Source organism: Meriones unguiculatus, chromosome 17 (genome assembly GCF_030254825.1).
Source record: "Meriones unguiculatus strain TT.TT164.6M chromosome 17, Bangor_MerUng_6.1, whole genome shotgun sequence".
NCBI classification, from domain to species: Eukaryota; Metazoa; Chordata; class Mammalia; order Rodentia; family Muridae; genus Meriones; species Meriones unguiculatus.
In genome coordinates, this window is record NC_083364.1 from 5,112,521 (window position 1) to 5,392,258 (window position 279,738).

The 279,738-nt window shown below is 46.8% G+C and overlaps 15 protein-coding genes across 41 annotated transcripts in view; 8 read left to right on the top strand and 7 right to left on the bottom strand.

The window, feature by feature from the left end:
• Nucleotides 1-2,998, top strand: part of Nxph4 (neurexophilin 4) — an 8,787-nt gene extending 5,789 nt beyond the window's left edge. For both annotated transcript variants that reach the window (XM_021658247.2, XM_060370946.1), the window contains exon 2: nt 1,518-2,998. In XM_021658247.2, the coding sequence (XP_021513922.1) occupies nt 1,518-2,375 (858 nt within the window). In that variant the 3' untranslated portion in view covers nt 2,376-2,998. The remainder of the gene's footprint in view (nt 1-1,517) is intronic.
• A 2,786-nt stretch (nt 2,999-5,784) lies between these two features.
• On the top strand, nt 5,785-10,504 carry Shmt2 (serine hydroxymethyltransferase 2). 2 transcript variants are annotated; one of them, XM_021658011.2, is made up of 12 exons: nt 5,785-5,939; nt 7,081-7,278; nt 7,757-7,836; nt 7,986-8,186; nt 8,437-8,518; nt 8,647-8,769; nt 8,888-9,027; nt 9,214-9,379; nt 9,571-9,670; nt 9,754-9,909; nt 10,007-10,114; nt 10,223-10,504. In XM_021658011.2, the coding sequence occupies exons 1-12, from the start codon at nt 5,907-5,909 to the stop codon at nt 10,348-10,350; spliced, it is 1,515 nt and encodes a 504-aa protein (XP_021513686.1). In that variant the 5' UTR covers nt 5,785-5,906; the 3' UTR covers nt 10,351-10,504. The 2 variants fall into 2 exon arrangements, with proteins under 2 accessions (XP_021513686.1, XP_021513695.1); XM_021658020.2 differs by having other exon boundaries at nt 7,090-7,278.
• Nucleotides 10,505-10,998: 494 nt separating this feature from the next.
• On the bottom strand, nt 10,999-12,874 carry Ndufa4l2 (NDUFA4 mitochondrial complex associated like 2). The gene is made up of 4 exons (XM_021658030.2): nt 12,759-12,874; nt 12,364-12,452; nt 11,806-11,863; nt 10,999-11,688 (listed from the first exon to the last, which is right to left on the bottom strand). Exons 1-4 carry the CDS (start codon nt 12,813-12,815, stop codon nt 11,632-11,634), a joined length of 261 nt encoding a protein of 86 aa, XP_021513705.1. The 5' UTR covers nt 12,816-12,874; the 3' UTR covers nt 10,999-11,631.
• Nucleotides 12,875-19,031: 6,157 nt separating this feature from the next.
• Nucleotides 19,032-27,025, bottom strand: Stac3 (SH3 and cysteine rich domain 3). 2 transcript variants are annotated; one of them, XM_021657992.2, is made up of 12 exons: nt 25,381-27,025; nt 24,550-24,616; nt 24,044-24,308; nt 23,718-23,815; nt 23,451-23,523; nt 22,508-22,602; nt 20,502-20,568; nt 20,255-20,307; nt 19,994-20,079; nt 19,787-19,838; nt 19,566-19,703; nt 19,032-19,408 (listed from the first exon to the last, which is right to left on the bottom strand). In XM_021657992.2, the coding sequence occupies exons 2-12, from the start codon at nt 24,613-24,615 to the stop codon at nt 19,310-19,312; spliced, it is 1,092 nt and encodes a 363-aa protein (XP_021513667.1). In that variant the 5' UTR covers nt 24,616; nt 25,381-27,025; the 3' UTR covers nt 19,032-19,309. The 2 variants fall into 2 exon arrangements, with proteins under 2 accessions (XP_021513667.1, XP_021513673.1); XM_021657998.2 differs by having other exon boundaries at nt 24,550-27,025.
• A 120-nt stretch (nt 27,026-27,145) lies between these two features.
• On the bottom strand, nt 27,146-145,303 carry R3hdm2 (R3H domain containing 2). 13 transcript variants are annotated; one of them, XM_060370948.1, is made up of 29 exons: nt 145,146-145,302; nt 134,829-134,943; nt 131,321-131,408; nt 130,660-130,724; nt 98,480-98,539; nt 82,588-82,787; nt 71,208-71,249; nt 70,541-70,627; nt 68,316-68,442; nt 66,831-66,909; nt 66,114-66,173; nt 65,510-65,650; nt 64,877-64,985; nt 62,137-62,232; nt 59,337-59,368; nt 59,153-59,206; nt 53,236-53,468; nt 49,557-49,759; nt 44,392-44,493; nt 41,996-42,238; nt 41,565-41,691; nt 40,992-41,152; nt 40,406-40,557; nt 38,416-38,516; nt 32,653-32,822; nt 31,074-31,221; nt 29,332-29,429; nt 28,911-28,995; nt 27,146-28,144 (listed from the first exon to the last, which is right to left on the bottom strand). In XM_060370948.1, exons 6-29 carry the CDS (start codon nt 82,750-82,752, stop codon nt 27,804-27,806), a joined length of 3,156 nt encoding a protein of 1,051 aa, XP_060226931.1. In that variant the 5' UTR covers nt 82,753-82,787; nt 98,480-98,539; nt 130,660-130,724; nt 131,321-131,408; nt 134,829-134,943; nt 145,146-145,302; the 3' UTR covers nt 27,146-27,803. The 13 variants fall into 13 exon arrangements, with proteins under 13 accessions (XP_060226931.1, XP_060226930.1, XP_021513578.1 ...); XM_060370947.1 differs by lacking the exon at nt 131,321-131,408; XM_021657903.2 differs by lacking the exon at nt 98,480-98,539.
• Nucleotides 145,304-150,612: 5,309 nt separating this feature from the next.
• Inhbc (inhibin subunit beta C) lies at nt 150,613-164,298 on the top strand. Its single transcript, XM_021658165.2, has 2 exons — nt 150,613-151,110; nt 161,417-164,298. Exons 1-2 carry the CDS (start codon nt 150,753-150,755, stop codon nt 162,157-162,159), a joined length of 1,101 nt encoding a protein of 366 aa, XP_021513840.1. The 5' UTR covers nt 150,613-150,752; the 3' UTR covers nt 162,160-164,298.
• Nucleotides 164,299-167,861: 3,563 nt separating this feature from the next.
• On the top strand, nt 167,862-170,826 carry Inhbe (inhibin subunit beta E). Its single transcript, XM_021658272.2, has 2 exons — nt 167,862-168,565; nt 168,771-170,826. The coding sequence occupies exons 1-2, from the start codon at nt 168,268-168,270 to the stop codon at nt 169,523-169,525; spliced, it is 1,053 nt and encodes a 350-aa protein (XP_021513947.1). The 5' UTR covers nt 167,862-168,267; the 3' UTR covers nt 169,526-170,826.
• A 3,556-nt stretch (nt 170,827-174,382) lies between these two features.
• On the top strand, nt 174,383-185,842 carry Gli1 (GLI family zinc finger 1). Of its 5 annotated transcripts, none has more exons than XM_060370950.1 (12): nt 174,383-174,768; nt 177,762-177,887; nt 178,112-178,204; nt 178,846-179,041; nt 179,254-179,401; nt 179,898-179,987; nt 180,072-180,209; nt 180,456-180,605; nt 181,892-182,056; nt 182,422-182,655; nt 183,271-183,535; nt 183,970-185,842. In XM_060370950.1, the coding sequence occupies exons 2-12, from the start codon at nt 177,788-177,790 to the stop codon at nt 185,712-185,714; spliced, it is 3,324 nt and encodes a 1,107-aa protein (XP_060226933.1). In that variant the 5' UTR covers nt 174,383-174,768; nt 177,762-177,787; the 3' UTR covers nt 185,715-185,842. The 5 variants fall into 5 exon arrangements, with proteins under 5 accessions (XP_060226933.1, XP_060226935.1, XP_060226936.1 ...); XM_060370952.1 differs by lacking the exon at nt 174,383-174,768 and adding an exon at nt 175,048-175,201; XM_060370951.1 differs by lacking the exon at nt 174,383-174,768 and adding an exon at nt 176,981-177,416.
• On the bottom strand, nt 185,792-194,252 carry Arhgap9 (Rho GTPase activating protein 9). Of its 3 annotated transcripts, XM_060370959.1 has the most exons (15): nt 193,779-194,252; nt 193,263-193,473; nt 190,965-191,045; nt 190,413-190,534; nt 190,029-190,122; nt 189,766-189,861; nt 189,582-189,680; nt 189,227-189,368; nt 189,037-189,147; nt 188,517-188,615; nt 188,301-188,378; nt 188,122-188,175; nt 187,734-187,868; nt 187,195-187,300; nt 185,792-186,231 (listed from the first exon to the last, which is right to left on the bottom strand). In XM_060370959.1, exons 2-15 carry the CDS (start codon nt 193,380-193,382, stop codon nt 186,060-186,062), a joined length of 1,509 nt encoding a protein of 502 aa, XP_060226942.1. In that variant the 5' UTR covers nt 193,383-193,473; nt 193,779-194,252; the 3' UTR covers nt 185,792-186,059. The 3 variants fall into 3 exon arrangements, with proteins under 3 accessions (XP_060226942.1, XP_060226944.1, XP_060226943.1); XM_060370961.1 differs by lacking the exons at nt 193,263-193,473; nt 193,779-194,252 and adding an exon at nt 192,416-192,564 and having other exon boundaries at nt 190,413-190,471; XM_060370960.1 differs by lacking the exons at nt 193,263-193,473; nt 193,779-194,252 and adding an exon at nt 192,416-192,564.
• Nucleotides 194,253-201,322: 7,070 nt separating this feature from the next.
• On the top strand, nt 201,323-220,614 carry Mars1 (methionyl-tRNA synthetase 1). 2 transcript variants are annotated; one of them, XM_021657844.2, is made up of 22 exons: nt 201,323-202,457; nt 203,111-203,201; nt 203,354-203,432; nt 203,518-203,652; nt 204,781-204,856; nt 205,113-205,291; nt 205,446-205,552; nt 210,786-210,902; nt 211,000-211,203; nt 212,070-212,271; nt 214,686-214,760; nt 216,654-216,824; nt 216,958-217,053; nt 217,181-217,298; nt 217,605-217,818; nt 218,820-218,951; nt 219,034-219,138; nt 219,213-219,399; nt 219,907-219,978; nt 220,108-220,131; nt 220,211-220,303; nt 220,398-220,614. In XM_021657844.2, the coding sequence occupies exons 1-22, from the start codon at nt 202,349-202,351 to the stop codon at nt 220,542-220,544; spliced, it is 2,733 nt and encodes a 910-aa protein (XP_021513519.1). In that variant the 5' UTR covers nt 201,323-202,348; the 3' UTR covers nt 220,545-220,614. The 2 variants fall into 2 exon arrangements, with proteins under 2 accessions (XP_021513519.1, XP_021513528.1); XM_021657853.2 differs by lacking the exon at nt 220,108-220,131.
• On the bottom strand, nt 220,553-221,524 carry Ddit3 (DNA damage inducible transcript 3). Its single transcript, XM_021657876.2, has 2 exons — nt 221,387-221,524; nt 220,553-221,117 (listed from the first exon to the last, which is right to left on the bottom strand). The coding sequence occupies exons 1-2, from the start codon at nt 221,522-221,524 to the stop codon at nt 220,752-220,754; spliced, it is 504 nt and encodes a 167-aa protein (XP_021513551.1). The 3' UTR covers nt 220,553-220,751.
• Nucleotides 221,525-223,161: 1,637 nt separating this feature from the next.
• On the bottom strand, nt 223,162-225,711 carry LOC132648726 (DDIT3 upstream open reading frame protein). The gene is made up of 2 exons (XM_060370963.1): nt 225,649-225,711; nt 223,162-223,203 (listed from the first exon to the last, which is right to left on the bottom strand). Exons 1-2 carry the CDS (start codon nt 225,709-225,711, stop codon nt 223,162-223,164), a joined length of 105 nt encoding a protein of 34 aa, XP_060226946.1.
• A 1,831-nt stretch (nt 225,712-227,542) lies between these two features.
• Nucleotides 227,543-234,763, top strand: Mbd6 (methyl-CpG binding domain protein 6). Of its 5 annotated transcripts, none has more exons than XM_060370954.1 (13): nt 227,547-227,866; nt 228,882-228,945; nt 229,109-229,245; nt 229,510-229,612; nt 229,740-229,902; nt 230,077-231,129; nt 231,329-231,987; nt 232,196-232,349; nt 232,451-232,620; nt 232,731-233,150; nt 233,231-233,283; nt 233,600-233,663; nt 233,802-234,763. In XM_060370954.1, exons 3-13 carry the CDS (start codon nt 229,133-229,135, stop codon nt 233,874-233,876), a joined length of 3,027 nt encoding a protein of 1,008 aa, XP_060226937.1. In that variant the 5' UTR covers nt 227,547-227,866; nt 228,882-228,945; nt 229,109-229,132; the 3' UTR covers nt 233,877-234,763. The 5 variants fall into 5 exon arrangements, with proteins under 5 accessions (XP_060226941.1, XP_060226937.1, XP_060226940.1 ...); XM_060370957.1 differs by having other exon boundaries at nt 227,551-227,866; nt 232,734-233,150; XM_060370955.1 differs by lacking the exon at nt 227,547-227,866 and adding an exon at nt 227,967-228,436.
• Nucleotides 234,764-234,912: 149 nt separating this feature from the next.
• On the bottom strand, nt 234,913-250,176 carry Dctn2 (dynactin subunit 2). The gene is made up of 14 exons (XM_021657823.2): nt 249,912-250,176; nt 248,977-249,045; nt 241,218-241,314; nt 240,952-241,013; nt 240,170-240,268; nt 239,573-239,733; nt 239,244-239,391; nt 238,813-238,878; nt 238,592-238,630; nt 238,335-238,412; nt 238,170-238,241; nt 237,942-238,044; nt 237,754-237,845; nt 234,913-235,369 (listed from the first exon to the last, which is right to left on the bottom strand). The coding sequence occupies exons 1-14, from the start codon at nt 249,945-249,947 to the stop codon at nt 235,283-235,285; spliced, it is 1,209 nt and encodes a 402-aa protein (XP_021513498.1). The 5' UTR covers nt 249,948-250,176; the 3' UTR covers nt 234,913-235,282.
• A 3,049-nt stretch (nt 250,177-253,225) lies between these two features.
• The window catches only part of Kif5a (kinesin family member 5A), a 38,497-nt gene continuing 11,984 nt past the window's right edge, over nt 253,226-279,738 (top strand). Inside the window, exons 1-15 of the mRNA XM_021657801.2 lie at nt 253,226-253,801; nt 270,799-270,886; nt 270,989-271,062; nt 271,390-271,494; nt 271,944-271,992; nt 272,613-272,668; nt 272,863-272,950; nt 273,108-273,232; nt 274,564-274,668; nt 274,839-274,987; nt 275,236-275,384; nt 275,933-276,108; nt 277,955-278,023; nt 278,772-278,978; nt 279,235-279,381. Coding sequence (XP_021513476.1) covers nt 253,673-253,801; nt 270,799-270,886; nt 270,989-271,062; nt 271,390-271,494; nt 271,944-271,992; nt 272,613-272,668; nt 272,863-272,950; nt 273,108-273,232; nt 274,564-274,668; nt 274,839-274,987; nt 275,236-275,384; nt 275,933-276,108; nt 277,955-278,023; nt 278,772-278,978; nt 279,235-279,381 — 1,716 coding nt within the window. The 5' untranslated portion in view covers nt 253,226-253,672. The remainder of the gene's footprint in view (nt 253,802-270,798; nt 270,887-270,988; nt 271,063-271,389; nt 271,495-271,943; nt 271,993-272,612; nt 272,669-272,862; nt 272,951-273,107; nt 273,233-274,563; nt 274,669-274,838; nt 274,988-275,235; nt 275,385-275,932; nt 276,109-277,954; nt 278,024-278,771; nt 278,979-279,234; nt 279,382-279,738) is intronic.

Consider the following 279,738-nt stretch of genomic DNA (forward strand, 5'->3'; position numbering starts at 1 on the left):
TAGCCCAGCTCGGCCATTCTTGTCCCTTGTCCACACAGTGTATAGACTCCGATGTGGTGTATGCAAACAGAGGGGGTACCCATGCTTTCAGGCCCTTTACCCTTCTACACTCAGCCTGCAAACCAGCATCCTGTCATTCAGATAGAATTTGTGCAGGCTGGTGTGTGTGCGTGTGTGTGTGTGTGTGTGTGTGTGGCACACACACTCTTGTGGTATGAACAAAGACCAATGTCACTGTGGAGATACCCCTTAGAAAGACCCTGACACAAGGACAGAAAATAGGGACTCACACAATGACACCTCTAGACAGTCACACAACAACTCGGTACACAGGCATACAACTACCATAGCTACACACAGACCACTGCCACAAACCGACACAGATCAGGACATACAGAGAAGCCCCCAGGTAATCCAGGCACAAATGCACAATGCACAGGCAGCTGCCCGAAAGCAGATGGGGACGCGAGCGCTCACGCACTCACACACATACACACACACACACACACACACACACACACACACAGCCTCCTCAGGCTGATATACATGGGCACACAGACACATACACACAGAGAATCAACACAGCCACACACAGCCTTCACAGACTATGTACAAGCTCCTCCAGACAGAACCCATGGACACAACTGTTTCAAGGTAACCCCCCCCACACACACACACACAGAGCTGCCTCTCCCAAGGGACTTGCAGGCAGTCAGGGCCACACTACCGGTGGTGTCTAGCTCAGGCTGACTGACACTGACGAGCTCTGCTCCTCTCCCTCCCGCTCACCGCTCACCGTGCTGGAGCGGCATCTCCATATTTCTCCCTCTCACTCTCCTGTCGCTCTCTCCCTGCTCCTTCACTCCCAGCTACCCCCTCCACACACCCCAAGATAATTGATGGCCCAGATCTGATCCATCTTGTACTCGAATCTGCTCTGTCTCCCAGATCCCCTGCCACCTGAGACAGGCTGGCACCGGCACCCTGGGCAGGAGGGTGACTCCTCCAGCCCTTCCAAGCCAAGGGGTTGGGGACAGGAGGAGTGCCCGCCCCTTTATTCCCCGAACCTCAGCCCATGGTCTGGGATTTTTCTCTGCTCAGTTGGGTCTTAGAGGCCCCTTCCGGAAGGATGAAGAACAGGATGGAGCTGGTCTTTGCAGAAACCGGGAAGATCTTCCTATCTCTTTACTGGCACTGGATGTCGGGGTGCAGACGTCTAGGTTGTCCAGTTCAGGCCCGTCTCTAGGAGCATCACAGGCCAGACTATCCAGAAAGGGCTTCTCCCTTTACCCGCCCACACCAGAGCAGGCTTTGTCTTTACGTCCAGCCTGGAGCTCTGTGACAACCCAGGGATCATCAGGTACATTTCCCAGGTGTAGAAGCTTGGGTCCAGATACATGAAGTGACTTGGCCAAGACCACGGAGCTTGAAAGGGCTACAAGACCTGACCCCAAATCCACTCCAGAGCCACCCCTGTGGGCTGCCCAGTCCAGCGTGTCTTCTCTCTTCCCACACAGGCCGTCGGTGGCCAGATCGCGGAGTCCGGAAGGCCGCAGTACTTGGAGCTGCGTCCCGCCATGGCCGGAGGGGGCGCCCGCGGCCAGCAGCTTCCGTCGCCCGGGTCTTCCGAGGGCCTGGGCACGCCGCGCTCCTGGAGCTGGGCTTGGCCCGCTAACCACACCGGGGCGCTGGCCAAGCCCGGGGCCGCCGGCGGCCTGCCCGCGCCGCGCACCAAAAGGAAGCCATCCATTAAAGCGGCCCGCTCCAAGAAGATTTTCGGCTGGGGGGACTTTTACTTCCGTGTGCATACCCTCAAGTTCTCGCTGCTGGTGACCGGCAAGATCGTGGACCACGTGAACGGTACCTTCAGTGTGTACTTCCGTCACAACTCGTCCAGCCTGGGGAACCTGAGCGTCAGCATCGTGCCGCCCTCCAAGCGCGTGGAGTTCGGGGGCGTCTGGCTGCCGGGGCCCGCCCCCCACGCCCTGCAGTCTGCGCTGGCGCTAGAGGGCGTGCTTCCCGGGCTGGGGCCCCCTCTGGGGATGGCGGAGCAGAAACTGGGGAGCAACCTCGGGGGCGCGTTGGCCGGCCCACTCGGAGGCGCGCTGGGAGTGCCCGGGGCCAAAGAGTCGCGCGCTTTTAACTGCCACGTGGAGTACGAGAAGACGAACCGCGCCCGCAAGCACCGCCCGTGCCTGTACGACCCGTCGCAGGCGTGCTTCACCGAGCACACGCAGAGCCAGGCCGCGTGGCTCTGCGCCAAGCCCTTCAAAGTCATCTGCATCTTCGTCTCCTTCCTCAGTTTTGACTACAAACTGGTGCAGAAGGTGTGCCCAGACTATAACTTCCAGAGCGAGCACCCCTATTTTGGATAACGCCCCCATCCTGGGCCCTGAGCTTGTCACCAGATCACAGCCTCACTAGGTGGGACCCCTCCCTGTACCCCATGCTCCTGTGACCGCCCCCACCTCTTCCACTGTGGCTAGAGGGGAGGAAAGCAGGCTTCCCCGAGACTATCAGCCAGCGTGGTTCTCCATATCCTTGTGGCCCCGAGTGTCCCCGAGGCTGGGGGAGTCTCCAGCGGCAAATTGGAGAGGCAAGAGCACAGCAGCAGAGCAGGCGAGGCCTGGGGGGTTGCTTCGGGTTTCCTAGGAACACATTGGCTCCCGCTTCTGCCCACCCCGCCGCTTTCAGGACCCCTGCCCTGGCACTCTTTCTTTCCCCAAGCCTGGTCCTACCCCACCCGACTGTAACAGTCTGAAAGCCCCAGCCCACCTAGCCCCCTCCGGTTCTTCTGTGCCCTGCGTCAGTCCCCCTTTCCTCCCAACCTGGCTGAAGCCAAAGTCTTGATCGGGAGGCTCAGCCTGGCCCCTGCGCCCTGCCTCCCTCCCGCGCCCGCAAGGCCGGCCCCAGCTGCCCTATCTGGCTGCTTCTTCTCGGTGATAATTTTTTCAACGCCAAAACACACGGAAAGGGGAACAAAATAAAGCGAAATCCAATACTCGTCGGTGTGAGACCTTTGTAGGAAAGGCGGGCGGGCGGGCAGGTGTGGGGTTTGTCTGGTAAAGGCTGAGCCAGGCCTCTTTCCTTGGTGGCTGTCGGGGAAACCGAGGTAAACACTGACAGATCAGATCCTACACCTCGGAGTTCATTCCAGACCTGATCAAGGAGTGCACAACCGGTGGGTAAGTGACCTCCCATCTGGGTGGGGATTATCTAAGGTGAGTGAATGGTAGAGAAGGTAAATAGCATGGGGGTTAGACCAGAGGTGGGACTTCCGGCAGTCTGTTTGGATGGAGATTTGGGGGAACGGAGGTTTAAGACCTTGAGCCAGATGAAGAGGCAGGGACGGTGTAGGCGGAGCACTGACAACCTGCTAGGCTCCGCCGGGCTGGAGGGAAGGGGAACAGTGTTTGGTGTTTGCGGCATCTGGAGTCATCGATCTTCCTTTTCCTTCCTAATTTCGTGGGCGCTGAGTTTGCAGACGGATGAGGGAGGGAGGGAGCATTGGGACGAGGGGCTGGGGGAAGGGACGAGCTCAGGTTTGGAGGGCGGGGCCGAGTCGCGGCTGGTAGCCGCTCGCAAGCAGCTACCCATCCTTCAGCCAGCTGCCCATCCTTTCCACCCTCGCCTTCAGCTCCCTCCCGCAGCCTTGGCTGCTAATTTTATCCACCCCCAACCCTGGCCCGGGCGTTAATTGGCTGCGGCTTCATTAGTAGTTCTCAGCTCAGCAGCCCCCCTCCCCTTGGGACCCCTCTGACTGGGTCTTGGGGTGTGTGCAGACAAGCTGAAGTATGGAGAGAGAGCCTCTTCCTCTTCAATCTGGCCCAGTAAAGGGGCTCACGGGGAGGAGGGCAGTGTCCAACACAGGCTGGCCCACAGCTCAGTCGGACACTGAGTTAGAGGTGGATCTGGCCCCGACATGCCTGGGAGGAAAAAATGGCACAAAAGAAATATCTGGCTGTAGCATGCGCTGGATTCAACGCACAAACAAATACAGGAAGGATAAGAAGCAGGTTGGAGTGAGGAAGAATGTACTGGTTTCCTCATTCAGGACCAACTGGGAGCCTGAGCTCTAGAAAGAAGGCTTAGATGAAGTGACATAGCCGAGGCCTCCTGTGAGAGCCAGGTGGGAATGCTTAGGGTAACAGTGACAGGACTCAGCCTGCTTGGCTCAGACCTGCAACTCTGCAATAAAACAGCATACATACATGAGACCCTAGATTCTATCTCTAGCACTGAAAAATAAAAGAAACAAAAAACTCAAAATGGACAGGCTGGTGTGGTGGTGCATGCCTTTAATCTCAGCAATCTGGAGGCAGAGGCAGGCAAATTTCTGAATTTGAGGCCAGCCTGGTCTACAGAGGAAATTCCAGAACAGTCAGGGCTACACAGAGAAAGCCTCTCTTGAAAAACAAAATCAAAATAATAAAAATAAAACGAAACAACAACCCTCTTATAATGGTGATGTATCTCCTCCATGGCTCGTCCTTCCCTTCCTGTCATTCTTCCTCCAAGGCTATGTCCTCCTCTTGTCTCCACTGTTCCTCATTCATCCGGGTGTGTGAGAGCACAGTGAAGTGCTGATGTTGCCACTGTTTACCTCTTCATGGCCCATCAGTCAGTGAGTCCTTTGTGTGTCCAGGGCTATGACATGCCTAGCATGGCTCAATGTCTATTGAATGAATAAATGTATAAAACGGCTATGTAGGCCAATGTAGGCCAATGGTTCTCAGAACCACTGTTTACTGGATTCCTCAATAGTGGTTTGGTTGTGTTTCTTTGAGAACCACTGAAATAGAGGCCTTAAGAAGGCCAGGTGGTGGTGGCGCACACTTTTAATCCCAGCACTAGGGCTAGCCAGAGAAACCCTGTCTCGTAAAACCAGAAACCAAACCAACCAACCAACCAAACAAACAAACAAACAAAAAACCCCTGAAACAAACAAGTAAGCAAAAAACAAAAAGGAAAGAAAGAAAAAAAAAAAGATGTCCTCAGCTCATTTATAATCTTTTCTTGGAGAGGTCAGTGTATGCCCCACTCAAAGATTTACTCAGTTCAGTTTCATGAACTCGGTGACTGCTGGGGAATAAGTAATGTGTAAATAAGTAATGAAACATAGTAAGTGTGACAAGAGTACAGGTGGATGGCCATGGAGGGAGTAGGTTTGTGAAAAGGACAGCCACTGAGGAGCATGTTCTCCTGCAAAGTTTCGTGTAACCCCTTCCACAAGCTCTTTTATGTTAGGATAAGGTGTGACAGGCTCAGATTGGCCACTGGCCTCTTGCTTCATACATAGCTGAGGCTAGCCTTGAACTCCTAATCCTCCTGCCTCCACTACCCTAGTGCTGAAATGACAAGTGTGGGCCATCACGACTCTCATGGTTTTATAACTGAAGAAACTGAAGCTCTTTTGCTGTAATCCTAAAGGAGAGGTTTGGGTCTCTTTTACCGTTTGAGACTATATTAGCTTCCACTGTGTCATAGTTCTTCACCTTGTATATGTGTCTGAATCTCTCAAAGAACTATAATGCTGACTACCTAGTAGGTACAAACCAAACGAAAAACAAACAAATGAACAAACAAACCAAAAACCGCTTTCTAGACAACTGACAGGAAAAACCAAACAAAACTGAAGAGCTTCAAGAAAGGAAATGAAGTCTCTTTCAGGCAAGGCTCTCTACACCGGGAGGAACGGGGATGGGAACTAAAGATGAAGAAAAAAACTACAGTTCCCAGAAGGCCATTTTAGAGTTCAGCATTGCGCACGCGCAGGCCACGCCCCTTTAACTCGGACCTCACGGGGGTATTTTTCTCGCGCGTGCGCTCTAAAAGCAGTCGGCACCGACCCCGTTACTACACCGATCCAGAGTTGGTGGCTGGTCCTTCTGAGACCTCTGGTAGCGATGGTACCCGTCTCTTTGCTTTGGACCACTCGGGTAAGAACAGGGTTCCGGGTACCAGTGGAAAGGCCCACCCGACTTTCGTTCCTTTGCACACAGTGGGGTTCCCTGGCTCCTTTCCGCACGTGGTCTGGGGCCTGGGGGAGCATCGGATGCTTTACCAGGAAATCCCTGAGACTCCTGGCCACACGTGTGGTACCTGTGCCCCTAGTTCTGGCGATCTGTGTTCGCCCTGTTCACACGGCTCCTGAGGTAACTGTTCGCAGACCCGGTGTTAGCAGTGTCCTAGCGAACAGGTGGGGTTCCCGGCTTCGATTAGCTAGTTGAAAATTTCCCGCCAGCTCTGAGCTATGGAGATGATGCAACCGAGCCTCAGTGCTTTCATCAGGCAGGGGTCCCGCTGCTGTGTGGGCAGGAAGGAGGTGGCGGGGAGCTCGTGTGTTTGTGAAAATTAAGATTTCTGGTTTCCCTTAAGGCAAACACCTTCACCGTACCCCTGCCAGTACACACCTCTTTCCAAAAGCTGCTTAAAAACCCACTCTCCTACTTTCGTTGCTTTGGAAACTATCCTTCCAGCCTGTGGCGTTAAACCCCTGTTAACTTGTCTTCTCTCATGGGGGTATTCTTTTACGGAGGCTCTGCAGGAAGGCCTGCGTATATGTATGTGCACCGCATGCATGCCTGGGTACCCACAGAGGTCAGAAGAGGGCATCAGATCCCCTGGAACTGGAGTTGCAGATGGTTGTCAGCCGCCACGTGGGTGCTGGGAGCTGAACCGCTGCCCTCTACGTGAGCAGCCAGTGCTCTTAACTGCTGAGCCATCTCTCCAGGCACAGGGCGGCCCTTTCGTTGTTCCTGTGTGTGGGGAGACTGGGACCTCAGTGTGTCCTCCTGAATTTGGGGGTCTTGGGCTCCTGGAGGACAAGCATTGTGCTGTGACTTTGAAGTCACTCAGGGTGGTGTGGAGGGAGATTTAGAGGTATGGGGGTGGGGGCATTGAGTAGAGCTGATCAAAACAGCCCTTTGGATTGTGACCTGAACCTTGATTCCAGAGCTGGCTTTTCAAGGTGAAGGTGGGGGTGGTGAGGCCTGACTGCTGGCTGGACCATGCCTGCGCAGTCGGCTCTCTACCCCTGGTTTGACAATTTTTAATTAAGCCTGGCTTTTCTACCTTGAGCCTCTGCAGAGATGGGGTCAGCTGGTCGGGATAGCTGCTCGGGCACAGCACAGCAAGGTGGCCCAGACACAGGCTGGGGAAGCAGCTGGAGGCTGGACAGGCCAGGAGAGTTTATCAGACAGTGACCCTGAGATGTGGGAGCTACTGCAGAGAGAGAAGGACAGACAGTGTCGTGGCCTGGAGCTCATCGCCTCAGAGGTAGGACATGAGGACATGGGCCAAAGAGCAAACTACCGTGAGTGCAGGGGATAACCTGTCATTTCTCCACATCTCCCTGTCAGCCTCAGCAGCTTCGTCCTGGGCCTTGTCCCTCTCTTTATGCTTTTCCTCTGAAGCGTGAAGCAGAGCCAATCCAGTCTCTGGGGCTTGAGCACTAGGGCACTTCTAGGGTCCGTATAGTTTCATCTCTTCCTTACCTCCCCTTCCTGTCAGAAGAAAGAGGAGCCCGGAAACACCGGTTGGGTGTCCAGGTGGCCTGACAGATCACCTGTCATGGCAGGCAAGCTTTTGAGGATGTGGCTTCTGGTCCTGCCTCATGCCTGGCAAGGAACCCAGAGCTTTCCATGCAGCCTGTCTCCCCCCTGCAGCCTGTGGGCTCTGGCAGGGGTGGGGCTGTGGGAGTCCATGGGTGGGTGGGGGCTCACTGCCTTCTGACGTTGCCCCCCCACCACCCCAGAACTTCTGCAGCCGAGCTGCGCTGGAGGCCCTGGGGTCCTGTCTGAACAACAAGTACTCGGAGGGTTACCCTGGCAAGAGGTGAGGGCTAGAGGGCTGCAGCAGGGATGGCACTCCCAATGGCGGACCTTCTTGAATCCTGTTGGTGTTTATGGAGCAGTGGCTGCCCAGTCCTTTGCTGCTGGTCAAGGGTCCTTTCTCTGTGCCCTTATGTACCCTCTCCGCGGCAGATATTACGGAGGAGCGGAAGTTGTAGACGAAATCGAGCTGCTGTGCCAGCGCCGGGCCTTGGAGGCCTTTGACCTGGACCCTGCCCAGTGGGGAGTCAATGTACAGCCCTACTCGGGCTCCCCGGCCAATTTGGCTGCCTACACAGCCCTCCTTCAGCCTCATGACCGAATCATGGGGCTAGACCTGCCCGACGGGGGCCAGTGAGTATCAATGCGATGCATGTTGGATTTGGAGGGCAGCAGGGACTCGGGGATAGGAGTTGCTTAGCGAATGCTTACTAGGTCCCGGGCAAATGACCCACACCTGTCCAGTGTCCCAGTGGAGGAGAACAAGGCCCTCCTACCCAGCGTGGGGTGGGCTAGAATCCATGTGCCAGGAGCAGGCCTGTGGAGGTGGCTGGAAGCAGCTGGGTAAATCAGGCCGGACCACTTGGAGGCTCTTTCTTTCTAGCCTCACCCATGGCTACATGTCTGATGTCAAGCGGGTCTCTGCCACATCCATTTTCTTTGAGTCCATGCCGTATAAGCTCAATGTAAGTGTTCTGGGACCTGGGTACTTGGCCAGTGGGCGTGGCTGGAGCTCTGGGCAGTCCACAGCCTCAAGGAACATGAGCAGCACTGCTGCCACTTCTGGGCTTTAGCCGATTCTCTGTCTGTCCAGCCCCAGACTGGCCTCATTGACTACGACCAGCTGGCATTGACCGCTCGGCTCTTCCGACCACGGCTCATCATAGCTGGCACTAGCGCCTATGCCCGCCTCATTGACTATGCCCGCATGAGAGAGGTTGGTGAGGGACTGGAGAGCAAACACTCCCCCACCCTTGGGGTTGGGGGGAGGACAGCTGCCCTGTATATACCTATCTGGGCCTTCTCTGAGCTGAGGCCTGTCTCTACCTGCCCAGGTGTGCGATGAGGTCAAGGCACACCTGCTGGCAGATATGGCCCACATCAGTGGCCTGGTGGCCGCCAAGGTGATCCCCTCGCCTTTCAAGCATGCCGACATTGTCACCACCACCACTCACAAGACTCTTCGAGGGGCCAGGTCAGAATGTCTGGGGGGTCGGAGCTTGCTAGGGGGGTTGGGGGCAGAATGAGGCTGGTCCCTTCTGCCACTGGAATCCAGTGCAGCAAACACAACTGCGGGGACTCGGAGGCTGTCCGCGCCTAAGCCAGCCCTCCCCATCACTTGCCCTTCATCTCAGAGTCTGACCACTTGTGTTCCACATAGGTCAGGACTCATCTTTTACCGGAAGGGAGTGCGGACTGTGGACCCCAAGACTGGCCAAGAGATCCCTTATACTTTTGAGGACCAAATCAACTTCGCTGTGTTCCCATCCTTACAAGGGGGCCCCCACAACCATGCCATTGCTGCAGTAGCAGTGGCCCTCAAGCAGGTTGGGGAGCCTTCCTCATGTCGGGGTGCACTGGTCCAGAGGTTCTGCTTCCTCACCCTGTCTAAGGCTGAGACTGGTGGAAGGGAAATGGCCCAGGTGGGAGGCGGTAAGGCTGGGGTCACAGAGTCTCGCTCAGCACCAGACGGGGCCTTCATCAGCCCTGGGGTGACGGGTGACTGTCTCATCTATAGGCCTGTACCCCCATGTTCCGAGAGTACTCCTTACAAGTGTTGAAGAATGCTCAGGCCATGGCCGATGCTTTGCTGAAGCGAGGCTACTCACTGGTGTCTGGTAAGCTGTGGGGTGGGTGAAGGCCTTTGTGGCCTCAGGCAAAGGTCCGGGACTCCCCAGTGCCCTATCACTGTCCCCCTTAGGTGGCACCGACACCCACCTAGTGTTGGTGGACCTGCGGCCCAAGGGCTTGGATGGAGCCCGAGCTGAGCGTGTGTTGGAGCTCATGTCCATCACAGCCAACAAGAACACCTGTCCTGGAGACCGGAGTGCCATTACTCCCGGGGGCCTGAGGCTTGGTGAGACCTGGGGTTTGAGGAGGGGAGTGTTCCCCACACTGGGTGGTTACCCAGTGGCCTTGGCTATGCTAACTATCTGCCTTCCTCTGTCTCCCAGGGGCCCCGGCACTGACTTCTCGGCAATTCCGAGAGGATGACTTCCGTAGGGTGGTTGATTTCATCGACGAAGGAGTCAACATTGGCTTGGAGGTGAAGCGCAAGACTGGTGAGTGGCCCCCAAGTCCCCAGCCAAGTAGGTCCCCTCCCCTGTGGCTCCAGCTCATGGCCTAGGGGCCCGTGGGCAGTGCTGTGACTCTCTTTTCACTGTTCTCAGCCAAGCTCCAGGATTTCAAATCCTTCCTGCTCAAGGATCCAGAAACAAGTCAGCGTTTGGCCAAACTCCGGCAACAGGTGGAACAGTTTGCCAGGGCCTTCCCGATGCCTGGATTTGATGAACGCTGAGGGCGCCTGGCGGTCAAGGCCAACAGACTGGAAGTGACCCTTCTTTCTGCCTACCTGGAGCGCAAATGAGATGTCTCTGATCTTTCTGGGTTTTAGTGGAGGGAGGATGGCCTTCCATTTAGGGGAAGAGCCAGGCATAAACTCCCTTCCAGAATTTGTAGCTGAGATTTCTGTTTTGTAACCATATCTACAAGAAACACCCAACATAGATCCAGCTCGTTTTTGAGATGGGCTCTCACCTAGCTGAGATTGGCCTGGAACTAGTCCTCCTACCTCCACTTCCCAAGCGCTGGGGTCCTAGCTGTGCACCACCACACCCAAACTTACCCTCAGCTCTCTGCCTCCACCGACTGAGCCTCTGACAGATCTCAGTGTTGCAGACTCCCCTTCTTGGGGAGGGGAGTTGTGTGCTGAGCCAGAGAAAGGAGTGGGCAAACGTCCTCCTTCCTGTTTTTATCTAATAAAATGCTAAGCTGCCCAGGGTTGCTATTAGTGCAGGAGGGCTCCCCTGGGCCAGCCAGCGATTTGACTCCCTCAACATGTATTTCTCCTTCCCTCCCACTACCACAAGGACCCCCGGGGCTGTAGCCTCCTCTTCTCTGTCTCTGATCAGAGCCGACACCAGGCGTGATTAGCAGGCGCAGCAAATTCAATTTGTTAAATGAAATTGTATTTTGCCCACGGCTGCCTCTGTTTGATCCCCAGGGACAGAGGAGCAAGGGAAGGGAGGGTGAGGAAGGCCCAGGTGCAAGGTGGGGGGTGTCATTGATGGGAGGCCGCAGGCTTGGACAGGAAAGAGGTGTGCTGCGTGGCAGAGGGACCCCATTCTGGGCAGGCTGGTAGCCAGGATGAGCCCAGGCAGACACTGCCCCTAGACCTTGTTCAAAACTTGCAGTAACGTGGCAGCGACAGGCCCCACATCCCTTGGCACTCAGGCCCCTGCTTGCTGCTGGCACACGTCAGACACGATCAACACGTAGCCCGTGCCACGCCCAGCCCAGGCTTTGGGGCGGGGAGGGGAGGAGAGGGGAGTTGGCCTGGCCTTTTTGGTCAATCCCCGCTGTTGCCTGCAGTTTGATTCCCCTCCCCCACGTGGGATTTAAGCTGAGGGTCAGAGGCTCTTCCTGTACTGGGAGCAAGGGAGGAGGGTGGGGGTGGAGCCGCCTCCCGTCTTCGTGGGAATCCAGCCTGTGTAAGCAGAGGCTGGACTGTGTTGCTAGCCTGACGCCCCAGGGTCTGCGGCAGGGAAGAGTGCTATGTAGGGAACCTTTGGGCGCTGGCTTAGAAGTCCGGCCGGTCCTTCTTCAGCTTCTTGTAGTCAGTGGAAACAGCGAGGAACTGCGGAGGTGGACAGGGCAGGCGGAGCATCTCTTACCTCCCTTTTGTTGTATGTCTGGGGGTATAGAGCTAGGGACTCGGGGAGTGGAGAGGAACAGAGTAGGTCTGTAGAGTTACCTTGTACTGCTCATTGGGGCTCATGCGGTTCCAGGGCTCTGGGTTCTTTCTGTCCCAGCTGTGAAGGGGACAGGAGGCTTAGGGTCTCTTTCTGGGGAACCAGGACTCTGGCATTAAACACTGAGTGCAGAGTCCCTGGTTTCAGTGCTGTGCCTCACACTCCAGGATCAGAGGGGCTGCATGGGTTGGCCTTTTGCTTGACAAAGGAAGCCCTGGGCAGGACATGAAGCCTCAGTGCCACCAAAGACCCTCAGTAGCCCCACAGCTGCCAGGCCTCCAGTGCTTTCTGGGCAGGCACAAGTACCTAAAAGCCAGATGTGGCCAGTAGAGCTGTGTCACCATGGCAACCCTATAGCTAGCTGCTGGGATTCCAGCTGCCCCGTGTGTCTGGCTACCAGGTGGTCCAGTCAGGGGCCACCCCAGCCCTCTAAAATGCTGGGTGGTACAGTGGAAATAAGGACATAAAGACCTCTTCTAGGGCTGCCCACCGTTACCTGAGCCCTGCCATTTTGCTCCACCCAGGATGGACCCCGATCGCCTCCCAAGACCTGTAGTTACCAGACATCGGGGCTGCGCAGGGCCAACCGCAGCAAGTAGAATCCAGCACTGCCCATGCCCAAGCAGATGAAGCCAATCATCGGGATGAGCTGCAGAGAGACCAGGCACCCTTAGGGCTGACCTCTGCCTTGCTAGTGTTCTGTCACTTCCACCCACCACCCTCCCACACCTTCAGAATACTCCTTTCCCCTGAAGTGATTCTGTCTGTTCACGGCAAGGTTGCAGGGGCATGAGGTACATTGTGGAGATAGGATGTGGAATGTCCCTGGGGAGATTAGGGAGCATTAAGGAAACTAGACAGAAAGCAGGGTTTGTTGGTGGGGGCGGGACAGCGACGAGGGACAGCGGGATGATGGGGTGACAAGAGGGGAGCTTGGCTCTGGGGACTGACTTACCCCAGGGTGTCTCTTTATCTGCCTGTAGAAGCGGGCTCCTGGACTGGTCCCTGCCATCTTGTTCCAGTGTCTGGGCTTTTGGGGTGGATCAGCTCTCTTCCTCCCCCTGGGGTCCCGCCCCCAGCAGGGAGGGGTCAGCCCAGCCACACCCTACTTGTTCCCTCCCTACGCTTCGAGGTCCTCGAAGCTGGGAGCTTTGGGGTTTCTCCTCCGAAACTCTGGGAACCCTGGCCCATGAGACACCATTGCACCTGAGGGAGAAGCCTCTCTGGCACCCAGAGACTTAAGGGGGATCCAGATGTGGGACAGTCAAACAGCCTTCTAACAAAATGGGGGTGTGGAGTGCCCACTGGAGGGACCAGGAAGCCAGAAGGGCCTCTCTGTACAGCCCTGGAGCCCTGGGGAGCCAGCAGGCTGTGAGTACAGGCTGGTAGGAGAGACAAATGAGCAGCGTCTGTGCTGTCAAGCCCTCTCTAGGCAGCTTTACTGGGTTGTGCTTGGCCTGGAGTCCTTGGAAGTGGAGGTGTTGTGGGTCTCTGCACTGCTTAGATGCAAGACAACCACTGTGGTAGCGTAGGGGCTTGAGATGAAAAAGACAGAGCTCTTCAAGGAGAACAGCATACTCATCCCTGGCTTTGGGACTAGAGGAAGAGCTCTGAATGGAGGGAGCAGCTGCACAAAGCTTGAAGAGAGCCATGCGCAGTGGCACATGCCCGTAATCCTAGCACTTGGGGAGGCAGACCGAGACAGGCAGAGCTCTCAGTCTGCTGCCAACCCTGACTACAAAGCCAAGGCTACACAGAGAACCCTGTCTCAAAAACCAAAAGCCAAACCAAAACAAAAAAGCTGGAAGAGATGTTGAAATATGGAAGAGAAAAGCCAAGTCAGGTATATGCTATATTGCCACGGCAGAAAGTTTCCCCAACCCTCCATCCTTGGAGGACTGGTTTTGGGGACACAGGAGATGAGCCTCTTTTTCTCTTTACTGCCATATTAATTTCCATCACTCCCTTCCACAAGCTCCCCCATTTCTCCCCTGAAGAACTTGTCCTGTGTTGGGCCCCTGCTGGGATGAGCTAGGTACCCGCCCCTGCCTCCCTGGGGTACAGGGAGGAAGACAACCCTTTCTGAGGGGCCCCTCCCTTTCTTACACAGGGATACCTCGCCCGCCCCTTGAGCTGACAAGCTCTGCTGTAATTAGGCTGCGGGGTCCAGGCTCTCCGCCTCCCTCCGGTGGATAATGAGATAAAGTGTCAGAGACATGGCGAGAACAAAGAGACAGAGACTCACTGAGATGTGTGTGGGGGTGGGGTGGGGCGGAGGAGGGGGACTGATGGGATGTCAGAGCCTGGAGCGGAGCAGGGCCCTGCCTGCATCCACACCTCTGGGACTGGGCCACGGAGGGTGTGTCCAGTGAGCGCCCCCTGAGCCTGCGCGGCTAGGGGTGGTGGTGGTGGTGCTAAACAGCAATCTTGGAGCTCAAGCTCCAGCAGCTGCCCAGCTGGGCTGCACATCTGGTACTCTGGGGCACAGCTGGGGAGTCTGGGCTCCGGGAGGGACGTCTGGCCCTTGCTTTAGGCCCCGTTGCTCTTGGGCCCTCTCTTGCCTGGTTCCCGATGACCTAGGCTTGGAGACCCCCAGAACCTCTCTGTCTTGGAACCTTTTCTCCTCCTTTGGGTCCCCAGTCCGCTCTGAAGCTCAGCTGTTACATTGTTGCTGCTGCTCTTGGCTCTCCAAGATTTCTCGACGCTCCACCTGCTCCTGAGTGTTCCCAAACCTGCATCGTGGTCTTTGGGGCTCCAGGTCTTTCATGCCACCTTCTTCCTTACACTTTACCCCTAAAATAACTCAGGCCATGCTGGTCCAGTAGACGAGGGACAGCGGGAGTCGTTAGCCGAGGATTTGGCTCGACCCGTGGTCCCAGGGGGAGCAGACTCTTCAACTCTAAACTGCTCCGGGATACTAATCCGCGAGGCTGGCGGCGCAGCAAGTCAAGGGCAGCTGGGCTCTCCGGAGAGAGCAGATTGCCGGGGGTCCGTGGGTGCCGGCGCCCTCTGGAGGCCGAGCTGCTCTCGAGCTCGGGGGAGAGGTCTGAGGTTCCCCCTGTCGGGCAGCGCCTGCTCTGCATTTCCCATGTTTGCTCGAGTTAAGTCTGCGCCCGGAGTGTGCATACAGGTAGGTCTGTGCCTGGTGACGCACTCACTCATGCAACCAAGGTAGTGGGGTCCCTCAGCCTCCACTCTTCTGGCGTAGGCAGAGGACATACACGGGACGTTCACCAGATGCCAGCGGCATCCGGGTTCAGGCTGGGTCCTCTCGCCAGGCTGGCCTCAGACACCCTGGGCTTCATCTCTGCTCTTACCGGACTTCCCGCGACCTGCCTCCACCGAGTCCCTGCTTCTCACTCTTCCCGCTCCTTTCTTCAGACTGTCTCTACCTTTGTGTCTTTAGGTGTGTCTGTGCCTCTCTTTGCCACTCTGCTCTCAACCCAGCGGTGTCTTTCTGTGTGCCTCTGCCAGTTTCTCTTTCCCTCTACACCTCTCTACCTTGCTGTGGCCTCTCTGCAAATCTCTCTCTCTCTCTCTCTCTCTCTCTCTCTCTCTCTCTCCTCTCCCTCTCCCTCTCCCTCTCCCTCTCCTCCACCCACCCTTCTCGAGCTCTGTTTCTATTCTGTGGCTTGGTATTTGCCCCCGGGGAGCTGCAGCAACCCAATGGAACAGCCCGCGGACACCTTGGGGCACTGCTCAGGATCCCCCTCCCCGTGCCTTCTGCAGTCCTGTCACCTCGCAGCGGCCTCTGTCTTCCCGCTGCAGCTGAGGTACTAGAGAGGGCGCCCGAGAGGGGAGCCACAATGCCCTGCATCTGCTCGGGAGCCCCGCGGGCCCTTGACCCCCGCTGCCACTATTAAGGGCGCTGGGTCCTGAGGCTCTGAGATGATCATGATTGCATCAGCCAGACAGAAGCGGAGCCAGGAGCCTGGCGGCAAGCGGGCTAGGGAGCGAGACAAAGACGCCCGCGCCATCTGTTTATGCAAAGCGCTCACCGCCAGGGACCCTGGTGTCCCAGTGCCTTGCCCAGACCGGGGCACAGGGTCATGAACCCACTTCTGCCGGGGGCTCCCGCTACGCCTGGGCGTCCCCTCCTCCCCAGCAGCCAGGGGTCCACTGGGCGAGCAGAACAGGGAGGGGGCGGGGTGTTGATGTGATTGGAAGGGACGCGGCTGTTTCTTCAATAATGGATGGAGATGATGCGGACGGCGAGCCGGGCCGGGAAAGGAGAGAAGAATAGAATCGGGGAGTCAGAGAAGCGGGGGCGGGAGGCGCACGGGAACGCGCGCAGGCGGGGCGTCACACTGTCATTCGGGTACTTGCTGCCGCGCAGCTCACACCCAGGCACACGCCCACGCACTGTCACCAAGACACACACCTGCAAGCGGAGACTCCAGAGCAGCTCTCTCCCCCCTCTCTCCCTCTCTCTCTCTCCCTCTTTCTCTCTCTCTCCCTCTCTCTCTCCCTCCCTCTTTCTCTCTCCCTCCCTCTCTCTCTCCCTCCCTCTTTCTCTCTCTCTCCCTCGCTCTTCCCCCCCCCCTCTCTCTCACACACACACACACACACACACAGCGCAGCAGTGGCTCTTGATTTTCACACATACGACTGGAGACAGTGACGCCTGCATACGGGGCACATTCAGACTCCAGGAGCGCAGAGACAGACGCGTTGACGACGTGTCAGAGCACGCGAAAGGACGCTGAACACACCTGGCCACTTGGGACGGATGGATGGAGGCCACAGACGGGGCTGACAAACCTGTGTGGACAAACCAGTGTACACACAGAGGCACTGCCCAAATCGGAGCACACACAGGAACACACGTCGCGTTCCCAGACACATCTGTACCAGGGGCGCGGAGAGGACCCTTCCACACTCCCGCGAGGGGTTACACCCAAGCGAATGCTGGAGCTGCCGTTGTGCCCGCGGGGCCGACCGTGAGAGAGCAGCCCCTGGGGCCCGCGGAGCAGCCCTTTAGCCCGGCAGTGTAATGAGGACGTGGTGAGAGAGGTGCCCGGGGCTGCGGACTCTGAGGCCTGTGGCCCCTGCTTGATTGGCTCCCACGCTTCCTCTCAGGCCTTCAGTCCCCAGGCTGTCCCTGCTGCAACAGTTCCAGGTGGCTCTGACAGCCCCAACTTAAGCACTTGAGAGGGAAGGTGATGGCTGGTAGGACATAATCAACAGCCCTAGGAGATTCCTAGTAGCCCCAGCTGAGGTGAGGTGAGAGAGAAGACAGGGTCAGTCTGTGCCTCACCTCCTCAGGCATGCTGCCCAATCATCAAAGAAAAAGGTTTTGTTTGTTTGTTTTTAATAGCAATTAGAACCTGGAGAGGGGTGGGTGGCGTTGTATCCTGGACCCTATAATACCCTGGCCCTTCCTCTGATCTATTTTCAATTCAGTCTGCTCCTTGGCCCAGACTTATGACCTTTGCAGCGTGTGGCAGCATCATCCATCACCAGGCAGCTGGCTCGTGGGAGTGGGAGGCATTGGAGGCCGAACAGTATCCCTGTCATATCTCCGGCCCTCTCCTGGGACTGACCAGGGCCCAACTCAACCGGCAGGATACTGAGGGGAAGGCTGTGATTATTGGGTTCCATCAAGGCACCATTCTCTACCGCTTGGGCCCCAGGACCCTCCTTCCAGCTAGGCACAGCCCTTCTCCCTGCTCCTCCCGCCCCCTTCTCTTGGGCCTTTGCTTAATTTCCTATTAACTGCTGATAAATCCAATTAAACCGCCGCTCTAATTAGGGACAGCTGCCGGCTCGGTAAGGCGAGGGGAAGAGGGGGGCACCCTGCGAGATAGGGAGAGAACAGCCGTTCTCCCTGCTCCTCGACACCCTACACCGACACTGCCGCCCAATGAGCCAGTAAATTGGTTTTGCTTCAGTATTTTTGGGGGCTCTTGACAGTCCCGGGGGAAATGCGCTCGGGTTTTTGAATCCCTTAGACCGCTTGGTGAATACAGGCAATTGGCACCCTCGTCCTCCCTCCCCTCGCTTCTGGTAGGTGGATTTGGTGAAGGGATGGGGCAAAAGGTTGACTTGTGTGTTTTGGGGGGGGGTGCATTTGCCTGTGGTCTGCCCGTTCCAGCTTAGTCATGATAAAAAGGGGGACTGTCCGAGTGGTTCTCTAAGGCCCTGGCTCTCACACCGCCAGACTTCCAGAAGCGACAGTCAAGGGCAAAAGGAACAAGAAACTGAACCCGTTCTGCAGGGAGTTTGGCTGTGTGCTTCCCTACCCCCAGCACACCTCATCTCTCTGTATGGAAGGGGCGGGGGATGCCCGTCCCGGGGCCCTCCTTTTCCCAGCCCAGCTGAGCCTCTGCCCTCCCCGCTCCTCCAGCAGCAGATGGTGCCCGGGCTCCCGCTGCCAACCTTGCTAGGCGGTGCCAACCTCGGCCCTGGCAGAAAACCTATAGATTAGAAGAGGAGCTTCTGGCTGGCCAGGCCGACCCTCCCCCTACCCGCTATCAAACCCAAGACTCTCCACCTGCCCCACTCCAGCGACCACCCCAAGCTGCTTCTCAATGGTCGGCTCCTAGGTCCCCAAACTCCTCATCTCCTTCTGCTCTCTACCACACACCTTCCCGCTCCTCGCCACCTGCCGCCCTGACCAGTGGCGGAGCATTTGCATATTTGCATATGCAAATAATAACATTTGCATACGGCACGCCGCAGGGGGCCCCGGTTAGCTGTCTGCCAGGCGTCCTCTCACTCCGTACCTGTCGGAAAAGGGCTGGGGCAGGGGCCGTGCGGGAGGGGTTAGGCCCCCCGGCATCGCCAGCCGCCTTCCCGAAGGACTGGAGGAAATGTTGCCATGGAGACGGCACGCACCCCACCCCCTCCCAGGCCTAGGGTCTCGGGCTTGGTGTCTACGGTTGTCTCCCCTTAGCCACCCCTCCAGTCCCTCCCCATCCCTCTCTCTCCAACGGAGATCTTGCATCGCCCCCTGGCGGCCAGGATGGGCTCGGAGCCAGGTTCAGAAAAGCATGGGCCGACGAGATCAAGCGGAAGGACCATGCTATTCTCCCAGCCACAGGGGCAACGACTCCTGTCCGGCTCTCGGTTCACTTTCAGCAGAAGCCCACGCTAGTGGGTGCAAATCTGTCCACCCACACCAGCCTTGACTTTCCAAACCCAACAATATGAGGCGGAGCAGCAGGGGACAACCTCCCTCCGCAGGCTTTCTCTTCGTCCGCAGTTAAAAAACAAAACAAAACAAAACTTTTCTAACTTTTGTCAAAACTTTAATTAAATTCGTAACATGACAGTTCCGGCGCCTTGGCGTATCCTAATGAAGATGCTCTCCCCTCCCCCACCTTCCCTGCTTTTGAAGGTTGATGTCCTGAAGCTTGGGAGAGAGGCGCAATCCAGACCCTCCCCAGAAACATCACTGTGCTCTGGTAGGCCTTTCCAACTCTCCATATCCAGTACTCCCCAACTCGCCCAGGGCCCCGCCCAGAACGAGCGGTGGGGGTCTTCCGCCAGCAGGCGCTAGGATACCTAGATCTCCTCCAGGAAGTCAGCAGGGAACAGCCCCACCTTGCGGCCGGTGTAGACTTTGACATAGCCCCCGGCTTCATCTCCTTTCTGCACCACAATCTAAGGGTTAAAGGATGGTAGAGTGGGAGCTGAATTGCGGGCAGATGAGAGCAGGGAAGTGGGGAGGGGCATTTACACTAACGGGTTAGGAGCTTCAAGGCGCGTGGGTGGGGGAGGTGCGACCAGGCCTGGGATTAGGTTAAGGTGCCTGAGCTACCTGGTCCTTCTTGAGGGTGATCTGCCCAATCTCGCGGTTCCCCACAAAGGACCTGGTTACTCGGTGCACGCGTTCCCCAGCCCGGACTCGAATGATGAAGTTTGGAGGGAAGAATCCGACCTTCTCACCGATTTTCCCCTAGAGAAGGCAGTAGGTAGACTGAAGATCTCAGGTTCCAGACCCTACCCATACCCCAACTTAGCTCTAGCCGTTAGTCTTACCCGCCACCACTCCTCATTGGAGTCATCAATGACCGTGATCTTCTCTCCTGGACTGGGATAGGAAGGAGAGTTCTCTGTGGTTTAATCCACCTATCAGTTCTGTCAGTAAGTGAGGCCAGGGCACATGCCCTCCTCCATTCCCACAGAGAGCTCATCTCTTACTCCTCAGTGCTCCCCACACTCCCGCCTCCCTTGAAGGCTCCTCACGGGAAATCCAGATCATCCTTCTCCAGAGCTTTGAACCGATAGAGAGCCACGAAGTAATGAGACTGCTGGAAGCCAGGCTGCTTGTGCTGGGGGCGAGAGAGGGTGAGGAGTTACCAGACCCCTTTACCTCTTCCAGGGATTTGTTGGTTTGTGTGTCTGTCTCAGTGCGCGGAGGGGGTGGGAGGGTAATGGGAACAGGTGGGACAGGTGTCAAACCTTGACAGGGAGGAGGACAGAGTAGTACAGGGAGAAGACTCTTACTTTGTCATCAGGTGTTTTCTTCTCAGCCTTCTTGTCCCTCTCTGCGCTGTTTCCTTGGATGGGAAATATGGACAAATTGCTCCTGTGTCCAGGAGGGCATCTATCATCCCCCTCTCCACTGCGTTGGAGAACCTTTTTTCACCCTGGGCCCACCATTTCTCTCTCCACCTGCTATAGAGAAGCTAAACCCTTGACTACACCCACAGCATCCCACCTCTGTGGGTGGAGGTGGGTGACACTCACTCACCATCCTGTGACTTGCCTTCCTCGGGCCTGGCTGACTCTGGCTCCTCCTCCATCATGGCTGCTAGCGGCTAAAGGATGACACAGAGTTAGAGATGTTGTCTTGGGATCCTTTGTTTTCCCTGCCTCTCCAGGCAGGACAGAGAGTGGTAGAATAATAGTATCTAAACATTCGAAGAACTTGGAGAAACTACCTAGTCCAACCACCTCCCTGGTGCAGGAACTTCTTCTGACACATTGCTGGCACGCTGGCCACCCATACCCTACACTACCTATAACATAACCCCATGTGATTTTTTTTTCAATTTCTTTTTATTAAGCCTGTGTTATCTTTTAGTTATTTGTCTTGATTCACGTTCTGGAGCTTTATATGTGGAGCAAACACAATCCCTTTAACTATGTAAGGACAGCAGACATATCCTTTCTGGCTTCTCTTTCCCAGTAATTTTCAGTCCCTTCAAATGCCCCTATGATAAAGATTTCAGGCCCTTCATTATACTGTCTGCTTAGACATACTCCAGTGTGTAAGAAAAAGTGGTAGTGGTGGGGGTCCCAGCAGTTTTCTCCTTTCCTCCTCTTTTTTTTTTTTTTTTTTTTTTTTTTGTAGCAGTTTCAGGAAGGCCAGCTGTCCTCAGACTCTACGCGGTCGGAGTGACCTTGAATCCCTGATCTTCTTGCCTCTAGCTCCTAAGTGCTGGAATTATGGGTATTGCACCACCTAACCTGTCTAACATAGTCTTCACATTTTCCTGTTGAGAACAGCACCTAAGAATATGGGTGTTCCTCCTGAAACAGCCTTGTAATTCATAGTTGAACTGACTGGAATTTGTTATTTGTACCCAAGCTTTGTATCAACCACTTTGAGATCAGATCTCTAGTTTTATTTTTGGGCAGTTTTTCCCCCCCTCAAGTTGTAAATTTTCTCTTATTATTAAAACCTGGGCAAGGTGGTACTTGCCTACAGTTCTAACAACAGGAGGCGTGAGGTAGGAAGGTCAGGAGTTCAAGGCCAGCCTAGGCTGTAAAGCAAGTTACAGAAAGCCTGTGCTGTATGGCAAGACCTTCAGAGCAGAATGGAACAGAGTATGTGTCAGAGATGCAGTTAAGCTGGGAGAATGCTTGGCCGAGCATGCATGACGCCCTGGTTTCAATCCCCACCATCCTATAAAGCAGGTGTGAGGATGTGTATCTGTTGTCCTAGGACCTGGGAAGTAAAGGCAGGAGGCCAGATGTTCAAGATCATCTTCAGCTACAAGGAGATTTGATAGTGGTTTGCTACCTGAGACCCTCAATAAAAGGAGGTGGGGATTGATGGTGAGTGTTAATGAGTGTTTGCTGCTAAGACTTCATTTTCATTCTATGTTTATGAGTGCTTTCCCTGCATGTATGTCTCTATATCATGTGCATGCCTGGTGCCCATAAAGACACCAGAACTGGAATTGATTTAACTAATACCATCTATATTAGTTCATAAGGCTATCTAGGGAGAAATTAATTGCTTGTCCAGGCAAACACATTTCTGGCATTTCCAACTTTGTAAGTCTATTGTAAGGACAATGAGGTCACCCTTAACCAGTGGGTCTCAATTTCAGCTACATGATGAACAGATCACATCAGATGACCTTCATGGACTCTTGCTGGCTCTAGAACTCCTTTGTTACTTGGAATGACAAAATTCTCTCCGTCAAACGCAAAAAGCACAGGTCTTGCCTGTTATCCAGCAATGCCAGGGCCTGGACTTAGCCATCTGTGGCACTCTATGGCACTCTGTAAGCTCTATGGCAGCAACAAGTTTGTTTTTGAGTGCTAGGTATTAAACCAGGATGCCTTACACCATGCACAAACTAGGCAAACACCCCATCACTGAAGTACATTCTCAGCTCTAACTGGAGGCCCACACAGGAATGCTTGTGTTTGGTCTGGCAATGTTTAGGGTCATTTTCCTGAGGAGCAAACGACCTGACCCATGGAGCTTCTGAAACGGCCTCTGTGGGGACATAGAGTGCTCACATTTTTCTTATCTGCCTGTCCCTTCTTCCGTTCCTTGTTTGCCATGATCACCCCCACGCGCAGGGTTTCAAACACAGGGTCATTGCGATTGGCAGCTATTGGGATGGGAGGAGAAAGAAGACATTACTGGGAAGGCAGTGCAGGGCTGTCTGGGATTCCATAGACCCGAACAGGGACTTGCTGGGAATTGGAGACGGAGAGAGCAGGGAAAGGCCAGCTGTGTAATACCTAGGTCACCAGCTACAAAGAGCTCTAAACTACCCCTGGGAATGCCTAGTAATGAGACTTCTTCCAAGTAGAGTGTAGAGTACTAGATGGTGTCAGAAAGACAGCATTGATCTGTTTCTTGGAATTGGGGCATGTCTGGACTCGCCGTTACCCTCTTGGCTTTGGTCCTGCTAAGGGGCATGTGTGCAGGCCAGGGCACCAGCACCAGCACATTCCTCTGCACCATGCTCTTTACAGAGTTTAGCTTTTCTACCAGCTTTTGGCACGTGTGTCCATCAAGTGTCCAGGAGAAAAGAGAGCCCTGAACACAGGCCCGTCACTGCGTTTTCTCTTTGGAGGCAGTCTCACTATGTATCCCTGGCTACGTACGGAAATCAAGAGAGATATGCCTGCCTCTGCCTTGTGAGTGCTGAGATTAAAGGCGCCTGCACCATCAGTGAAGCCTCAATGAATACACTTTTAAAAGTGGTTTGAAAGGAACTGACTTAAAGTTTCATTGTTATCTCCGCCTTGGCTATCTGTAGTACTTGCTCACTCTTGTCTCTCTCAGCTGTATTCCAGGGCTAATCACTGCATCCAGAGATGGCTGTAAAAATACTAGATTGAGGGAGAACTGGGGAAATAGAATGATTCTGTTTCAGCATTTCCTTTGCAGGGGGTGATGTGAAAGCATCTGAGGTTCGCCCACTCCCTCAGGTCCACAGAGGACACTTACAGAGATCTTTGACACAAGCATACTGTTGGTTGCTGTAGAGTGGGGAGCTGTAGGCCCGACGGAAACCAGGTGGCTGTAGGATGGGATGGGGAATGCATTAGAAGGAGCAAGGTAGGTCCAGAAGGGCCTCCCCAGTGAGTACTCAGCCCTGCTCAGAATAAGATAAAGCAGGGGATGGATGGGATGGCTTTAGGGGCCAGCAAGGAGCAGCTGAAGGCCTGTGCTTTCCCTTCCCCACTCTTTCCTCCCCAGGGCCTCGTTACTCACAATCTTGCCGAAGCATCTCTGCATCTCCACGTAGGACTGACAATGTTCATGGATGTTGGTTTTGCAGTTCTTACAGCGGAGCCCAAATTTGTTATTGACTTGGGAGGGGGAGAATATTTGAATAAGGCTCTGGATCTCCTTTCCCTTTGTACCACTGTGGCTACTTCCGCTCTGATCTGCCTGCTCTCTTCTGGGACTCTAAGCCTGTCAACTTCAGTATTTTCATAGAGTGGGTATTGCCAGTCTGTCTATACAAACATAGCTCTCATAGTCCTGTCCCACCCGAGCCTTCCGCCTTACTGCCTCTGCTCCCCTTCAAGACTCACGCACAATCATCCGGGCACAGACATCACAGAACTTGGGCTTCTTGAAGAAATGATCTTTGAACTTGTGGGGCTTGTCATTGACAAGCTTGGGAGGTTCTGGGGGTGGTTCTTCTTCCTCCTCCTCTTCCTCTTCTTCCTCATAGATATAGTAGATGGGCCCACCCCCAGCCCCCATTGCCTCGCCATTGGCCTGGGGCTCTGGGGGAGGCTCCATCTCTGTTGTCTCTGGAGAGCCCTTCTTGAATAACTGCTTCAGTCGTTGTAGCTGAGGGAGGGGGTGAAGGAAACCCAATGTTAAATGACAGTCGAGTTCTCATTTTTCTATCAGGGGAAAGCAATGTCCCTGGGATTAGTGGATTGGGGCTGCAGGTGTTGGCTAGCCCAACCACCAATGAGTCATCCCAAAATGGGATCAATCCAAGCAGTTTTTTTCAGATGCTGTGATGGCTCCCAGCCCCCGGACCCGACTCTCAGCCCCCACCCAGGGGTCAAAGGTCCAGACTCACCCCACTTTGCGGAGTCTCTGCTGGAAAGGGGGGCTGAGGGGTCTCCAGCACCTCCTTTTCTGTCATCCTACAAGAGGTTAGACCCCACTATGAGATCTAATCGCTGACTGCTGTTCTTCTTTTCCTGTATCCCTGACGCACACAGTAGGATGCCCCTTGAAAGGGGGGCACTCTGGGAGAAACCTGGTTAAACAGCCTTTGCTCAAGCTTGTGAACAAAGTCTATGGAGGTCCCGAAAAAGATGTCCAACACAGGGAAGACTTCCCAACCAATTCCTTAAACTAACACCTATCTTTCCACACCAAGAAGTGGCCCCAGAGTCTTCAAATCCAATATTAAAGGCCTTTGGCTTCTAGGCTCTCCTACGGCAGTGGTTCTCGGCCTTCCTAATGCCGTGACCCTTTAATGCTGTTGATGTTGTAGTGGCCCCCAAACATCAAATTATCTTATTGCTACTTCCTAACAGTAACTTTGCTGTAATGTAAATGTCTGACGTGTGACCCACATGCTGAGGGACCCTGTCTTACAGACAGTTGTAAGTGATTGACACAACACACACCTTCTCATGGCTTCTGGTTAGCAAGGTCAATACTTGTCTACATGTATGAAGGTATGTCCTGAGACCTGCCCTCCCCTACCTCTTTCCTGAGCCTTGTGCCTAGTTCTGTCCTGGCCTGCCTTAGGCCTCAGCTATTTTAGGTTTTCAAAGTAATACGAGCCTTTCCTTTTCTTACTACTTCATTCCCTGGACCCCACCATACCACACCCCTCCTCCAATCTTGGCTCATCCTGAATTAGAACAATTTCACTTCTAAAACCCAAACTACTCACAGATAAGGAGAGAAACGAAGAAGCCGAACAGACTCAGGCTTGGGGAAATAAAAGGATGGTGAGATGACTTGCTTCTGAGACTCCCTAAGTCAGTTCAGTGTGGAAAGAGGGAGTCCCTAAGACCTTGATGGTGATGCTGGAGAGGGCCAGTCCTCTTCCTTCAGGGCTAAGCCCCCAGAATCTTCTGGATTCACAGCGGCTACCCAGACAGTGTTGTAGGCCTCCTAGCCTCTCACCGCGGTGGCAGAGCTGAAGTGACAGGGCTGGAGGACAGTGGACAGCTGAGAGCACAGCTGACAGGCAGAAATTGGAACCATGAGGTCTGGGGCAGGGCTCGACCCTGACTCCTCCCATCCCCCAAGGGTGGCTCTTCTGAGTGTTTACACTGAGCAGGTCAGTCCTGGCTAATCAGGAAGGGGCATCTTCTACCCTACTCCGCCTCAAGTCTCAGGGACTGAACCCTGGGTTTTGCCATGCTAACCATGTCCTGGACCACCACACTGCAGGCCCAGTAGGAAACTTTCTGTTTATGACACACACGCATGTGAGGAGATTAAAACACAACAAAAGATACCCAGAGGTCTAAGGAGCAGTTAGTTAACCTTGGCGAGGCCAGGGCCGCCTGTGTCTCTTCTTGTATGGATGGATGTGTGTAAGTGCAGGCATGTGTGGAAACCAGAGGACAACTCTTGCAGGCAGTTATTTCCTGCCACCCTGTGGGATCCAGGGATTAGACTCAGACTGCGGGCTTACACACAAGCACCACTACTGTCATTAACCAACCTCCCCAGTCCACAGCTGCCTTCCTCAGGGAGGCTTATTTTTATTTTTTTTTGGTGAGGTTTATCTTTAAGAATAATTTCTTTATCTTTTAAATATTTACTGGTGCATGTCTTCTAACTTGTGGGTGGTGATAAAAGGACAACTTGTCAAAGTCAGTTCTCTCCTTCCACTATGTGTCTTGGGATCAAACTCAGGTTTTCTGTCATTTACGCACCAAGCCATCTTTGTTGTTTTTAGAGACAGGATTTCTGTGTAGTCCTGGCTGTTCTGGACTCACTTTGTAGACCAAGCTTGTCTCTTGAACTCAGAGATCCACCTGTGTCTGCCTCCCTGAGCACTGGGGTTAAAGACATGTGCTACCACACACAGCTACAAGTGATGACTTTTAATGCTCAGTTCTGTCAACTGCATGGGACAGGGACAGGTGAGTGGCACTGTTAAGTTCAGCTGCTTTTACTGTAAGCAACATCCACTTGTGTTTCTGCCAAGAACCCAACCCTACGAAGGATTAAAGGTCCAAGTTCTCCATCCCTGAAGGGTTTTTCAGAAGATTAGATAGACAGAAATGAGGCCAGCATCTCGACCTAGTTCTGGACTTGATTTGCCCAGGTCAGTAGCAAGGCTGTAATGAATACCAGAATTAATGGGCAAGAAGGAACCTCTGATATGGACACAAAGGCCCAGAGTTGAGCAATGTGCTTGGTGAAAAGCAGTTTGCAGAGTCGGAGAACCACAGACCAGTTCCAGACACCCAAGCATCTGTGAGAATTGTGTACAGGGAGGAAGGGCCAGGAGGAACTGGTCAAAAACAAAAAACAAACAAACAAAAACAAAACAAAACAAAAACGTGTACACAACACTAGGGAAATCTTCCTAACCTAAAAAAAAAAAAAAAAAAAAAAAGCCTTTTAGCAGTTGTGGAACTGCATCTCCTTAGAGCTTCTAACCCTGCCCACATCGACCATCCACAGAGAAACAGTGATTGATGTCCAGCAACACGTTTTTGCTTTTTTTATATTTATAAACAAAACCAACCTCCCCCCAAGTAATTCCCCAAACAAACAAAAAACCAGATTAAATAAAATTTACAGTGAACCCAGCAAACATCTGTATGTGCAATTAAATACTGTGTCTGTTACTGTGGCACAAACCTCAAATAAACAATATACATGTGTTCTGGGGATGGGGGGATCCCAAGTTTTTAACTCTGTGGGGTTTGGGGAGACAAGATGGGGGAAGTGAGAGAATGGGGAAATCAATTTATTTTTCTTAATTCTGTCCATATAAATATATTCATGAAGACCAAAAAAGGAAAGGGAGGTTGGGATGGTGACAAAACAGGAGAAGAGGGGAATGTGAGACCCTCTCAATTCTACTTGACCAAAAAATATGAAAGAAATTAATTTCATGGTGGGAGAAGAGATTAAAAAAAGTGATAGAAGAGGATGGGAAGGAGAGGGAGACAGAAAGGGACCAACTAAGGGAAAAAGGGGAGCCATGGCAAAGGAGTCCCATGCCGGTGTGAGAATCTGTCTGCTTCGCTCTTCAGCCACTGCGGTAGGCTCTGGCCCAGTCCGTCTGTCTTGGCTCCCTCAGCTCAGCCCCCACTCCTACCGTGCCAGTCCCTCCCCTCCCTCCATTTACTGGGAGCTAGCTCGCTCCAGAATCCGCAGGTCGTAGTTCTTTTTAGCCACTCGCAGTTTGAAGCGACTCACAGAATTGTTGAGGCGAAGGGAGGCATTCTGGGCAGCTAGGGGGCTGGGGAACACAGCCACTATAGTGTACAAGGCAGCAAGGTCCGAGTGGCGGCCATTCTCAGCAGTCCCACTGTTGTCCCCCCCGCCTGCACCAGGCAGCCCCTGAGCATCCTTAAGCCACTGGATCTTGGCACCAGACATGGCAAGCTGGGTGAAGAGTTTGTCTGCCTCGGTACGGGTGATTCCTTCAGGGAGATCTGTCACCTCCAGCACCCTTCCCAGCACTGAAAGGGGAGGAAAAACAACACGGTTGTGAGAGGTGGAGCAAAGATTGGACAGTGGCCTGGCTTTGTCACTGATCCAGCTTACACCCAAAAAGCCCTCAAAAGCCCTACCCTTCCCTCTTAGACTCCCCAGATTAACCCATCAAGATAAGGTGGAGGTAGGGGCAGCCAGAAGGATAAAACAACCCTCCTTTCTTCAAACCCAGAGATACAAGAATGACTGAGAATTAACATCTCATGTTTCTGACTTGGGCACCTATAATTCTATTCCTTCACAGGGTGGCACTGCTGTAAAACTTAGGATAATTAGTAATTTTTAATCAACTTAGTGGCTCAACCTTTTCCTGAGCATCAGTTCCCACCCCTTTCTTTCCTCGTTTAGGCAACAAGTGCAGATTGCAGAATCCCAAAGACCTGTGTGGAAGGATTAATGAAGAAAGCTCCTCTCTCACACTCTCCACCAGTCCCCTGAACCAGGCCTAGGACAACCACAGGGAGATATCCTAGACTAGAGTCAGAACGGCCTCTAAGAGACTGTAGCTTAACATGAGGCTTAGCAAGCCCACACTGTGCTACTCCAAGTGTCTAGGACGGTCTACCTGAGGACCCTGGATGGCTTGCTCGGGGACACATATTTCATTTCTATACCTTCTGCTTCTCGTGAGCAAAGAAGACTCATTTCCCCACTCTCAGCCAGCTTTCCCACTGGCACTGGGCTGGCAGTGAAGGGCATCTTCCCTTGGGGGTTTGGAGTCTTGCTACTCACCAACATCCGCTGTCCCCAGGTCAGTGGAGGCAGATTTGAGTGCTTGTCTCTTGCCTCGGTTTCCGTGCTTCAATCCACTCTGTCCCTTCAACATCCAACATAACTCTCATCCCAAGTGAACAACATTGATTGCTTTGTGTCCCAGTGCCTGCCCTAGGGACTGAGGAGTAGCACCCCACCCTGAAGACCCAACCCTAGCAGGCAGTTACATTTTCCAGGGAGCGTACGGTAAGTGAGACATCAAACCTCTCCCCCTGGGCACTGAGATGGGAGTTGTGAGCACAGTAGTGGGGTAAACTCTTTTCACTTTGTCCATTGTTTTCTCCCATGCCCCCAGGCTGGCTGAAGCAGAGGACTCGCAGACAGGGGCCCGCATGAGAAGGGGATCTGATGCCCCAAGACTGAAGGTGGCTGTGCTTACCTGGTGCACCGTGTAAGTTGACTGGCCATGGAGCAAGGGAGGGCAGATGGACAGATTGTATTGTAATGGCTGACCCAACAGTGAATAGCGCCCATCACCTAGGGAGTAAGAACAGACGGTCTTACTCACAGTCTGTCTATCTTGAGATTCAGGGGGCTTTGGAGATAAACAGCAATGCACAGTGTTCCTATGTGTGTTTTCTATGATGGGAGTGCCTATGTAACTGATTTAAGAGTTGTGTTTCTATGCGGTAGCACACAACTTTAGTCCCAGCACTCAGCAGAGGCAGGCAGATCTCTACAGGTTCAAGGTCAGCCTGGTATACAAGACTACATAGTAAGATCCTGCTCAGAAAAACAAAACAAAACAAAACAAAACAAACAAACAAACAAAACAACCAAAGAGCTGTGCCCCTTCCTAAACTCTAAGCAGGACTATTATATCCCTTTACCTTTGAGTTCTGTCCATCGTAGATCCAACGTAAATGGCCAGGAAGAGTTACGTGTACATGCCTGTTATTCTAGCACTAGGGAGGCTGAGGCAGGAGGACTGCTGTGAGTTTAAGGCCAGCCTGGGATACAAAGTGAGACTTAGTCTCAAGAAAATGAGAAAAGGGAAATGACCAGGGAAGAGTCTTGAACTGTCAGTGTCTTGCAACACCTCTGGGATGTTCCTTATGCCCAAGATCCAAGTTTCTAACTCATAAGAGAGGCAACAAGGAGTGGTAGACAAGAGCACAAAAATCCTGGCTGTGGAGCCGGAGATGCAATGTTGGGGAGTTCCCCTCTTGGAGCTACTGGACAGCTAGCTGAACATAGCATATAAAGCCCTTGTGTAAATGACTGGGACAGATTAAGCACTGTATAACTTACTACTACTTACAAAATTATTTCAGAGCATTTTAAAGTTTTTAACAACTTCTTAATCTTATTTTTAATTGGCTTGTGACAGCCAAAGCAAAACAAAACAACAAGACTATTATTTCCTATGTTTCTCATCCATTTTACGGATGAGAAAACGAAAGTCTACTTTCTAAGTTTAAGTAACTTGTTCAACATCACAAAGCTAGTTTGTCCTGGAACTGGAACCCAGGTGATTTAATAGGAAATCACATTCTTCCTGGGAGTTGGAGAGGTGGGTCATCAGTTAAGAGCACCTAGTTCCTGCAGAGGCAACCAAATTAGTTCCCAGTATCCACATCAGTAAGTTATCTCACAACTGCCTAGAACTCCAGTCCAAGGTATACATACTCACGTAGGCACATGCGTATAAGCAATAAATTAAAAAATACTTTCCCCTCAAGACAGGATTTCTCTGTGTAGCCCTAGCTGACCTGAAACTTACTTTGTAGACCAGGCTGGCCTCAAACTCACAGAGATCCTCCTGCCTCTGCCTCCTGAGGCGAGCCCAATAAAAAAAAAAAAACCTTAACAAAACCAAGCCTGTGCGGTTCTGACATAGCCTCTTATTCCCAGATCTCTGATTCAGTGCTGATGTTGGGTTGAGTTCTTCTGTTCACTGGAAGCTGAACGAACTTCTCTGACTCTTTACCCTGCTTGGTAGCAGACACCATGGATGCGAAGGAGGGCTGGGTAAACCATGCATGAGCAGCAGTAAGGAGGGTCATTGTCCTCTGAGTTTGCCCCACTGCTTCCCTACCTGCCGCTGTCCTCTAATCTCCCACCTTGTAATGGGATGGGAATGCTGAACTCCGCAGCAGCCCACCTCCATCTAACCCTTACCCTGTGCAGGGCCTCCAGCCCGGGGGAATGCTGTGAGGACGGGCAGGGGGCTGAGTCCAGTGCAGACACTGCTGAGGCTCGTGACAGGAGAAGGTGCTGGAGACTGCGTAGGAGATGTGACAGGGCTGCTGCCCATTTGTGCGTTGGCCTGTGAAAGAGAAGAGCACACACCACATAAACACACATTACCCTTTGTACGTTCCCATGTTACAATTCATCACTCTACAAAGTGGTCCTATAAGAACTGCCCCAATCAGACTGCTGCCTCAAACTGCCTTCTTGATCCCTAATTAGTTTGTTGTTATTTACTACTCTTATTTCCAGTGCTAGGGGTCAAACCCAGGGCTTCAGGTATGCTAGCCAAGCAGTGACCCACTCACCTACCTCAGCAGCCCTAGTTTGTATTTTCAGTACCCACTCTTGAAAAAACTATTTCCTTGTTTTGTCTGTATGTATGTGTATATGTTGAAGAGGCAGAACTTAAAGAAAGCATTGAAGGAACTTGACTTGTCAAACACATAGGCCTATTTTCTTCAAAGAAAGGAAACGACTGATGCCTGGCCACTCAGAAGGCTGCAGTGGATGTTGTCTGACAACCTGGTGATTTTTTTGCTCCTCTACAGAGCCAGCCTTCCCAACCCCCTCAAATCCCATTTAGCCCCTTATCCTGAGCTTAGTTTCTCAGTGACTAGAACCCATCCTTATGGAAGAGGTCCCTTGTACCTTGCACCCTCCATCAATAGAATCTACCCTCGTGGTTATTATAAATCCTTCCTCCTTGGGTCTTGAGCAGTGTTTATCAGTCAATAGCACTCGTTCTCATTGCTTTGCTACTTTGCTAGGGTGTTTCTATGGCTCTATGCCTAAAGCTTCGTTGTGATAATTGTCCTATGGAAAGCATTTCCCAAAGTTTCACTGTGTTTCAATGTGTCAGAAAAATAAAACCTGAGATAAAACTCTGGAAGCTCTGATTCAGTGCTTGAAAACGTGGTGCCAACTCATTTCCTTCCTCAGTCTGCTCAGATTGTTCCCTGCAGGCTGAGAGGCTGCAGCGTCCCTATGTTTGTGCATGTGTTTGTGTGTGTGCAGCTCGTGCAGGCCGGAGGTCAGCCCTGGGCTCTTCAGATGCCATCTGCTCCAGCCCAGAGTGCTGCTCCGCCTTATGTGCACTAAGCTCACAGTCATCCTGGCTCCTCCATTTTAAACATGCTCTAAGCGTGGCCTAACATGTTTACTCTCCTCTCTAGGATCATCAGGTTCCTGAAAAGAGGGCCACTTTGTTTCATGTTCCTTCCTCAAAACATCCCGAGAAAGATGTGTAAAGGAGGCTGCTCAGTTGATGACATAGGGTTTATTTCTGAGAAGAATCTGGACCATCTTTATTAAGACAAAGGTTGAGCTGGGCATAGTGGTATACCCCTTTAATTCCAGCACTTGGGAAGCAGAGGCAGGTGGATCTCTGTGAGTTCAAGTGTTTGAGTCCAGTCTGGTCTACATAGTGAGTTCCAGGACAGTCAGAGCTACACAGTGAGACCCTCTCTCAAAAATAACAAAACAACTGACAAGGACTAGAAGTTACCTGGGGGTTACCATCAGGACTGAACAGCTCTCCAGGTTTCTGGCCTCGCTGGTCTATGTTGTAGTATTTGCAGTGACTCCATTGGACCATGGATGGATTCTGGGGGGCCTGGGGTCCGTTAGGGACATTCAGTTGCATGACCACCACACCCGGTCCAGAAGGAGACACTCCTGAGTGGCATGAAGAAAGCAGATGTTGGGAATTCAAACTATTTGGAAGCAGAGTTATCTCTGAAGAGAAAAGCCAGCAAGCAAATCCACCCACTTGTTTCAGGGCCGTTCTCACTGTGTCCTGCCAAGACTCTGAGGTGGCTGCTGATTTGGCTTCTGACTCTCTCTTCCACAACCAGGGGAGGTTTGAGTGGAAGACCAGACGCCAATGTTTTCCTGCCCTTCACCTGGTGAGGGGCATTTTGTTATGATCGGCAGAAAAACTACTCCATACTGTCAAAACTGAGTATTACCAAATACCCAGGTCAAATTGCTGAAATGTCTGGGCACAGTGCTGGTCTGGGTTTGGGGTATGGGCCAGGGCTGCAGGTATGTGCAAGTTTCTCTGGGAAGGACTGTAGGTAAGCCAACAAAGGCTAATTGTTCTGGAGAAGGGGAAAACTCAAAGCTTCCCTAACCCACCTTACAAAGTAAGGTGTTTGTTACCTCTGCTTAAGTGAGGGAACAGTTCAAGCAGTTTGGAGATATAAGTCATATTCAGGAAATAAATGATTTTAAGGTGCTAAGATATGTAGAGGACTTTTAATTCAGAACATGGCTGTTCTGGCACGAGATCACATCCAAAGACCTTTTACATTTGTGTGATCCAGCTAGACTACAAACTCGCCTTTAATCCAGGAGACAGAGATCTGAGTTCAAGGCCAGTCTGGTAGAGCAAGTTACATGTAAAGAAAAGCTCAGGTCCAGGAGTGGTGGTACACACCTTTAATCCCAAACAATCAATGAAAGTGAAGTTAGTTTGTAGAAGGGAACACCCATGTTTGAAAGTGATATCTAATTGAGTGGCAGAAAAGGTAACAAATCAGAGAAAAAATTGACAGAACAGGATACGCCCAACTCTCAGGTGAAGAGACAGGAAAGGGAAGCTACTTAATGGGCAATGCAGAGGGAGAGAGGAGGCAGTTTTCCTGACAGGTTGCAGAGAAAGAGAGAACTCAGGTGAAGACTGAATGAGCCAGGGAATGAGAAGGAGCCAAGAGATTAGACCAGATTGAAGAAGTCAGCTGGGAGAGAAGTTTGAGCCAGAACAGCTGAATTGAACCGGCTGGAGTTCAGAAGAACAAGAAAAGATGAGCTTATTCAGCAGTAAATCTCAGAGGCTGAAAACATTCTAGGCCTATGGTAGATTGCACGGAGGCTAGAAACTTCCAGACACGGCCTAGGTTAGCAGACGGAGGCAGTGAGCCTCCAAGACAACAATTGAGACAGGTGAATAAAAGTTCCTTTTACAACGGTATAGCCACACTGTGGGAAAAACACTACGAGATAAGAAGCTATTCAACACTTACTGAACTTAACGCTGAACACCAGTGTGCCTCAAACACGCCCGATCGCTGTCCTCATAGAAAGGAGTCTATTAACAATGCAGACATGAAGTGAAGAGCTGACAGCAGAGGCTGAGGTGCATTCTGGTGGATACTTACTTGGACTGTGCCCAGGAGATGGACTAGGCCCAGTTCTTTGTAGAGCTCACCTTGTACATGCATTGGCTAAAGTGGGTGATGAAGTGTGGGGCCCAGCAGTAGGAAGACCGAAGCGGGAGGTTCTGACTGAGGACAGTCAGAAGGAGAGTGGCTACACTGAAGGCTACACTGGCAGATTCCAGGGCCCAAATGGACATGGCTATGAGGTTTTGGTTCTGGTAGTCATTGATAGTTTCCTCTCCTCAGAAAGTAGAGAAGGGAAAGGGCACAGAGAGGAGGAACACTAAGTCCAAGCTTCTTTATGGCAAAAAGAAGGTAAAAAGTCAGGGAGAAGCAGTATGAGACAGTCTCTGCTGGGACAAATAGGTAGGGCTCTGACTCCACACGGGACTGTTACAGCATGACTGTTGGCTTTTGACCTTCGAGGCTGAGCAAGTGTATGTGGTGGAGAAAGAGAGCTGGGATTACCAGCTCAAAGCTTGCTGCAATGCTGCTACTGTCATGGTTTGCTGCTTCAGAGCTGCAATGCTGCCGCCACCACACTGCTGCTACGATGGAAACCAGTTATGCTGTGAGGTGAGTGTTCACTCAAGTAGTATTAGTCATAGGAAATAAAAGAAAAGACAGGAGGTCTTAGCTCAGGAGACACAGAAGATAATTTGATCCTATTCTCTGCCACTTTGTGTACCACACCCTCTATGGTTTCCCATAGCAAAGAGCACAAATACTTAGTACCATAGGCTGGTATACCCCCCCTTGCGCCATAGGGACAGGGTATTGAACAGTGTGGCTTACAGAAAGGGCCAGTGAAACTGCAGTTGTGGTGTGCGATTAGCAAATAACAACCCTCTGCTTACAAGAGCAGCTTAGGGCACTTTACCTCCCATCTTAACACTCACTCTAACATCCTCCACCAACAACACTGTAATTGACCTATTCAAATTCTTCATTGAGACCCCGAGGGATCGACACAAGAACAATCAAATCTACAGGTTTTCTGGAAGGCAGCTTACAATTGGAGCCTAATGCCCTGGGCTAGGACAGGTGAGGCACATGTCAGCGTGTACGAGGTGAAAGCCTAAGCAGGACGATGTGCAGACGTAGAGAGCCATTGGGAGGGGGAAAGAGAACCAAGCCCTTATATTATTTTCTCTGATTCCCCCAAACAATAGAGTCCTGAATGCCTTCCCATACTCAGTCCTCCCCAGCTGGCCCCCGAGCATTGTTCCCTCACTCAACCGAGGACACAGAGCACTACTCAACTGATGAGCTGATTTTTATGCTCTTCTTCCTCAAGCCAAAAGCAGGTGGCATCTGTTAACAGCTGAACTGTCCCTCTCTTCTTAATGGACAAGACAATTAAAAAAAAAAAATCCATGGCCCAGGGATAGCATTTCCTCTTCACCAGGTTGGGGAAGGAGCCTGGGATAGGAGTCCGTGGGAAGAGGGAGAAGGGGGCTGAATAAAGAAATCAATTTCAGCTTGAGAGCTAAGAAAGGAGAGGGGAGGTGTGAATGGCTTTTTAAGTGGCATCATTAAACCTGGGCAGAAAGGTCGATTGGGCAGAGCAAACCACATAAATACAAGCAGATGACATTTATGTTGGGCAGAATTGGTTTTCGTTTTTTGTTTAGGTTCTTTTTTTTTTTTTTCTTTTCTTTTCTTTTTTTTTTTTTTTTTAAGATCATTGAGAGAGAAAGATGAAAACTGATAGGAATTCTTCCTTACTAGCAGGGACCAAATCTATGAAAAAGAAATAGAGCCAGAATTACAGGCTAGAAATCAGTATCTTGGCTCCACCTCCCCTCCTTTTTTTTTTTTTTTGCAGGGGAGAGGAAGATCTTTCTGAGTTGGAAGAGAATATTCTCAGTGTGAAAACCCTTAAAAATGAGCCAGTGAGTATGTGAGAGGCTATTTTTGTATTTCACACTGGCCATGCTGCTGTGTCACTGTGAGTTGGGTATCTGTATATAGGTGTCACTGCCATTTCATGTTTGTTTGCATCTTTCCCAAACAGGAGTCCCTGTATAAACCTCAGGGGACCTGCAAGGCATCATTTTAGTGGTGCAAAGTTTTTTCTGGAGTTACAGTTATATCTAGCATTATAGTTGCAGGTGAACTGGGCAACTATGAAAAGGTATTAATAAACCACAACGCTTCTTCTAGGAACAGCCAATCCTAATCCCTGCCTTTATTTTTGGAATAGTGACCGTGTTGCTACATGACAGGCGGGCAGAATGACTGTCCTCTGAAGGTGAGAGTGGCCTTTGTGGGCCATTCTATGGTCCCAGTTAGCAGTGAACTGGGAAAGAAGGCACAAGATACATTTGTTTCTTTTTTACATTTTCTTTACTTTCTATGAGGACACAGTAAAAATTTAGACATCAATGGTTAGATGAACATCATGTCTTAAGTTGATATGGGCAGGACAGAGGGAAGGGTACAAGCCTGTGTGTAGTTTGTGGTCAGTTTAGGGACAAAAGGAGATACAACTAGAAGAAATTCCAAAGCAGTAAAGAGAACAGAACGTTTCCTTAGGTCCCTGATTTCAGAAGTCTGGACTACTTCCTTCTTCCACCCTGAGTTTAGAATTCTAGTGCTGCTGGTCTCCAGAACAAGAGATGTTTTAGTTGGCTTAGCACTAGGCCAAGCAAGTTATTTCCTATGGCTCTACTTTTGATGCAAAACCTTTTTATATTTGAACAACAGATACCAGAGACCAAAGAGACATACTGAAAGGATCAATACACACAAGTATATTCTTACACACATGCACACACTCATCCTAACAAACAGGAGAGAAAATGCCCTGTGGCGCCAAGCACCAACACAGTATGCAGCAATTTTTGGAACTGGTTTCCCCAATTCCCATGTTCCACTTAGAAGGTCAAGGTCAAGTGACCTTGGCAGACAGAAGCAGCTGAGAATCCACACACGTAATAAAAGGGTGTGCAGATTTAAAACCTTAGCTTGTGCGAGATCTATGTTTGGTCTGGATGAAACCAGAAGTCATTTCCCCTTAAAGGTGAAATGTGTCTTATGAACAAGATTAATTCTGTAATTGCCCCAAGCATCTAACAGTGAGAGCGCAAACATCCTAGGTGAGAGCACTTCATTCTAAATGGGAAAACCAGCCAAAGGGCTCCCTGTCACCAAAGAGAGTGCAGATCCCACCCCCAGCAAGGTGGAATGGGGATGGTCTGAGAGTAAACTAAGATCCCTTGTTCAAAGCCCTGAAGCACTGTACTGCCCCACTGTGTTAGGACTGCTGAGAGGGAAACAAACAAGGCAACTGCCCTTGGTTTGATGGGGGCACACAGCCACGGGTCATACCGCCCCTTTGAAGAGTCTTAGAGCTGTATAACATAAAGCCATTTAGTTCCTGGACAAAAAGGGACAAAGCACAAAGTCTCCTGAAAACCTTTTTCTGAAGATGCAGCTTACAGGTAACACAAAGTCAAAAGTCCTAAGTTCCAATTCTAGAACTATGCTGACTTTTGGTAGAACATTCAATCTTAAGTCTTAGCTTTCCTTATAAATTGTGGTCAGAATAACAACACCACAGTGTATGTGAGCCCTCACTAAATCTGTTAAACACATCCATGATGTTTTAAAAAGCTTTTCTCAACTTTCTTTCACATTCCCAAGAGAAAAAGAAAAGCTGTTGAAAGGATAAATAAGTGTAGGAGTCAGAGGTGAGTATTTTATGCCAGTAAGCACTATGGTGAAAAAGACCCTATAACATGCATGCAATCTACGCATGCAAGCATACAGGTGCACGCACGCATACAGACACACACGCACGTACACACACACACATGAACGCACACAAACACACATGCAGGCATATACATGAATGCAGACAAACAGGCACACACACATGCGCGTGCACACAGGCACACACAACAACAGAACAATGAACCCAGAGATATAGCTCAGACCCATGATCTTTCTGTCTCTACCTTCTGAGTGGTAGGATTAAGGCATATGGTCCATACTCTAGTCAAGACTGAGGCCATCTCTGAACCCCTCACTGCTGTGTAATACAAGTCCGTCAGTAGTGTGTACCCTCGTCAGGGCCCAAGTCCTCCCAATTCTTGCATTCTTACCTGAGTACTGCTGTGGTATCTGCGGTGGGCTGCAAGGAGAGGGAGACTGAGGCATCTGGTACTGCTCAGAGCCAGGAGGCTGTAGAAACCCCACAGAAGGGCTGGGAGATGAGAAGAAAGGAGTGGTGAAGGGAGAGAGGGAGAAACAGCTCCTGGCAAACAGCTGCTGCTTCCTGGGCCTCCCCTGTGGGAAGCAGAGGCAGCTACAACCCATTCCCAGACCAATTTGCCATGCAATTTCTAAAATCACTCATCAGTTCACTTAATTATATATATTTGTACTTGATCATCTTTCAATTAGGAAGCTGCTAATCTGCGCTAAATATGGAATGTTGGCAGCACACACTCTTTCTAACAATATGGAAACCAAACACATACATGTGTGTACACACATACAGGTTTTATAAACAAAAAAAAAACTACTAAATCAAGCACCCACAGTACTAGGAAGAAAGGAGTAAAAAGAACTAAAGGAATGAATGATTGAGAATGCACACACTAGGGATCACCTAAAGACAAATAGGAGCAAACAACATGGATAGATATACACAAAAAGACAGGTAGATATACATACAGGTAGAAATTCATACAATTAGACCTTCATTAGTTCGACTGCACTTCTATACTGCTATGTGATTTTGCATAGGTTTGTTAGGATTCCTAACTTGAATTTCTTCATTAAAAAGAAAAAGCTGGGCGTGGTGGTGCATGACTTTGATTCAAGCACTCTGCGAGGCAGAGACAGGCAGATCTTTGTGAGTTCAAGGCCAGCCCGGTCTACAGAGTGAGTTCCAGGACAGCAAGGGCTACACAAAGAAACCTTTGTCTTAAAAAAAAAAAAAAGAGAGAGAGAGAGAGAGAAAAGAATAAAGAAAAAAAAAAAACAAAAAACAACCAACCAACAAACCAAACAAACAAAAACCAAGGAGAGGGTTGAAGAGATTGCTCTGTGGTTAAGAACACTTTTTGGTCTTTCAGAAGAGCAGAGTTCAATTCCTAGCACCCACTCCAGGCAGTTCACAGCTACCTGTGACTCCAATTCCATGAGATCCTATATCTGTTTCTGTTTTTGAAGTGTACCCCACACGTGACATACATTGACACACATATACACACAAACAAAGTAAAACAAAAAAAAGGAGAGAGAGCCAGAACACAGTGACCTATGCCTAAAACCCACCACTCAGGAGACTGCTAGGAGTCAAGGCCAGCCTGAACAACACACACCCTATTTCCAAAATAAATCAAGAAAAACAAAGCAAAGCAAATCAATCATGTGCCACACACCTATCATCTCAGTAGCACACAAGAGACTGCAGTAGGAAGGAAGATCCAGAGTTCAGGGCCAGCCTAGGCTATGTAGTAGAACCAAAGGTCTTAGCAAGGCCCAGAAACAAAACAAAATAGTAAACTAGGTTATCTCTAAGACGTCAGTCCTACTGCAGTGATCTTACTAGTGATGACCTACCTGCCCTCTCTCTATAACAAAAGAAAATTATATTGTAAAATTTGGTCTTTTAATGTCTGAGTCTGGCTGACTGAATAACAAACACTAGGGTCATTTAAACCTATGTCTCAGAAGCAGGCAGTTCTTTCAGCAGAGCTCTCTGTAAATATCAAATCAATGAGGAGAAAAAGAGAATGACACCCTACACTTTTTTGTTTGTTTATTTGGAGACAGGGTTTCTCTGTGTACCTGTGGCTGTCTTGGACTAGTTTTGTAGACCAGGCTGGCCTCGAACTCACAGAGTCCACCTGCTTCTCTCTGACCCCCTATACTTTTAAGACTGGGTTTCACTAGGTAGTCCACACTGGCCTTGTAGTTGTGACCTTCATGTATCAGCCTCCCAAGTGCTGCTGGGATTGCCATGTGTGCCAGTGCATGGCTGGGGTTAATCTTGGGTTTCCTAAACCAGTAGAAATAAAAGGACGGCGTAGCAGTTGCTAAAGGTCAATGGGAGCTGTTCCCCAGCTCTCCAGTAGCACTCACCTCGTACTGTTCTGAGCTGGCGGGATCATGCTGTAGTATACGGGTACACCCCCTGCTGGGAGGCCTCCCTGAACAGACTGGCTGGCAGAGACCAGCATGGGCTGCTGGAAAGGCGGCTGGACCACGTTTTGTGACTCACTGCCCACTGGGACCTGGTGGAGAAGAGCATGACTGCGGTCATCTTACCGAGCTCACCCATGGGTGCTCATCACTAGACCAGCACAACTCCCTTCCCACTTCTGAGGAGCTTCTTCCAGTAGTCCTCATCTGCCCAAAGCACACACTCGCAGAGCCATCGCAATCTCTCCCTCCTTTAAGCACCATCATCAGAGATCACACAAGGAAGGAGGCCTGACTTCCTTTACACTGTTTCCTATGCACACACTCACTTATATGACTGTATAAAAACCACAATTTAAAGACTCCTCGGAAAGTCTCTGGGCTTTGAGAAGAAAATGCCCCTAGAAGTTCTAGGAGGAAACAGATAGGTATCTCAGTACTGGAGCCTTAAACCTGCATGGCCCTGGGAGGCTGTCCTGTGGCTTCACAGGGACTTGGGATCTTCCCTAATACAGAGTACACCCACTTGGTACGAAGGCAGTGGAGTGTACTGAACCACCAGGCCTTGCATCTGGCCTCCCATGCTGCTCCTCTGGTTGCTGAGTAGGCCCTGGTTCTGAGGCTGCTGGACCCCAAGCATGCCTTGGTAAGCCGTCTGCTGCTGGTTAGGCATCATGGGCTGTAAGCCTAAGGATGGACAAGGCACAGAAGACATCAGTATAAATGTTTAGGAGGCCACCCACAGCGCTAGCTGCCTTTCCTTCTCTCTTCTTTTTTGAGTCAGGGTTTTCTCTGGGCGTAGTCTTGGCTGTCCTGGACTTTCTTTTGTAGACCAGGCTGGCCTCGGACCTCGAACTCAGAGAGATCTGCCTGCCTCTGCCTCCCAAGCACTGGGATTAAAGGCATGCACAACCACTGCGCGGCCCTTCTCCACCTTTTTACCTTTTCTTTCTCTACAGGTCCTGGCCCCTTCTTAGAAATGTAAAAGTTTCTATTCCCTTCTTTCCCCTTTTGGCTCCCCAGGTGGTAAGGTCGGTCCTTCTCCCTTAGTGTCTGTCTCTCCTTTGTCCCATTGTCTTACGCCATCACTCCTACTCACCAGGCTGCTGGGATGGCTGAGACAGCTGCTGACTACGCTGGGGGCTATAGGCCACCGGGTGAGAGAGAGGTCGGTATTGCTGGTTGGAATTAGGATACTGTCCAGGAGGGTAGTAAGAAACCTGGATCTATGAGAAGAAACAGATGTGAGAGGTCTCTCTGATCCAAATTACTAAATGCCTCGGGGATGATAACCAGAAATTTGTAAATGGAGATATTTTAGGTTCACATTATAGTTTAGGATGACTATACAAGTTTCAAATACAACAAGATTTGTGTTGTACAGAAAGAAGACGTTCTGGCACAAGGGTAACTGTGCACAATATACAATGGGGATGGCCTTCTTTCTGGGCTATCTAGAGTAGAGGAAAGGACGACTATGGTACTAGACAACGGAAGCCATGGCCAACGACTGGGGAAGCGGCAGCTTACCTGTTGATGGGGCTGCATGTAGCCTTGGGGCGGCAGGACTTGCTGGGTAGGTGGCGCATGGCTGGAGGTGGAATAGTTGGAAGTAGGGAGGGGCTGTCCCCCAGAAGCCATGATGAAGTTAGCTTGCTGAGGATGCTGGGAGATAAGTGGGGGCTGGAACAGAGCTGACGATGGGTCAGCTGCTTCAGTAGAACCTTGGCGGCTAAGGCTCATTTGTCCAAAGGGGCTGCTGAGGTCATCTGCCTGTTGAGAGAGTAGGGACTCAGGGAATGAGGCTGTGTCAAACCTCATGCATTTGGCTTCAATGCAGAAAGACAAATAGAACTGGATGGGGTGGCACATGCTTGTAATCTCAGCACTTTGGAGGTGGAGGTTGGAGGATCATGAGTTCAAGATTAGCCTCAGCAACATACTAAGTTCTAGACCAGCCTGGGCTACATAGGCCTTGTCTCAAATATACTAATAAGCAAAACCAAGAACAGAAAGACAGAAAGAGCAATGCTCTCGAGCAGTAGTTCTCAACATTCCCAATGCTGCTATCCTTTACTGTAAGTCTCTCATGTTGTAGTGACCCCCCAAGTATGAAATTTTCATTGCTACCTCACAATTTTGCAATTTTACTACTGTTATGAGTTGTAATGTAAATATATGTCATTTTTCAATGGTCTTAGGCAACTCCTGAGAAAGGATCACTCGACACCCCTCAAAGGATCAATGTCCACAGGTTGAAAATCACCACTCTACAGTATTCCCTAGACCATTTGGGATATTCTGGTTTCTGTGCTTGAGAAGTGCATTTTAGTCTAAAATATTTCAAACTGAATAGCCGTGTAAAGCTTAAATCCAGAAACAGTCTCTCTATAAAATGTAACAATGGCTAAAGCTGCCCTGATCACAGTGTTACTAGGGTTATTATAAACAGTATGTCTATAAAATGGTAGCAATGGCTGCCCTGAACATAGCTGTTATAACTAGGGCTTTTCCTCGGCAGATGGGGGCACCTGTCTACAGGTGTACAGGACAAACATAAGAATTAAAGAAAAGATTATAAGACTGTCCATTTCCTGTGTTCCTCATGTTCCTGCCTTGCTACAAATTCTGTAGCAATATACCTGCATATGGGTAGACATATGCCTCCAAGCCAAGAGCTGCGGGCTCACTCCTGCTGCTCGTCTCTGTGCTCCCTTTCGAGGTTATTTCCACCTTTGTTCTTTGACACTAGCCTAGCGTTCTCCTGTCCTTCAAAAACCACTTCCAATTCTCACCTCCGAAAGGAGGCCAGGCCGAGGGGCTGAACTGGGGGAAGTCAGAGACTGGCTGGGCTGTAATTACCTTTTCCTCAGCTGCCTCCCTAAGCACGCGTGATGGTGTGCCATCTCTCACTTGTATGATGACAAGTTAGCTTCTTACCTTCCTGTTCTGTTTTCTGAACAGTAACTCACACACAAACATACATGTACACACACCAGAGTAGTTCTTTTTCAAAAGAAAATACTAGAAACCAAAAGAAAATGTTGCCCTCTAGTTTCAATCAATTTTCAGGGAACTGTTTTGCTACCTTATTGGTCAGGAATAGATGACAAGAGGACTAGATTGCAGATTAATTTGAGGTCCATATTCCAGCACTTTTCAGAATGGAGATAAGAGGTAGGAGGAAAAGGGGGATTCTAGTGAAAAAGCAGAGAGGTGTGATTAATATAAAATGAGAAAGTAAGGGTTCATCACCACCATGAAGTCATCAACTATGAGGCAAATCAGATTTGCAGAGGATTTGTATTTAGGATGCAAACAATTTATTTTTAATTTAACTTATTTATTTTTGGTATTTTTGAGACAGGATATTACTCTAACCCAGGCTGGACTGGAATTCACTACGTAGCCTAGGCTGGCCTTGTACTCAGGGCAATCCTTCTGCCTTACCCTCTCTCAGTGCTGGGATTAAGGTAAGGCATATGCCACTACATTCCCTTTACAACCAACTTAAACAGCATGTAGCGTGCATCTGAGAGAACACAAACTGAAAGGTAAGACTTAAGACCTTTAACACTGGTACCTGAGAAGCCTGCACTGAAGGAACCAGAGAAAACAACTCTGTACAGAATAAACTGGGAACAAATGGAATGAAGGGCACACAGACTAGAGACGAGGGACTGGTTAGTTAGCTTACTTCCTGGCACTCAGAGGAGCTCATCATCCCCTGTCATAAACTTACTTATCTTTTCGTGTGCTGTGATGAGGCCACTGGGTTGGAACTCAGCCTGTGCTAGTCCCTCAAGAAACAGCTTTCTCCATCTCTTCCAAAAGCACATGCTTGCAAGGCCACCAAAGACTGACCCAGACATCCCCACAGATACAGGCCACACAGGGACAAGACAGAGGGGGAGTAGAGTTTATACCATGTTGTACTGCTGGGGCGGAGAGACTGGCAGAAGGACTTGGGGACAGGAGCTTGGAGAGAACTGAACCGGCTGCGGAGAGGGCTGCAGGGCTGGGACTGGCTGTGGGCCAGCACGGAGGCACATGGAAAGGAAGAGAAAAGGATAAAAGGAGAGGCAAGGGGCAGAGACAGGGAGGGAAAAGGAAGGAACAACAAGGTTAATCATAGAAGACATTTCATATGAATCATGCGGCCACTGAGCAGGCTGGCCACCAAGCCTGGGATAGCCTGTGACTTTCACATCTTTCATAGACAAGCAGTCCCCCATCATTACAGACCCGGTGTTCTCTCTGCCCCATTAGCCACCTGTAGCTGTGTGAGTAATCTAGACTCTCAGGGCCAAGGTCTGACTCCAAGCAAAACATTTCCAAGGTATATTCTGACCTGACCACATAATTGCTGAGGATCTCCATCAAAACTCCCCTAAAAGCCCACTTGAGAGCTAGCATGTGCACTGCTGGATGACTGCATTGTCTGTACATTATTTTATTGTACTGTGCCGAGGGTCTTCTAGGGGCAGTTCTCCTGAAGGAAGTGCTCATCCACAGGGACATCTCCCTCTACAGGGAAGAAAAGGAATAAACACCCAGGAGAATCTTGATTCCAGCTACTTTGTCTCCATCTATGATTTCCTTCAGGTCCTGAGGGCAGTATGAAAAATGCCCTCATGAATGACTGGAGTAAACTCAGAGTCAACTATTAATCAGAATAGCTGTCATTTTTATCCCTCGGTCCCTTCACTAGCCTTGGGCAAGAGAGTCTATTTATTGAGAACATGCAGGGTTCTAAACCCACTAATGATTATTTTCCTCATTCCTTCCTCTCCAGTCCTTCGGATTACCTCCTCAGTTCTCCAGTTGTAGCCCCTAGTGGAGGAGGGGTAAGAGAAGGAGAGTGGTAAGGAAGAAGAAGGAAACAATATTTACAGCGTTTCATGACAGCTTTACAGGCATATCTAGAGGTATAACTTCTAATTACAACAATAAAAAAAGGGACAAGCTAGGGATGTAGAGTATTTGCCTGGCAGTGCAATGAATGCTCTTGGTTCAACCCCAAGCAACAGTTCCTACCCCCCACCAAAAAAAAAAAAAAAAAAAAGGCTCAGAGAAATTGAATGGCATACCTAGGATCATATAGCTAAATGACAGGGCATGGCTTGAAACACAAAGGGGACTGGTGGCCTTACTTAGCACAAGATCTGACATCTAGAGTTTTAAAAGAGTTACTGAGAATCCCAATGACCCTGAGAGGGACACTGTACAGCCAGAAAGTTAGCTCAGCCCTACTGATAACCCTGTTTTCTTTTTCTTTCTTTCTCTCCCTTTCAAGATGCATTTATTTATTATTCATGCAGCATTCTGCCTGCACGTGTGCCTGTGCACCAGATCTCACTATAGACGGTGATGAGCCACCATGTGGTTGCTGGGAATTGAACAGCCAGTGTTCGTAACCTCTGAGTCACCTTTCCAGCCCCACAACCTTGTTTTCTATAAGCCAATGGCATTCTAAATGTAACTGCTGGCCAAACTGCCCAACATTAGCTACAAATGTTGCTGGTTCCTACATACATTTTCTATCATCCCAACCCTCTTGGGGAGGCTTACCTTGGTTAACGCTTATGAACAGCAAGGCAGTAAAACAACTTTGTTTTCCACACCCTTGTGAGTTGTAAACGAGACTGAAATACTTGGGAGGCAGAGGCAGACAGATCTCTGTGAGTTGGTGGCTAGCCTGGTCTGCATAGGGAGTTTCAGGACAGTCAAGGCTACATAATAAAGATTCTGTCAGGGTGGGGCTGGGAGGAGGAAGAGGTGGGAGGATGGTGTTCTTCTGGTTCCCTTGACTAGAAAGGGCCATAGTAAAGGCAGGGCCTCCTTTACCTCTTTTTAAATGGTATGGACGCTATGCCTGCATGTATACCTTGTACCGCTTGCGTCCGTAATGCCATGGAGACCAGGGGAGGGTATCTGTTCCCCTGGAGCCAGAACTGCATAAGCCACCATGTAGGTGCTAGTCCTCTCCCCAGAACTGCCACTGCTATTTGTTTGTTTGTTTGTTTTGTTTTGTTTTTGATTATTCTACCATTATCTTCTTGGATGGTCTCAAACTCCAGAACCAGGATATTCTCTGAGAGATCACAAGGACATCTGTTGCCACCTACTGGTGAATTCTGGGATACAGGAATAGTTCTAGGATGTCTAAAAGATACTAGCTAGCTAGAGTCATCAGGACTCCTTTGCAATATTCACTCCAGTCTAAATCAACTGAACAAGACAGCCACTGAGCCTTTAGCTAAGTCAGCCTCACTCTCTGCTGCCACCTGCTTCACTGACATATAGGCAAATTCCTCTTGCTAGAAGCTAAAAGTAACTGCCCCTTTCTCAATCTTCTAAACCTTATAGCACAATGGCACACATTTATGTGGTCCCCTCCTTTATCCCTACACTATTACATTATTTGAGGAACTAAACAGTAATTTTTGTGTAACTTAACAGCCCCAGAGTACTAACAGCAAGCTAGCATAAAACAAAAAGGAAAGCAGGGGAAGAAAGGAAATAAGAAAGAAGAGGGCCTCAGGTGTGAAGTCTAGCACCACAAAAGAAAGAGGAAGAGAACTAGAGTAAGAAAGAAGCAGTGGGAAGAAGGAAGAGACAGAGAGACGAGGTAAAAAAGGAGAAATAAATATCAGATGGTGTAAGTTCAGTATATCCCATAATGCTCCTGGGACACTGAAACTTACCCAGGGTAAGAGTCTTTTGGGACTCTGTGACCATGATTAACCTCAGGGGTTTATTTCTCAGAGAAGAAAGATCTTTACAGCAAGCAGTACAAGTCTAATCCCTACTCTGTGACATCTAACCCAGTGCCACACTCCACAGCAACAGCACATCCACTGAACTGCACAACCCAGGAGTAGGCTAGGGCTTGAATGCAAGGTCTGGGTTTAGAGTCCCACTCATCATTTACTTCAAAATACTAGTCCCAAATGGTTATTCTTCTATCTCTTTAGCCATTCTCCATTCTCTCTGTGTTTTTTTGTTTGGTTTTTGGTTTTTCCAGACAGGGTTTCTCTGTGTAGCCTTGGCCATCCTGGAACTTGATCTCTAGACCACACTGGCCTCAAACTCAAAAGATCCACCTGCCTCTACTTCCCAAGTGTTGGGACTGAAGGGCATGGTATGCATTAACGCCTCTTGCTGTATTTTAAATTCGGATGGTATGTAAAATAAAAAGCCAATAGACTAAGAGTTGGAGAAAAGGGAATAAGACAGTATTAAAATACATTTCAGGAAAAAAAAAAAGAACTACAAAACTGGGACCTTAGCAAATGAAATGGACACATACAAAAACACAATGGGAGGCAGCTAGAGGGGAAAACACTTTACCCACTCACAGGCAGAGCAAAGGACCCAAGTGCCACACCTTAGCAGAGACCCAAACGAGTATAAACAAGACGTAATAGGGCAGATGATGGGTCACTGGGTCATCCTGGGATCCTCCACTTGAGTTTCCAGTTCATGGTCACCAGGGTGGGAACAGATTGATATCTATCTATCTATCTATCTATCTATCTATCTATCTATCTATCTATCTCCTCCCAACTGCAGTTTCCCCTCCCTCCTCTCCTCCCAGTCCCTCCCCCAAACTCTCCCTCCTCCATTTCTCTTCAGGAAAGGGCAGGCCTCCCATAGATATCAACCAAACACAAGCTAGGCAGGAAACTGATCTAGAGATGAGATATATCTAAGGCCATGCTCGAAAGAGCCTGGCAGCTAGCAGAAGAGTATAGAGAAACGGGCTTTCACTAACAGAGAACATTTGAGGTTAAACATGGGGCTCTAGTCGCGAAGTGCTGTTTATAAGAGAGTAAGTGACTACTCAAGATGTTTTTTATAGGCGAAACAGCTCCACTCAGAATATTAAAATTTCAACTGACAGGCTGGAGAGAGATGGCTCAGTGGTTAGGAGCACTGTATGCTCTTCCAAAGGAGCTGGGTTCAATTCCCAGCACCCACATGACAGCTCACAACTGTCTGTAATGCTGATTTCAAGGGATCTGACACCGTCACACTAATGCACATAAAATAAGTTTAAAAATTTAAAATTTAAAAAAAATTTTCAACTGACAAAAGACTTGACTCTTAGGCTGATGGCTTTCATGGTCTGCATGGAAGCACAATGCTTCTCAAAGCCTGGTTGGAACTCACTCTGTAGACCAGGCTGACCTCGATCTCAGAGATCCGCCTGCCTCCGCCTCCTGAGCACTGGGATTAAAGGCGTGCGGCACCACTGCCCGGCAAGTTTAAGGGAACGCCTCAGTTCACAGCTCATGCTAGCTCACACTCACTGTGTGGCCCTGGCTGTCTTCATCTTCCTACCTCAGCTTCCAAAGTACTGAATGACAGCATGTGCCATGCCACCTGGCTGGTCTTTGTCTTGAAGATAAGTTATAGGGTCCTGAGTGTTATTTCCCACTCTCAGCCCAACAAGTAAGTATGTGTTTGTAGATCAACACATTCAGTCTATAGCGTTGAAAGGACTGGAGCTGCGATCTTCTTACATTCCATATGCAGAGAGTCGGCAAAGGCACCCTGTTAACTGCCCAGGGTGTTAAAGCGTACAGTCGAAACAAACAATTCCCACCAACAATTCTCATCAACACCAGGGATAAACTGTCAGGTGCACAACTTCAAAATCTCAGTCCTCAGGCAGGGCAGGTGGGCTCTGAGTTCTGGGGTAGCCTGGGCTACCCAGATAGATCCTGTCTCATAGGAGGAAGAAATGGAAAATAGAGTTCTCAGGCTAGCCAAGTATGACAGCACACGTTTGTAATCCAGCATCAGGGACATCAGGAGCTGAGGCTGTCCCAGCCTTCAGTTTAAGACTAATGATATCTTCTCTCAACAGAACAAAACAACCAAGAGAACTTGGGCCAAACATCTACCCTTTTTCTTCTCTCCCAACAACTAACAAATAAGATATGGAGGCAGGAGTAGTAGAATACTTCCAAAAACTGAACCTTCCTTTTTCTGCCCTTTGCACAGAAGACATGATGACTTCACTGCTAGAGTTTCCTTGGATCAGAATGAAGAGGACTTAACACCTGAGTAGTGAGTGACTCACCTGCGAAATCATGTGATTATTCAAGGGTGGCTGTTGTTGAGGAGTGGGTGGGAGAGCAGGAAGTTGCTGTTGCTGTTGCTGCTGTTGCTGCTGCTGCTGCTGCTGCTGCTGCTGCTGCTGCTGGGTTGTACAAGGAAGAAGGCCCCGGACAGACTGGGGTGAGGTGACCTGGCTGCATACTTCTGGGGCACCTAGTGCCATGCCTAAGGCAAAGAGGAGACCCGCCCAAAGCATGAATACAAGCCACGAATGTAACTTGTCCTGAAGGGCCAACTGCATGACTTTACTTTTTCTTGCCCTTTCTTTTGATTTCCTTTTCTCTATTCCCCCACAGTTACCCAAAGATCTATGCAAAGGTACAGATGTCTTACAGCTTTTCTGCTAACAGGAGTACACCTCTTGGAAGGTTTCTGCTCCCTAGGGCTAGAAATGTCAATGACTGGTTTGGGAATTGAAAACAAAACAAAATGTTCTAGGGCAGCGGTTCTTAACCTGTGGGTCAAAACCCCTTTTGGGGTGTGTGTGTGTGTGTGTGTGAATGACCCTTTCACAGAGGTCACCTAAGACTATCTGCATCTCAGATATTTATTTATTTATTTGTTTGTTTAGGTTTTTTGAGACAGAGTTTCTCTGTGTAGCCTCTGCTGTCCTGGACTCACTTTGTAGACCAGTCTGGCTTCAAACTCGCCTCTGCCTCCCAGAGTGCTGGGATTACAGGTGTGCAGTACTGTGCCCAGCCAGATAATTAAATTATGATTCATAGGTTACGAAGTAGTAACAAAAATAATTTTATAATTGGAGGTCACCACAATATGAGGAACTATATTAAGGGGTCACAGCATCAGAAAGGTTGAGAACCAATGTTCTACAGGTAGAGAGAGGCAGGCAGATCTCTGTTGAGTTTGAGGCCTGCCTAGTCTACATAAGTTCCAGTTTTGTTCTGTCTCAAAAAAATAAAAACAAACAAACAAACAAACAAAAAAACAGAACAAAAAACTAAAACACTGTCCATAAATATGAAGGTGTGAGGCCTCTCCTCTGAAGTGCCTAAAATCAATCTGTGTGTCACAACAGGAGAGCTGAGAACATGAAGCTTCAGAGATTTCTGGTCTATTATAGGCTCTTGTGTTCTCCTCACTTTCTTCTCAACTTGTATACTACTATCTCTTATAGAAGCTGCTGAGAAAGCAACTTACTTCTTCCAGCATTTACACAACCTTTACTCAACAACTTTCTTTTTCCAGGTTGCTAAGGTATTTTCATAGTCACAAAACACACTTTTTTAAACAGTTTTTTTTTTTAAGATTTATTTACTTATTATGTATATAATGTTCTGTATGCATGTATACCTGCTGGCCAGAAACGGGCACCAAGTTTCATTATAGATGGTTGTGAGCCAACATGTGGTTGCTGGGAATTGAACTCAGGACCTCTGGAAGAGCAGCCAGTGCTCTTAAGCTCTGAGCCCTCTCTTATTTTTTTTAAATAAAGAGAAAAAGGTTTCTTTTGGATCAACATACAACAAATACACTTTTCTGACTATATACTATGTATAAGGAATTATGTAATGAACTGTGGTTATGGTTCTTAAAATCTGGTAAGAAAAAAAAAATAGGTAGCTGGGTGAGGTGGCACATACCTGTAATCTCAGCACTCGGTAAGCAGAGGCAGGTGGATCTCTGTGAGTTCGAGGCCAGCCTGGTCTACAATGCAAGTCCAGAACAGCCACAGCTACACAGAAAACCCTTGTCTCGAAAAACAAAAACAAACTAACAATAAATAGGTGGTGCTCTCACCAAAACTGAGTGACAGCAAAGATGAGGAAACAGTAATTCCTCAGAGGTCAAGGAAGAGAAGGTGGGAGAAGATGCATTTGAGGGATGACTAAAAGTTTATCAGACTGAGAGGGCACAAATCAAATGTCATATCCAAGAAATGGTTAAAGAGCTGGAGAAGGATGGGCATTTAAAAATGAAATTGCAGGGCTGGACAGATGGCTCAGAGGTTAAGAGCACTGCTCTTCCTAGGGTCCCAAGTTCAATTCCCAGCAACCACATGGTGGCTCATAACCATCTACGAGATCTGGTGCCCTCTTCTGGTGTGCAGGCCTACATGCAGGCAGAACACTGTATATATAATAAATAAATCTTTAAAAGAATTTTAAAATTGAAACTACAATGGTAAACTATGAAGTTATGCTGTAATTATGTAGCCTGAATTTTATTGTTTTTGTTTTCTTTTTGAGACAGTGTCTCACTATGTATGTACTTCTGGCTGGCCTGAACTCACTATGTGGAGCAGGTTGGCCTTGAACTCAGACCTCTCCCTACCTCAGTCACCATGCCCTGTTTTTTATATAGGTGATGCAGAAACGTGAACCTACGTGTCTGTGTGTGTGTGTATGTGTGTATTCCCAAGGTCAACAACACGCGTTGTTTTCAGGAGCTACTAATCTTGTTCTATGGGTCTGTTGGGGTTGGCTGAGCAGTGAGCCTGGGAGTCTTCCAAGGGCTTTTTAAAATAATTCAATTTTATGTGAATGACTGTTCTGCCTGCATGTTGTCTGTGCAGTGCATTTGTGCCTAGTGTCCAGAGGCCAAACGAGGGTCTCTGATCCCTAGAACAGGAGTTATAGATATAGATAGGTGCTGAAAATCAAACCCAAGTACTTTGGAAGAGTAGCCAGTGCTCTTAACTGCTGAGCCATCTCTTCAGCCTCCATGGCCTAGCTTTTTACACAGATGCTAGAGATGAAACTCAGGTCATCGTGCTTGCTCAGGGGAAATTTTACCTTCTGAGCTATCTCCTTGGCTCTAACATGAATGTTTTTAAGAGGGGCCTGAAAGTGAGTAGATCGGTGTTTTTAGAGTATAAATTTGCTCTGAAAATGGCTGAGAAGAGAGTGAAGAGATCATCATGCAGCGAATAGCATAATTTCATAAAATGACAGTCTAGTTAATAACTAAGGCAGACGTAGTAGTATTGGAAAATAGGGTTAACAGAGAAGGATAGGATAGATATAACAGAGGCAAAAGGCTTCACCACTATTGATGTCTACTGAAGACAAGACCTATAGATCCTCTGGTGTGAGAGTCAAGAAATTCTTCACAGGGGCAATGAAGTTAAGGTACAGGTCAGCTGCATACGGAAAGACTGCAGCAGGAATTGAGGGCGACCAAGGGCACTACAAGGCAGTGACTAGCTTTCATGCACAACATGAGGGTCTACTTCTTCCTAGGACTAAACTCCAGAAAGCAGCTGTAACAGGTGTTTCTAAGTTCTGGCCTGGTGGCTACTACTAATTAGTTGCAGTTACAATTTATACTCTCATGAAGCACAGCATCAAAGTACCCATCATTTACATGTTACCATGTAACCCTGTGCTGGGCTAACAATCTACCTTAGTCATATAACACCCAAAGTAACTGAACTTCAACCAGCCTATCTTCCTTCCTTCTTAAAAGAGAACAGAAAGTCTAAAAGAAAATCACAGAGGCAAATAGATTTAAGAATGGGTAATCAATTCAAGAGTCAGATTTCCTCTCTTCTGGTAATGCTGTTATGTTTCCAGGAAGCCATACTGAACTAGATGTTTCCTCAACAGTAAGTTATTAAACATACTTTGCAAAAGACAAGCAAGAAGGGCAAGGTGTGACGTGAAGGACAGAGGCTGTAGTACCTGGCCTAGAGATCCTTCCTGCACTGCCACCTTTACTGCTGCCAATGCTGTCACCTCGGGTGAGGATGGAGATGCCACTGAAGCTGCTGGCTTTGGTGACAGGGGGTCGCATACTCCGGACAGAGCCATCTGAGTCTGTGCTGCTCCAAGGCCGTGGATCCAGGGATTTGAGCTCGCTGTCTGTGCTACTCTGTCGGCTGCTCGAGGTTCGGCTCAGCCCTTCACGGTTCCCCCTGCAGAAACCACAGTGGTCAGAGGTCCTCCCCCCAACCCTCCCACTTCAGCAGAAGGGCCGAGAGAGTTCAGTTTTTATTCTCTCACTGACAAAAAAAGAGCGGAGCATGGGACACTGACTTGTTAGTTGGGTGGCCAACTAAGATCTGATGGGAGCAGACAGAACAAGATCCAGTACAGTGACAAAGCACGGGGGCAAATCCAGAAGACAGAGAACTGGCAGCTAATTCAACACAGTGGCTCTGAGGCAGATGGGAAGCAACATACACAGTACTGAGATTGGCTGTGGTCTCTTTTCCATACTCTTGCAAGGATTTCACACATGCTAAAAAATAGAGGGCAAAAGAAGGGTAGCAGCGACTTCTGGGACTTCTTAAAACAAAAGGACTCCTAGAAGCTACAGTTGGTAGAAGGTAGGAGTAGCCAGTGACACGGATATATATTACAAAAGATCCTCCAAACAGCATGCATCTAAGCCAGCAGAAGTGCTACTTATGAGTATCTTTCCAGGGGTTGGAAGAAAAGAATATGTAACAGTCTGACTGTCCAAATTGTTTTGTGGAAGTTCTATCTTGGTATCAGAGAACAACAGTTGCTAAGGACAGACTTCGTCAGGAAGATCTAGTATATGCTTGAAATTTGGTAGAAAGGGACAGGTGCTTGACTGTGATTAACTGCCTTCATATTTATAATCCCACTGCCTTGGGTGAGGTACAAAACTACTGAGAAAGAAATTATTTTGTTTTTATTTGCTATGAACTGTCAGGCTTATCCTTACAGTAAAAGAAGTACCTGCCCCAAGTGGCAGTGGTGATCACCTTTAATCCAAGCATTCAGGAAGCAGAGGCAGGTGATCTCTGAGTTTGAGGCTAGCATGGTCTATAAAGCAAGTTCCAGGACAGCCAGGGCTATACACAGAAAACCTGGAGGGGAAGGGGGATTGCCTGTGATTAAAAATGGCAGTATGCCTCAAGATAACCATTGTTGGCCGGAAAACGTTGTCTTGTCTTTAAAAAAAAAAAAAAAAAAATGTTTCGCTTATATAATTGTATGTACACCATGTGTGTGCCTGGTGTCCAAAGAGGGCATTAGATCCCCTGGAACTATAGTTAAGAATGGTCAGGTGCAGGCACGTTGGTGCTTGGAACCGAATCCAGGTCCTCTACGGGAGTAGCCAGTGCTCTTAACTGCTGAACCATTCTTTAGCCTCTAAGGATTAAATTTTGTTTGTGTGTGTTTGGATCTATGTGTGCATGCCACAAGTGTACAGATGTCCAAGGAAAACAGAAAAGAGGATGGCCTGAATTAAGCAGTTGTGAGCCAATAGGTGTGGGTGCTGAGAATCAAATTTAGATTTTTTTTGTTCTTGTGTGTTGTATGTGTATGTGTGCATGTGCAGTGTGTGTAAAACATGTGTATGGAGGCCAGAAGTAAACATCAAGTATTTTTCTTGACCAGGCTCTACTGTTCTTTCAATGTTTTCATATTACATTGTATCCCTTTATTTGTTTACATCAGAGGACAGCTTGCAGGTGTGGTTCTTTCCTTCTATGATGGCATCCCAGGGATCAAACTCAGGTTGCCAGGCTTGGTGGCAGGCGTCTTTGTTTGCGGCGTCCTATCACCAGCCTTCCACCTCTTTTTTTTTTGACAGTGGCTCCCACTGAACCTAGATAACTGATAAATTCAGTTAGGCTGCTGGCCTATGAGCTCCATGTATGCTCCCACTCTTGCCTCCACCCCTACTCCCAGGACAGGGGTTACAGATATGCTACTGTGCCCCATTCTTCCACAGGCTTTGGGGATCTGAAGTCAGGTCTTCAGGAGTGCACAGTAGACACTGTACAGACTGAGCCCGAACGCTCACTGTTTCTTATTAAAAGCATGCAAGACCCACCAATTCCCTTCATTGCACTTCACCCCAACAACTACTCTCTAAGGGAACCAAGTGACAACAATTACAGAGATTTTGGTACATATACTAATGAATAACTTGACAAAAGTCATAATAGTTTGGATTCCCTTTTTTTTCACCATTATCCCACCAAAACCAAACAGAAAGTGCTTTCCCAATCACTTTAGCTCCAAAGGCCCTTTGTTATTCTGACAAAGTGAATGAGTAAGCCAGCTTTCTTTCTCTCTTTCCTTCTCTCTTCTCTCAGATAGGATCCCATCATCCTAGCCTGACTGCCCTGACGCTGCAGACTGGCCTTTGTTGTACTAGACTAAGTGAGTATGGTGTGAGGAATCAAATGCAGGGCTTCCTACACATCCGGCAAGAGGTACTCTACTAACTGAGCCTCACCCCTGCATTGTCTGATTTAGTTTTAAAGTAGATTTAATTTAGTTTTTATGGAAGAAGTCCAGTTTGTTGGGTCTGTGGAATGGCGGGGTTGTAGAAGGGGTGACATTTGATAAATAAGCTTCACTGTGTCTTATTTATCAATGAACTAAGAACTTCCAAAGAACTTGGAAGTTGCCATAGTTATTGCCATATGGATGATAAAATCTGGTGTAGTATATATTTTTTAAAGCATGACCCAGGACAGAAATGTATGAGGCAGTTACAACAGAAGGCTTTACCAGTAAACACGGTAAGAAGTCACTGTATGATCCTGCATTTTAAACCAACCCGCCTTTTTTGTTGTTTGTTTGTTTTTTGGAGATGGTATTATGCAGCCCAAGCTGGACTATGCAGAGAAGAATGCTCTTGAACTTCTGGTCCTCTTGCTTCCATCTCATCAGTGCTGGGAGTAAAGGTGAGCACCACCATTCCCACTTTGTTATGGTGCTGCTCTTGAACCCAAGTCCTTTGGTAGGCAGATCTCTGTGAGTTTGAGGACAGCTTGCTCTAAAAAGTGAATATGGTACAACCAGGGCTGTTATACAGAGAAACCCTGTCTGGAAAAGCAGAGCAAAACAAAGCAAAGCCTTTGCATTTTCTTTTAATTTATTTACACATTTATATGAGACAGGGTTTCACTGTAGCCCTGGCTGTCCTAGAACTGTCCTAGAACTTGTCATGCTGGCCCTTGAACTCGCAAAGACTTCCTACTCTAGCTTGTTCCAAGTGCTAGGTCCAAATGTGTGCACCACACCCAGCTGTTGAATTTTTAAAAAAGCTTTATTTTGAATTATGTATGTGGGTGTCAGTAGGCGGTATGTGCGTGCAGATATGAAGAAGGTGTCAGAGTCCCATGAAGCTACAATTACAGACAAGTTGTGAGCGTCCTAATATGAGTACTGGGAACTGAACTCGGGGTCCTCTATAAGATCAGTATACACTTTTATCTGTAGAACCATCTCTCTAGTCTCAATTTTGTTTTTTTAATTGTTCGGGGTTTTTTTTTTCCCCTTATATTTACTCATTTGTTTGTGTGTGTAAAGGTCAGAGGAGTTGGCCTTCTCCTTCCACCATGTGGATCTTGGGGGCTGAACTCAAATCATCAGGGCTGGTGGCAGCTACTGAGTCATCTCACTGGTCCTCACCTAGGTTTTTAATCAAAACGCAGTTTGATTTTTCCGGCTTGAAAAACAGATCTGGAGAGGCAAGGGCTGTACCTGCTCAGCAGACTCTTCACATTGTTCTCTGCACAGTTTGGTGATGCTCGCAGGCAAGCACCACTCTTAACAGTGAGTCTGAATTAGGGCTTCAGCTAGAACCCGACATGAGAGGAGGAAGAGACAGCTGTAGAGAGCGGCTGTGGGGCAATCAGAAGAATGCTACACAGTCAGCCTCAGTCTCACGACTTAGAGCCACATAAACCAAGGCTGGCCACTTCATCTTATCCTTCTGTTTCCTCTTAGGTAAATCACTTGACCAGGTCAACATATGAGAGAGCTGAACCAGTAAAGATAATACTTTGGCAAATATATGGCACTGTTAACACACAGGAGTCAGTTAAGACTACTTATCAAAGATACTCTGGGATGATTATGACTTCACAGTGTACACTATCCAGCAGAATCTTCATTTTTTTAAACTATGAGAACTTTACATATCTTTACATATCAACAATCAAAGCTCCCCTGCCTCTTGTTTTCAGATGGACCTCAGGGAGGCCCAATAGAAGAGTTCAGAGGGGATGAAGAGATGGCTTAGTGGTTAAAAACACTATTCACCCAGAAGATCTGACTCTGACTCCTAGGACCCACATGGCAGCACAGTTGTCTGTAACTTCTTTCAGGGGAATCCCTCTTCTGCTCTGTGGACATTGCGAGCATGTGGTTGCACACACATACACACATACACACATGCATGCACAACATGCACACACATAAGATCTATTTTTTTCCCTTGGTGTTTCGAGACAGGGTTTCTCTGTGTAGCCTTGGTTGTCCTGCACTTTGTAGACCAGGCTGACCTAGAAAGCACAGAAATTCACCTGCCTCTGCCTCCTGAGTGCTAGGATCACAGGTGTGCACCACTATACCTGGCTAAAAAAAAAAAAATCTTAAAAGAGATTCAGAAAAATGAAAATTCTCTATCCCAAGGATGGGAAACTTCATTCTTCTAATCTCTTTTCTTCTTCTTAGGACTTATCTTTATTTCCATGTATGTGTGTGCATCTTTGTGTATAGGAGATGCACATGGGGGAAGTGGAACGTAAGTGCTTGGGGAGGCCGGTAGGCATGCAAACCCCGGGAGAGGGAATCACTAGCACTGTGAGTCACCTGATGTGACTCACCTGGGCAAGAAGCCGGGTCTGTTATAACAGCACACACTGGTGAACACTGAGCATCACAATTTAACTAGCTCTAGGAAGGTCAATAAGGAGAGGACAACTACAGCTTTAGAGATGAGACCTATCCTATTGTACTCAGGATTTAAACAAAATGGAGAAACCCTTTGGAAAGAGTCAGTACTGGAGTAGAGTGTTAACTACTCAGGTGCCCTGCATTCTGTAAAGTTGTTTTTTTCTGTTGGAAGAATAACCTTACAGTGAGTTGGTACCAGCATAGGGTATTTCTATCACCTCCATTTTATATTATCCCTTGAGAATGGAATGAGAGGTTGAAACAAAAAGATTGTGTTATATTTGTTTTGTGAAAAAATGAAGAACATTAGATACTGGGGAAGTTAGCACAGCATGGAGCAGCAGCTCCCATCAGGATGAAGGTAAAATAACAGACAATCCTATAAAAGACATCTTCTAGGTCCATTCTAATGTATACCTGTCCTTTCTGAGGTCATTTTATACATTATACTATCTCAATGAGAAGACTACACAGAGAGATATTCATATATGTATTTATATAGAGACACAAACAGCCTCTGCTCTAGTTTCAGATCTCAGCAGTCCACACCTTCCCACAGGCTAAGCAAATGCGATCAGCAGACACCCATTCTTTACCTTACAATAGGTGTATGTTTGAATCTTTTAAAAGTGCCCAATTCTAGCCAATCTGTAGGAGGAAAGAGTACCTACCTGTCTCAGACACAACTAGTTGTTCCCCATCACCATCTACTCAGGACTCAATGAAACTGACAACAGTTAAGTCACTGAAGAGGAGCCTTATTTTTTTTCCCCAAAAGGGAAAAAGAATCCAGTGGTATAGAACCCACAAATTTAATTATTCCACAAGCAGCCATGCATGGAGCAAACCCACTCACTCCACTGAAAAGATTACAGCAAAACAAAATTAAAAATAAGAAAGAAAGATATAGATCACACAAAGGTACCTAAAAATCTGCCTTCTCTTGTGAGAGCTAGAAGAAAAGGCTTCTTTGGAGAGTCTGTTGGTTAACACCAAAAACAAAACAAACAAGAATAGTATCATTTACAGGATTATATAATATACATAATATATATAACCTCACTGACAAAGCTGAATGATAAGCAGAGAACATGCTAAGCAGTACTAACCTGATGTCACTTAGATATCCATTCTGGCCAGTCTAGGTAGGGGGAGAAAATGGAAAATAACTCATAAGAACATAATAAGGCATAACAGAAAAGGATGTCCACAAAGCTATGAATACTCATGGTCTTCAAACCAAAGCTCTTACCCCACCAACAGGGAGAGAGGGAGCAAGGCTAGGGTACCCAGTCCAACTTCTCACCTCTAATGTGAAAACATTTGGCATTTTTAGCCTTTCCACAGCATTTAAAATGAAGGTTGATAAGGGGAGAAGTATGGAGAGGAGGAAAAGGAAAGCTACAAGCCTAATTATTCCCTTTTTTTAGCTGTACATTTATTGCTCTAGTAGTGAACTGAGTGTGATAACTGACATACTTTACCTTAAAGCATGTTCAAAGAAAGGGAGACATTAAAAAACAAAACAAAACAAAACAAAACAAAACAAAGCAAAACACTTCATTTTTTAAATTAACCTCAGTGGCTGTTCTCTTTCTGCCCTTTCCATTTGCCCAAATGAAAGGCACTGTGACTTGAGCCCCGTTACAGGTGAGATAATGGGGAAGCATAGACTTTTTAGAGTCTGACTGAAACAGTTCCCCGGGATCATTTTCTGACAAAGCCAATGAGCTGAGTGAAGTGAGCACTGTGGCGGACTCCCAAACCTTACAAAAAGGCACCGAGGGCGGGCAGGCAGGCGTCCAGCTGCTGAGCACAGCGGGTCCTGCACAGAGCAGCTTTCCCGAGACACAGCTCAGGCCCTAGAGAAGGCTGCAGCAGCAGCATTTCCATCCGAACACCCTTCTTGGCACTTCCCGTTCTTCTGGGCCTGCCTCCTTGTCCTCACTCTACCCTTAATCACTCCCTCTGACTGGGCAGGCTCCTCTCCACATGGACTCTTTGGAGGATGGTGGGATTTGGCCATTTCTCCTCATCTAGATCTTCTGAGATTTCCGAGGCCTCTACTACAAGAGCTAGGAAGTACTGAAACGAAAGTGATAAATCCACAAGGATTTAACAAAGAATAAATATATTAGTAGAGGCTTGAAAGACTAGAAATTAGGAGGAAAAGGAGACAAATGCTAACTTTGCCTTTACTATGGCTGCAGGTAGAGATGTTCCGTTATAGCTGATAACTAGGCCAAGTGTTCTGTAATAAGCTGTCTGTGCTTTCAGATAATAGGGCTTTCTAAGGGCTTGACACAGTGAGGCAGAAGAGCATACAGACAGGCTGTCACTCACTAGGCTGTCACTGTTGGCACTACCTAATCTAAACACCCCAGAGCAGAGCAAGCTATCAAGAGGTAGCTTCCATGAGGCTATGAACATGGACTCTGGAGCCCGACTGTAGACATCCAACACCAGCACTTTGGCTAACTAGCAATGGTACAGTAAGTTGTTACCAAACCTCTCTGTGTCTTAGTTTTTTATTTGTAAAGTGAGAAAAATACTTTATAGACCTGTTGTGAAGACAATATAAGTTAACATACATAAAATGCTAAGAATAGTGACTAAAGACAGTAAGCACTGAATAAGCACTTCCATTCCCAATTTAGGGTCATCCTGGCCATAGCCACGACATCTCTCCTCTCATTCCACCCACCTGTTTACAGGTAATGTACCAAACTCTCTTTGGGTCAGGATAATATCTGGAAGATAGACTTTTCTAACTCAGAATGGAAGTCTACATAATAGAGGGTAAGAAGACTGTTTTTTTCAGTTCTAGGCCAGAAAGCTTGTTGTGTGCCACTTTCCATAAGGATTCTTAAAAGCACTTGGCTCTCTCTCTAGACAACAAACAAACTTTTTTTTTTTTTCTGGAGTGGAGACATTACTTTTCCGAGTGAGGTGATGATGAAGACACACACGTTGTTTTGTGTGTGATATAAAAATGGGAGGGGTGTCTTGATGAGAGAAGAAGAATAGAGGAATGGGAGGAGAGTAGTGTCCATTCACATGGTTTAAACTTCCTTTCTTGCTAAGATGTTATTCTATCATGTTCATCACTTTGGAGATCTGTTGTTTATCTAAACCCTTTCCTAAAATCCTGCTATACATCTCTTAGAGTAATAGGCAAAGGCAACCAGGTACAGGGTGACAGTGTATTTGACATGGCCCACAGTTCTTAAAAATAAAGTTACCTAAACTGACTGATACTGCCCTTTGGACCATGGAGCCATTCCTCGTCTAGAAGCAAGGTAAGAAATATCGGAAGAAGAAGACTTCCCATCCAAGCAGTGACTGGAGGGAATAGGGACTGTCCTCTGTGCATGGGGAATGTGGGACCTGAACAGGGCAATGCCAGACAGCACTTAATAAAACATCAACATATCCTAAAAACAAGCTGGCCAAACAAGATGAATGTTGAGCCCATATGGACAGTGAGTCTTCTACTGAGAAGCAAAGATGCGCAGAACAGACAATGGGAGCCTAGAGGGGGAGTGGGAGGAGGGCTTAACAGGCAAGACTCAGGGCCCTTTCGTCAGTTCTGCCAAAACCAGGTCCCTTTCCAGTCTAATTATATTTACCAAATTCGCTGCTCCAAGTTTCGGTCCTCTTTGTACACCACACAGCAGAATGTATTCCAAAACAAAAATAAAAGCCTGCAGCTTCTGAATAAGCCACACTCAGTTTTAGAGGTCAAATCTGGGACTGACTGATGTTAGTTAAAAACAAAGGAAAGAAAAGAAAAGAAAAGGAAAGGAAATAAAAAGACCCAACAACATTTACGAAGGGTTCATTCCATTCACAGTTCCAAAGATTAAGAGCTAAAAGCTATGGTCTGACAACTCTAGAAGCTACACTTACCTCTCGGGCAAATATTCTCTCTCGGACCCTTTGATATTCCTCCTCTCTCTCTTCTATTGACTTGCTCCTCCTTCCATCCTGCAATGGAACTCTGATCTAGATCGATGAGCAGAATTAAGCTAGTTAAGTTCTCCTCGTACTGCAAGCTCACTGCACACCAGCAAGGAAGAGAAACCGGGAAAGTTTATAGTTGCCATCAAAAAAATGGAAAATATAAAAAAAAATAAAATTTCCAGTCCTGGACAGGTTTCACTGGGTACATCTGACCATGCAGTTGGGGAGATCTGCTTTTCTGGATGGCAGAGGACTTGCCATCCCCCCAATACCCAAATATCAAGACCAACAACTATTTACAAGGATTGGGTCAATTCCCTGGAGTACTCAGGTACTGTTCAGTCAGTAAAGATCAAGGAAATAGCCCTGGGAAAACAAACAACAGTGCTTTAGAGGGCCAGTAAGGGAGTGGAGGAAGCTGAAGAGGCAAAGAAGTGTTTAGCAAAGCAATGTAGAGGAGCCTTACAGAACTAGCACTTATCAGGACCCTCCTTTGTCACTAATGCCTTAGCCTAGCAACCCAAGTCAAACAGCTTAGACATGAAATCTCAGGGGGAATGCTAAACTCAAAGTCTGAGCATTTTTCTCTCTTAATTATAGCAATTGAAGGGAGTTGAGGAGATAGAAATAAAGAACAATGAGAACAGCACCACACAGAAGAGAAGGAGAACAAAATAGAAAGAAATGAACAGAGAAAGGAACAGATAAATGAGGTATGGTGAAAAGAGAGGAAAGACAGAAAGGATAAAGAAGGAAACGGAGGACACAGAACTTTCTGTCCTCTGACGGGCAGAGTGAGGTGAACAATAGGAATGGCTGATGGGCAGATGACCATGTCTGGCTAGCCACTACCTAGCTTCCCTACTGTTTTTTCCTCTTGAATTGCTCTTTGCGAACACCTGTCCTGGGAGGGTGTAACAGAGAATCCTTCTCTACAGTGACTGCAGAAGCAAGGAGCTCTGAGAGGGAACTCAGTAAGTCACTGTCATCACACACACCACAGACAACTCTGACCTCCAGTCAGATGAAGCACTAAGGAACTCAGTGCTCTAGGCTGAGCTCTCTGTTGTCAGCTATACCTGTCGCAAAGGCAGCCCAAGACTTCAGGGGTCTTGACTCTGATTAGACACAGTCCTCCCCATTCATCAGAACCTATATCCTACTAACCATCTTTCATCAGCTCTATCACGAGGCGACACAGACCCCAGCAAGCTGCTTAGCCTCTAGTCCTGGTATGCCAATGGCAGAGTAGAAAGCATAACAGGGCACCAAGGCAAATCCCAGCTGTCGATTCTCAGTGAAGTGATTTCAGGAAAATAACAAAACATCTGTTAGACTCAGTGTCTTTATGTGTAGTGTGGGGTTAATCACCCCACTCACACTGGGTGGTGGACAGGATTAAAAGAGATGCCATATCTATATTTAAAGCAAATCCCAGCTCAAGGAAAACAACAAAATAAGAACACTATGTTGGTTACTAATACCACAGCCAGAAAGCCCAGAGAGTCTACCTACTAGGGACCAAGCCTGAAGCTGTGAGATGAAAAGTTCACAGTAGGAACAAATCACCTTCCATTCCAATGTGCCTGTAGGCCTGGGTACTTCCTGATCCACGCAAGAGGGATTTTGGGAAAATGTAGAGAAGGGCATCAGGATGGAAAGGCTCTTTCTTGTTTAAAAAAAAAAAAAAATTTTGTAGTTTTCTTTGCTTCCAATCAGACCCAGAATGTTTGTCCGCATTAGATAATAGCACCTTTCTTAAAAGGATTCCCTTTCATATCATATTCAAGTGGCAAGAAAGGTCCTGGTCTCAAGTAGTATTTCAAAAGTACTTTTTACTCTAGATGTAAGATTATTATATAATTACTTTTCCTTACCAAGACTCATATTGGCTCTACCCAACCATACTTTTCAAATCTAATCCCCTTTGGCAGCCAAGCAGATGCAGAATTAACTGAACTCTCCATTTAGCTAAGAAAACTAATCCTCAATCATTTGCTATCTAAAGGAGAGAGGTGAGAGTAGCAGCCAGCCCCACCATACATGAAGGAACTGGACAGTTCAATTTTTTTATTGCTGATGTCCATAGGAGTGGATCACAAAGGGACCAGAGTTCCCAGCACTCAAAGTCAGATTAACTCACCTTGGTGGAAGGAGTGGGAAAGATTAAGGATTTGCCAAAAAAAGATCAGAGACACTACTGTTTAAATTAGGCCATAACTTTGCCAGTGTAAGGCTAGCCCTTAGCTAGGATAAGAGTGGAAATGGGATAAAGTATCTTTTCGTATTTTGGTAGCTCCCAACGTAAGTTTTGTGGGGCAGAGGGAGGGGCTGGGGAAAAGAGATGACACCAAAATCAGCTAGATCAAGGCTGACACAGGGAGGGACTGTGTTTTGTCTAAAATGAAACGCAGTTAGAAGTTAGTGGCAGACCTAAAGAACTGTAGGCCCAATGAGATCAACCAGCAGACCTCAGCACCATGTCTCTCTGGGGCTAAGAGGGTGGCATCTAGCTTGACAACTGTAGTCAATCTTCAGCGTGAGGCCAAAGCCAACTCAGAATAACAACTGTAATTTCCCATTCTAAGATATTTTCAAATTTCTCCATTCCGCCCAAATCCTTTTCCCTTCCCAGTTTCTCTTACTGCAGTCTCTCTTTACAGGCCCACCCTTTTCCATTCTTCACCTGATTATCATCTCGGTCCATACTGGCATCATCTCTCTTGAGAATGAATCTCTGTTGAAATTCTGTGTTCTTTTCATCTTTTATATGTTCTGAGAACCTCTGTTCAGGGCTGAGGTTTGGAAAGAAATATGAAAAGGGAGGGAAAAAAAAGATCTTTTCATTAGGGAGAAGAACTTCTAGGCACAGCTCTCTTAAATTCTACATCTCTACTTAAGAGAATTTTTGGTGTCAGGAATCCAAAACCTTTAAATGAAATCTCTGTGTCTAATTCCCCAACCCCCCCCCCCCTTTTTTTTCAGACAGCAGCTCATGCAGCCTGGATTTGAACTCCTGACCTTTCTGTGTCCACCTTTCCTGAGTGCTAGGATTGCAGGTGTGCACCACTACATGATGCCTGCTCTTTAGTATCACACCTCTTCATTCAAAGTTGTATCTGTCCTAAAGGATGTGAACAGAAGCTGGGGCCGGTCTGCATGAAACACCAGTATCTCTAATCAGCATCTAGCTCTAAGACCTCAGAGAAAGTAGCAATTGATGATATACCCGCTCCCTCCCCTGGAAGAGACATTTGGATTGTATATCTTCCTCTTCTATCCCATGAAAGTCATCCCAATCCATGGATTTCTTCCTTACATTCTCGTGTTGCTGGTTTTGTTGATGATGACAGCCTTTCCAGTTTGATCAACGTTGTGGTCCATCCCAAAATAGGCAGCTACCCGGTGTAACAGCATCCGGTGATATGAGGTCATCTGAGGGAACTTCTTGAACTGGTTACTGAAGGGACACCAGGGGTAAAATTTTTAAAAAGATAACAACAATAGAAGCCAACTAATTTTTTGTATCAGTGTCTAAACTGAACAACTTTTTAGGAGGATCAGACGTACAAAAATTAGATATTTACCTTGAGAGAACAAAAACAGGTTCCTCTCAGTATTTTGCAGATTAAGCTGTCCCAGTCTCTAGTAACACTACTCACTCACACTGCATGATGTTACTTCTATGGCCTTGCTTCCACCAGTGAACATTGTTAGTCAAATGAGAGAATTAGAGTAGTGTCTGGGCAGGACCTAACTGCACACTTGGCTCAAGTGTAGCCTATTCAGATTGTTTCTTGTGCCCAGGGAGTAATTCCCTCAAAGTTCTTTCTTTGAGGGAAAGAGCGATGCCCCAAAGCTGTATATAATTCCTCTCCAGTGTCCCTCCCACCTTTAAAGTACATTTCATAAACGTAACTTACCTGTTGTCATTAATGAACTCCAGAATCTCCTGCTCTAACTTTAGCAGCATCATTCTGTCCCTATTTAAAAAAGATTAAAATAAAACAAAACACAGCCTTCCCACAGACATTAAAGGCAGGGGCTGAAAACCAACTTGCTCATCACAGAAACTGAGGGATATAGCCAAACTCTCCTAAGGGCCATAAGGCAGAAGCTGAGAAGCCTCCCCAGACTGTCCTATCGTATTCTGAAAAAGAACACCAGCTCAAGTACATGTTTTGTAGACCTTTCCTAACTGTGTACTTTGTTATTCGTTTCGGCAATCTAATTATTAGCGGTAAATTGATATAAGTACATACTTTATGCTTGTAAATTTGGGAATTGTTCTATGTCCCACCCAGTCACCCAAGGGGTTATAAAGCAGTTATGACTTTGCTTATGTACAAATCAACTAGCTTGTTCCTTTGGGATTTTTAACTAACAAGCACTCAAGCCTTCAAATTTCACAAGATTTTTCTCAGCTCTTCAAACCAGAAATCTCAATGTGACAGTATTCCCATCTCAAAAAAAAAAAAAAAAAAAAAAAAAAAAAAAAAAAAAAAAGCCACACTTTAGAAGAATTAAGAAGAGATGGACATTCTACATTCTAATAATGGAGAAATGCTGGAAAGCTGTTTGGCTTCAAAGAGTCCTGCTAGCCCTACACTACCCCTACCTCTTTCCCCTCATGTTATTACCTTGGGTTCTTTTTCAGTGTATTTACGAGAAATTCATGTAGGTCTATTCCAGTGGAGTCGGTATATTCTTGGCTGGAGTCTAGAAACATCACAACAAAAGAAATAAAACTGCTTGCATAGTATCTAATTTTAAACAAAGGCCAGTGTCTATATAGAAATTATGAGAATAGGAAACTCTCAGCATAAAACTTCAAGTGGCATCTACTGCATGCTCTGAGAAGTTTCCATTATGCACTGGGCTGTAATAAAGCACCTGGTTAACATGTGTAAGGCTCTAGGTCCTGTGGATATAGTGCAGACCCCTAGCATCCACATGAAAACTGGCACTGGGGACAGAGGGCAAAGACAGGTGGCTCTGGGGAACCCACTGACCAGCCAGTTTGGTTGAATCAGTTCTAGGTTCACTGTAGAGACTCCATTTAAAAAAAGAAGGCAGAGAGGCTGGTTAGATGGCTCAGGAGTAAAGGAGCTTACTGCCATAGCTGGAGACCAGAGCTTACACAGTGGAAGAAGAGAAATAACCCCTCAACAGTGTCCCCTGACCTCCAGACATACATCACACACACAGTGAACAAACAAACACAGAACCCATGTGTAAAAAGTTAAATTACGGTAGCGAGAAACTGAAGGAGATACCTGACTTCAACCTCGGGCCCCCACACATGAACATGAGCATGTGCGTATGTATACACCACACATACAACATTACAACAGAAGGATGAATTTGGGCTACAGTGATGCATCAATATTACCCTAACATACTACTCAACATTCATAAATATTTGTTGAATGTCCTGATCAAAATAGAGCAGGTTTTATTCTACCTAATGAAAACAGGTAAGGACAGTCATAGTTTACTTTTCCAAAATCTCAGGAAATTGGTTCAGTATTATTTTTTAATCCCAAGGTTGCTTTATTTGCCAAATACAAATTTTCAAAGACTAATGGAAAAAATTTAAATTTAGTATGTATATATGTATATGAATGTGTGTGGATGTGTGGTGTGTATGCATGCACGTGTCTATGTGGTGTGTTTGATGTGTTTGTGTGCGTGTGTGGCATAGGTACACATGTCACATGGTGGCTCATAACTATCTGTAACTCCAGTTTCTGGAGAACTGTCACCCTCTTGTGGCCTACTTGGTCACCAGGCATGTATGTGGCACACAGTTATACATGTAGACAAAACATCTATGCACATAAAATAGAAATAAATCTTGAAAAAATTTTGAGATGCTGGGAGTGGTAGCACACTCCAGCATGGGGAGGCAAAGGCAGGTGAATCTATGAATTCAAGGCTAGTTTGGTCTACATAGTGAATTACAGGACAGTCAGGGCTAGTCTCTCAAAATAAAAATAAAATAAAACACCTTCCCTCTAAAAAAATGAGGGAGGGAAGAAGGAAGGAAGAGAGAGGGAAGGAGGAGACAGAGACAGCACACTGTGGCATCAGGTACTAAGCTAGATGAGAGGGATAGTTCTCACCTCTGGATAGCATCTTCCTTGGGACCTTTTCTTTGCTTTTGTCCTTGTCTTCCTTTTCAGAGACATCCTTTGTGGACTTTTCTTCCTCCTTGTCAGAGGGGCAGCTGATGTGCAGCTGAATTATATCCTTAAACAAAAGGAAAGGAAAGATGGGAAAAGACTTCCTTTTTTTGGTGGGTATGGAGAAAGTGGCTCACCTTAATTAAGAGCACTTGTTGCTCTGACAGACAACCTGTGTTCAGTTCCCAGAACCCACACCGTGGCTCACAACTCTAGTTCCAGGAGATCTGATGGCCTCTTCTGATATGTGGCATCAAGCATGCACATGGTATACAGACATACATTCAGGCAAAATGTTCATCCACATAAAATAAACTTTTTGCTTTTTAATCAAAATCCCAATAGAAGCAAATCTTGGAAGGAAAAATTTATCTTTTCTTTCATTTTTTTTAAACCTGTGTGTGTGTGTGTGTGTGTGTGTGTGTGTGTGTGTGTGTGTTTATATCTGTGTACCTCAGTATAGCTGTGGAGGTCAGAGAACCTTGTTGAGATAGGGTTTCTTGTGTGTAGTAGTGTTCCAGGCTAGCTAGCCTTTAAGCTTCCAGAGATTCTTGTCTTTGCCTCTTACCTCACTCATAGAAACACTTACATTGGTCATATAAACTCAGGTCCTCATACTTGCATGGCAAGGCTTGTTGGAGGATATGTGATCATACCATGAACCCTGAGTTTGTATGGTTTCCTAGAAAAACCTGTTTCTAGTTTTGGTGTGGCTCAGCCCCAGCCCACACCTTTAGTTCAAGAGCTTTCTGCCTGAGTATTGTAAATAGGATCAAATAAAGTTAACCATAGGTCAAGAGCTGGAGCAAGCAACCAGTTGTCAGGGAGTGAACATAGGAAAAAACCCACAGAGACTAAGAAGTCAGGAAGAAAGACAGAGGAATGCACAGGAAGCAGAAGGAAAGAGCATTCAGTTTGAGAACATTTGGAGATGGCATGGAGAGGAAGAGCCCTTTTCTTTTGGGGAGTTTGGTTGAGGAGGAAGGTCAGCTGCGTGCTTTCTCTGACACTCTTGAGTTAGCAGGCTTTCATCCCAGCATTTGGATTCCAAGTCTTTATTGATAAAATTGAATGTTTGAGATTTTTATTAAAAACAAAGGTTTTACCCACTGTGGTATAAAAATGGCCAATATAGGCTCATATACTTGAATACTTAGTCACCAGGAAGTGGTACTTTTTAAAAGGATAAGTGGGTGTGGCCTTGTTCAAGGAGGTATGTCACTGGGGGTAGGCCTTGAGGTTTCAAACGCCCAAGCCAAGCCCAGTGGCTCTCTTCCTGCTGCCTTTGGATCTGGATGTAGAACTCTTAAGCACCATGTCTACCTGCATGCTGCCATGCTTCCTGCCATTACAACATCATGAACCTCTGAACTGTAAGCCAGCCTTAAATGCTGTGGCTATGGTATCTCTTCACAGCAACAGAATACTGACTAAGACACCTACTGAGTCATCTCCCCGATCCCAACTTTATCTTATAGAAGACTGTCTGTTGTTAATTTGGGCAAAGGGCAACCTTTTTTTGTCAGAAGTCTCAGTTGAAGCTGCACTGGCTATCCTTGTAAGAAATGGATAATAATGCTTACATCACTGAAGGGAAAGGGTGTGGCTGGAGAACTGTTCTGCTCTGGCTCCTCTGCCACAGGAGCAAGACATTAACACTCAGACTCCCCACTGTTACCATGTCCTGGATTACCACAAGAGCCTTTCTCTTTTTAAATGATTTATTTTTCTTTTATGCACATTGGTGTTTTGATTGCTTGTATGTTTGTGTGAGGGGTGTTAGATCCTCTGGAACTGAAGTTACAGACAGTTGTAAGCTGCCATGTGGCTGCTGGGAATCGAACCCGGGTCCTCTGGAAGAGCAGCCAGTGCTCTTAACCGTTGTTGGGCCATCTCTCTAGCCCCCAGCTTTTCCTTAATGTATGCTTTCATGCAAGTGTTGGTGGTGCAGGTATGTAATTCTAGCACCTGGGAGGTAGAGGCTAGAGGATCAGAAGTTCAAAGTCATCTTTGACTCCATAAAGAGTTTTGAGGCTAATCTGAGATACATAAGTTCTTGTCTCAAAACAAAATAACATACTTTGTCCATGTTGTGGACGCTACTATGCTTTACCCAGCAACTGCCCTACTCAAAATGAACAGCACTTAGGCTTGTAAAGACCTACCTGGGTGTCTAGTGGCCCATCAGCAAATGGAGTGGAGGATTCCTCACATACGGCCAGACTGCGTACCAACTTAAGCTTGGAATTAGACTAAAAATAATAATAATAATAAATAAACCCAAAACAAACAAACAAAAAAACAAAACAGCACAAACATCAAAAGTACATCTCATATTTGGTGAATATTTAGAAAATAACCTTCTTAGGCTTTGATAGTTGCAGTTTCTATTAAGTAGTATTGTTTTTCTTTTCTTTTTAAATGGAAACAGGGTCTAACCATCTAGTTCTGGCTGGTATGGGAGAGAATCTGGTGAATATTAATACTCATACAAATAGCCACTCTCCTAGAGAAGCCATGAGTGTGCAGGGAAACCAGCAGTTCAGTACAAACAATACCAAATATTCTCAAGCTCCATGGAGTCCTTTCAGGCTCAGATACAGAGTGCCTGAAGGAGAGAGAATGAAGCCAGATTCCCAGTAGGAAATGTGCATATATTGCATGTGACTATGGTCACACTCTGTGTGTGATGTATCCTCACAACTGAGATATAAAAGGCAAGCAAGAAAGCTTTGCCTATATGTAACTTGAACAAGCCAGGTACCACTGATACACACATCTATGAAATGTATAACAAATGAAGTTAGAAAGCAAGTGATAAAGAGCTCTCACCTTGGCTCTTTTCCTGGCATGCCCATGGCTGGATGTCCGTCTCTGTTAGAAGAGGATTAAAAAATGTAAAAGGTGGGGAAAATCAATATTTAGAAGCAAAGCATCTTAACAACACACTAATTGTTAGCTGGTTTTAACTGTCACCACACTAGGACAGAAGTCACCTGGTGTGATTGTTACTCAGTTCCAAGTCTAGCAACTGTTACACAGAGTGGATTCTACACCAACTCCTGTTAGAGCACATTCATCATGAATATAAAGAAGCAGAAGACAGTAGTTTCTGGGTTATTTGCATATCGATAAAGGTTCCAGACAATCCTGGAGCCCTCTGCTGACTGTACGCATGGAGTGCTGTTTCCTTACAGCCTTGTCCACAGAAGTCCACTTCATCCATAGTGGAACTGAAACATAACCTTCCATTTCTCTCTCATTGTGAGACATGACCCAGCTGGCCTCAAACCCACTATAAATACAAGGATGACCTTAAACTTTCTACCTGTTTCATCCCGTGCTGGGGATCAAGTTCAGGACCGTGTGCACAGTAGTCAGGCACTGAAACAAGTGAGCTCTCTACTTCCCTCCCTCATCGACAGGGTCTCACCAATTAGGCTAGGCTACCCCTGAACTTGCAGCCCTCCTGCCTCAACTTCCAAGCCGTGCACTCACAGATGTGAGCAACTCTACCCAGTTACTTTATCTGTTATGTGTATAGGGTTTCCCTGCATGTGTATCTGTGCACATATGTGCCTGCGTGCATAGGCATCAGGCAGGGCATCACATCCCTTGGAACTGGAGTTACAGATCGTTTTGAGTGGCATGTGGGTTCTGAGAATCAAACCCAGGTCCTCTGGAAAATCAGCTAGTGCTCCTAAACAATAAGCTGTCTCTCCAGCCCCAATGAAATTTTTTAAATTATATTTCGTGCTCGTGTGTGTGTGTGTGTATGTGTGGGTGTCTGTATGTGCACGTGTGCATGTATGTACAAGAATGTCATGGTATGCAGTGGCAGTAAGTGGACAGTTTCAGGAGTTGTTTGTGTTCTTCCACCACGTGGGTTTTAGGGATCAAAATCAGGGCATCAGGTTTGGTAATAAGTACCTTTATCCATAAGCCCTTTTGCTTGCTGAGCCATTTCCTAGCGCTATAACTTGTTTATAGAACAACACATCTAGAGTTCCAACCTGATATATCCAGAACACTTGTCCCTACTGTAGAAATGGAAGAAAAAGTCTTCTTTCCCAATGCCCCATCCCCTCCGCTGACTAATTTTTGGTTTGCTTTATGAGATAGGGTCTCTCTATGTGGCCATGGCTGTTGTAGAACTCACCATGTAGACTAGAGTGGCCTCCAAATAAAGAGATCCATCTGCCTCTGCCTCCCGAGCAATGTTTCCCTAGTTCTAAGCTTCCAGTGATGGTCTCATAGCTTCTTTGGGTAAGAGATGTGGTATGAGACAGGATAAAAAGCAAAGAGCATGAAAGATAGGGTTAAGAGCTCCAGAACAAAGAGGAGAGACTATGGATATGAAACATGGAACCCTCTGAGGAAGATAAAGAATCTGAAGAGAAAGAATCCTGGAGGCTGGATGTGGGAGCACACAACTACTTGTTGATGTTTCTGAACACACATGTGAGAAGTCAAAATGGGGGCTTTGAGGAAGGCATTAGGGTATACAAGAAACTGAGGCTGGAGGATGGAGAGACAGAATAGAAGCATGGTCTTGGTGAGATAAAGATTTCTCTTCCCTATGTTCTCTTTACAAGTTAAACAAACAACTTTGCCACAGTACAAAATGGGGAACTCAGAGAGTAGATGGAAAAGGGTAAGAAATGATAGCAAAGCTGGTCAGTGACAAAACCTGTTGCAACAGTACAAATACAAAGTAATGTTTTTCACTGCCTTTTCCAACAGATAATACCCACAAATGGCACGAACATTCAAAAGGTCTATCAGGGTTATAGTATATAACCAAATATATACTTTCATATCTGTCCCACAAATATCTGACCTGGTTCCTTCCTAGTCAATAGTACGAATTTTCTTTTAAATTTATCCACTGATTTTTATGCATATAAATTAGTATAAGTATGTATACTGGAAAAAATAAATCATTTACACTACTCTGGACTTTATGAATAAAAATTTTCAGAGATATCACTCAGAAGATATACTGTTTTTTGTAACTGATATATAGTATTCCATTCTTTGGCTATGGTACAGTTTATTTTTACCAACCCTTTAAAAATTGTATGTATCATTAGGATGCTTCTAATCTTTAAAAGTATAAAGAGTGACCCTGTCATTGACTGTTATCTAGAAGGACAGTATATCTACGATTCATTTTACAAGTTTTTAAAAGTATTGCTAAACTGCTCTTCACAATGTATATAAATAGATCTCTACTAATAATGTATGAATCTGCTTACTTTCTGTAATGGATAGTTTTCATGTAACAGCCAAACTCAGGTTAAAGCCTAATATGTATCAGGTACTATACACAATATATACAATATATATACACAATAATGCTTTTCTCAGACTTCACAACTCTCATTTATATCAGGAAAAAGAAATCAGATAATACTGAAGCACAAAATGCTAGAAGCAATAGCTGGAGTTAAAGGACTAGGCTATATGATGTCTGAGATTATGAGACCTAGTGCCAGGCAGTAAGATATACATAAAGCTTGAGGAGAATTATTAAATAAGTTCTTTCTTTTACAATCATTTTTAAAATTAAATTTTATTTTTTATATTATTTACATTTATTCACTTTGTATCCCCACCATAGCCCCTTCCCTCATTCCCTCCCAATCCCACCCTCCTTTTCTCATCTCCTCCCATTCCTCTCTCCAATACAATCATTTTTTTTTAAAGCAACTGAATAGATGATCCCAAAGGGATTATAAATATAAAGGCAGAGAACCCACACTTAGCTGATTGTTTTCTCTTTTTTTTCTTTTTCAGCTGGTTATTAATATGGTACCGTTGAGTTCAGTATGTGTTACAGCGATGGCTTGCCCATTCTAATAAGAATCTCTGAGCCTGCATTTTGTATCACTAAATTTCCCTGTAAAGGCAGTCCCTGTAAAGTGCAGTTTGGCATTCCTAAAATGCACATCACATGGCCCTGGTTAAACTGCCTCCTCTCTTTCAAATTATTCAGCTTCTCCTTGGAGTAGAGGCTTCTTGATGGCACCAGTTGGACTGCTGGGAGACTGCGGGAAAAGAGGGAGACATCAGCTGCTGCAGGAGCTGAGCAAGCCGACTCTTCGTGGCTGTGGAGGGGTCTGCGCTGTGCCAAGCGACAGAGACAGAGCGCCTCCTAAGGGATCCAGGGTCAGCAACAAGACCCAAGACTTTGCAAAAGGAGCCAGGCCTCCAATAGATGGCAGCAGTGACTCTAGCTTCTCTGCTGGGAGCAAACGGAGTCAGGTGAGAAGGGGAAATAGGTTTTCTCTAATCCTACCTACAAATTATTTGTATGCTGAGATAAAGATATTTTTTAACCAGATGAGTGCCTCATAGGAAAGACAAAACCTACAAATGTTCTTTTTTTCTATCTATCTTTAAGAAATCTACACGAGACTCGCAGAAGATAATTGTCTCCGGAGAACAAATAACTTGGATCTAAAAGTTCATTTAATTAATATCTTTCATGTAATCTTGAAAACACATAATTAAACATTTATCACTTATCTGTCCTGAGTATTTAAAATTCATTCTTGGTATCAGTGGAGGCTAGAAGTACATTTGGAACTACAGCAAACTGTCTCACATGCTCAGGAAGGCTGGGTGGGGAGTGACAGTGGAGGACAGCAAGCAGGACAGCCTGGAACCGCAATGGGAAAGACAGGAGAAGAACAGACAGCTAGTGAACGAGAATCCTAGGGAGCTATCTAACTTTAATCCATTCCTTTGTGCTGTTGTTTAATCTTTAAAGAAGACAAGGTCTGGGTGAATTAAGTTGTCTTGAAAAATTATGCTTCGAGTTTCTAGACCTTCCAAATTGACACTGCTCCTGATTTTAATGTGACTTTTTGCTAGAGTTAATGTTCTATCTCCCTGGTGTTCTACCACCCATAGGCACAAAATTAAGGGTTTACAGCAATTCAGCATGTGTAACAGAAGAGAACTAGAGTAACCACAGAGAAAAGAGTCTTGTAGCAGCCTAGAAAAGGCTCAGAGTCTGGCTAATTGGGCACCAAAGTCTTGGGGACTGAACTCAGGCTTTGTGGCAAATGCCTTTAGCCACTGAGCCATCTCACTAGCCCTTATGACTTGTTAAGTATGTCTTTATATACAAATTTTGTTTTGTTTAGTTTAAGGCAGTGTCTTTCTTATATAGCCTGGGTTGGTCTGATTCTCTTATCCCTAATTTTCAAATGCTGGGAAATACAGATGTGTAATAATATATTCAGTTAGTAGTTTGAGACAGTCTCACTATATAGCCCTGGCTGGGTTGGAACTCAGTATGCAGTCTAGGTTGGCCTTTGACTTACAAAGATCTGTCGCCTTTGCTACCATGGCCAGCAGAAATTTATTTTTTGATAGTTAAAAACATTACTGGTGAAGCTGGAGACATGGCTCATTGGTCAAGAGCACTGGTTGCTATTCTAAAAGACCTGAGTTCAGTCCCCAGCACCCACATATTAAGTGGCTCACAACTGTCTGTAACGCCAGTTCCTGAGGATCCAACACCACAGGCATTGCCATACATGGTATACAGACATACATAGAGGGAAAATACCCAACACATAAAAGATAAATAAAATCTTAAAAAAAAAAAAAGAAAAAGGAAAAAAAAAGTATCACTGGTAGGACTCAAGAGACGGATCAGTAGTTAAGAGCACTTACATTCAGTCCCAGCACCCACATGGAGACTAACTACTGTGTTTAACTCCAGTCCCAGAGGATCTAATATCCTCTTCTGGTCTCTGTTGGAAATGCATACACAACATGGTACAGACTGACTATCTGTCTATCTATCTATCCATCCATCTATCTGTATATCAAGATGGTTCTGGGCACAGTAGCAGTACACACTAGCAATCCACTTTGGGAGGTGGCCTTTAAGGTTAGCCTTCCTTGACTACATAGCATGTTTAAGACTCAGCTTGCACTACATGAAGTCCTGTCTTAAAAACACTACAAATAAATTTAAAATGCAGTTTGTAGGTTCTCCACTGTACTCGATGGAAGACATACTCATGGTCTGCCTAGGACAGTGCAGAAAAATATCTTGGTGATAGGTATACTTCTTAGTTACAGACCTGAGTTAGAGTAATTAAGTGCTGGAGGAAACACCATTCTCATTGCTTGAGAATGCTGCCAGAGATGCAGTAGAAGGCCCCTTCCTTCGGGGTAGATGGTGCTATGTTGGCTGGAGCTCCAGGACCATTGGCTCTGCCATATTAGTAAAGAAAAGGTTCCTCATGTCCACTCCCATACTTGCCCCTTCTTTTCACCAGGTTCCCAGCACTGAGCTCAGTGTGCCTGATAGAAGAGAGCTCAGCAGCCAGGACCTCAGAGTACGCGGCAGACAGCAGCAAACAAATGGTAAGGAGAATGCTGACTGACTTCACCCAGGCAGGCTGTGCCACCTACCACCGCCTCCAACTACCTACAGCAAAAACATCAGCATCAGTTCCCACAGCCAGGAAATCCAGCTAGAGGAAGCCAAACTAAATACTGCTGCCTAGTTGTAAGCACAAAACCACTAATTTGAGGAAGTTTCCTTTGGGGTCCTTGTTGGGATCCCTAAGCAGGCATCTCTATGGCCAGCCCCAAGGGACCTGACAAACTGGTTATCAGGTATCTGTGAGGCCACCTATGGACTACCTGAAACCACCTGCGCATGCTTGGGTCACCTTTTAAGAGAACTTGCACCCCCCTCCTGCCCTATCTAGAGACAGTCTCTGTGACTCCTTCCCTCTTCCCTTAATAAACCAGTTACGTGGTCTTATTTGTGAACCCACCCGTGTAACTTTGCTACACAATCCTAACATTGGAGCGCTGGCTGGGAATAAGCACTTTCAGCAGTGTGTTGGGTACTTTCAGCGCCAGCACCCCACCAGAGCTGCTGGAAACCTCTTTCATTGCAAATCCTCCACGACCCACTTTCCAGCAACCAGATTGCTATCTGCTGCATACAGCACCAGCTGGATTGGGGAGTTCTCCTCATTGGTCAACAAACGCCTCTCTTGGTAGGGGAAGATTGACCATTGAGCATCCAGCAACTTCCTACTACCTTTTGAGAGAGAGGAACCTCCAACCACGGTCTTCACTGTCTACAGTTGACCCTTTCTGCTAACCTCCAATTAGGGCTTCCTCTTTCCCTTGGGTGAGATTTTTTTCCCCCTTCTACGTGCACGGTTCCCCACTTCTCACGATAATCTACAAAAAAAATCCTAGTGCTAGGCAAACCATGTCTCCTATGGGCAGCTGTGCCCTTGGGCTCTGGCCAATGCTCACGGAGCTGTTGGATCAGGGAGGGCCCTACTACTCTCCTGAGCCACACCTTGCCTTGGGCAGGTCACTGACTCCTACCTTCCCAATGGGAACTGCCCATTTGTCCGGTCCTCCAGCGACCCCAATGGCATGACTTCTGGAAAATTTTAAAACCCTACGCATGGAGACTGAGTTAAAGGCCTCTTAGCTCATATGCCACTGTAATATAACTTGCCCTACATATTCTTTATATAATGGTTCAAATTGGCCAATTAACGGCACATTAAATCCCAATATTTTATGGGATCTTTTTAATTACTGTCAGCTATCTGGTACATGGAAGGAGGTGTATCTTATGTTCAAGCTTGCTTTCTTGTCTGCTCTAAACCATCTCTCTGCTCTTCCTGTTTTCCTACCCAACTTCTTCTAGCTTTAAAGTCTCAACCTCAAGAGTTCTCTACCTTTGACCCTGCGGATGAACCTCCAGCTTGCCATTTTCAACCTCTAGCTTCTTCCCAACCTCTGGCATCTTCCCCTTCCTCCTCTGCTTCCTCCTCTTCCTCTTTGGCTTCTCCAGAACCCTCACCCCCCCCTCCCAGCAACAGGCTGTCCTAGGCATCCCACTTTGGTTGCCCACTTTCACCCCACCAACAGCTCTTAGCCCCGCTGCTACCTGCTCTCACTCTATAGCGAAGCCCACTTCTTCTACTCAGCATAAACCAGCCTCAATTCTTCCCTTCGGGAGGGGGCCAGTGTGAATGGCTTAGTTAGGGTGCATGTTCCCTTCTCATTAACTGAATTTTCTCAAGTAAAAAAAGAGACTAGGATCTTATACTGCTAATCCTTCTACTTTCATTAAAGAATTTCAATATCTCAAACTTAAAGTCTTACCTTCCATGCTATATATATATATATGATTCTTACCAATAACCTATTACCTGAGGAGCACAGGAAAGTTTGGGAACAGGCTAAAATGTATGCAGATGAGGTTCACCAAACAAATACAGCACACCTGGTTGGGTCTGAGGTGGTGCCCAACCAGGATCCACAATGGGATTATAATACCCTGGAAGGCATGTTTAGCCATAGATCAATTTATGACCTGCCTCCTGGCTGGTCTCCACAGGGCTGCCCTTAAGCCAGTTAATTCTGAAAAGCTCCAGGAGGTCATTCAGAACAAAAATGAAAACCCCTCTCAATTCCTAGAGCGCCTTACAAAGGCCCTCTTACAACATACTAATCTAGACCTCCGCGAAAGTACAGAGGGCAGGCAACTTCTGATGACATATTTTTCTCCCAGAGTTACCCCAACATCAGGGCTAAGCTTAAATGCTTGGAGAGGGGACCTCTGACTCCACAGGCAGAAGTCTTAGCGCTGGCCTTTAAGGTGTACCATGGGAGAGATGAGAAAGCCCACAAGCAAAAATACCAAATGCTGGCCAACACCATCCAACCAGCCTCAGCCACTACCCAGGCTCCCCTGCCTCCTAAGGCACGAGGACCATGGGGTCCCTGTTTCAAATGTGGTCAAGAAGGTAACTGGCCTGGTTTTGTCCTAACCTCTGCAAGGTACCAGGGCCAAATCCAAAATGTCACCAAGAGGGACATTGGGGTGTTGACTGTCACCATTTCTTCCATGATATGGGGGCATCATTCCCAGATCGCCCTCTGGCCGATATCCTAGGCCTGGCTATGGATGAGTGAAGGTGCCCAGGTTCCCTTGACAGGACCACTGCCATCATCAGCAGGGAGCCATGGATAATTATCATGGTATCGGAGCGGCCTATCTCCTTTCCTGTGGACATCAGAGCCATGTACTCAGTCCTGACAGAGTATTGAGGACCAACCTCTCCTTCTAGTTCCCCTATTGTTGGGGTAAGAGTACAGCCTTGCCAGCCTTGCCGGACTCCACCACTTAATTGTATTTTTAGGGCTGTTCCCTTGACTCCTTCCTAAAAAGGATGCCAACCTGTCCAGTTCCCTTACTGGGAAGGGACTTTACTCCACCCATCTGCCTGACCCCAAGCTCACCAGCATCCTCTCTCCTCCTTCTCCTAGCTACCTTACCTACCAGTTGTGACACTTTGCTTCCTTTATCAGCCTCTCAAGTGGACCCCCAAGTCTGGGATGTCCAAAACCCCTCTGTTGCTAGGCGCCATTCCCCTGTGGTCATTCAGCTACAGGATCCCACCCAGCATATTACCCAATCCCTGGGGATGGGAGAAGTAGAGAAGGTAATTAAACACCCCTTTAAGGTTATTACTTCTCTGACATCCCTCTCCTAAATAATACAAAAACCTGTCATTTTGTTTCCTACTTCAGACTCTGACTGCAGCCTACAGCTCCTTAATGTGACTCAATCAGGCCATTTTAAAGCTTGCTGACTTTGTGTCCCACCTGGGACCAACTCAGAACTACCGCTGACAGCTTCTCCAGTGACTCTGTCAAGTAACCTTACTCCACCATTCACTAACTGCCCTGACTCTGATGTTGCCACAACCCCCTACCTTTTTCATATCACTCTTTGTCATGGCAAGCTGTTTCAAGGCATCCAGGACGCACTCTGGATCACTTGAGGGATCATTCGTCTCAATCCCAATGCCCTACTGCTAATAATACCTCAATTCTTTGTGGCACTCAGGCCTACCATCGTCTGCCTGCTGGTTGGTCAGGAGTTTGCACGCTTGTGCTCCTCTTCCCCAAACGAGGCGTCATAAATGAAAAGGAGCTCCAAGCCATCCCGGTCGTGGACTCAATAGCTGCCCATCAGGATAAGAGTGCAATTTAAATCTATTCCCTCTTGGCTGTTTCAGGAGTTACGGCAGCTGTCGGGACCGGGACAACAGGATTAGCCACTTCCCTAACTTTGTGTTACCAGTCGGGTATAGTAAAATTCAAAATCCAACAACTCCAGACAAATCCACAAAAACGAAGGGAATAGCTAAAGGCCTTTAGCTCTTGAGCCTTCGAGAACCCCATATGGAAATGGATTCTGCCCTTCCTCACACCTCTTCTGCTGTCTTTCTTCTTTTGCTCTTGCTTTTTGCACCCTGCTTTATTAATGTCCTCTGCATTCTTCCAACAACAAATGCAAATATTTTCTAACCAAACCATTAATCAGTTACTCTTACAGGATTATCAACCTCTGCCCATAGAACCAGATGACAATGACCTTCCAATCAACCCTGATGGTGGGGACCTGCTATACCCTGAGAATGACAATGCCTCTAATCAGCAGGAAGTAGCCTGAAGAGCAAAGGCCAACCCTATGCCCTCCCCACCATCACCCCTTCCTAGCGCCTCACTTTTTAATAAAACAAAAAGGGAGGAATGTTGGGATTCATAAGCAGGCATCTCTATGGCCAGCCCTATGGGACCTAACAAACTGGATATCAGGCATCTGTGAGGCCACCTATGGACCACCCATGGATCACCTGAAACCACCTGCGCATGCTCTGGGTCACTTTATAAGAGAACTCACACCACCTCTTCTCTCTCTCTCTCTCTCTCTCTTGCCCTACCCAGAGATGGTCTCTGTGACTCCTTACCCCTTTCCTTAATAAACCTCCCACGTGGAACCAGTCACGTGGCATGATTTGTTGAACCCGCCGTGTAACTTTGCTGCACAATCCTAACAATCCTAAAAGAAGAAAAGAAAGGGTTTGCCTCATGAGGCTCAGAAAACACACTTTCTTTGTTTAAAACACCTTGAAGCCTGTTTTGATGTAATAGGATGCCATTCTGGCCATTTAAAATTTTATACCTATATAAAGTTTATGGTTGGTGATGCCTCCCTACCCCCCCCTTTAATAAAAAGGTTTATTTGGGAGAAGGAAAGGGGAGAGGAGTTAGGACCTGAGTGGGCCATGAGGGTAGAGAGGGAAACAGACAGAGAGAGAGATGGGGCAGACCTCAAACACAGTGGAGATGCAGAGAGCGTTACTCTTTCTTAAACCATTTTAGAAGCTATTCCTTTTTGCATGGAAAGGTAATCCAAATTATACTAAAATGAGTATTGAACAATATGCCTCAAGGAAGTTGTGGAGCTTCCTCTTGTACAATGAAGGTTCAGACCAGAATTAGAGGAAGATGCAGCAACTATACAGTAAGAACCAGGAGACTCAGGTTCAAAAAGATTACAAATTTTATTGTCATCTCTGACTTCACCATGGACTCTATGACTAAACGGGGTTTAGTTTCTTTTCTTTCTGAGAGGCAGGGTTTCCAATAGCCTAGACCTGAACTTGCTAGATAGCCAAAGATGACCCTGAACTCCTGATTTTTCTGCCTTCACTTGCTAGGGATTGCAAGCTGTCACAGTGGGCATCAGCTGTCAACTTGACACAATCCTACAATCACCTGGTAAGAGAGACCATTAATGGAAGAATTGGCTTAATCAGACTGACCTTTGGCCACATCTGTGAGGCGTTTTCTTTTCTTTTTGTTCTGGTCTGTTCTGTACTTTTTCAAGACAGGATTTCTTTGTGTAGCCCTAGCTGTCCTGACCATGCTGGCCTCCACCTGTCTCTGCTGGGACGAAAGGTAGTCAAAGGAGGTTTTTAAATTGCTAATTGATGTGGGGCCCAGCCCACAGAGGGAGGTGGCAACCCTCCACAGGTGGCCTGGGCTATATAAGAAAGCTAGCTGAAAGAGCCTTCTTCGTGATTCCATGGCTTCTTCTTGAGCCCCTGGCCTGGCCTCCCTTGATAATAACCTGTAACCTATAAACTGGAATCCTTTCCTCCCTGATTGCTTTTTGTCAGATGCTTTATCATAGTAACAGAAAAGCAAACTAGGACACAGAGCGTATGGCTGTGCCTGGCTTTGGGCTAAGTTGGGGAGAGTTCATAATCAGGAATCAGTATATTCCGACAATTTTGTTTCTCTTCAAGTTAAAGAACTCTGAACAAAACACACTTTTAATCCTTACCTGTGTCTCCTGACGCAAACCAGTATCTTCACCATCTTTCTCAACTTCTTCCTTACTTGGAGTTTTTGATATAAATTTGTTTTTGTTTACAGATTCTTCCACCAGTTTTTTTTCTGATTCTTTCATTATTTCCAGAGTCTCCTGAGTAGTGTTACTGTTAGACATGTTCTGCAGTAGGATACAGTAGCTTCTATGGATTTCTGAAGAACAGCAAAGGCAACAGAGGAGAGTTATGGGTTTGTACACACATATAAGACTTGTTTTATTTTTAAAAACACAGACACACACAGCCAGCAGTCTCCCTACAACCTAGAAAAAAAGTCCTCTGGTAAGTGCTGCCCTTGGATTCATTACATTTATTTATTTATGTTTTGTGTTTGTTTTTAAGACAGGGTCTTACTATGTAAGTACTTACTATGTAAGCAGTAAGCGGAACTCACTATGGAGGACACAGGCTGTCCTGGAACTCACAGAGACCTACTTGCCCCTGCCTCTTGACTAGTGGGTTTAAAAGTGTACACTAGCATGTCTGGCTTTCTTTTCTTTTTAAGCTTTATTGCACTAAAACTGATATATAATATAGCATATATCTAATTAATTACATTTGGTGTTTAGAGATGGGTTCTTCTTTGCAGTCCCGGCTGCCTGGAACTTACCATGTAGAGCAGGCTGGCCTCAAACTAATGTTGCTCTCCCTGCCTTAGCCTTCCAAGTGCTGGAATTACAAGCATGTGCTATATTATACCTAGCTTCCTACATGATTTAAACATATAACTAGTGAGTGGTAATAGTAACATACCTGTGAAACTATCACTACAACTAAGCCAGTAAACTATTATTCTTCATGTCCCCTCTCTTTCCACCCGCCTGGACAGATATGGTCTGCTTTCTGTCACTTCAAATTAATCTGTATTTTATAGATAATGGCAATGGGATGCTGTGGACCAAACCTAGGCCTAACAAATACTAAGCACATATTCCACCATTGAGCAACATTAGAAGCCACACACATTTTCAAGAGTTTTAAAGAAATTGAAATCACACTGTCTAGGCAATTTTCCTCAGCAAAATTACTTTGAGATTCACCTGAATTCAGTTCTAAAGCAATTTAGGATGAGTTCTGAGTTCTTTTGGCACTTACATGCTGTTACCTACAGAAATCTGCTCATATTTTCAGCTGTATTATTTAAATCACTAGATTCTCTCTACATATTATCAAAAAGCTACGTACTATCAAAACGCAGCTAAATTATACAACAGTTACGGTATCTTACATTCTTTCTTTTAAGCAGCTGAAAGTAAACAAGCAGAGAAGAACTTGTAGCCATCTCTCCTCCAAAAGGACTGAGTATCTTCCTGGAGTAGGAGAAAACCTTAGTTTTGCTATTTACTATTGGGTTCAGTCAATCTGTTGCTTCCTAGTTTCACAGCTTATATATGACAGGGATGGCTTCTTATCACTTCTGTCACAGACTGAGAGATACTGGATTCCTGTAGATTCCCAAAGTTATCTGATGTTCTACAGAGAGATCTATGTTTTTAACTCCCAAGGTCAAACACATTTAGCTCCAAGAGTGTTCATAAATGCTATCTCTTACAGGAATTACTGACTGCACTTTGATCCTGAATAGTTTTTTTCTTTAATCCAATCACATTTATGTGGTTTTACAATTTGAAATAAACAAATGGTCGGCAATACCTCAAGAAAGTTGTCAAGCAGACACATTTTTATGCTTCAAGCAATTTAAAGGGTCAGGCCTCAAAGGCTCTCAAGAAGCATAGGTAGCCTCATCCAATACAAGTTAACCGGCCTTGTCTGCCCTGCAGTAGCTCCTGAGCAGCTGTTTAGAGACCTAGTTTGCCTAGGAACAAAAAATTCTCCCTTATGCTGGGTATAGTGGTACACACCTATAATCCCAGCACTTGGGAGGCAGAGGCCAACCTGGTCTACACAGCCAGTTCTAGGACAGCCAGGGACACATAGAGACACCCTGTTTCAAAAAAGAAAAATGGTTGACATTTGGACACAATGGCATTCCTGTATTCTCAAAGCCTGGGAGGCTATAGGCCGAGGGAAGGAGGTTTCTTGAACCTTTAAGTTTAAGCTGGACAAGATGGGGAGGGAAGGAAGGTACTGTTTATGGTCATACCACCTTTAATGTACCCACTCTCATCGACACGGAATATATAAAATACTGTTCTATATATACTGACTGATGTACTGTTTGTTATAGGCTTGTATAGAGAGCTATAACCCACAAGGTGGTTTTTTTGGTCACTGGTTATTTCTGAGATTTCATCTGTCCATTTATATCATGTCATGTTTACATATGATCAGCTTTAATTTGTGTGGTGTGTGTTCATGGTATGTGGGTGACTGGTTCTCTCCTTTCACCAGATGGGGTCCAGGGAAAGAAAGCAGTTGATCATGCTTAGCAGCAAGCACTTTCTCCTCCTGAGCCCACTGACCATCCTGCTGGCCCTAACCCTGTCAGCTAAGTCACGTCTCCATTTTATTTAAAGTACCGGTAAAACTCAGCACACAGGACTAAGGATCGGCTCCATTCACGTTCCACAAAGTCCAAGTATCTACCTTCAAATATAAACTATTTCTTTTGGGAAGACCTTCCTTAAAAACCGACAAAATTAATTTTCCTGTTTCTCACTCCCGTTGGCCCCAATTTATCTTTCTATGCCAGTAATAAAAAAACAAGCACAGGGCTGGGTACACGCCTTTAAACCCAGCACTTGAAGCAGATGTAGGCAGATCTCTGTGAGTCTTGAGGCCAGCCAAGTCTATACAATGAATTCCAGGACATTCAGGGCTACTTACATTGTGAGACCCTGTCTCAAAAAAACAAGACAAAACAAAAGACCATATTTTTTTTTCAGTCTTCAAATATCTTTATCGGAAGGCCATGCATTGTTTCCATTTTTTGTATTTCAAATCACTGTACAGTTACTTTTGTAAAAACATTCATGTGTTTTCTAGTACAAAACACAACAACAAACCCTAAAAATTATTTCAGGAATGTAGATAAATATCCAACTTATATAGCAAAAAAGGCACATCATAAGTAATGCTGCACTACAGCCATTTCTGTATTCCCCATGTTTCTTAAGTAACACACAATATAAAGCGCAAGTATGAAAAGCACTGATTTACATATACTAATAAAGTCTTATTGAGAGTATCTTGTTGGCACTGCACAACCAGTCACAGGTGCATCAGCTCCAGAAGCAGGCTGTGCATGTGCTGAACAAGAACAAACGTAATTCCATGTCAGTCACTTACAAACGACAATTTTATCTTATTTCCTTATGTAAGCATTCCTTGCTTCTTAAAATCAGGTCTTCGGTTAACACTGTTTCCAGTCTCCTTACTGTTTCCCATGCATTCTTACTGTTTCAAAGACAATAAAAACCTTGTCCTGACTAGGGACACACACATCACAAGCCATGCTGGTCATGAGGGATCTGAATTACTAATTCCTGGGTCATGAGCTCACCACCTGTGGGTGGCTTTTTTTGTTTGTCTCATTTTGAAATAAGGTTTCAAAAAGCTTAGTTTAGATGGGCCAGAAGATCACTATGTAGCCAAGAATGACCTCCCTCCACTTCCTAAGTGCTACCACGACCCCCCTGGCAGCTTTGTACCTGCCCATGTTTCTGCTTTCTCTCACCCAAGCTGGTCTTGAACTTGCAGCAGCTTTCACATGTCAGCCTCCTAAGTGCTGTGATTAAGTATGTGCCTAGCTTAATATTCTAAAATATTTTCTTTGTATTTTCAATAAAATTATTTCTTAGGATAAGGCATTCTTTTGCTCTCCAAAATAATCTTTAATTAAGGTAATTTTTAGTTCTGTAATTCTATATAGAAGTCTCTGCATACTCATGGCAAATAAGAATTCCTAGTAATAAATCGGGGATGGGGAAGCAAAAGTGAAAGTTACAGTTTAAGGGTAAGTCAACTTATTAACTCTCTTTAAAAGGCTAAAAAATTAAAGAACAGGGGCTTAGTGAATTACCAGTACTTACTGTGTAAGTTCTAAGATCCAATACTCAGAACCCACATAAAAACAAACAAAGAGAATAACCAACAAAACAAAGGCATGAGCCAGGTGTTTTGTAACAACCTATGTCTTTAATCCCAGCACTCAGGAGGCAGAGACAGGTGGGTCTCTGTGAGTTTGAAGCCAACCTGGTCTACACAGTAAGTGCTAGGCTAGCCAGGGCTGCATAGTTAGACCCTGTCTCAAACAAAACACAAAGAAAAAAACAAAACCAGACATGGCTGCATCTGCCTATAAGTCTGGTAGAGACAGGCATATTCTCTGAGCTCACGGGGCTAGTCAGCAAAAGTCAAAAGCTTTCGTATTAGGGAGCTTAGAAGCTTTGGGATTAGGGAGAAACCCTGACTCTTATTCTCTGTCTCTTTATCGCTGTCTCTCTATCATCTCTCTTTGATTTTTTTGAGACAAGTTCCAGGCTGGAACTTAGTAGCCCAGGTGGATGCAAAGTCACAGAAATTGGCCTGCTTCTGCTTCCTGAGTGCTGGAATTAAAGGTCTGCCCCACCATGGCTGTGAGAAACCCTGTCTTAAAAGATATAAAGGCAGAGAATAGAGAAAAACACCAGATGTCCTCTGGCCTTCACACTCCATGTATCTGTGCTTGCTTACAAGCACAACAAATTTAAAAAACAATGTTTAAAGTGTGAATGGTTTTAAAGGCAATAGAAAGCATAGAAATAATTTCCTCTTTTGATGGTTTGTTTATTTGGCATACATTAAAGTATTAAGGAGTTGGGAGATTTCATTTTTGGCAGGAGAAACAAAAGGGAACTATTTCATATGTAACAGTGACTAGAACAAAGCAAAGACATGACACTCCCAGGAGGGCCCAAAAAGCACTTCCCTATAAACTATTTGTACATACTGTATAGTACACCTTGGTTTAAAAAAAAACAAAACACACAATTTCTAAGGCAGAGGATCTTCTGAGGACACACAGTGGCTCAGAGCTTCACAAAAGAGACTACTGGGAGAGTGAAGAAATAAGATAATAAAGGGAGGATGGCTGGGTGGGGTCAAGATTTAACAATTTCTTTCATAGACTACTACATAGTCCCCATAAATTTTTGACTGCCACATCAATACCTTCCAGAACAGGGTGAGATTATATATTCTTTCACCAACTCTATAGACAACTTCCAAGGCAAAGGAGCGAAGGGATATATCATACAGGGCTACCAGAATGATGGATACATACTTACAATCTCTCCCAATCTCTCTCTCTTTCTGTACTCTTAACTACTGAGCCATCTCTCTTAATGTTTACTTTTCTTTTTTTCCCCTTTTGGCTTTTCAAGACAGGGTTTCTCTGTGTAACACAGCCTCTGACTATCCTGGGCTCACTTTGTAGACCAGGCTGGCCTTGAACTCATGGAGATCTGACTGTCTCTGCCTCTCCCATGCTAGGATCAAAGGCATGTACCACCATGCCTTGCCCAATGTCTACATTTTTAAAATGATAAAACAAAGCAAAGTCTACATTTGTTCTATGACTTTGATTTTTCATTTTATTATTACTACAAAGATTATATCATTGTAACATAACTAATTCTTTTCTAGGGGATTTTTCTGATAAGGAAATTAAAGCTTAGAGGAAATAACTACTTCAACTCAACACTAAAGGGGAAAAATGCAAGATTTTAACTTAGCTTTTCTGATCCCCAAACCAAGTTCTAGATGTTTCAGGGTAATTGACCATGGAGGAAAATTCTGGAGCATGAAGTACTTAACAGAAAGGTATCTAGATTTGCGGCCTTTTCTTCTTTTTAATCAGTGCAGGCTATATTTGGAGATATAAAGATTAGGTTTATAAAGTTTCCCAGCTTTCTCCTCAATCTTAGGTCCACCTTTCATGATTTTGACTCTTCCTGAGGGTACTGGCTTTTTATGTAAACTTCACACAGTCCAGACTCATTTGAAAGAGAGAACCTCAACTGAGAAAATTTTCCAGTAAGACTGGCCTCCAGGCAAGCTTGTGGTATATTTTCTTTACTGATATGGAAGGGTCCAGCTCACATGGGCAGTGCCTTTCCTGGGCAGGTAGTCTTGGGGTTTATACCTCTGCTTCGGTTTTTGAATCCACATCCTGGCCTGCTTGAGTTCCTGCCCCAACTTTCTTGGATGATGACTACAAGCAGCAAAATGAAATAAACTCTTTCCTTCCTAAGTTGATTTTGATCTAAGAACATCGGAAAACACAAATACTTACATCACAACTCATAATGGAAGCAAAATTACTTGTATGTGGAAACAGATCACCTCTGATCTATTATGGCCATGCTTATAGTTAAAACTTGTCAGCCGTGTGGTGTGTAGTGGTACACACATTTAATCCTAGCACTTGGGAGGGAGAGGAAGGTGGATCTCTACGAGATGGAGGCCAGCCTGGTCTATAGAACTTGGTCTATAGAATTCCAAGACAGCAAGAGCTGTTACACAGAGACACCCTGTCTCAAAGAAACCAAACTAGGAGCTGCAGAGATGGCTCAGAGGTTAAGAGCACTGTCTGTTCTTCCAGAGGTCCTGAGTTCAATTCCCAGCAGTCACATGGTGGCTCACAACCGTCTATAATCTAATCTAGCATGCAGACAAAGCACTCATATACATAAAAATAAATATTTTTAAAACCCAAAACGTTGTCACAAGCTCAAGTGGCTGCAGTGGGAGTGCAATTTACAAATAGGTAATGGGAGCTCCATCTTCCAGTCAAATCACATTGAACATGTACATTCATAGTATTTAGATAAAACAAAATATTTTGAGAAAAGCACCTTATATCACTCTTGAAACACCTTCTTTTATGGCTCTACATTCTGTCAATATTAATGTTATAAATCACCAAATAAAGAAATTTTCAAGGTTAAATGATGGTGTGTTTTATGTTCTGTCTTTTCATTGGTCCCTAGGTCAGTCAATCTGATTCAGGATTCCATGGCAACAGTCTCTATCACACAGTGGAATGAAAGAACTGACTTCAGCAAATTGTCCTCTGACCTTCACATGTACAGCATGGCAGGTGGGCATGCAAACATACATACAAAGATCTAAAAATATCTGTAAAGACCTTAAGCTGTTAACTATAGAAGGACAACATATTTATTGAGTTCAGAAGGAAAAAAAGCTGCATGAAAGATATTTTATGACTGTGTTATCTCCCAATATGAGAGCTGAAAACCGGATCACAGAAAGCTATTTTTCTAAAATAATAATAATGATAATAATGATAGAAGTAGAAGGGCTAGAGTTATAGCTAAGTTGATCAGATGCTTGTCTTGCAGACAGGAAGCCTGGTCCTCTATCTACTCCATAGTAGGACACCTATAATCTTAATACTTAGGAGTTGTTGCAGGAGGATCAGAATTTCAAGACAAGTTGAAAGTAAGCCCAGGGTAGATGAAAGACTGTCTTTAAAAAAAAAAAAAGAAAGAAAGAAAGAAAGAAAAAAGACATAGCTATCATTTATTATTTCCAATGCTTTCAATACTATGTTCAAGAATTTACATAGAGTATCACCTTTATCTCAATTTAACACTAAAAATTCATGTGCAGAAACTAACAGCAGAGATGTTAATTAAAAATTGGGAGGAAGGACTGGCAAAATGGCTCACTTGCCATCAAGCCTGATGACCTATTTGATCCCTGGGTTCCCCATAAAGGAAAGAGAAAACCAACTGACAAACTACTCTGATTAACAAAGCAAGGTAACAAGGAGGTGTGGGGTTCACACCTGTAATTCCAGCTCTCCACAGACTGAAGAAAAGTAGCAACTTTAAAGCTACACAGTAAAAGCCTGTTTTTAAAGGGGTGGGAGGTAGGGGAGTGAGAATGAGTACTACTCTTGAATTCATTGTTCAGCACCCACATCAAGGAGCTCACAACAATCTTCTGCTACAGTTTTAAGGGAACTAAAGCTCTCTTCTAGACATCAAAGACACCTGTACTCATACACACATACTCATACACAAACACATATAATTAAGAAATATAATAATATCATTAAAAAAAAAAGGAAAGAAAGATTTCCCCTCCCACACTCCTTTGGTGTTTGTTTTGTTTGGTTGGTTGGTTGTTTTTTTTCTAAGACAGTTTTTCTGTGTAGTCCTGGCTATCCTGGAATTCAATCTAAAGACAACACTGCCCTCAACTTCACAGAGATCCAACTGCCTCTGCCCCTCAGTGCTGGGTTTAAAGACATGTGCCACTACCGCTGGCCCCTCTTTGTTTTTTTGAAGTAGGATCACACTAAACAACTCAAGTTGACCTCAAATTTACAATTCTACTGCTTTAGCCTCCCAAACCTAGTTTTATAGACACAAGGCATCACACCCAGCTAAGGTTTCTTTATATGTTAAACACAAGTATAGAAAAGGCAACAAAAATCGGCCCTAATCTGTAATTCAGCTAATTACTAATAGCAACATATTGAGATATATCTTGTTTTTATTCCCATGTTTATATATAATTTGCATCCATATTATATATTTTCATACCCAGCAAATTTTGTGTAATTATGATACATTTAGTCTATTTTCATCAAGAACTAAAATTGTAACAACTCACCATTTTTAATTAATTAAAATTTTTAAATGTATTCTCTGTGAGGATAGTGGACTATCTAGAACTGGAGTTAAAGACAGTTTTCAGCTGCCATGTGGGTACTGGGAATTGAACTTAGGACCTCTGGAAGAGCAGACAGTGCTCTTAACCACTGAGCTATCTCTCCAGCCCCCTGCTTCTTGAAATTTATAAGACAAGATCTTATGTATTCAAGGCTGGCTATGGTGCCACTCTACAGATAAGACTGGTCTAGCAATCTAGCAATCTTCCTGTCTCAGCCTCTTCAGTGCAATGTACTTTACAAATACAAAATACCACAGCAGATTTTAAATAACATGGACCATAATTTAGTAACTACTTCCTCATTATTGTGCATTTCAGGCAGCTATAAATTTATAGTAAAATATTCTGTGATGCCACCCTTGAACCTGTGTCTTTATTAGCAATTCTCATTGACTCCTTAGGATAAATGTATTAGGAATTACAGAGATAAAATGTTTTTCCTACTTCACCCATTTAAGAAAAAAAAAATGCACAGTTTCACTTTTGAATTAATGTTTTTCAACTGTTCCTATGCTCATTTCTCAGGCCTTAGGGTGGGATCTTCAGTATATACGTGGGCACTGCTACTCTCACTTTTTCTGTTTCTTTTTTATAAATCAATCTTTTGTTTACAATTTGCTTATGTATTTGCGTGCGTGCGTGTGTGCGTGTGTGCGTGCGTGCGTGTGTGCGTGCGTGCATGCGTGCGTGCGTGCATGCGTGCATGCGTGCGTGTGTGCGTGCGTGCATGCGTGCGTGCGTGCATGCGTGCATGCGTGCGTGCGTGCGTGCGTGCGTGCGTGCGTGTGTGTCTGTGTGCAAGTGGGCAGAGGACAACTAGAAGAAGTCAGCTATCTCCTACTGTGTAGATCCTCGGGACCAAACTTGGGTGGTTAGGCTCAGGCCATTGCTTTTACCCACAGAGTCACCTACTGGTTCACTTTTTACTTTCTTGCTGTTCACATCCCTTAAAATGGGAAAAGCCTCAAAAGATACAAAAGAATAACACTCTAATTTATAACTAGGGCTGGTGAGATGGCTTAGACCCCAAAATATGTGATAGCATAAAACTAAAAGATAAAAGGGAACAGAATGCTGGACAATTCAGTATAACTTACTTGATATTTGATCCATTTAAAATCCTAGATTTGTTTTTTGATGGTCAAGATAGCTCAATGATGGTACAGCACAAGGCCCCCAGCTCAAACTAGGTACCACCACTCTTCTCCCAAATCAGTTTATTTTTTTTAAATATGGCATTTTAAGGAATCTTCATAAGCAGTATTTCCTACAAACTGTACATTCTTACATATATATGGAGAAAGACCATGAGCACACCACACTGCCAGGGAAGTATAAGGAATGACTTTCCAAGGTGGGCACCAGGGGCAATGTCCAAATGTCCAGATGGGAGTAAGATACCTTCTTTTTTTTTGACAGATAAGGATAAGAAACCCCACGAAAAGAATAACCATTACAAATCGGCAAGCTGTTTCCTCAGTGACTTCTGTGCAGGCAGAGGCTCTAGGCTGACCTCAGAAGAAACACCTGCCAACCAGCAGCACCAGCTCCCCATCAACATTACAGTGGGGGCTGCTCTCTAAACTGCAGATCTTGCCAAATTTAGCTCCAAAGCTGTAAATTTAGCTCAGAAGCCCTCCTGCATATAAACATTAGATTGGGCCTTGAGAGCCAAGTCTGTATAATAAAGTTCATTCTCCATAGATTTACCTCAGAAACTGTGAATTTTTCTGTTCACAATGTAGAACTGGCTGGCCTAGAGTTCACTATGTAGACCAGACTGGCCTCAAACTCAAACAGATAGGCCCGCTTCAGTGCTGGAATTTAAATGTGTGCTAATAGGCTAGGCAGTCAGCAGCTCTGGATTTTAAAAGACTCTGATATTAACATAACAAGACCACAAGCCTTTACTAGGGAAGGGTGGGGGAAGAGAGAGAGGGGAACCAAGTATAGCAGCCAGGAGGCTAAAGATTAAAAAAAAAAGGGAGGGGGGCCTAACCAAACCATCTGGATAATATAGAGAAGAGCCTCTGGGAGAAAGGTAGCCCAGCCCCTGGGTTGGAAAGCTCAGCTTAGAGGGTCGTGTATGCTGACCACACCCTGTAACAGGTAGGAACTGAGGGATACTGGGAGAATTTGGTGGCAAGGTACACTTTGCCTGTTCCAGGAATCTGAGGACCTGGAATTTGAGGCTGGGGTGGGCTAGTAAATCTGAGGCCTATGTGGTGAGGTTCTCTACAAAAACAAAAACAGCAAACCCAAACCAACCAAAAGATGAATGATGGTCAAAAAGGAAAAAGAGCTACTAATCTTTTCAGAGTGTGTGTGTGTTCACAAATTGGCCTCTGAGGCTGGATTAGAAAAGATAATCACTCCCTTTGCCTCTGGAGTGCTGGGTTTAAAGGTATATGGCTCAAAATCTGGCCATGATACTTAAGAGGGCCAGTTGTGTCAACACACATCTGAAATGCTTACAATAGACTTGCATTCATTTTAGAAACTCGTTATTTTTTACAGCTTTAAATCCTGTTCCTCAAAACTTACACGTGAGGTCTGGGATGTAGCTCACATGTCATGCAATAAGGTTCCAGGTTTATTCCTCATACCACCCCCAAAAAGGGAAGACTGGCCAGATGACTCAGCAGATAAAAGCATTTGCCATGCAAGCCTGATAACCTAAATTCAGTGGCCAGAAATAACAGAAAGCAACACACAGTGACAAAGACAGAACTCCCAAGAAGCCTATGGAACAGCTGGCCTAAAGTTCAAGTTCAGCAGGTATAAGAGACACCCTGCCTCTAGGAAGGTGGATGGAAGCTGTCCTGACTTGCATATGTGCCTCATGGTGGGCACACACAAATATAAATAAACATGTGAAAACACAAACGTATAATTCTACTTGATTTCTAAATATTATAATATGGCCAATGTTAATTCAGTATCTAAAATATCTAGGAATTGTGGGATGAGGAGATGGTTGAGTCAGTAAAACATAAGGCCCTGAGTTTAGATCCCAGCACCCATGTAAGAAAGATGGGCCTACAATCCTAGCACTGAAAAGGCAGGAGGGAGACCATGGGCTCACTGACCAGCCAGTCTACTCAATCAGTGAGTTCCAGGTTCATGGAGAGACTGCCCTAGATAGCACTCAACTGTTAGCTTGACAACAGCTCAGAGTTGGGGGAATGTTAATTGGGGGACTGGCCAGATTGGATAGGCCGGTGAATAACTGTGTTGAATGCTGACTGCCATGGGAGGGCCAAGCTCACAGTGGAAGCACCATCCCTTGGCAGTCGGTCTTCCCTGGGCACCCAAGAGCAAGCTTGTGAGTGACCAGTATCAGCATCTCATGGATCTGTCTCAAGCTCCTACCTTGAGTTCCACCTTGGCTTCCATGGTGATGGACTGTGGAACTGTAGGATGAAATAACCCTTTCCTCTCCAAACTGCTTTTAGAGCAGAGTGATTTATCACAGCTACAGAAAAGCAAAATGGAATAGAGAACCTGTCTCAAAAAAGAAGTGGATAGCTATAGAGAAGAACATGACAATCTGGTCCTTTTGCTCCACAGGCATATATGTGAGTCTGCACACATGTACATACATACACACACACACATACACACGGGGTGGATAAATAAATAAGAGAGAGGCACCTAGGACCACATGGCAGAAGAAAGAAGAGGACTGGCTCCTACAGCTTGTCCTGACATCCTCACACATGCCACGACATCGGTATGCTCACATATGCACACAAGACACAAAATAAATACAATTAAAGAACAAGAAGATTTACTTACAAAATATCTCAGTTTATAAGAGCACTGGCTGCTCTCCCAGAGGATCAGCGTTCCATTCCCAGCTCCCACATGACAGCTCCCAACCATCTGTACCTCCAGTTACAGTTACCCTCATCTGACCTCAAGAACTAGGTATGCATGGGATGTACATGCAGCAACACACTCATACACATAATAAAAATGATCTTAAAAAAGATTAGGGTTTAGAAGGAAGAAGGGAGCAAACGTAATTATATTATAATCCCCAAAATATTTTTTAAAAGATTTATTTTATGTGTGTGAGTGTTTTGCCCACACATATGCGCCTAGTACCTGTGGAAGACAGAAAAGGGCATCAGATCCCCTGGAACTGAAGTCACAGATTGTTGTGAGCTGCCACGTGGGTGCTGGGAGCTGAACTCAGATCCTCTGCAACAGTAGCCAGTGCTCTTAACTGCCCCATTAAATTTAAAATATAATTTTTTTTTCTGATTTTTCGAGACAGGGTTTCTCTGTGTATGGATTTGTAGACCAGGCTAGCCTCGAATTTACAGAGTTCCACCTGCCTCTGCCTCCCCGAGTGCTGGGATTACAATCAGGCACCACCATGCCCAGCTAATAAAAATTTTTTAAGGTATAAAGTGATTGTGGAAGGCACTACACCAGACTGTCTAGTCCTGCCCCAACACATACACACACATACACACACAAAGTGTTATGGGACAGCTTTTTTGTTTGTTTTATAGCACGCGTGTGTGCGTGTGCATGTGTGTGAATGTAAGAGACAGATTGTAGAAGTTGGTTCCAGGGATTACACTCAACCCATCAGACTTGGCTGCAAGCATCTTTACCTGCTGAGCCATCTTGTTGTCAGTCCTCTAGAGCTATTTTAAAGCTTTTTTTCTTTCTCTTTTCTTTTTGGGTTTTCAAGACACAGTTTCTAGGTATAGCCTTGGCTGTCCTGGACCAGGCTGTCCTGGAACTCACAGAGATCCACCTGTCTCTGCTTCCCCAGTGCTGAGATTAAAGGTGTGAGCCACCAGCTTTTTAAAGCTTTTATATATATCACCTTTTCTTTTTCTTTGTTCTGACCTCAGGATGACATCCTTGAACTGCCTCAGCCTCTGCTTTGTGGTAGGATTATAGGTATTGGTTTTAAACTTTTTTCCATTTAGGGGTGTGTGTGTGTGTAGGCAGGTCAGAAGTAACCTGTGGGAGTGAATTCTTTTGGCTTCAGGGAATGAATTTAGGTTATCCAGACTTGGCAGCAAGTTACCTCCCTTACCCACAGAACCACTTCAGAGCCCAGGCATTTTTTATATTAATTCTTAAACCTTAAACAAACAAAACCCTTAGCCTTTCCCCTTAAAAAAACACCTAGGAAGTGGGTACTGTTATCCTCATTTTACACATGAAGAAATTGAAAAATCTAGTAATTTAGCCAAGATAACAATCAGCAATTGGTAAAACAAGCATTCAGTGAGAATACTTTTCTTTGTTTCTTTACTTAATTTGGGTTTTTCAAGACAGGGTTGCTCATGCGTAGCCCTGGGATCTGTAGAGCTGGCTGGCCTTGAACTCAGAGATCAGCCTGCTGGCACACCCAGAAGAACAGCACCATGCCAAGAAGAATGCCTTTCTTAAAGTGAAACTATTAACAAAAGAGGAAGCCAGGAAAAAGAAAGAGTTAAATTTCAGTAACACAGGGTTCAGAAACGGTGTCATACCAACATCTCCAGAGCCTGATATGACACACCCCTGTAATCCCAGGATTTGAGAGGTATAGGTAGGAGGATCAGGGACTCAAGGTCATTCCTGACTATGTGGCAAGTTTGGGACCATCCCAAGCTATGTGAAACCCTCCCTCAAGTAATTTAATACGTAAATAAAAATCATACAAAACAGTCAATGTTGCTAGCATGTCCTTCCAACATATATCATATTTTCAATTACTCTTAAGTTATGCTAATACACCCTTTACAAAAACTCATGATCTTTCCCTAATCCTCTAAAAAGGAGAGGGTGAAAGAAAGTGAAGGGTAAAAAGAAACTGTAATCTTACTTTTCTAACATCTTTAAGAGCTTTTTTCCTTGACCTTTTTCTAAAACCCTGATAATTAGAAAACAAAGACTTAATTAAAAATAAGACACTTTCAGTTGAAATAAAAATGATCTTTTGGTAATTTTTTGCTTGGAAATGACTGAAACATTTAAGAAAGTCTAGATATACCGTACCTACCCCAAATCAAAGAAAAAATACATTTTAAAAAACTGTCATCTTTTAAGTTCCCAGCAGTTCTTTCCCCCTCAAAGGCTATTCCTGTTCTAGTTGCAGACTGGGAACTGCTCCCAGTGACGTCAGAGCAGTCTCCCAGCAACGGTTAAGGAGGGCTGTCCACCACAGGGGTTTCCTGAAAAGCTAATGAGAAATTACCCACATATTTGCTACAATATCAAGATACAAGATGTAGAGGAGCTGTGCTGACTGACCTTACAGCTACTATTTTTCTATAATAAACAGGTCATTCTTCCAGGGTGCTCATCCTTTACTCTAGACTTACACCTTTCCTGCCCCCATCCTACTTCCGTCTAAATACAGTGAAATTCTTAGTGTAAAACATTTATGGATAATATACCACAGAAAAATAGAACTGTATATAATCTAAGCTAAACATCCAAAACTAATATTTTTTCACTTCTTACAGAGAATTCAGGATAAGTAGCAGTACAGACAGAGAAAAAAAAAATCAAGATAGAAAATAAACAGGCATGTTCTTAAAGGTACAACTCGACTTTTGCTATCCCAACATACATCTTTTACAGAAAGGTGACTCTAGTCTCCTGAGTTCTCAGACTGACCTCTGCAGTAGCCCTTCAAAGACCATCAGTATTATAATGAAACTGTATGGAAGGAACTGGAAGCCCAAACACAGACTCCAAAACCAATGACCTAGGGCTGTTATTATGCTCACAACGAGGCTTCTTCTACGTGGCAAGCCTTTCCTCAGCTTTACTTTAACCGTATAGATTCAAAATTTTACTCTGAACTACAGTGGCAAGGACCTTTATATAACTACCTATTTTGAGGTCTGGAAAACAGCACACAAAGTGATCAGGATCAGTATAAACAGTACAGAAAATCCCAAATTCTAAAACTTAATTTTAAATTAACAGCTTCTGGATTCTAAAACCCTCATGAGCTCTTTTTCCTTCTACAATTAGAAATAGCAATTAGGTAAAATTCATTAGCAACAGCACTCACAGGGTTAATTCAAGCACTCTGCTTCAGCAATCCCGACTCTGGTCTAAGCCTGTTGTAAAAAAGCAACAATCTAGGATACCCCTATCACTAAAACATCCCACTTCAGCTTCAGCTCTATTCAGTGGTACCCATTATCAGCAAGTCAAAAAGAGAGAACGCACCGCTTCAGATCGATTTTCCTTCTTCCTTCTCTTCGTCCCCTCCCTTTCAGAAGAAAAAGACTGCAAACAAAATAATACGTCACTGGAGGTAGAGGGAATCCCATCTCTGCACTCTTTAGAAACCAAAGCCAGCAAACAAAAACAAGTAAATTATAAGAAACAAATAAGCCACCCAAAATTAGATGTGGCAAACCCAGAGAAACTCATAACGACCTCAATACATCAAACAACATTTGTAGAAAAATGGCTTAGCAAATTATTCCCAGATGTTTATAATCACAAAAGCTCCCTCGATACGACAAAGGCGACATATTTCTTAACACATTTGAAGAGTAGGGGACAGTTACATAAAGACACAGGACACAGAGGCATATTCACCAGCCAGGCATGGAGAGCTGAGTAATGACACGGTGAAGGATATTTATAGGGGATTCCCTGCTTCCTGCAATGTGCGTCAACAGCATCACCAAAGAGAACAGAAATCACCGAGATTCTCATAAGCAAAATTTGAATGAAGCATTGCTTAAAATAATCATGGAAGTAGAATCTGCATACAGTACAAGTTTTAGCAAACCTAATATTTAAAATCTTTTAAAGATTAAAAACAGTCCCTGAAGATATCCGGAAAACCCACACAAAATTTAATATTTGAAAATTTAATTTCCATAGTGTGTATCATCCAGTTAAATCAACAATGATATTTTTAAGTGCCAATTTTTGTCACCTCTTCCCTCCCAGCCTGTGAAGTCCTAGGACTTTTATTTAAAGAAAGAAAATTATTCAAAACTCACCCCAGATGGATATGCACTTACACCAAGATGGAGCTCACATTATTAATGGAGACCTCATTGTAAGGATCTGTTCTGCCGGAATTTTGCCGGAAGAAATCCTTCTGGGAAACCTGTGCCACCCCCTCCCGCCCACAGTCCCCAGCCGCCCCCCTTCACCCTTGAATGAAATGATACTGATCCTTGTTGCTGCTTCTCCAGCTAATTGCTCTGACGAGATGCTCTGAAGCAGACCATGGTCCAGCTGTTCTAAGGGATGTCACCCAGAGCTCTGCCAACAGACAGACAGACAGTCTGAGGCACACACAAGGGGGAGGGGAAGAGAGAGAACACCCCCTCCCACCTCCTTTTCTTGCTTTCATTCAAGTACTTCAGTGGCATGCCTGCCTCCACACTGCTCTGAGGACAGCTTTTAAAGACACAGCAGCAGCTCCTTTTTGCTGCATATGCTCAGGTGCCAAAATAGACTTTTTAGTGAAGAATAATGATTTGGGGATATGTACAAATTTGCCTTTAAATTTATCCTGACTTTTTCTCATCTGCAAAATAACTGAGGTCAAAGAAATGATTTTTACCTAAAAGCTATCAGGCTCAATTTTAAAATGTAAAACAAAGACCAAACACAATTATAGAGAATTCTCTTCCGAGCAAGCTATATTTAGTAAAATAATTTTTCATTTGGGGGCAGGAGATAAGCAGCATGGAAGAGTAGTAGCTATCTGTTTCTCCTCCCATATTGGCCCCCAAAAGACCAAGCAGAAAACTATAAAATGAGTAAATACAGACAGGATTGGACCCTGGGGAAGTAGAGAAGGAAACAGAGAGGGGGGAGGGGACAGAGAAAGAATGAATAAAACAGAAAGAATGAAGGAAACAGAGAGGGGGTAAGGATAAATATATTAAAATAAATGATTAATTCAAAGGAGACCACAAGAAAAGAGTAGTAATTGTGAAAAAGATAAAGTATGCGTGGTGAGCAATGGCAGCTTACACCTGCAATCCTAACACAAGGAGGGACGCAGGAGGTGAGCTTTTTGAGTTCAAGGAGACTGTTCTGTTGCTGCTGCTGCTGCTGCTGTTGAGACAGAGCCTCACTATGTAGCCTTGGCTGGCTGGAACTCACAGATATGACACTGAACCTGCTCCCTAACTGTTGGGATCAAAGGTGTGAGCCAACACACCCAGCAGAGGCTCATCTAGGGAGGGAAAAAAGCCAGAAATTCCAGAGCCTGAACACCATTTCAACGAATCGGCCCTGGAGCCTCTAATTGAAATCCATCGTGGTGGCTCACACCCATAATCCCAGTATTCTTGTGGCCTGGAGCTACAGAGTTTGCAGCCTGGGCTACAGAAACCTGTTTTTAATAAACAAACAAAGTAAAGTGTGGCTCAGGAGTAACAAATTTAAATGTGCCTTTCAGATTCTTTTTCTCTTCTCTTTTGGGTCCCTTCTTTTCCTTCATAAAGAATGAATCCAGAACCTTGTGCATGCTAAGAATGCACTCTACCACTGAGCAATACCTTCAACTCTAGAAGGCCCTAATTTAAGTTCCTAAAGAAAAGTGGTAATAATATCTATTGCTATAGAAGGCAATGGACCTTAGAGGTAGTGCAAAATCTGTAATAACATAAAATCAGTATGGCTAGAGCCAAGGCAATCTAAGGAAAGCAAGAATAGTTGTTAAAAAGACTAATCCATTCACACACCTTTAATTCCTGCCCTAGGGGGCATAGGGCAGGCATATCTGAGATGAAAGGCTGCTGGTTGTTTGTTTGTTTGTTTGTTTCAGTTTTTTTCAAGAAAGGGTTTCTCTGTGTAGCCCTGACTGCCCTGGAACTTTCTGTAGACCAGGCCACTCCAATTCAAAGAGCCGCCTGCCTGTGCCTCCCAAATGCTGGGATTAAAGGCATGTACTGGTACTAATTAATTGACTGACTGTGTGCATGCTTCAGACATAGCACAAAGGTGGAGGTCATTGAACAACTTTTGAAATCAGCGTGTTTCCTGCCATGATGTAGCCAGGCTTGTGGCCACCCTAAATTGTCTCACCAGTGCCCATTGGTCATTGTCCCCCCCCCACACACACACACGCTGGTCATTGTTAAGCAGAGGAATGACAAGTTCTGGACCTATATTTCCTTGTGGCCTCCAATTTTTTTTTGTTTGTTTGTTTGAGAAGTTTATACTATACAGAGAATCAATAAAATACTAAAGTAGCCAGGCGGTATGACCCACACCTTTAGTCCTGGCGCTTGGAAGGCAGAGGCAGGAGGATCTCTGATCTACAGAGCATGTTCCAGGTCAGCCAGAGCTATTACAGGAAAACTCTGCCTCAAGTCTCAAGTATATTTGTATGTTAATATGTAATTCAGAATTTATGTAAGATGTTTCATGGTAACTCATCATACTTCAGTATGAAATATGGTCATTCTGTTAAAAAAAAATCCACCATGCCAAATTGTAGTGGTTCATGCCTTTAATCCCAATACTGGAGAGTGGAGGTGGAAGCAGGAGGATCTTTGTGAGTTAGAGGTTAAATAGTGAGTCAGCCAACTAGACACAAAGGAAACGATGTCTCTTAAAAATCTTGGGGAGGGGGGCTACCTAGGTGAGTTCTTGGTGAATTCTGGGTGGTCCATATGAAAAGAAGATCTGAAGAATACTAGAGTGGGGGTCTTAAACACACTACATACCTGAGGCTGGCCTTGAACTCCACCTTCTAAGTACTGGCATAACAGGCATGTTCTACAATGCCTGAATTTCTGAAATGACTTTGGAATCACTAACAAAGGAAGCTGATAGAACTTCCAGAATGATTTCACCTGAATCAAATGTTTACTAAAAGTCAACACAGGGGAATGGAGGGATGGATTAGTGGTTAAGAGCACTGGCTGCTCTTCCACAGGACCTGGGTTCACTTCCAAGCACCAACATGGCAGCTCACAGCTGTCTGTAACTCCAGTTCCAAAGGATACAACTCCCTAACATAAACATACATGCAGGCAAAACACCAATGCGCATTAAATGAAATTAAAAAAAAAAAAAAAAGCAAGCTTGAAGGATTCAAATAAATATCCAGACCCTTATAATTACCCCAAATTCCAGGAAACAATCTAAAATTATTTGGCTATGTGAAAAATCAAGATAATTTCAATTTGTGTAAGACAAGACATGAAAAATCAAAATTTCAAGATGAATTAATTCTCTGATAATGACCTTTAGGCACATATTATACAAATGTTCCAACAAAGAACAACACTCTTAAGCTACTGAAAAGATAGGCAGCTTCAGAAAAGAAATAGAATATATATCCAGAGAACTAGAAACTCTAGAATCACCAACTATAGCAACTAAAATACAGATGATTACCTGAAGTGTAAAACAATACAATTGAAGATCAAAGATTAACACATAATATAAACAAAAGACAAATACAGAAAAGCACTTGACAAAATTGAAAAACAATCTATAATAAAAATGTTCATGAAGGAAATGGTCTTTAAAAGCATAGAAAACAAGAACAAAAACAAGCTCTCACTGTGTAGCTCCAGCTGGTCTGAAGCTTTTTTTTTCTTTTTATGAGAAAGGGTTTCTGTGGAGCCCTGGCTGTCCTGTAACTCACTTTGTAGACTAGGCTGGCCTTGAACTCAGAGACCCACCTACCTCCGCCTCAAGCACAGGGATTATAGGCATGGGCCACCGCCACCTGGCTTAGTCTGGAACTTTCTATGTGGACCAGGCTAGCCATGGACTCACACTGATCCTACTATTTTTGCCTCCCAAATCTTGGGATTACAAGTGAGTCACGGTGCCTGGTTCAAACTGCCCTGGTTTACTACAGTTAAAGAAACTTAAAGAATGGTTTCTTTACTAGAGTCAGAAAAGGCCAAGGCTGCCCACTGTCACTCCTATTCAAGATGACAGTGGAAGTCCTAATCAATGCAATAAGCCAGAAGAAGAAACAAGGCACAGATTCAGGGAGGAAATGCAGCTGCTCCTATCCGAAGACAACCGTCCACATTAGAAAAGATCAAAACGGCAAAAACTGAAGTTAAACAAAACCAAAAAACTTTCTCAAAGTAGAAAATGTGTTCAGCTAGGTCATCGTAGGACAAATTGACAAATCAGTCAAATGCCCATAAATTTAGCATAAACAATTAAAATATACAATAAAATTCCATTTATGGCTGGGCAGTGATGGCATACACCTTTAATCCCAGCCCTTGGGAAGCAGAGGCAGGTGGATCTCTTTCAGTTTGAGGCTAGCTGGTCTACAGAATGAGCTCCAGGACAGCCAAGGCTACACAGAGAAATCTTGTCTTGAGAAACCAAACCAACCAAAATTAAATGCTTAGGTCCTGAATGACTACCAGAAATGAAAGATATCAACAACGCAAATAGAAGAGATGAGAGCCTCTAGCTAATTACATCTGGATCTCTCTTTGAGAAAAGGGTTCACATGCAGACCCAACCGACCCAACTGTGGATTCAAAAGAAAACATTGTATGAAAGGCTGAGGCAGAAAGATGACATGTTCAAGACTAGTCTACAAGCTACCTATGGTGTTCCGGCTACAGTGTGAAACCTTGACTCAAAACAAAACATTACAGCTCTGCAGATTAAGTAGGCTTTTCTTGTCACTAGCTTTAAAACAATGCAGTGTATCAACTGTTTCCACATCATTTACACTTTATTAGATACTGTAACACTGAAGCACATCAGGGGTTTTGTAGCTAATTCTCCCAAGGGAAAACTACTATGACTTTACATAGAGAAAATAGTGATGATTAAAGCCTAATAGACTTGAAGGCAAAAAAGGAGGGCTAGATGGTACAGCAAGCATCAATACTTTCAAAATATTTCCCTGTAAAGAGAATGAGGTGAAGGTGGGCGACGGTGGCACATGCCTTTCATCCCAGCACCTGGGAGGCAGAGGCAGCAGGAACTCTGTGAGTTCAAGACCAGCCTGGTTTACAGAGTGAATTCCATGCCAGCTGAGAGAGAAATGAGGTGGATGCCAGAGACAGAACTGTTGAAAGTTATTTTTACAAAACTGTGCTTGTTTCTCTTTTAACCCCACTATCACACAAATAATTGGGACTCCATTATATTATTTTTAAAAGCTTCACAGTGCAGTAACTGAGCTGTTACTCATTTCTTAATCCTTTAAGCTATCTACTTTCCTCCCAGCATACATCCTTGGACTTCGTAGTTTTCCTGCTGAACTCTCTCTCTCTCCTGGTCCCTCCTGGACCTCTGCCCATAGCTGAATCCTCTGGCTGATCCCCAACTTCCTCCTCTAACTCCTCCTCCCCTGGCTGGCAGGAAGTCCAGCCCTATTCTCCCCTGATCAGCAATTGGCTATAAGCTGCTTTACTGACATATCAGGGAAACAGAGTTTATACAACATTGAAACAGGCCATTCTTAGAACAACAACTGCCCAGATATGGGGGGAGGGGTACAAAGATGAGCATTTGGCTTATGCAATAACTTTATGCCTACACAGAACCAACTGTAATGCACTTGAATGATATGCCTGTCAGAGTCATGTGGGGGCTGGAGGAGTCAGTGATTGGCAGCAGTTGTTGCAGAGGACCCAGGTCTGGTTCCCAGCACACGTAGAGGCTTAACACCTCCTCAGGCAACAAGTGTGCATGTGGCGCAAAGCACTCAGACATAAAATAGTAAAAATAAATCATAAAAGAACACCGAAAAAATTGTTTGTTAGGGGCTGGAGAGATGGCTCAGAGGTTAAGAGCACTGGCTGCTCTTCCAGAGGTCATGAGTTCAATTCCCAGCAACCACATGGTGGCTCACAACCATCTATAATGAAATCTGATGCCCTCTTCTGACATGCAGGTGTACACACATTGTATACATAATAAATAAATAAATCTTAAATAAAAAAAAAAAGAATTGTTTGTTAAATCCATATGGAATACATAAAGACCTGCAGGATAACATGATTTAAAAGCAAGCTGTGGGGTCAGCAAGATGGCTCAGCTAGTAAAGGACTGAGGCCAAGCCTGAGTTCAATCTCCAGAACACACTGCACAAGTTGTCCCCTGACCTCAGACATGTACCACGGCATGTGCAGGGCCCATGCAAACATACACACTAAGTGAGCACATTTTAAAAACAAGCTGCATTTGCCATTCTGATCATTTTTATGTAGTTTAAACAATATTTGCTTTATTTATTCATCTTGGATTTTTGAGGCGGGCCGTGGCCAGCCCAGAATTCTCTATGTAAACCAGGCTGGCCTCAGACTCGCAGAGGCGCGCCTATGCCAGCCTCCCGGAGGCGGGGCTAAAGGTGCGCACTACTACCCTGCCCCATGCGCCCCTTTAAACACTTAGGGGCTTTTGCTTTGACAGAGTCTCACTCTATCACCAGGCTGGCCGAGAGCTCAGTGCGTAGCTCAAGCTGTTCTTGAACTGGCAGTCCTGCCTTCACCTAGGGAGTGCTGAAGTACAGGGAAGTACAGGCACTTTAAACAGCTTTGGTGTTGTTTGTTGGGCCTAGTTTTGTTTTGTTTTTATTTTTGAGATAAAGTATCACTATGTGACCCAGGCTAGCTTCAAACTTAGCCTTTCAGTGCTAAGGTTAGAGGTGGAATACTACTCTTCATTAAATCTGGTGGCACAGGTCTGCAATCCTAACTACTCAGAAGACTAAGGCAACAGGATCACAAGCTCAAGACGTACCTTAGGCTACATGGTGAGTTCAAGGTCAGTCTAGGAAATTTATGGAGACCCTGTCTCAGACTTACAACTGAAGGAAGACTTAGGGTATTGCTCTGTGGTACAATGCTTGACTACTTTATGACAGAACCCTAGGTTCAATTCCCAGTGTCACCTCCCCCTCCCCCTCCAAAAAAGACAAGAAAGTACAGAACCCTACTCTCCTATAATAAAAACTATATAAACAAGAAAAATTCCTATAGTGAAATGTTTATAGGCATTATAATGGAGAAAAATCTAGAAATGTCAAAATGGCTAGTAATAGGAGCAACTATAACTGATGACACACTCACATAAATGACTCAGAATGACAAAAGAGAATAGTCTAGAACAGTGGTTCTCAACTTGTGGACTATGACCCCTTTGGGGTCTACATATCAGATATCCCACATATCAGATAGTTACAAGTCCTAACAGTAGCAAAATCACAGTTATGAAGTAGCAATGAAAGAAATATTATGGTGGGGTCAGCACAACATGAGGAACTGTCTTAAAGGGTTGCAGCATCAGGAAGGTTGAGAGCGCTGCCTGAGAACATTTAAAACTCTGTGTTTATTAGCTGCAAGTATTTACAAAAGGCTAATGAGCTAAGAAGAGAAACTGCACACAAACCTGTAAGCTTTAAAACAAAAGGTTCCTCAAAATTGAACTTAATGTCACTAAGAACCTTAGTTCCACTGCATACAACTACAGTGTGTTCAGACCTTCATAAATACAAACAGCTGAGTCCTCAAGTCTTGCAACAGGCAGTATGAGAATTCCAGTCAGTGTTCTCCCAGGCTGCATCAGTATCCCAGAAAATTACTTACGCTCTCCACAGATTTATTTATTCAACTATAAAGTTTAAATTCACAAGCCACCAGTGGTAGTTTAAATAAAAGTGGTCCCGTAGGTTCACAGGGAATGGCATTATTAGGAGGCATGGCTTTGCTGGAGTAGGTGTGGCCTTAGCGGAGAAGTGTGTCACTGTGTGGGTGGGTTTTGAAGTCTCAGAGCCCACAACAGGCCCAGCGTAATTCAGTCACTTCCTGAAGCCTGCGGGTCCAGATGGAGAACTCTCAGCTCCTTCTGCACCATGACTGCCTGCACACCATCATGCTCTCCACCACAATGATGATGGACTAAACCTCTGAAACTGTAAACCAGCCCCAATTAAATGTTTTCCTTCATAAGGATTGCCATGGTCATGGTGTCGCTTCACAGCATTAGAAACCAAGACACCATCTTTGAATCCGTATGCACACAATGGTAAGAAAAAAAATAGCTAACAGACAATTGGGAAAAACTGAACATGAATAGTATCACATGACTCAGAATCAATTCTTCTGTAAAATGATAATGGTATGGCACTTAGACTTTAAAATCCTATGGCTGGGCTAGAGAAATGGCTTAGCAGATAAGAGCACTGTCTGTTCTTCTAGAGAGACACTGTCCGTTCTCCTGAGTCTAATTCCCCACAACTACATGGTGGCTCACAACCATCTATACTGGAAGCTGATGTCCTCTTCTGGCATGCAGGCGTTTATGCAGATTAGAACATTCATACATAAAAAATATATATATTTAAAAAATATTTACCTGTGGGTAGCATACACCTTTAGTCCTAGCACTCAGGAGGAAGAGGCAGGTGGATCTCTGTGAGTTCAAGGCCAGCCTGGTCTAAAAAGTAAGTTCTAGGAAATCAAGGACATATGGAAAAACCCTGTCTTGAAAAACCAAAAAAAATAAAAATAAAAATAAAAATAAAAAAATAAAATAAAACCACCCAAATCCAAAAATATAGAATATTAATGAGGCGGTTGCAGGGGAGATGACACATGAACATACTCCAACTCTGAGGCTGGAGAGACAGTGAAGCACTTGCCACGCAGGTGTGAGGGAGGGAAAAGGTGAATCCGCAGAGTTCAAGAACGCCAGGCACGGCAGCATGGAACTAACCACTGTGCTCCTCTGGTGAAAGGGGAGGTGGGAAGAGGGGAATCCCGGGAAGGTCAGCAGCCAGCTAGACTGGCAATCAAAGCAACAAGCAGATGAGTCTGTCTTAAACACCTCGAAGGGGAGGGCAGATATTTCAAGCTGTCATATGACCTCCATGGGCACACTGTAGTATATTCATACATATCTGCACATACACATACATTATGTACATACACAGCAACACAGATTAGAAAAACAGAAAAAAATATTTTTTTTCTGTTGGATACTTTTAATATCCAACTTTGTTTTTCCAATTGTATTAACCATGTTGCTATCAAATTCTAGTGCTGTCTCTAGTTTTCAAAGCTTCAGCAGTAAGTAAAGAAATCTCTGTATCATGGCTTGTACAGACTAACCACTTTATTACTTACAAACTGACAAGTAGTGAAGGACAGTGGTGAAAGCACAAGAATCAACTGGCCTCAAACACAGCAAGAACAGTCTGTTTAGTCAGGCAATGGTGGTGGCGATGGCGGAGACAGCAGTGTTGGCAGCAGCAGCGGCTTTAATCACAGTACTGAGGAGGCAGAGGCAGGTGGATCTCATGAGTTCGAGGCCAGCCTGGTCTACAGAGTGATTCCAGGACAGCCAGGGCTACACAGAGAAACCCTGTCTCAAACAAACAAATGAAAAAGAATATACTGTTTACTTAATAAATAAGGAGATTGATTACAGACCTGGTACCTGGCACTCTATGGAATTCTGTATTACCAAAAGGCCACTGAACTCTTACAAATGGCTCTTTGGTATGTAGACCAAGAAACTGCTCAGACCTCAAAACATATTTCTGCTTCCCAAGAGCACTGTAACTAGTGCCTTCACAGACACTAACACTTAGCTTCTTGAAAATCCTTTAGCTTCTATGAAGACACCAACCTATGTGCTATACATGCCAAATGTGACAAAAGACATGGGATTATCATGTCTCAATCACAGAGAACATGCTGGCACAGTTTTGTAATCCCAGAATTCAGAAAGCTAAAGCAGGGCAGTTCTGAGTTTTTGGCAGTCTGGGCTACACAGCAAGACCTTGGCTTAAAAACAAACAAACAAACAAACAAAAAAACAAAAAACCCATTATGATAAAAAACATTTCATTCCAAAGAAAAGTCTTTTTGATGTTATTGCTGGTTCTATTTCATACTTCTCCCCACTGGGTTGAAAACCACCTAAGTATATGATTATAAGTAGAAAACTGGGAGCTTTTCTACTTCTCTCTGTGTGAGAGTTGTTAATGCATATGGAGATACCAAGCATGATCATGCAAGACCAAAATGTCTCTGTGAACACATTTCAGCATTTAACTTACAAATAAACTTGTTTAATTTCTCTGGATAATGACAGCTTTATTCCTGTGTTTTGAGACAGTCTTGGGTAGCCAGGGTAGTCCTGAATTCACTATGTAGCTGAGGATAGCCTTGAATTCCTGATCTATCTCCCTAGTGCTAGAAATAAGAGCTGAGTGTCATCACACCTGGTTTATGTTGTGCTGGCGGTGGACTCCAGGGCTTTGTGGGCATTAGGAAAGCATTCTACCAACTGAGCTATGGCTCAATCCTTTAAAAAGGAATTTATAAAAACAACTTTCTGCTAAAAGTTACAAGTTAGGCAGTGGTGATGCATTCTTTTAGTCCCAGCACCTGGGAGGCAGAGGTAGGTGCCTAGAGATCTAGAGAGTGAGTTCCAAAACTGCCAAGACTACACAGAGAAACCGTGTCTCTAAACCAAAACAAAATGGTCTGGAGAGATGGCCCAGTGATGAAGAGTACTATCTGCTCTTCCAGAGGTGCTGAGTTCCACTCCCAGCAACCATATTGTGGCTCACAACCATCAACACTGGAGCCTGATGCCCTCTTTCAGCATGCAGGTGTACATGCAGATAGAGTGCTAATGTACATAAATAAATAAATAAATAAATAAATAAGCCAATAAATATCTTTTAAAAAATATTAACTAGCAGTCATTTGCTTGATTATATGGCTACATAGCACTTTTTATCTGACAAATACATACAAATGTCTAAAGTAATGAACATTATCAATTCTGTATTTGGGATGATACTTGATGTTGCTTAAGGTTGTTCAAATTCTCATTTGCCATATATGGAAAGGGCAAGTCACAGTGAGTAACCCTGGCCACACCAGGAGAGAAACCTAACTTGTTCTTGTACTAAGATACTTCAGAATAAACAGTTTGATTTTAAATATTTAGTCATACTGGAACCTCATTTTTTGTTTCATATTTTACCTTACTCTAGTTTTATCATTACTGTACAGGTTAACATCAGTATTTGACTAGAGGGTTTAATGTATGATCTTGGTTCCACTGACTCTCATGTGGTGATGAGGCAGAATATCATGGCTGTGAGAGCGTAGAATGTGCCTCTCACTGTACGGCAGGTAGGAAGCAGAGCTGTGATCTCACCAGTACTAAATCTTACGATCCATAATAACTTTCTGATCCACAAGTAGTAGTACTGCATGTGTTAACCTCATTCTGAGTGTGTTATATTTTATGCTACTGTAAGTGACATGCATTTTCAACCTGCTCTAGACACTTATCTAGTATATGTGCACACCTGCAATGATGGACATATAATCAGGAGTCAGTTATCATCTTCCACCCTGTTCACATGTCTTGCTTCTGCCTTCCTGTCTGCACCTCTCCTCTGCACGCGTGAGATCACACACAGGTGCCACTCAGGTGCCAGTCTTATGCAGCTGGCACTTTTGCCCACTGAACCATCTCCCTGCTCTATCAATTTCAGTCTCTGGTATTCTTGTTAATATGTAAACACAATTCTGTTTTTATTTCTCTCTCTCTCTCTCTCTCTCTCTCTCTCTCTCTCTCTCTCTCGGTCTCATGTAGCCCACGTTGGCCTTGATCATTTGAAATTCCTGCCCCAGTCTCCTGACTGCTGAGACTGATTACAAGCATGAATAACAACGTTCAGGCGCTTTTCTCAGAATCTTAGGTGGTCTATCAACTTTTTCGGTTTTTTTGTTTGTTTGTTTGTTTGTTTGTTTTAAAAAAGGGTTTCATTATGCAACCCAGGCTGGCCTGGAACGTCCCTGCATAGTCCAGGCTGGCCTTAAACTTGTGATGCTTAATAAATCAGCATCCAGAGTGCTTAGGTTACAAGCATGAATCACCATGGCTCCACATGGGTCTTTTTGTTGCTGTTGTTTAATATCTGTTTGTTTGGGTTTTTTTGTTTTTTTTTTTTTTTTTTGGATATTTTTTTGTAGTATTGTTTTTTACTTTCTGTACTTGCACAAAACAATCTGTTCTTTTTCCCTTCCTCTTAGCTGAGTCCAAGAATTCAACTAACACAGTATATAGTAAAGAATTCAACCCTGGGACAAAGAGATGGTTCACTACCTAAAAGTAGTACTTGCCACAAAGCCTGTGTCCTGAAGTCTGTCCCTAGAAAACACTTGGTAGAAGGCTCTTTGGAAGAGCAGCAAACACCTGAGTTTGTTTCTAGCATTCAATCAGCTCACAACTATCTGTAACTTGAGGGGGTCTAGGATAATCTTCTGACCTTGGAAGGCACCCACACATGTGGAAGACACAACATATACATAAAAAAACATGTATTTTAAAAAGAAAGAAGATAATACCTTAAATGATAGTATGTTCAAGTCAAAAAGTAAAATAAATACAAAAAAGGAGATATGTACAATTAACAAGTGCTGGGCCATAAACCATTTACTAAAAAAATAAAAAAGTAATTCTGAGTCACATGGTAACACACACCTCTAAATGCAGTACTGGGAAGGCAAAAGCAGGAAGATCACAACTTCAAGCTACCCAGCTCAAAAATCAAATAAAAAATGTGACTCTGAACCTTTTTTTTTTTTTAAAGTAGCCAAAGAAATGTGTGGGCAAAGTGAGAGTCAAGATAACTTGGGTGGGACAAGTACACACGAGAAGAAAATAAATAATGTGGGTTCAACCTGCCCAACACATCCAATGACATGAAGCATCTATGACTGGGCGGCACAGCTATCCTCAAGCCCTGCTAAACAGTATGGAATGTCCACATCTGACAGCCACCATCACCTATCAGCAGAATACAGGAATGACAGGAACCACAGGGCAGTAAGACTCCAGTCTGTTGGTCAGTTGAACTGTGAAACAGCAACAGAAGGCCCAAAGGCTTCTTCTGGATCAGTCGATAAAATGTAATCCACCACTGCCCCAGGAAGACAGTTTTTGAAGGCACCCAAACTCAGAGGTGCCTGATAAAACAGAGGCAAAGAAGGTCTCACACACGTTAGTGACTGATTGCCCCTCTGCTTATAATACTGAAACAGTTCCCATTTAAAGAAGTATATAATACTCAATAATATATACAAACCAAGGAAGAAAATAATCTTTCCCTAAAAACAAGAGCTACAGGGGAGAAATCACAATAAAGACAAAAGTAAAACAGCAACTCTGATATACTAAAGACAGAAAAAGGAAGAAGCACCTCTCAGTATCACTGCCTACTGCCATCTTTCTTCCAAGCCCACAAAACAATGCTCCAAAACAAAACACACCAATCTCGCATAATCCATATCCCCACACTATGGAGTTTCAAGATCTACAAATATCCAGGTCACATTTGTAACTAAAAGGAATCTCGATATCCTACTGTGCTTTTCATACAGACTTCTCTCCACTTCTCTTAAATAATAAACATCAAAGCAAGAACGACAAAAGCAAAAACATCACACAAAAACACCAGCACAAAGAGCAGAGAGCCTTTGTCCCACAGCTCCTGCAGCACAGCAGCCACACAAACCAATTTACCGTGGGCGTCATGTGCTATGGTCTGTTCCCACACTACCTTGAGACTAGGATGGGCCAAGTGCGGTTTAACATGAACCAAATCTATCAACTACGGTGATGGCAGACATGTAGGTTCTTAATAAGCAGTGGTGAAAAATAAAAAAAAAAAGAAAAACCAAACAAACTAAACCATATTGCTCCATTCGACTCCAAACAATGATAAATAATTCAGGAAAAGAAATGCTGCAATACAGCACACAGCAGCAGGATTTAAAAATAGACCGGAGGCTCAAGAGACTAGGTGGGAGTATCAGGAGTCACCAGGAAAACTGTCTTATGTCAACAAGTCCCCAAACCCTTTGCAATAAAAGGAGGCTGCTGAAACTGCCACTCAAAACAGGCAGCAGAATTCCAATGTACTTTTAAAACTATGTATGATGAAGAAAATATCCAGCATTTTGAATTCTCCATGGCCAGACAAATGGCTCAGCAAGTAATGGTGCTTGCTGCTAAGCCTGATGACCTGAGTTTAACTGGTTTTGTGTGTGCCACAGTGCATGCATGAAGGTCAGGGGACACTAGTGGACTGGTTCTCTCTGCACCCTTACATGGATTTTAGTAACTGAACTCAAGCCATCAGGCAAGTACTTCACCTGCTAAACTGCATCATGGCCCTAAAGGTCTGATTTTAAGTGACTAATATGATGGGATAAAACAGAAGTCTACACTTTTATCCCCAACTTAAAAAAAAAGCCAGGCATGGTGGTGCACGACCTTTAACCGCAGTGCTCAAAAGGTAGAGGCAGGTAGATCTCTGTGAGCTAGAGGCCAACCTGGTCTACATAACAAGTTGCACTGTTATGTAGACCATACAGTGAGATCCCATGTCAAACAAACATACAAACAAAAAAGACACAAAATCTAAAAAGTTCCAACACACCATATTCTAAACCAAAAATACAAAGCTGTAAATATGTAAAAATGCTTCAAGGTATACAATTACTGAAGCAAATTAGCACTTCAGAGAGCAAGTTGAACAAAAAGAAGGAATGGGCAACTTCAACACCACCAAAAATAAACTTAAGGTCCATTTCTCTGGAAAGTAGAGGTCTAGAACTCAGCAATGAAAGCGGGGGAAGGAAACAGTCTCCTCAGTCACAGCTACAGTGAGAGCTTTCTTTCTGTTAGTCTTGTTCAATGACTTTGTAACAGAAGACACTGTGGGAGTTCTTTTCATTGAATTAAAAGATCTTTTTGTTTTTGTTGCTGGTTTTTTTGTTTTTTTTAAGTAGTTTTAGGGCTCAGCTGGTAAAGGCACTGTAGTGAAGTTCAATCTTTGGGGCCCACGAAGCAGAAGGAAAGACTGATGACTACTACAAGCTGCGATCTTCACAGGCACACTGACACATACATGTGCCTCTTCCCACACAAGAAAATGTAACTCAAAAATCCTCAGTAAAGTTTCAAATATTGATACTAAATCTTATTACGTTTGCAAATTTCCTTAATGATGGGATCAACAAAATGCAATTGGTGACCCAAATCTTGTGTTGCTTAGCAAGAATCAACTAACATTTTATTTTGAAACAACTCACCTAACCATGAAGTGCCTCAGCTTCCCTTTCTTGTAAAACAAAAGTAACATGGTGTTAAATGAGTTACTAAATAGGTATAATGCTTCAGAGTGTTAGAAACACTTAAATGTTGGCAGTTGTTTTTGTTATTTAATCTTTACTAAGCAACACAAGATTTGGGTCAACAATCGTATTAACCCATCATTAAGGAAATTTGCAGAAGTAATAAATAATGCCTCATTTTACAATGATTGTTGCGGTTTTGGAAGTTACTTGCCACTATCATTTGCTTTCATGTTACCATGTAATGGTAATAAACCATCATTAATAAGCTTTTTCTTCCTTTTGTGGTGCTGAGAATCAAGCCAAAGACCTCAACACATGCTGATTATCATTTTTACATGAATTAATGTCTTAAATATTCTCAGTCTGTGAGCTGAGGAGATGGTTCCAGGTTGAACATATTTGCTGTGCAAGCGAGAAGACTTGACTTTGAATACCGCCATTCATGTAAATCAGGCATGGGCACGCGTACCCATAATTCCAGCAGTGAGGGACAGAGACAAATAGATTCTAAGAGCATTGCTGGCCAGCCCAAATATGGGGTTTCAGGTTCAATGAGAGATGCTGTCTCAAAAAATAAAGTGGAGAGTAACAAAGGAAGACACCCAAACATTTTCCTCTAGCCTCAGTATGAAGACTCATGGACACATACAACCCACACACTCTGTGTAAGCAAATCTCTCTCTCAGAAACCTCAATTTTTATATTATAGTACATAGAGAGAAAAAAAAAGTTTTGCTTTTGCTGCGTAGGTCAGGTTTTCTTCAAACTCATAATCTTTATGCCTCAGCTTCCCAAATTGGGATTACACGTATATGTAAACCCATCTGATTTCACTAATTTTTAAGAGTATAAAAGAGGAATAAGGAGGTCGGTTCAAGTCTTAACATTAAAAAAAAAAAAAAAAGAAAGAAAAAGAAAAAAGATAAAATAATTCCGATATTAAAAAAATCTGAGACTCAGCAAGGTGGTGGTTGTGGTGGTAGTGGCGGCGCATGACTTTATTCCCAGCACTCAGGAGACAGAAGCAGATGGAGGTCTGTGGGTTCAGGGCCAGCCTGGCCTACAGAGCTAGTTCCAGAACAGCCAGGGATATGTTGCACAGAGCAACCCTATTTTAAAAATAAAAACAAAAAACAACTGAGACTTACTAGGTTGACAACATTTCTACTCACTGATATATGAATAAGGGGCATGGCAACGTGACAGTAATCTCAGCATCTGGGAAGATAAGGCAGGAGGTAAAGTAACTGGAGAACAATCTAGGTGACAATCTAGTGAATTCAAGGCCGACCTGGGCTACTTCGCAGGCTCTCTCCACTTCACAAAACCAAACAAAATGACATTTCACAGCTGAGAGCCCCTTTACAGAAAGAAGCAACTAGAACAGAAGACTACAAAGCTCAATCACAGGTACTGAAAACTAAGTCCAGAAAACAGCTCCAAAGAAATAGAATTTTCAAGTCTGGAGAGATGGCTCAGAGGTTAAGAGCACTGGCTCTTCTTCTAAAGGTCCTGAGTTCAATTCCCAGCAATGACATCGTGGCTCCCAACCATCAATAGTGAGATCTGGTGCCCTCTTCTGGTGTGCAGGCAACACATGCAGGCAGAATACTGTATACATAATAAATAAATAAATCTTTCTTTAAAAAAGAAAAATAGTCTTTTCAGGTGTATGAAATACTTCCATGCAATACCAATCCCCACTGAGATTTCTACATGACAACACAGGTGTGGGAAATGATTGTTAAGAAGTCCCGGTGTATATACCACATAATCAGACTTTGATACAGGGCCCAAAACAAACAACAAAGATCAGAGGACAATGACCTATGTACAACTTGGAATGGAAATGCTTCTTTGTGTTTTTTTAAAGATTTATTTATTTATTACATATACAGTGTTTTGCCTGCACACCAGAAAAAGGCACCAGATCTCATTATAGATGGTTGTGAGCCACCATGTGATTGCTGGGAACTGAACTCTGGAAGAGCAGCCAATGAATGCTCTTAACCTCTGAGCCATCTCTCCAGCCCTAGAAATGCTTCTTTAATTGATCAATTTAGCCTTTTACATATAGAAAAGGTGATGTTTTACAAATATGGCCATTCTGGTGGAAAGAGAGAGAGAGAGAAAAGAAAAGAAAAGAAAAGAAAAGAAAAGAAAAGAAAAGAAAAGAAAAGGGAAGAAAAGGGAAGAGAAGAGAAGAGAAGAGAAGAGAAGAGAAAAAAGAAAAGAAAAGAAAAGAAAAGAAAAGAAAAGAAAAGAAAAAAGCATATAATCCCTAGAATTAAGCTGTGCATCCAAATGAACCCACAAGAAAAGATATGTATGCTGGGTATAGGCTCACACTCATAAATCCCAACCTTTGGGAGGCTGAAGCAGGAAAGATGTCATGAGTTCAAGGCCAACCTGGGCTACAGAGTGAGATGCTATCTCAAAAAAATGAGAACGAGAAGGAAGAGGTGGTGAAGGGGGAGAAAAAGGAAAGAGACGAGGGGGGAAAGGAATATCTTCACGAACTAAATCTTCTCTTTTAGTGTATGGTAGTAAACTTACTAAGTATTGGATTGATTTACAGAACTCTAGAAGTAGTAACAGACACCAATGACAGATGCACCTTTTTGGTTTTGGTTCTGATTTTGAGAGAGTCAGACTGCAGCTCTGACTGGTCTAGAACAGAATCTGTAGACCAGGCTGGACTGGAATTCGCAGAGATCTTCCTATCTCTGCCTCCCAGGTCTTTCTGGTAAGGGTCCGCCAATTCACTGTAACAACAACTAAATTCCAAAAAACAACCAACTGGGCTTTGCCTGTTATAGCCTTAATTGGCACATCTGACCCAAAACTTAAAATTTTCTTGTCTCTTTGCTTGATTTTCATGTAAAAGCTTTGAGTTACAATAATAAGGATTTGAGAAAACTATTTTAACAAACTGGTGAAGGCACATGCCTTTAATCCCCACACAAAGTAAAAAGAAACAGGCAGATCTCTGAGTTTCAGATCAGCCTAATTTACATAATAAAAGCCAGGATGGCAACTCCTGTTGCTTAGCCACTTGCAGAGATAGTCTAAGATTCAAAATGACAAAATTTTCCTTAAGGTTACTATGTAAGTTCTTTTTTCTTAATAATAGATGTTATATCCTTACTGATCTAAAGGTTGGATTCACATCAATTTTAGGTTTATATAAGGAGAGAGGATGTCACACTGCTCTAAAAAGGCCGGCCAATCTCAAAAACTGGAACTTCCACAGAGCTGGTACAAAAGGGCGCATTGGCTTAAGGAGTATGTTCTGTTGGTCAATGTAAGGACTCAAAATTAGGCTGAGAGACAAACATGCAAACTGCATACCTCTCACATCAAAAAGCTTTTAAATGCTGACTAGAAAAAGGTGTCACACTGTTCTGGAAGCCAGCTTATGCTTTCAAAAGTGAGACATTTTCACAGGGGGCAAGGCAAATGTCAGTCATGCCTGATGCAAAAAAGACACAGGGCCTTTCAGGTGGCAAAGTACATGCCAGCCTACTTAAGTCCTAGAAACTCAAATATTACAATTCATATGTTTAAAAGACTGAACCATCCATCCCATATCAAAAAAGAGGCAAGGCAAAGAATAGCCACAACCAATGTAAAAAAATCTAGGTACAAGATGCTTAGGGTACACTAAACTCTAAATTAAAAAGGAGTTTATATAAAGTTTACTTAAAACATGCCCTTTCTATTGCTCAAGGCAATCAGCTGGTCTCTCTAATGAGAGGCCTTCTCTCAAGAGAGAGGTAGCAGGTTGGCCTAATACAATAGGTGCCCAAAAGCCCAAAAAAGGTATTATGATCTATACAACCTTGTTTTGATTTCAACATGATAATGGTTGTATGTCCAATAATAATGGTAATTTATATTGTTGATCCTTTTACATGGGAATAAGTATGAAACTGACTGAGACATTAAAAATGTCTCTAGGAGGACCCTGGGTAAGATGATCAATCCTCACTCAGAAAGAAACAGGATGGACATTGGAAGAAAGAGAAAACAGGAAACAGGACAGGAGCCTACCACAGAGGGCCTCTGAAAGACTACCCAGTAGTGTATCAAAGCAGATGCTGAGATTCATAGCCAAACTCTGGGCAGAGTACAGGAAATCTTAGGAAAGAAGGGGGAGATATAAGACCTGGAGAGGACAGGAGCTCCACAAGGAAAATAACAGAACCAAAAAATCTGGGCCCAGGGGTCTTTTCTGAGACTGATATTCCAACCAAGGACCATCCATGGATATAACCTAGAACCCCTGCTCAGATGTAGCCCATGGCAGCTCAGTGTCCAAGTACTCTAGTAAGGGGAACAGGGACTGCCTCTGACATGAACTCAGTGGCTGGTTCTTTGATCACCTCCCCCTGAGGTCAGGGAGCAGCCTTGCCAGGCCACAGAGGAAGACAATGCAGCCAGCCCTGATAGGACCTGATAAGCTAGGGTCAGGTGGAATAGGAGAACCTCCCATATCAGTGGATTTAGAGAGGGGCATGGGAGGAGATGAGGGAGGGAGGATGGGATCGGGAGGGAATGAGGGAGGGGGATACAGCTGGGATACAAAATGAATAAACTGTAATTAATATAAAAAATAAAAATTTTAATAAAAAAATGTCTCTAGCCAGGACTCCAACAATACATGGCCAATAAATCCTTGGCTACAATATCCTCTAAATTTATTATGCCATTCTTTTAATTGGCATAGATAAAATTGGTTTACAGTTTAGTTTCATCCTGCACATCTCATACATTTATCAAAATTATAATAACTGTATAATGCTTGTGAGAAATTAAATGTTTGCAGAACAAAAGGACTGGACACCAGAGATGCTGGATCAAACCTGACAGAATCTTCCTTCCAGCATGCTGAGACATTGACACATCTGTTCCAGCATCTTGCATGTTCCAGCATTCTGCTTGTTCCTGCCTCAACTGCTTCAACTGCTGTTTCTCATCAGAGCCTGCTCCCAAGAGAGCTCTGGAGAAAACTATAATCTCAATTGGTCAAAAATTTTAGACTGTTCCAAAAAGGACTTCTATTAAGCCTAAAATTTCTCAACATTCAAAGACTGGACCATAAATGTTAATGTTTGCTTAACTAACCATTTTTCCCAATTTACTTTGGGTTCCCTCACAGGACTTCTGTGTGTCCAAAATGTTGGCTAGAAAAAAATTCATGAGAATGACGTCCAGTTTCCTTTAAGGGGGTTGAGTAGGTTTTTGGTTGTCTTCTGTGGCTATAAATGTTTATTGTCATTGGGAAATGGTTTTAAATTATTAATAGTCTTACTCAAAGTGAAAACAAGGTTAAACTCGGGGGTTTCTCTCTTTCCCTTTTTCTTTTCTCTAACTTTCTTAGATAAGAAAGGGGTAGAAAGGGGAATATAGGGTTATCTGTTAGGAACAGTAAGACAAAAGACAGATGATTGAATATACTCAACTTAAGGCTTTATTTGTTATTCTCAAACAAGTATTTTAAACTCTGGTATAGTATTTTGTATACAAAATATGATGCAAAAATGAGTCTATTTTTAATACATTGGTAAATTTTAGTATATTGATACAAATTCAAGGTTACTTCCAATACTTTTAAACTGTTATTACAAACTGTTTAGTATTAGTTAATCAACTCATAGTCATGTCAGACACTAGTCTAATTTGTCGCAGGAGTGTACATCCTATGCTTAACAGATAGATACGATTTTGTAGACAGGTCGATTACATAAAGACAGGTATGTCTTCAAAAACTTCAGAGACCTACAGAATATGGCATTTAAAAATGTCTTTATAATTTTAAAGATTCTTTGACAAAATCTTTAAAGATGAGACAGGTCATCTTCTGGCAGCACCCAACATATCTCAAAGAAGATGATGAGCATTGAAGAATCTCCACATGGAGATGGCTTTAAATGTGGCGAAGGAGCCGAGCAAGCAAAAATAAAATGCCCTCGTCTCACGACAGACAGAATTCTGCCAAAAATGGGCAAGCTTAAATGCAGGACAAGTCGACTGCTGAACTCTGCCAAAACAGGGTAAGCAAGTCCTAAATAGTTCCTGCTTCACATATATGTCTGTCAAATATACTGAGCCAGAAGGCTGAAGATGATGCTCCAACGTTATAGAGTGTTATGGGTGACTATTTAGGCTGCAAACTGTCTCTGTCAATTTTTTATTTTTTTTGGAAGCTGCTAACATACACTTCCTATTTACTCCAGTAACTAATTTTATTCCTTGTCAAGTTTCTGGTAGGGTTGAAGACCAAATAGTCATAATTCCACAATTAAGCTTAAGTTATTTAGAATTTAAGAAAATGTTTTCATATAGGTAATACCAATAAGGATAAAAGTTAATTTAGGTATAGAACTCTAATCCTGTCCAGATAGGATAGACAATCAAATACTTTCTTCTAAGTTGCCAAATGCATGTGAACTGGACATTGCACATGTAAACCTTACCTAATAGTTTTCCTAACTTTTATAATTATTATTGTATTGAGAAAAAAAGGAACCTTTCATTGGACTTAAAAGGGAGAAAGGTTGGTATAATGTTCTTTTTGGAATGTATACAATTTATCCTTGTTCATTCAAATACTGATTTCTCTACCCCGCTATCTTGTTTCAATCTGGACATTGCATTGTGATACTTATTCTAAACATCACCTTTCTCAAGTCTGTGTAAACACGCCACCATTTGTTCTCTGTGTTGTCAATAAAACAACCAGCCACAATGCTGAGCAATGAAGAGAATAAGGTGGGACATCCTTTGGAGGGGAGGAGAAGGAAGCAAGGGGGAAGGTAGGAGAGCAGAGATTGGCAGGAGAGTCTTAGAACCATGAGGAGAGATGAATCGGACCCAAGATATGACTAAAAGCAAGTATCATATTAGAAATTCTGAATGGGAGGAAGCTATGCCGGCTTGGAGGTTTAGGATGGAGTAACTATTGCCCAGCATTGTGCTCTAGGTTAATTAGGTAAATCCTAGTCTCTGTGTGATAGTTTGGGTATACAGCTTGTTTCAGAATAACTGCTGTTAACTCCAGATAAATCAGCAATAAATATTAATAACCCACAACAAGCGTGTAGCATATTTCCAAGTAAGGTTACAGAGAGGGAAAGTTCAGTGACAAGGACAGAGTCCCATGTGCCTCCTGAGTGAAACCACAACCAAAATCTGAAAAATTCCAAGGATTCTAGGATTCTAGAGTGCTTAAGTAAAAATAAACTGAAGACAAATGTTATAAACCACCATAGGTATCTAAAATAAACAAACAAAAAAAAAATGTTTTAAAAAAAAAAAAAAGTCCTGGCTCCAGAGATGGCTCAGAGGCTCACATGGTACTCTTTTCATTTTGTTTTTCAAGACAGGGTTTCTCTGTGTAGACCAGGCTGGCTCACAGGCTGCTTCTGCTGGAATTACAGGTGTGGGCCACCACTGTCAAGCTCTTATTGCTGCTCTTATTGAGGATCCAGCTGCAGTCAGTTCCCAGCACTCACACAGTGGCTCACAACTGTCTGTCTAGCTCTTGAGGATCTGACTCCCTCTTCTTGCCCCTATAGGCATTAGGAACATATGTGGGACATGTACACAAATGCAGGTAAAACAGTCGTACACACAAAGTAATAAATTAAGTAAATCTAAAAAATGTTTTAAACTCACAATGTGTCACTAGAGATCTATCACAGTAGCTAAAGTTAAAATCTGTGGAGTGCGCAGGGGACAGTGATGGTGTTGATTAGCACCTGTAAGGCATGTGAGACCAGGGTTCAATCTCCAGCCTAATAGGGCAAGGGAATAGAGTGTGGTCAAGGATACAGAAAAACTCCATCACTCATGAATCATAGATATGAACGTGTGATGATATAATCACACGGAAAGACAATGTGGCAATGTCTTATCAAATGAAATATGTAATTGTCATATCATCCAGCAACCAATCTTGGTCATTAATTCCAGATATATAAAAACTTATATTTCCAGAAAAATCTATACACAAATATTTAGAGTAGTTCTATTCATAATAAAACTGTAAACAACAACAAAGTACTTCAAGGTCAAAAATTAAACTGTGACCCAGTCATTCCATGGGAGAGCACGCCAACACTAATGAGGAACAAATTATTAACATGAACAAAAACTTAAAGGTCTCTTTCTTCTCAAGAGAATTACACTGATTTTTTGTTTTGTTTTGTTTTTAAGTCTAAGTCATTTTTTCCCCACACTTTTTTTGGTGGTGAGCTGGTGATCAAACTTAGGAACTCAGGCGTGTGAAGTATTTTACCATTATCTACAGCTAGCTAGGTCTGCAGACAGCTTTTCATCTAGTCTCTATAAAAACTCTGGAAAACATTGGTGGCTTCCAGGGACCAGGGATATAGATTTGGGACATGGAAGAGGAGGTAGATATAGTTAGTATGTTCAGTATGAAAGATCCTTTCAGATGCACACCTGTGATCTCAGAACTCTGGGAGGCAGAGACAGGCAGATCTCTGTGAGTTTGAGGCCAGCCTGGTCTACAAAGCAATTTCCAGGACACCCAGGGCTGATACACCATGAAACCGTCTCAAACAAACAAACAAACAAACAAAACAAAACAAAACAAAAAGAAACACACACACACAGAGTGCACATGATTCCTGAGAGAAAAATCTAAAAACAACCTGTAGATTTTACCAATGTCAATTTCCTGGTTTTAATACTGAACTATAGATATGCAATGGTACCACTGAAAGAAACTAGATAAAAGGTTCATGGGATACTGTTAGTTTTGTTTTGTTTTGCAACTTCCTATAAATATCTACTTATTTCACAAGGAAAACATAAAGGACAGTGAGGTGTTGGGGAAGAGTTTGGTGGCAGAGAGTGAACTTATGGTACACACAGAACTCTAGTTTAATTCCTGGTTCAATTCCCAGCACTACAGCAAGGGCTACAGAGAGAAAACAAAGATTGCCTGCCAGATACACAACATCATCTGGAGACCTGTCCTCATTTCAGGCTGAATAAGTATAAAGTGTGAATCAGATCTGTACAATGGAACCAAAAGTACCAGAAATGACACTACATGAGCAAATACACGTAGTGTATTTCTTTGGTTCACTACTTAAATATGTTTAAAAAGCAATCAACTAATTAAAGGAAATTAAACTAACTAAAGTGTATGATCAGAACAGGACACTACTGTAAGGTTTTCTTTTATATTATTGTACCTGTATTAGTTACTTTCTATAAATTGTAATCAAATTATCTGACACAGATGATTTAACTGGGTTTTGGAGGGGGGAGTTGTTTTGTTTTGTTTTTTGAGACAGAATCTCAGGTAGCTCAGACTGGCTTCAAATTCTCCAAGTAGCAGAGAATAACCTCTGAACTTCCTGCCTCTACTTCTCAAGGGCTAGCACTAGCATGACATCATACCTGTTTTATGCCATGCTGAGACTAAACCTAGGCTGCCTTATGCATGCTAGACCAACTGAGCTACATCCCTTATGCATGCTAGACCAACTGAGCTACATCTCCAGCCCCAGGAAGGATTTATTTGGCTTACAGTCTCAAAGGGTCCAGTCTAACTCAAAGGACAGCACAGTGAACAGCTTAGTTCAATCACAGAGAAAAGGAACGTAAACAAATGGCAACAAAAACAATAGGCTTTTCCTTCCTTTCTTCCTTCGTTCCTTCATTCCTTCCTTCCTTGTCCCCAGCCTATGGGATGGTGCCATCTACATTCAGAATAATTAGCCCTCTCTAAAAACACCCTCAGAGACACTGCAAGATGCACCTCAGTCTCTTAGGTGATTCTAAATTCAGTCAAGTGAATAATGAAGATTAGCCATTATAATACATAAAATGATATACTATTACTCTAAAGTAAAATTATGGCATATAGCAGAAAAAAATAAAACCAAAAAACCCTCAAACTCAGGAAGCCCAGGCATTGGGCTTACTATTACTAAATCATGTTTAAGTCAGCCATTTCTAATAAAGTAAAAAAAAAAAAAAAAAAGAAAGAAAATCAAGTCTAAAAAGTATGAAAACAGTGTGTTGAGGTTATTGTATCTGTCTGACTAGGCAGAGGCCTGTATCTCAACTAAGAGGTTGAAAGGACAGGCTCAGGGCCTGCTTAGACTGCAGAACAATTCAAGTCCAGCCTGGCCAACTTTACACAAATAAAAAAAAAAAAAAAAAAAGGAGATAAGGCCAGGCAGGAGTGGTGGCATACACTTTGAGCAGGGGCGGGTTGCCTCTGTGAGTTTTAGACCAATGTGGTAGTTCCTGGCCAGCTGGTTTACGTAGTGAAACCCTGTCTCAAAGAATAAAGGGATGAAGATGTAACTCAGAGATATAATACTTACCTAAAATAGGATAGCACTCTCTCTCACACACACACAGTAAATAGGTAAGTAAATGAATCAATCAATGAATAAATAAGTAAGTAAATAAAATAAAGATGGCTCAGCAGTTAAGAGCACTGGCTCTTCTTCAAAAGATCCAGGCTCAATTCCCAGCACCCACATGGCAGCTCACAACTGTCTGTAACTCTAGTTCCAGGTGATCTGATGCCTTTTTCTGGCCCCACAGGCACCAGTCATGCAACTGGTACACAAAGCTAAATGTGTTGGCAAAATACCCACACACATAAAATAAAAAAAAAAAAAATTTAAATAAATGAAAATCTTAATTAAGATGTTAAATTACAAAAAGAAATCAGAACCACATAGAATCTTTGGAATTAAAGGTACAGAAGCAGGCCACCAGATGCTTAGTGAATAAAGGCACTGCCACCAAGCCTGACAACCTGAGTTTGATCCCTATAACCCACATGGTGAAAGGAGAGAACTCATTCAAACTGCCTTCTGACCTGCACATATGTGCCATGCCATACATGCATACTGTCCACCCTGCCACACACACACACAAATAAGTGTAAAAGTCAGTAGTCACAGCTGCCTACTTCTTGGCACATACACTAAAATGAGCAACCTGGAAAAGACCGGCATGGCACCTGTGCAAGGATGTCACACAAGGTGCAGTAACAGGCTGGGAATACTGCACAGGTGTTAAGAGTACTTGCTGTGCTGCCATGACAACCTGAGTTATCTGTAACCTGCTTCATCTGTAACCCTAACACTCAGCAGATTTGGGGGTTGGGAGTGGGAGACCAGAGGATCACTTGGTTTGCTGTCTCTCAGCACAGCTCCAAGTTCAGTCAGAAACCCTGGCTCAAAGGCAACAAGAAGGCAAGTGATAAAGCAGTGTAACCATGCCCTCCCGTCTCCACAATATGCAACCCATACATGTGAACATACAGTGCACACCCACAGAATGCAGTAGGATGCAGGCATGGCGCAGCATCATCCCTACAGTCCCAACCCCTTGGAGGCTGAGGCAGTCAGCTCCATGCCAGCCTGGATTACAAAATGACACCATGTCAAGAAAGACAGGGACTGACAAAGTACAGAAATGAAGGAAATCATTAATGGGGAAGTAACATCAGATTTAAGCAGACAGAAAGAAGAATCAATGGACTTGAGCTAGGTGAATTAAAGATTATCAAACCTAAGCAGAGACAAATGAATAAATAACCTTGGAGAACTGTGAGAAGTGTAAAGCATGTCAAGTATTTACTGACAGTCCCAGAAGGGGTGAAGAAAAGGACCAAGCGCAGCTCAGCAGCAGGGTATTTATCATTCATGGCTGAGGCCTTAGCTTCAACTCTAAGCACCATGAAGGGAAAAAAGTAACAAACAGAATATTTCACAAAATAGCCAAATACATCAACGTTTATTTAAAAATTCTTATAACTAGAAGCTTCCTAAGTTCCAACTAAGAAAAACTGGCTTCCACACCTAGTCTCATTGGAATCAAGCTGTCCAAAGGCAAAGGCAAGGAAAGAATCTTAAAGCAGCAATGGAAAAGCATCTCATTACATGCATAAGATCCTCAATATATCAAATATATCATTAGCAACCATGGAGGCCACAAGTCATTACAAACCTATATTCAAAGCATTAAAGAAAATGGCTATGTAGCCTGGCACCCAGTCAAAAATACAAACAAACAAACAAACAAACATACATACACACACACCAATAATAACCAGGGCCAGATGTGGTGGCTCATGCCTCTAATCCTAACACTTGGCAACAGAGGCTGGAGGAGATGGGGCAGTATAGCAAGTTCTAGTCCAGCAGAAGCTATGCAACCCTGTATAAAAAAGAAAAACAAGTAAGAAACTGCATACGCCTGTAATTATGCATGTTTAATGAGGACAGTATAAATATATAATTTCTATAAGAAAAGCACAAAAGAAAGGAGAAAAAAAGCTGGGTAGTAGTGGCACACACCTTTAATCCCAGCACTTGGGAGGCCAATGCAAGGGGAATCTCTGTGAGTTCAAGGCCAGCCTGATCCACAGAATGAGTTCCAGGACAGCCAGGGCTAGATAGATAGGTAGATCTGTAGGTAGGTAGGTAGGTAGGTAGGTAGGCAGGAGACACACAAACAAACAAGTAAAGGGTGAAGCATGACATGGTGGCACCACCTGTGATTCTAGCTGAAGAATGTCATGAATCTGAAGCCAGCATGGGATCCCCATGGAGACCTGTCTCTCAGAACAGCCTAACTAACAGATAAGGTCAGGGAACTTGCTGCCAAGCCTGACCACCTGAGTCCAACCCTATAACCCACATTTTAGGAGAGAATTAATTGACTACCTCAGGTGTTCTCTGACCTCCACATGCAGATCATGACACAGGCAAGTGCACACACACACATCCCTATGCTAAATAAATGTAAAAATAAATAAAATATGTGAAATGATGGACATGCTCACTTCCTACCCGTCACATTTTCATTATCCATTATGGACTCCAGAACGTAATATGAAAAAAAACTTAGAAAATGGACAAAGAACTTAAACACTTCTCCAAAGGATATATGTAAATGGCCGAGCACTTTCAAAAATGTTCACTATCATTAGGCACAAAGGCAATGTAAGGCAAAAATCACATTAAGGTGCTGGGCTTGGCAGTACAGGACTACAACCCTACCACTCAGGAGGTTCATGCAAGACAAACCAAATTCAACAACAGTCTAGACAAGAAAACAAGTTCCAACTAGCCTTGAGTCCAGAGAAAAGGCTTATTTCAAAACTCCAAAGGCAGCCAGGTGGTGGTAGTGCATGCCTTTCATTCCATCACTGTTCAGGCAGAGGCAAAAGAATCGAGTCTGAGGGCAGCCTGACCTACAAAGTGCATCCAGGACAGCCAGGCTACACAGAGAAACCCTGTCTCAAAACAAACAAACAAATAAACAAACTCTCCAAAGGCTAGGGATGTAGAACAATAGTACCTGCCTACCATGTGAAAGGAGACAGGTTTGTAATCAACCGATCTAAGTAGCACATTACCATTAACATGACCAAAATAAAAACTTGGCAACAGTGAGGCAAGTACAGAGAGCAGCTTAGCAGTCCTTCCGTCTCAGCTTTCTGGTTGTGAATTACAGGCATGTATCAACACACCACCACCACCACTTTCAGCTTCTCATCCAGTCTGCCAAACACTTAAATCTGTAAGCAACATTTAGGTCCACGATGTAGTTCTGGCAAGTGATTCTAACTAGCGGGGCCTACCAGCCCAGACTTCTAACCTCAACTATTCATAACACTGATCCTGGTCAAAGCCTGCCTGACAACAACAGCCAGCCAGGGCAATCCCGCTGCCTAGTTTCAACTTTGTGTCAACCTGACACAAAGTAGAGTCATCTGAGACAAAGGAATGTCACTAAAAAAAAGTGTCTCCATAGTATCAGGCTGGAGGACATTTTCTTAATTAGTGATTGATGGGAGAGGGATCAGCTTATAGTGGGTGGTGTCATCCTGGATGTGCAGGCTAAGCAAGCCATAGGGAGCAAGCCAGTGAGCAGCACCCCTCCATGGCCTCTGCATCAGCTCCTGCCTCCAGGTGCCTGCCCTGTTTGAGCTCCTGCCTTTGCTTCCCTCAATGGACTATGTATGACTCGGGATATGTAAGCCAAATATCCTACTTCCTCCCCAAGTTGCTTTTGGTTATGGTGTTTCATCACAGTAATAGTAACCCTAACTACGACAGCAGCTTAGTGTGTTTAATCTCCAGTACCCTCATTAACAGCTAGGCTTCTTAAAGCTGCATTTCAAGATGAGAAATCAACAAGAAACTACTTAAGAAATAATAGCTGGGGCTGGAGAAGATGGCTCAGTGGTTAAGACCTGGGTTCAATTCCCAGCACCCACATGGCAGCTCACAACTGTCTGTAACTCCAGTTCCAGAGCAGCTGACACCCGCGCACACACACATACAAGCAGGCAGAGCACCAATGTACATAAAATAAAAATAAATAACTCATTAAAATTTTTTAAATCCTCTATAAATATTTTCTTTTTTAAGAGAGTTGTTGCTTTGTTGTGGTTTCACATGCTAATCAAAGGCTTTATCATTAACTTATCATAAGCCTGGGTCCTGTAATGGAGGTTGTGAAGTTGCTGCTGTTGTTTTGAGGAGCAGCCTGGAACTCACAAGGACAGGTAGACCTTGAGCTTCTCTTATGAGCATCCTTCCCTGCCTCCTGAGCAGCTAGGATAACAAGTACGAGCCACCAGACGTGACTATTCAAGGCGAAAAATAAAGCCAAGAGGTGCTGGCACATGCCCTTAACCCCACCAGAGGAAGACAAGGGCAGGTGGATCTCTTAGTTTGAAGCCAGCCTGGTCTACTTAGTGATTCCAAGGCAGTCAGGGTCACACAGAGAAACCCTGCGTTGAAAGACAAACAAAACAGGTATTTTCATTTTTTTGTGTGTCTGTGTGCCACATGTGTGCAAGTGCCCATAGAGGCCAGAAGAAGGTATCATGTCCTCTGGAGTTAAGAGTTACAGGCAGCTGTGAACCACCAAACATGAGGCTGGTGGCTGACATACCATCCTCTGGAAAAGCAGCAAGCAATCTTACCCAAAGAGAAAGCCCCATGGCTACCCTTTAAATGTTTGAGCAAATGTTCTGGGCACCAAACCTGATGCCCTTAAGTCGGTCCCTGAGGCCCACACATAGTGGGAAGAGAATGGACTCCACATATGTACTGTGGCAAGTGCATGCTCACACAGAGAGAATTAATAAATGTAATAATAAGTTTTGTTTTTATTTTTAATTTATTTGGCACAGAGACTTGCAGAGCTGCCCAAGCAGGTCTCAAAGGTGTGACTTTCTTACCTGATCCTCCTGAGTAGTTGGGATTATTTTCGTGTACCACCATGTCCAGTTTCTAGAAAAATTCTGAAGAATTGGAATGCTGGAGATGGCTTTGGGGTTAAGAGCACTTGTTGTTTTTGCATAGGACCCAGGTTTAATTTCCAGCACCCATGTGGCTAACAGTAATCTGTAATCCCAGGGAATACAACTCCCTCTTCCAACTTCCTAAGGCAACAGGAATACATGTGGCACACAGATTTAAAAAAAAAAAAAAACTAAATTGGAGCAGGGCATGATGACACATGCCTTTCATTCCAGACTGGGACACAGAGGTAGGCAAATCTCATGAGTCTGAGGCTAACCTGATCTATATAGTTGAGTTCCAGGCCAGCTAAGCCTATATAGTGCTTACAAACAAACAAACAAAATCCTAAATTGAATTTTTCTTTACTAAAGGTATGTTTATTGTTTTAAAAGGAAGCAAAATACAAGGGCTGGAGAAATGGTTTAGCAGTTAATAGCACTGGTTGCTCTTACAGAGGACCCATATTCAGTTCCCAGAACCCACAAAGCAGCTCACAACCATCTGTAACTCCAGTTTCTGGGAAGGCAATTCCTTCTTCTGGCCTTCAAAGGCACCAGACACGTACATGATACATATACATGCAGGCAAATACTTGTCCATATAAAATAATATTTTCTTAAAAAAATTAAAAGTATGATGCATTTACTGGTAAAAAATATTAAGAAATTTCAGTGGTTCAGCCAAAACCACTGTACATTAACAGCACTTAGTGAGATGAACAAATAGTATCACATATCCCAAACTATCTGCATCTCTTACTTGGAAGCACCAAAAGGTGTTTTATTTTTTTAAACTCAGATATACAATACAATTTCCAAATACACAGGCTTATGTGATGATTAAATGAGAATGACAATATAATTAATACTTAGTTTGTTGCCTGACATATAAAATTGTTTTCATAAATGTTAAGTCTTATTACCTGAATAAATACTCAGTCTCCATGAGTCCAGTGCTGGTATTTCTCATTTAAGAAAGAAGTTTAACCTCAAAAAAGAAAAAAAAAAAGTTAGAAATAATTTTAAATATTAATACACTGAGACCTTCATGGACAATAAAGAGATCAAGATCCTCAGTAGCACCTTGTATTCCTCTTCCCAGTTTCTTTTGCTTGCATTTCTTACAACCTAGAGCCCTGTCCTGACCTCTCTAAAAGTCAGCTGAACTAAAAGTCAGTCTTCTCTACAACATGGACTGTGTCAGCTGCTATAATCAGAGACTCAACACTGAGCAAAAGGCTCATCATACAAGACGGTACTGTCACATTACCTAGGACTTTGGTTGATTCTTCCCGATAGACTAGCAGACCAATGACAGCTGAGCCTTGCTTAAGGCTCCTGTTTACTACACACAAAAGCACTCCTACTCAAGACAGCTACTGCCCAGAACCCTTCTGCTGCCATGTAGCCTTCCTTCATGGTCTTTAAATGGAGACTTGGACAAAAAACAAACAAACAAAAAAACACATTCCTTCAGGCCCATAGTAACAACTCCAAATGGATGATCAGCCATGGAAAAGCTAGAAGAGAGTCCTTAAAAAGAACCTCAGTAATTACGAATTTTAAAATAAACATCAAAATTACCTGAAGAAGAAACTAATCTTTTCATCAAGGGATGTGTGGTATTGTGATGGTAATTTAGAAAACAGTTGCAAAGACAAAATATCAGTCCCTGGACATGCCAAAAAAAAAAAAAAAATCAAAGAAAAATCTTTTATCTTTTGATCCAAAATGTTTTATTCCAACAATAACTTTAAAAGACCCTATCTCAAAATTATATAAATTTTTAAGAAAGCGTGCAATCAGAACTGTCTTAGCTTTGCTGATAAAGAATACTTAATACAATCATTTTGGAAAGCTAGCAATACTTACTAATGCTTAATACATATATAGCCTATACCCTAGCAACACTCAAAGGCATATATAGCCATTGGAAGTTAATTTGTCTCATATAACAATGTTGTACAATATGTACAAGAATATTCCTAGTAATTTTATTTATAATAATCCAAAGTAGAGCCAGACATGGCAACGCACACCTTTCATCCCAGTACTCAAAAGACAGAAGCAGGTGGATCTCTGAATTCGAGGCCAGCCTGGTCTACAGTTAGTTCCAAGACAGCCAGAGCTACATAGTGAGACACTGCCTCAAAAATAAATAAATAGATAGATAAATAAATAAATCTGCTTTTATTCTCACCTCAGTATCTCTGAATATATAACACGTCTATCCAGAACAACAGTTTGAAAAAAATGAGGTTTTATGAGAGCTAAGAGGTCAAACCAGCTTCATAGCAACACTAACATGTTATTTGGATTTATTTTGTCTTGGTGGTACTGGGGATTGAGCCTAAAGCTTTGTGCACTGAAGTGTTTTGGCTTTAGATGTATTTATTTTATTTCATGCAGATGTGTGTTTGGCCTGCGTGATATATGTACACCATGTGTACCTGGTGCCTGGGGAAAGCAGCAAATGTGCTTAATTGCTGAGCCATGTCTACAGACCCACAATGAAATATTTCACCAGCCCTCTTCCTATGTTTTATTCTGAAACAGTCTCTTAGGAAGCTGCCCAAGCCGGCCCTGACCTCACCATCCTCCCACTTCAACCTCCTCCAAAGTCATTGGGATTACAGACCTACCTCTATCTGCCTTTCTTACTGACAAAAGTAACATTAGGTAAAGATGCTAGTGCATCCATACAAGTCTAAGTAGGAACATTAATCAAAATGTAACACTAGAGTTAGGGAAGTAGCACAGTGGCAGACCAAGGCCCTGGGTTTCCTATGAGCACTGCAAACAAAAACAGCAGTGGTAGCATATCTCTGTAATCCAAGCACTGCAGAGTTGAAAAGCAGGAGAATAACTAGTCTTAAGGCCAGCCTGAGCCACATAAGAAGACCACCTCAACAACAAAGATATGGAGCTATGGCTGCAGCTCAGCTGGCATGTCACTTCCTTAGCACTCACAAGCTCCACGCCACACGAAGCAAAGCCTGGTGTGAAGTCTGGTGTGGAGCCTGGTGTGAGCTATAGTGCCTAGACTGACGCTGAACCTTGTACCTGCAGAACTACATGCCCAGACACACAAATAAATATTAATGTCACCAAGGACAAACCTCCACTACTGCTTTTAGATTCAACAATGTAACCTCAGGCATATGCCTATTACCCCAACAGCAGAGGCCAAAGCTGGAAAATCTTAAGTATGAACTACACTGTGAGTGACTCTAAGGCCAGCATGAACCAAACAGCATAACCTTGTCTCTCAAAAACATACACAGGAAGAAGGGAGGAGGAGAAGAGAGAGAAGAAAGCTGACAAGCACTTGACTGTGGGTACACTATCACAGAAGAATATCTGTAATTATTGAAAGGGGATATTAAAATACTACTTCTTCCAACTATATGTCTTTGGAGCTGTATTTTCTTTTTTGTTTGTTTTGGGTTTTTTTATTTTGTTTTTTGAGACAGTTTCTCAAAAACTCTGTAGCCTTGGCTGTCCTGGACTTGCTTTGTAGACCAGGCCGGCCTTGATCTCATAGAGATCCACCTGCCTCTGCCTCCCCAAGTGCTGGGATTACAGGCATGCCTCACTTCAACTGCCTTGGATTTTCTTCATATACTTGAGCCAAAATAAGGTATCACAACAGACTGACTGTGGATAGTAGCAAAAGAATACAACTGTCTTCTATTAAGTTAGACACTAGAGAGTTGCAAAAATGTAAAATAAAGCTCAGCGGTAGAGTGCTTCCCTAGTACATGATAAGCCCTAAGTTTGATTCTTAGCACTAAAAAAAAGTTAAAATAAATAAAAGAATGCCTGCCTTTCTCACTCAAGTTTGTGGAAAGCTGTGTTTTTTGGGTTTTTTGTTTGTTTGTTTGTTTTGCTTTTTTTGAAAGAGGTATAGGAACTAGAGAGCTAGCTGCTGCACGAGCATAAGGGCTTGAGTGCAGATCCCCAACACCACATAAAATATGGGCATAGTGGTAAATACTATAAAAACTTTTTAAAGGGGGCTGGAGAGATGGCACAGAAGTTAAGAGCACTGGCTGCTCTTCCAGAGGTCCTGAATTCAAATCCCAGCAACCACATGGTGGCTCACAACCATCTATAGTGAGGTCTGGTGCCCTCTTCTGATGTGAAGAAGAAATAAAATTTTAAAAACTTTTTTAAAAATAACTTTTATCTCGGTAACACAACATTCTGTTTATATTAATTTCTCTTCTCAGTTTATGATAAATTTTTGCACTTTCAAACATCACCAGAATTTTTTTTAAGATTTATTTATTTATTACTTATGCAATGTGTGTTAGCATGTACACCTGCACGCCAGAAGAGGGAACCAAATTTCATGTTTAGATGGTTGTGAGCCACCATGTGGTTGCTGGGAATTGAACTCAGGACCTTTGGGAAGAGCAATCAGTGCTCTTATCCTCTGAGCCATCTCTCCAGCCCCTCAGAATTTCTTACTATGCAATAATAGCATTACTTTTCCTACTACCAAGTGATGTATTAAACATATTTACTGTAAGTAAACTATATCATATTTTAAATTATACTTAAATTATTTACTCAATGTACTTACTCCTTATATCTGCCTTTTCTTTTTTTCTTTTTTAAATTATTTATTTTTTTATTTTATGTGCATTGGTGTTCTGCCTGCTTTGTGAGGGTATGTGTCTAAGGGTGTCAGATTCCCTGGAACTGGAGCTACAGACAGTTGTGAGCTGCCATATGAATGCTAAGAATTGAACCCAGGCTCTTAACCACTGAGCCATCTCTCTGGCTTAAATATGCCTTTTCACACGTGTATTGAGATAAATGTCTGCTCAAACTGCCTTTTTTTAAATTTTTTCCGAGACAGGGTTTCTCTGTGTAGCCTTGGCTGTCCTGCACTCACTTTGTAGCCCAGGCTGACCTCAAACTCACAGAGATCTGCCTGCCTCAGCCTCCCTGAGTGCTGGGATTATAGGTATGTGCAACCGAGTCTGACTTTCAAACTATCTGTTATTAACTCTAGTCTGAACTCACAAAACAATTCAAACATGATAAACTTTACCCACCATAAGACCCCCAGAATAATGCTCACCTGATTTCTAGCACAGATATGCTGGCTCCTCCATCCACATGAAGTACTAAGAACTGTATCAAGTATAACTTTGAGAGATACTGAGGAAGGACAGTGGGTTGTCTCTGGCAATTATCTGAGAAGGAAAAAAAAAACAAACAAACAAACAAAAAAAAACCTTTCACCATAATGAACCCAGCTCTTAACATGCTTTCAAAAACGTGGCAGTGAAATAAAATTCTCAGACCAGTTTTGACTTTTTACTGGTCTCTGTATTTTAATTAAGTGATGTCGGTGACAGTACAAAATCATTTTGAGGCTACCTATATTCGTTCTTACTCTGAAAAGTGGAATACTGTCTATTAACTATAAAATCCCCAGGGGTTTCAATTCTACAAAGGCTCTACTATGGTTCTAAATTAAGCCAAGCAATAGAAACAGTTGGAAGATATATAATTTGTTTTAATATCTATGCTTTTATGTTGCCAGGCAGCTAATTCCTTCAGTAATGCTAGAGCAGCCAATCATACAAAAGGAAGAAATACATCCACCATATTATCGACAGGTTAGTAATTGTGTTAACTAAAATACTATCTGAGCCAGGTGTGCCAGTACTTGGGAAGCTAAGGCAGAAAGATCAGGAGTTCAAGGCCAGCAAAGGCTAGATGAGACTGTCTCGAAAAGAAACTTAAAAGGGAGCTGGAGAGCTGGCTCAGATGTTGCTCTTGCAGAGGACTCCAGTTTGATTCCCAGCCCCCACATGGAGGCTTACAATCATCTATATAGCTCTAATCCCAAGGGCTCTGATATGCTCTTCTGACCTCCATAGGTACCAGGCACACAAGTGGTGCACATACATAAAGTAGGTTAAAAAAACCCATACACATGAAATAAAAATAAAACTTTAAAGAAAATGGTATCTATGGTCAGGTGGTGGTAGTGCATGCTGTTAATCCCAGCACTGGGGTGGCAGAGGTAAGCAGATCTCTTGTGAGTTTGAGGTCAGCCTCCCAACTGGGGAGACAGAGTCAGGCAGATTTCTGTGCATTCAAATCAGCCTGGTCTACAAAGCAAGACCAGGACAGCAAAGGCTACACAGAGAAACCCTGTCTAGAGCCCCCCCCATATACATATATATACAGTATTTTTTATTAGAGGGTTTTTAAATATATGAACAGAACATATTAATTACATAGCCTAACTTCCTTACAATTGATTTATGTCTCCATGTCAAAGGAACAAACAGGCTAATAGTTTTCACGTTCAGTGTAACATGTTTTGTGGATATGACTGACATGTCATCTCTTGCAGAAATAAGAAAGTACATTCTGGAGCTAGTGTAACATACATGATTTAGTGTACCAGATCCCAATTTTAAAGCTAATCCTATGTGGATTTTCTGAGACATCAAACTCATAAAGAGCCAAACTCCTGCCTCGTAGTTCCACAAGCTTTTAATCCCAGCACTCTGGAGGCAGAAGCAAGTAGATCTCTATGAATTCAAGGCTAGCCTGGTCTACAGAGTAGTAGACCTTGTGTCCAAAAACAAAAAACAAAAACAGTAATTTCTTCTTTTTTAAGGCTAGGAAGCTAAGTCTGTGGATAAAATGATCAATTTCCAGAACAACCAGTGAAATGGCTCAGCAGGTAAAACTTACTTACAAGCCTAACCATCTAAATCTAATCTCTAGGCCCAGAATGGTAAGAGAGAATCAACTTCCAAATATGAACATACACACAAGAAAGAGACAGGGAACGAAGGAGGGAGAGAATGAAGGAGCAAAAAAGATACATACATACATGAACCCACACAAACACATAAAAATGCTACTCCAAACAGGAAAGTTCAATGCAGTAACCTTCTTAACTAGATTGTATTCTAGATTGTATTCACAGATAAGCACGTAAAAACACGTGCAGAGGAAAATGCATGAGCTAACCTGGGCTACAACATGGAAGAGGCTAGTCTTCCTTTGCAGACCTTCTACTCTTCCTCACTTTTCCTCAATAAATTTATAGTTGCTCTGCTTTGAAGAAAAAAAAACATGTCTTTAATCCTAGCACTCGGGAAGCAGAGGCAGGTGGATCTCTGAGTTCGAAGCCACCCTGATCTACAAAGCAAGTTCCAAGACAACCCTGTTGCCTCTGTGAGGGTGCTGGACTACCTAGAACTGGAGGGAGTGGCCATGTGGTGCTGGGAATTGAACCTGAGTCCTCTGGAAGAGCAGCCAGTGCTCTTAACTGCTGAGCCATCTCTCCACCCCCAACACTTATTCTTAAATCATGTTTACATTTTACATATTTATTGGGGTGGGGGGGCAGGGAACCCTGACATGACAATGGAGGTCAGAGAACAACCTGAAAAGTCAGCTCTTTCCTTCCACCATGTGAATCCCAGATATTGAACTCAGATTACTGACCGGGCAGCAAGTGCCTTTATATACTGAATGATTTTTGCTGGCCAAATTTTAGTGTTCTTTTAAATTATGTATATATGTGTATGTATATAATTTACTATATAAATATATATGTATATATTATGTTCTTTTTAATTATGGATATATGTGCACAAGCATGCTGTGCCCACCACAGATGCTATGTGAGAGTGTTAGATCACCCAGAGCTGGCGTTAACAGGCTGTTATAAGCAGACTTATGTGGGTGCTAGGAACCAAACTGATGAGCCATCTCTTCAGCTCCAAGCATTATTATTTTAATAGTCAATACTGTTGTACTTTTAATACTGACAACTAGGACTATAAAGCGTTGAATTTCAGAGGGGAGTAGAGTATCTGCACACACCGATTTGTGTGTGCTCATATGTATGTGCATTTGGTGGAGTTGCACACTCGTGTGTGTCCATATGTGTACAGAGGCCTAGAAGACAACCCTGAGTGTGTAGTCAGTGCCTCTGATTTTCTTTTCTAGGCATCTTGCACACATACATTTGCATACACAAGCAAAGTTATAAAAAAAGAGAAGTAAAATATCAACTCTATAGCACTCCTCAAAACAGAACAGAGAAGGCGTATTCTACAAAACAATTCTAGCTAGTAAATGTAGAGGAAATGACACAATCTGAAAATCCACATCTTGAAATCACCAATTGAATAAAAGGTTCAGTTAAGGCCCATTAATGCTGACATCTGTGATCCCAGCATTTGGGAGGGAGAGTCAAGTGGATATCTCTGAGTTCAAGGCTAGCCTGGTCTACAAAGACAGTCCAGGACAGCCAGAGCTACAAAGAGAAACCTTGTCTCAAAAAAACAAACAAACAAAACAAAAGAAAAAGACCCATCAATGGAGCCAATAGATGGCTCAGTGGTTGAGAGCACTGGCTGCTCTTCCTGAGGACTCAGGTTCAATTTCCAGCACCCACTGGCTGCTCTACCAGAGGACCCAGGTGCAATTCCAAACGATATAGCACATTAGGTAAACCCTGTACCAACTGAGCTACATACTGCTAGCTCCTGTTTATTCATTCGTATTTATCCCCGCCCCAGAGACTTTCACTATGTAAGCTACCATGTCTGGCTCTTTCATTTAGTAGCCCAGGTTGCCCCTTTCCACTACATAGAAGATATGGTGGTAGCAAATGCCTGTAATCCCACCACTCCAGAGGCAGAAAAGCAGGAGAAGCAAGAATTCAAGGTCATCCTCAACCACCTATCAAATTCTAGGCCAGCCTGGGTTACATATAACTATCAGGGGGGAAAAAATTGAAATAGGCCAGGTGTGATATCATGCACCTTTATAGCTAGCACATGGGAGGCAGATGCAGGAAACCTCTTTGAGTTCAAGGCCAGCCTGGTCTAAATAGAGTTCCAGAACAGCCAGGGCTCCTTTTTTGTTTTGTTTTAAAATCCTGACCCTTCTGCAACAACGACCGCCCCCCCTCCACAAAAAAAAAAGAAAAAAATGGGACAGTGGGAAGAAAAAGGAAATTTTAAAAATAAAAATAAAATGACCCTCACGACCCTAACCACTCTCTTTCCTCCTCCATGCCTTGCTTTATTCTAAGACGAGAGTATCAATAGGTCGCCTAGGCAGCTCTTAAATCCTAAGTAGTGGGCACTACAGGCTTGTGCCATGACTCAGCTTATGGAGAACGTTTCTTAATTACTAGAGGAAAAAGGGTCCCTTTTTAACAACAGAACAAAATAAGTCTAGCAGAGGGCCAGGAATGAGGGCAGATGCCTTTAATTCATCATGCCTTAAATCAGCCTGGCCTATATAGAGGGTTCCATATCACCATGGCTACACACTAACCAGTCTTTTGTTACTGTTTTGCTTTTGTTTGTTTTTTAGAGACCGGAATTCTCTGTGTAGCCCTGGCTGTCCTAGACTCACGTTGTAGACCAGGCTAGCCTCAAACTCACAGAGATCCGCCTGCCTCTGCCTCCCTGAGTGCTGGGATCACAGGCCACCGCGTGTGCTACCACACTTGATTTACATAGCAAATTTGAGGTTAACCTGGGCTACAGGTAAATTCATTTGACAATCTGAGTTGAATTTCAAGAACCCACACAGAGGAGGATTGATAACCAACTCCCCCAGTTATTATCCAACCTCCATACCCAACTATGATGTGCATACCTCACATAGGTCCCATACACACACACACACACACACACACACACACACACTTCACACACAATGAAATAACAAACTGCAGTAAGAATGTTATGACACGAAACATACCAATATACCAAAAGCACAACAAAACCAGTTAACAGCTTATTCTATACATTACAAAAGAACTAGCCAAACACGGTGGCACACAGGCCTATAATCCCAGTGCCTGGAGGCTAGCCTTGGTTATACAAAGAGACTTTTCTCAAAACAAACAAATAAATATGATAATTAACAGATTTCAAAATTGCCTGATTTTTCTTTAAGTATAAGAGAAAATATGCCAAGGAAACAAAAAAAAAAGCCAAATTAAGAAAATTCCCTATCTGCTCGTAAAGTCACATATAACAGAAGGAATGGACAGAGCACCTTCAGCAGAGAGACAAGGCAAGCGCTGTACCACTAATGCAGCAACCAGTCTAGTCCACTCAACTAGACTATCAACACTACAGAGGGTGAGAAAGACACAGCTCAAGGAAAATACTCAGCCACTGGAGGACAGTCTAAAATTAGACCCACCAACTGCACTCACATACACATCCTAAAGCCCTGAGTCTGGTTATTTTTCTTTATTCTAGGCTGGCAACACATTCTACAGAAGGACAAAGTTCTTTGCAGACTCACTCTCTCCTTTCTCTTTTGGTTTTCTGAGACAGGGCACAACATTGTAGCCCATTACAGCTTCAAACTTTATTTCAACTTCCTGCTTTGCCTTCTGAGTGCTGAGACGGTACTATGCATCTGCCCATCACGCCTGTTTACCACATCTCAGAATGCAGCACAGAAAGGGCTCGCCAACCACATGGTAAAGGGCTTGCTGACAAGCCTGACAATTCATTCCCAGCACCCATGTAGGCTGGAGCATAACTACAGGCAACTCCAGCTCCAGGTACTGAGTGCCCTCTCCTGGCCTCCACTGCTACTAGCGCATAAACATACACAGACACACACTATTTTTAAATAAAATAAAATCTTTGGCTAGGAATGACAGTGCATGTCTTTCAGCACTCAGGAGCCAAAGGCAGGCAGGTCTCTGTGAATTCTAGGCCAGCCTGGACTACAGAGTAACAAGGCTACATAGTTGAGAACTGTCTCAAAAACAAAACCTTAAAAAAAATTAAATAGTTCCACAAAATGTTCTCCTTTAGACTTACCAGGAACATATAACCAAAACATAACACTTTTCATCCTTCCTCAGAAATTCACCTTTTCCTGAACCACTGAGATGGCAAAGACCTTGTCTCACAAGACTGACAGCTGAAATTCAATCACTGAAACCATGTCAAGGTAGGAGAGAACCCACTCCACACATGCATGCCTTGGCAAACATGCCCACATTTGTATGTGTTCTCTATATGCACACATACATACATAAACACACATACACAGGTATATATTAAGTCTAAACACATTTTTTACTCCACCTTTTCCTGAAAACTTTCCTTATGCACTCATAAAAAGACCTGGCACAGTAAGTGCCATGCTCATTAGAAACTATCTGTACAGAAGCATTATCAGCACCTATTCATCTTCCCACAGAAATGTTTAAGTGTCTGAAGCTGGAGAAACACTTACTAGAAATGCTGTTATGAACAGACAGAAAAGGAGAAAACAGAAGTTTGGTAGACACTGTTACCAATTTGCCTAAGTTATCAGAAACTATTTATAAAACAAAATGAGTGTAGACAAAGTTGGCACCCATTTTTCCAGCATTAAGAGAGTCAGAGGAAGAAGGATCTTTGGGAGTTCTGGGCCAGCCAGGGCTACTAGTGAGACTGTCTCAAAACAAAACAAAACAGGGTGGGCAGCTGAAGAGAAGTCTAGGTGGTTAAGAGTATGCTCTGATTTTATGAAGACCTGAGGTCAGCCCTAGCATCCATGATGGGCAGTTCATCATGGAGTCATCAGCTAACTGCTGATAGCTCTAACACCAGGGGGCTCTAATGTTTCTGGCCTCCACTCATGTGCACACACATACACACAGTTTAAAGTATAATAAATCTTTCTTTTTTCTTTAACAGGGTCTCAGGCAGTCCATGTTGGACCAGAACTCATTAAGCAAAGGTAACTTTGAACTCCTGATTTTCCAACCTCTACCTCACTAGTGCTTGACTTATGCCAGCAGGTGTTTACCTAACATACTTCTGTTGCTATTACTCGTACATTAATACTGGAACCAGATCTAGTCAAATGCTTATTAGATCTTCAATTCTTTCACCTCAAACAAGCTGCTCTCTCACGGGCATGGCAGTTTTCAATGTTTGGCAAATATTTAAGCCAAAAACCTTTGTCACCCCACTCCTACATGGTGCTTTTTAAAATATACCTCATCCTTTGCCTTCCTGAAAAGTAGTCAAGACTGCCTCAGACAGAAATCTCATCTAGACCACCTCAGCCAGGTCAGAGAAGGTAACCAAGAACTAATAGAAATAAGTGAGGTGTACCCCAAAACACTCAGCGGCCTGCTTCTTTTATTGTCAAACTTAATGTAAATTTATCAAATTCAGCTAAAAATGCTGAAGGGGGAAAAAAAATCAAGCATTCTCTAGAACCAAATCCCCACTGTTAGAAAGTCACTTTGTAATTTTAAGCTCAACTGGTATCTACAAAGACAGCGAACCATCACCTTCTATCAAATAAACACTCATAGTGAGACTGGCCTGCTCAGCTGAGGCCAAGATGGCACTAGATGTCCTTGTCTCAGCCAGATATGAGTGAATCTCCCATGAGACCTAAGAACCCCACACAAGCTGGAGGCAATAAGAGCACTTGCTCTTGAAAAGGGCTGGGTGTGGTTCTCAGCACGCACATGACAACTCATAACAGCCTCTACTTCAGTTCCAGGTGATCCTATGCCCTCCTGGCCTCTGCAGGCACCAGGCTTATAATGGCACACATACATACATATATACATACATATAAAAAAAATCTTAAAAAAAAAAGACTAAACACTCAAAAGATGTCACACTCCCTCCTCTTCTCTGCCAAACAGAAAATATCCAAAGAAGTAACAGTGGAAAACTATTATCTTCCAATGAATACCTTACAAAATCTTACCAGAAATTCACTACAAGGAAAAAGCGCAAGAATACAGACAGGTGGAATGGTCCCTGCCTATAACCCCTGCTTTTTGGGAGGCTGAAACAGGGGGCTCAATGGAGCTTAAGTTTTTGGGCAGATTCAGCACAATCAGGCCCTCTTACCTAGTCAGCCAATAAACACGGAATCTGTTGAGCACTGCTGCATACTAAAGGTGCCAGTGATGAGGACACAGAAACAAGCAAAAATCCTGCCCTCCTTAAGTCTTGTGGGTTTTGTTTGTTTGTTTTGTTTTTTTAATAGCAAATACTAAAACTTAGAGCAAGTAGCCTGGTGACAAGTCAGCAGAAAAATTAGTAGGAATCACACAAATCCTTTGCAATTCAGATAGCTAAGGACTGTTCCCATTAGGGTCCCTAGAGGAGCAACCTTATAGATGTGAGAAGACAGGTTACGTATGCAGTTTTACATGGGAAAGGCAATCCAAGAACAAAAAATAAGTTCAGAGTCTCTGGGTCAGAAAAGTGCTAGAAAGTTCTAGCACTAACCAGGAGATCAGTGTGTGCATTGGGGAAACTGGTGCTATAGAACTACAGTGTTATAGTTTTTATCTGTTTTTAGCAGGTCATAATGTGCACATGTAATCCACTGCTCAGGAGGCTGAGACAGGAAGACTGTTGTGAGTTGGAGACTGTCTCAACGCTATTAAACAAAGACTAGGAGAACCAGGGTTGACTATGAAACAGGAAGCCATCCCCTCTTCAGATTCCTTTTCATTAAAAAACAGAAGTGTGTGTGTGTGTGTGTGTGTGTATATATATATATATATATATATATATATTGAGGCAGGGTCTCTTGTATCTCTCTTCCAATTTTCTATGTAATGGAGGAAGACCTTGAACTTCTGATCCTCATGCCTCCACCACCCGAGTGCTAGTATCACAGGAATTTACACCATACCCTCCTGGTTTTACACACTGCTAGGGAATAAAGCCCAAGGCTCTGTGCATGCTAGGTAAGCCCTCCACCAACTCAGCTCCAGTCTGAGCCCAAGGTGTATTACTTTAATCACATTTATTTATTTCTGCTGTTTATTATTTTTGAGACAGAATACTGTTACAGAACCGAGGCTAGGGTTGGAGAGATGGCTCAGTGGTTAAGAGCACCATCTGCTCTTCCAGAGGGCCTGAGTTCAATTCCCAGCAACCACATGGTGGCTCACAACCATCTATTCTGGGATCTGATGTCCTCTTCTGGCACTCAGATGTATGTGAAGATAGAGCGTTCATGAAAAAAAAAATCTAAAAAACAAAGAAAACTTGAGCTTGATCCTATAATCATGGTTGGCCTCAAACACAGGATCTGGTGCTGGAATTACAGGTCTGCACTGATCCTACTAGCGTTTGTCTTATTGTTGGTTTGGTTTGTTTCTTCAGACATGGTCTCACTAGTCCAGGCTGACCTCTTTACCTGTAAACTAGGCTAGCTTTAAACTCCTAATTTGAGAAGTCTTCACTTCTCGAGTGCCCGACTTATAGCAGGCTTTATGTGATAAATTTTAAACTGTGAAACTCTGCGGATCATGCATTGCACACAAAACTAGAATTGCAACTCGTGTTGGGGACTGTTAGGGAGAGCCCTTGGCCGTTCCGGCCTCAAACCGAGATCCTCCTACCTCCACTTCCCAGTGCTGGGATAAAAGGAGTGCACCACCACCACCCACCTGGCTGGAAATACAGTGCTTAAAGTTTAATTTTTGCTGACATTTCATCAAGGTTCTATGTTCTAGAAATCACTGTAGAAATTAGCTACTCGGAAGGAAAAATACATCTAATAAAGTGAAATGATATAGCCTAACTCTCAACTTTCCACATCTATTTCAACTTTGATCTTGATGACTGAGTCTTGTGGAGTGAGGAAACTTATTTTACTGAAGAGAGGAAAAAAATGCATTTACAAGAGGGACCTCAAATGACTGACATACAATAAAATGCTACAAATATGTGATGGCAAGTGGTATGTGTAAACATCAGTCCTGGGGGGGGCACAAATAAACAAAAACCATACAATGCTACTTCTTCGACTAGGATCTGAATTTGAATTTTCCCACTCTTCTTCCTTCGGTTTTAATGCAGTTCTGGGGCTGTGGAGTCGGTCACTCCTCACCACCATGGGAAAGCAAATCAGTATCTCTGCGGTTACTAATGGTGACAAACGTTGAAAAACGTTTAGTCCCTACGAGGAAGCGTGAGTTGTGAGCTCAGCACAGGCCCAAATTCTTCAAGCGCCAGAACACCTTCCCGCACGTGCCGACTCAAAGCCGGTCCAGCTCCCAGCTCCCATCCTCTGAAGGCTCCCAGCAAACGGACACCCCGGCAGCGCTCCCCGCCCTCCAGCGCGGCCAAGGGCGCCGCACGCACGCACGCACGCAGGCTGGCACGCACGCACGCAGGCTGGCACGCTCGCTCACTCGCTCGCACGCAACCCCGGGCCCGCACAGGCCACAGGTGGCGCCGCCCCTCCCCCCGGCCCACCGCCCCCGCTCCGCGCGCTCCCGTGGGCCGACCCTCCCCGGGCGCTACGCCCCGACCCGCCACCCCCGGCCCGCCCGGCCCCGCCACGCCCCCGGCCCGCGCGCCGCCCGCCCCCCGGCCGGAGGTGGCCTCACCTCACGGGGGCCGGAGCGGGGAGGGCGCCCGGTGTCCGCCCGCCGCCCGGGCCCACCGCCGCTCGGCCCCGACGGCGGCGGCGCGCTTCTGGGGGCGGGCTCTCCTCGGAGGGGGTCTCCCCGGGGCCCGGGACGGGGAGGCAGGGGAGCGGGGCGGGGGAGGGGAGAGGGTCCGGGAAGGAGGGGGGAGAGGGGGAGAGAAGGGGGCCCAAACCCGGAGAGGGAGAAAAGGGGGGAGGGGGAGAAGCAGAAGGGGAAGAAAGGCCCGGAGTCCGCCCCCCGCTGCGGCCTGCGCGCTACGTCACCACGTTCGACGTGGTCGTCAGCGCGTCCTGCGCCGCTCGCGTCCCTGCTTCCTGTGTGCGCGTCCCCGGGCCCGCGGCGCCCCCGCGCGCGCTCCCGCCTCGGCGCTGGCGCGCTCCCGGACACGCCTGGCTGCGCGGTCCGGAAGCCCCCGGAGCCGACCCGTCCAGGCGCAGGGCCGGCTGCACGGTCGTCGTCCGGGACGCAGCGCCTCCCGGGGCTGGACCCCGACCCCGCAGTCCTCCGCACAGCGCTTACCCGGACTTTCAGTTAGGACTTACATGGGGGCTCAGTAGCCCAGGCTGGGCCCCGACCCCGCAGTCCTCTAGCCTCAGTCTTCAGAGAGCTGGTGTTTCTGACTACTAGGTACCACTACCAACGGCTAGCTGGGACTGCTACTCCTGTGCCCAAAATAAAGCTCGTATTTTTGGGTTTTGGCTTTGAGAGACGTCTCTGGCCCTTACTGTCTTGAACTCACTATGTATTCTAGACCAGGCTGGCCTCGAACTCTCGAGATCCACCTGCCTCTGCCTCTGCCTCCGCAGTGCTGGAAAGAAGGAATAAAGAAAGAATGGGCCCCGTCGGGTCCTGTGTTTGAAGGCTTGGTCCCAGTTGGTGGAACTGTTCGGGAAGGATTAGGAGGCGTGGCCTTGTTGGAGGAGGTGTGTCGCTGGAGTTGGGCTTTGAGGCTGCAAAAGCCGGTACACCTTAGCTGTCGCTCCACCCATGTGGATCAAGACCCGAGCTCTCTGCTGCTGCTTCCCACCACGATGTGATAGACTCTAACTTTCTAAAATAGCCCCAAACTAAACACTTCCTTTTATAAGTTGCCTTGGTCGTGGCGTTTTATCACAGCATTGGAAACGCAACTGAGACAGCTGTGATTCCAATACCTGGAAGGTGAAGGTAGGAGGTTCAAGAGTTCAAGGTCATCGTCAGCTACACAGCAAGCTCCAGGCCAGCCTGGGATATGCATGAGACCCTGACTTTAAAAAAAAATTTTTAGTTTTTAAAAAATATTGCTAATTGTGGATCTTTATGAGTTCCAGGCTAGCCTGGTCTACATAGAGTTCCAGGCAGGCCAGGACTACCCAATATATTATATATATATATATTCTCAAATATATATATATATATTTGAGAATGAAAATGTAAAATCTAGTATGAATCTTCACAGCTTCAGAGTTCTGCATAAAGCTCATTGAATCTGTAAGTCCCATGGATCAACATGGCTGCCTAAACAAGCCCTGAACAATGATGATGCCAATCATGCTGACATGGAAGTGGGAAAGCTTTCAGAGCCTCAGCCCTAGACAAAGCTAAAGGCAGCTGAGGAATCCCGAGATCCTAAGAAGATTCTTCCCCAGGGAAGAGCACCCCCAATTGGTCAGCCCTGAACCTGAACATACACACACAGGTCACAGGTAACATTAACATTATATGGACTGAGAAGGTCCATTGTGCATATATATATATATATATATATATATGAAGTCCAGTATGTGTATGTGTGTATATATGCATACATATATATGTATATGTAAATCTTAAAAAACAAAGAATGGACCCCATAGATATATAGGAATATATCTGTTTAATATATTTGATATGCATTATTTAAAATATATATATAATATACAAACATATTTAACATTTATTCATTTATTTATTTATTTATTGCGACCATGAATTTGAGAGAGCCCAAGGAGATAAACCCGTGGCAGGATTGCAGGGAGGAAAGAAATTATGGAGTTAAAATTTCAAAGACTTAAAAAAAAATAAAAAGTTCACCAGACATGGTAGCACACACTTTTAATCCCAGCACTTGAGAAGCAAAGGCAGGTGGATCTCTCAGAGTTTCAGGACAGCCAGAGCTACAGTAAGACCCTGTCTCAAAAGAAAAATGTTTCTGGAGCTAAAGAGATGGGTCAGTGGTTAAAGCACTGACTGCTTTTCCAGAGGTCCTAGATTCAAATCCCACCCACATGGCAGCTCACAACTGTCTGTAACTCCAAGATCTGACATCCTCACACATTCATATATGCAGGCAAAACACCAGTGCACATAAAATAAAAGTAAAATAAAGTTTTTTGAACTGTATAGACTTTGGGTTTGGTTAACTTTGATGTATGATGATTTTATTAATAAATTGTTTAAAATAAAATTTTAATCAATTTTTAAAGAATCATAAATGACCTTACTTTAAGTTCATGTCAAGATAGTTTTTTTAAAAAAAGCATTGATTACAGCATTTGAATTCTTAGTCCCCATGTCTCATGGAGATCCCCATGTCTCATGGGAGATCATTTTCCCCATGTCTCATGAATAAATTAAAGCAAGAAAGATGAAGTAACTAGCTCAGAGTTTTGGCAAATTAGTATGTATTTGTGCTAGGCCTCTCTCCTACCATGTGCCAAGCCCCAGTTCCCAGCCCCATCCCTTCCAGATTTTTCCCCCCATAGGAAGAGAGTCAAATTTTAGCCAAAACTATCAGCTTAAAAAGCCTGTTTTTGGGGGCTGGAGAGATGGCTCAGTGGTTAAGAGCACTGTCTGCTCTTCCAAAGGTCATGAGTTCAATTTCCAGCAACCACATGGTAGCTCACAACCATCTATAATGTGAACTGATTCCCTCTTCTGGCAGGTGTATACATAAAATAAATAAATCTTTAAAAAAAAAAAAAAAGAGCCTGCTCTCCAACCTCCAACCTTGCTAGGTGGAAACAGAATTCCTTTCTTGGGGACTTACTACTTGGGACTCTTGAGAAATCTCAAAAGTTAGAACTGACTGCAGAAATTGAGAAAATCTAGACCTTCAGTCCCTTTCCCACCATCAGTCTAGCTACCTACCGAGGATATAGGAAGTTGATGTGGAGACCAAGCCACACCCTGCTCTGAGTTGCTGTCCTGATCCAAGTTGTGTGAAACAGTGGCTGTGGGCAGTTTTGTCCTGGGTAACACCCTTTTACTAACCAGTAGTTGGGTGTAAATGACAAGTCAGGAGGACCTTGAATCTCATTTGTGCATGTAAACACCAACACCTGTTGAACAGGAGGCACAGACTGTAGGAAGAATAAGCTATTCCTACAAATAAAATGTCAGCACCTCTATGTTCATGGAAATAAGACTGGAAACACAGAAGCACATGAGTATATTAAAACCATTAGAAGGGGGCTAGAAAGACAGCTCAGTGGTTAAGGGCACTGGCTGCTATTTTGGAGGACCCAAGTTTGACTCTGAGTACCCACATGGCAGCTCACAAACAGCTAAAAGTTCAGCTCCAGAAAAATCTGATATTCTCTTCTGGCCTCCACAGGCAAACCACTTTCTAGGTCATCCATCTGTCCATATTTCCATCTATCCCTCCAGTTTTAGAGATAGTTCTACACCTCACTTTCCTGTAATCCTGTGTCTTCTACCTCTGCTCTGAGACTCTGGAGTCTAGCCACCCACAGTGACTCTTTGTATCTGTGTCAGCTCTTGGCCTCTGTATTCAATAAGGTTCCTCAAAAGAAACTGTTGATCACCAACAGATGGGCATGCTATCAAGGGAAACTGAGACTACTTGGTAAGTTGCAGCCAATGGAACTGACATGGTAAATGTATGGTTTTCAATGATTCTGACATGCCCACCTATGTTTCTGACATGGCGCACTGGGAACATCTGGACATTTCTCTCCCCCTCCCTTAATTTTCAGATGATAACTTTGACTTAGTGGGGAAAATCCAACCAGAACTAACAAAGGTGTTTGGGCTAAGACCCACAAGATAGCCCCCTAAGATGGGGTAGGTGGGCTTTAAGAAGTAGAGAAAAACTAGGAGGAGTGGCTCATGCCTTTAATCCTAGCCGTTGGGAGGCAAAGGCAGATCTCTGTGAGTACAAGGCCAGGAGGGTCTACACAGCCAGTTCCAGGGCAGCCAAGGCTACACTATGAGATCCTGTCTCAAAAACAAACAAACAAAAGAGTCACTCTTTTAATTGGATATGGTAGTCCATGCCTGTGTGTTGTATTTGGTTATTAATATGTATTATTGACATATCTTTTAGTAAAGCTGCAGTTAATCCTAAACAGCTGTATAACCAAATCACCACATAGAGACTAGTTAACCTAGAACACAATACTGGGCAATAGTTACTCCATCCTAAACCTCCAAGCCCGCATAGTTTCCTACCATTAAGATTTACCCATTATACTTGCTTTTAGTGATATCTTAGGTCCAGTTCATTTCTCCAGGTCGTTCCAAGACCTCTCTCCAGATCCTCTCCCAGCTTCTGCTCCTCTCCTTCCTCCTATTCCTTCCTCTCCTCCTGCTTCCTCTCCTCTCCTCCCTCCTACTCCTTCCTCTCCTCCTGTTTCCTCTCCTCTTCCTCCCACTCTGAACCAGGATGTCCCACCCTATCCTCTCCATCGCTCAACATTGTGGCTGGTTGTTTTAATTGATAGTTTAGAGAACAAATGGTGGCGTGTTTACACAAACTTGAGACAGATGAGGCTTAGAATAAGTATCACAATACAATGTCCAGATTGAAATCAGGTAGTGGGGGAGAGAAATCAGCATTTGAATGAACAAGGGTAAGATGTATACATTCCAAAAGAACATTATACCAACACCTGTGAGACCAGATATGAGAAGCAGAGGTAGGAGTTCAAAACCAACCACCACTACAAAGCAAGTTCAAAGCCAGCCTGAGCCATGTGAGAATCTGACCCAACCACACACCATGCACATGCAAAATGTCACTTTTGTTTGTTTGTTTGTTTGTTTCCTGAGACAGGATTTCTCTATGTAGCTTTGGCTGTCCTGGACTCCCTCTGTAGACCAGGCTGGCCTTGAACTCACAGAGATCTGCCTGCTTCTGCCTACCTGAGTGCTAGGATTACAGGCGTAGACCACCTGGCATTTTTTTTTTAAGCCTGAGTTTTTGTGATTGTCATGCCTCAGCCCCTGAAATCACAACAATCACAAAAGCTCTGCTTAGTGCCTTTTCCCCAGGCTTCACAGCAAGTCTCTAACCTTTGTCCCCAGGCCTGTAAGCTCATTTAATTAACAACCAACCAGCAGCGGCAAGGGACAGACAACTCTTTCTTCAAACAAAGCACCCTCATTGCCCATTCCCCAACCCCTCCCCCTGTACTTCCACTGCCCTACTGGAGCATTCTGCCAAGTTCCACCTGTACAGGCTTCATTTTTTTAAGCCAGATGTTTGGCTGCTGTGTCTCTGACAGAAGGAATCATGCCAGCTGGAGGCACACTCTTCCCAGGGTCTCTGGTGGCTAGGACAGAGTTGAGGCCACTAATGTTGAGATGCTGAGGTGGCTTTGCATCCTTCAAGGAGGATCTCCCCCAGCAATGACCTCCTCCTTGCTCCTGGCTCTTTTGTTCCTAACTGCAGCCACAGTGGCCAACCTCAAAACTGGTGCTACATGTCCAGCGTGTTGGGGGGCCACCTTTGACCTGGAGAGCCAGCGGGAGCTGCTTCTCGATTTGGCCAAGAAAAGTATCCTGGAAAAGCTGCATCTCCGCCAGCGCCCCACACTGAGCCGGCCTGTGTCCAGAGCTGCTCTGAAGACGGCGCTGCGACACATCTGTGGGCCTCAGCAGGAAACCCCACTGGAGCATGACCAGGAACAAGAATATGAGATCATCAGCTTTGCTGACCCAGGTAGGTTCATGGTCTACAGCTCTGCCCCTAAACTTGACCTCTCTAGGAAGGGAAAAAGTCTCCTCCCCAAGTTTGATTCTGACTTCCTCTCCCAAACCATCCTACCTTCCAGCACCTGGGCTCGCGATCTCCAGGTTCTCTAAGCTAGGTCAGGTCCACCTGGTGGGAGCTGGAAAATGTTAAGTTTTGCTTCTTTAGAAACTTCATCCCCTCTGGCTTCTCTCTCTCAGAATCTAACCCTCCACATGTGAGCCTGCCACTCCCCAGGCCAAGGGTTGATTACTGGTGAGTGTGTGATTTCTCTGGCCCCTGGATCTGTCCATAACCTCCACCTCATCTTCCGCAAGAATTTCCCATTCATGTACAAAGAGAAAAAGTAAAACACCATACCTCCGGATTACAGTCCTCATGTCAGAAAAAGGTCAAATAGAACTCAGAAGGAAGAAATTCAGTCTTGGAGCTGGGCAGTGTTGGTGCGTGCCTTTAGTCCCAGCACTCTGAGGCAGAGGCAGAGGCGGGCCTCTATGAGTTCAAAGCCAGCCTGGTCTACAGAGTTCCAGAACAGCCAAGGACACACAGAGAAATCCTGTCTCAAAAACAAATGAAGGATCAAAGGTAGAGGAAAGAAAGAATTACTTCCACAGAGAAGAGAGCTAGAGAAAAGAGGAGGAAATCTTCCTGCTTAGAAACAAAAGGCAAGGCTACCACAAGCTCCGTGCTAGGTCTGGAGACAGCAATCCTCCTTTGCTCCTTTCCTGAATGGCTCCTGCACTCCTCCCGCTTCAAGACCCAGCACAGTTATGCCGCAACCCCACCTGGGCTCCCACACTTGCAGAGCCACTCAGTAGCTCAGTGACCTGTGTGGTTAATAGTAAGTTTTCTCATTCATAAATGAGGATGGTGAGAGGATAGCTTAGAGACTTAAATGGGTCAATATATATAAAGTCCTTAGATTGCTAGAAAGCAGGAAGGAGCAGGAAATCGAGAGTGCAGAGCTCCTGTCCGGGAGGGTCTCCTCTCTCTGTTTCTTCACTAGGCAGAAAGCCAGGAGGAAATTCTGAAATCTGTTTTCACAGAACCTGAATCCCCCTCGCCAGGCTCCGCTCTCACGACCTAGCAGCCTCCCACAGGCTCCACCTCCTAACACTATTACTTTAGGATTCAGATTTCAACACGATCCCCCCCTCTTTTGAAACTGGGTCTCCTTACATAGCCCAAGCTGGCTTGAAACTCACAATGCAGCTCAGATTTGGCTAAACACTCTCTGCCTTAGCAACACAAACCCTGGGTTTACAGACACAGGCCCAGCTTCAACATATGAAGTTTGAGGGAACACAAGCAAAAATAAATAAATAATTAAATAAATAAATCCACAGCAGCCTTCTTCTGACCATTCTAGCCCAACTTTCTTTAAAAGGCAGTGGCTGGACTCCAAGAGGTCAATTGCAGCGTAAATGATTGTCCAGCTTCTAACATACACTGTTTACTTTTGTTCCATTGATAAAGCATGTCACTTTGGCCAGGTCCAGAATCAGGGTGGGGTGGAACACTGGATAAAATCATGCAAACCAGGGTGTTCAGGGTGGGGGAGGCCAACACAGCAACCCACGGTAATCTATCTCTGGCCCCCAATACTTCACTTCCTTCACAGTCTTACAAAATACAGCCACCCTCTGTAGGTTCTTCCACATCACATTTTCATCCATCCCACCATTAGGATCAGGTTTGAGGTCCACAGTGTCATCCCCTAATTCGGAAGGCTAAGTCTCTGGTACTTCTCTCCAGGCTCAGGGATCTTCAGTGGTGTTGCAAAGCAGACTCATACTGCCTTATGGCAGCTGATGGCAAATGGTTCACTTATGTCACATTAGAAGCTTAAAATTAGACTTCATGGAATAATTTATGCTAGAGAAACTGTCAATCTCTGCAAATCAGGGCTTTTAAGGTTCTTCCGTCCTGGAGACCAGCTGTTAAATATTTACTAACACACCACTGCCTATGTCCTAAAAATGAGTTCTATCTTCCTCCTTCCCAACTAACATCATGCTGAGGCTTACACAGGGAGAGGGTGACCACAAAAGACAGTCTCCTTCAGAACCCTACGGAGAATGGGACACAGACCCTCTTGGATATGTCTTGCTGGCCTCAATTTCAGGCTCCTCTTGCCTCAATTCTGGGCAGGTATGAGCCACCAAGCCCAGCACTGGCCCATAAAGCCCTGGTTTCCTCTCTACCACATATCTCAGTGTACCAGTAATTTCCTCCCTTGGCTGACTCTGCTCTGTGGGAGAGCTCTTGGCTCCTTGCTCTACTTCAAAAATGTCCTGACTTTTGAACTAGAAATGGCCACTGTTTGCAAGTGAGTACAGAGCCCTCTAGTCTGTCATCCATCTATCTACTATCATGTACCTGCCTATCATCCATCCATCCATCTATCCATCCATCTATCTACTATCATGTACCTGCCTATCAGCCATCCATCCATCTATCCATCTATCTACTATCATGTACCTGCCTATCATCCATCCATCCATCTATCCATCTATCTACTATCATGTACCTGCCTATCATCCATCCATCCATCCATCTATCTACTATCATATACCTGCCTATCATCCATCCATCTATCTACTATCATGTACCTGCCTATCATCCATCCATCCATCTATCCATCTATCTACTATCATGTACCTGCCTATCATCCATCCATCTATCCATCTATCTACTATCATGTACCTGCCTATCATCCATCCATCCATCTATCTACTATCATGTACCTGCCTATCATCCATCCATCTATCTATCTATCTATCTATCTATCTATCTATCTATCTATCCATCTATCTACTATCATGTACCTGCCTATCATCCATCTATCTATCTATCTATCTATCTATCTATCTATCTATCTATCGCATATCATCTATCTATCTACCCATCCATCTATCTTGGAACTCACAATCCATCTATCTTGGCCTCTAGCACACAGCATTCCTACCTCTGCTTCCCAAGTGCTGGGATTTCAGGTACTCCTTTCTCTTTTGTTCTGTACTTTTGCAGTGCTGAGGACATCTTTTCATTTTTCATTTTTAATTATCTCTATCCAAGACTACTCTTTCTTTGACTATTAAATTTTTCTTTAACACCATGGGCTCCACAACTTTCTCTTAAGAAACCAAACCCACTCTGGGGTGTTAAAATCCAGTCTTTTCTTTCTTATTTATTTACTATTTATATAGCATTCTGCCTGCATGTGTGCCTGCACACCAGAAAAGGGCACCAGATTTCATTATAGATGGTTTTGTGGTTACTGGGAATTGAACTCAGGACCTTTGGAAAACAGCCAGTGTTCTTAACCTCTGAGCCATCTCTCTAGCCCAATACTGTCTTTTCTTAACCCCAGTCTCTTGCTCTCACACTCAATGTGTTTCTGGTGGATTGGGTCTGAGCCAGGTGTTTTCAGGTTCATATTCAAGTGATTGGAAATAAAGGCCCACACAGATTTACAGAAGAAGCAAGACAATTTTATCTGGAGCAAATCAGTAACACAGATGAAAGGGGATAACTGGCTCGCATGAAAAAGGGCACTTGAGGGCTCCAAGTGTTGTTTGGGGATTTCTTTTGTGGGGTTCAAAGAAAAAGCTGGTTCCTAAGGAATGTATGTAGTCTATAAGGTTCACTATCTTGATTAATAGATTAGGCCATACATTCATTTTCCTTCCCATAGTGCGTATGATTTTATCATATGAATGCCGGGTTATGCATAAGATGGAAAATAGGGGATTCTCTCTAAAAAGTCACCAGAGGACAGTTTTGTCTTACTGTGCACACACTCAGAACCAGTTCAGACCAGATCAGCCCTTTAGTTCTTCATACCTGAATATGTTGGGAATATATTTGAATAGAAACTGTCTGAATTTGATTGTTACCAGGGGCAGGGGAGCTCATATCATCGTTCAAGGATGGGAGAATCTGTAATCCAATGCAAGTTAGAGGCTAGGGGGTCCTAAAATTGCTGGGTGTGTTGCTGGGAGAGGGGTGTGTGTCTGTCTTCTTTGTGCAGATGAAGGAGCAAGGCTGCCAAGTACATTATTTTAAGGGGGGGTAGTGTGTGTAACTAAAACCAAATGGCAGTCTCGGGGCACCATACTTTCCTACGCTTAGCTGCCTCAGATGCTCATGTTTCTTTTTTTTTCAGTTTTTCAAAACAGGGTTTTTCTGTGTAGCCATAGCTATCCTGGACTCACTGTGTAGCTCAGGCTGGCCTCAAACTCAGAGATCCACCTGCCTCTGCCTCCTGAGTGCTGGGATTAAAGGCGTGCGCCACCACCTGGCTTCACTTCCTGGCAACTCTTATAAAGGAAAACATTTAACTGAGGCTGGTTTACAGTTTCAGAGGTTTAGTCCATTGTCTTCATGGCAGGAAGCATGACAGTGTGCAGGCAGACTGGTGCTGGAGAAGTTGCTGAGAGTTCTGCGCAGGCAGCAGGAGGAGACTGTGGGCCACACCATGAATAGCTTTGAGTACATAAGCCGGCCCCCACAGTGACACACTTCCTCCAGCAAAGCCACACCTACTCCATCAAGGCCACACCTCCTCATAACGACGATCCCTGTGGACCAAGCGCTCAGACACACGTGTCTATGCAGGCCATATGCGGGCCATACCTGCTCAAACCACCGCAGACAGGATCTCACTATGTATCCCTGGCTGACCCGGAACTCTTTGTTTAGACCAGGATGGCTTTGAATTTAGAGATTCAGACAGCTATATCCAACAAGGATTTTTATTTTTTGGTCCCAAGGTTATTTTTTACTTTAAGAGTCTTTTGTCCTGGCATGGTGATACATGCCTTTAATCCCAGCACTCAGGAGGTAGGGGCAGGCAGATCTCTGTGTTTGAGGCTAACCTGATCTAAAGAGTGAGTTCTAGGACAGCCAGGGCTACACAGAGAAATCCTATCTGAGAAAAAGAAGAAGAAGAAGAAGAAGAAGAAGAAGAAGAAGAAGAAGAAGAAGAAGAAGAAGGAAGAAAAAGAGCCTTAAAAAGAAGAAAGAAAGAAAGAAAGAAAGAAAGAAAGAAAGAAAGAAAGAAAGAAAGAAAGAAAAGAAAAGGTTTGTTGGGCTGGAGAAACGACTCAGAGATTAGAAACACTGGCTGGTCTTTCAAAGATCCTGAGTTCAATTCCCAGCAACCACATGGTGGCTGATAACCATCTATAATGAGAGCTGGTGCCCTCTTCTGATGCACAGGCATACATGCAGGCAGAATGCTGTATAAATAACAAATAAATAAAATTTTTTAAAGGTTTGTTTATTTGTCTACTTTGTGTGTGTATGTGTGTGTGTGTGTGACTCATACCTCTGTGAGTTTGTGTATACTATATAGAGGTCAGGTCAAAGGGCATCTGATCTCTTGGAATTGGAGTTACAGGCAGCATACCTGATGTGTATGCTAGTAATTTAATCCAGGTTCTCTGCAGAGAGTCAACTGAAAAGGAAGGAAAAAGGATCTTTCTTACTTTTCAATCTTTCAAGCCCTTTTAGAAATATTTTCTCTAAATTCTGCTGGGAAACTGAATAATTTTTTTTTTAAATGTGCATGTTTTGTTTCTTTGAAGCAGGGCTTCACACTGTAGTCCAGGCTGTCCTAGAACTCACTAAGTCCAGGTTGGCCTCAAACTCACAGCAATCCTCCTGCCTCACCCTCCCAAATGCTACTAGAATTACAGGTGTGAGTCACCACTCCTGGCTCCATGGATCCCCCACTCTGCCCCGCCTGTATCTTCCCTCTTCCCCCTCCAATGCATGTCTCCTGAAATGTCTTATCACAGGAAGCTAAAACAAGACAATTGGCATTTTCAGCATTATGCCAGGAAATCTCTCTAGCTAAAGTCACAACTTAATTAGAAATGGTTTCTGGCATCCAAGTTGCTGCAGGTGATAGACAACCCCCCAACTTGAGTTCCTCTTTCTCCAAGTTCCACAGCAGCCTCCTCACTTCTGCCTGTGCTAACACGCTCTTCTCTGTCCTTCCGGACTTTGCCTGCCACCGAGGCCCAAGGTGAATAGTACAAATTTTGGTGTGGGTTATGGCGGCAGCACCACATTCCCAATGCATCCCCTTTCTGTCACTTATTAATAGTATATATTTTATGTTAGGGCTGCTGCTGCTGTTATGGGAACTCTGTTTGTTTTGTTTTGTCTGTGGCTCGCACAGACTAGGCAATCACTCTATTGCCTGCACTACAGCAGCCCTAACATAAAACCCTTTTTCTTTTTATATTTTTAACCTTGTTTTCTGTTTGTTTGTTCATCAGAGTCTCACTCTGCAGGTGAGACTGACCTAGAATTTCCAACAGTCCTCCTGCTTCAGACTGCAAGGAGAAGACGCGCCCCCGTCACATTCAGCTTAGCAGTCGGTTCCCTGGTGTTGTGATTCTGGGTCTTGGCTTAGTGTAGCTGGAGGCTTTTGTGACCCAGGCGGTCTACTAAGGCCACTCAAGCCACCATATGCAGACGACAGCTATGGCACTGGACTGCCTCTGAGAGACCCTGATCCTCCAAGGTCTCTTTCCGCAGGATCTCTCACCACTTACAACCCTGACCAGCTACTTGCTAATGTCTCACTGGCTAAGCCACTGCAAGGCCATGAAAGTGCTGCCTAAAGTCATGAATATTCTAAGGCACTGGTCATTGGGAACCAATGATACAATAGTCTTTTGTTGTTCCTGGGTTTTGTTTACTTGTTTGTATGTTAGATTTCATTCTTTATTGTTTTAAATTGTGTGTGTGTATGTATGCGTGTGTGAACATGTAACTGCAGGGGCCTACTGAGCCATAGGGGGCAGATTCTCTTGGAGCTGGAGTTGCAGATGATTGAGAGCCACCCAAAGTGGCTGCCAGAATTTGAACTTGAGTCCAGTGGAAGAACAGTTAACTCTCTTACCCACTGAGCCACCTCTCGAGCCCTTGCTTTTGTTTTTGAGGTCTCATGTAGCTCTTGCTGGCCTTGAACACCCTGTATACCTGAGCATGACTTTGAATGCCTCATTCTCCTGCTTCGCAGGTCCTCAGTGCTGGGAGTTTGTGCTTGTGCACCACAACTTGTCTTATTTCCTGCTGGGGATGGAAACCCAGGCTCCATTGCAAGCAGTCCATCAGTGGAACTTGGGGTTCAGTTTCCAGCATGACAAAAATGAAACAAAAGCCACACAGGGTGGTACATTGCTGTAATACCAGCACCACGAAGGCAGAGAAAAGGATACTTCAGTAGGGAAGATGAGAGATGATGAGGAAATGGGCAGTTGTAATGGAGAAATAAAGAAATGTACAGTCAGGTGTGGTGGCACACACCTACCCTAACACTCGGGGGCTCAAGACAGAAGCGTCTTTAACTCAAGGCCTGAGCTACTGAATAATTTAAAGGCCAGCTTTGTCTACATTGTAGGAACCTCTCTCAAGATATCGCCCCTAAAAAAAAAAAATTAAGGTGATGATGTTACTACTCTTTAGAATCATTTTGTGATGGACTGGATATGGGAAGAGACAGAGGCAATCCCAGGGTTTGAAGAGGCGAGAAGGCATCCCGTCAGTGCTGTTCACACACAGAAAGGGGTAAATAGAAAGAGAAGCAATGACAGTGATGCTCTGATCAGAACATATGAACCGCAGTGTGCTAGGAGGACATTCCTGTGCCACCATTACCAAGTTATTAATTTAGGTGTGAATTCAGTGGTACCCAGATCTCCAGGTCCAGTCTCCACAGGCAAAATGCCCTGACCTAGATATACAAATATGAGAATCCCCTACATAAAAGACTTTGTTTATGACTTATGAATATGGATAAGAATGCCAGTTAGCATAGACTAAAGGGAAATGAAGATGGAGGAGGATGGAGGACCTCGAGAAGTTAGAGAACCTTTGCACTCAAGGTTTGGGCTGGGCTGTAGCTTAGTAGAAGAATGCTGTTCCAGAACACAGGAAGCCCTGGGCTTTCTCTCCAGCAGTGTGCTGGCACCTGCCTGGCATGGTGGCACATGCCTGTAGTCCCAGCACGCGGGCAGCAGAGGCCAACAACCTCTTCTTCACAAGATCTCAGGGAAAGACTAACAGGTGAGTCAAGTTCACCTCTCCACATCTCTGTTTTCCATAAAACCTATAAAAATTCAGCCAAGCTATTTGCTCCTTTGTAACAAGAATGGATTTTATTCCAGTTTCCAGTATGATACAAGACATTCCTTGTTTTCATCTGAGATTTCAACAGAATTCTTTTTCCCATTCCTGTTTCTACTAACAATTTTTTTTTTTCCTGAGAAAGGGTTTCATTCTGACCAGTCCAGGCTGGTCTCAAATCCACAATGGTACCCCTCCTCAGCTTTTCAAGTGCTGGGATTGATTGTAAGCACACACCATCACGCCTGGCTTCCACCACCATTTTGTTTGTCTATTGTTTTTTTGAGACAGGGTTTCTCTGTAGAGCCTTGGCTGTCCTGGAGATCTCTCTCAAAGATCCACCTGCCTCTGCTTCCCCAAGCGCTGGAATTACAGGCCTGTACCATCACACTCAGCCACCACCATTTTTTTTTAAGTTTTATGTGTATGGATATTTTGTCTGCATGTATGTCTGTGCACCACATGCATGCCTGGTGTCCTCAGAACCAGAAGGGACATTGAATTCCCACTGGAGTTACAGATGATTGTAAGCTGCCATCTGTGTCCTGGGAATTGAACCCAGGAACTCTGGAAAAGCAACCAGTTCTTAATCTCTGAACCATCTCTCCAGGTCCTTCTATTATTCTTGTAATTATGACCACTTAAGTCATCTCTAAGAAGTGTCATACTTTATCATCTTCCACTTTTTTGTTGAGTGTTTTGTTTCATTTTTGTTTTTCAAAGCAGGGTCTTAGGGTTGGATGTGGTGGCACACACCTTAGTTTAAGGATTTAAGAGACAGGTGTAGGCAAATCTACACAACTTCAAAGCCATCCTGATCTACAAAACAGCTTCCAGGATAACCAGGGCTACACAGAGAAACCTGTCAGAGAAAACAAAAATGAAATAGGAAGAGAAAGGAAGGAAGGACAGAAGGAAGGAAACAGGGTCTTACTATGTAGCCCTGGTCAGTCTGGAACTTGCTATGTTACACACTAGTCTTAAATTCACAGGGATCCGCCTGCCTCTGCCTCCTGATAACTTTCAGTTTTTGATCCCTTACTAGAATGCCCTCTGTACTTGGTGGAAATCTAGGCTGTTCTTTAACCTGCTTCTCCAGATTATTCTCTCTTTTACTCAGTTCCAAATCCACTCAGTTTTTAGTTATTTGTTATAGCGACATCTCATTCTCAGAGCTGGAGAGATGACTAAACTGTCACTCCCAGCACTGGGAGGCAGACACAGGTGGATATCTGAATTGCAGGCCAGTCTAGTCTACATAGTGAGTATCAGGATAGCCAGGAGATATATAGTGAGAGAAACCCTGTGTCAAAAAAACAACAGAAAGAAAAAAAAAGTTACTGCTTTTCCAGAGGACCTGAGTTCAGTTCCCAACACTCATGTCTGGTTGCCCAATCACCTTTTAATTCCAGCTCCAGGGAATCCAACAGACACTTAAACACACACACAATGAAAGAAAGAGAGAAAGAGAGAAAGAGGGAAAAAGAGAAAGAAAGAAAGAAAGAAAAAGAAAGAAAGGAAGAAAGAAAAAAGAGAAAACAAGAAAAGAAGGAAGAAAGAAAAGAGGCATAGTATCACATATAAACACACCTATAACCCTACAGCTTGGATGATAGAGACAAGATTAGAAGTTCAAGGCCAGCCTTGACTACATGGAAAGTTAGTGGCCAGCCAGAAATATATGAGACCCAGTCTCAAAAAACAAAACAAAACAAAACAAAAAACCATAAATAAATATGGTTAGTCATTGAGCCACCTCAATGACTAAGAGCACAGGCTTCTCTTCCGGAGGACTGGATCTGATTCCCAGCACCCACATGGTAGTTCACAGTCATCTGTGACTACCACACATACACACAAGCGCACAGAACAACAAATTAAAAATGAGAAGTAGTAAAACAAGCAACAACAACAACAAAAAACTGGGCACGGTGATGCTCCAAGCCTGTAACTGTGAACCAGCGGAGAGGATCATCAGTTCAAGGTTGCCTTTGTCTGCATGTTGAGTTTAGTGCTAGCTTGGACGACATGCGCCACCATCTCAGACCAAGGGAGGTGCTGGGGATAGAGGCAACTGGTAGGACCGACGCTCAGGCTTCAGTGACCTGACTCTGGCTTCGTATATCCACAGGCCTCTCCAGCACCAACCAGACTCGTCTCAGTTTCCACTTCTCTGATAGAACTGCGGGTGGCATGAAGGTCCGGCAGGCCCACCTCCTGTTCTTCGTGCAGCTCTCTTCCAATACCACCCAGACCGTGAGCATAAGAGTCCTCGGGCTGAGACCACAAGACGCCAACCTCACCCTGACGAGTCATTACCTGCTGCAGGTGGGTGCCAGCGGCTGGCACCAGCTTCCCCTGGGGCCCGAAGCTCAGGCTGCTTGCACCCAGGGCCACCTCACTCTGGAACTGGTCCCTGAAAACCAGGTGGCCCACGGTTCAGTGGTCGTGGATGGGGTTTCCCACAGGCCTTTTGTGGCTGCCCGGGTAAGAGTTGAGGGCAAGCGGCGGGTGCGCCGACGAGGTATGGATTGCCAGGGAGGGTCCAGGATGTGCTGCCGACAAGAGTTCTTTGTAGACTTCAGGGAGATTGGCTGGCACGACTGGATCATCCAGCCTGAAGGCTACGCTATGAACTTCTGCATGGGGCAGTGCCCACTGCATGTGGCAGGTATGCCTGGCATCTCTGCATCCTTTCACACTGCAGTGCTTAATCTGCTCAAAGCCAACACGGCTGCCGGCACCTCTGGCAGGGGTTCATGCTGTGTGCCCACAGCTCGGCGCCCTCTCTCTTTGCTCTACTATGACAAGGACAGCAACATCGTCAAGACGGACATACCTGACATGGTGGTAGAGGCCTGTGGGTGCAGTTAGCCTATGTGTGATAAAGGCAGCCCAAGGCAGAGTGGGCAGAGATGGCCTTCCAAATATGTCCTTCCTCAGAAGGAGGGGTGACTCCATTCCTGGCTCTGATGAGAATGTAAGCGCCTTCTTTCTAAGAGAGCAGGCACCCTTCAGTCACCTGCAGGAAACCCACATCTAAAGAGGGTCACTGGTGACCACCAGCCTTTCTCGCTCCTGGGACATGATTGACTCAATACATCCCTCATCCTCAACCCTAGTCCAGGGGTTAATCCACTGTTAACCACATGCAGACCCCTTAGCTCACCCTTAATCAACGGTAATCTACTCTGCCTCCCTGCCTCTGCCCCCCCCCCCGTGGCTTCCATTCCACGGTGATGCACCCTAGCAACTTCCCTTGAATTCTATGGCTCTCTAAAGAACCCTTCCTGGGGTTCACCAAAGAATAGATTGCTGTCTTCCAGAGCAAGGCTCATCTCTCAAATCTTGAGACCCTTGCCCAAACATACAACAAATACTCTCTGTGTAGCCTCCACTGTCCCCGTCCTCTGTCCTCCTTTGCCCTTGGGGACTGACACACCTGAGTCTCATCATTTGAAGTCTCCTGTCCTCTAGCTTCCAAATGAGTTTGACCACAGAGAGACATCATTTGGAAACTAAAGCCTGGTATGATACAGAATTCCGAAAAACTCCAGCAGGCACAGTGGCTCACCTGCATAATCCCAGCACTTGAGAGGCTTGAAGTGGGAGACCTACCTAAAGGTTGAGGTCACCTAGCTCTAGGCTGCCCTGGGCTACACTGTTAAGACCTTGTCACAAAGTAAAGGAGGGGAGACAAAAAGAATATTTCTTATTCCTGCTTCCCACTTGTTTACCAGCCGTGTAATCGTGCCCACATCATATTATTGTTCCAATACTAAGAAGTCCTGATGGCTTGTCCTTTTTCTAGTCTGGTGTTTGAACATCAATTCACTATGTAGAGCAGGCTTGCCTAAAACTCTCAGCGTCCATCTGCCTCTGCTAGGATGAATGGTCTTCACCACCATGCCCAGCTTTGAACATAGTTTTTGTTGGTCCCCTTAACCCCATAACTCACTAAGTCCTCTTGAGATAGCTCAAAGGGTCCTTGTTTACTATAAGGACCTTCCCCGACGCCCCAGAAACTGGAGCTTTCCTCTCTCTTCCCACAGACTTCTCCACTGAGCTGTTCCACCCATCTCATATTTCATGCCTCTTCTTCCTCACTCTCTCTCTCCAGAACTGTCTTTCAATGGCTTCATGCCTAATAATGAACTAGCTTTTGCCTGAACCTCATCTCCCTCTGTACTTGTTCCAAGAGATGAGACAAATCAATAATCGATTTCCAAGTAAGCAACGTTGGCCACATAGGGTGGGAGGCAGAGGCATTCTTGCAGCCAGTGCCAGAACTCTGGCTCATCTTCCTTTCACACACTCTTAGAGTTGTTGCCAAGAGTCCTGCCTAGAAGCTTAGTGGGACAAGAAGAGGAGGGCCTAGGGTAAGGAGAGGGCGGCATTTACTCTGAGATCTGGTCCTCCTTCAACCTTTGCCCTTCTTTCCTCACATCTCCTCCCTCTGGCTGGACAGCCCTGTATCATGGGGTCGATAATGTCTGCAGCCCAAGGCCAGGTTTGCGCAAAACCCACCTGTCCTCTGGGTAATGTGATGTCTGTGTTTGCTCAACATATAATCCCCTCCCACCAGAGTAGGAGGTCCCTGTAGTGGAAAAGGCAAAAGAGAAGGCCTGCAAGGAACCTTCTGGGGAGCTGCAAGTCTCAGCTGTGGGGTTTCCTAAGCAGGGCCATGGATGTCATCCCAGCTCTGACTTGAGAAGATCCCCATCAAAAAAGGCTTCATGGTGTCTCTTCCTCTCCATTTTGTGCCCCACTTTCACCCCTCTCTCAGCTCTAGTTTCTTCGCTTATAGTGGCAATTTCTGTGGCCAGGACCAAGACCAGGGTAAGGCAGAGCGAGATAGTTGCCTGATGGGCAAAACTTTAAGGTGAAGGCAAATAATTCATCAAAGGAGAAAACCCAGAATTTTAATGAAAGATTTTCAGACATCAAAGTGAATGCTACAAATCCACAATGAACAAAAGAGCATATTTAAAAATAAACACAAGCTCCATGTTATTCACGCGCTTTTCTGACTCCGCTTTTTGTTTTTTTTTAAGGGGAGGAGGGATGGAAGGATCTGTCATCTTCTACACATTTTCTCCCTGAGTCCCCTTCCCCCCCCACCTCTAGACTTCTCCAGGCTGTTCTCATTTGGGTGGATAAATGGTCCTGCTTCTTCTATTTTCTTCCCCGATCTCAGTTCTGCTGCTACCCCCAGCCCCCAGCCAGCCTGGTGGCAAGGCAGGCAGTGCTGCAGATGCTGGGTATTTATAACCTGGAAGCACTTCTTAGGGAAAGTGACTAAGATGCTAAGAGCATATTTATAGCTAAGTTCTGACGTAAGTGTCAATGGGGAGGTAGGACTGGGCCAGGCACAACGGGCAAAGGGGGTGGGAAGAGGCTGAAGCCATGGGCGCCTGATGAAGAGAGTGTGGGAAGCTGGCCTCAGTGACTCCTACAGCCACCGCTTGCTCCTTCCCCTGAGCCTGTTTCCTGGCACAAACACTGCCAGACACGGGCACTGGCAGTCTCATGGTCCATACCCCGGGGCTAGCAGGCTGTCACTAACGTGCCAACAGAGAGGGAACTGAGAGCTACAGGGAACAGAGCCAAAAGTCTTGAATGTGCTTCAGGGCTGGGGGAGAAATGCAGGTGGATAGAAGCCTCTCCTAATCCTTTTCCTTCCTCTCCACTCCACAGGGACCTGAATGTCTAGGAAGCTTGGCCTCTGCCTTTAGGTTCTATTGCCATGTGTCAAAAGTGGCAGGGACGCAGTCCTGAGGACCTCCCTGCAGTAGCGAGGCAAAAGAGCAGAGGAGCCAGCTGCTCTCCCTTGTCTGTGAGGGAGGCAGGACCGTAAGGAAAGGATGAGGCATATCCCCCATCTCTCCAGCGGCTCCACCTGTTCCCAGGAGTCTCTGGTTAACTGCAGTCCAGTGGCAAGCACTGCCCCATAGTGGACACTGATGTACTGAGGCTCAGCACTGCCACACGGTGGACACTGATGGTACTGAAGTGGACACAGATGGCACTGAGGCTCAGCACTGCCCCATGGTGGACACTGGTGGTACTGAGGCTCAGCCCTCTCACTAGGCAACACCACCAGCTAAAGAAGGGGAAGACAGTGGATAGGGACTCTGAATCACACCCCCTTTGCCTACAGCTTTTTCCCTGATACTTCCTAGGTTCTTAAAGAAACTAGGGCCCAAGGAGAAAAGTTAGCCTGACACCATCTTCTTGTATCAGAGGTAGACAGGACTGCCATTTAAGGTCATGCACCTTAGGGCTGGGTGTGTAGCTCAGTGGTAGGGCTCTAGCCTAGAATTCACAAAGCCTTGGGTCCAAACCTCAGCAATGAATAAAAGCCAGGTATGATGGGTGGTTACATGCCTTTAATCCCAGCACCCAAGAACAGAAGTAGGTTACCCTTAAAAACATAAGGAATTAAAGGTCATCCTTAGCTACAGAGGAGCTCAAAGTCAGCCTTGACTACAAGACAGTTTGTCTCAAACAACAGTAACAACAAAATGAAGTAATTCACCATAGTCTTCCATATGAAGAAAACTGAGGCAGGAGGATCACTTATAGTAGGAGTTCCAGCCAGCCTGGGCAACATAGAAACACTTCATCTCAAGAGACAAAAAATAAGAACCCTCTCCTGCCCTTTCCAAAAGTTAAGCTGGGTGGTGGCAGTGCACGCCTTTAACCCCAACTCTCAAGAGGCAGAAGCAGGCAGATTTCTGTGAGTTTAAGGCCAGTCTGGTCTACAGAGGGAATTCCAGGACAGCCAGGGCTACACAGAGAAACCCTTGAAAACAAATACAAAACTAAAACAGAAAACAAAAAACCCAACAACAATAATAAAACCAGTCTGTCAGGCCTGTATTCCCAGTTTTCACCAGATTGAGTCAGACTTATCATAATTTCAAGGCCAACCTAAGCTATATATAATGAGACCTCATCTCAAAAAAGCCAGGTAGTAGTGGCACACCTGTAATCCCAGCACTCAGGAGGCAAAGGTGGGCAGATCTCTGAGTTTTCAGGCTATCCTGGTCTAGAGAGTGAGTTGCAGGACAGCCAAGGCTACACAGAGAAACCCTGTGCATGTTGAGGGCATCTCAGAAATTGGAGGATGGCTCAGGAAAGCACATGAACTTGAATTAGAGTCTCCAGAGCCCAGGTAGAAATGGTAAAATGAGCTTGCAATCCCAGGACTCCCTGGCCAGCCGATCTGGTCTAATTGGTGTGTTCCACCCCTTGTTCCACGTCCTCACCCCTTGCTCTGTCCTTCCCCCTCGTTGTCAGGCCGACGAGAGACCCTTTCTCAAAGGAGATCCTGAGGATGACACCCAGGGCTGTGCTCCAGTCTCCGCACACTTCATATGCTCACACACACACACACACACACACACACACACATTGGAAAGCAAAGTCAGAGCTGAAAAGATGGCTCAGTGGTTAAGAGCACTGACTCCTCTTCCAGAGGACTCTAGTTCGATTCCCAGCAACCACATACCAGTTTACAATAGTCATTCCAGTTCCACGAAAGCCATCACTCTCTTTTGGGCTCTGAGGTCATTACATGCATGAAGTATACTTGCATATTTGCAGGCAAACACCCATGCACATGAAGTAAATAATAAATCTTTTAAAAACAAGACAAATTGCTGGATGTGGTGGTGTATGCCTTTGATCCTTGCACTTGGGAGACAGAGGCAGGCAAATACCCGGTGAGTTAAAGGCCAGCCTGATCTACAAAGTGAGTCCAAGATAGTAAGGGCTACACAGAGAAATCCTGTCTCGAAAGACCAAAAACCAAACCAAAACAACCCAAAGTCAATGAAGAGCATGGCTGGAGGTCTAGGGTAATGAGGAGCCAAGGCTGCTGTGATTTTCTTGCTTTGTTCTCTAAGTCCCTTAAACCTCCATTTTCCAACTATGTCCACAGAGGCCTGGCGCCACCTCTGGAATGCCTCAAATTTGGCCAGCTCCTACAGTGGTCTAATGCTGAGTGGTTACTGGGCTCTTCAGAGGGATATAACCTTTGCCAGCCTTGATGGACTCTGTCCTGCTGGAAGATTGCATCATTACCACCCCCCCTCTCTGGGTTTCCCCAGACATCACAGAAGCACGTCCTCACCCCTTGCTCTGTCCTTCCCCCTCCCCCGATGGACTCTGGGCAGCCAGCACAGGCAGGGTCAAAAGGTAACTTCTATGTCCCGTGGCACTGCCACCTTGGCCTGAGCAACAGGACTCCATTTTTTTAAATCACCCCTTCCAAAACCTCACTCACCCCTGTCCCACCCCAAACACTAGAAACGGAGACAAGAATCCTTCTTCTGACCTGGAGACCCCGAGAACTAACCACTGGAACGCGTGGCTGCCTCATAAAACTGTTACAGAACTGGAGGGGCAAGGTGGGAAGACAGGGCGTACCGGGGAGCAGCCCATCCCCACCTGGCTTCTATGGCGCCCCTCCTCTGACTCCCAGACTGGGAACTGAGCATGTGAAATCATCCTTTTTCTTGCATCATGCATGGCCACGTTGCAACTCCCCCCCCCCATGCCCCTACCTCAAGCCACCACAGCCAGATGGTGAAACTCCATCCCCTGAGAGACTGCCACCCCCCACTGGGGCCTGATGGGCAGCACAGCCAGCCAATCCTAAGGCTCAGAGGGTAGGTCTGCTGGTTGACCACTAGGTGAGGGAGCCCAAGCCTCTAAAGAGGCCCTGCTCAGTTGTCAGTCAGGAGCTGTGGGGTCGGACCTAGCTAGCTACCCATCAGGTGATCTGCCTTCAGTCTTCCCGAATCCCAGGCTCTCGAGGACAAGCAGCCTGCCCTTTGCCAAGGATAGCTGTGGCCCTGCCTGCCTGCTGCTGCTGCTGCTGCTGCTGCTGCTGCATCCTCTTTGGCTCCCACGAAATCAGACTCATTGAACTGCCATCCACTTGAGATTCTCAACTCAGGGCCATCTACCTGGAGCATGGGGCTTTCAAATGTCCAGCTCTGGCCAGTGCTACTGTGGGCATTGGTGTGGGTGCAGAGCACAAGAGCTGCATGCCCGTCCTGCGGGGGCCCAACCCTGGCACCGCAAAAAGAGCGTTCTCTGGTCCTAGAACTAGCCAAGAAGCAGATCCTGGAGGGGCTGCACCTAACCAGCCCTCCCAGAATACCTCGCCCTCTGCCCCAGGCAGTGCTGACCAGGGCCCTGCGGAGGCTGCAGCCGAGGAGCAGGGCTCCTGGCAAACAGGAGGAAGTCATCAGCTTTGCTACCACCGTAGGTGGGTGAGGAGAGGGAGACTGGGAAGGGGCGGCAGAAGGAGTCGGGTGTGGCTGAGAAAGGGGAGCCAGGAGAACAAGTGTGGCTGTGAGGACGCGGGCAGGCCAGGCTCTTTCCGAATGAGGGCAGCTGGGCGGGGTGGCAGTGTCAGAGAGAAGCTTTGTCTCTGTTGACATTTTTCTTTGCTTTTCTTGTTGCTTGGGCAGACAAATCCACTTCGACCTACCGGTCCATGCTCACCTTCCAGCTGTCCCCTCTTCGGTCCCACCACCTCTACCATGCCCGCCTCTGGCTGCACGTGCCGGCCTCTTTTCCCGGCACTCTGTACCTGAGGATCTTCCGTTGTGGCACCAGTAGGTGCCGAGGATCCCGCACCTTCCTAGCTGAGCACCGAAGGACTTCCTCTGGCTGGCACGCCCTGACTCTGCCCTCTAGTGGCTTGCGGGCTGAGGGATCTGGGGTCGTGAAACTCCAGCTCAACTACAGACCCCTGGAGCTCCGCAGCACTGTTGCTGGCCTGCCGAGGCGGCTTGTGGACACAGATGGACAGCAGCGTCCTTTCTTGGAACTTAAGATCCGAGCTAAAGAACCCGGAGCAGGCCGGGCCAGAAGGAGGATTCCCAGCTGTGAGGCCGAGACGCCCTTATGCTGCAGGCGAGATCACTACGTAGACTTCCAGGAGCTGGGGTGGCGAGACTGGATCCTGCAGCCCGAGGGATACCAGCTGAATTACTGCAGCGGGCAGTGCCCGCCCCACCTGGCCGGCAGCCCTGGCATTGCTGCTTCCTTCCATGCTGCTGTCTTCAGCCTCCTCAAAGCCAACAACCCTTGGCCTGCGGGCTCCTCCTGCTGCGTCCCCACGGCCCGAAGACCTCTCTCACTCCTCTACCTTGACCCTAACGGCAACGTGGTCAAGACCGACGTGCCAGACATGGTAGTAGAGGCCTGTGGCTGCAGCTAGCAAGAGGCCCTGAAGGTTCTGAGGGAAGTGCAAGGTTCAAGTTCAGGGTTCCCGAGCAAAGGATTGGAAGCTCGTCTGGAAGCATGAGGCTTCCTGACCCGTGCTGACCCCCAACAGGCTATCTGGCAGCAGGACTGCGTTCGACCCCTGTGGAACTCAAATGGGCATTTTCTTGTTCCAGATTCTGGCCTATTTTAGGCTGTTTCAAATGTGGACAGATGAGTAAAGTGTTTCCTTTCAAGGGGACCGCCTGGCCAGCACCATTTCCTATAGCAAGCCCTGTTCCAGGACAGTAAGGGAATGGGGTGGGAGGGAAGGGAGAAGGCAGGGGGAAATTAGTCTCTCCCAAAAGAGAACAAAGCTCCTCGAGTATGAATGAAGTAGAGGATCCGGCATATTGGGAAAAGGCAAACATACAGGCTAAGAACAGGAACTCTTGCCTGCTTGGAACAAGGTCAAGAGGAAGATGAGCAAGGTGCTCAGGGGAAGGGAGTGTTAGGAGGCCATGGAATTGGGAGTTGGTAAAAAGGGATGCTGAGCCATGGAACTCTAGCTTTTCCTTGGGGACAAGACCCACGTAAAGACATACATTTATACTTTCTTAATAAAAATGAGAAGGAAAGCAACAGTGAGTCATGGTAAGGGGCTGGTATAATGGGCCATAGGCAAAGTGTATCCTGGGGACCTCTGGCAAGTCCCTGAATTCCTCAGAGGCATTCAACACTATTTTCATAATAATACAAGGATGTTATTTGTCATTTGTTATTATACCTACATCGTAGAGTGGGAACAGGGTGTGATGGTTTACTCTTACAGCTACAGCACTTAGGAGGCTGAGACAGGAGGATTGAGGCCAGCCTTCATAGGACAGCCTGAGCTACAGAGCTCCTGTCTCAAAGCAAACAAAAAATGTACCATGAGTCTTTCCAGAACATGTAGTGGGGTACATCTGGTGACAATTGTTGCCGCTAGAGCGGGAGCTGCTTTATTCTTTTCCTTCCTCTCCTTTAAGATGGTTTGTTTTTTATGTGTGTAAGTCTTTTGCCTGCCTGTAAGTGCAGCAGTGCCTGTGGCGGTCAGGAGAGGGCGCTAGATCCCTGCAACTGAAATGACAGTTGTGCGTGAGGTCTGCGGAACAGAATCCAGGTCCTCAGGAGAAACAAGCTTTCCTCATCTCTCCACCTACCACACACACACGATTTGTTTTGTTTTGTTTTGTTTGGAAACAGATCAGGGTAGCCTGGAACTCTCAGTCCCCCTCCTCAGCTCTCCAATGCTGGAATTAAAGGCATAAACCATCACACTTGGCTGTGAGTTCTTTTGTTACAGTACTTTTCACTTTTGTTTGTTTATATTTTTATTTTATTTATTTTGAGACAGGGTTTCTCTGTGTAGCCTTGGCTGTCTTGGACTTCTTTTGTAGACCAGGCTGGCCTTGAACTCACAGAGATCCTCCTGCCTTTACCTCCCTGAGTGCTGGGATCACAGGCATGTGCCACAACACTTTTAAATTTAAAAGTGTCACTTTAGAATTTTAGCACAATACTGATATATAGAAGTCATGCACAAAAAGACATGAGTTTATTTTTTCTTAAGTGTGAAATGAGGGGTGCTGGAGAGTTGGCTCAGGAGTTAGGAGTGCCTGCTGGACCCGAGTTCAATTCTTAGTTCCCACGCCCAGTGACTCACCACAACTTTTAACTCCTCCTCCAGGGATGCAGGACCTCTGGCCTTTGAGAGCACCTGCACTCACATACACAGGATCCATGACTGAAAAGAGCTGGAGAGTTGACTTGGCTATTGCTTGTGGAGGATGGGTTTGGCTTCCAGCATCCACATGGTGGCTCATCCAGGAAGTCTGATACCCTCTTCTTCTGACCTCTGCAGACACCATGCAAGCATGTAGTGCACATACATGCATGCAGGCAAAAAATTCATGCATGTGCAATCCAATAAATAAACATAGTCTTTTTTAAGTTAAAGAGAGGCCGGGAGCACAGCTCGTTAGGTAAAGTACCTGCCACACAGATGGTTCCCCAATACTGATGTAAAATCCCAGGTGGAGATGTCTCGACCCCAGTCCCAGTGCTGGGGAGGAGACCATCTGAATCGCTGCAATCCAGGCTCAGGGACAGACCCTGTCTCAATAAATAAACAAAACAAACAAAGACATAAAAGGTGAAGAGATGATGCAATGGTTCTGCAAATGAAGGCAACTGCCGCCTGGATGTCTGATCTCTAAGAATCATGTGTTGGAAGGAGAGAGCCAACTCCCACAAGATGCTGTGTTGGTTTGAAGGAGAAAGGCCCCAAAAGCTGATTCATATAAATACGTGGTCCCAGTTGATGGAACTGTTTGGGAAGGATTACGAGGAGTGTCCCTGTAAAGATGTATCACTGTGGCAGGCTTTCAGGTTTCAAAAGCGCATGTCCTGTCCTTCCCAGTTTGCTCTCTTCCTCTCTGCCTCCTGGCTGTGTCTTAAGATGTAAGCTCTCAGCTACTGATCCAGCACCATGCCTGCCTGTGTGTTGCTATGCTCCCCACCACCATGGGGTTTTTCCAGACAGGGTTTCTCTGTGAAGCCGTGGCCTTGTTGGAGGAAGTGTGTCACTGGGAGTGGGCTTTCAAAAGCCCATGCCAAGCCCATTGTCTCTCTGCCAGAGGCTCGGGATGCAGTTCTCAGCCACTCTCCAGCGCCATGCTCCCTGCCATGATGATAATGGACGAAGTCTCTGAAGCTGTAACTGAGCCTGAGCCTAAACCCTTTCTCTTGTAAGAGCTGCCGTGATCATAGCAATACAACAGTGACTAAGACAGCACTCCAGTGCACCCTCTGCCACAGGTCATGAAATAAATAAACAAAATGCAAAAATTAAAAGTTGTAGATAAGGTAGAAAGATGGGAACCGGGGAGACAGAGGCAGGCATATCTCTGTGAGTTCAAGGTCAGGCTGGTCTACAGACAGGACAGGACAGCCAGAGTTAACATGGAGAAAATCTGTCTCAAAATCAATGAATCAGTCAATCAACCAATCAGGGGCTGGAGAGATGGTTTAGTGATTAAGAGCACTGACTTCTCTTCCAGGGAACCTGAGCTCAGTTCCCACATAGAGACTTACAACCATTCAAAACTCCCATTGCAGAGGCTCTGACATTTCCCTCTGACCTCCTCAGACTCCAGAGATGCACACAGTACACATGCAGGCAAGACACTCCTATGCATTAAATAAACAAATATCAACAAGTAATTATACTAAAATTAAACACACACACACACACACACACACACACACACACACACACACACATTTCTGGCTGCCCAGGAACTTGCTCTGTAGACAGGCTGTCCTCCAACTCAGAGATCTACCTGCCTCTGCCTCTGCCTCTGCCTCTGCCTCTGTCTCCTGAGAGGAGAAACAAGATGTGCTGTTGATGCTTGTCATCCCAGCACTTGGGAGACTGGGGCAGAGAAGCTGTGAGTCTGAGGTCAGCCTGGGCTCCTTGTTTGTTTGTTTGCTTGGGTTTTTATTCTTTTGAGACAGGGTTTCTCTGTGTAGCCTTGGCTGCCTGGACTCATTTTGTAGAGCAGGCTGGCCTCGAACTCACAGAGATCCACCTGCCTCTGCCTCCCAGAGTGCTGGGATTATAGGTATGTACCACCAGGCTCCTTGGTGAATTCCAGGACAGCCAGTCTCCAAACCACAAAAATAGTTTCCTTTCCACAGAATTCAGAAGGCCGTAAAGGGGTCTTGAACCCAAAGGCTCCAGAACTGTCCAGCTGCAGGTGGATCACATGACATACGCAGCGCCCTTTCTTTCTCTGTGCTTACGGGCTGGCCCTGGCTGGAGGCCCCAGGAAGTTTTATGGAGTGGCAGGTTGGTTCTTTATCTGTTCACACCCTGATTTACTGCTTGCAAAGTCTCAGACCTGTCCCTCACTTCACCTTACTTTTAAAACACACTTACCTTGCAGACTCAAGAAGGTGGTTTACAGAGTGCTGAGGCTTGAGAGATCTGTCCGAGGCAAGAGACTTCCTTTTCCCACCATGCTTTTGCTTCTTCTCTCTCGGGTGCTTCTCCCCTGTGTCCAGCCATCGTGGCAACACAAGTGCAGAGAGATAGGATACTCCCCTGTCAGGCACTATCTGGGGACTCTCAGTGTATCCTGCTGTGCCCTCTGGTGTCTTCGTGTTCTTGTAGCTCCCTCCCCGGGCGCCTCCCTGGGCTTTTGTGACGGGAACCTGTCAAAATTCCTTAGTTTGGTAAGTCAATCAATTCGACTTGGAGAAGTGCCCTGTGCCAAGACCAGCAGAGGGCGCGAATGCCTTAAACACAGAGGCGTGGAGGTGGCAGCCGTGTCCAGAGTTTGGAGCTGGAGGACCGAGGCTCTCCGGAGAGGCACTCCAGACAGAGGGTCCTTCAGTCTGCACATCCTGCACTGAAACCTGCAGCCCGCCTTCCTCTTTCATGTCCCGTAGGTCGCACCCCAAAACTTTCTACAACACAATTCTTTTTGCTTTCTTGCCTTTGGGGACTCTCAGTCTACCCTGGTGTGCCAACTCTCCCCAAATCCTCCACGTTCCATCCGAAGAGTGAGCTTGGCCTGTACACCACAGCATGGAGAATGCTCAGTTAAGACCAACGAAAGCGGGCGGAAGGCCGTACCTTCAAAGTTAACTTTCTGGGGTGAGCTTTCCCCCTCCCTCTCCCGCAGCGCAATATTTTGCTTAATGTTTTCCTGGCTCCTCTTCAGGGCTCGTCGTGGACGGCCGATCCAGGGCTCCGCGCCGGGATTTCCTGTGCACCAAGAGCAGCGTGTTCGGGAGGGGGGATAGTAGGCAGTGTAGGGTCCCTCAAGGGAGGGGGAGGATCTTGGGGGTCCTGGGGGTGCCGTAAGCCCGGCACCCCCTCTCTAGCTTCTATCCACCCTACCTCATCTTCTAGAGCCGCCCGGAGGAAGGATATAGGAGGGAAGTGAGCGGGAAGAGCAGCGCGCGCGGGTGGCAAGAGCGAGAAAAAGTTTTTGCGAAAGAAAAAAAAAAAGTTTGCGCTTCTCGCGGGTGGTCCCGGCTCGCGGCCCGGCGAGCTGGGCCGGCGGGAGGGCTGGGGGCCAGGTTGGGGGGGTGGCACCGAAGCTGCACTGCAGGGGCCCTGTCGCCCCCCCTCCCCTCCGCAGCCTCCCCCCTCCCCTGCCCAGTTTCCAGTCCTGGACCACGCATCCCGAACTCTGCGCCCCGACGGAGGTGAGAAGGGGGGCAGGCGGACAGACCACCTGGGAGCGATGGGGGAGGGGGCTGGGGCGATGCTGTGACGCCCAGGGACTCACCCCATCCCAGAAGGAGGCCTGGAGCGCTGAGGAGATAAGGGATGGGAGAGATTGGAGTGAGCTTTTGGGAAGTGTAGGTGTTTTCCTCGTTTTGCTTTGATGCGTGCCTCCTTTTCTCTGCACCTCCTTTTCCCTCTGACAGTCCGCGTCTGCCTCAGGGCTCTTTGTCCGCGCCTCTCCTACATATTAGCAATCTCTCCCCTTCTTGAGGTTGGCATGAAGAAGCAGTTGGGTCGGCCAGCTGGAGGTCTGCGTGGTAGAGGGAACTCCAGGCGCGCCTCTGAACGCCGTTGGAAGAAGCCAGGGTTGCTAAGACGGGGCCACCGCAAAAGCAGGGAGAGCCCAGTGGGGTAGGAGGCGACCCAGTCTCTGAGGCCGGGCTGGGACTGGATCACTGACCTGCTCTGTGACAGATGTGCCCGTGGGGTTTGGGGGCAAAAGGAGTGGTTTGGGGTTAGATAGGAGGCTGGCTGGGTTTCCTAACGTCTAGTGAAGGCCTTAGAAAAATCCCTAGGAATTTTGGACTTTTGAGTCCCAGGGACTGTGGGCAGGGCCTGAGGAAGAGCAAATGCCAGGGAGACCTTGTCTTGACCCTCTGACCTCAGGACCACCAGGGCAGCTGAAGCCAGGCGCCAGGAGACCCCTACTGGGGCAGAGCGGGACCACCGGCTACTGCCAGCCTGTGTTCCCCGGCTGGCCCCCCGCCCAAACGGGAGCTGGGGACCGAGGCCCCTCCTCTGCCTCAGACCACCCTGCCTGCCCTTGCTCCCCGCTCTGAATCCTCTTTCAGGCCCCGTGACCCTGAAACAATCAACCCAGGACAGTAAGCTTTGGGGACAGGATCAAGGAACGAGGACTCCATAGAGACCGGGGGTTCTGGGTGTCTGGGGAACTAGAGACACGGAGGTACAGGTCCTTCCTTCCGGTATTGGGGGAAAGATGGGCAGTTTCCTAGGAGAAAAGTTCTTGAGTGCGGGTGATCTTCCCTAGGGGGCGGGGTTCAGAAGGACCCCCCCCTTATCTCCCTGGGCATCCCCGCTGGACAGGCGTCTCCGACTCGCCCTTGACGTCACTAGGGGGTTCCCGGGGGTCTCTTGGGTTAACCCTTAGGAAGCCGACTGATATCCTCGGGAATCTGAGGACCTCTCGGTGCGCCACCCATTCGCTCCAGCACTTCTTTCTCGGTACTTTCTGCTCTCTTCTTTCGCACTCCGCTATAGGGACCCCACTTTCCAACAGTGCCCCCCCTGCCGCGCGCGCCACTGCCTGCTCTCGGGATGCGCTGAGGGAAGGGAAGAATGTTCCACCCTCCCCCCCCCCCGGCTTTTCTGGGCTCCCCAGGCGGGCGGGGGAAGCTGCGCCGTCTGCAGCCAGAGCCCGCGGCGGCGACTTGGGTGGGCCGAGAAGGCACGGGGGCGGGGAAGGCGGGGCCAGGAGAAGGGGGTGGGGCCGACTCCTGGGAGTTGGGGAGAAGGGGTTCGTAGAGGACTCCAGAAAACACACACTGAAGATGATTCGGGTCTGGCAGGCCAATTCTCAGCGCTCTCTGCCCCATCACGCCCAGAAACTTTTACCGAAACTGGAAAAGTTAGCGACGTCTTCCTTTACTAGCGTGAAGGGGGAGGCGTGAGTGGGCTGTGGCACGCGTGGGCGAAGAGGGCTGTCGCCCCGTTTTCGTCGCGTCTCTTGGGGGGCGGTCAGGCAATGGGACAGGAAAATAAGTGTGACATCTTTGAGGGAAACACCTAGTGTCTGGGGGTCGTTTGCGAGTCCTCCCCTTCCTTTGAGTGAGTCAGAAGAGAGAGGCGGGAGACGTGCCCCCTCGTCCAGCTGCCAGCCAGCTGTGCCCCCCACCCCCAACGTTAGTGCCAAGGTCGAGCTGGGAGGTCTTGGATGCGGGATCTCAGCTGGAAAAGGAGGAGTTAGCAAAGGTAGCCCGGGCTGCAGCCCTTGGGCTGGGTCGTAGGGTCCGGGTTCCGTTCCCCACTTTACCCCGCCCTCACCCTAAATCCCAGCATCCCGGGATCACCCACCGCGCCGCCGGCCGGCTCCCGGTGGTTCTCCACCCCACCCCGCCCCACCCCACCCTCTGCTCCCGGAAGACCGAAAAACCCGGAGTGGAGTCCAAGCTAGTGGAGGAGGGAACGTGGACCAGCTCCCTGCTCTCTGACTCCTTTCTAACAGAGGACTTTGTTTTCTCGTTCTCCTTAAGCCTTTCCTTAAAGTCCCTGTCCACTTCCGTCCTAAACCTAAAGAGTTAGGTAGGCCCGCCTCAGACCGCCTCAGAATCACTTTAGTTTCCATCCTTTTTGCTCAACAGACTGGGAGACGCTCTGCTCTGAAGCCTTATTCCCTCCCACACACAGTTCTCTGTCTGAAAGGACACAGCATTTGTGTTCTCTTCTGGCCCCACCAGTCAATCTGGACTGAAGCGAGGTCTCCCTCTACTGGACACTGGAGAGATTGCATAGGAGTTCTTGGACTCAGACAGAGCGAACAGCCCTGGGCATGAAGTCAGATCACCATCATACTCCTCAGAGCTGGCCCACGCCAGAACAAGAAACGGTAGAGGGGGGGGAGCAAACAAACAAACAAAAACAAGCAGTAGAGGGCTCATTAAAATCGCTCGGAACTTAGATTGAGTCCGTGACATTCCCATGTCATACATAGAAACTCCTACCCATCCCCCCAAAGATCCCCAAGACTGGCTGCGTGTGCCTGCTCTGTTGGACATTTCCTTTAATGCAGCTGAATGACAGCGTTTTCCACTTGATTTCCATGACCGATTTCTGAGAGAGGAGTTAGGGCCATAACGGACATGCCGGCCACGTTTTTGTGCCTGAGACCTTCATTTCTCCTCTCTGTTTCTCTCCATCTTTGTAACTTGCAGATCTATGCTCTCTCCTGCAGTGCCCCTCGCCTTTCTCTAAGACACCATGTTCAACTCTATGACTCCACCGCAAGTCAATGGCTATGGTGAGCCATGCTGTCTCCGACCCCTCCCCAGCCAAGGGGTCCCCAGCTCGGGAACAGAAGGTAAGTGCATTGCATTTCAGTCCCTGGGCCTTGAGGACCTGGCAGAGCTCCCTTCTGGCTCCAGGCTCCCTCTCAGCCCTATCCCTGCCCCTATCTACGGGAGGAGGGTTTTGAGACCCCATATCCTGTATGGTTGGAACCTGGGAGGGTGTCTGATGTGGGGTTCCCAGGTAAGCCCTGCACCCCCATTCACATGCCCCACTCCAGCTGGCTCTCTTTTCTAGGACTTCCTGGTTTGCCCTTTTGCCACCAAGCCAACTTTATGTCAGGGCCCCAGGGTTATGGGTCTGCCAGGGAGACCAACGGCTGCACTGAGGGTGAGGACTCAGGCAAATCTCCCTTCCCTCTGCCCCTCAGGGACTTGTTCTGAAGGACACGGGAAAGCAAGGACCAAACTCAAGAAAGGTCCAGAGATGAGGGGGATCAGAGAATGATCAAGAGGTTCTGGGTAAGGCTGGAGAGTTGGCTCAGAGGTTAAGATCACTGGCTGTTCTTCCCAAGGTACTGAGTTCTGTTCCCAGCAACCACATGGTGGCTCACAGCCATCTATAGTGAGGTCTGGTGCCCTCTTCTGGTGCTTATAAATAATAAATAAACAAATCTTTTAAAAAGAAAAGAGGTTCTGGGTAGAACAAGGCAAAAGCATTTTGCTTTTTGAGTCAGTCCCCACTACCCAGTATATGGAGACGTGGTACCTTTACTGTATTTTTTCTCTTTTTAATTTTATTTTTTATCAATTCATGTGGTTGTGTCTCTGTGAGTATGCACATGTGCTAGTGCTCTGGAAGGCCAAGGATGAGGGCCCATCCCTGGAACTGGAGCTGTGGACTGTGAGCTGCCCGATGAGGGTGCTGGAAATCATACTCAGGTCCTGTGGAAGAACAGTGAGTGCTCTTAACCACAGAGCCATCTCTCCACTCCCCTTTTACTGTATCTTAACTTCTGTCTCCTGCCCTAGGGCCGCTCTTTCCTCCTCCCCGGAGTTCAGTCAAGTTGACAAAGAAGCGGGCGCTCTCCATCTCACCGCTTTCTGATGCCAGCCTTGATCTGCAAACAGTTATCCGCACCTCACCCAGCTCCCTTGTGGCTTTCATCAACTCACGCTGCACATCTCCAGGAGGGTCCTATGGCCACCTCTCCATTGGCACCATGAGGTTCTAGCAGCCTCAAACCAAGAGGCCCCTAAAATATGTCCTGAAACCCATTAGAAGACTCAGATCCTTCTAACCTCCAGCCCAACTTAGTCCTTACTCCTCCCCGTGCACTGGAACCCTTTAGGACCTCCCTGGGGCTTCCTCAGCCAAGCACAATAGAGCAGGGCTCCTGGTGACTGACAGGCTAAACTAACAGCCTCCTCTCTGCCCAGCCCGTCTCTAGGCTTCCCACCACCGCAGACAGGTCACCAAAAAGGAACCTCGCCTTCCTATGGAGTCCAGCCCTGTGTTCCACACGACTCTCCTCGGGGCGGAATGATGCTTCACTCTCAGCCCCGGGGACCACGTCCAGCCTGCCAGGTGGGGCCCTCCACACTGTTGTGGTATGGTGGCTTCTCCAGCTCAGGAGAGATGGGTGGTGGATTTAGCAGGGGGACAGCAGAAGGAAGAGAGCAGATATAAAAGCTTTTGGTTGGGGTCCGGAGAGATGGCTCAGTGGTTAAGAGCACTGTCTGCTCTTCCAGAGGTCCTGAGTTCAGTTCCCAGCAACTGCACCGTGGCTCACAACCATCTATACTGGGGTCTGATGCCCTCTTCTGGCGTGCAGGTGTACATGCAGATAGAGCACTCATATATGTAAAATAAATAAAGGGTTCAGCCTTTGAGGTTACTCAGACTCTCCCAGAGAGAGCACACTCTTCATCCCACTTAGCACGGCTGTGAGGAAACTCTTCCACACTCTGGGATCCTGCTGTGTGGGCGGGGGCCGTGGAGCACAGAGACGGGCACGGTTTTTCCTTCTGACTGCCCCGTACTCATTTCCGTACTCATTCCCACACCTCTTCTCCTGGGGAAGCTCAAGTCAGAGTCGGACATGATGGTCGGCAAGTGTCCAGAGGAGCCTTTGGAGGGAAACATGTCCAGCCCCAACTCCACAGGCACGCAGGTAAAGGAAAGGCAGGGCTCTCCCTCTGGGACCCGGGCAAAGCTTGCCACGCCAACGACCCCAACATTGTCTCTCTTGTCCTAGGAGCACCTGCTAGGGATGCTGGATGGGCGGGAGGACCTGGAGAGAGAGGAGAAACCTGAGCCGGAGTCTGTGTATGAGACTGACTGCCGCTGGGATGGCTGCAGTCAGGAGTTTGATTCCCAGGAGCAGCTGGTGCATGTGAGGCCGGGGGTGGGGGGGTAACAGAGGGCTGGTGGGAGCCTGGAGGAGTGAATGGGGCACCGGTCTGGCTGAGGGCAGAAGGTTCAAGGGTACGAGGTCAACAGATTGCGTGCTCAGTCCTGCAGTCGGAAGCTCAGAGTAGCTTGAGATGTGGGGCGCCCTGCCTCCCTTTCCCCCAGGCGGCAGGGCTAGGAGTGGTGAAAAAAGGGCCATGCAGCGTAGACCCTCTCGGTCTCCCTCCAGCACATCAACAGCGAGCACATCCACGGGGAGCGGAAGGAGTTCGTGTGCCGCTGGGGCGGCTGCTCGCGGGAGCTGAGGCCCTTCAAGGCCCAGTACATGCTGGTGGTGCACATGCGCAGACACACGGGGGAGAAGCCGCACAAGTGCACGGTGAGCCCCCCCACGTGAGAAACCGAGGTAGGGCCCAGGGAGGCCGGGAAACCGAGGTAGGGCCCAGGGCGGGCCGGCTCCCAGAGCCCGTCCCAGGCAGGCGCGGAAGGCCCCGCGGAAGGCCGTCTCCACAGAAAGGTGAGCGTAGCGGCACACGCTGAAGTGTTCTCAGTTGCATTTTATGGGACGGGCACACACGTCCCAAGGTGTGCACGTGGAGGTCAGAGGCCAACTGAGCGTGCCCTAAAATATCGTCTTGGCATGGTGCATGCACCTGTGACCCTAGCACTCGGGAAGCTGAGGCATAAGAATAAAAAGTTTGAGGCTAGCTCTTAAAAAACCAAAACAAGTCAAGCCTGATGTCACATACCTTTAATCTCAGCATGTAGGAGGCAGATCTCTGTGAGTCGAAGGCCAGCCTGGTCTACATGATGAGTTCTAGGCTAGCCAGAGTAACGCAGTGACATTGTATCTCATAAAAAAAAATAGCAAACAACAAAAAACAAAACAAAATGAAGTTTTAGATAAAAAAAAACAAACAAACTTATTTTCCCTTTAATCTTACTTATTTATTGTTTCTCGAGACAGAGTTTCTCTGAAGCCCTGGATGTCCTGGAACTAGCTCTGTAGACCAGGCTGGCCTTGAACTCTTGGAGTTCTGCCTGCCTCTGCCTCTGCCTCCAGTGCTGGGATTAAAGCCATGAACTACCACCATCTGGCCCCTTTTGATTTTAAAAGAAATGAAAACATGTGGTTGGTGGGCATGGTAATGCAAATATTTAATCCCAGCACTTGGAAAGCAGAGGCAAACACATCTCTATGAGTTTGAGGTTAGCCTGGTCTTCATAGTGAGTTCAAGGCCAGCCAAAACTACATAGTAGACCACTTGTCTCAAAATAATAATAATTATTATTATTATTAATAATGAAAGTAAAAGTGTATTTATGGATCCTTTATTGTGGGACCCTTCGTCCTGCTAGTATGTGAATAGGGGCATCAGTGATAAAGGACACTCATGTAAGCCTGATCTCCAGATGACCCACTTTGCAACCATGTAAGCCCAGGGAAGAGGGGCCTGTTCCAAGATGCTCACTGCCTCACTGCTGTCCTTCACCCCGCGCTGTTTCCAGTTTTCTCTGTCTTTAGCTCCCATCAGTCTTGTGCCCTGATCCTCGGATTCTCCGAGGTCCCCATGCTCTCCCATTTTTAGTTATATTCTCTAGTGTAAATCCTTAAATCTCCGTGTCCTGAGAAATGTTGCTTGGCCCCTTCACATCATCCCCTAGTTTGAGGGGTGTCGGAAGTCGTACTCACGTCTAGAAAACCTGAAGACGCACCTTCGGTCGCACACGGGTGAGAAGCCTTACATGTGTGAGCAAGAAGGCTGCAGCAAGGCCTTCAGCAACGCCAGCGACCGCGCCAAGCACCAGAACCGGACCCACTCCAATGAGGTGAGAGCCTTCTCTGAGCGGAGCCCCCTCTGAGCGGAGCCCCTGTAAGGAGCCCCAGGACTCACTCCCATCCACAGACGTGCCTTCCCCTGAGGTGTGATTCATATGGAAAGCACAAGTGTAAAGTAGATCCCTGACCCCTTCAGCTTCTGAATTTGGTGGCCTCACAGCCCTGGGGATGATTTCTGTTCTCCGAGGCCCGCACCATGTTTTTCTAGGCCTCCTGTTAGCTGGTCATGATTTACTCCACCTCAGGGCCCACACTCCCCTTACTTCCCGGGATACTGTGCGTACTCCCTCACTCGTGGGCTTGTAGCTCTCCTGCTTTGATCCCTGGCTGTCTGGCTTGGCCCTCTACTCAACAGAAGCCGTACGTGTGCAAGCTCCCCGGCTGCACCAAGCGCTACACCGATCCCAGCTCGCTCCGCAAACACGTCAAGACGGTGCACGGGCCTGATGCCCACGTGACCAAGCGGCATCGAGGCGATGGCCCCTTGCCGAGGGCGCCGCCCCTCTCCACAGTGGAGCCCAAGCGGGAAAGGGAAGGCGGAGGGTCCATCAGGGAAGACAGCAGACTGACTGTGCCCGAGGGAACCATGGTGAGCCAGCCAAGGAAGCCTCGCCTCTTTATCCCAGCATGCCCTGAGGGCCTCCTGCCCTTTCCTAGAAGGACCCGCTCCTATACACCAGGCTTCTGCCATAATTCAGGGTTGCTCCATGGCCCCAAATCTACAAATTTTGATTGGATGGGCGGGGCTGGGGTTGCTTCTGGGAGTATGAATTAAGCAAAAGCTCTACCACAAAGTAAATCTTCAATCCTCCTAACATTCTCCGTGCGCATCTCATACGGTTGCTGGGGATTGAACTCCAGACCTCTGGAAGAGCAGCCAGTGTTCACCTCTGAGCCATCTCTCCAGCCCTACGGGCTCGTTCTCAAACAGAACTTTAACTACACAGTTCCAAGCCTTTGACGGCATATTGTGTGTATTCTTCACAACGAGAGGAAACAAGGCAAAGGGAAATTGTCAGGGTCACGGAAGGAAGGCGGAATGGAGGCCCAGCAGGGACCCCTCTCCTTTTCTTCCCCTCTACCCTAACCTCCCACGTAGTCCTCTCCACCCTCGTCCGCCTGTCCTCAGCCCTTCAATCGCTGGGACACAGGCTTCCCGGGGAGCGAGGGAGGGCGCCCCCTGCCAGTCTCACCCTCCTCACAGCCACAGCAGAGCCCGGGAGCGCAGTCCTCCTGCAGCAGTGAGCACTCCCCAGCAGGCAGCGCGGCCAACACAGACAGCGGTGTGGAGCTGACTGGCAACGCAGGGGGCAGCACGGAGGACCTGTCCAGCCTGGATGAAGGACCCTGTGTCACGGCCCCTGGGCTCTCCACTCTCCATCGCCTGGAGAACCTCAGGCTGGATCAGCTGCATCAGCTCCGGCCAATAGGATCCCGGGGTCTAAAACTGCCCAGCTTAACCCACGCCGGTGAGACCTGGGTGCGGGCAGTGGTTGCTGCGCTGGGCTATGGACCTGCCCTGAAGTTGGCAGGCCGAGGTGGTGCTTTTTATTGTTTGAAAAATACTTCCCTTGAAGATGTTTTTCCTTCCATCAACCAGAAAACCGTGAGATATAGCTAGGCATGGTGGTGCACACCCAAAATCCCACCACTGTGGCAGGAAAACGGTGTTTAATACATCGTGATATGTTATCACATGTCTGTGTGGCAGTGTGCAAACTCTGACCACCTGAAGTCCCTGCTGAAGCAGGAGCAGAGTAGGTGTGGAGAAAGGAGAGGCCGCCAGTGTGGCTAGCACGGGACTCTACCGTGAGGTTTCAGGTGGAGGTTATTCCTCGGGAAAGGCTGGCTGAGGATCAAGGGGGCTCCCGGCCACCTGCCTTTCTCTCCTTGTCATTTGCAGGTGCGCCTGTGTCTCGCCGTTTAGGCCCCCCGGTCTCCCTTGACCGCCGCAGCAGCAGCAGCTCCAGCAGCTTTAGCTCTGCTTATACGGTCAGCCGCCGGTCCTCCTTGGCATCCCCTTTCCCTCCGGGATCCCCACCAGAGACCGGGGCCTCATCGCTACCTGGCCTCACACCTGCCCAGCACTACATGCTCCGTGCAAGACACACCTCGGCCAGGGCAGACGGTACCCCACCCACCACAGCTCAGAGCCTGGATCGGATGGCCGGTCTTCCTGTACCTCCTTGGAGAAGCCGAGCTGAGTACCCAGGATACAACCCCAATGCAGGGGTCACCCGGAGGGCCAGTGACCCAGCCCGGGCTGCTGACCATCCTGCTCCAGCCAGAGTCCAACGGTTCAAGAGTTTGGGATGTGTCCACATGCTCCCTAGCGTGGCAGCAGGGCGGAACTTCGAGCCCCACCTCCCCACCTCTGTCTACTCACCACAGGCCCCCAGCATCACTGAAAACGTTGCCATGGACACAAGAGGGCTACCGGAGGAGCCAGAGCTTGGAACTTCCGTGATGGGCAATGGCCTGACCCCATGCATGGACTTTTCATCTGTCGATGCTCTGAGATATGGGGCCCCTGAGGAGACAGCGGCTGAGCCGTATGGAGCTAGGGGTCCAGGCTCCCTGCCTCTTGGACCTGGTCCACCGGCCAACTATGGCCCTAGCCACTGTTCCCAGCAGGTTTCCTATCCTGACCCCACCCCAGAAACATGGGGGGAATTTCCTTCCCATTCTGGGGTATACCCTGGCACTAAGGCTCCGAGTGGAGGGTATAGCCAGTGTCCTCGACTTGAACACTATGGACAAGCGCAGGTGAAGCCGGAGCAAGGGTGCCCAGTGGGGTCTGGCTCTGCTGGATTGACACCTTGCCTCAGTGCCCACCCCAGTGAAGGGTCCCCAGGCCCACAACCTCCATTTTCCCATTATCCCCAGCCCCCTCCTCCACAGTATCCCCAATTAGGTCCCTATCCTCAGCCTCCCCATGATTATCTTTCATCAGAAACCAGGCCTGGCCTCAACTTTGAACCCCCCTCTCCTTCCACAGGACAAATCAAAGCTCAGCTCGTGTGTAATTATGTTCAGTCACAGCAGGAATTGTTGTGGGAGGGTAGAGGCCGGGGAGGACTCCCCCACCAGGAACTTCCCTATCAGAGCCCCAAGTTTCTGGGGGGTTCCCCAGGTAGTCAGAGCTCTGCAAAAGCTCCGGCAGCTGCATACGGATCTGGCTTTGCTTCTGCTTTGGCCAATCATAAGTCAGGCTCCTATCCTACCCCTTCCCCATGCCATGAAACTTTTGAAGTGGGGGTAAACCGGCCTTCCCATAGGCCGGTAGCACCGCCCCGGCTTCTGCCTCCACTGCCCCCTTGCTATGGACCCCTCAAAGCAGGGGATGCCAACCCTAGCTGTGGCCACCCTGAAGTGGGCAGGTTAGGAGCCGGCCCTGCCTTGTACCCTCCCCCTGAAGGGCAGGTGTGTAACCCTCTGGATTCTCTCGATCTGGACAACACTCAGCTGGACTTTGTGGCTATTCTAGATGAGGCTCAGGGGCTGAGTCCTCTTCCTTCCAATGAGCAAGGGGACAGCTCTAAAAATACCCCACCTCCCTCTGGGACTCCCAATATGGCAGTGGGTAACATGAGTGTCTTACTGGGGTCTCTACCTGGAGAGACACAGTTCCTCAACTCTAGTGCCTAAAAGGATAAGGAACCCCAAGCTAATCATGAGGTGCCCAGGGATGGGCGGTTTGGGCTGGGGACTGTATTTAGTCTATGTATGTTCCAGGAAAAACTTTATTAATGACAGTTTCTGACAATAAAGGAATGCTGAGAACAAGTGCTTTATGCGTCATGTGGGAGAGGGTCAGGTGGGGTTCATATACTTCCTCTTCAACACCCCTCCTCATCTAAAGGCACAAGTGAGACTCAAGAAATGAAGAGTGTCCTTTGGGAGAGTTTATAGGATGTCTTCCAAATAAAACCTGTTACCCCTCTCCAAAGACTTGCTGACAAACCACGGGAAGCTGTCTCTTCCTCCCCCAAGTCAGGTGAAGATGCTGGCAAAGTTGTCGAGCATCAGCTGAGTCAGCTGCCCAGGGTAGACCACATGAGCTGTCATGTCCATGGCCTCCTGCTCAGGTCGAAACAGCGTGGGTCCAAACACAATTCCCAGATTGTGGGCAGTCATGCGGTTCTTATCAGAGTGTGCTATCACCCTGAGGGCAAAGTCAAGGAAAGGGGAGATAGGCAATAGCTGCCCACCACAAACAAACCAGAATAGCCATATTGGGTCTGAGCAGGGTTGACGTTACTCTGGGACCTCTCTACATGCTGGCTGGAGGAACCATGTACAAAGTCTTGTGGACATAAACATGTTTTTGTTTTAATCCCAGGTGTGGGATGTGGAACTGATTCAGATGGTCCACATCAGCAAGCTATTTGCCTCATGCTGGGTCTGAAAGGAGCTTTTGGCAAATAGTTAAAATCTGAGGACTCTGGAGAGTGCTAGGGCCCAGAGAGTGTAGAGGAGCTCAGAGAAAGAACAAAGTTGCTGCTTCCCTCTGCAGCTCCTGTTGCTGTTGATGCAACAGGAGATCTCCTGAAACGAGGATTGGACTGGCTCCAAGGAACCTGACGACCCTAACCAGCAGGAAAGAGTTAAGAAAGAGAACTGTGTCCCCTCTCCCACTAATCCTTTCTCTCTCCTACCTGGTGTTGGGGTTTTGGAAGGGATTGGGAGGCGGTAGGGAGAAAGAGATATTAAAAAAATGAGATATAAATAAAAAAAGATAAAAATAAATGTTTTTAAGTACACCAACAACAGGGCTAATGGGTAGCAGAGAGGCGCTGGTGGAGAAACCTTCAGGGTACAATCTGGAGGCACAATCAGGGGAGAGCTACCTGCTTCCCAGCTTCAGGGTCAGCCCCTAGAATCCTCTCTGCTCACTGTGTGGCAGGCTCACATTCAAATGTGCCCGAGCACAGCTCAGCAAGCCACCCCCTGCTCCTTGGGAGACTAAGGCCAGGAAGGGAAGGGAGAATCCCCTTACTTCTCTCACAGTACCCCTCCTTGTAGCTTGTGTTTCCCCCATGTAATGCTGAGCTGGCCAAAGGCTTGGATCCTCTCCAGGGAACACCCCACTCCACCTTCCTCAGCAGGAACTCTGGGGCTCCCTCACCTGCACAGGTGCTCCAGGATGTACTGCAGCGTGTCTCGGTTGGGCCTTGGCAGTGAGTCTATTAATTTCTGTATTTTAGAAAGGCACTGCTCTGGTTCAGAGAGTTCTAGAGAGAGTGATTGAAAGGACAGGGGATGAGGTTTAGAGAAGGTGTTACAACAGGGCGGATAAATTTCCTCTTTCCCATGTCCATGAATGATACTATTTGGCTAGTGCTCTCTGCTCTCTCTGCTCTCTCTGCCTCTCTCTCTCTCTCTCTCTCTCTCAGACAAGATTGAACCCAGGACCTTACACATGGTAAGAATGTAATTTACTGCTGAGCTATATAGCCCTCCACTTTCCTGCATAGCCCAACAGCGGCTTTTAGAATTCTTGTCACCTCAGCCCTCTCAACATTTACACACATATTCCCCAACCTCCAAAACTAGAGTTTGGCATGTAAATCATTTTCCATCCCCATAGGAAGAATGGAAGGGACCCTCTGTTCTATTCTTAACTTCCTCCCGTGTCAGGGGTTATCCAGAGCTCTTAACCCTTACCAAGGGCATCTCGAAAATGAGGCAGCAGTGGCAGAGGCACCAAGGGCTGCGGCAGCTCACGAAGGAAGAGCTTCAAGGCTCCAGTGACCACATGGATATCATCCCATTCAGCATTGTCTAAATCTAATTTGCCTTCTAGAAGGTAAAAAGAGATTCCTTGGGTTGAAGGATCAGAAGAGCCAGAGAAACCCAGATTCAAAGATCAGGAATTTCGGGGGGGGGGGGACAATCAAAGCAGGTCACAAGAATGTGGTGATGGTAGGGCCACAGCAGGGCATGACGAGGGAGAGGCTAGGCACAGCCTTTGTAGGGGCAGGGGGCATGGGGGACTGCACGGGGTACAAAGAGGGCTTAGAAGTTAGAGTCTGGGGGCTTCCCATGTAAGTACCTTGTCCTGGCTGTTCCGGGAACATATATCTCCCATCAGAGGTTACTGCTCGTTCTGCAACATGCATGAGAAAAAAGCAGCCGCTGAGACACCCAGTTCCAACCTTTCACTCGGAACCACTCTAGGTTCTGAGGTACAGGGGAGGAAGGCTGCTTTTAGATATATTTACGTCCTCTCACCTCTGTCTACCAGGAAGCGAAGTTTCTGGACCACTGCCAGGTTCCCACTCACCCGGTAAATGCCATCCACCTCTAGACCTAGGATGAGGTACAGGGAAGAGGACAGTTCTAACTCTGAAGTGTGCATGAGGGAGCGAGGGTCAGTAGAAAGGCAGAGGTGGGGGAGGGGATGCTAGGGCTTCAAAGGCAGATTTTGCGAGTCTTTGGGAAAACAACCTTTTTTATCCACCGCCTCAACACAGAGCCGGACAAAGCTGGGCACAGTGTCCCCTTCCCGTTGGCACAGTGATTCCAGCTGGCAACCAAACACCTGGTCTGCAGAGGAAGTGAGTGACGTGGGGAATCAGTAAAGGTCTTCAACCCTGTTGTCGCCTGGGGCAAGAAGGCCCTCACTCTGACCCTCCCGAGCAATGAGCTGGGGAAGCGGGGATGTCAGTAGGCTCTAATCTACTGAAAATTCTACTTCGAGCCTCATTAGAGTTTCGGTTAATGCTGAGATTAGGAATATAAAAGCTCCTGATCAGACCAGGCAGGATGCCTCCCTTACCTGTAATCACAACAACATTCAGGAGGCTGAGGCAGAAGGATTGCCCAAGTTTGAGAAAAGCCTAGGATAAATACTGAGAGCCTGTTGCAGCAATAATAAAATAAAAAAACCCAAATCTACACCAAATAAAAGCACCAGGAAAGCCGGTGCAGAGCGCAGCGAGCGCCCGGCTGGCCTCTCCCACCGCACCTCGCAGCAGACCCCGCTCCTGAAGGCTCTGCAAGGTTGGCCTCTTGGCGATCAGCCGCTTTAGCTTGCTCCGCACGCGGTTCTTCTGCTCAGTCCCCTCTGTACACCGACCTGCAAAGTCCGGGACAGTGAGCTCGAGCGGGCACCCTTCCCGGCACCCCAGCCCGGCCAGCTCCGTCCCTCTCCGTACTGGAAGTTCGGCGGCTGCTGAGCCGCATCAGTGACTTGGACACCGGCTCCGACTCCAACTCGTCTTCCTCACCAGCGCTCAGCTCCGCCAGCTCCGCGGGTCCGGAGCCCGACAGACGCAGCTCCAGCGGGTTCTCCCGATCCTAGGCCCGGCCGCGGGGGCGGGAGGTCAGAAGGGGGAACATCTGTACCCCAGCTTGATGCCGGACCCCCACATTCCAGCCCGAGCCAGGCCGGGGCTCCCCCCGCCCAGACCGCCGGGTCCCACAGCGCCTCCCTTCGCCCCTCCCCGCCGCGCGAACCACGCGGGCCTCAGCTTCCCGGGCGTCGCCTCCCGGGGTCTGCACCCCTCTCACCAGGCGCTCGATGACCGCCCGCAGCGCGCGGTGCCAGGCCCGCAGCTCCGTCTCCTCGTCGGACTGCAGCAGGAACTCGTGGCCGGGGATGGTCCGGATCTGGGAGTGGAAGAGGGCGGGGCAGGCTGGCGTCAGCGGGGACGAGCGCCCGCGGGTCACCCTGCTACCCCGGGAAAGCACTCACGTGCAGGACGTTTCGGCGGCTGGACAGGTGGCGCCCGTTGGCCAGGGCCGCGCCGCGCAGGTCCACGCTGCTCTCCGGCCGGCTCCCCGCTGGCGCCTGGCAATCACAGGAGAAACTGAGGCTGAGCTTTTGTTTCCTCACCGCTTCCCTCGTGGGAAAGGTGAGCTGCTTCCCCTTTTCTTCCTCGCCGTCCCCGCCTCAGTCGGCCTGAGGCGCAAACCAGTAACCCCAAACCCTTGCTGCTCGCCCTGGCCTATACTCACCCAGCCTTGGGAGGGTGCAGACTGCGGCGGCCGTTCTCGGTAGAACACAAGGCTGTTACCAGTTAACACCACCCAAGCAGGGCCCCAGTTCTTCCTGTGGGGGAGGAGGGGGAGGAGTAGAGGTAGTTTATTTAGACTTTCACCTGAGCCGGGTTGGAGGCGCACGCCTTTAGTCCCAGCACTCTGTAGGCAGAGGCAGGTGGATCTCTGTGAGTTCCAGGCCTGCCTGGTCTACAGAGTGAGTTCCAGGACAGTCAGGACTACACAAAGAAACCCTGCGGGGGGAGCAGAAAAAGAAATTTTCCCTGAGCCTCTCGCATCATTACATGGTTCTCTATCCTGCGGGCTCCCACAACCCAGACCCTTGGTATACTGAGTTCTCACCTGAGTTTGCGCCCTCCTTGAGCAATCTTGGTCATGTTGAGTAGGCCTGATTTTTCCTCCTGGGAAAGGTATGAGCACTGCCTGTGAGCCACCCGGGACCACCCACAGCCGCCAATGGTTCTCTGTAAGTGACGTCCGGTGAAGTTGGGGGGGGGGGACTGGAGAAGAGCGAACACCCAGAAAGAAAATGCTTTTGAGGAGCAGGAGTTGGGAGGGGGCGTTTTGCAGAGAGGATCTTGGCATTCCAAGACAGGAAAGGTGGTCTACATAGTCACGTGAGGTCATCCAGGCGCTGTGGCCGAGCCCCACACGGCCTTGAGGCTACAGGCTGTTCTGAAAGGTCAAGCCATGGGGTGCTGTGGCTGAGGTTTGGTAAACCCTGAGGATGGGAATTTGAGACAGGTAGAGGAACCTTTGATTTGGAGGTCCTAGGTTGTAGAAGGAATAAGGGAGTGCTGTGGGTGATAGGGCAATATTAGAGTGGGAAATGAAGAATGCCTTACATAAGGAGGAAAGTCATAAAAAATTAACGTTTTATGGGAGGGTTCTTACCTGCGGATGGAGCTGTTCCTGAGGTTGTGGGGCACCACTGTCCCTGCCCAAAGGCTCTGTCTGCTCCATGGAGCCAGGTTTCTGAGTTTAGGGGGACACAAAGCAACATCCAGATAGTAGGTGCCTCAACGCTTCTCACAATTCTTTCTTTTGATCTTCTGAGAACCCCAGAGAGAAATGGGGGGAAGAGATTGAGGGGACAATGGGACAAGCAGGAGGGAAGGTTTCTTGAGACAATGGGACTGAAGTGGGATCCAAGTATTATTGGAGATGTTAGGGCCAAAGCCTGTGTCCTTCCAACTCTAGTGCTCTAAATTCCGTCAATTGTTCCCAATAATCAATCAAAGGACAGAGAAAGATTTACCTGGGGTTGGAGAGCATTAGCTATCATCTGGAGGGGTGGGGCCAGGGTAGGCCGGCTGTATTTTCAGCATCCTCATAAGAGGTTAAAAACTAGCTCCATTTCCAAGAGATCTGACACCCTCTTCTGGCCTCTGCGGGCACTGCAGGCATGCCCATACCCATAAATTTTTTTTTTTTATTTATTCAACGTGACCACATTGAGAGGCTGAGGAGATGGCTCAGCCAGCAGTTAAGAGCACTGGCTGTTTTTGCAGAGGATCCAGGTTCAATTCCTAGCACCCACATGGCAGCTCACAACTGTCTGTAACCCCAGTTCCAGGGAACCTGACATTCTCACAGGCATACATGCAGGCAAACACCAATGTGCATTAAAAAAAAAAGTAGCCACATTGAGAAGTGCATCAGTCATATAAGTAGATCCAATGGTCCCCAATTCTGCTTTTGGGGTCCTAACATTAGGTTTGAGTTTGAACAGAGGGCAAACTCATACACCTTTAGTTCCAGTACTTTGGAGGCAGAGACAGCGGATCTCTGTAAGTTCAAGGCCAGCTTGGTCTACATAGTGAGACCCTGCCCCCCCCCCCAAAAAAAAAGGATTGTAATTAAGCAGCCCTGGTTAAGGTATGGTCCTTGCTCATCCTTGTCTGGTTAAGGTATGGTCCTTGCTCATCTTTGTCTCTGTCCCATTCTCTGCTGACTCCGCTTCTCAGAACAGTGTGAACTGTCTTCCTGGGAGACAAATCCTTCCTGGCTGGCATTAGGACCCCAGCCTTTTACTTCCCTAGCCTAAGCCTCCTGGGGTAATTCTAACTCCCTGGGGTCTATGTATCAGTGGTCTGATAGCTGAAGGAAGTCACACACAGCCTTTCTTTCTAGAATTCTGTACTGTTGGGAGCTGCTCCCAGGCACCCAGCCTTGTAGCGGGGGATGAGAGGTGATGCAAGGCCTTCAGGTCAGGGACCCTGGTCTTCGGGGAGAACCATGAGGTTACCAAACACAGGAGGGGCTTGGATCCTGCTAGAGGAGTGGGGAAGAAGGGGGTAGTTATGCTGTCCATGTCCCCCCCAATCTCTCTCCCGTTCACTCACCGTCAACTCTGTACCAGGGTGACCCTGGTACAGGGGTGCAAACCCCAGTCTCCGGCTGCTTTTTTAAAATTCTCCCTTCACAGTCTTCTTTGCTCTTCTCACTTCCTGTTGCCAACTTCCCTCCTCCCCCATGCAACCCCGCCCCAAGGCTGCAGGAAAGGGGAACAGGCTTTGGGGGGTGGTGGTGGGGAGGAGAGAGTGCCCCTACCTCACATCTTTCAGAGTAAAAGACAACACCAAGAAGTGAGAGACAATGCTAGAGGAGTATGAGAGCTAGGACGAGTTATCCACAAGTGGGGATGGGGGAAGGGCAGGCTTGCTTGTAATCCCAGTCCTTGGGAGGCTGAGCCGGGACAGCTATTGGAGTTTGAGGTCAGTCTGGCCTACATAAGGAGTCTGGGTCAGCTGGGCCTACTACAGAGTAAGACCCTGGCTCAAAAAACAACTGATAAAAGAGGAGGAGGGGGAGGAGGTGAGCAAGGGACTTATAATTTTAGAAGGAACTTGCTGGTGTACTGGCTCGAAGACAGGACATAGGACAAAACTTGCCCTGGGCTAGGAGTCAGAACTGGAGAAAAAGCAGTCAGTTGGTCTTTCTTCTGTTGTGCCGGACGTCTAATCCCCTCAGGGCCAGTGTAACTTTGCTGTCCTCTCTCATCCCCTACTTGGTCTTCTCAGACCACTTCAGCCTCTTCGTTGTGTTCATCTCATTCAATCTGCACCCCCCCAACTCCCTCTCAGTTTCTTAAGAGAGGGATGCTATCTGTGCTGATCACCGCTGCACCCAGAACAAGGCCCAGCTGTAGTGTAGTAGACAGACCATCTCAGAGGAAGATTTATAACTCACCATGTTCGCGCTGGCCTCTGTCATCCAGCAGTCCTTGGAGAGAGAGCTTTCTCTTGGCCCTTCCTCGAGGGGTGTCAGGAAGCAGGGCTTCAAACTGGCCATGCTCACACTTCTGCACATTTTGTGGGGACAGGAAGGAGGCTCCTCGGAAGTAACGTGGAGTTGCTGAAACAGGTAGAGCTCCTCCAGGGAGCATGAAACAGCTCTGTCCCTGCAAAGAGTTGTGGAGGAGGGGCAGGTGATGACAGATGAGACCTTGGCTGAGTTGTCAAGGAATGCAGGGGAAAGCTGCCGGAAATGACGTGAGACCTAGACAGCTTGGCGCTAGAGGGGGTAAGGAAGGGTGCCACCGTGGTGTGGGTGAGAACTAGGCTCATCAAAGGAAAGCAAGAGAAGGCATCGGAAGCTAGGGCAAATCCCCTCAGTGAGCCTTTAAAGCCAAAAAGAGCTGGTCCTGGGTGCTGGTGGGAGCCGGAGAGACAGGCAGGCGAAGGGGGAAGGTTGCAGCTTACTCACCAGAGGGAGGCGCTGTGGAAGGAGAGTGAGTCCTCTGTCACATTTGCAGCTGGAACAAGGATGGGCAGGGAGCCTGGGGCACACCAGGTGCCTTGCCAACCACCAGGCCAAGTTGGTCTTTCAAAGCAGTAGGAACCTGTCACCTTTAGTCAGAGATACCTGCTGTCCATCTGCCCCAGTATAAGTGAAGGGATAGAGGGAGCGGAGCTGGGGTCCCTGAGAAGGGCTTTGTAGATTTCCCCAGGTGCTTGGCCACCACTGGCCCAAAAGCATTGTGATCAGCTGTGTCACCTACAGGAAAAAGGGGTGCTGAGGTTCCAGAAGGATGTAGGAGAGGGTACCTCCATGCAGAGGGACATGGTTCTGAGAGCTGTGTGTGTGCTAAAGAGAGAGACAGGCGGCGGATGAACAGACCCTGGTGGGAGAGACCAGCCCAGGTTTAGGGGCTGAGGACTCCTGTTTGGTGTGCCTGATGAGGAAGTGTACAAATAAGGTGAGAGAGAGGATGTGGTCAGCAGCCTACATATCGGGCAAGGCAGGAAATCAGAGAAGGGAACTGAGCATGGTAATTTTTCTTTAAATGTCTCATAGAGGTCACCTGAAGTTACAGGGTCAGAAAGAGCTGGTCCTGGTTGGAGCCCTGAGCTGGACACAGGAAGACCATGAGGGGGAGGAATCAGGCCGAGAGAAGAACACAGGCAAAAGTACAAGAAATGATGACTAATAAAAGGTTATGGCTTATGACCCTTTATTAAGTTTGCACAGGCCTCAGGGTCTCTGTGACCAACTGCCTCAAACTTAAAGCTTTGTTTTCTGTGAAGACAGACAATCAGAAAAACTAAGAACAAATGAGAGGGAAAGAGGAAGGGGTTAAGAGAAATCTTAAATCACCTTAAATCCTGTCTAGAACACCTTAGGGGGTATGATCTCTATGCATTGGTCTTTCGGAGGAGTCCTCAGGTTTACAATGGGGCTCCATATATTTGCATTCCTGTTTTATGTATATGAGTGTTTTGTCTGCATGTATGCAAATATCAGGTGGTTGAGGCGTCCACAAAAGCCTATTGAATCCCCTGGAACTGGAGTTACAGGCAGTTGGGAACTGTCATGTAGGTGCTGGGAATTGAACCCAGGCCCTCTGGTAAGAGCAGCCAGCACTCTTGGCTGCCGAGCCATCTGTCCAGCTCTTTCATTTCTACTCTTACAAGAAGTGAGGCACTGCCTCCTGTGTGAAGGAGCTGTCATGAACTACAAATGGCAAAGAAATAAGCTCCATGAGCAGCTCAAGGAGGGACATAGTACATTTCCTATTTACAACTGATTTGAGGACTGGGCACACATGGTTCAGTAGTTGGTCATAGTGGCTCACCCCCAGGAGGCAGAGGCCAGGCTGGTCTACATGGTGAGTTCCAGGACAGCCAGAGCTTCATAGTAAGACCCTATCTCAAAAACAAATAAAAATGTCGTGACAGGTTGGGCACTGACATCACTTTCTCCCTGGTGGACAGTGGGACGGACTTACCTGGGACTGCCAGCAGCTGAAACCGGCCTTTCTCACTTCTTTGCCTTTCCTCCATTGTACAGTGTAAGATCTTCACTTTCGGTTTTGTAGAGTTGGAAAACAGAGTGTGTATCTTTTCCTTCTGTGACTTGAGGCAGCCGGCTCTCCTTGTCTCTGGACATAATCTGAGCTCTGGCAAATTGGTCCTCCTCCTCCATGATCTTCCTCTTTAGTTTGTCCTATTTTCACTGGATGGAGACCACACCCCTTATCTCTTTCTTCCTTCTTCCCAAAGGCTTACTCATTCAGTGTTTAAAGATTATTATTATTATTATTATTTTGTTTTTTAAGACAGGGTTTCTCTGTGTAGCTCTGCTGTCCTGGACTCACTCTGTAGATCAGGCTGTCATGCCACCTGCCTCTGCCTTGGTGGCATGTGCCACCAAGCCTAGTAAAATATTTTTTAAAAAGTCAGTAGTAGGGGGCTGGAGAGGTGGCTCAAAGGTTAAGAACACTGGCTGTTCCAAAAGTCCTAAATTCAATTCCCAGCAACCACATGGTGGCTCACAACCATCTATAGTGTGATCTGATGCCCTCTTCTGGCACACAGGCATACATGCAGGCAAAATACTATATAAATAATAAGCAAATCTTAAAAAAAATAGTTAATATTAATCCCTGTACTTGGGAGGCTGAAGCAGAAGGATTTCTTTGTAGGCTGCCTGGGTCTACAGAGTGAGTTCCAGAGCTACACAGAGAAACCCTGTCTGGAAAAACAAAAACAAGTCAGTGTCACTGTTCAGTCAAGGCTGGCCTTGAACTCAGTCTGTGCCCAGGCTGGCTTCAAATTCATGGCAACTATTCTGTCTCAGCACCCTAAGTGCTGAGATTGCAAGTGTGCCCCTCACTGCAGGTGTGCACCTCCTCATTGGCATTTTTTTTTTCTTGGCAGTGGTGGCTCACACATTTAACCACACACTGGGAGGCAGAGATAATTGGATCTCTGTGAGTTTGAGGTCAGCCTGGCATACAAGGTAAGTTTCAGGACAGCCAGGGCTACACAGAGTAGCCTGTCTCAAAACAACAACAACAAAAATAAAACGGGTGAGGGTGGGGACTGGAAGGATGGCTCTGGGATTAAGAACTGCCCTGTGGGTACTTCTGAAAGAGCAACCAGTGCTCTTGACTGCTGAACCATCTTTCCAATGCCCACTGACTTTTATTCACTTTGAAACTTTTTCAAGTCTCCTTTCTGTCTTTATAGAAATTTCTGGGACTGGAGAGATGGCTCAGTGGTTAAGAGTACTTTCTGCTCTTCCAAAGGACCTGGGTTCAATTCCCAGCACCCGCATGGTAGCTCACAACTGTCTGTAACACAAATTCCAAGGGATCTGACACCTTCATACCAATGCCCATAAAATAAAAATTAAATAAATTATTAAAAAAGGGGGATGGAGGGTGGTATTGGGAGGGGAGGAGGGAGAGAGCTACAGGGGGTATACAAATTGAATAAACTGTAATTAATAAAAATTAAAAAAAAAGAAATTTTCTTTTACTAGGCTCTTAAGTTACCAGTTACAAGTGGGGGTTCATAAGAGTAAATCCCAGTGTTGGAGAGGCTGAGGGAAGAGCAGGCAGGTGAAGAAGGCTCGGCTCACAAAGCAAAGCGAAACAAAGCAAATCTGTCTCTCCAGCTCTCTCTCTGTCTCCTTTTCTCCCCAGTTCCTCTAAATTCTTGAAGTTGACTTCACAAAGTGATCTTCATTTCATATCACCTCTCCCCTTTCCAAGGATATTCCACTCTAGCCCAGACACTGTGTAATCCTTAGATTGACATTTCCGTGGCAGGAAACCCCAATGCTCTTTCCAATGCTGATGCTGGTGTCCTTCCCTGTTCCCTTTCTGGCACTTGCTTCTCTGTGGCAAGAGAGAGAAACTTCCTCTGCTTGTTCCTTAAACCACAAAACCCTATCTGAGTTGTGTCCTTTGCATACTATGTACACTCCCTTGGTGATCTTAGTTTTTCAAATGGCCTCTGTATCCTGCTAACTACTCTGTCTCTAGTCCAGATCTTTCTCTGATCTCTGGTCTTATTCACTGTCCACCAAAAAATTACATAAGTATTTCCCAGGTACTACAAATTCAGTATGCACCAAATTGAACATGTCAACCTTCCCTACAAATCCATTTCTTGCTCAGCTGTTAGACTTAAATTTAATAAATATCTATGGAGCCCTTGTTAATACATATGCTAGGCGGGTCTATGCTGATTATGATGATAAATACAGGCTGGTGCCCTCTCATCCAGTTGAAATGCAGCATGATAAGAATCAATGTGGTAGAGATAGTACCTTGGAAAAACATGTGCCCAGTTGTACAAGCCAGAAGCTCAGCAGCGTTTTGTCTTCTCCCTCACCACTCATAGTGATCCAACTGATTACTGAATACTGACATTTGTGTTTTTCCAAGTCCCCTTCCCTGCTTTCCTGGCAGTTGAACCCAAGGTCTTCTGTATAGCAGAAAAGATTTTTACTACTGAGCTACATTCAAGCTCTTGTATTTCTTTTATTTTTTTTAAAGACAAGGTCTCACTATGTAGCCCTGGCTAGACACAGAACTATGAAGACCAGGCCAGCCTCAAACTCACAGAAATCTGCCTGCCTCTGCCTCCCGAGAGCTGGGTTTAAAGCCACCACACCAGCCTAGCCATTGGGTTTTTGAAAAGGGTCTGGCTATGTGGCTCAGGCTGCTATGGAACTCACTATGTAGCTGGTCCCAAGCTCTGGAACTTGTCCTCCTGCTTAAAACAAAACAATCCATTTACTTTAGGGCTGAAGACATGGCTCAGCAGCTAAGAGCACTGACTGTTCAATTCCTATATGGCAGCTCATCATCAGCTATTGTAACTCCTCTTCTGGCCTCAGTGGGGCACCAGGTATCCTTGTGCACAGACACACGTGCAAGCAAAACACCTATATATGTAAAAAGCTAACTTAAGGAGAAAAAATTATTTTGGGACAGAGTCTCATGCAGACCAGGCTGGCCTTGAACTGACCATGTAGGTGAAGATGACTCCCAATCTTCTTGCTTCCCAAGCTTTGGAATTATAGGAATACACCATAATGCCTAGCTCCCTTAATTTTATAGATTTGTATATATGAATTCTGGGAACCAAACCCTGACTTTCTATAAGAATGAGTGCTCTTTTTTTTAATATTTATTTTATGGATATGAATGCTCTGTTTTCATGCACCCTAGATGAGGGAATCAGATTCTACTACAGATGGTTGTGAACCATCATGTGGTTGCTGGGAATTGAACTCAGATTCTCTGGAAGAATAGCCAGTGCTCTTAACCACTGAGCCACATTGGTGTTTGTTTGTTGGTTGGTTTTTGAGACAGGATCTTGCTTTGTACCCTGGATGGCCTTTATAGTCTAAGGCTGAGCCCGCAGTCACCTCAAGCCTTCTGCCTGCCAACTTTGTGTTCTCCCACCAGACCTGGCCCTTTCCTCCCATTAGGTCTATCCTCGCATCAAAAAGTCTGGAATCTCAGCCAGGCATGGTAGTGCTTACCTGCAATCCCAGCACGTGGGAGGCTGAGGCAGGAGGATCTCTCAGGTTCAAGGCCAGCCTGATCTACAAAGTGAGTCCAGGATAGGCTATCACATAGAGAAACCCTGTCTCCAAACAAAAAGAAAAATAAAAACAACTCTAGAATCTTGAAAATTTTTAAAAATCAAAAACTTTTGGCTGTAAATGAGTATTTCATGTGTGTGCATGTGTGTCTGAATGTAGGTGCCTATGGAATCTAGAACATGGCATAAGACCCCATGAAACAAGAATTATAGGCAGTTGAGAGCTGCTCAATAAGCATGCTAAGCAACCCCAGGCCTCTGCAAGGTAACCTCTACAATGCACACTCTTAACCACTAAGCCATCTCTCCAGATTCTTTATATATTTTTGTACATTTTATTCAGTGTGCATGTGTGTAGGTCAGAGGAAAGTTTTGAAGAGTCCTGTTTCTATTCAGTGGGTCCTAGGGATTGAATTCAGACCATCAGGCTTGGTGTTTGGGGCAAGCACTTTTTATTATTATTTTGGTAGGATGGGATCTGTTGAGAAAGGGTTTCACTGTGTGTCTCAAATTAGCCTTTGAGTTCATTTTGTATTGTAAACTGGTTTCAAAGTTGTAGCAGTTTTCTGTCTTAGGCTCCTAAATGCTGGATTATAGGTGTGAGAGATATCATGTCCACTGGATAGTATTACTAATTAATTAATTATTGTTATTTTGAGACAAGGTTTCTTTTCTTTATGTACAGCCCTGGCTGTCCTGGAACTCACTCTGTAGATCAGCCTGCCTCTCTCTCCCAAGTGCTGAAATTAAAGGTATGTGCCATTATAGCTGGACATCCTATATTGTTTTTAGAGGACACAAAGATAAATAAGGAACCAGCAAAATGCCTTATTGGGTAAAGATGCTTGCAGTAAAAACCTGGAGACCCACATGAAGATGGAAGAGGAGGCTGGCGTGGTGGCATAGACCTCTGATCCCAGCACTTGGGAGGCCCAGGCAAATGCATTTCTGTGAGTTCCAGGCCAGCTTGGTTTGCATGGCAAGTTTCAGGACAGCCTGAGCTGCATAATATAGACTACAAAGACCATGTCTCAAAATAAAAATTTAAAAAAAAAAAGATGGAAGGTTAGAATAAACTTCACAACGTTGTCTTCTGACCTGCACACAAACATCTTTCATGGGTGGCTCACCTCATGCACACACATACTAAGTTTTTAAAAAGAAAAATTATCTTATTATGCATGTTCATTTAACTTTATTTTGAAATCTCTCACTTCCCTAAATTTAACCTTTTTCTAATATATGCTGTCATCTCCTTTTGCTATGCTTGTCTAGCTATAAATAAACTGGATGCTAGTGCTAAATATTTTATTTTTAAATATATTTTAAAAATATATATTAAATACATAAACTATTTAAATATGTCTTTATATGTTTTGTTTTCATGTGTGAGTTTTGCCTGAAAGTGAGTGTACCACAGAGGCCAGCAGAGGCACGAGTGTTGCAGAGGGTTGTGAGTGGCCTGCCTGTAGGCGCTTAGAGCCAGATCCTAGGTCCAACAGCAAGTGCTCCTTAACCTCTGAGCTATCTCTCAGCCCGCTTTTGTTGTTGTTTCTTAAAACTAAGAACAAAAATGAAACACACACCCGTTTTTGAGACTAGGTCTATGAAAAACAGTCTAGCTTTGAACTCAAAGAGATCCAACTGCCTTTGCCTTCTGAGGACTAGAATTCAGTGTCCCATCTCATCCAAACCCCCTTCCCCAACTCATTTTTCTTTCCTCCTTTAATCTTATTTGTATAGATGTTTTGAATGTATGTACCTCTGTGCACCCCATGCAGCCAGTAATCATGAAAAACAGAAAAGGGAGCCTGATCCTCTGAGACTCAAGTTACAGATGCTGTGAATCACACGAATGCTGGGAATCAAAGCAGAGCTCACTGGAAGAACGGCCGTTGCTCTTCACTGCTGAGCCATCTTTCCAGGGTTCCTCATTTACTTATGGATAGGTTGCTGGTATCTTAGGCTAGCTTGCAAGATGATGGCCTTGAATTTACTATCCTTCTACCACCACCTCCCCAATGCTGGGATTACAGGACTGGATGCACCACAACAACACAAGTGTTGTGCCATGGTGTGAGGTCAGAGGTTTGTACATGCTACACAAGTACTGACTAAACTACATTCCCAGCTCCTAAATAATCAGACTTCATTAGCCACATTCTTCGTGGCTGATGGATATCCACATTCATCTCCAATTTGACACCACAGCTAGCTCATAATTCCTTGACAACAAAATCTATTTATTTATTTATTTATTTTAAAGACAGGTTCTCTAGGAGTCCAGGCTAACCTGGAACTCACTATGTAGTCAAGGATGACTCTGAAGTTCTGAATCTCCTGTCCCTGCTTCCCAAGAGCTGGGTTTACAGGTTGTTACCGGTTCAGGAATAGCTTCTCATTGACCAGACACCAGACTGAACTTTTATTGAATGCTAAACATGAACTGACCAGCCAGGGCCATAATCTGGACTCGGGAGTCAGATTATGACTTTGGTGTGCTCCTAAACCACGTGTTTGTTTGTTTTAACATAAAAAAACTATAACCAGTAGCAACCAGATAATAAAAGTGTAATCGGGTGTAGGAAACAAGCCGCAACTAGGTAACAACCAGGTAACAAAAACGCAACCACGTATCCAGCTGTAGGAAGCAACATTTCATCATTTTGACTAGCTAGACAAAGCGTTTCTAACTGACCTTTAATGTGATTGGTTCTGCAGTTGGGGGACTTGATAGAGTGTCCAGGTAACAAAGTATACAAAGTTTGAGAAATGAGGCCATAGAGACAAAATCACCGTGGACACTTGGAGGCAAAATGGCTTCCGATGTGCTGAAGGCTACAGCAGGTGTTAACAGAGGAGCCGTCCTTACGCTAAGGCTACAGAATTGAAGCGGGTTACAAAAGGTGTGCGCCCGTCTGAGGTCTTCAGACACTGATGAGGGTGTCGAGGCGGCTCTACATGCATGGCCATCAGCCTAGCGACCCGCGTTCCATCCCCGGGACCTCCACGGCGGACTGCTGGACTCCCACCGCGACTCCTTCGATCCCAACACGCACGCTCTGGCCACGCTCCCGCCTCCTCGCACGCATGCGAATTAAAGGAGAAAAATTCTGATCCTTAACGTGAATAGGCGAACGCGAGGAGCAGCAACCACGACAGCCGCTCTATCGACCAGCCGGGTGGCCGCCGCCGGCTCGCTTTAGAGCAGGGGAAGGGCCGCGCTAGCCCGCGGCGTTCACTCCGCGTCCTGTTGGCAGCCGCTTCCTGTTTTGCAACGGTGCATTATGGGATGAATAGTCTACTTTCCCAGAGCCGCCCGCGAGTGTGCGGCCGACACACAACTCCATTTCCCGAGATTCCTAGCAGCCGCTGCTTCCCTCAGAGGTGCCAGGCCGGTTCCGGTTGCATCAGCGTGGTCTCCCGGGCAGAATGAGGCTGTTCGTGAGCGAGGGCTCCCCGGGCAGCCTGCCGGTGTTGGCTGCAGCCGCCAAGGCCCGGGGCCGAGCGGAGCTGCTCATCAGCAACGTGGGCCCCGAAGGTACTGGAGTTGCTACTGGTGGGCGGGGGGATCGTTCATCCTAGAGCTGTCTGCCAACCTGTTCCCTAATGGACTTTGCAAACCCCCCTCTTTCCGTGACTCTTCTTTCGTAAGTGACTTTCCTGAATTACCCTTAACTATACTCTTCGCTCGTTCTTAGTCTTCCCTCTCGCCAGTTTCCCAGGATCCTGCCTCATTACGCTGTCTTCTAACCTTTCCCACCAGCTCCCTACGCCCGGTCGCTCATGGTAACTGCCGAGCACTCGCCTGTCGTTTTTCGGGAACCCCTCTTCCAGGACCCCAGTACAGACGTGCACACCCTGTCCTTTGAGTTCACCTCGTATTCGCAGTTTTGGGTGACCTTCTTGTCAGATTCTCCCAGCTTTATTAATGTTGGTCTCCCGCCGTGACCTCAGGCCGGTTGCTCCCATGTTTGGCTGCCGCACTGCCCTATACCACTGCCTTCTCACAGTCTCCTGTCGCTTCCAGTTGGCAGTCTCAACGCTTGCTGGCATAGTCCAACCGTACCCCCTTTTAGTGTTCCTGTCTTGGAAACTAGATTTAGCCCCACCCTGCCCCCAGCACACACAAGGTGAAGTTGTTAAAAGTTTCTTTTCCTAACCTTGGTTTTCACCTGCTCGCCACTGTCTCAGAGTGCGTGGTGCCGTTCCTGACGCAGCCGAAGGTCCCTGCCTTGCAGCTGGAGAGCGGTAACTACCTCTTCTCTGCCAGTGCAATCTGCCGGTCAGTATTGGCTCTTGGTGTGGGAGGTGGCTGGATCATAGCAGGCTTCACTCATCTTTTTGTCACCTTATTTGCAAACACTGTTTCACAGAGGGTTCATACATGAACAAAGGGAACCCTTCAATATTAACGTATTTTCTCTCCTTGGGCAGATATTTTTTCCTGTTATCTGGCTGGGACCAGGATGATCTTACCAATCAGTGGCTGGAATGGGAAGCAACGGAGCTGCAGGTGGGGTTCAAGGCGGCAGTGCTGCAGGTGGGGTTCACGCCTGTGCTCTGTGCTAACACGCTTACCCATGGTCCCTGTATTTTAGCCGGTTTTGTCTGCTGCCCTACACTGCTTAGTGGTTCAAGGCAAGAAAGGAGAAGATGTACTTGGCCCACTTCGGAGAGCCCTGACTCACATTGATCACAGCTTGAGTCGTCAGAACTGTCCTTTCCTGGCTGGGGTGAGGTGGTCTTGAAATGGGGTTTGGGCAGGCTTATGGTATAGGACTTAGTGGGAAGGCTGTAATCAGACCCCAACAATCACTTATTAGCAGTGTAACTTTGACACATTACAGACATTCTCTAATCCTTAATTTTTGTTGTTTGTTTATTTACTGAGACACGGTTTCTCTGCGTTAGCCTTGGCTGTCTTGAAACTCACTTTGTAGACCAAGCTGGCCTGAAACTCAAGAGATCAACCTATCTCTGCCTCCCAAGTGTTATAATATATGCCACCATGCAACATGTATAGTATAAGATTTATTTGAGGAAAGGGAAGGAGAAGGGAGTTAGAGCCTGAGTGAGCCATAAGGGCAGAGAGACAGAGATAAGGGTTATGTGTGTCTCAGACATGGGACAGAGAAAGTGAGTGGGAGTGGCAGATGGGTTATATCTGGAGCACGTGGCCCAGGTGATGACATAGGACACAGGTGGTGACATAGGATGTTATCAGGACCCTAAAGAGGGCAGGCCAGTGAATTGCCTGCACAAAAACATAACACCAAGTGCTGGAATTAAAGGCTACAACTAATTTTTTTTTTTTTTTGTGAAGTGGAAGTAATAGAAGTTCCTGCCTTATTTAGAGTTATTGTGAGGATTATGTTAGTAAACATAGTGACACACACTACCTTTGATCCCAGTGCTTGGGAGGAGGAGGCAGGCGGATCTCTGAGTTCAAGGCCAGCCTGGGCTGCAGAGTGAGTTCCAGGTCTCACTATTACTTGTCACGTAGAAAGTGAAAACTGGGTATGGTGGCACACATCTCTACTCCTGGCTCTTGGCAGGGTAGAAACAGAAAGATCAGAAGTTCAGAGTCATCCTTGAGTGCATAGAGGTTCAAGGCCAGCTAGAGTTATGTGACACCTTATTAAAAAAAAAAAAAGTAAGGTGGATCTAGTGGCACGTGCCTTTAATTCCAACACACTGGAGGCAGAGGCAGGCAGATCTCTGCAAGCAAGTTCATTCAGCCTGGTTTACATAGCTCCAGGACAGTCAGGGCTGCCCATGTTTCAAAAAGCAAAAACAAATATTAGCTATTACCATTGAGAAATATATGACTGTCTCAACTGTGTACTTCTCTGTTAAACTAGGACACAGAATCTCTAGCTGACATCGTTTTGTGGGGAGCACTATATCCATTGCTGCAAGACCCAGCTTACCTCCCTGGTGAGAGTTGTACATATCACTCCTGGTCCCGGGAACTGAGTAGGGCTGTATAGCAGTAGGTATTAAATATTCATTTCCAGGTGCAGTTTGACAGGGAGACTACAGCAGAATATGGCCAAAGAGGCTGGGTAGAGCTTGGAGAAACCTCCAAAAGGGGGGATGGGGAGAGCTTGGAGAAACCTCCAAAGGGGAGCGGCCCACCCCTGCCTGTCCAGTCTTGATTCCTATCTTGTTCTTTCCTTGTTAATGCCCATAGAGGAGTTGAGCTCCCTACAAAGCTGGTTCCATACGCTGAGTACTCAGGAGCCATGTCAAAGAGCTGCAGAAACTGTGCTGAAACAGCAGGGTGTCCTCGCACTACGGCCCTACCTCCAAAAACAGCCCCAGCCTCAGGCACGCCCTTCTGAGGGGAGACCTGTCAGCAATGAACCTGAGGTTTGGACCAGGGCGGGCGCCCTCACAGAGCCTTAGGGCCTGTAGGAAGTGTATAGGAGGCAGATGTTCATTGTGGCCATCTTCTTAGCTGTTAGAGAGCAAGAGGTGAGTTTCTTTACCCTGTTGGGCAAGGGGTTCTGTTCATTCTTCCTAGGAGGAGGAGCTGGCTACTCTGTCTGAGGAAGACATCATCATAGCTGTGAATGCTTGGGAGAAGGGCCTGGATAGCTTACCCCCACTTCAGCCCCAGCAGTATCCAGTGTGAGTAGAATGGGGTTTGGTTTCATAACTGGAAATTGTTGAAGAGAAAAAAAAACGGGCTGACCATCTTTGCTCACGGAATGTTGGTTCCAGTATGTTGAGGGAGTTTAATTCAGAACATGGCTGTTCTGGCAAGAGATCACACCCAAAGACCTTCTAGGTCTCTTTGAGCCAGCTAGAATACAAACAGGTCTTTAGCCCAGGAGATATGAGGCAAGCAGATCTCTGAGCCTTGAGGCTAGCCTAGTATAGAGCAAGTTTCAGGTAAAGAAAAGCTTAGATCCAGGCACAGTGATACCTGCCTTTTATCCCAAATAATAAAGCTAAAGTTAGTTTGTAGAAGGAGCACCCATGTTTGAAAATGATTAATTTAATTTAATTTAATTTAATTGAGTGGCAGAAATAGAGAGGAATCAGAGAAAGATTTGACAGAATAGTATTCAGCCAACTCTCATGAGAAGAGAGAGGAAAGGGACAGAGAGAGGAGGCAGTTCTACCAGGACAGTAATAGACAGGTTGCAGGGAGAGAACTCAGGGGAAGACTGAATGAGCCAGAGAATAAGAAGGAGCCAGTAGATTAGAGCAGATTGCTGCAGTTAGTTTGAAGCTAAGCAGAGCAATTCAGAGGCGGAGAGAAAAGTCAGATTGAATAAGTCAGTTGGGAGAGGAGTTTGAGCTAGAACAGGTGAGTTGAACCAGCCAGCCCAGAGCTCAGTAAGAACAAGAAAGGGTAAGCTTATTCAACAGTAAGTCTCAGAGGCTAAAAAATTTTCTAGGCCTAGGATAGATTGTACGGAGACAAAATGGTTCCAGGACTAGGCCTAGGTTAGCAGACAAAGGCAATAATTCTCTGAGACTACTGAGCTGGCAAATAAAAGTTGCTTTTACACCAGTACAATACAAAATTGCCACACGGTTGTATATTTATGAATTTTAATTAGGTCCCATGAAAGAAAAGAATAGGGTGCTGTAAGAAAAAAAAAAAAAAAAAATCATGAGACTGAAGGCCTCTCTGTTTTGGAAACATTTTTTTGCCTAGGCTGGCTTCTGACTCACTGTGCTTAAAATGACCTTGAACTCTTTTCTGGCCTCTGAGTGCTGGGATAACAGAAGCATACCGCCATACCCAGCTAGGCCTATCTTAAGAAGGGTTACTAGTTTAGGGACCAGCAGACACCTTGGTAGATAGAGCACTTTGTGCATAGGCCTAATGACCTGAGCCCACATAAAGGTGGAAGTTGAAAATACAAAGATGACTATACAAAGGTGTCCTCCGACCTCCATGTATGCTGTGACATTCCTGCCCCACTCCAAAATGATACTATTTGGTTCGTTTTTCTTCTTTTAGATTTATCTATTTTATTTCATGTGTACCAGGGTTTTGACTGCTTGTATATATGTGAACCAGATGCATGCATGGTGCCTATGGAGGTCAGAAGAGGGCATCTGATGTCCTGGAACTAGAGTTACAGGTGGTTATGAGCCACTGTGTGGGTGCTGGGAATCCAGCCCTTGTCCTCTGCAAGAGCAGCAAGCTCTTAACCCCTGACCTATCTTTATAGCTCCAACCCCCACCTATGAGATAATGTTTAGCCTTGGCTGGTCTGGAACTCACAGAGCTCAGTCTGTTTCTGACTCCAAATGCTGGGATTAAAGATGTGTGCCATCATGTCTGCCAAGAGATGTATTTTTTTATATGTTTGTATGGCTAACATGTTAAATGCTTAGGCAGAAGAGGAGCCAGCTAGCTTTGTCCTAGCCTGTAATTCCAGCTACTTGTGAAGTTGAGGCTGGAGGATTTCAAGCTGAAGACCAGCTTAGGCAACTTGTTTAGACCTTCTCTTAAAAAGTAAAATGAGGGCTTAGAAGCCAGGTGTGGTATCATATCAGGTTAGTCCCAATAGGCAGGAAGACCAATAGGTTAGGCCAGCCTTGGATATATAGTAACCCAAAACCACCCACTAATCAAGCAAAAAGGTCCAGGGTCAGTGGGAGAGTTCCTGATGTGCATACGGAACCAGCCACAATATTCAGTACTCCAAAGCAAAGACTGCATAAGCAAATTAAGTTGTCTTACTTGGTATGTGTTTTGTATGGAGAATGCAGATGTGCAAGTACCACAGCAAATGTGTGTAGAGGTCACACAGTTTGCAGAAGTCAGTTTTCCCTGTCCCCTGTGGGCTGCAGGAATGAAATTGAGGTCGGTACACTTGCTCTGCAAGCCTTTTGCTGCCTGAGCTATCTTATCAGCCTGGGCTGTCTTAAGCCATAGTGTTCTGCCTGTTTTCCTTCAAACCCTGTTGTGTTTTGTACCATTGTACTCACTCAGTCAATAATTGCACATCAAACTCCTTCTCTGTGGTTCTTCTTTCCAGAGTTTTGCCCAGGTCTGAAATTTTCAAATGGAAAAACTCCAGAAATAACCCATCCACAGATAGCTAGCCCTGGCTGTCCTGGAACTCAGAGATCTGTGCGCTTCTTCCTCCTGAGTGCTAGAATTAAAGGCATGTGTAGAGATTTTGTGTGTGTGTGTGTGTGGGAGAGAAATTTTAATTCAGAACATGGCTGCTCTGGCAAGAGATCACATCCAAAGACCTTCTAGGTCTGTGTGATCCATCTAGAATACAAACATGCCTTTAATCCAGGAGACAGGTAAGCAGATCTGAGTTCAAGACCAGTCTGGTGTAGAGCAAGTTTCAGGTAAAGAAAAGCTTAGGTCCAGGCTTGGAGATACACACCTGTAATCCCAACCAATGAAGGTAAAATTAGTTGGTAGAAGTAAGCACCCGTGTTTGAAAGTGATATCTAATTGAGTGGCAGAAAAAGTGACAAATCACAGAAAGATTTGACAGAATAAGATACAGACAGGAAAGAGAAGCTGCTTTAGAGACAGAGAGAAGAGGCAGTTTTACTAGGATAATTTTACAGAAAATAAGCTAAGCACAGGTGAAGACAGAACAAGCCAGAGAATGAGAAGGAGCCAGAAGATTAGAAAAGACTGCTGGATTTAGTTTGAGGCCAACCAGAGCAATTCAGAGGCTGAGAGAGAAGCCAGATTGAATGTCAGCTCAGAGAGGAGTATCTGGTTCGGCAGCAAGGAGGGTTATGTTCTGTTATCCAGTAGTCCTTATTCCTAAGGATACTTTCCAAGATCTAGGAGACTCCTAAAATCAGACAGTAACAAACCATACAGAAACCGAACTTCTCCCCACTAGCACCTATAACAGTAAGTTAGTAACAGCTTATAAGCAATAGCAATAAACAGCTATATAACAATAACAATATAACAGCTATAACAACATGCTATAATAAAAGTTATTTAAAATTTATGGATCCTGATGGTGGTGGCACACACCTGTAAAAGTATCTTTTATTCTCCTGAGGCAATTTCCAGGCTTACTGCCTCCATCTGCTAACCTAGGCTTAGTCCTGGAAGTGTTTGGCCTCCATACATTCTAACCCAGGTCTAGAATGTTTTCAGCCTCTGAGGTTTACTGCTTAATAAGCTCACCCTTTCTTGTTCTATCTGAACTCTGCTGGCTGGTTCACCTAAGCTGCTCTGGCTCACACTCCTCTCCGAGCTGACATTCAATCTGGCTTCTCTCTCAGCCTCTGAATTGTAAGTTGTGTTTCAACAACAGTTGATGGGATCTGGTTATGGGAAGAAAGGGCAAGAAACGCATGAGAGATTAATGAGATCTGTTGAAGAAGATAGCAGTGCGGTGTTCCTTGAAGTAACAGACATGCCGTTAGCTGCAAAGAGCAAGTGAGGGAGTCAGGGAGCCGGTGAGTGTAGGACAGATGCAGTTGGAAAGTTGACAGGAGCTCAGGAGGTGAGTGGGAGATGTGTGCCGCTGAGCTGTCAAGAATGAGGAAGCGTTGAAAAGGTGCAGTGGCCTTGTGGAGCTCCTGTCCCCTCCATAACTCCACAAGAAGAGCAACAGAACCAAGAAATTTGGGCCCAGGGCTTTTTGCAAAGACTGATACTCCAACCAAGGGCCATGCATGGAGATAACCTGGAACTCCTGCACAGATGTAGCCCATGGCAGCCCAGCCTCCAAGTGGGTACCCTAGTAAGGGGAACAGAGGCTCTCTTTGATCACCTCCCCCTGAGGGAGGAACAGCCTTACCAGGCCACAGCATTCAGTCCTGATGAGACCTGATAGGCTAGGGTCAGATGGAAGGGGAGGAGGACCTCCCCTATCAGCAGACTGGGGAAGGAGCATAGGGGGAAGAAGAGGGAGGGTGGGATTGGGAGGGGATGGGGAAAGGGGGCTACAGCTGGGATACGAAGTGAATAAACTGATTAATAAAAATAAAAATTTTAAAGTGAATAAATTGTAATAAAAAAGAAAATAAAAACAAAAGGAAAGGTGCAGTGACTGGAGTGACTTCAGTCAGCAGATTAAGTGTCATGACTTGAGATGATTTTGTAAAAGAAATAGTATATATTAAGACAGTGCTGGTTCTGTAGACATGAGTGTGTGCATGTCGGTGTTGAGTGTCTTCCTTGATTGTTCTCCATTTTGTTTCCTGAGGCAGGGTCTGGTGCTAACCCTGGAGCTCTCTGATTCTGGCCAGTCTGGCTAGTCAGCTTGTCCCAGGACCTTGTATCTCTGCCTGTGTGGTGCTAGGGTTCTAGTCAGGCCACCAAACGTTCAAGGCTTTTATGTGGCATTTGGGGAGTCCAAGCTTGTCATCCCCAAGTGTTTATGGTTTTATAGCAAGCCCTTTGCCCACCGAGCCATGTGGTTTGGGTTAGTCAAGAAGGAAATGGCAGGCCTGCCTTAGGAAGGGAAGAGTGTGCTACCAAGGGATTTGGAACAGTTTGTGTAGGGTGATGACAAGCTGTAATGCCTTCAGGTAATGGCTAAGGTTTCTATTAACACTGGACTTGCTAAGAGGTCAGAGCTGGGATGCTTCTGGGGAAGTACTGTCCAGGAGACACATCCTGGGAGAATTGTGTTGGTGCCTGCGGAGTTTGAGCATGAGCTAACATGATCGCAAGAGGGAGCTGTTGGAGTGAGGCACATGTAGTACACAGCTGCACGTGACGCTTGCTGAGGGAGCAGAGCTCTCATGAGCAGGGAGCAGGTCTAGGACTGTAGCTCTGTGGCTTCCTGTGAGGAAAGACTGGTCTGAGGCGCCTGATGTAGTCTGTTGTTATTCTGCACACTTGTTTTTATGATACTTGCATTTCTGCTGTGGACTAGTCTCTCTTCTTTTTCACCAGGTTGCCTGTTGCTGGAGAACGGAATGTGCTCATTACGAGTGCCCTCCCTTATGTCAACAATGTCCCCCATCTTGGAAACATCATTGGTTGTGTGCTCAGTGCTGATGTCTTTGCAAGGTGGAGCAGGCTGCTGGGAAGGAGTGGGCCCCAAGGGAATAGGGTGCCAACAAGATTGGGACTGGAGGAATCCTCACATGAACACCGCATCTTCTAGGTACTCTCGTCTTCGCCAGTGGAATACCCTGTATGTGTGTGGAACGGATGAGTATGGTACAGCGACAGAGACCAAGGCTATGGAAGAGGGTCTGACCCCACAGGAAATCTGTGACAAATATCATGCCATCCACGCCGACATCTACCGCTGGTTTAACATCTCATTTGATACTTTCGGTCGCACCACCACTCCACAGCAGACGAAGTAGGTTTTTGGATAATGAGACAGAAACTGAAAGTTGAGTCTAGGGGTAACAAGAATACCAAAGATGAGAACAGGGTAACTGGGACCCTCCTGAACTTGGGTTCTGAACACTGCCCTACAACCCATCCTGGAGGTTTTCAGGCTAGAGAAGGGTCATGGTTTACAGAAGCTGGTATAAGCTGGGGCGGAAGAACACCTGGCTTCCCTGGTGTTCCCTTAGTACTTCCCTTCCTCTGGTTGCCTGGGAGTCTTTCTGTTTAAGACAGGGTCTCACTGTATACCCTAAGCTGATCTTAAACTTGTGGGTATCCTTCTGCCTCAGATTTCCAAAGGTTGGCATTACAGGTATGTGCCACCATGCTCAGCTTGGAGTCTTTAAAACAATTTCTCCCTGCCTATGTATATTTACAGCACACAGACTCATTCTTCCTCTGCCTGAGAGTCCTTAGAGAAGCTACAGACAGACAGGTGGACAGTTAATGGTGCTGTGTACCTCAGTTCTTAACGCTGGGTGAAACCCTGAACACAAGCATAAGACTGAGCTGGATACGACTAAGGATAAGACTAAACTTACCCTTCCAGTATTTGGGAGGTGGAGGCTGAGGACTAGGAGTTCAAGTGGTGGTTTCTGGTGGCTACATGAGGCCCATCTCAAAACTAAATGAAACCAAAACAAAGCAACATGTAGAGTCAACAGAAGTGAGCTGTACAGCGTGGGGGGAAGAGACCATACAGGCAGTTTAAGAATCGGGAGCCTTGCCCCTGGGAGGCCACTCCCCTGAGTGAGTCCTGAGTGCTTAGAGCAGCAGAGTAAGGTTCCACACTTCCGGCTGCTCTTCTCATCCCTTGCTTGCTGCCCTTGCTAGGATCTCCCAGGACATCTTCCAGAGGTTGCTGACACGGGGTTTTGTGCTTCAAGATACTGTAGAGCAGCTGAGGTGTGAGCAGTGTGCACGCTTCTTGGCTGACCGCTTTGTGGAGGGAGTGTGTCCCTTCTGTGGCTATGAAGAGGCCCGGGGTGACCAGTGTGACAAGTGTGGCAAGCTCATCAATGCCATTGAGCTCAAGGTAAGAGGAAGATCTTGAGGAAGCCCAGAGGAAACAACTGTTTTTCCTTCCTTCCTTCCTTCCTTCCTTCCTTCCTTCCTTCCTTCTTCCTTCTTCCTTCTACAGGACTTCACTGTGTAGCCTGGCTGTCCCATAACTGCTCTCATTGAATACTAGGCTGGTCTGGCATTCACAAGAGATTGCTGTCTCAAAAGTGCTGGGATTCAAAGTGTGCATCACCACCACCTGCCCAGGGGTTTAATGTTTAGTACCTAAGATCTTGTGCTGTTTTCCGTCTGGCCAGTTGCGCTGTAGTTAGCATGTTGCTGGGACAGACACAGGTTGCATTACCATTTGGTCATCTGATCAGTGTTAATTCAGATAATTTTTTCTTTCATTTGTGAGTCAGGCTTTCTTTTTTTTTTAAAGATTTATTTATTTATTACTTATGCAATGTGTGTTAGCATGTACACCTGCACGCCAGAAGAGGGAACCAGATTTCATGTTTAGATGGTTGTGAGCCACCATGTGGTTGCTGGGAATTGAACTCAGGACCTTTGGGAAGAGCAATCAGTGCTCTTATCCTCTGAGCCATTTCTCCAGCACCCGAGTCAGGCTTTCTTTATCTAGTTCTTAATGTCCTGGAACTCACTCTGTAGACTAGGTTGGCCTCAGACTCACATAGATCCACCGGCTTCTGCCTCCCTAGTGCTGGGATTAAAAGCCAGCACTGTACCTGGCAGATTATTCTTTTTCATAAATACTTTTGTCTTCTAGTCTAAGTCTGTTTGTATGTTGGTTTACTTATTATTCACTTACTTAACAAATGTTTTTAATCCTTTTAATAGGCCAATATAGACTGGGCATGAGGGAATGGACAAGGTAGGCTTTTATCTAATATAGGGAAGAGGCTACCAACTAAACTAGGCAATGGTGTAGGATAAGTTGCATGGAGGATGAGTTAGAAGGAGGTGGGCTTTAAGTTGTAAGTGGGTAGGGAAGGCTTCTTAGAAACAGTGATATCTGAGTTAAGAAGAGAATGAAAAGAAACAAATGAAGTAACAAGTGTTATTAAGATCACCAAGTGAAAGACTAGGAAATGTAATGAGTCACAGGCAGCAGAGAGCTGAAGAGGTAGAAAAGGCCAGTATAACTGGCTGTGGCGGCACACACCTTTAACCCCAGCACTCTGGAGGCAGAGGCGGGTGGATCTCTTAAGTTTGAGGCCAGCTTAGCTTACAAACAAAACAAACAAAAACAAAGGCCAGTGCAGTGTGACTTAGTGATAAGGGAATAGAACAAACAAGTCAGAGAACTGGAGGCTAGGATATGAAGCTAGACAGTTCATTTATACTAGTGACAATGGGAATAATAGCATTGGGTGTGTTCTAGAAGAAGGCTGTAATGCTGGATAGTTAGGTAAAGGATACTTTTTGGGCTGTGTTGGAGGTGTAGTCAGTGGTAGAATACTTGGCTAACAGGAGTGAGACTGCAGTTCTGAACCCTAGTAACACACAGTAGGGAAGAGGTGGGTTTGGGTGTTGCTATCTGTGAGCACAGGCAAAATTAAGGCTGAACACGGCTGTACTGGTTTTGCCTATGGACTTCTAAAGAAGTAGTTGGAAATGGATGTGCATTTCACACAAGAGATGAGATGCTTTGCTGACCTTCAGGACCTCAGGTCAGGGCTGGCAGGATGGTGGTGCAGGTGAAAAAGGACTTGCTACCAAGCCTGCAACCCCCAACCCCATGTTTTGGTGGGGGTTGGGGGAAGCAGACTGGATCTCTACTTGGTCACAGCCCCACATGAAATAAATACATCAAAACGGCACAACCTCCATCCCAAGGTCAGCCAAGCAGTATGGCACACACCTGCAATCCAAGCTCTTAGGAGGTGGATACAAAGGGAACTGGGAATTGAGGTGAGCCTTCATGTGACCCTGTCTCAAAAACAACACAAACCAAAGAGCCTTAGATCAGAACTCACTTGGGAGCTCATTAGCTTCATCTGTTAAATCCTTCTGCCGTCACTTCTCAGTGTTTGTTTAGTAGTCATTTTATACCACAATGTTAAGTATTTCCTGACATTTTGCTTTATAAAGGCCCATGGTTATGTCCAGGCACACCACCTCTCCCCTCTTGGTTGTGCATCTTCTACACTTTGCACAGCTGAGGTACACAGAACAGTGCTCTGTAGCTAACTTGTGCTGAGAATGTTCATTCTGTTGTGCAGTGTGAGCCTCAGGAAGAAATGCTTTGAAGTGTGCAGACACAAGTCTGTCGCAAAGAGGCCACATGTTGGAGGGATGGGCTCCTTGTGAGTGTTAGTGCTAATCCAGAGGGAGGCCGAATGGCCTGGCCGGCTTGCCTTTCTCTGCAGTCCTGACCCTGCCTGCTCCCACCACGATTACGCTGTCTGGAATCTCTCTTTTCAGAAACCTCAGTGCAAAGTCTGCCGCTCGCACCCTGTGGTGGAGTCCTCTCAGCACTTGTTTCTGGACTTGCCTAAGGTGCGTTCGTCATCGTCAGCTACTCACCAGCTCCTCCCAGGTGTGAACCAGCCAGTATGGCTACTGGAGAATAAACTGGGAACCTCTGAAGAGTATTTTTATTTCCAGTAATCATCTTGTAGACCTAGGCAACACAGCTTACGGTAGAGCTCTTGCTTAGTTTGTCCACGCCACTGTTACTCAATAACGGGTAATGGGTAAACATTATACCTGGCAGAGTGTGCTAACTACATTCAGTCCTAGAACTCTCAGCAAGAGGCTGAAGCAGGAGATCAGAGATTCATGAATTTAAAGCCAGCCTGGGCTGTGTTATATAGAGATCTGTATTTCAAAAAGTAATAAATCAAACAGATTAACGGGTACAAGATAAGTCCCAGGCCCACTTCCCCAGATGTTTTTTCTGCAGGGTCTCATAGTGCAGCCTGGATTTGGACTCACTGTTTAGCTGAAGATGGTCTTTAACTCCTGATTCTACTATTTCTACCTTCCAAGTACTAGGATTACAGACATACATATAATCAGCTGTTTTCATTTGTTATCATTTTCCAAATTTTTAAAAAAGATGGATTTATTTTATGTACAGTGGTCTAACTGCATGTACACTGCATGCCAGAAGAGGGCATCACATCCCAGTGTAGATGGTTATGAGCCACCTTGTGCTCGGAATTGAACTCAGGACCTCTGGGAGAGCAGACAGTGCCCTGAACTCTGAGCCATCTTTCAAGCCCTATATTCCAAATTTTTAATTCCAAATATATTTTTCTTTCTTTCTTTCTTTTTTCTTTTTTCTTTTGGTTTCTCTGTGTAGCCTTTGCTGTTTGGACTCGTTGGACTCGCTTTGTAGGCCAGGCCAGCCTTGAACTCAGATATCCAACTGCCTCTGCCTCCCTGAGTGCTGGGATTACAGGCATGCACCACCATGTCTGGTAGTACTTTTCTTTTTCTTTTTCTTTTTTTAAATTTTAATTTATAGACAGTTGTAAGCTGCCATATGGGTGCTGGGAATTGAACCTGGGTCTGTTTGAAGAGCAGCCAGTGTTCTTAACTGCTGAGCCATCTCTCCAGCCCCCAATACTTTTAATTTTTAAAAGAGATTTTTATTTTCTGTGTATGTGTATTTTCTTTGCCTATATGTATGACTGTACCACTTTCCTCCCCTAGAGCAGTGGTTCTCAATCTGTGGGTTGTAGCCCCTTTGGGGTCTCATGGCCCTTTCACAGGGGTCAAATATCAGATACTTACATTATGGTTCAGGACAACAGCAGAATTACAGTTATGAAGTAACAGTGAAATCATTTTATGGTTGGGGGTCACCACAACGTGAGAAACTATTAAAGGGTCACACCATTAGAAAGGTACCACCTTAGAGGAACTGAATTGGAATTAGAGTTCGGGCTGGCTCTGAGCTGCCATGTGGATGTTGGGAACCAAACCCAGGTTCTCTGTAAGAGCAGCCAGCCCTGTAGCCATGAAGCTATTTCTCCAGTCCCCTAATCTCACGTTTTATGCTGGCCTTGTAATACTATATTTTATGCCTACACTTCAAACACCATATTTAATCATACATTGTGAGAATTTTTATTTGTTTGTTTTTTCAAGGCAGAGTTTCTCTGTGTAGCCCTGGCTGTCCGGGAACTTGCTCTGTATACCAGGCTGGCCTCACAGAGCTCTCCCTGCCTCTGCCTCCCAAGTGCTGGGATTCAAGGTGTGTACCACCATGGCCTGGCAATGACTGTTTTTGTTGAACAAATTTGCTAATAATTTCCTAGCTGTCTCTGAAGCTGTGACTTTTAACTTTAATTATGTATTGCCAACTCTACTCTACGTTTGACTTACATACCTTGGTGCCAGTTGCTTGAGACAGTCCTGTGTCACCCGTTTTTGTCATCTCAGTTGGAAAAGCGACTGGAGGACTGGCTGGGGAGGACATTGCCTGGCAGTGACTGGACACCAAATGCTCGGTTTATTACTCGTTCTTGGCTTCGAGATGGCCTCAAGGCACGATGCATAACCAGAGACCTCAAATGGGGAACTCCTGTGCCCTTAGAAGGTTTTGAGGACAAGGTAAATACCTTTAACCTTTAGTCACTTCTTAAACTGTTCAGCCTCGGGACTGATTCTTAGGCTAGCAGATTAAAAAGTTGATATTTCGTCTTAGCCTGAAACTTTAGGTTGGCTTCTGTTTGTTTCTCTCCAGGTATTTTATGTCTGGTTTGATGCTCCTATTGGCTATCTGTCTATCACAGCCAACTATACAGACCAATGGGAGAGATGGTGGAAGAATCCAGAACAAGTAAGTAAGCAAGTCTTAGTTAATCTGTCTGTGGGTGCAGGGTGTGGGTAAGAGGTATTAGTTAGGTGAGTGGGCTCATGCTTTTGAAGAAGGTTCCCGCAATCTCTTTTCCACTGTATTCTCCCAGGTTGACCTTTACCAGTTCATGGCCAAAGACAACGTGCCCTTCCACGGCATAATTTTTCCTTGTTCAGCCCTAGGAGCTGAGGACAACTACACGTTAGTCAAGCATCTCATTGCTACAGGTAGGTCCTGCCAGAGCCAGAGGGGTGCTGGTTCTTAGGTTAGGAGTTGGAATGAACTAAGAAATAATTAAAGCATGAGAATTCCATCCAAAAGAGGAAAAACAAGAACTTGAAAGCCAAGATCTAAAGCTAAAACTAGTAGTTTAAGGAAAGGGAAAGAGACCAGAATGGGAGCATGGAACTCCATGGCCTGTGTAAGCCACTCAAGGAAAGATGTTTTTGGACACTCACCTTTGAGGGAAAGGGAAAGAGGTGTAGTAGGTGAGGGAGGGAAGGGCATGATTTGAGTCCTTCTCTTTTGTCCAGAGTACCTGAATTACGAGGATGGGAAGTTCTCTAAGAGCCGGGGGGTAGGAGTGTTTGGAGACATGGCCCAGGATACGGGGATCCCTGCTGACATCTGGCGCTTTTATCTGCTGTACATTCGGCCTGAGGGCCAGGACAGTGCCTTCTCCTGGACAGACATGCTGACTAAAAACAATTCTGAGTTGCTTAACAACCTGGGCAACTTCATCAACAGGTAGGAGGAAGGAGAGATCACCCAACATGGAAAGACGTGCTAAGCACACACACTAAGCTGTGCATTCCTGAGCAAGTTAGCCATAGGTAGGGGATCAATGGGGCCACGAAGCGAGTCTTGTGTGCTATATTCTTATTAAAGGTCTTTAGAAGTGGGGATGCGTTTGCTCCTCACATAGAAGTCAGCCTGCAGATAACTGACATGTTTTCACTGACATGCTTTGGTGTCCGAGCTGCTGCGGTAGGCTCATACTCTACTGCTGTCCTGTTTCTGCTATTACAGCAGTTCTCCAAAGGCGAGAGATACCCTGGAGATACAACTCAGTGTTTGTCTAGCAAATTCAGAATTCTGAGTTACATCCTCAACACAAATGCACTTGTGCCTTCCCACTGTGACCTAAAATTTTTCAGTCAGTTCTGGACCTTTAACTAGGCCTTTACCACATTTAGCAGCTTTCTGTAGAATATTTGTTAGCTTACCACATACTTCAATTTGATAATTCTTCATAGTTCTAAAAATGTATAATTGCTTAACTCATTTATTTAATTAATTTTGGTAATTAGTTAATGTGGCTAAGGGATTGATGACAGGTGTGTGCCACCATACCTGGCTGCTTAACTCATTTATTTGCAGAATTACATTCTTAAGAGAGTGTAGAGAGATTGTACTTTTAGTTTGAGGGGCCAGGAATTGATAGGCTTACACAGAAACGTTATGAGAATGAAGTTTTTTTGTTTGGATTTTGCTTTGTTTTTTACATCTACTTCCTGTTTGTGTGGGGTCCATTGACAGTGTGCCACGAATGTTAGAGTGTAACCTCTGAGTCAGCTCTTCCACCATGTGGCGTCCAGGGACTGAACACAGGTCACTGGACTTGGCGGCAGACTTGACCCACCTCATGAGTGGTCTGCTGGCCCGAGCACGAAGACTTCTGGAAGTGGGATGACTATCTCTAAGGAAACTGGGCAATAACTTTGTCTTTTCCTTCCCCTGCCCCCAAGAGCTGGCATGTTTGTGTCTAAGTTTTTTGGGGGCTGTGTGCCTGACATGGTGTTAACCCAGGATGACAGACGCATGCTGGCCCATATCTCCTGGGAACTCCAGCACTATCACCAGCTGCTGGATAAGGTTCGGTAAGTAATTCCAGCTCAACCATGTCAGTGGTATGTCCGATATGGTTGACAGTCCCATGTACTCTGCCTCCTCCCTTCCCAGGATCCGGGACGCCTTACGCCGTATCCTTACCATATCTCGGCATGGCAACCAATATATTCAAGTGAATGAGCCTTGGAAACGGATTAAAGGTGGTGAGGTGGACAGGTGTGTTCAGGAGCTGGGAATTACAAGGCATGCTGCATCTTCTTGGTGGTCTTGACCTACCTGTCTTTCCTCAGGCAGCGGGCAGGCACAGTGACAGGCGTGGCAGTGAACATAGCTGCCCTGCTCTCTGTCATGCTCCATCCTTACATGCCCACGGTCAGCTCCACCATCCAGACCCAGCTCCAGCTTCCACTTCCAGCCTGCCGCGTCCTCCTCACACACTTCACCTGTACCTTACCAGCAGGTCACCGGATTGGCACAGTAGGTTTCACAAATGTTGGTGGGGCTGGCAACCTAAAGTCCTTATTTTCACAATGCTGCCTTTGGGGTGAGGTTAGAAACCTAAACGCCTCTGACTTAGGTGTGGGGCTTGGCAGCTGTTCTCTAAGGCCCTGCCCAGTTCTGCAGTTGGCTTATGAATGGTTCTTGGTATTGGCTCATGAGTACAGTACTATCTATGTACCCTTATTGCTGTTCATGCCAGAAGCCATAAGTGGCACAGTATAGGAACGGTTGAGGAAGCGCCATGATGGTGGTGATAGCCATTCTCTGACACTACATAGGAGTACATACTGACCTCTGTCTCCTTGGTGTCTGTAACTTCCCTCTACTGCAGAGCCCCTGCTGCCTTTGTGAATGCTCTGAGGCTTTCAGGCACTGCTCAGTGTCCTGTCTGAAACATCTGGGGTCTCAAATGTCAGAAAGGAGGGCAGGAAGCTTCTCTGTGTGGTGAGATTATCTGATTGGTTCTGGCATTTGTTTACACAGGTCAGTCCTTTGTTTCAAAAACTGGAAAATGACCAGATTGAAAATTTGAGGCAGCGCTTTGGAGGGGGCCAGGTGAGTGAACCAGACTGTGCCTTCCTCCAGCAGAAGCCACAGCAATACCATTAATTTCCCATAGTTCTCACTCCTCTTTCCACCTTTGGCCTCACTGCTTCCTCACTTAGTTTTTCTCTCCTGTCTTAGCTCGAAGAGACCTTGGAGTTAAAGGTAACCCTTTCCTCTGAGATGTTACAGAACACTGGAGGCCAGAGGGCATTTGTGGTGATAAATCTACTGCTCTCCCCAGGCTAAAGGACCCCCCAGGCCAGTAGTTGTGGAGCCAGTTACAGCACCGGGGCCACTGCAGACACAGATGCTGATGGATGAGGTGACCAGACAGGTATGAGGCCCTGAGGGAGGGAGCGGAAGTGCTGAACCCACACAGGCCCTTCTCAGCCTTACTCTTGTTGCCCTCACCCTCGTTCTCCTGTTAGGGCAACATTGTCCGGGAACTGAAAGCACAAAAGGCAGACAAGAACCAGGTTGCTGCAGAGGTGGCTAAACTCTTGGACCTCAAGAAACAGCTGGCTTTGGCTGAGGGGAAACCCATTGAAACTTCTAAAGGCAAGAAGAAAAAGTGAGAGGGTGCTCACAGAAAGTCACTTTACTGTCTGTGGACAATAATAAAGGATGTACAGTGTGTATATACAAGCCGAGACCCTTTCCTTTGGTCTACCCTCAGTCCTCCCTGCTCAGCATGTGCAGCTGAGGGCTGCATCCTTGGCACTGGCACAACGGTGTTTCCAGGAGACAGGCGGGAGGGGACTTATTGGGGAGGGTGCCACTGTTCATGCTTGGTGCAGGCTGACCATGCGGTCGATCAGAGCCCGGCGTGTGCTTTCCACCTCCCTGCTCAGGTGCTCGATTTCCTGCTTGAGCCGCTCATTCTCCTCTGCGAGCTGTGCCACCTTCTTTTCGTTCTCCTGCTCTTTCTCCTTCATGCGTTGCTTCCCAGGTCTGGCAGGGCCCTGACCACTCTGTTTCCGCTTTCTGCTTCTTCCTTGATCTTCCTCTTCCTCCTGAGCCATCGACCTTTGACTGGAATCTGGAGACCGAGGGCTTTGGGAGATCCTTGTGACCTCTGCTGGCCCTGGCTCCTCAGTCAGCCACGCTAGTGATGCCGGGTCAAGAGTAGTGAAAGTTTTTGATTCTTCCTTTAAGGAAATGAAGAAAGAGAATGCATATTATTCAGGAGAGGCATTTGTACTCCCCAGTTTCCTGGGGTTTATTTTATTTTTGCTTGGTTTTTTTTTTTTTTTTTGTTTGTTTTGTTTTGTTTTGCGACAGGATTGTGTAGGCTAGATGCAAACTCTAGCTTTGGCTGGCCATGAACTGAGCCTCTTGCTCCACTTTGCAAGTACTGGCATTACAGGTGTGCACCACCAGACCTGCTTGCCTGTTTAAGACTAGCATTCCCACTCACCTCTTCATTTCCAGGGGATGAGCTATAGGTTCCCCCAATTTCATCTGAGGACAGCACCTCCTGCAGATCCTCATACCAAGCTTCCAGCTCCCAGCTGGACACTGTGTCAAAGGTGAAAGGCAGAGACTCAGCTGCCATGTCTGTACTTATGGACCGGGTTCTGGAAAAGAATATATAGGTATAGGTTCCACTTATCACAGTTGGCAAACTGGTTTAAGACACTGAATTTAAAAATCACTCGTCTTACAGGAGAGGTAGGGACGTGGGCTGTCAATCCTTAAAATCCCCGTGAATTGTTCTCTGACCTCCACATGTACACCGCTGCATACAGGCACACACTAAATGAACGGCAGGATAGGGACATGGCTGCCCTGCTCTCAAAAGCTGTCCAGGCCTTCATGTGCACACCACATGGCCAGCACCCCCCACAAATAAATGTAATTAAAATACTAAAATCAGTAAGTGTAAGTATTAATTAGTAATCTCTTACTATTTTGTTTCTTTGTACATGTTCACACAAGTGCAGTGTCTGGGGACCAGAGGCATTGGATCTCCTTGAGCTAGAGTTCCAGGCAATTGTGAATCCCCTGGTGTGGGTGCTGGAAACTCAAATCTGCTCCATCAGAAAAGCAGCAAGTGTGCTTAACTGATGAGCTTTTTCTCCAGCCTTGCCCTTTTTTGTTTTGTTTTAAGACTGGGTGTCTTTGTGTAGGCCTGGCTGTCCTGGAACTCACTCTGTAGACCAGGCTGGCCTTGAGATTCACCTGTCTCTGTCTCCTAAGTGCTGCTATTAAAGGCGTGTATCACCACACAGCTTTCCTTTTTTTTTTTTTTTTTTTTGCTTTTTCATATTTTGTTGTGCTGGGAATTGAACCAAAGCCCTTGTTATATGCTGGCTTATTAGCACAGTACCAAACTATACTCACAGTCTAGCCTGAACATGCTTTTTTTCCTCCAAGATGTATTTATTTTGTTTGTGCATATGTGTGAATGCCTACATGTATGTTTGTGTGCTGTGTGTGTGCCTGGTACATACAAAATGGAGGCCACAAAAGGGAATGAGTTCCGTGAGAACTGGAGTCAGATGATTTTTTAAACTGCCATGTAGGTCCTGGGATTAAACCCAGGTCCTTTGCAAGAGCAGCAAGTGCTTTTAACCACTGAGCTATCTCTCCACCCCAAGAACAAATTTTTTTGGAGACATAGTTTCAAGACAGGGTTTCTCTGTATAGTCCAGGCTGGACCTGACTTCACAGATATACATGCCTATATCTGGGACTAAAGATGTGCGCCATCACGCCCATCAGAACATACCTTTTATTGGGATAGGGATTTACTATAGGTAAGTTGGGCCGGCCTTTTAACTGCATGACTCTCTTGCCTCTGAGATTACAGGAAGGAGCCGCTAAGCTTGGCTATGGCTGTATACTCTTACAGGATTATAGTAAAAGTATTCACCCCACTTGGAAACACCACTGGGATTTCCAGGGCCATTACTGGCCATTTGTGCTCCTTTTTCTTGTATGGGAAGCATGGGCAATAAGTCCTTTGGGTCGAACTTTGGTGTGGACAGATCAGAAAGACAAACCAATTGCCATTGTTGAGACTGACTTTGAGAGTCAGCTTTCAATTGGAAAGTGCTCTAAAAGTGACATTATGGACTCAGAGAAAGATATGGTCTGACAGCAAAAGTTTGTTCAGATTCAGCACCACAGCAAAGCAACCTGAGCAGCTTTAGGAGCCGATTTTGAGAGGTTGGCTAAGATTACCTGCTTTCAGGTGTGGTGATGTATGAAGATACACTTCCTTCTGGAACACTGTGGAAGAAGGGAAGAGACAGGTATTTTAGCCTCTACTGGCCCTTCTCTAGTTTTTTTTTTTTTTTTGAAACAGTTTCTATGTGGCCCTGAGTGTCTTGGAATTCAATAACACACACGCACATGCGCGGGCACACGATTGCATGCATCCCCAAAGCCAATTCCAAGGACATGGCAAGCATGACTTTATTTTTAGTTGTTAACATTTTTAGCCTTGATTACATAATAGCAAAGTCCTGGCCAAGTAAGTTTTCTCTAAATCCCAGATAGACTCTTATCTGCCAGAGCATGGACTAAACTACAGGAAAGAGAAAATACAGCAGCATTTGCATGTACCCCATTCACACACTTAAGCCTCCAGTTGGACCTGTCCCAGACCTCTAACTGCAGTCTACTCACCATCTCCTTTGGAATATCTGGCAGGCATTCAGATTACATTTAAAGACAATCTCCTGCTGACCTTTTCTTTCCCAGGCTGTATCATTCTGACTAAATGGCAACTCTAGGTGCTTAAAGCCAAAAAACTTGGTATCCTTGACTCCTCTCTCAGTCTAAAGCACTTTAATACATCCCTTAAAAGTACCTAAAACTTAAGTACTTCTCACTATTATCTCATTTCCAAATGCAAATCAATTTACCTTTCCTTCCCTAGATTATTTTGAAGCCTCCTTGAGATCTCGCATTTCTTTCAGGTTTTTTCATTTTTTATTTTATTTTTTTTTAGTCAGGGTCTCATGATGTAGTGATGGCTGTCCTGGAATTTGCTTTGTAGAGTAGGCTGGTTCCAAACTCAGATCCCCCTGCCTCTCTCCAGTGCAGGGATTAAAGGCATGCACTACTATCTATATCTACCCGAGCTCTCCCCATTTCTATTCTTTTGTTTTATTTTCATGGCTGGAGGTTGGTCCTAGAGTTATCTGCATTCTGGGCAAGCAGTCTACCACTGAGCTACATCTTCAACCCTTTATATTTTGTACTCATTTACTGATTCAGGGTTGCACTATGTAGAGATCCTGGCCTGGAACTGAGACCTTGCCTCTCTGAGTGCTGGAATTGAGTGCATGTGTGCTATGACACTGGGCCTTTCCTCTGCTCGATCCCTCCAGGAGCTTCTGTTTCATGACTTAAAGACTAACATCCTGAGTATGACTTGCAAGGATCTACACGATCTGCTGCTTCAGTTCTCATGCACTGTCCTCTCTCACGGTCACTCTAGTCCAGCCCACTGCCCTGTTCCTAAAGATACCAGGCTTGTTCTATCTTAACCCCTCTGCTCTGGCTTTCCTTCTGGAAAGTTCTTTCAAGTTATCTGGTTAGCTCACAGGCTTGCCTTCTTTGGGTCTTTCACTTAAAATCCCAGTGAGGTAATTCCTGACATGACAAAAACAAAACCTCTAGCCACCGTTCTGAACACTGTTCTCTCCCCTGCTTTTGTTTTTTTTCCCCTTTTGCTTCCTACTGAAATATAAGCTGTACGGAGAGCAGTATTATCTTTTGCCCCCAATATACCCTGTGTCCCCAAATGCTTGGCACATAGAAGGTGCATTTGTTAGGAATGAAGGGGGAAACCCCTCCCCAGTGTCCCTTATAGATAAGGAGAACTAAGCCCAGAGGCAGAGCTGAGCGGCTTGTCTCTGGGGACTGGAGATGCAATATTGCCCTGAGTGTTTCTCTGCAGGGCTGTCCTCTAGGGGAAACTCCCTTGGTCTTCCAGTGTGTGGGACCTGGCTTTCATCAGCAGTGCTGCCCCAGGCCAGAGGGTGCAGCGACAAACAGTGGGCTGGCCTGATGCAATGGTTAAAGATTAGTTGGGAGACAGGACTGAAGAAAGAAGCAGAGACTAGTCCTGGGAGAAGCACAAGGCCCTGGGGGAGATTTCAAATAATTTCCCATAGTTAAAGAGATTCAGGCTGCTCTCTTGTACGGAAGCCCAGAAATCTCCGGAGAAAAGGGAAAAACCCACTATGCTCCTCCCACCACCTCCACTCATTAAGGTCTCAGGGTTCTCTTGAAGTAGCCATGTTGACCCCTGAGGCACTTCCAGCTTTATTGTTGCGGGGCAGGGGGTGGGAGGGAATGAGACCAATGGAGAAAGGGTGGATACCGCAAAAGTCCCCGACATGGGGGTGTGTCCTGCTGCCCCGCCTTTCCTGAGAACTGCCCAGGCGCAAGAAGGCCCGCAGTTTGCACTACAGAGAATGAATTTACCAAAGGCAAGTAGGAATCAACTCGAGACAGGGGGACGAAAATGCAGTTGCCCCCCCCTAATAAAAGAGGGGTCCCGTAAACACCACTCCTGAATCCCCTGGTCCCCCCCCCCGCCTTCACCCCTCTCTGGGTCTACTCTGTGAAAGGTGGGGCCGCGTAACAGCAGTGGCCTCCAACTTTACGAAATAACTATGCCAGCGAGGATGGAGAGGGGAGGAGTAGACGGAGTAGACTTGCCTCTCTCCTCAGGTTCCGGCTTTTACTTTGGCTCTGTCGCTGCCACCCGCTCATCTTCAACATGATATGATCGATGTACTAGACCGAAGCTACTGACCTCTGGAGCGCGGAGCGGAGATCTTTTATGCTGGCCTTCCCCTCCTCTTAGGGACGGGGTCCCGAGACTGCCAATCAGAAAGCGGCACGCTGGCACTGGCTCCGCCTCGCCCCTCACGTCCGCCATTCAGGAGCCCTCGCGGTCCCGCCCCCATCGCACCCGCTGGCTGCAGAGTCTACGTTGTCTCGGACCCGGAAGTGGCTTTGGGTCACGAGGCTTCGCGGAGGCGGTGAGTGAGTCATGCGCGCGCGCGGAGGAGAGTGCAGCGAGGGAGGGGATGACGGGAGGCGGGGATGATGCAATGTTTGGCAACCGGTGTCTGCGCGCGCACGCGCAGGGAACCTCGGTAGTGGTGGTGGTGGTAGTGGTGGTGGTGGTGGGAGATGCGGGGCCCGGGTGCGTGTGTCTGTGTGCGTGTGTGTGAAGAGGGCGGAGCGCCAGCGCCCAGTATCCAACGGCCCCAACGGCTGTCCTTCCTGAACTTGTCTCCCCACCTCCCATCACCTTTAACTTACTCCTCCATGAAAGCCTCCCATTTTTCCTGGCCCTTCCCAGCCAGTGGGCACCGAGGCTCTTGCAGCTCTTTAAAGTTGCCAACTGTCCACCTGGATTGACGTCTTCCCGAGTCTTTTAAAGAGATCTCTTTCCGCCCTCTAACGCCCCCCAAAGGCTGAGGTACTGGCATCCTTGGTAGTCGTTTCCCACTTCTCTCAGAACAGCACCTTTAACGTTCGTTTCCGAATCGTCCATTGCACGCCAGGTTTCAGATTCTTTACATGTAGAGTGTAGGTTTCTGCTTCTCCTTACCCCCAACCCCTGCTCTCTGTGTTGCTCTTACGCCCGTCACTCAGTCCAGTACCCACCCTTTTCCTTCTCCAAGATAGCAAGTCCTGTGACTCCCAGCTGAGGAGCTGCTCTCTAGGTGCCTGGGGTCATGACCTACAGCGCAGACTGGGACGTGCGTACTCTTGAGTTGTCATTGCCCTGGACTGGCTATCAGAGGGAACACAGATTCTAGGGAATTTGCCCAAGGATTCTACCTTACTCTTTTGTAAACTAGAGAACGAGAGGTAAAGGTAAAAAGAGCACTGTGGAGGGAACTTGAACAGAAGTAAAAATCTCTTGCAAAATGTGTTCTTGTACCATGAAAACAGAGGCCATGTGGTGGCCTATTCGTCTGTCATACACTCAGAGGGACAAGCCAGAGTTTGTCTAAATAGAAACTGCACCAAGACCGGTTGATATTGGAGGGTGTGACACTGACAGGTCCTTGGCCAGACCTTCACTTCCCCTTCTGTTGGTAGAGGTGGGGGTGGGTCGAACCAGATGGTCTCTCCTGGCCTAAAGACAGACCAGGTTGTCAGTGACAGGCAGAGGTCATGTGACTTGACAGGCCGAGGTCGTGTTGTGACATGTTGACCTGGAGAGGCGGGTCAAGTCTCGGCACACTACCCGGGAAGCCTTTGGGGCGGGGCAGGGCAAGTCGCGACTTTCATCTTTTAGGGCTGGCCCCTCCCGGACCTGACATTCCTGGCTACCCCAACCGATTGTGGCTTCGGAAGGGGCCCCTCCCGAGGGAGGACAGGGATTGGCCACCGGTGGCCTGGGAAGAGGCCCAGATCCTTCCGCGGAGGGCGGGGGGGGAGGGCCGCGTGGGGTGTTTGTTCTCTTGGGGATTAATGGGGGGTTGTGGGGGAGGGGTAAGCGCACTCCCGCATGCGCACTGCGTCCCCTCCTGTTGGCTCGCTGCTGTCCGCTGGGCGGGGGCCCGGCCCCGCCCCTCTCCCGTCCGGGCAGCGGCGGCGGCGGCGGCGGCTGTGGCGGCGGCGGCGGCGGCGGCGGCGGCGGTAGCAGCCTGCGCGGTGCCTTCTGGGAACGGAATCCCCAGGGCTGCCCCTGGCCCCTATGGCGCATGCGCGGCAGGCCGCTCGGTGATCCGCGGCGGCGGCGGCGGTGGCGGCGGCGGTGGCGGCGGCGGCGGCGGCGGCGGCGGCGCTTCCTGCTAAGACCGGCCGGGGCCGTACCGGAGGCTCGGGCTCCACCGACCCACCTCCCACCCCCTCCCACTCACCCTCTGGGCCGCGACTGCGCAGGGCGGGGCCAGCCGAACCATGGGCCGCGGTGAGTGCGGGGCCCGGCCCCCCCGCCCCTCCCCCTCCCTTCTCTCTCCTCCCCTTCTGTCCCTACCCTCTGCCCCCTCCTCGTCCTCTCGGCCCCTTTCCCTGGCCCCATCCATAGTCCCCTACCCTCACCTGCCCCCGCTGTTTCTCCCCCTCGGAACCTGACTTCTGCCTTCCTGACCTCCCTCCCTTCAGTGCTTCGCCCACCCTCCACCCGCCCTCTCCCCAAGTTCCTTCCTACTTCGTGCGCCTGCCTTCCCCTCCTCCCCGGAGCTGAAGGAAGCAGTCTGGGTGACAGGGCGCCTTGTTATGAGAGGGAAAGTTTGGAAGCCGTCAGGGTGCGGTGGGAGCGATGGTGAGGTTGGTGAGGATACTTGCAGGCGTAAGGGTCGTCCCTGCGTGTCAGAATATACTTCTCGTTGCTAATTGGAAGCCAGCGGGAGATTATGAATCCCGTTTTCGTCGTCGGCTTGAGAGGACTAGGAGCGAGCGTCTCAGGATCCTGGAGGAAGACAGAGCTCTGGTTCCAGCCTGTCTCGAGTTCCAAATGAATTAGATCTGAGATTGTCTGGTAGAGTGGGCATGGGGGGATTTCTGCTGGTACCACCTTACCAGGCAGTTGGGCAATTGCTTGGTGACCTGTGGGACAATCTGTACTTTTTATACGATCTTCCTGGGGGAGGGGACAGCAGTGGCCAGACACTGGGAAACTTCCTAGTGGCCTGGCATTATGAGAATTAGCCCACACTCCTTGTTGAAGTCTTCTGGGGCCCTGGACAAAGGGAACTAGCCTTCGTATGTCAAGAAATTAGGGTCTGATTTTGTGGTCCTTAGGAGTGAAGGTGCTGAGTGGCTCTGGTCCCTAGGGGCTGGGCTTGGAGCGGATAGTTGTGGGCATGGCCGGCAGATCCCCGAGGTCCGTACAGGCACTACGTCATGTTATTTATGGGCCTTTCCTTGAGTATTCTGGGCTGTGGTAGATTCTTGAGAGGCCCTTCTCTTTCCTTGTGTTGCAGGTGTGGGCTAAGCTGGTGGCCCCGGCTTTAGACTGGACCCCAAAATGTTTGCAGAGATGTTCAGGTAGCCACGCTGGTATGGCAGAGGAACCCTTCTCCCCAGCCCTTTGAGGGGCTCCCTTTGGCACTCAGGAGACCTCCCACCACCTTTGCTTCCTGGAATTGCCCCTCAGGTACCCGGCCCAGTGTAATCCTCCTGGTGCCCACATGGCTGTCTGTGTTCTCAGGCACAAGGGAGCTGATTACACACAATGAATGGGGGCAATGAGAGCAGTGGAGCAGACAGAGCTGGGGGCCCTGTGGCCACGTCTGTCCCCATCGGCTGGCAGCGCTGTGTGCGAGAAGGTGCCGTGTTCTATATCAGGTACGGCTGTTGAGCGATCCCTAGGCTGGCTTACTTAGCCCCCTTGCCCTCACCCTCCTCAGGGCTTCGGTTCCTGGCACCTTGTTGCTCTCATTTTCGGCCCTTTTGCTCTCTTTATCTCTGGGTCTTTGAGGCCATTCACTCTGTTTCTTCTCACCTCCCTTAGGCCCTGCCCCTTCCAGGAAAGCTTTTAACTGTCCTTTAGGAGGTGTCTCCAGATCTGCTGACAGTTAACCCCATACCTGTGACCCTGTTCTTTCCCAGCCCAAGTGGCACAGAGCTGTCTTCCTTGGAGCAAACCCGGAGCTACCTCCTCAGCGATGGGACGTGCAAGTGTGGTCTGGAATGTCCACTCAATGTCCCCAAGGTCAGAGTTCTGGGGGTGCTGGAGACTGTAGACATAAGCCAAAAGACTTAATGCAAGTAACTGGCCTTGGTGCTTTCCTCGGATTCCACCCCTCAGTGCCCCCCAGTCTGTGCCTTCTACCTTACAGGTTTTCAACTTTGACCCTTTGGCCTCGGTGACCCCGGGTGGGGCTGGGGTGGGGCCTGCATCAGAGGAGGACATGACCAAGCTGTGCAACCACAGGCGGAAAGCTGTTGCCATGGCAACTCTGTACCGCAGCATGGAGACCACCTGCTCACACTCTTCTCCTGGTGAGTTTTTCTGCCACTTTAGACAAGAATGGGGAAAACCTGAGAGCTTGGGAGGTGGATGGTGGATGAGCCCCATGAGAAGGCACAGGGTGGACTCCGTGGGGAACAGCCTGCTGAAGAGGACATAGTGGGAGTGGGGCCACAGGCCGACTCTCTGTTTCTCGTTTATTGCAGGAGAGGGAGCAAGCCCTCAGATGTTCCACACTGTGTCCCCAGGGCCCCCCTCTGTCCGTCCTCCTTGTCGAGTTCCTTCTACAACTCCACTTAATGGGGGTCCTGGCTCCGCTCCCCAAGAACCACCTTCAGTTCCCCAGGCCTTCCCCCCTCTAACAGGCCCTACAGGGCTCTTCCCACCACCCCGGCCTCCTGATCCAGTTCCTTCTTCGGGCAGCAGCAGCCCTTGTTTCCTCCCACGAGGCAATGCTCCCTCTCCAGCCCCCCCGCCTCCACCTGCTATTAGCCTCAATGCCCCCTCATACACCTGGGGAGCTTCCCTCCGATCCAACCTGGTGCCCTCTGACCTAGGCTCTCCTCCAGCCCCTCCTGCCTCCTCCTCACCACCTTCAGACTCTCCTCTCTTCCACTGTAGTGATGCCTTAACACCTCCTCCCCTGCCCCCAAGCAATAATCTCCCTGGTCCCCCTGGTCCCTCCGGTCCTGCCACTCAGCCACCAGTGTCTTCAGCCACTATGCACCTGCCCTTGATCCTGGGATCCTTGGGAGGGGCCCCCACAGTGGAGGGGCCTGGGGCACCCCCATTCCTTGCTAGCAGCATACTCTCTGCAGCAGCCAAGGCCCAGCACCCCCCGCTGCCCCCACCCAGCACTTTACAGGGCCGAAGGCCCCGTGCCCAGGCACCCTCAGCTTCCCACTCATCATCACCACGTCCCTCTCAGCGTCGTCCTCGCCGGCCCCCAACTGTCTTGCGGTTGCTAGAAGGGGGAGGCCCTCAAACCCCTAGACGGAACCGTCCTCGGGCCCCTGCTCCTGTCCCCCAGCCATTTCCTCTCCCAGAGCCATCCCAGCCTATTCTCCCTTCTGTGCTGTCCCTACTGGGACTCCCCACTCCTGGCCCTTCCCACTCGGATGGAAGCTTTAATCTTTTGGGGTCAGATGCACACCTTCCTCCTCCCCCAACCCTCTCCTCAGGGAGCCCTCCCCAGCCCAGGCACCCCATTCAGCCCTCTCTGCCTGGGACCACCAGTGGCAGCCTCAGCAGTGTGCCAGGTATGAGTGCTAAAGAGCTCCCAAGCTCACCTATACAGCTAGCCAGGGCACTGAGGGGAAGTTTAGAGAGCTCTTTGGTGTTTTGGTTTTTTTTTTTTTTTTTTTTTTTTTTTTGGAGGGGGGTATTGTGTCAGAGGTTGAGTTCTGTGGATGCTACGAAGGGGAGCTTCCCTGGAGCTGACTGTGTTTTCTTTTACAGGTGCCCCTGCCCCACCAGCTGCCTCCAAAGCCCCCATAGTCCCCAGTCCTGTGCTTCAAAGCCCATCTGATGGGCTGGGGATGGGGGCAGGCCCAGCCTGCCCTTTGCCTCCCTTGGCTGGTGGGGAGGCCTTCCCTTTCTCCAGTCCTGAGCAGGGCCTGGCACTCAGTGGAGCTGGCTTCCCAGGGATGCTGGGGGCCTTGCCTCTCCCCCTGAGTCTGGGACAGCCTCCCCCTTCTCCATTACTCAGCCACAGTTTATTTGGTGTGCTGGCTGGGGGAGGACAGCCTCCCCCTGAGTCCCTGCTACCCCCACCAGGGGGACCTGGCCCTCCCTTAGCCCCAGGCGAGCCCGAAGGGCCTTCACTTTTCGTTGCTTCCTTGCTTTCACCACCCCCTTCAGACCTCCTGCCCCCTCCTTCTGCACCCCCTAGCAATCTCCTTGCCTCTTTTCTGCCCCTGTTGGCCCTGGGCCCCACAGCTGGGGATGGGGAAGGATCTGCAGAGGGAGCTGGGGGTCCAAGTGGGGAGCCATTTTCAGGTTTGGGAGACCTGCCCCCCCTATTTTTCCCCCCACTTTCAGCCCCACCCACCCTCATAGCTTTAAATTCTGCGCTGCTGGCTGCCAGCCTGGATCCCCCCTCGGGGACACCCCCCCAGGTAAGGCCTTAAGGGTATGACTTGGTGGGGCAGAATGAGAAGTAAATCAGGAGGGGGCCCTTCCTTAGGGCTCCTGGGGAAGACTTAGTCCTGGCTGGGCTAGGGTGGGTATAAGAAGGGAGCACATGGCCTGCCTCACTCAGGGTTTCAGTCAGATGGTGGGTGTTAAGCATTTTGCCACTTGCTATAACCAGTTCTTCTTCCTTAGCCCTGTGTCCTGAGTGCCCCCCAACCTGGACCACCTACCTCCAGTGTCACCACGGCAACTACTGACCTGGGGGCCTCCTCTCTGGGCAAGGCCCCCTCCAACTCAGGGAGACCCCCCCAACTTCTTAGCCCTCTGCTGAGTGCCAGCCTGCTGGGTGAGTGGTATGAAATTAGCAGTAAACCATTGGTTAACCTGAAGAGACTGTGGAGTCAGCTCAGTTTGTCCAGGGAGTCCCTGACTGTAGTTTCTCCACAGGTGATCTGTCTTCACTGACTAGCAGCCCTGGAACCCTCCCCAGCCTGTTGCAGCCCCCTGGCTCTCTTCTTTCTGGCCAGTTAGGACTGCAGCTCCTCCCTGGGGGGGGAGCGCATCCTTCCCTGTCAGGGGCTTCTAGCTCCCTCGCCTGTCTGCTACAGAGTCTCCAGGTGAGCGCATGGGTGGTTCTCTGGTCTCTGGTCAGGAAGGGACATTTCCTAAAACTGAGAAGGTTTTGGAGTACAGAGGCCTGTGGTTGAAGCGGAGATGTCTTTGCCAGCAGATGCCTCCAGAGCAGCCAGACGCCTCCTGCCTGCCCCCCGAGAGCCCTGCCTCAGCCCTTGAACCGGAGCCTGCCGCCCGGCCTCCCCTCAGTGCCTTAGCCCCACCCCATGGTTCTCCTGACCCCCCAGTCCCTGAGCTGCTCACTGGGAGGGGGTCAGGGAAACGGGGCCGGAGGGGAGGAGGGGGACTTAGGGGCATTAATGGCGAGACCAGGCCAGGCAGAGGCCGGAAGCCTGGCAGCCGCCGAGAACCTGGCCGACTGGCCCTCAAGTGGGGGACACGTGGTGGCTTCAATGGACAAATGGAACGGTCCCCAAGAAGGACCCACCACTGGCAGCATAATGGGGAGCTAGCTGAAGGGGATGCTGAGCCCAAGGACCCACCCCTTCCTGGGCCCCATTCTGAGGACCTTAAGGTAAGTGAGAATGTAAGGTCCAGGCTCAGGGCTGTTGCACTGTTCTCATTTTCCCATATACACTATCCATCTTTCCTCAGGTGTCCCCGGGGATAGTCAGAAAGTCTCGTCGTGGCCGGAGGAGAAAATACAAGTGAGTGTGAGAGCCACCCCTGTGCCATCTGTTTGTTGGGAATATAGAACTGTCCATAGTGGCTTGGTGTCATTTTGTTTTTGTGGTGTTGGGGATCCACCCCGGGCCTTGTGCATGTTAGGCCAAGTGCTCTCCCATTGAGCTATAGATACCCCTGGCCCCAAATAGTGGCTTGGTTTTCAAAGATGGCAGCTACTTAAATATGAATAAGGATATTGTGCCTTTACTATCCAAATGTAGAAAGTCCCTCACACAACCTTCTGAAATTCACCTGGTGCTTGGGAGCTGTTCCTGATCATCTGTGCCCTTATTGCAGCCCTGCCCGGAACAGCAGCAGCTCCCGCCAGGACGTTACCTTGGAACCCAGCCCTACAACCGGAGTAAGTGTGGGCTTGGGCGGATGGGTGGGTTAGAGGCACATCAGGAGGCCAGCCAAGAACTGAAGACTAGGGTGAGTGGGGAGGAAGACTCCCGTTCTCTTAGCTAAGTGGTCACTTCTTTCAACTTCTCTCGTATAGGCGGCTGTCCCTCTGCCTCCCCGGGCCCGCCCTGGACGTCCTGCCAAAAATAAGAGGAGGAAACTGGCCCCATAGCAGCCATACCTGGAGCTGGAATCTGACCCTGACAGGGGAGAGCCGAGAGCTGAGCCTTGGGAGCCCCTACCAGCCACGTGCACCTGTGGACAGTGGGTGGGGTACTACTCCCCACTCAAGAGCACAAACGCAACCCCTTCCCCTACAAATCCCATCCTGAGCCATTGCAGGGGGTAGGGAAGCTCCCCCCTCCCCCCCAAAGCCATGTCACTGAAGAGGCCTGGGGGGGTGGTATATGGCCCTCTCCCCATCAGGCGCTAAGGGGAACACCCCTCACCCAGGTCTTTTATTTGTTTAAGTTATTTTTGCACAAATGACTTTTATATTTAATTCGACTTCATTGCCTCCCTTCTTAAAGCCAGCAGGCTCAGTTTACAAACCTGTGAGCTACTGTTGGCTGCTGCCCTCCTACCCAGTGAAAGGTACAAAGCAATAAGCATCATGCATCTTCCCTGTCCCTCTAGCACCCCTCTGCCTCTGGCTCAGGTTGCTCAAAGCACAGATCCCCCTTACCCATCCCCAGGACTGAAACACATAGCCTCATTTCAAGTATAGCCAGGTTCCCTCTGCTTTCCTCTGGGATATGAAAAGGGGGTAAGGGGGCAAAGAGGCCCTTTTGGACCTCTCCTCCCATACACACTACACTGCCCCTTCTCCCCCATCAAACTGCTCAGAGACGTTGTGATGATGTGCTGAGGATTATGCAACGTGGTCCAGCCGGAGCGGCCAGCACGACCAGCTGTCCAGGGGCTGCCTCCTGCCTTTTTTTTGTAAAGACAAGACCCTTGGGAGTTTTAATTCTGTTTTGTACTTGCCCTGTGGGGCCTCCACTGCTTTTCTATGGGAGACACTCTTAATTTAACAGATGAGAATATTTTGAAACTCTGGCTCTGGCTCGGTACTTGTTTTTTATTTAGTTCTTTGATAAGAACGGATTACAACTGAAATAGTCTCATAATAGCGTGTAAAGACTCTGAATGCCCTGCATGTGTGTCTCAGTGCTGCCTCTCCGAAACCCAGAAAACACAGCAGAGGCTCCACGGTACAACAACATTTAATGGTCGGAAACAGTTGTACAGTATTCTAGTCAGCCACAGAGCTGTATTAGAGGACAGGGTCCAGTCCTCCCCCACACCAGGCAAAGCAGTTATTGGACATGAGCTGGCATGTGGCTGGGCCCACATCCTCATCTAATGGGCCTGAGGGAAGACCCCCATCTAAATCCCCCAGCTACCACTGTATTCGACAGGGGAGGGGTACACACCCTACATGCAAGAAGAACCCTTGCCTTCTGTCAGGTGGGATGGGCTGTGAGTTACGATGAAGTGAAAGCCCTGTGGAATCTGACAAAGCTGGGGACAAGGGTTACCCCTGGGTTACTCCTGCTCTCCAACTCTCCACGGTGCTCACTTTCCCAGCTTCTTCATCCGCTCGTCAATGCTGGCAAAATTCCCCTCAACTGTGGCCAAGTTTTCACGCATAGTTGTCTGCACCTACAAAGGAGGAGGAGAAGCCTCATTTTTGTTTGGTCCAGGTGGAGGTGAAGAGCACCCAGAAAAAATTCTCTTTAAAGGAGAAAGAAAGGAAGCAGCTAAGATTTGTCTCAGTTGGTAGAATGCCTCCCAGCAAGCATAAAGCCTAGGCCCAATCTTTATCTCCACATAAACCAGTCGAGGTGGTGCATGCCCTTGATCACAGCACTTGGAAGGAGAGGCAGGTGGATCTCTGTGGGTTTGAGTCCAGCCTGGTGTTCAGGGTGAATTACGGGACAGCCAGGGCTGTTAAATAGAGCCTTACTCAAATCAACCAAGGTCATACTTTGAGGTCAACATAGGACACATGAGAATTGTCTCTAAAACAAAGAAACGGAAACATAAGTTTGGGTCTGTTTTTGTGTATGTGTGTAGGAGAGGTTTGTAGCTGCACTCCCAAACTACCCTGAGAACTACGGGCTTAGGTCAGGGTCTGAGTGACTAAGAACTTCGATTCAGCTCTGCTTCAGAACCGCTCACATATTTTATGTAAGGACAAGCAACAAGACTTTGGTAAAGTGTTCAGTTGTTCAGAATTTTAGAAAGCTAGAGAAAATATACCAAATACTTTGGTTTTTTTTGTTTTGTTTTGTTTTTCAAGGCAGGGTTTCTCTGTGTAGCCCTGGCTGTCTAGAATTCACTTTGCAGACCAGGCTGGCCTTGAACTCAGAGGTGACCCTTCCTCTACCTCCTGAGTGCTGGGATTAATGGTGTACGCTTTAATCTGGCTTTTTCTTTTCTCTGTTTATTTCGAGACAGGGTCTCATGATCTAACCGTGACTGGCTGGGTGATCAGGGTAGCCTCAAACTCAAGAAGCCCCTGTCTCTGCCTCTGCCGTGGTTTGTGATGCTGATCTCTCCACAGCACTAAGAATAGCTCATCCCACAGAGACTGAGCACTAGTAAAAAACAAAAACAAAACAACTGGTTTTACTCTAGAGGAATGAGTAAAAAAGGTGGTGGCTGAGGAGAGCTCAGCAGCGAAGAGCACTGGTTGTTCTTCCAGAGGACCCAGGTTCAGTTCGCAGCACCCACATGGTGCTCACAACCATCTGTAACTTCAGTTCCCGGGATCTGATGGCCTCTTCTGGCCTCCACAAACACTAGGCACACACACGATGCACTATATGCATGGAGGAGAAACATACATAGACAATCAAACATTTTAAAAGTTAAAAAACAAAACAACCAAAAACGGGAGGGGGGTTGCATGCCCATAATCCCAACACTTGGGGAGGCAGAGGCAGGTGGATCTTGGAGTTTGGGTCTGACTGGTCTACAGAGTGAGTCTAGGCCAGCCAAGACTACACAGAGAAACTGTGTCTCAGGGGAGAAAAGAGGGGAGAGGTGGAGATGACTTAGTACATAACGTGTTTACTATGCAAACAGCAGGACCTGAATTCAGATCCGATGTAAAAATATGGGCAAGGGTCTGAGAGATGGCTCCGTTGTTAAGAGCATAGCTGATCTCCCAGAGGACCTAGGTTCAGTTCCCAGCACCCACATGATAGCTCATAGCTGTCTGTAATTCCAGTCCCAGAGGATCTGATACACCCTTCTGGCTCCCCTGGGCACTAGGCTCGTGTACCAGAGGAAGGGCATTCTAAGCCTAGTTACAACAATGAGTTCCAGAAATCTGTATCTCAAAAATAAGGTGAAGAGGATGAAGAGATGGCTCAAGGGTTAAGAGCACTTAACTGTTCTTGCAGAGGACTCGGGTTCAGTTTTCAGGACCCATTTTAAGCTGAGCACAACTGCCTGAAGTCCAGCTCCAAAAGGAGTCGGTGCCTTCAATTTCCAAAAGCATGCGCATACACTCGTGTTTACATACACACACACACACACACATTCTTACATACACTAAAATATTTTAATAAAGTGGAGAGAAGACATGCTCAGGCTTCCAGCACCCTGGATTCTAAAGCAACAGGGTTTGTTTTGTTGTGAGTTTGAGATCAGCTTAGGCTACATAAATACCAGGATAGACAGGCGTAAATAGCGAGAACTGTTTTAAAAACACAAAGTCAAGCATAGTAGCACATTCCTGTAATCCCAGCACTTGTGAGGAAGAAGGAGAACTGCAACAAATGTGGGGCCAGCCTGGTCTAGAAAACAAGTTCCAGGCAGACCCACTGAGACTCTGTCCAACATCCCCACCTTCCGCCACAAAAAAAGTCCAAGGTTAGAAAGGTCAAGGTCAACCAGCTTGGACACAGCTTACAACTCAGAGAACAGAACAGACATTCAATTCAAACCCCTAAGACAAACCCCTCTGGGGTAGGGCTGGAGAACCTCTGAGGTCTGCCCCGGAAAAAGGTGGCAACAAAATAAAAAGATGCACACACCTGGGTCAGGAGAGTGGTATTGTCCTTAAGGGAACTGGCAATCATCTGCTGAGTAGTGTCTAGATGTGTCAGGAGCTGAGCAAACTGCATAGCTACAAAAGAAATGAGGAGAAACATGACTGAGAGCGGATCCATGCTGACAGGGAGGGAAACCAAAGGGGTGCAAGAGCCCGCCCATGAGCCCACACCTTGCTCATGTAGCTGCTTGATGGTGACGAGTCTCTGCACTAGCTCAGGAAGGGTGGAGGCCATGGGGCTCCAACGCTGGACGGTTTCATAAAGCTGATGCACCTGGAAGAGCACGACAGGCCCAGTGGGATGGCGAGGTCACTGACTGGGGAAGGCAAAATCCTTACATTCTGATGTTACCACTCAGAGGAGCCTAGGGGAGGATAAGGATGGGGAGTCTGCCCGACCTTGCTCTGTGTGTCTGCATCCTCCACAGAGGCTTTGTGCTTAGCGATCTCATTCACCTTTCCCAGGACACTCTGAAAGCAAAAGTGTTCGGTGTGATAGGGTATCCAAACCAGGGCTTCTAAGTCCCAAGCTGCTGAGAATCCAGTTCGTCCCCCACTGAATACCTGTAACCGAGCCTCTACTTGGTCCAGAACCGCAAGGTCCAGGGCGCTCACCTTGGCCTGCAACAGTTCTACTGTTTCCTAGAGGGTTGGGGAAGGAAGGGTTTGGACAAATGTTACCAGGGGAAAAAAAAAATCAAACTTGAAAAGGTCTTCCATGTTTTGCTGGAGTTACCACTATAGACCCAACAGTCAGTGTCCTGACTAAGCTCTTCCCACAGGCCTCTGCAAGCCTAACACCCAGCTCCTTCCATACTCACCATAAGGCAGGTTCCCTGCAGACCTGCACAAAGGGGGTTCTGGTGGGAAATGGGGAAGAAATCAGTAATCCTCATACATCCACAGGACAATTATGTTCTAACATTCCTGCTTCTAGTTGCAACCCCTTAGCTGACCATTCCCAGATTCTGTGGAACACTGTGACCCTGAGGGGTCAGCACTCAGGGCTGAGTACTGTACTAGGGACAGGAGAGCACCTGACCTGAGCATCCTGGTCACAGCGAACAGTGGCCTCCAGCTCTGACAGGCGCTTTTCGAGTTCTGCAACCTAGGGAGAAGGCAGAAGTGAGGTTCTCCACCCTTCACCCACTGCATTCCTGCTCCAAGAGCTCCTTTCCTAGAACACATCCCTAGCCACAATCTTAAACCTAAATTCAAAGTGGATGGACCACTTTCAAGGCAGTGGCAGGTGGAGTTCAGAGCGAGTCTAAGCTAGACCCTTATTCAAAGCCTAGCCTAGGCTACACGAGACTCTGCCTCAAAAGCAGATGTTCTAGGCAATGTGGAGAGTAAGACTTCAGGAGGGGTCAAGGCTTTCCAGAATGCTCTTCCCAGGCCTGATCCTTCAAAGGGATGCAGGGAAATCTAAGGCCACATTTCCTGGACCCCAACCTCTGCTACATTCATACGTACCTTGGCAGCTTGCGAGAACTTGTCCTGCTCAGGCCGAGAGTGTAGTTCATAAGTGACAAGGCTGCTATCTGGGGGGGTCCCACCTGCGGTCTTTCCCCCTGAACTGCCCTTGCTGTTCTTTGTTGCTTCCAGCTGCAGCAGTAAGCGCCTGCGTCAGAGAACAGGTGATAATGTCATGACCTGAAGGATGAGGGTGACCTAAGTCTCTCTTTGGCCTCATAAACTCTCATTGGCTAGGCCACCTCCCTACTTAGAGCTGCTGCCGGTGTCTGGCTGCAGCCTCTGGTAGCTCCATTCAGCAATGACCTCTCTGCTAAGGAGATGCTCACTTAGCCAGGGCTCCGTCTGGGTCGGTGAGGTTGATTGCAGCATCTGGTCCCAGCAGCTTCTCCAGGTGGGAAGCAACCAGCTGCTGCTTCAGAGCAGCCAGCTGTTTCGCCAGCACCACTGGGGTGAGCTTCTCCTCAGTGGCTGACTCCTTCACTGTCGTCTGACAGAAGAGGTCGGTAGTGAGGGTTGCAGGAAACAATCAAGAAGAAGAAAAAAAGACTACCTTCAAGGAAAGCTATGGCCAGGTAGTCTTATTTATTTTATATATATGGTATTGTGTCTGTATATATGTCAGTGCACCTCATACGTGCAGTGACCATGAGGGCTAGAAGGGGCCATCAATTCCCTGAAACTGCAGTTACAGACGTTGTGAGTGGATGTTGGGTATAGAACCTAGATCCTCTGAAGGAACAGCCGATTCCCCCGCCACACCCCCAGGATAGATTTTAGAACAGCAGAGTGAGTTTAACAGCATTAGACAGAGATTTGTATTCCCAGCTCTGACCACCTCACAGCCCAGGGATGTGTTCTCTGCCTGCTGGGAGTTGCTCCTGCACTGCAAAGGCCTGGCGGAGCTGGGGCAGGCGTTCACTTACCTTGATTTTCTCAACTTCAGCTGTCAGCTCGTGCACTTCATGCAGAAGTCGTTGGTACTTCTGCTGTGGCGTCTCCTTCACTCCCAGACCCTCTCCAAGCTAGAGAATAAGTGCAGAACGTGATGTACCTCCTCCATTAGAGGGAGCCTTAGGACCTACTCCCAAACTTGGACCTAGTCGTAAGTATCCTTGTAACACCTGGATCCCTGATGGCCTTGTATAGAGGTCTGGAGACTCCAGAGCAGCACACGGAGCAGAACAACCTCCAGTGCATCCTGCTCCAAAGCCAACAGATACACTCAGAATAAGACTGTAGCCCTCAGGCTCAGCAGCTAGCCTGCACTTCCGGAAGTCCTGAGTTCAGTCCCCAGCACCCACATAGTGGCTCTCAACTATCTATAACCCTAGAGAACCCAATCTTTCTCCCCAGACATCAGGCACATACATGGTACACATACATACATACATGCTACACACATGCAGGCAAACAGTCATATACACAAAATAAAAACAAATAAACCTTTAAAAAAAAAACAAAAAACTATAAAGCTGAGTGTGACAGTGCATGCCTTTAATCCCAGCACTGGGAGGCAGGGGCAGGCTGATCTCTGAGTGTGAGGCCAGCCTGGTCTACAGAGTGAGTTCCAGGACAGCCAAGACAAACAAAATAATAAAAACAAAGAAAAAATTAAAACAAAACCCAAAACTTAACATTCCTCACTCCCAGGTAAAGCACCTGCTACAGGCTCACCACCCCATGTCTTTTAACACACACAACAGACCATCTCATAGTCTCCAGATTCATATCCTGTCCTCTTGGTCTTTCCAATGCGATCCGAGAAATCTGCCAAGAAAAGAAGACTACCGAGTGAGCTGGTCTAGAGGCAGCGCAGTCACAGACGGAGCAGCTACGAGGGCTCTCAGGGAGAGCTCTCACCGAGGCTCTAAAGGGAGCCCTTCCTCAGAGCACAAGCCACGAGTCCTGTTGACAGCATACCACTTATGCTTGTTCTCTCAGATTCCCACCCAGCTTCCAGCCCAGTCTCACCAAGTCCCTTTGTCCCCACTCTCTTGTCCTTGAACTTGTCGTAAGCAGCATTGGGATTGACAATGATGTGCTCCACACTTGTGCTGGTCAGCTCCTCCTGAGGGGACAGGGAGTGCAGGCTAGGGACAGCCCCATTTCTACCTCAACATTGTTCCTATCCCATAAAGCCCCCAAACTAGAAGCTACTGGGCCCTATTTTTCCAAGGGGCAAAAAGCGTGGCTGCATTCCAAGCTGCCCACCCCAGTTCCATCTAGGAAAGAGAAGCTTCCTGGTAAAGCTGGAGCCTTAGTATAAATATTAACACCTCGACCTAGCTAGAATACAGGCAGCACAGCCTTCCCCACCCACTCTGTACATAAGCCTCCCTCCCGCAGCCCCTCCCAGGTATCTGGCACACACCATGCACTCAGGGCAGCAAACCAGCCTGACCTCTCTTAACCTCCCCCTCCCAGAAGTAAATCTCCTTTCCTGGTTGAACAAGTCCATTTAGAGCCAACTTCCCATCCTTGCTGGGGGAGAGGAAGGACGGCCGATAGCAAGGCCAATACAGCTCTTAGATGTAAGGACAGTTGGCAGAGGATGTGCTTAGAAGCCTGGCTTCTGGGCTACTGTGGGACTGGACAGTTCAAGGGAGAAGAGAAGCAAAGGCTCAGTGGGTTGTTTCCAAAGGACACCTTACAATTAATAAGCACACAGCTGCTTCCCAGGAGCACCTTGGCAAGGGCTACACAGACAGCCCCCGGTACCCTCTTCCACACTGTGCTGAAGGATGGGAGGGGCCTAGTGGTGCTCTCCAGTTAGGGCCGGCACCTCCCTATTCTACAGAAGAAGGCAACACCAGCCCCCAATCCTGAATCTAGGTAAATGACTCTCAACTCTAGTTGCACTTAGAAAAGGTTTCTTTCTTCCTCTTTCTCGGAAAACAAGACAAGGCCTGGGCCCATCTCTCAGTCACTGGTTTAATTGTTCTGGGGTAAGGCTAGCTACCCAGGCAATCTTATTTGCATCCAAGACAGAGCCTCTGCCTGTGTGTGGGTATATGGGAAGCAGGGAGGAGAAACAGGACAGGAGAGGGCAATAGCTACAGGAGGCTCCATCTTTTGCTTCTACTCATAAGCACAGTGGGGATCAGAGTGGGTGGCAGCATTAGAGACTGAGGTCAGGGGGAAGGAAGCAGCAGCTCCCCTCACCACTCCCCAGAGGCAGGTCTTGGGGAGAAGAGACACCCGAATGCCCATCATCCTCTTTCCCTCCCTCGGAAGTCCCCACTTGCCAAGTAGCTGTGTGACTTCTAGTCTCTAAACTGTCTAAGGATGGCAGCTCAAGAAAGGCAAGCACCTTCTCCAAAGCTGGTTCCTAGAAACTTGCTTTCTCTCCATAAAAGCCAACAAGGCACAGTCCCCTCTTTAGACAAGCATAGCAGCACAGGCTTGTAATCCCAGTACCCAGGAGGGCTCCAAATCCAGCTAGACAAGAGAATGGTATAGCAGACCTCGTATCAAAAAACAAAAGTAACACTGGGTGGTAGTGGTGCAAGCCTTTAATCATAGCCCTCAGGAGGCAGGTGGATTTCTTTGAGTTCGAAACCAGTCTGGTCTAAAGAGTTCCAGAACATTCAGGGCTACATAGTGAGAATCTGTTCTCAAAATAAATAAATAAAATTATATATACATAATACAAGCTGGGCCTGATGTCTCATACTATAATCCCAATATTTGGAAGGTTCAGGCAGGGAGATCCCTGCAAGTCTGAAGCCAATCTGTCTTCAGCATGAGTTTTGGGCCAGCTAGAGTCACAAAAACAAGACTCTACTAAAAAAACAAAAATAAAAAACAAAAACCAGAAAAAAAAAACAAAACCAAAAACTTCTTAAATAAATCTTTAAGGAGCTGGAGAGATGGCTCAGAGGTTAAGACTGCTCTTCCAAAGGTCATGAGTTCACTTCCCAACAACCACATGGTGGCTCACAACCATCTATACTGAGATCTGATTCCTCTTCTGGTGTATATGTATATGCAGACAGCATTGTATACATAATAAATAGATAAATAAATATAAATAACTCTTTAAAAAAATGGCCAGATGTGTTGGCTTTTAATCCCAGCTATACTACAGAATGGTATTCCAAGACCTTGTCTCAAAGAAACAAAAATAACACCGGGAGGTGGTGCTTTAACACCAGTCCCCAGGAGGCAGAAGCAGGTTGGGTCTCTCTGAGTTACAGGTTAGGCTCGTCTACACAGTGAGCGCTCACATTAGCAGAGTTAATGAAGGGCTGATGTCACTCGGTGTAGAGCACCGACCTAGCACGCTCTAAAGACCCTGAGCTTGAACTCTGCTACCACAGACACACACAAAAAAAAAAGAAGAGGAAGAAAAGGGCATGGGAGCCATAACCTGAAGAATAAGAAAAGTGAAGTCACAGTCCACGCCCATTAAACCCTCAGTGATAGACGCTCTGTGGACAACCTATTTTCTGACTTCTGTTCTTAAGTAGGGAAAGACCGGAATGACAAAGGATCAATACTGAGCAGGGAAGGCTCAGTGGTTCTGCAAGTTGTTCTGTGGTAGAAGTGAGGCCTGGGCCAGGAGGGCTACCCAACACTGGCATCTCCTGAGCAGCTCTCCTGAGCAGTGGCCCCAGGAGAGCTTTGTGGGCTGCACATGCTAGCTTGCAGATGGCACCCAGTCTACCAGCATCTCAGATTCCTGCCATGCCACTACAGTGATCTGGAAGACAGGAAAGGTGCTGTGTGTGGGACCGACTAGGATGTCCAAAGGTTTAGTAGAAACACAGGACAGAGAACAACTGCCCATCACAGCACACCCCGTTAAAAAGCAGACGAAAGGTTGGGCTTCTTACCAGCTCCTGGTGGTTTCCCCAGAGGTGAGAAAATCAAGAGTTAAAAAGGAAAGGGTGTGGGGAATAGGGATGAGGGAGGGAAAAAAAAGACAAAATTGTTATTAGCAAATTGTCACATGCACTACATGACAATCTTCCAACACTGAACCAGGGGAAGCTTAGCAAAATTTGGGGGCCAGGAAGTCTAGCTGAGGTCAGAATATGGCTCAAGAGAAGGAAGCCTGAGACCCTTTCCTCTCTGGTGGTGAAGATGTCATGGAGCTTTGCCATTAGCAGCAGTAGTGTAGAAGTGTCAGACACAAGGAGTTAGATGTTATAAGCTGGTGCAGAACATGAAAAGCGCAGAGAAGGCTCAAGTGAAGGGAAGCTGTAGAAATGGCAGGGTGTGACACTGATGGCCCAGAATCCTAAAGGGGAATCTCCCTGACTACTTCACATGGCTCAATCTGGTTTCCCTAGTTGACTGGGTGGTAATTCACCCTGCTACAGCTCTGAATGATGCAGGGTGAGTCTGCCACTGTTTGACAGCAAAAGAGCCCAGAGGACTGTAAGATCCACAGCTACCGCCTATGGACACATGTCTTCTCAAGCCCTAATCACAAGACTTACAGACACTAGACTTGTGGGTTCAGTACTGCTAAGAAGGGAACTCCAACTGTCATGCGCCTCCTTCCTCACAGCTCATCTAGATGCACTGGACAAATGCAAAGTCCAGCCCAGCCACAGCTCCTCTTATTTAAGCCTCTCTTTTACCCACATCTGAAGTGACTCCAGACCCTAAGATGTCACTACACACAAGTGGGTGCACACATGCAAACACACAGGAGAGACAGGGGTACCAGATCTGTATCTGACTTGGTCTCACCAAAACTAAAAGCAGCTTGGGAGAAACTCAAGGAGGAGGAAGACGATGGCCATAAAGTTAGGTTCAGACCAAGAGGGAAGGAACCAAACAAACAAAAAACAAAACAAAGATAAATAGTGGTATATACAGTATATACTAAGTCTATGCTATGGGTAGGTTGAGGGAGGGTGAGGTTTAGAGCATAAATTCTATCCTATGGAGTACTAACAGTTACCAGAGAAAATAAGGAAATTCTAAGCTCTGGCCCTGGGTACCAGCTCACCTGTAGGAGGCTCCCACTCTATTTCACTAATGGTTATTTGGTTGAGTGGCTGTGCCTCAGAGAACTAGTCTTGAGGCTCTAAAGTGAACAGGGAAGGCGGCTACTGTGCTGAGGCTGTTGAGGCTCTATGCCAATACTTCAGCCAGGGGGGCTTCAGAGCCGTGGTAACAGGGAACATGGAGAGAGCTGTAGAATAAAACTGTCCAGGACGGGCCAACATAATGCTGACAACCCATCACTTCTAAAGAGGAGTACATAAACACAAAGACTCAGAGAGCACAAATAACCCAAATGATTATCCTACAACTGCATAGATCACCTTCTTCCATACTGCTTTTCATAAAGGCTTAGCAAGTAGAGTATTAAAATAGGTTTGTTTGTTTTTTTTTTCTATTAATCTGTGAACAACTGGGAAGTGTTGGGGGGGGGGGTCTGGTTTTCCCGTTCTCCACCCTTGTCAAGAACAGCCAAAGGCCAGTTCATAAAAATCTCTTCTTGTAGCCTCTTCCAAGTCTACACCCTCCCATTCAAATGCCTCTATGTTTATAAACCGTCCTTTATTCCAGTTTTATTCTGCAGACCTCACAAGGTGAAGAGACAATGATTCACAATGATTCGTGCATCACAGTTTGTGTTTCCAAATTTTGATTAATGATATTAAAACATAAGGCCAGCAAGGCCCAAACAGGGACTCATTGGAATTTGAAACAATTACTACAACTGCAAAGTGGCAGTGCATTGCATGCAAGAGGGCAGATGAACAAAACATGCAGAGAAGAAGCATTGAACGGCCTTACTTGTGCAAACTAGTGTCCAGGCAGGGTGGTGAGGAGGGAGGATGGGGAAGCATTAGGAAAAACTCTGGTAAGTCAGTATGCCATCAGTCAGTGAGCACAGTCAAGCATATTCTATGGCATTCTAAACTGTGAGAGGAAACTACATTCTGGGCAGTGGGAGGGGCGGGCCTCAGTCATGGAACCCACCAGCTAGACTTGGAAATCTTCTTTTACATAGCCTTGGGAGTAGTTGTGTCATAAAGGGAGAAGCTGAATCCTGTTCTACTGAAGTACTCTTAATTTTCTCTGCTTAAGCCATTAGCAGAGTGATTTAGGGACCCAAGGAAGGCCCTGTGCCAAGGGAGGGCATTCCGTTTGGAAAAGTAGCTTTCCAAAGGAGACACTCTAAGGAGATACTGTTTCAGACAACCTAGGAGTGGCTGAAAAGCAGATTTTTCCATACTGTGAAGGGCTATTAGCCTCTGCTGTTTTCCAGCCCATTCCTGTTGTAAAATAATTTACTTCCTGCTAAGACTGTTTTAAAGGAATAGAAGAAAAATTGGGATCATTTGGAAAAACAAACAAACCAAATCTTCTACTCCTTTCCTGTCCCACCCTTCCTACTTTGGGAATCATAACACTTTAATGTCTAGGTTAAACTAGCAATTAAGGTCTAAAGAATATTATTTCCTTCCAGGGTGATTTTTTTCTTTTTTTTTGGCAGTAGAGAAACCAGAAGGTTAAAGACACTGAAGGGACATTCTACTTGGTATTTCTTTAAATTAACACCTGGAAGTCAGGTGTGCTAGCAAATGCCTTTAATTCACTAGCACTTGGCCAGCCTGGTCTACAGAGGGAGTTCTATGTAGTCAGGGGGGCATGTTGAGACACTGTCTTAAAAATAAAATAAGAAATAAATTAACATTTATAGACCCCCCTGGTCATATTAGTTGTCCCCAGAACACTGAATGGTAGGCAAAGGTGGAGGAATTTTTCACTACACGGCCTTAAACATTCTTTTTTCTTTTTTTCATGCATGTATCACTTAATTTAAAGTTGAGAACGATTTGAAGATTACAGCCATGACAGAAGACCTCATGGTTCAGCAACAGGAGATAAGCAGACAGGCTCCCAGCCTTCACAGCCACAGTGTTTCTGCATTGGCAAGGCATATAATGCCACTGCTCAAATTGCACATTTACGTCAGTATTCTGAGCAGCAGGGCCGTCAGGCAGCTGAGTTCCCGAAAGCTGCCTTCCTAAGGCCCACAGGGACATATAGGGGCCAGAGACATTAGCTGACAGCAGGAAGTGAGTTTGCTCTCAGGGCTCCTAAGGTGCTGAAGATCTCCACAGGCAATCTGATCCATTCTAACAAGCTAGCTGAGCCACAGTGCTGACAGCAGCTCCAAATCACCTGGCTCACCATCCAACTCCCAGGCTCCCTCCCTGATGCTTCCTGGGTAATGTGCTAGAGGAAACAAACTCTCCATGTCATGCTCATTGCTTGCTACATCAAGAAATGGCTCAGGCTCAGGGAAGAAAAAGGGCCAATCAGAACTTTATATTCAGGCTCCATCATGCTTAAAATGGTCACCATCTTCTTTTTATTAAGAGCTACCTATGCACCCCCAAAAAGGAAATGATGCATTTGTTTGGAGGCTCAGTTGCAGTGATGCTGCCCATTTGCATCACAGAAAGTGACAAAAAGACAGGGTCCTAGTCTCTCTCTACAGGCTTCATATTTTATAGGCAGAGGTTTTGAGCAGCCTTTGAATGAATGTAGTTCAGGCATTCCTCATCTTATACTTTGCTAAGCTACGAGGACAGAGTTAACTAAGACATCCCTTGAAGTGACAGGCTCACATTTAGGTACTTGCATTATCTCCAGATACTTAAGCTTAGGGGAAGAGGGAGCGGTAGATTGACATGCCAGCAAATACAGAAGCTACAAGGAACACACTGTTGAGAGAAGGGACAGGGAAGTTACTCCCTACAATGTAGGAAGCGCTTCCACATGGAAGAACAAAATAAGGAATAAGTGAGTACGCCAAGCCATGTCATTATAAGCCAGCGACAACATTCCCCAGAACTAACTAGCCCCACAGAGATGGGCACAGGACTGACAGACACATGTACTGGGCCTGCTAAGAAGGTCCCCATGACTTCTGACCCCACCTCACTGATACCTCAAAGCATCAAGGTGAGCCCAATGTCATTGCTTTTTCTTTTCTTATCTACACGTATCCTAACTCTCCCCTGTATTTCCTGTATGCGTCCTAACTGTCACACTAGTTAGGGGCTCCTTAGGGGCAGAGTGTCTCTTCCTCTGCACCAGGCAAAAATTAAAACAGAATAAACATTCTGTTAAGTGATGCTAAATGATTCCCTTTCTGGTTAAAGTGTGTCCCTACCAACTCCTCAGAGCTCACAGGGCAGACCTAATGTATGACCACCATCCTGTTTCTGCTGATTACATTTATGTTTTTCTTCAAAATTATTTTGGTCTGACCAGGTCTCTTATTTTTCTGAAGTCTCCAAGTCATTTGCTTCCACCCCACCTAATGGCTACTATAGCTCAAGTTCTTGGTACCTACTAGTAAGAATGTAGAAAATAAAAGGGCTTACTTCAATCTCAATAATTTCTTAATGTTCAAGCTTTATACCTCAATGCATGGATTAGAACCCAGGGGTCTAATTAACACTAGTTTAGAATGTAACTATCTTGAGATATTTAGATTGTATTTAAGACTTGGGTTTTACCAACAGGTCTTGTTACCTGTAATCTCACTGGCTTGCCTCTTCTTTCTGGCATTGTGTGTTGGTGGCCGCCAACTCAGCAAGGCCTTTGAAAGCCCCAAGACCTACATACCACCCAGGCTGGGGTTGGCATACCCACTTATTTTTGTGGCTTGCCGGAGAAGGAAAAGGACCTATATCTGGGGGAGAGAAGTAAGAGTCCAGGGAGATCCTGAGGCAGCACATGGTCTTACCGCATCAAACTCTGCTTGATCATCCTCAGGGAGGTCGCTGGTCTCATAAACATCTGGCTCGTTCCTGGCCTGCAGGGAGAAGCCGTGACCATCCAGTCTCACTACCCAGCATTCACCTCTTTTCCCACCTCCTCTGAACAAGCTAACGGAAAAACCGGACTGTAATTCTAGTATTCTGTGGGTTCCACACTTCCCCAGCATGTCAATCCCCATAGCTCAGTGGGATGACCACAGGTACAAAGTGAAAGCTGGGATAAATGACTAGTGTGAAAAGAAAGATGTCATCCTGGACATGGCTGAGAGGCCAGGTCCCTGCTAATTATTCTGTCCTCATCTGGTGAGGGTTCCTTCAGTTAGGCCCTCACTCCACTGCTACAGGGTTGAGAGGGACTCAAGACCTTAGCTCTCAAGGTCTCGTGCGACAGCCCTCCAACCCTGAGGATGCAGACAAACGGAGGGTAAATGCATGTGGAGCGGGCGCAGGTGCTCCCAATGCACCGAGCTCCCCACTGGCACAAGGTTTCCGCAGCAGCAACCTCTTCCCTGGCAAGATGAAGGCCATCATCTTGTGGCCTAGTGAGCATGGCTAGAATAAGGATGCGGGGGCGGGCAATCGAGAAATATGGGGCGACAAGGGCAGTGTTGACATGGATGGCAGAAACACTCGGGTCCAAGCAGCAAGCAACCGGAGGCGATTTCTGGGCGGAGAAACCGGCTATTGCCAGAAAGGGAACCAGACGCGGAGTGCTACCGCCCGACCTATTCGGGTCTGGAGTACAGAAGGTGCAGCGGCCGGCTAAGGGCGAGCCGCGCTAACCCCCGGAGCGGGGGGGGTGGGGGTCTGCCAGAAGGAGGGGTCGTGGGTTGGTGTCTGTTGGCCGTCCTCGGGAGGTCGGGGGCGCGGTCTGGGGAGCCGGGCCCAGCCCTGTACTCACAATGCCGGGGAGGTCGGCGTACTTAGGGTCCGCCATGGCGGCGGCGAGGCGGGGGGACGGAAGCCTCGGTGGAGCCGGGGCCGGTGATCGGGTGGGGGAGAGGCTGGGTCCGGGTCCCCAGCTAAGGCGACGGTAAAGGGAGCGGCGGAAGAGCAGGAAATCTCGCGACAGGCGGGGGCCGGCAGGAGAAGACGGCAAGAGTCGCGAGGACAGCCGGCTACCACACCCCTAGACAGGCTGGGATTGGTGAGCGCGACGGAGAATGAGGTAATGGCGAGGAGACGCCCTCTAGCATCGTGGGATATGTAGTCCTGGTCCTCTGGGGCTAGGGCTGGGAGCACAGTAAGACTGTTAGGGAACTATTTCATACAATTTATTTTCTCCCATTTTTAATAGTTTGTGAAAGGAATTTCAGAACTCCTGTTTTAGAAAACCTAGAAATTGACTAGATGAAATCACACAACAGCAAAATTTAGTAAAAATGTAAGGAATGGAAAAGTGAATCTGCTGGACAAAAATAGAAGGCCCCTAAGTTAAATTTTAATTTCAGGAGATAGAGACATGTCTCATCAGTTAAGAGCACTGGCTGCTCTTGAAACGGACCTGGGTTCTATCTCCAGCACCCGCATGGTGGCTCACTAACATTTATAGCTCCAGTACCAGTTGATCCATTGCCCTCTTCTGGCTGCTGAGGGCACCAGACATACCTGTGGTACACAGACATAATGTATGCAAAACACCCATACACAGGAAATAATAGTAATTCTTTTTAAAAATTGAATTTCAGGTAAACAACTAACTCCTTTTAGTATAAGCATGCTTCTTGTTATATTTGTGATATAAATATAATCTGAAATTCAAATTTATCTGGGCATACTATTTATGTTTGTTTTTGTTTTTTTTTTCTTTTCAAAATTTGGAAATCTTAAGTGGGAGATGGATAACTCACAGTCTAATTGAACTTCCATGACGGTCATCACTTCATTAATAGTTCCCAGAAATTAGGAGGAAGAAGTGTACACAAGGTCTCAAACTGTAGCCCAGGGTAGCATGGAACTCACTTTTCAGTGCTGGGAATTGAACTCAGGCCCTTGCATATAGTAGCTCTGTGTCCAGGCCAACAACAAACCTTTGTTGCAGATAGATATAGTATAGCTACTCTTTTCAGTTTGCCAAGTAAATACATGAAAACAGAGGCTCAATTTTAATTTAATTTTATTGACTTTATTTGTGTGTGTGTGTGTGTGTGTGTGTGTGTGCATGTGCATGAGTGTGGAGATCAGAGGACAACTGTTATTCATCTGTTTTTTCTTCCCACCATGAGGGTCCTCAGTTCATGATTTATTGACAAGCCCTTTTACCTGCTTGGCCATCTCACTGACCCATTTTTGGTGTTGTTTTGTTTTGTTGTTCAAAACAATGTTTCTCTGTGTACCCTTTACTGTCCTGGAACTCACTCTGTAGACCAGGCTGGCCTTGAACTCAGATATTCACCTGCCTCTGCCTCCCATGGGCTGGGATTAAATGTGTGCACCATCACTGCCCAGCTTCACTGTTCGTTTTTAAACCAGAAGAAAAGGCTGGGTGTGGTGGCAAGTGCTTTTAACTTCAGCCCTCAGGAGGCAGAGACAGGCAGAACTCTGTGAGTTCAAGGCCAGCCTGGTCTACGTAGTAGTGGGTTCTAGGACAGCTGGTGCTACATAGAGAGACCCTGCTTCAAGACAACAACAGAAGAGGAGGAAGGGCTGCGGGAGGCACACAGATAGAAAATCCACTATGTATTATTGATTATTGCTATCAATAGAGAAGTAAAAGGACATACTCAAGATAAGAGGGAAGTTCTCAAGCCAGACCTGGTGGTGCACACATATATTAGCAGCACTTGGGAGGCTGAGGTGGAAGGAATGCAAGAACAGGCTAGCTTGAGCTATAAAGAGAAACCCCCAGAACCCATGCCAAAAATCGAAAGAAAAGAAAGTTGAAGATTAGCTGACTCAGCTGCACAAGAACCTTGCTGGATGTGTGTGTGTGTGTGTGTGTGTGTGTGTGTGTGTGCACTGAACTCTTGTCTCTGACCAGTGAGGCCATATGGAGTGGCATGCTGAAACAACTTCACTAAGGCTGCCTTCTCTTTACCTCTGTAGGCTAGGCACTGTATATGTCCTGAGCTTGCAAAATGCTGCAACCCTCAGAGGTCGTGCCAAGCAACTGAGTGTGGACTTCCTGAGCTAGGAACTTGCTGTCATTCTCATTACTGGCTTCTGCCCAAGCCTCGGCCTCTGTGGCCATGATCCCGAGGTCTCCTATGCAGCTTGGGACTCCTTTCCTTTGGTCCCCTTAAGAAGCATGTGATTTCTGGCAGTTAGGGCTTGTGTGGCCAGTCCACCACCCACTCACCCTTGCCCCATAGTGCCTACCTGACCCTAGACACTGGCCAACTTCTGATTGAAGGCCTCCACCCCTCCTGCCTTCTCTCATCACCCTACTCCTCCCCTTGGCTAAAACCTCAACTCCTGCAGTCCAGCTATCTGCTGGCTAGCAGAAGCTGTGACATTGAGCAGAATCAATTTGACCAACCCTTGATGTTTCTGCTTGGGGCTGCAGCTGGAGAAAGGACAAGCACTCTGTGGGTTTGGCTCTTTGCCTTTTTCCTTTCTTTCTTTCCTTCCTTCTTTCTTTCCTTTTTCTCCTGATCAGGAAGTTAGGAGAAGAATGGCCTGAGAAAAGTACTGGGGACTCTATCCAAAGCTAACCAGAGCAGAAAATACACACAGCTATCTGAACCCAAACGCACCTGTTTGCCCTGGAAGATCCTCACACTGTACCTCTGGCCCTTTGTTCCCACCACCCCTTGCCTCAGGCTGTCAGACTCCCTTTCTCTTGCAAAAGCTACTCCTGTCTGATTGTACCCAGGCCCGACCTTAAAGGCCTCGTAGAGGCTGAGAACTCCAACTGCCTGTGAATGCTGATGGCCTAGAAGATAGCTTGGCTTTCACTCTACTTAGGGACCTGCTTTATCACCAGACGGTAGCACTCTCTGTGAAGAAAGGGAGCGGAGTAGGCTAGACTTTCCTGCCACTTCTTCACGGCATGGGACCCGGACACCACTTCCACACCCGTGAACGCTAACTGGCTCATTGTACGTCTGACTGAGGAGGAGAGAGAGGCTAGGAGAGGGAGAACCACCAGTGTCATGTAAATATGAAAAGAGGGGTGTAATGGGTTTAGGAAATGTTCTGGAATAAAGGCAACCAAAGGCCCGTTGCTGCTCTTCCCCAGGCAGGCGACAGGACCACCTTAGTCCCTTTCTCCGTCCCTGTAGGTGGAGTCTGAGGAAGAACAACTGGGTCGCGTGTAGCCGAGTGGGTAAGGGGTGAGGACATGGTTATCCGCCAGCCTTAAGATCGAGGAACCAGGTGAGCAGAGGCCACACTCCACCTCCGGTGGTCGTGGTCCAGAGGATCAAGTACCGAGAAGGAAACCCCGCCTCCGCGGCTCCTGCGCGCCCCGCCCAGGCCCGCAGCGCGGCTGCAGCGCGAGGGGCGGAGAGGCACAGCGCAGCGAGAGGACCAGACGCCCAGGTCGCCCGCATCCAGTGCCGCAGGAGACCCACCTTCGCCGGGGCGTCTCAGCTGCTCCCTCGGCCCCAGCGACAGACCACCTGTCCTCCGCCTCCACCCCAGCTCAGCGCTCTTTCCCTCCGGCGCACACACTACTCCTTGCAGCCGGAGACGCGCCCGAGCCCCTCCTCGGTGACCACCATGGCGGAGACCAACAACGAATGCAGCATCAAGGTGCTTTGCCGATTTCGGCCCCTGAACCAGGCCGAGATTCTGAGGGGGGACAAGTTCATCCCCATTTTCCAAGGGGACGACAGCGTCATTATTGGGGTGAGTGCTACATCCGAACGAAATCAGAGGAGGGGTCGGGGTGCAAAAATATTTTCACCCCCGGGACTTAGACCCTCCGCCTGTCATTCTGCAGCTGCTCCCGGCTGCTCATCCTCCATCCTCCCCGCCCGCTGCAGCCCCTCCTCTCCCCTGCATCAGGATGGCTGGGTGTGGCCTGCCTAGGCCTGCAGCCAAGTCTCTGCAGAGTGAGAGGGAGCTCATTCCCAGTCACCAGGAGCCCCAAGTTGTCTTTGCTACTCTCTTGGAGTGTTCCCACTTCTTAGAGCCAGTTCCATGCTTTTGTGATGTGTTCCCTCTCCCCTAGAGAAACAGCGTTTTCCCTTTGTTATTGGCTCGCATCTCTGCCCCAACCTTCACGAAGGGAGGGGAAGGTGAGTGGATGGGCTAGACGAGAAATGCAAAGTCTAGGGTCTCTGTAGATGAATGAGTGGGAGTGGGGTCAAGGACCAGCCCTTCATCATCGCCTCAGGTAGTTGCTGCCCGACTTGTGGGGGAAGGGGGCACAGGTCTAATGAAAGGTTTTCTGGGAAAGAAATACATGGGTGCCACACCCAGTTGGGGAGTTAGCCTCCAGAATCCTAAGGGCACGTCTGCCTTTCTGTCCCAAGTATAGTATCGAGAGGATTTCAGCCTCCCTAAACCCTCCCAAGTCAAAGTGCCCAAACCCTGAATCTGTTCAGCCTTGCTATTCACCTCAGTCTTGAAGATTCGATAAAATGTAGTATTGAGTGCTCCCTCGTCATGGCAGCCCTTCCCATGGAGACCATCCGGAGAATTAATACTTACTGTGTACTTGGTTTTCTGTGCTTAGGAATGAATTCTCAAGACTGCAGTCTGAAGTAAGCAGTGTTCATATTTCCATTTTGCAGATGAGGAGCTTGAGGTCCAAGGAAGTTGAATGACTTTCTCAAGGTCATGCTGAGAATCCATAGATCTGTTCAGCCTACAGACATGAACTGAAGTCTGTGGCTCCAAAACTCACGTTTTCCCTTTATGCCACCTTGCCTCTCCACACTTCTGTCCCAGACTGTTATCTGTGGTGGCCTAAGGGGCTCTAGATCATGCCCCTTCCACCTTTCTTAGTGTGTTAAGGACCTTCAGACTATGAGTGGGGCCGAGGCTCTGGGGTCTAGTTCTGGATGGCTTTGGGGGTAGAGCCAAGAAGCCATTGTCATTTTCAGGAGGGAGGGGCATCTATAAGGGCAGTCCTCAAGGTCAGGGTGCTTCCTGTGTGTCCTGCTCCACAGTGCTTGGCATAAGGCTCCTGGAAAGGAGACACCTGGGCCTTCTAAGTTACAGAAAATAGGGCCTTCTGTAAACATGCCTTTGAGAAAGCCTCAAGCTCCGACCCCGAGAGCCTGTCATATTCTCACTCACATAGTAAACTCAGTAGGTGCTTTTGCAGTGTGTATGCATTTGCCGCAAGGAGGGTGCCGCTGTTTGTTTTGCCTTAGGGACCCTAGGCTTTACACTAGGTCACTGTGTCCAGGTTAAAAGAAAGTCCTGATCACCCCCTTCATAGACACACACACACACACACACACACACACACACACACAGTAACCTGATTTCCAGTTTGAGGCCCTTTAAGTTGTAAAGACTGAAAGCCAAGAGGGGGTGGGTGCTGGAAGCAGATCTACTAGGGGTCCACTTTCAAGCTAACTTCTTGTTCCAGATTCATCCGTTATGCGAAGGTGGGCTCCTTTAGGCTCTGTGGGCCACCCTGGTGTGTGGGATGGGTCCTAGCCAGTGCCACACCAGAGGAGATGGAGAGGGTAGGGGTGAAAAGAAGCCCAATACCCCTGGTAATGCAGATTCTATCTCAGCTCCGTGGCTGGTCTCCTCTTATCTGTCCTGCCAGTACTTGTAGGCTATATCTTTCTCTCTTTCAGGATCTTCCCTTGCCCAAGGCTTCTTGTTAATCTCTTCCGCCAGGGGGCCATTTTGTCTCAGGCAGCATCCTTAGAGCTGCTTGCTTTCTGGACTTTCAGTTTCACTCAGCAGAAGGATGGCTATAGGATTTTTGAGGCGATCCTTGGAGGTTCCAGTAGGGCAGTGGCAACTCCTGTCTTTTTTCTTGTTTTCTTCTTTAGCTCTCTTTGGGAGCCAGTATGTAGGGAAGTGCTGAGGATCAAAGGAAGAGGCCACTTCAGAATGTCTGGGAAGGTGAAGGAAGACAAGCTGGGGTTGAGTGGGAGAGCTCACCAGAGCCAGCCCCTGCTCCCTCCTGTGATGGCTTACCCTTCTCTCAGCACTGCAGTTGCTCTGGCTTCAGAGGCCCTTCTGATCCTGGGCTGCATGCGGCTTGCAGAAGGCAGGACAGCAAGATGGAGAGAGGGCTCTGTAGGTCTTGTCTTTTGCCTCAACTCTCTGACTCCTCTCAGGAATGTAAAGAGTGGGATCAACAAAGTAGAGGGTCTGGGGCACAGCCTGTGTGTGGTGTTGTCTTGGTTTGCTGTTTTTGCACTTAGAATCGGTCTGACTTTTTCAGTGAACTCATTTAAGTGTCTTTCTGTCTTTTCTTATCTTTGTTCTAGCCTGGGCCACTAACTACATCTGTGCCAGATGTGGGGGAGGGGTGACAAGGAATCAATCAATCAAAATCTCTCTCTCTCTCTCCTCCTCCTCCTCTTCCTCCTCCTCCTCCCCCTTCCATTTTCAACCGTCCAAAGCTTTTTTCCTCAGGTCCCCCAAAAGTTAAGTGATTTCTGTTTTTGTTTTGTTTTGTTTTGTTTTGTGTGTGTGTTTTGAAACAGGGTTTCTCTGTGTAGCCCTGGCTGTTCTGGAACTCACTTTGTAGACCAAGCTGGCCTGGAACTTCCTGAGATCCACCTGCCTCTGCCTCCCAAGTGCTGGGAATGCAAGCATGTGCCACCATCATGACTTTGAGGGTCCTGTGAGCTCTGAAGGGAAAACAAGGGTCTCTGTGGCTTTGAGGAGTGTCATAAAGGAAAAATGCAGAACTGAGGCAATGTTCACTGTGGCTAGTGTCTCTCAAGCATTACCATGGCAACAGTCCCCAAGGGTGACACCATACGATAGGGCCTAGTACTTGAAGTTTGGGTTCTACCAGTGCCTTCTTGACAGCTGAGCAGGTCTCTGGACCCCTAATCTCATGAGTTCCATTAACATCAGTCAGCACGTGTGATAGAAAGCCATAGTGAGGTGTTGGGACCTTTCCTGAGCCAATAGACAGATTGATGATGGAAGGCTCAGACTGGGGTCAAATTCGGCATTGTGCCCCAGCTGTGGGACTCTGTGGAGAAAGCCTCTGGAGAAGGCTAGCAGGAGTGTGAAGCTTGCAGGGCTGGGAGAGAGCATCTCAGAGGTGGAGAGATTTTACAGGGGCATTCCTAATGGAACAGGTCATTGAGCTTCTGAAGCTTTGCCATTAGCTGGTGTACAATTACCTGGCAGGTGATGGGGGGAGGGTGCCCCACTCCCTCTGAAAGGATTTAGAGAAGAGCCACTCCTGAAATGGGGGTGATGAAAGGCTAGCTCTACTTGAAAACGCTCTGACAAATGCAGAATGAGGAGGCCACGAGGATGCTACAGTGAAGCTATGAGGAGGGTCTGGTGCAGTTCCTTGGTCACTTTGGGTATGGGTTTGCAGTCAGGGCCTCTTGGGTTTTAAACTGTGTTCGCTGTTTCATAGCTGTGTGACTGGGCAGACTACTACACTGCTCTGAGTCTCGGTTTCCTCATTTATGAAGTGAGAACATCAAATTTTAACTCCTATGATTGTTGTATCTGTTACATGGGATACTGTGCATAAACTGTGCATCACACTAGCAGGCACACAATAAACTACTTTTGTTTTTAACTTTTATTTGGGAAATGGGAATGTATGTAGTGTATGTTTGTGTCTGTGCACATATGTATGCATATAACCTCACACATACACACAGAGGCCAAAGGGGCATGTTTGTGTCTTCCTCCATTGCTGGCCACTATTCACTTGAGACAGTCTCTTTCTGAATCTGACACTCACCATTGTGGCTAGGCTGGTGGCCAGTGACCCTCCGGGACCACCTGTGTCTGCACCCTAATACTAAGATTACAGGCACACACAGCCATGCCCAGGTTTAGTTCTGTTTTGTTTTGTTTTCAAGACAGAATTTCTCTGCGTCACAGAGCCCTGGCTGTCCTGGACTCCCTCTGCAGACCAGGCTGGCCTCGACCTCACAGAGATCCACCTGCCTCTGCCTCCACAGTGCTGGGAGTACAGGCCCAGGTTTAACATGGTGCCGGGGACTTGAGTCAGGTCCTGCGTGCACAGCAAGGCCGCCTCCCCAGACTCTGTTTTTATCTTATTTTAAAATTACACTTGTTTGTAGGAGTAGGGGCACATATGCCACAGCGCCCCGTGAAGGTCGGAAGACAATGTGCAGGGATCAGTTCATTCCTTCCACCTAGTGAGTCCTGTGAATGGAACTCGGGCAGCCAGGCAGCTTGGCAGCAGGCAGTGGTGTCTGCTGAGCCATGTCACCAGCCCCTGCTCATTAGTTTTTGAGACAGGTTTTTGCTGTGTGGCCCTGGCTGTCCTATAACTCACTGTTAGTCCAGGGTGGGTCACGTTCAAACTTGATGTAGTTTCCTGAGTGGGATTACAGGTGTGTGCCCCAAGGCCCCCAAATAAACTCCCCGTAACAATTAAAAGTTAGCTGACCATTTTGGTGCACACCCTGTAAATCCTAGCACTCAGAAAGCTAAGGCCGGGGGATTAGAAGTTTGAGGCCAGCTTGGACTCTGTAGAGAGACCATGTCTTAAAAAAAAAAGATGAAATGTTATTTTTATACATTTTGTCTCTGCACAAGTATAATTTGGAAGAGCTAAACACTTTGCCCTCTTATTAATGGTTTCATCCAAATCTCTAGGGCTCTAGTATCTCTTTCTCATCTGTTTATTCAACAAACATAATGAGTTAGCTGTGTTCCAGAGACTGTGTCTGGTATTTGGGATTTGGAGGGACATTGTCTTTGGGGAAATTCTAGAGCCAGGTGGTGATCTGCAACTTAAGGAGAAGCCTGGGCAGAGGCAGCAGTGGACCATCAGAAATGTCCCTTCTAGCAGGGCATGGTTGCCAATGTTATAATTACAGCACTTGGAAGGCTGGAGGCAGGAAAGAGGACTTGAGTCCCAGGCTAGCCTGGGCTACCTAGCAAGGTCCTGTCAGAAACAAACAAGTGGCTTTTACCAGTGCTGTGTCAGTTTCCTTACCTTCCAATAAAGGTCCTTTATAAGACACTACAGAGCAGGGTATGGTGGCACACACCTTTAATCCCAGCACTCTGGAGGCAGAGACAGGTGAATCTCTGAGTTCCAGGCCAGTCAGGGATGCACAGTGAAACCCTGCCTCAAAATAAACAAACACAACAAAAAAGAACCCCATAACATACAAACAAAACAAAAATTATATGTAGCTCAGAGTGACCTCAAACTCCTGGTGACCCAGCTGCTCAAGTGCTGATATCACAGGCTGAGGCAGTGGGGCTGCTGGCTACACACATGCAAAACAGACCAAGCAAACCGGAAACAACGAAAGAGCCAGGACTGGGACTGACTTGGAGTTGAGGGCCAGACAAGAAGGAAGTAATGAAATCATAATGTGATCATGGCTGGTCATAAGAATGGTAAATGCACCTATTTCCTAGCTCTTGAGTATCTTACCCTCCTCACAGGCCTCAGAGCCTCACCACCTTCCCTCTCCACTTGGGTCCATGTTGCCAGCCTGGGCTAAAGAAAAGGGTTCCCAGGCACACCTCAGCGTCAGCATTTGGAGAGCGCCCTCCATTTTATTCATCCAGCGCTTTCTGAGAGAGAGAGAGAGAGAGAGAGAGAGAGACAGAGAGAGACAGAGAGAGAAAATGTGTGTGTGTGTGTGTTTGTGTGTGTGTGTGTGTGTGTGTGTAGATTTGAGCGTGTTGGTACTCCGGTGTGACATTCCCGGAGGGGAGGCGGGAGGGGCCAGGCTGGCTGGAGAGTTATATTTAACCCCCTCTGGCTGGATGCCTGGCTCCAGGCAGCATGGCCAGAGGTCATTGGTGGAGGAAAGAGGAGAATCATAGGTCTGACGTGCTGCCTTTGTTTCTGTTTCTGGCCACTGAGTGGGAGAAACATGGATGTGGATTACAGGTAAAGAATTAAGATAGACTTACCAAAAAAAAAAAAAAAAAAAAAATAGTGCTGGTTTCCAACATAATACATTTTAATTGTTGGCAAAGTTAAAGACAAAAGAAAGCACACAGATGATACAAAAAGCAAAAAACAAACAAAAAAAAACCCAAAAAACTTATTTTGCCATTCTAAAAAAATAATTAAATTGGTTATTTGATGTTTGTTTCTATATTGTTGTTATTTGGGTTGTTATGGCTTTTTAAAAAAAAAACTTTTTAGCTTTACATTTAAATTACATTTCAAATTTCAAATTATTTATTCTCTCTCTCTGTGTGTGTGTGTGTGTGTGTGTGTGTGTGTGTGTGTGTGTGTGGCATGGGGCTGTGTACTATGGCACCCAGGAGATCAGAGGAGCCCTTGCAGGAGGCAGTGCTCATCTGGTGTGTGGGTTCTGGGATCAAACTCAGGTGTTCAGACTTGGCGGTACGTCTGTCTGCCTGATGAGCTGTCCTGCCTTTGAGACAGGGTCGCCCTCTGTAGCCCAGGCTGGTTTCAGGCTCACAGAGATTTCTGCTCCAGCCTCGTGAATGATAGGATTAAAGGTATGGACCATTGCACCTAGAATCCCATTTATTCTTAGTGTACATATAGGTAGTTAATAACATTATTAACTACCTATATGTACACTATAGGTACATATAGGTACCTATAATCATGTGTGTATATACGTGTTAGAAGGCGCTAGACTGAGTCTAAGACCTTGTAAATGTTAAGCTTGAGATCCACCACTGAGCTATAGTCATAGTCCCATTAAATATTGTACATAACCTTTTTTTAAAAGGTTTATTTATTATATATACAGTATTCTGCCTGCATGTGTGCCTGCACACCAGAAGACGGCACCAGATCTCATTATAGATGGTTGTGAGCCACCATGCGGTTGCTGGGAATCGAACTCAGGACCTCTAGAAGAATAGTCAGTGCTCTTAACCTCTAGTCACCTCTCCAGCCCATAACTTTTTATCTTTGTACAGTTGTTTTAATTTTTATTTCTCATTTTTCAAACAATCTTGATATGGAGCTTAGGCTGGCCTTGAATTTATGGCAATCCTCGTGCCTCAGCTTCCTGAGTACTAAGGTTGCAGGCATGTATCACCCTGCCTTGCTCAGCTTATTTTTATAATTGCTGGTTTGTTTAGTTTTCTTTTTTAAAGATTTGTTTATTATGTATACAATGTGTGTCTTCATGTACACCTGCATGCCAAAAAAGGGCACAAGATTTCATTTTAGATGGTTGTGAGTCACCATGTGGTTGCTGGGAATTGAACTCAGGACCTCTGGAAGATCAGCCAGTGCTCTTAACCTCTGAGCCACCTCTCCAACCACCTTGTTTTGTTTTCTGAGACGGGGTTTCTCTGTGTAGCCTTGGCTGTTTTGGAACTCGCTTTGTAGACCAGGCTGGCCTCACAGAGATCTGCTGTGCCTTGTGAGTGTTGGGATTAAAGGCGTAAACCGCCATGCCCGGCTGATTTTATAGTTAATCTAAGCTTTCAGTAAGTCTTACAGAGCAAGTAAAAAATTTTCAAATAATAGGAAGTTTACAGTGGAAAGTGATTTTCCCCTGTACTTCTCTTCTGTGGCCTCTTTCTTTCAGAAAAACACAGTGTCTCTGGACACTTCCAAAACCATATACACTTAAAATCAAGTACACACACACATTGTATTCACTTAGAATCAAGTGTGTAAGTACAAGCAAACATTATATACATTTACAACCAAGCACATATGCAGATACATACTGTCTAGTTAGGATTGTTATTGCTGTGATCAAACAACTTGGGGAAGAAAGGGTTTATTTAGCTTGCACTTCATCCATAGTCCATCATAGAAGGAAGTCAGGACAGGAGCACGAACAGGGTGGGGACCTGGAGGCAGGAGCCGATGTAGACATGGAGGGGTGCTGGCTAGCTCCCCATGGCATGCCCAGCCTGCTTCCTTACAGAACCCAAGACCTCCAGCCCAGGGATGGAACCACCCATAATGGGCTCGTCTCTTCCCCAGCAATCACCAATTAAGAAAATGCCTCACAGCCTTCCCTACAGCCTGATCTTGTGGAGGCATTTTCTCAATTGGGGTTCACTTCTCTCAGATAGCTTGTGTCGAGTTGATATAAAACTAGCCAGCACACATACATTTTTCGTATATAGGCTAGCATACTATACATGCTAGTTTGTGCTTTTAAAAAATTACCTTTTAGGGCTGGAGAGATGGCTCAGAGGCTAAGAGAACTGGCTGTTCTTCCAAAGGTCTTGAGTTCAATTCCCAGCAACCACATGGTGACTCATAGCCATCTATTATGAGGTCTGGTGCCCTCTTCTGGCGTGCAGACAGAATATTGTATAAATAATAAGTAAATAATCTTTTTAAAAAAATTGAACCTTGGAGATTTTTCCATATCCGCACATAAAATCCATTTCATCAAACATTGTAAGCACTGTGTCTGGGGTTTGTCTGGGCAGCTTCTCTCCTGTGCACTGATACCTCCCCTGTGATGCAAAGATATTCATTTTTTTTGTTTAAAAACTTCAGATTTTCTGGGCTGGGTGACTCCTTTAGCCTCAGCACTCAAGTTCTCTGAGTTCGGGACCAGCCTGGTCTACAGAGTAAATTCCAAGCCACTCAGGGCTACTTAGTAAATGTCTCGAAAACAAACAAGCAAACAAAAAGCAGGCTTTTCTGGTTTAAGAAAGAGGTCTTTTTGTTTTGGAAACAGTTTTTGTTTTGTTTTGTTTTGTTTTTGTTTAAACAGGGTCTCACTATGTAGACCAGGCTGGTCTCAAACTCACAGAAATACACCTGCCTCTGCCTTGCTGAGTGCTGGGATTAAAGACCTGTGCACCATTGGCTAGAGAGATACCTCAGACTTAAAGACTAGGCTCACAGCCAAAGACACAAGACATGGGTCAACACAGCCGTAGAAAAGTTTTAAGTCAAAACAACAAAAAACAAAATCTAAAACCAAAGCAGGATGGTGGCCTCCCACCTACAATCCCAGCCTTGTAAAGACTGAACCAGGAGGCTGGCTGTGAATTGCTGGCTAGCCTGAAAGCCATACTGACTGTTTTCCTATGCAGTATATGAATATATATGTATTTATATGTGTGTATATTTATGGAAGTAGAATCATGCTTATATACTCCTTATTCTGCAATAGTATTTTACTTCCACACCACACCCCCCCTATTATTTGCCTCACAGTATTTTGTGCTTCCTTTGGTCACTGCATATTCTTCTGTAACATCATCTATACTACGTTACGTTTTTAATTTAAACTGGACAGTTCATCAATAACAGTTCCATATCTGGTTCTTTTCTTTCCTCCTCTTCTTCCTCCTTCTGCTCCTCCTCTAGAGACAGGATCTCAAACAGCCTAGGCTAACCTTGAACTTGCTGTGTAGGTCACGCTAGCCTTGAACTCCTGCCTCCATCTCCCCAGTACTGGGATTCTGAAGGTACATCACCATGCTTGGCTTCTATATCTGTTTTTTAGGCTGTTCTATCCATTTTCCTCTCACCCCCACAAGACAGTTTTTATTTCTGTACAGAAGGCACACCCTTCCCACATTTTGTTTTTCCCACCTGCTCTTCCCACTCCCAGAAGCTGAACATGGAGGTCAGGCAGTGACCAGGAGGCCTTTGTCCTAGCCCACAAGCTAAGCCCCAGCTCACAGGCACTCCTTGGAAAATTCACCTTGGCATAGAAACTAGGTGCAGAACTTTGGTTTCACCATCAGGAATGGAGCAGGAGAACAGATGCCTCCTGGAAGACCAGAGCAGATGGTGCCTGGCCAATAAAGATGGTCAGATCAAACTTAACAGTCATGGGGGTTGGAAGATTCTAAAAGCCTGCGTAGGGTGATGACCATTCAGGAGCCGACCGCCAAGGCAGCGAGGCCTGCTCTGATGGAAACGATGCCTCCAGTCGTGGCTTTGTGGGTCTTCACTGGCCTCCCACATATCACAGGCAGGTCAATGCTGTGACCACAGCATTGCCAGAAAGCCTCCTTCCTTCAGGGCTCATGTGGACTTCCTGGCCATGGGCAGGGTCAGCACTGGGTGTACATTGGAAGCTCATCAAGCAGATGTTCTGAGTGACACACTCCATCCACAGCCAGTATACACAACCCACATATGAGCATATGAGCTCATCTACTGTAGACTTTTTAAATGTAATCTCCATAGACTCTGCACACGTGTGTGTGTGTGTGTGTGTGTGTGTGTGTGTGTGTGTGTGTGTGTATTGGTATAATCATGCCATGGCACACACGTGGATGTCAGAGGGTCAGAGGACAAGTTTTGGGAGTCAGATCTCTCTTTCCACCAGGTGAATCCTGGGGATCAAACTTAGGTCAGGTTTGGCAGTAAGAAGTTTCATCTGCTGAGCCATCTTATCAATCCTTCCTTTAAAAAAAAAAATCCTGCACTGGAGAGATGGCACAGTGGTTAATAACACTGGCTGGTGTTCCAGAGGTCCTGAGTTCAAGTCCCAGCATCCACTTGGTGGCTTACTACCATCTATGGTGAGATCTGGTGCCCTCTTCTGGCATGCTGTGGAAACGGAGCACTCATATACAAAAATACATAAGTAAATCTTTTAAAAAACGTGTTCCTTTTTCCTCTCCCATCCTCATCCCCACCCCATTTTCTTTCTGTGTTGAGAAGGATGAGGGATCAGGGTTCTGGGCTGCACGCTCACTCTGAGCCACACTCCAGCTTTTTACTGCAGGTGCTTCAGTACAAACCACTGAAGTGAGCATTTTTTATATCCAACTTTTATCACTTCAGTAAGTGTTTTGCAAACTGCATCTCTAGCACCGGAACTGTGGTATGGAGTATAAATATTTAAGTACTTAATGGAATAGAATGACTTGCTAAAATCGGTTTACCACACCCCATTAAGGAGTCCCGTCCCCCACTCCTTTCCGTTGTGAACTGCTTCCTGGCTTTAACTTAATATTTTGGTGGTGGGATCAAACCCAAGCTATAGAAGGTGCTCTGCTACAAGCTGCACTCCTCGTCACAACTGTTTCCTGCATTCCTTTGGATGCATTGATTATGGAGAGACCAAACAAATACTTCCAGCTGTTTTCAACCAAAAGCCAGATTTAATTTTAAAAACTTTTTTGGTCTGGTCTTTGGCCTTGAAGTCCAAGGATGACCTTGGGTTTCTGACCCATCAGCATCCATCTTCCCAATGCTGGGTTTACGGACACAGCTGCGCACCTGGTTTATTCATGGCTAAGGATCAAATCCAGGAACCAACTGTACATTCCCAACCCCAACTGAAAAATTAGTCTTATTGTTTTTTTACATATATGAGTGTTTTTCTTGCATGTATGTCTGTTCGCCATGTGCATGCCTGGTGCATAGAGGACAGAAGAGGTTGTCAGATCCCCTGAGTCTCATGTTACGGTGTCTGTGAGCCACCAAATGGGAATTGAACCCAGGTCCTGTGGAAGAGTAGCCTGTGCCACCACTAAACCAGCTCCAGCCCCAAAGATTTTTTTTTTTTTTTTTTTTTTGAGACTGGCCAGGAACTCACTATGTAGACCAGGCTAGCCTTCACTGGGATGAAAGGTATGTATGCACTGCCATGTCCAGCTAGTAGATTTTTTGTTGTTGTTGTTTGTTTGGTTTTGGTTTTTCAAGACAGGGTTTCTCTGTAGCCTTGACTGTGCTGGACTCACTTTGTAGACCAGGCTGGCCTCGAACTCAGAGATCCTCCTGCCTCTGCCTCCCAAGTGCTGGGATTACAGAGGTGCACCACTGCACCTGGCTTAATTTTTAATATTTAAAAAAAAGTTTCTCCTTTGTGCAAAGAAATATAAGGAAAAAGATGCATTATTGTGTAATCTTTGAAATTTTAAAATAATTTTTCTTTCTCGAGGACTTTACCTGTGCACAATACAACATAATCATATCCCCCCCCCATTTTCCTCCTCCAGCTCCCTCCACATGTGCCCCAATATGTCGTTAAGTTCAGTCAGTCCTGGCCCAGGGGAGCATGGGAAAAGCCGCCAGTTTCCACTCTTGAGCATAGGATGGTCTCCCTCCCTGCAGCTGTCAGCTGCAGTGGCTCCTCAGTAAGGGGCGTGGAGCGCCGGTCTATGCTGGACAGTGGCTGCCCCGAGCTTAGGTAGGTTTTGTGCTGCTAACTAAAGCTGCTGTGAGTTCATGAGTGAGGCAGACATGTCCCATCCAGAAAACAGACTTTCACGGCACTTCTCCTTGTCCTCCAGCCCTTACGGCTTCCGCTCCTCTTCCCCAACCTTCCCGGGACTGGAGTGCATGCGTGCCGGTGTGCAGTGATAAATATGTCCCATTTAGGGATGAAAACTCAGTACCTTTTTCTTAGTACTCTGACTAATTAGAAATCTCTACACTAAGGGATAACCAGGGCAAAAAAAAAAAAAAAAGGACTCTATAAGTACAAATATTTAGAATGCAGATGAAGACATCAATTGAGCAGGTTTCACTCTAGGGTCTTATCATGTAGCCCTGACTGTCCTGTTCTGTAGGAACTTGTTTTGTAGGTCAGGCAGACTTCAGATTCACAGAACCCCACCAGCCTCTGCCTGGAGTGCTGGGTTGGCCACGGGCTTTTGGCCAGAATTACAGTAACAGATGTGAAGTGGGACACCTGGTAACAGCTGGGCCCTAATCGCTCCTGTAGGCACATGTTGCCCGGCAGACCAGAATTGTACTGGGTTAGACCACTATGGCTTGTTCTCCCATAGAACCTCCGGCACTATGAGAGCTAACTAGCAGGAAGGAAGTTTCCTAGTCAACTTGAGGTTCATCTCTCTATGTCCTGCAATTGATGTGAGTGGTGTTTTCAGTAATGCAGCCTTAGTGTGTGGTTATGAGACGTTAACACATTTTAGACAAGCAGGGCAATGGTGGCATATGCTTTTAATTTCAGCACTTGGGAGGCAGAGGCAGATGGACCTCTGGCTTAGAGGCCAACCTGGTCTACAGAGTGAGTTTCAGGATAGCCAGGGCTACACAAGGAAACCCTGTCTGAAAAACAGAACAAAACAAAACAATATGTATGTATGTATATATGTGTTTACATTAAAGACTATAGAGCTGGAGAGATGGCTCAGTTGTTAGGAATATCCACTGCTCTTGCAGAAAACCAGATCTCTGTTCCCAGTACCCATGCCCGGCAGCTCAGCAGCCAATTAACTCCAGCTCCGTGGGACCTGATGCCCTCTTCTGGCCTCTTTGGGCATCTACACTCACCTGTGCGCACACATACATGTTCACATAATTAAATAAAAATAAATCTTTTTTTAAGCTGGGCATGGTGGCACACAACTTTGATCCCAGAATTCAGGGAGGCAGAGGCAGGTAGATTGCTATGAGTTCTAGACTAGCCTGGTCTACAAAGTGAGTCCAGGACAGCCAAGGTTATATAGAGAAACCATGTCCTGACCCCCCTCCCCCGAAAAAAAAAAAGTTTTGTTTTGTTTTTTAAGACAAGGTTTCTCTGTGTATCCCTAGCTGGAATCCATTCTATAGAACTCAGAGATCCATCTGCCTCTGTTTCTTTTGAGCTGATAGTAAAGGCGTGTGCTACTATGCCCAGCTAAAATAAATCTTTAAAAAAAAAATTTAAATTATTTTGTCTTTGTCTTATTTTTTTTTAATTTTATGTGATGTTTTGCCCAAATGTATGTCTGTGTGAGGGTGTCAGATCCCCTGGAACTGGAATTAGAGGCAGCTGTGAGTTGCCATGTGGGTGCTAGGAATTGAACTGAGGTCCTCTGGAAGAGCAGTCAGTGCTCTTAACTAGAGAACCATCTCTCCAACCCCTAAGAAAGAATTTGATCAAGGTCATGCTTGTAATTCCAATACTTGAAAGGCAGAGACAAGATTGCTGTAAGCTAAAAGCCAGTCTGGTCTTCATCAGTTACAGACTAGCCATAGCTTCATAGTGAGACTGTCTCAAAAATATACATTAAAAAGCCAAAACAACAAGGAACAAGCCAAAACTTGATAAAAAGTTAACAATGCAGGATGCACAATAGAAAGTATCATCTAACCTGGTTTCTCTTTCCAGAGTTACCACTGTAAACACTTGTGTAATTCTTCCTAGACAAATAATATCCATTAAATAGTGGGAATTGTGGCATTTACAGCTGTTCGGTCTAACTCTGGCCAATTTGTCTTTCTTTTGGTTGAGGTAGCAGCTTTAATTTTTTTTAAAAGTTCACCCTCCCCCCCCCCCCCCGTCATGGGTGGATCTAGAGGCTTACATTTCAGTTGGACACATGTGGACTCTAGTAAAGTGATTCAACAGAATGGTCTGATTGGAGACACAACCAAGGAATCTGTCACTTATGACAGCAGGGAGCAAACTATAAACACAGTTAGAAAATCTTTGCTTAGATCCCTGAATTTTATACTGTTTACAGCATGTTCCCTGGGTCTGATGATCTGTTGTTTGCTCTGTTGTTCCCCTGCTTCGCTTCCTGCCTGGTAGACAGGTGCTCCCCCACTGAGCTACAGGTTCTTAGAGCGGCATCCTCATTTCTGATTTTATATACATCTTTCAAAAACGAGGGAAGGGTACCAGTGACTGTATAGTGGCCTTCCATTCTTGTTTTCTTCACACCCTAGGGAGCATTGTACACTTGTGTCATCAATTTTGCATTGTTTGTTTGTTTCTCCAGACAGGGTTTCTCTTTGTAGCCTTGGCTGCCCTGGACTTACTTTATAGACCAGGCTGGCCTTGAACTCACAGAGATCTCTCTGCCTCTGCCTCCCTGATTCCTGGAGGCACAGGCATGTGCCACAGTACACACACACACACACACACACACACACACACACCTATCTTCCATTCCACAATTCCATTATAAGTTTAAAGCTATAGTTTTATCTGTCTTCTATTTCACAAGTTTATTGCATGTTCTAAGCAGTAAGTTTTTTAATGTATCTTCTATTCCACAAGCTCATTATAAGTTCAAGGCAATAGTTTTTCATGTCATAGGTTAGCACAGTTTAAGGTTAACAAGGTTTAAGAAGGTACAGCAAGATTACTGTTTACATGTCTTTCCATCAAGCCTTGTCTCTCACGGAATAGTCTTCAGCTGCCTTTCATTCCACAAGTTCATTGAAAGTTCAAAGCAATAGGTTTTTGTTTTTTGTTTTTTGTTTGTTTGTTTTTTTTTTAATATCACAGGTTCACAAGGTTTAAGCAGGACAAGCCTATAGTAGCAGGTTTTTTTCCTTTACAAACGGATAACAATATGTACCAAGAAACAGGTCATTTATCTTATGTCTTATTTTTACAGTCCTGTATAGCTGAATTAGCTAATCATCCATCCTCTGTTCTTATTACTCATTTATTGTTTGTGGCTTTTCTTATCGTGGTGCACACTGAGGCCTGTGATCTGATTCCTGGACCTAATCTAGAGTGAATGTTTCCTTCATCATAAATCTGACCCAAGCCTATTTCTTCCTAGTGCAGTTACATGCTGTAATGTGTGAATGCCCAGTGAGCTCCTTTTCTAGCCTGTGCAGCCTTTGCTATTCCACTTTTGACTCTAATTTTAAACGTTCTATCAACTTTCTTAACATTTAACTTCTTAAAAGTACTTGAATCAAATCAGCAATTGTATAAAATCATTATCAGAAATTATAAAATACTCAATTCAGTGGTGGTGGCTCACACCTTTAATCCCAGCACTCAGAGGCACAGGCAGGTAGATCTCTGTGAGTTTGAGGCCAGCCTGGTCTACAAAAAGAGTTCAGGACAATCAAGGCTACACAGAGAAACCCTGTCTTAAAAAACCAAAAAATTATCCATTCATCTAAACAGCATTATTTTATGAAAATATGTCTTCATGAGGCTGGAGAGCACTGATGCTCTTCCTGAGGTCCTGAGTTCAATTCCCAGAAGCCACTTGATGGCTCACAACCATCTATAATGAGATCTGATGCCCTTTTCTGATGTGCATGAAAACAGAGCATTAATATACATAAAATAAATAAGGAAATCTTAAAAAGAAAGAAAACACGTCTTCATGTTGATCTTCAGGAAGTTTGCCCAACGGAGTGGGATAACACCCAGGAAGCAGTCACACCAGACTGTAGGCAGTGAGGGCTCCCCACACCCAGTCACACCGTGTGAGATACATGAGGGATACAACAATGGCAAGCAGGGGAAGGCAAAGCAACAGCCAGAAGCAAGCCAGAGACAAGGCCCCAGGCTCTGCCTCTCCACAGTTTACCTATTGCACTTGTGCAGAACGAGACAAGGCCCCGGGGCTCTGCCTCTCCACGGTTTACCTTTGCACTTGTGCAGAATGAGGCGGGTCTCCGGGAAAGCCACCTGCCCGCTGCAGCATGGCGCCTGCCACCTTTCCTAGTGCATCTCCAGAGGTTCTGCGCCAGACTTACAGCTCTGTAGAGGGAGATCTTTTTAAAGTTTTAGGGTTTTTTTGCTCGTTTGTTTGTTTGTTTTTACTATTAATGAATGGCTCCCCACTTTCCATTTTTCTGTCTGGCTTCCCACAAAGGAACTGGGCTTAGTGGGATGCTAGAACCTCACACTGAGATGAGGACCCCCTTATACAATCTCACTCTGTGACACTCCTTACTGACGGCCATGGAGCACACTCCTGTTGTCAGATGCTCCTCTCACTAGGTTCCCTCATTTCCCAGCCATCCTATGCATTTTCAGGGCTCTAGAGTGGGATGCCTTTTGCAGGTGATGGGAACATCTGTGGCATTCCTCTTCCATCTCACATGCCCAGCTGATGTCTAACCTGCTTTGTTTCCCCTCCAGGGAAAGCCATATGTGTTTGACCGAGTGTTCCCCCCAAACACGACTCAGGAGCAGGTTTATCATGCATGTGCCATGCAGATCGTCAAAGGTAAGACTTGTAATCATAATGTATTTTCCCATGTTCACCATCACCCACCCCATACACACACACACACACTCTTCAGATCTCTTTTTCTACTTTCTCTTCCAGATGTCCTTGCTGGCTACAATGGCACCATTTTTGCTTACGGACAGACATCCTCAGGGAAAACACACACCATGGAGGTAAGGGATCTGACCTGGGGTATGAGGAAGGTTCATAGAAGATCAAGGAATCTCCGTGGGGGGAAACCCAGGGATGAAGGGTGGATGGGTCTGGGGGATGAGAAGAGGTTTGGAGGAATCCCTTTGCCCACCCACTTTCCCTCCCTCTCCTGACCCCCGCCGTCCTGTGACCTGGAAAGTCAGCAGCAGTGGACGTCCAGGCATGCTGACATGGTGGTGATGATCCCCCGAGAATGCTCTTAAGCCACTCCCTACCTCTGTGCCCCCTGCCCACCTCTGAGCTGTCTCACTGTGAGTCTCAGCCTCACTCACACCTTCATTCCTCAGGGCAAGCTGCATGACCCTCAGCTGATGGGCATCATCCCTCGGATTGCCCGGGACATCTTCAACCACATCTACTCCATGGATGAGAACCTGGAATTCCACATTAAGGTGACTAGCCGATAATGGCTTCTGGGGCCCCGGCAGGGAGGGGCTGGGAAGGAGAGACCTGGAATGAGCCAACTAAAGCTTTACTCTTCCCTCCAACTTACCTCAGTGGCTCACCAAGATGTCCTAGCCTGTGCTTTCCAGCCACCTTGAGCCAGTTTGCTTTGGGATTCCCATGTTAGATTGAAGAGCAGCCTCCTGGGGCTGGAGAGATAGCTCAGAGGTTAAGAACACTGCTTGTTCTTCCAGAGGTCCTAGTTCCCAGCACACACGTGGTGGCTCACAACCATCTCTACCTCCAGTTCCAGTGGAGCTGCTGGGCTCTATGGGATCCATGCATGCACATGATACACAGACATACAAGTAGCAAAAGATACATACACATAAACGTAAGTGAGAGTAGAGCAAACCACAGAGCATCTTCTCACACTGTGCCCTTTCTCACTGACCAGGTGTCTTACTTTGAGATTTACCTGGATAAGATCCGGGACCTTCTGGATGGTGAGTGGTTGGTCCCAGTGGATAAAAACATGTGAGGAGGCTGAGGACAGTTATCCACCTTCATCCAGAGATTGGTGGGGTTGAGCAATGGGGACAGGCCTCTTCACACCAGAGTCCCCTGGTTCTATGCCCCATAGACTTTTCAGTTAGGAATGGTGGTGCTTGCCTGTAAGCCTAGCTACTTGAGAGGCTCGGAGGCTGGAGGACTGTGATTTTGAGGCTACCCTGGGAAACCTAGCAAGACTGTGTCTTCAAAGGAAAGAATACGAAGGGGCACGGTGCCTGGTTGCACCTGGCGTGAGTGAGGCCTTGGGTCAAAGTCTAATTAACATGGGGCGAACAGAGAAAGGAGGAGGAAGAGGGACTGGACTAAAGGCAGGAGAAGTGCTTTCCTATCGTGTGTGAGGTGCTGGGTTCAGTCTCCTGTGAGACAGAAACAAACAAAAAGATCTCTCCAGGCTCGGCACTTGGTACACAGAGCCCGGGAAGAGCTGCAGTCCTGGGAGGAGGAGGGAGGAGCGGAGCTTCCTGTAACCTGGGGAGCCTTCCTACCTTTAGATGACTGCAGGGCGCCTAGGGGTGGGAGCACTGGCCTCTCACACTGCTCTGTCTCAATTCAGTGACCAAGACAAACCTGTCTGTGCATGAGGACAAAAACCGGGTGCCGTTTGTCAAGGTGAGAGCGGGGTGGGTTCTTGTGTGTGGCTGGGCGTCGGGTGTGTGTGGTGAAGGATGGGCCAGTGACCCCGGAGCTGGGTGATGGAGCTGTGCCAAGAGGGACTTAGAAGTGACCCCTGACGGTCACGTGGGTGGCATGTGGGCAGCTCAGTCTGAAGAACAATGCTTATGGCTACCACCCGCCTCCTGCAGGGCTGTACCGAACGCTTTGTGTCCAGCCCAGAGGAGATTTTGGATGTGATCGACGAGGGGAAGTCAAACCGACACGTGGCTGTCACCAGTGAGTGGAGACACGGAGAGCTCTTCTGTGCCCACTGGGGGCAAGCGAGCAGGGAGGAGGGGCCGCCTGCCTGGGAGATGGCACAGTAGGGATGGCCAGAGGCCCTTCCCTCTCCGAGGTTGGGATGGCAGTGGGCTCTGTCCTGTGTCTCCTGCAGACATGAATGAGCACAGTTCCCGGAGCCACAGCATCTTCCTCATCAACATCAAGCAGGAGAACATCGAGACGGAGCAGAAGCTCAGTGGGAAGCTCTACCTCGTGGACCTGGCTGGAAGCGAGAAGGTTGGTGATCTCTGCATTGAGGTGGCGGCGGGGGCAGAAAGGAACCCTTGGGGGAAGATTTGACTTTTTTAAAATTAAATTTGAAAGAAAGATAAATTTGGTCATGTGTTCTGGCAATTCAGTGTCATTCTAGCACTTGGGAGGGACAGGCAGATCCTATGAACATCAATAACAAGCAAACATTTCACCATTAAAATACATCATGGGGAAATGGTTCAATAGGTAAGTGATTTGGTGTGCAAGCCTGAGGACCTGAGTTCAAATCTCCAGAAGCCACGTCTAGCTAGGCCTGTGGCTCAGGTCTGTAATCCTAGTGCTTCTACAGTTAGAGGGTGGGGTGGTGTGAGCAGCGGAGAACAAGGTAGAAATCTCAGACCAACCCCTGAGGTTGTGCTCGCACTCTTCCAACCCATCTCTCTCTCTCTCTCTCTCTCTCTCTCTCTCTCTCTCTCTCTCTTAATCCAAGGCTGAGAACATAACTCAGTTAGTAAAGCCCTTACTGAGGAGGAGTGAGAGCCTAGGCTTGACCTCCACCTACCACTACCTAAGCAGGGCGCACTACTGTGTGCCTGTTATCCCCGCACTTGAGAGATGGAGGCAGGAGGCTCAGACTGCTCAGGTTCATCGTTAGCAACGTAGGGAGCTCTCGCCAAAAGAAAACACAGTTGGTAGAGTGCTGCCGTCCAGGCGTGAGGACCCGGGTTTGGTCCCCAGAGCCAGCATGGTGGCGCATGCCTGTGGGTCCAACACTAGGGGCCTGGAGACGGCCAGATCCTTGGGACTCCCTGGCATAGCTTAACTAGAAAGCCCCAGGTCCCAGGGACACACACACACACACACACACACACACACACACACACACACACGGAACAAACAGTCCCGAATCAGGCCTGGTGGTGTACATCTGTAATCCATGCAGTCAGCAGGCTCGGATACACAGCGAGACTCTCCCCACTGTTACCCCAAACAATGCAGTCAATTTAGCGTGCTCTCGAGATCACATGAGGTCATTACTACCAAATTCTAGGACATTTCTGTTACCCACTCACAGTCACTGCCCAGTCCTCCCTGACACCCATTTCCTGGCAACCCCTGATTTACCCTCTGGCTCTGAGTTTGCCAACCAGGAATATTTCATATAAATGAAATATATGAAAGTATATGAAGCGGGTGGGCCTTTAGCAGGAGAGTTCACAGGTGGAGGAAGTGTCTTCCTGATCCTTAGGCACCTCCTTTATCCGGTTCTCCGTTCCCTCCCTCTTTTTTGCACTGGGCCTGTCTGAGTGGAGGAGCTGTGGTGACAGCCCCCCCCCCCTGTAATTCTCTAACAGGTGAGCAAGACAGGGGCAGAGGGAGCCGTGCTGGATGAGGCAAAGAACATCAACAAGTCGCTGTCCGCCCTGGGGAACGTGATCTCCGCTCTGGCCGAGGGCACTGTGAGTGTCCCCTCGTTACCCCTCAGCCTCTTCCCCGTGTCCACGCTTGCCGTTCCTGCCCAAAGGACAAAAACCGGGTGCCGTTTGTCAAGTCAAACAGTCACCGGTGAGCATCGCTCACCGTTTTTCCCTGCTGAGATCGTTCTTCTCACCCACGCCGCCTGCTCTAGAAAAGCTACGTGCCGTACCGTGACAGCAAAATGACACGGATTCTCCAGGACTCGCTGGGAGGAAACTGCAGGACCACCATGTTCATCTGCTGCTCGCCCTCCAGCTACAATGACGCAGAGACCAAGTCCACCCTGATGTTTGGGCAGCGGTCAGTGTCAGGGACCCCAGAGGGTCCAGGTGCCCTGCCCGGGTCTCATCCCTTGCTGTTCTCTCTCTCTCACGTACACACACATGCAAGCACACACATGCACACATACATACACACTCACACACATACATATACACACACATGTTCATATGCACACTACACACATATACATGGACACACATGCACAGGCACACCTACACGCACACAGTATCACCAAGAACTGACCTCAGTCTGTGCTCTTCACTCAGGGCGAAGACCATTAAGAACACGGCCTCTGTGAATCTGGAGCTGACTGCTGAGCAATGGAAGAAGAAGTATGAGAAGGAGAAGGAGAAGACTAAGACCCAGAAGGAGACAATTGCGAAGCTGGAGGCCGAGCTGAGCCGGTGGCGCAATGGTTAGAGGGGGTCCCATGGGAGGGAGCCCTGTCCGGGAGTGCCTAAGGCCAGCACTGTCTAGGAAGCAAGGCTGTGAGGGAGCCCAAGGGCCGGGAGCCCGGCTCTGAGGAGTCGGGGTAGACGGCTCGCGCATGCAGCTCTCCCTTCTCGTCTGTGGCCACGTGTCTCTGCTGTGGCATGACACCTAGCAGTAAGGCATAAAGCGGCTGCTCTGGCGCACAGTCTGAGGGCGCAGGGAAGGCGCTGGAAGGATCCTGAGGCAGGAAGCTGAGAGCTGCTGCCCCACTGTGTGCTCCTTTTCATTCAGTCAGGACACCGGCCCAGGGAATGGTGCTGCCCCTTTAAGGGCGGTCTACCAGTGCTGCCCACGTTTAAGGTGGATCTGTCTAGTGCTGCTCACATTTAAGGTGGTCTGCTCACTTGGACTAACTCAGTCTGGAAACCCCTCGTGGTATACATCTAGAGGCTTGTCTCATAGGTGATGCCGATACTGTTGGGTTGATAATACTATTACACTGTCTCTTCTCTCCCTCTGTCCCACTCTCAGGGGAGAACGTGCCTGAGACTGAGCGCCTGGCAGGAGAAGACTCAGCTCTGGGAGCCGAGCTCTGTGAGGAGACCCCAGTGAATGACAACTCATCCATTGTGGTCCGCATCGCACCCGAGGAGAGGCAGAAGTACGAGGAAGAAATCCGCCGTCTCTACAAGCAGCTTGATGACAAGGTGAAGGCCACTGGGCAGGGTGCTGAAGGCGGAGGTTACAAAAGCTAGCTAGTGTCTAGTGACGCTGCTTAGAACCAGCCACGGCTGCTTCCCGCCGAGCCTGACTGTGTGCGCTGCGCACGGCGGGAGAAGAGGCGTGACTCCTGCACAGTCTTCTGAGTCCTACAAGCACTGTGGCATGCACACCCACACACCACGCAGACACGCAGACACACGCACTCTGAAATTCTTTATAAAGTTGCTCTGTGCAACCCTTGGGATGTGGAAAGTAGGTTTTAAAACTAGAAGAAGCTGGACTGGAGGGATGGCTCAGTGGTTAAAGAGCACCAGCTGCTCTTCCAGAGGTTCTGAATTCAGTTCCCAACCACCACATGGTGGCTCACAGCCATCTATGGTGAGATCTGGTGCCCTCTCCTGGCCTGCAAATAGAGTGTTCATATGCATAAATAAATAAATCTTTAAAAAAATAGAAGAACATGAGAGATGTAGGTCAGCTCGTCCAGAGTCAACAGTGTTAATATTTCACTGTTCTTTGTGTATCATGCAACTGAGGCAGATGGTTGCAGTAATTTGCATCTGCTATTTCTCTCTTGTAGATGATCTTATATTTTAGGTGAGCCTCAAATTCTTGATGCTCCTGCCTCAGCCTCCTCGGTGTGGGGTTACCAGTGCGGCTGCCCTGACTGACTCCAGATTTTTCAGTTACCATTATATTACAAGTAGATTTTCACTTCGTTAATAGTCCCTCATAGACGTGTCTGTTTGGAGCTAAGGATGTAGCTCAGTTGTGAGGGCAACTGCCTGGCGCGCACAAAGCTTGTAGGGTCAGCCCCAGCATGACAAAATACTGACATGTAACCCCACATGGCACACGCCTGTAACTCCACCCCTCACATGGAGACAGCACTGTCAGAAGTTCAGGGTGGTCCCCGGCTCTGTGGGACGTTTGAGGCCAGCCTGGACACGGCTTTTAAGCAGATGTCTGGGAGTCCATTTATCAAAATGTACTCGGTTGCCATGAAAAGCATTTGCTTTTGAGGCTGGAGAGATGATTCAATGGTTCAGAGCACTGGCTGGGTTCAACCCCCAGCACCCACATGGCAGCTCCCAGCCATTTGTAACTCCAGTTTTAGGAGATCGGATGCCCTCTTCTGGCACTGCAGGCAGCAGACACACACACATGGTACACAGACTTATAGCAGAATAAACATCCATACACATGAAATAACAAAAAAAAAATTTAAAAAGATACATACAATATGTATGTGTGTGCGCACGAGGCAGGTGTGCTACTCCTGCCTATAATCCCAGCACCTAGAAGGCTGAGGCAGGAAGACTGGGAATCTGAGGCCAACCTGAGCTACATGATAAGACCCTGTCTTAGCACACACATACACAGAGATCCTGGTCAAGGTGGCACATGCCTATAATCCTAACATTTACTAGGTTGAGCCTGGGGATCAAGAGTTCAAGGTCATTTGCAGCAGCATAGTGAGTTCAAGACCAACGAGCCTTAGCTACATTAGACTGTTTCAGATCACCCCCAGTTTTTAATTTGTTGGTTTTGTTTGTTTGTTTGTTTGTTTAAGTGATTTAGGCTAAACTGGGGTGCTAACGTAAAAGTTTTACGCTAAAGAATATGGGTGTGGAGACTTTTACTGTGTAGTGTCAAGACTGTCCTAAAGGAATTGAGAAAGTCTTGCAGCCTTGGCAGGAAGCCAGGGAAAGGGCCTCCTTTTGATATTGTGTGCTTTCCAGCTTAAAGCAGCAGTCAGATTTTGGAGGGCTCTGGCTTCTCCCTAAACGGGACAAGTGACCCCTCAGCATCCCCTCTTGCCTCCAACAGGACGATGAGATCAACCAGCAGAGCCAACTCATCGAGAAGCTGAAGCAGCAGATGTTGGACCAGGAAGAGGTAACCAGTGGGCAGGGCGAGGGACCAGAGGAAGGGCTTTGTCTCCATCACTGCAAATCCAAAACCGCTTCTTTAACCAGAGTGGGAGCCGCTGAGGGTGGAGCTGTACCGGTAGAGTGTGAACCTGGCTGGCGTGGGGCCCTGGGTTGATCTCCAGCAGAGCATAACCCAGTTGTACACACCTGTAGCCTGGTGCATAGCCACAGTCAGGATGGAAGGTCAAGGCCGTTCTTGCTTCAATGCTTTGGATACCTGAAACTGTCTAAAAACAAACAGAAGGCATGAATAATGGGCATCCCACTTAGTGGCTCACGAACATCATGCAATATGGAGACTTCACTTAGGTTGGGTCGGGAATATCAAGAGCTCAGGCTAAGCTGGGCATGGTGGTACATACCTTTGGTCCCGGCGCTCAGGAGGGAGAGGCAGGGGATCTGTGAGTTCAAGGCCAGCCCGGTCTACAAAGCAAGTTTCAGGACAGTCAAGGCCACACAGAGAAAACCTGTCTCAGAAATAAACTAATGAACTCAGGCCTGTTTGCAGCCACATAGTGACCAGCCAGGTTGTTCTGAAAGTCCAAATGATGGTGTCTGGTGCATTTCCATCCTGGCTAATGAAGCCTGGTGCTCACTCCCCTTGACTTGGAGTGTGTGCCGCGGGTTTTGGAAACTTAGCTCACACAGTGATCACCAAAGAGGCCATCACTGAGAGCATGCACCGTCTCACATGCCCCGCCTCTTTCTTGAAGCTGCTAGTGTCCACTCGGGGAGACAATGAGAAGGTCCAGCGGGAGCTGAGCCACCTACAGTCAGAGAACGATGCTGCAAAGGATGAGGTGAAGGAAGTGCTGCAGGCCCTGGAGGAGCTGGCAGTGAACTATGACCAGAAGTCCCAGGAGGTGGAGGAGAAGAGCCAACAGAACCAGCTCCTGGTGGATGAGCTGTCCCAGAAAGTGGTAAGTGTCCTGAGGCCTCCCTGACACACCTCTGCTTCCCACCACTGCTGTGCCCTCTGCACTGACAGTCAGTGTGTTGAGACACCCGCCCTCGCCTGCCTCTGCAATGTGCCCTTCTCTCTTCCAGAAGCTTCTGTGCGGTCTGTATTCTATCCGTAGCAGCCCTCAGGGTCTTGCATGGCATGAGAGACTCTGCTCAAGCTGGGAAGGGGAGCAGGAGGCTGGCAATGGTAATGACCTTAGGGGCTGTCCCTAGGCCACCATGCTGTCCCTGGAGTCTGAGCTACAGCGGCTCCAGGAGGTCAGTGGACACCAGCGGAAACGGATCGCTGAGGTACTGAATGGGCTGATGAAGGACCTGAGTGAATTCAGTGTCATCGTGGGCAACGGAGAGATTAAGCTGGTGAGTGGGAAGAGGCAGCCATGTTGTTCAGGTCATTCTTGCTCTGGGCACCAGGGAGAGGTGCATGATAGGACAGTCCATCCTTTTGGTGTACTGAGAACATCCCCTCCAAGAGCCAGATGTAGTATCACCCATCTGTGATCCCTGCATTTGGGAGACCGAAACATGAAAAACAAGAGTTCTAGGCCAGCCTGGGCTACATAGCAATATCTAGTTTTTTTGTTTTGTTTTTTTAGGGTAACAAAAAAAGGGACCATGCCTCAGATTAGACACATAAGAACAGTTAGAGGTTTGTAGGTACAAGTGAGAAGACATATTCTAAAGGGTTTACATATGGCTACAGAGATTCGTGGCAGG

Excerpts from the sequence above, each read along its gene's own strand:
- Shmt2 (XM_021658011.2), top strand. The coding sequence starts at position 5,907 with ATGGTACCCGTCTCTTTGCTTTGGACCACTCGG. Across the intron at positions 9,671-9,753 it reads AGGCTACTCACTGGTGTCTG|GTGGCACCGACACCCACCTA; the intron begins GTAAGCTGTGGG and ends TGTCCCCCTTAG. Across the intron at positions 9,910-10,006 it reads TCCCGGGGGCCTGAGGCTTG|GGGCCCCGGCACTGACTTCT; the intron begins GTGAGACCTGGG and ends TCTGTCTCCCAG.
- Ndufa4l2 (XM_021658030.2), bottom strand. The coding sequence starts at position 12,815 with ATGGCAGGGACCAGTCCAGGAGCCCGCTTCTACAGGCAGATAAAGAGA. Across the intron at positions 12,453-12,758 it reads AGATAAAGAGACACCCTGGG|CTCATCCCGATGATTGGCTT; the intron begins GTAAGTCAGTCC and ends GTCTCTCTGCAG. Across the intron at positions 11,864-12,363 it reads CTGCGCAGCCCCGATGTCTG|CTGGGACAGAAAGAACCCAG; the intron begins GTAACTACAGGT and ends TCCCCTTCACAG.
- Stac3 (XM_021657992.2), bottom strand. The coding sequence starts at position 24,615 with ATGACAGAAAAGGAGGTGCTGGAGACCCCTCAGCCCCCCTTTCCAGCA. Across the intron at positions 24,309-24,549 it reads CAGAGACTCCGCAAAGTGGG|CTACAACGACTGAAGCAGTT; the intron begins GTGAGTCTGGAC and ends CCCCTCCCTCAG. Across the intron at positions 19,704-19,786 it reads CCAATGAGGAGTGGTGGCGG|GGGAAAATCGGTGAGAAGGT; the intron begins GTAAGACTAACG and ends TGCCTTCTCTAG.
- R3hdm2 (XM_021657893.2), bottom strand. The coding sequence starts at position 82,752 with ATGTCTAACAGTAACACTACTCAGGAGACTCTGGAAATAATGAAAGAA. Across the intron at positions 66,174-66,830 it reads ACACTGAAAAAGAACCCAAG|GGACAGAATGATGCTGCTAA; the intron begins GTAATAACATGA and ends TTTTTTAAATAG. Across the intron at positions 41,692-41,995 it reads ACATGCAGCCCCATCAACAG|ATCCAGGTTTCTTACTACCC; the intron begins GTAAGCTGCCGC and ends TTCTTCTCATAG.
- Inhbc (XM_021658165.2), top strand. The coding sequence starts at position 150,753 with ATGCTGAGGTGGCTTTGCATCCTTCAAGGAGGATCTCCCCCAGCAATG. Across the intron at positions 151,111-161,416 it reads CATCAGCTTTGCTGACCCAG|GCCTCTCCAGCACCAACCAG; the intron begins GTAGGTTCATGG and ends GTATATCCACAG.
- Inhbe (XM_021658272.2), top strand. The coding sequence starts at position 168,268 with ATGGGGCTTTCAAATGTCCAGCTCTGGCCAGTGCTACTGTGGGCATTG. Across the intron at positions 168,566-168,770 it reads CAGCTTTGCTACCACCGTAG|ACAAATCCACTTCGACCTAC; the intron begins GTGGGTGAGGAG and ends TTGCTTGGGCAG.
- Gli1 (XM_060370950.1), top strand. The coding sequence starts at position 177,788 with ATGTTCAACTCTATGACTCCACCGCAAGTCAATGGCTATGGTGAGCCA. Across the intron at positions 180,606-181,891 it reads AGAAGCCGCACAAGTGCACG|TTTGAGGGGTGTCGGAAGTC; the intron begins GTGAGCCCCCCC and ends ATCATCCCCTAG. Across the intron at positions 183,536-183,969 it reads GCCCAGCTTAACCCACGCCG|GTGCGCCTGTGTCTCGCCGT; the intron begins GTGAGACCTGGG and ends TGTCATTTGCAG.
- Arhgap9 (XM_060370959.1), bottom strand. The coding sequence starts at position 193,382 with ATGTGCAGAAGTGTGAGCATGGCCAGTTTGAAGCCCTGCTTCCTGACA. Across the intron at positions 190,535-190,964 it reads AGGAACAGCTCCATCCGCAG|AGAACCATTGGCGGCTGTGG; the intron begins GTAAGAACCCTC and ends CGTCACTTACAG. Across the intron at positions 189,369-189,581 it reads GGGCGGTCATCGAGCGCCTG|GATCGGGAGAACCCGCTGGA; the intron begins GTGAGAGGGGTG and ends GGCCGGGCCTAG.
- Mars1 (XM_021657844.2), top strand. The coding sequence starts at position 202,349 with ATGAGGCTGTTCGTGAGCGAGGGCTCCCCGGGCAGCCTGCCGGTGTTG. Across the intron at positions 205,292-205,445 it reads CTGTCAGCAATGAACCTGAG|GAGGAGGAGCTGGCTACTCT; the intron begins GTTTGGACCAGG and ends CATTCTTCCTAG. Across the intron at positions 220,132-220,210 it reads AAGAGACCTTGGAGTTAAAG|GCTAAAGGACCCCCCAGGCC; the intron begins GTAACCCTTTCC and ends TGCTCTCCCCAG.
- Ddit3 (XM_021657876.2), bottom strand. The coding sequence starts at position 221,524 with ATGGCAGCTGAGTCTCTGCCTTTCACCTTTGACACAGTGTCCAGCTGG. Across the intron at positions 221,118-221,386 it reads CATCCCCTGGAAATGAAGAG|GAAGAATCAAAAACTTTCAC; the intron begins GTGAGTGGGAAT and ends ATTTCCTTAAAG.
- LOC132648726 (XM_060370963.1), bottom strand. The coding sequence starts at position 225,711 with ATGTTGAAGATGAGCGGGTGGCAGCGACAGAGCCAAAGTAAAAGCCGG. Across the intron at positions 223,204-225,648 it reads GCCGGAACCTGAGGAGAGAG|TGTTCCAGAAGGAAGTGTAT; the intron begins GCAAGTCTACTC and ends CTTCTTCCACAG.
- Mbd6 (XM_060370954.1), top strand. The coding sequence starts at position 229,133 with ATGAATGGGGGCAATGAGAGCAGTGGAGCAGACAGAGCTGGGGGCCCT. Across the intron at positions 231,130-231,328 it reads CAGCCTCAGCAGTGTGCCAG|GTGCCCCTGCCCCACCAGCT; the intron begins GTATGAGTGCTA and ends TTTCTTTTACAG. Across the intron at positions 233,664-233,801 it reads AACCCAGCCCTACAACCGGA|GCGGCTGTCCCTCTGCCTCC; the intron begins GTAAGTGTGGGC and ends TCTCTCGTATAG.
- Dctn2 (XM_021657823.2), bottom strand. The coding sequence starts at position 249,947 with ATGGCGGACCCTAAGTACGCCGACCTCCCCGGCATT. Across the intron at positions 241,315-248,976 it reads ATCAAGCAGAGTTTGATGCG|GAGGAGCTGACCAGCACAAG; the intron begins GTAAGACCATGT and ends CTGTCCCCTCAG. Across the intron at positions 239,734-240,169 it reads CTGAAGTTGAGAAAATCAAG|ACGACAGTGAAGGAGTCAGC; the intron begins GTAAGTGAACGC and ends CTCTTCTGTCAG.